This window comes from Pollachius pollachius (assembly GCF_949987615.1).
Source record: "Pollachius pollachius genome assembly, chromosome: 6".
NCBI lineage: Eukaryota > Metazoa > Chordata > Actinopteri > Gadiformes > Gadidae > Pollachius > Pollachius pollachius.
Window position 1 is genome coordinate 23,158,227 of NC_136939.1, and position 273,253 is coordinate 23,431,479.

The 273,253-nt window shown below is 43.4% G+C and overlaps 14 protein-coding genes across 22 annotated transcripts; 7 read left to right on the forward strand and 7 right to left on the reverse strand.

The window, feature by feature from the left end:
- Positions 1-3,453: 3,453 nt before the first annotated feature.
- Positions 3,454-14,481, forward strand: pou2f3 (POU class 2 homeobox 3). Of its 3 annotated transcripts, none has more exons than XM_079737456.1 (13): positions 3,454-3,538; positions 3,982-4,038; positions 5,920-5,954; positions 6,841-6,948; positions 7,489-7,591; positions 7,878-7,966; positions 8,863-9,039; positions 9,674-9,815; positions 11,513-11,646; positions 11,932-12,096; positions 12,232-12,274; positions 12,441-12,552; positions 13,028-14,481. In XM_079737456.1, exons 1-13 carry the CDS (start codon positions 3,490-3,492, stop codon positions 13,065-13,067), a joined length of 1,254 nt encoding a protein of 417 aa, XP_079593582.1. In that variant the 5' UTR covers positions 3,454-3,489; the 3' UTR covers positions 13,068-14,481. The 3 variants fall into 3 exon arrangements, with proteins under 3 accessions (XP_079593582.1, XP_079593583.1, XP_079593584.1); XM_079737457.1 differs by having other exon boundaries at positions 6,910-6,948; XM_079737458.1 differs by lacking the exon at positions 6,841-6,948.
- A 1,147-nt stretch (positions 14,482-15,628) lies between these two features.
- kcnj6 (potassium inwardly rectifying channel subfamily J member 6) lies at positions 15,629-19,784 on the reverse strand (the record flags this gene model as incomplete). Its single annotated transcript, XM_079737559.1, has 2 exons — positions 15,629-16,098; positions 18,887-19,784. 2 exons carry the CDS (start codon positions 19,782-19,784, stop codon positions 15,743-15,745), a joined length of 1,254 nt encoding a protein of 417 aa, XP_079593685.1. The 3' UTR covers positions 15,629-15,742.
- Positions 19,785-33,103: 13,319 nt separating this feature from the next.
- Positions 33,104-35,511, forward strand: kcnj15 (potassium inwardly rectifying channel subfamily J member 15). The gene is made up of 2 exons (XM_079738134.1): positions 33,104-33,201; positions 33,597-35,511. The coding sequence occupies exon 2, from the start codon at positions 33,642-33,644 to the stop codon at positions 34,659-34,661; it is 1,020 nt and encodes a 339-aa protein (XP_079594260.1). The 5' UTR covers positions 33,104-33,201; positions 33,597-33,641; the 3' UTR covers positions 34,662-35,511.
- A 586-nt stretch (positions 35,512-36,097) lies between these two features.
- Positions 36,098-41,712, reverse strand: tiprl (TIP41, TOR signaling pathway regulator-like). Its single transcript, XM_079737798.1, has 8 exons — positions 41,644-41,712; positions 40,341-40,482; positions 39,638-39,817; positions 39,357-39,453; positions 38,998-39,129; positions 38,713-38,808; positions 38,282-38,344; positions 36,098-37,857 (listed from the first exon to the last, which is right to left on the reverse strand). The coding sequence occupies exons 2-8, from the start codon at positions 40,463-40,465 to the stop codon at positions 37,735-37,737; spliced, it is 816 nt and encodes a 271-aa protein (XP_079593924.1). The 5' UTR covers positions 40,466-40,482; positions 41,644-41,712; the 3' UTR covers positions 36,098-37,734.
- A 602-nt stretch (positions 41,713-42,314) lies between these two features.
- riox2 (ribosomal oxygenase 2) lies at positions 42,315-50,028 on the reverse strand. The gene is made up of 10 exons (XM_079738393.1): positions 49,976-50,028; positions 48,982-49,423; positions 48,727-48,846; positions 48,280-48,408; positions 47,824-47,927; positions 47,445-47,547; positions 46,379-46,547; positions 46,025-46,113; positions 45,430-45,537; positions 42,315-43,290 (listed from the first exon to the last, which is right to left on the reverse strand). Exons 2-10 carry the CDS (start codon positions 49,408-49,410, stop codon positions 43,126-43,128), a joined length of 1,416 nt encoding a protein of 471 aa, XP_079594519.1. The 5' UTR covers positions 49,411-49,423; positions 49,976-50,028; the 3' UTR covers positions 42,315-43,125.
- An 8,423-nt stretch (positions 50,029-58,451) lies between these two features.
- sim2 (SIM bHLH transcription factor 2) lies at positions 58,452-70,346 on the forward strand (the record flags this gene model as incomplete). Its single annotated transcript, XM_079738179.1, has 11 exons — positions 58,452-58,626; positions 62,661-62,743; positions 63,686-63,775; positions 64,116-64,224; positions 64,992-65,077; positions 65,514-65,713; positions 66,070-66,176; positions 66,748-66,895; positions 67,418-67,586; positions 68,615-68,756; positions 69,559-70,346. The coding sequence occupies 11 exons, from the start codon at positions 58,452-58,454 to the stop codon at positions 70,344-70,346; spliced, it is 2,097 nt and encodes a 698-aa protein (XP_079594305.1).
- Positions 70,347-75,882: 5,536 nt separating this feature from the next.
- hlcs (holocarboxylase synthetase (biotin-(proprionyl-CoA-carboxylase (ATP-hydrolysing)) ligase)) lies at positions 75,883-90,074 on the reverse strand. 2 transcript variants are annotated; one of them, XM_079737839.1, is made up of 12 exons: positions 89,698-90,074; positions 89,626-89,649; positions 89,255-89,395; positions 88,735-88,897; positions 87,552-88,573; positions 86,420-86,599; positions 84,454-84,731; positions 79,765-79,832; positions 79,197-79,357; positions 78,015-78,129; positions 77,459-77,672; positions 75,883-76,723 (listed from the first exon to the last, which is right to left on the reverse strand). In XM_079737839.1, exons 1-12 carry the CDS (start codon positions 89,977-89,979, stop codon positions 76,552-76,554), a joined length of 2,820 nt encoding a protein of 939 aa, XP_079593965.1. In that variant the 5' UTR covers positions 89,980-90,074; the 3' UTR covers positions 75,883-76,551. The 2 variants fall into 2 exon arrangements, with proteins under 2 accessions (XP_079593965.1, XP_079593966.1); XM_079737840.1 differs by lacking the exon at positions 89,626-89,649.
- Positions 90,075-92,782: 2,708 nt separating this feature from the next.
- ttc3 (tetratricopeptide repeat domain 3) lies at positions 92,783-112,108 on the forward strand. 3 transcript variants are annotated; one of them, XM_079738457.1, is made up of 46 exons: positions 92,783-92,900; positions 93,921-93,995; positions 94,374-94,416; positions 94,525-94,684; positions 95,940-96,018; positions 96,374-96,427; positions 96,676-96,808; positions 97,262-97,347; positions 97,595-97,689; positions 97,969-98,031; positions 98,216-98,270; positions 98,391-98,550; positions 99,225-99,264; positions 99,355-99,463; positions 99,583-99,601; positions 99,719-99,770; positions 99,855-99,936; positions 100,669-100,824; positions 100,940-101,020; positions 102,049-102,158; positions 102,247-102,373; positions 102,573-102,695; positions 102,774-102,875; positions 102,960-103,052; positions 103,592-103,656; positions 103,844-103,986; positions 104,639-104,953; positions 105,096-105,371; positions 105,451-105,497; positions 105,756-105,812; positions 105,891-105,967; positions 106,238-106,381; positions 106,862-107,330; positions 107,473-107,520; positions 107,616-107,765; positions 107,852-107,991; positions 108,221-108,289; positions 108,393-108,489; positions 108,706-108,809; positions 108,890-108,974; positions 109,247-109,348; positions 109,470-109,741; positions 110,142-110,256; positions 110,761-110,895; positions 110,984-111,076; positions 111,716-112,108. In XM_079738457.1, the coding sequence occupies exons 2-46, from the start codon at positions 93,930-93,932 to the stop codon at positions 111,842-111,844; spliced, it is 5,220 nt and encodes a 1,739-aa protein (XP_079594583.1). In that variant the 5' UTR covers positions 92,783-92,900; positions 93,921-93,929; the 3' UTR covers positions 111,845-112,108. The 3 variants fall into 3 exon arrangements, with proteins under 3 accessions (XP_079594583.1, XP_079594582.1, XP_079594584.1); XM_079738456.1 differs by having other exon boundaries at positions 92,880-92,974; XM_079738458.1 differs by lacking the exons at positions 92,783-92,900; positions 93,921-93,995; positions 94,374-94,416 and having other exon boundaries at positions 94,562-95,201.
- A 145-nt stretch (positions 112,109-112,253) lies between these two features.
- Positions 112,254-116,443, reverse strand: vps26c (VPS26 endosomal protein sorting factor C). The gene is made up of 8 exons (XM_079738461.1): positions 116,202-116,443; positions 115,471-115,614; positions 115,137-115,286; positions 114,530-114,610; positions 113,692-113,766; positions 113,455-113,605; positions 112,935-113,087; positions 112,254-112,519 (listed from the first exon to the last, which is right to left on the reverse strand). The coding sequence occupies exons 1-8, from the start codon at positions 116,256-116,258 to the stop codon at positions 112,437-112,439; spliced, it is 894 nt and encodes a 297-aa protein (XP_079594587.1). The 5' UTR covers positions 116,259-116,443; the 3' UTR covers positions 112,254-112,436.
- A 22,626-nt stretch (positions 116,444-139,069) lies between these two features.
- LOC307076948 (uncharacterized protein) lies at positions 139,070-150,666 on the reverse strand (the record flags this gene model as incomplete). Its single annotated transcript, XM_079738180.1, is given in 12 exon segments — positions 139,070-139,131; positions 139,306-139,387; positions 142,335-142,491; positions 145,542-145,645; positions 145,789-145,912; positions 145,914-147,549; positions 147,730-147,985; positions 148,084-148,222; positions 148,324-148,436; positions 148,774-148,956; positions 149,153-149,489; positions 150,548-150,666. Coding segments are annotated over 12 exon segments (3,312 nt in total).
- A 52,239-nt stretch (positions 150,667-202,905) lies between these two features.
- On the forward strand, positions 202,906-218,450 carry LOC307077261 (interleukin-10 receptor subunit beta-like). Its single transcript, XM_079738609.1, has 7 exons — positions 202,906-203,027; positions 203,857-203,980; positions 213,045-213,208; positions 213,576-213,733; positions 214,897-215,035; positions 217,038-217,168; positions 217,861-218,450. Exons 1-7 carry the CDS (start codon positions 202,973-202,975, stop codon positions 218,092-218,094), a joined length of 1,005 nt encoding a protein of 334 aa, XP_079594735.1. The 5' UTR covers positions 202,906-202,972; the 3' UTR covers positions 218,095-218,450.
- A 445-nt stretch (positions 218,451-218,895) lies between these two features.
- On the reverse strand, positions 218,896-233,591 carry arl13b (ADP-ribosylation factor-like 13b). Of its 4 annotated transcripts, XM_079737630.1 has the most exons (10): positions 233,192-233,591; positions 228,575-228,645; positions 227,563-227,812; positions 225,675-225,780; positions 224,979-225,181; positions 224,233-224,350; positions 223,538-223,721; positions 222,871-222,987; positions 221,810-221,878; positions 218,896-219,841 (listed from the first exon to the last, which is right to left on the reverse strand). In XM_079737630.1, exons 1-10 carry the CDS (start codon positions 233,248-233,250, stop codon positions 219,765-219,767), a joined length of 1,254 nt encoding a protein of 417 aa, XP_079593756.1. In that variant the 5' UTR covers positions 233,251-233,591; the 3' UTR covers positions 218,896-219,764. The 4 variants fall into 4 exon arrangements, 3 of the variants coding, with proteins under 3 accessions (XP_079593756.1, XP_079593757.1, XP_079593755.1); XM_079737631.1 differs by lacking the exon at positions 221,810-221,878; XR_013811906.1 differs by lacking the exon at positions 221,810-221,878 and having other exon boundaries at positions 219,816-219,841; positions 222,804-222,987.
- A 6,334-nt stretch (positions 233,592-239,925) lies between these two features.
- Positions 239,926-243,159, forward strand: LOC307076554 (gamma-glutamylaminecyclotransferase-like). The gene is made up of 2 exons (XM_079737594.1): positions 239,926-239,956; positions 242,499-243,159. The coding sequence occupies exon 2, from the start codon at positions 242,539-242,541 to the stop codon at positions 243,019-243,021; it is 483 nt and encodes a 160-aa protein (XP_079593720.1). The 5' UTR covers positions 239,926-239,956; positions 242,499-242,538; the 3' UTR covers positions 243,022-243,159.
- Positions 243,160-246,402: 3,243 nt separating this feature from the next.
- LOC307076616 (TSC22 domain family protein 1) lies at positions 246,403-269,308 on the forward strand. The gene is made up of 3 exons (XM_079737671.1): positions 246,403-248,938; positions 266,750-266,801; positions 268,684-269,308. The coding sequence occupies exons 1-3, from the start codon at positions 247,056-247,058 to the stop codon at positions 268,999-269,001; spliced, it is 2,253 nt and encodes a 750-aa protein (XP_079593797.1). The 5' UTR covers positions 246,403-247,055; the 3' UTR covers positions 269,002-269,308.
- The last annotated feature ends 3,945 nt before the right edge of the window (positions 269,309-273,253 follow it).

The following is a 273,253-nucleotide window of genomic DNA, read 5'->3' on the forward strand; positions in this document are numbered from 1 at the left end:
ATCAGGCCGTGTGGTGGCGTAAGTGTCTAGTCTAATCAGGACAGGTGGTGGTGTAGGAGTCTAGTCTAATCAGGCCATGTGGTGGTGTAAGTGTCTAGTCTATTCAGGACAGGTGGTGGTGGTATAGGCTGTCTAGTCTAATCAGGACAGGCAGGTGGTGGTGTAGGAGTCTATTCTAATCAGGAAAGGCAGTTGGTGTGTAGGCTGTCTAGTATATTCAGGACAGGCAGGTCGTGGTGTAGGCGTGGTGTAGGCTAATCGTACACTTCCTTGTATACCATTCTCAAAGCTGCTTTTCTGTACTCATGATTAGGGGCCTTCTGCCAACAATGCACAGGAGAGTGTATGTTAAGTCATGTGGTTAACCTTCCATTAATCTGTCTCCCGGTTCCATGGTTGCTGGTCGGTTCCTTCTCAGACGACCGGTGTTGGCTGGGCAGCAAGAACAAAGGGATTGGGATAGGATCCGAATGATACTAAAGAAATATTTATTTTAATAAAGAAACTCGGAAATCTCGAACTGGCAGAAAAACACTTACAATTTGGGAACCACAAGTCGCAATCGTGGGTGAAGCCACGACCATAGCCACAGCAAAAGCCACGGCCACAGCCTGAGAGCCGTCCTCGCCTTGGTCTCATAGATTCTGTACTTTGCCCCATATTACGGAGAGCATGCCCATGCGCTCCTCACATGAGAATGCACCATCATTCAATAATTTCAATCAGCATTTCCATACTTCTAATACAGAACATACAGTATAAGCAAACATTCTTTATTAGGAACCACATTTTTCACGCCGCTATGGACTGGCACACCAACTCTAATTAAATATCACATCAACAAATAAGATTGGTTATTTTATATTGCTTGTTTGATTTCACAAAAGTAGGAAAAATCCATAGTATATAAATATTTATGTATGGATATCGAAGGGGTTCAGGTTCTTCAGCCTCCTGTCAGTAGTCATTGCTCACCATCGCTGTCAGAATGTGAGCAGCTCTCAGTGTGTCTATTAGCGCTGCTAGGAATTCCTTTAAGGATGTGTCCCTTCCAATGGACACACTGGTGAAACCACACCTGTATATGCATATTTATTTACCATGGAATCCAGTTTAAAATAGCATCAAACCCCCAACCAACAAAGGTAAGGCTAAAGAACAAGTTTTAGAGGGAGCACCGGTGCTGCCAGCCCCATTACCATCAAAGGCCAGCAGGGGGAGACTGTACCTTGTAAAAAATGCCTGGGTGTCCAGGTGACATATCAAACAGGAAAGCTAATGTAGAGCCCGAGCTGTGATCCATCTAGGGACCTCCAGTCCATTTACAAAAGGACTGGAGGTCTTTGGTTAGGGCAGCGGAGGCTTGGTTTGGGGGAGAAAGTAGCTCAGGAGCTAGAGCGGGTTGGCTGGTAACCGAAAGGTTGCTTGTTCTATTCCCTGCTCATCTTAGGTGAGTGTTGCAACGGTGTGTGAACCGTTGTAAATTGCTTTGGACAAAAAAAATTTAATGTTTGGGTGTGGAATGCAAGAGAAGATATGGACAACCAACAGGTTTATATTCTGAGACCCCCCCCATCAAACATCCCTCATGAGTTGGTTCTGTAGAGGGACTGCCTCCCACGCAGAACCTCAAGGGCTGCTGCTGAGTTTGAGCAACTGACAACATATTTGTCTAGTCGCTAGTGTGAATTGCCACAAGAGTTCGGGTTCATAATATCATCCGGAGGCGCACACAGCTTACTGCCGTGTTCTGTAAATATTCTAGAACACTCCGGTTGCTCCGGAGGAAGTCCTGGAGCTCTATATCTAAATAATATAATATATAGATATCTATATGATATAATATATATTATCACGGCCAAAAGCTGTGTGCAGCTCCGGATGATATTATGAATCTCAAATGACTGCGTCGGGTTCTCTGACGTCTCTGGGTCTTCCACTTTCACCTCAATTGGAATTGGGGGAATGGAACCGCCGTGGGGCACCAGGGCCGCGGGGCATCGCCACGGGGGCACCACCGCCACCGGGGCTCGCGGAGGAGCCCCCTGCCCTTGCAGCAGGGCTACAATCGCGGCGAACAATCCCTATCTCCTCCTTCGCAGTACAATCTGGACTTCAGGGAGACGAAGCCAAAGTTAATATTCCCCAATCCCTTCTCTGACCATGGCCGAGATAACCCCCGCTACGAGTCTCGTTGTGCATCATAAGAAGATGAAGATGATGTTGATGAGGGGGGGGGGGGGGGGGGGGGGGGGTATGTGCGAGAGGTACGACTTGAACCAGGAAATGGCCGAACCAGAGGGATGTGGTCAAGCATGATGAAGATGTTGAGGATGCCAGCATCTGAGAAGACAATGAGATCAAGGGCGGAGGGATCTAAATTAAGACTGAAACAGTACAGAGCAATAAGGCTGGTATTTTTGTCAGAAAGTGGAAGATGCAAATTGGGCTGAAGTTTGGAAACCAGTCTGCTGAGGATGGGCTGATGGCTGTGGGTTTGAGTGCCAGGGGGACAGAGCCTGGGAACAGGGAGTTACTGGTGATGAGCAGAGAATTGGGAGAGTTGCAGGTTGGTGGTCAGATGGGAAGTAAGAAGTGTTCTTGGTTCTTTTCGGAGAGCTTTGTGGCGTGCAGGTGGAGAGAGAGTCAGGTTTTTAGTTTGCACATTGTGGCCGAGGCAAAAGACGAATGGTCGATTGTATTTAGATTGAACATCAACCTTTTTATCTGTAAGTGTAACAAGCTACTGATAACACATTCTGCTTTGTATCCATATTTTGAACGGTTGTATTCCTCAGAACTACATTGGTTCTGTCATCGTGTTTAATATTCCAAGTTTCTAGACTTGGTCTCCAATAATGTCTCTGGGTTAAAGATAGGATTCACTCACTCACATGTTTAGGTGTCCAGGAATGGTGCAGAGCACATTCCAGACCAATGTGGTGTTTCCCTCTGCAGTGCAGCATGGTATAGATAGTGCCCAGTGTGTGATGTTCAGGACGGAGAAAGAGGGAGTGGTCTGTGAAAAGATACCTGGTCAATACGCACAAGACATTGTTTCGACTTTTAGCTGGGAATAAAATGAGTCTACAACAGAAGTACATACTTTTAATATGTTTAATCCTCATGTTTATTGTGTCTTAACTCAGCATCGCCTCACCAGCAGTCAATGTGATGACTAATTTAAACGACACATTAAACATAGTCACATAGCCCTGTGTTATTTTCTAGTAAAACAGAGCATTACAATGTGGCGAATATTTATTCAACCTTTGTAAAGCACACATAAATACAAATGCACACACATGTGCCTACTCTCTCTAGACTCATAGGAACCCCATTGTTGATTTATGCAAACAGGCCGCAGCTTGATAGGACACTGAGACACTTATGCAAATCCCCTCTGGAGGCTTCAGGTTAGGAGGGGAGCATTCTTCTACCAACCCAGTTTGGGGAAAATGTAGATGAGCTCTTGCAGATTTTACCCCAATGAGTAGCATTATTCTACGTCAAAACAAGAATCTGAAGGACAGCCCTGGTGAGTTAATTCCCCCCCCCCCCCTCCACCACACACACACACAGACACACACACACATACACACAGACACACACACACATACACACAGACAAACATTTACACAAACATAAATATATATATTCATACATACATACATACATACATACATACATACATACATACATACATACATACGTGCAGACACATGTAAATAACATTTATATGTATGCATACATACATGTATATATATATATATGTAATGTGTGTGTGTATATCTTCGTAATGTCCACTAGATGTGATGAATATAACCAGCATTCACATGTGCACTTTCCTAGTGATGACATTTGGGAGGGTGGGGGCAGCATATTATAATGACTCAAGATCATTTTACTAGGTGTCTAGTTCTACATGCTGCTGGTTAAGTTACAATCCGTTAGGAAAATCACCTATATTTATGATTACAGGTATTAAGATGAGCACAGGTACGATTGAGAACTCGGAGTCGCCAGACCAGCAAGCAGGTAAGGCCACACTAAACTTTACTTTCTCCTCAGCATAACGACAACAACCTTTGAAATGTATCTCACTCAGATCTAGTAAAATAGGTGAATTTAGGGATGTATTTTTATCAAATAACTTCAACATCTATTGTTCAGATTCCAAATGAGTCTCATTGTTTGCGATAATACTGACAGAAATCTGTACAAAATGTATTCTTTACCTGATTAGCTTTACATTTGAAATATATTATTATTACTTTTATAATAATTAATATTATTATTACTATTATTATTATTATTATTATTATTATTATTATTATCTATTTTAATATATTTTCAACTTTAATACATTCTAAGCAAATTGGTTGAATGCTGTTTGGAAAAAGTGTAACTACGTGTGTGAAGCTCTTAAAAGACATCTCTCCCCGTTATGTTTTGATATACGTAAATATATATCATAATTATATCAATATCCCTTCGGATGTAGGCGTCATATGTTCTTGTGACTTTCCTACGTATTAGGGTCTGATAAGGAGACTGATAAGGTTTACATCAGTTAGTTACTTTATTAGTTCAACTGGTTTAGTAAAGGTATTGCAACTGCATTCATTCAATACACAGAGAGATGTTTACTTCGTCAGTTGCTCCACCAGGATGTACCCAGGGCTATTTGCAGTAAAACGATCACTGCCCTTGGGTAACTGGATGACAAAAACGAAACACTTAACACGGAACCACCAAATGTGGAACTTTAAGAGCGAGTGAGAGAGAAAAAAACACTAGGAAGAAATGACTTGCATAACTTTCTTTTATTAAGTCTTACTGGCTCTGAGTTTATTAGTTCACTTCTAAATAACGATTATCTGTATGAAGAAAAACCTGACAATTAACTAGTCAAAATCTTGCTGCACTGTCAAAATGCAAAATGCATATTATATATTTGCTTTTAGAACCATACTTTTAAAAAGTTTTTAGGAGAGTTTCATGGTTAATAAACGCCATTTGTAATGTCGTTGATAAATTGTATGATGGTAAATACATTTCGATGTTGAATTATTTTCATGGCTAGGCAAACCAAGTCTTTTTGAACAGAATAACTACAAATTACCCTAAAATAAATTTTAATAAATGTAGTATATATATATATATATATATATAATAAACCACCTTACCATAAAATAAAATGTTTTATGACTAATAACCATAAGAAAGAAAAAACATTGGAGGAAGACATCAAATGGATATTAAGCTCACATAAAGTAACTCAACGCAAGCAGCATATCGTTTAAATTAGTAAAAAAAACAACATTAAATTGCCAACAAGCCTGTTGGATTCTAGGAAAGTACGTTCGCCTGAAAGTGGTGCAAAGTTTGTAAAGGGTCGAAGTGATCCATACTCATTTGCATGAATGCAATTTTCATACTGGAAGTTTGGCTGTGTAGGGGGTTGGGATGCTAGGTACAAGGACTAGGGGGGAATGGCTCCGTCTCTATTGTGTTGGCTGCTGCAGGCATGCTGCCTTTCAGAGCACACTCCCACAGACCACATTTGACATTCAAATAATGGGAGATTACTTTGCACACATTTGAGCATCACTCCTACACTGCCTTTCAACTCATATCCTCTCTCTCTCTCTCTCTCTCTCTCTCTCTCTCTCTCTCTCTCTCTCTCTCTCTCTCTCTCTCTCTCTCTCTCTCTCTCTCTTTCTATCTCTCTGTCAATTCTAAATAATGGATTGATATCTGATCACAATTTTATTTTACAAATAACTGTTGTAAATCAGAAAAAAAAATTCAAGTCATTGTTACTGAGTTTGAAGATTATTTCTGTATGATTATATATTATGATTACTAAATTTTACTTTGACATCTAAAAATGTGTATATTTCCTTTCTGATAAAGATTTAGAGCAAAACGGAATAGACTTCAATCGACAAGTGAGTAAGAATATCAACAGTTCATATGTTTTACACAATCATATGCATTTTTCAAAATGAAATAGAGGGGACTGTGTTGTACATACAGACGTAGTTAAGGCACACAGTGCTCTCAGTAAGAGCCAACTGGAATAGTCTTCCCATTAAATTAAAATTACCTAATCTCATTACCTAATCTTTAAATACTCTGGCTGTTTTAACATATATCTGTAACCTTTGTATTACATTTTTGTTTTTTATTGTATTGTATTGCGTTGTATTACTTGCTGAGTAACTTTATTGATAAAAAGGCCTCCATTTTGTATTAACTGGCCATGGGAATATATATGAAGATGATCTCATTAGCTAAATCCCATCACATTCTGTTGAGGATTTTTTTTTCCCACCAATCCAGTAAACTTGAAGCAATAAACCCCAATCCAATATTTATCTATCCATGTCTTCTGGTTAAACGGAATTTTCTGTAATTAACATCTCCAGGCAATAATGAGCCGCTCTACACAACATTAACATCATTTTAAACAAACTCCCAATCTTTTCCGGCCATGCAATTTTTTACTTCAAATATTCCACTTGCCGCAGGTTGAGTGACAGGCGGGTTCCAGCGTTGCTAGGCAGCGTGTTCAAAGGTATCGGCCGCTATTTGCATATGAGCCTGAGGGAGGAGTGACAATCCACTCTTGTTTAATGAGCAGCGAGCTAACTGAAGTTGTGATCCTGGGAATGCGCCCAGTTTGTTTCCTCTGCTTGCAACATGTCAACAGAGACACACAGGTGTCCAGAGGAAGATCTGCCACAGCCATACGTTAGCATTAGTCTGCCCACAGGTCAGACCTCACCATCCTACTTTAGTACCTCCCTGTGTTGATGTGTTTTATTGTTGTAGATTAAGACGGAAGACATCAACGACTCACATCATTCTGTCTTATCACTGAAGACATGTCACCCAACACAGGGTTCAACCATAGGGCTACCCGGTGGACAGCTGACTGGGGTAGGACATTTGCTATGGAAAATGATTCTTTCATGGCATTATTTATATTGACTCAGAATGAAATATTTAGGGCAGCATTTTATTCATGTTGCTATTTCTGTTGCAGGATTAAACAGCGAAGTCCTCTACGTGTATAGTCTCACAAATCCAGCTTTAGATTCAAATCTGAAGGCTGATCGCAGACAAGCTTAGGTCTGGGTGAACATGGTGTAGATCAGGGTGTAGATTAGGGTGTACATCTGGATAGTGTAGATCTGGATGGTGTAGATCAGGGTGTAGATCAGGGGGTAGATCTGGATGGTGTAGATCTGGGTGGTGTAGATCAGGGTGTAGATCAGGGGGTAGATGATCGTAATGACACAGGATACAAGGCTTAACTCTCATAGGCTCTGAGCCGTCGCCCCACAGTAGCTCTGCTATAATGCAGAAGGACTTCTGGATCCAGAATAACCCTTCATGCAACCCGCTGTAATATATTTTTAGATGCATCGGGCATAACATAATGTCCCTTACTAGTTGATGTTCTCTGCTCATGGCCAGGAGCTGCCCTCCCTCCACACGATGCAGCAGCTGGTTCTGATGCCACCGTCTCACCTCTCATCGCCCTCCTACCTGCTATCACAGTCACAGACTAGTCACCAAGGTACACACTGGAGCCTTCTTTCCCCCTTCTGTGCCAACAAGACAAATGACCAGCAATGCAATAGCAGCGAGCAAAAAAACAACAACACATTGACAACAATTACAAACCACGTGATAGGACCGCCTCAGACGGACCACATTTCAAATAAACCAGCCCGATGTCCTCATCCTAGATATAGAAAGACCTGAACTGCTCAAATTTGGTTTGACCTTGTTTGGACCTTGAAGACAAAAGAATGATCACATTGTATCACAGAATGATTTGACTCCACTTTGTTTGTCTGTAGCTTTTCTGCAGCAGAACCTGCTGTCTCTTCCTCCACAGAGTCAGTCCAGCCTCCTCCAACACCAGCAGGGGCTCACTCTGAACCCACAGGTATCAAACCATCTTGGCTGCTTTCAGTCCTAAACTGGCTTAATAAACTCATCAGGGCTCTCAAGTCTCACGCATTCGGTGTGAGACACACGCTATTCAACCCATGCACACGCTCACACGCCTCACTTCGTATTTCTCACGCAGAGAAATTACCAGGATAGCTCCCACCAATGTGGGCCGCTATTTAACAGCGGAACAGGAAGGAATCAAATGGGTTTCCCGGACGTAGGGTAACCAGACGTCCTCTTTTGCCCGGACATGCCCTCTCTTTGAGACACACAGGGGATTGATGAAGTTCTATCTATTGAACAGAAAGAAACACTTGGTCATACTTTACACACTTTACCACAGCATTGTCCTACTGAATGCCACAGATATATTTTAAGCATTGGACTGAATGCCAGATAAATATATAATTATGTTTTTGCATGTTTGCAACGTTTAAAAGTTCAGGGGAAAGTATATGCCTCTACTGATGTTGCTTAAGCCAATAGCCTTTTGAGGCAGTGTTGTTTCTGAATAATAGTGTTAAGGGCCAATAATGCTTACTATCATACATTAGTCACCATGTCTGTGGACATATTTGTATTCAGTCACATGTTAATATAGCCCCCCCCCCCCACACACACACACACATTTATGGTTTGTCTAAATGTGTTTTATTTATGTTTGTCCAAAAGTGCTGAATCTGAAGATCCCTTTGTTACATTGAAACAGAACTTTAAGGCTCTCGCATACCAATTAATTTAGAAAGAGATTATTGCATGGGTTGACAGTTTTTAATAAACCAAGTATAAAAGTATTCAAATAATTCTAAATAGTTTTGGAAACTTATGCCCGGTGACTTGGATATGTAAAGAAAAGGTGAGCTCACAATTCCCCACTCTCCGCTACAGGTTATGAACCGCTCCGGTCTTGGTGGGCCGTCCATGGACAACCACATGGACCTGTCTCACCTGCAGATGCCGAAACACCTGGCTTTACCACCGCAAGAGGAGCCCAGCGACCTGGAGGAGCTCGAGCAGTTTGCAAAGGCTTTCAAGCAAAGGCGAATCAAACTCGGCTTTACGCAGGTACATTTTGTATGTGACGGGTGAAACTTTGTTCAAAAGTTAATCCGGAATTACACTTTTGAGTCATGTGCAGATCTGTGAAGATCCACGTTGTTACACAGTGACCTATACACCATCCGCAGCAACACAGACCGAAGGTTCAATTCAATAATCGTTGATAGGTCAAGCAGGGAATGGAAGAGGTGTTTTGTTACGGAGAGCCAAACACTACCATCAAATAAATGCAAAATTAAAACCCTGTATTTTCACTTGGTTGCATACACCAACTGCTTTTCAGCAGGAGCCTACACTTAAAGGATTTTTCAATGTTTTTTAACATGGATGTATTGCCTCTAACATTCACATAACATTTGCGTAACATTTAACATTTAATTTCTGGATATGCTCAGGTTCATGTGTTGTGGACATGTAACGATGATCTACATGTGGGGTCGGAGGCGCTATACTGCCCCCTTGTGTACATATTAACGTAACGTTGAGGTATAAAAACTGGTCTGGTTTACATGGGCGTTGTCTCTCCGTTGATCTTCTCTAACGTTCTGTACGAAACATATTTGAATAATAAGACTTTAAATATTGAGATAGCCTACCGTATACTTGTTTACCTGTGTAGTCTTTCCCCTGTATTCCACAGGGAGATGTAGGCCTTGCGATGGGGAAGCTTTATGGGAATGACTTCAGTCAGACAACCATCTCTCGGTTTGAGGCCCTGAACTTGAGCTTCAAGAACATGTGCAAGCTGAAGCCCCTGCTGGAGAAGTGGTTGAGTGATGCAGGTAACTCATCAACTGTTGGGCCATTTTCGCCTAAATTCCAAGTCATGTCACAACAAAACATTTGATACACATTTCAAATATCTCATAAATCAGACAGGCAGAACACACACACACACACACACACACACACACACACACACACATACAAACACACACACACACACACAAACACACACACACACACACACACATACAAACACACACACACACACACACACACACACACAAATACACACACCATTCATAAAGTAACATTAATCAGCTAGAAAATGCATTTCCTGCAGAAAATGCGGTGTGTGCTGTAGTACAAAGTGAGGTTGAAAATATGTTTCAATTAAGCCACATAGATTAAAGGTCCCATGACATGCCACCAGGTGTGGGCTGATTAGCCGTTATAAGCCGTTTTGGAAATCTGTCCCTTATGACATCACAGGTGGGCGTGTCCCCCTAGATGTGTGCTGTATAGATCAGCCTACCCAGTGGACTGTAGCAAACGTTGCTCATCTATGCACACCATTTAAAAAAATGTAAATGGTTGGAAACAAATAAATTGACAGCTGAATGAAAAGCATTGCTAAAAATGCAGAAATGTGAAAGGAATTTAACTGAAGAATGTGAAAGGTGAAATGAATTAAAGTGCACTGCTAAAAAACCTGGAAGCTGAAATCGAAAACTGATTTCAGCACTTTGCTTTCTGGAGAAGCAAAGTACTGAAATACATTGTTACAAAAGCTGGAAGCTTAACTGTAATACTGTCAAAGCTGAAAGATAGTAGTAGTAGTAGTGGTACTAGCTATTGTTATGGTTGTAGTAATGGTAGTAATAGTAGTAGTAGCTGAAGTAGTAGTAGTAGCTGAATTGGAATTTCCCTGTATGTCGTCTTACGGGGACAAACAACCCCCCTTTCTCTGCTTTGCCTCGGCCTAGGTCCATGCTTTGCCCGCCCAGAGAATTTGGCCAATGAGACAATGAGCTACGACCGTGCGAGCGCCACTCGTGTGTGTATGGGTCTGTGTGTGTGGCAATACACACACTGTAACACAAGTGTTGTACACTTCTTTGATATTTGGATAACCGTTCTGCAATAACACGTCGGGTTCTCTGACTACTCTGGTATTTCCACAACGAGACCCCTAGCCATGGTTGGGAAGGAATTGGGGGAAAGGAACTTTGGCTTTGACTCCCTGAAGTACATGAACTGCGACGTTGAGGAGAAAGGGATTGGAAAGCTCATTGTGAGCATCCATCAAGTAGCATGCCATGGGACCTTTAAGAAGAACAGTTGCGCGCTGCATGCAGCACTTAATTAGGTTATTGTCTATTCTTTTAAATGGAGCATATTCAATTGATATCTAAGATGAATGTGTTTCTAATTCAACATCTAATCATATCAAGCAATTTTAAACTTCTTTCATGAATTGTTGTTGGTTTTATTGGTTCCTAAAACAAGATTATTAGACAGCATTGCATTTCAAATGTCTCTAGGCCTTTGGAACTTATGTAAAACTTTGAAATGGATTTAAATGAAATGACCTGCAATAATTATATTAATAATACTACTACTATAGAAAATACACACATTATTATTACATTTTACTATGGGTGTAGTTTCATCATATACTAGAGATTGTCTCATGATGTCGGGGGTCTGTGTGATGTCTCATGATGTCCGGCTCTGACGTCTGGTCTTCCTGCAGAGAACTCCCCGGCGGACGCCATGAGCAGCCCCACCTCGTTGCCCCCGCTGATCGAGGGCTACGGCCGCAAGAGAAAGAAGAGGACCAGCATTGAGACCAACATCAAGCAGACGCTTGAGAAGCGCTTTCTTGATGTGAGTTGACGAATAACACACACAAAAATACACACACACACACACACACACACACACACGCACAAATAGAAGGAATCACAAACACATGACACGATTTTTGCAGTACATTGATTGATTGTTTTATTAAATTGTCGTTCACCTAACTCCTATCTGTTTGAAAGATGATAAATACGCTCAAGGTATTTAGACAACTATGGTGTTGGGGGGGGGGGGGGGGATTAAACAACAGTCATGGGTCAGGGGGTTCATCTCCTTTAAATAAATAACATGTTCTGTTTTGTTCAGAATCCAAAGCCGAACTCGGAGGAGATAACGCTCATCTCAGAATCCCTCTCTATGGAGAAAGAAGTCGTACGGGTTTGGTTTTGTAATCGCCGGCAGAAAGAGAAGAGAATCTACTGTCCTGTGGCCACCATGGCCATGAAATCACATAACTTCAGCAACAGAATGGTGAACCAAACCCCTGCCAATATACATAAAATATACACACAAGCACACACGCACACACACACAGTAAAAGTGTATGTATATGGGGGGATTTATATTTTCCAATAATCCAATCCATGATTTCATTTTTAAATCAAGGCGTCCTCGTCCAGACCCTTCAGCCCACTGGCGTCAGGAGGAGGCAAGTGGTTTAATTAAATGATCTATGCTGTTTCTGTACACCTCACCATGCCCCAGAACAGAATACAAATGATTACGCTTCAGACATGCATGTGCAGCGCATGCTCTGTTCAGACGTGTGTGTGCGTTTACACCTCAGTGATGTTCTCCATGTGTACTGTCTCTAGTCTCTTCCAGTTCCTCTCCTAACAGCGCCAGCCGCGGAGCCTCTCCCAACATCATGTCCACATCTTCGACCACTTTACCCTCACAGGTCAACCAAACGTATAGCGCACCAGGGTACGACCTCATAACTGCATAACTATAATAAATCAATTCTGGATGCAAGAATATATTATTGTCTTTGAAACATCCATTAACTCTAACTCAACTATCATATATATTACTCAGCTATCATATCCATTTACTTGTACTCAGCTATGATATCTATTACTCAGCTATGATATCCATTAACCTTTACTCAGCTATGATATCTATTAACTGTTACTCAGCTAAGATATATATTACCCAGCTATGATATCCATTTAACTTTTACTCAGCTATGATATCTATTAACTATTACTAAGCTAAGATATCTATAACTCAGCTTTGATATCCATTAACCTTTAATCAGCTATGATATCCATAAACAAGTACGCAGCTATGAATTTAGTCAACTGCAACAACATTTATATAGTAATTATATAATTGGTCAACCTAAGTAACAACTCTTTGCTTATTGGCAGTAATCTAACATATTGTTGATGTTTTTCAGGTCATGGTACCGAACATGGAACCCTTCTCCATATCACTGAGAACAATGTGGCAGGTTAGATGACTTTTTGAAGTGGTCAGGATGTTCTCAGGAAGGGTGTTGAAAGTAAGATGGCTGCCAAGGTGGCCCTGACCAGGAGGCCCTGAAGCGGACTCTAGGCAACATAAGTGCAGACGAGGCATTGGTCTTTATCAGCAGCCAATAGTAAGACCAAACTAGGCAACCATTAGAATTGTTTTTCCATCAAGGTCAGTGATTTGCTATTGCTCAAAGAAAATCTGAATCCATAGTACTTCAAAAATAATACCAAAAATATATAGTATATTTTGTTTGTATCTCAAGTCCAATTATTAATGATGCTTTTGGTAGTGAATATTTATCCATTTTGACCCATTTTGTAAGGCAACTGATCAGGACCAATATGTGTCAGTGTAAAATATTTTCTGCTGTTGTTTTGGTTTATATTGTTTACCTATTTTATTAGTAATTAGTCATTTTTTTAAGGGTGCCTTATTCTTTCAGTCAGAGTACATTTTTTATTTTCAATCTGTATAAATAAGTTATAGCGATCTTCTGTGTTTTGTGAAACAGACAAGATATAACTCTTTTAGACTCCACACTTGTGTTTATATGTTGCATTAAGGACTTCTTGTGTCATGTCAAGTTGTAGATTAATTTATAACACTGACATGTTACATCTTGTGTCATTTACATAACATATATCATTTACATAATGCAATTAACCAAAACAATCATCAGAATCAACTATGCTGAATGCCATTCGGCATTCAACATTTTTGTAAGAAAGTAATTTTTCTAACAACATGAGGATGCTGAACAGCATATGCAGTGCATGAAGCTAAAATAATTTTAAAAGAGACCCTTGTCCCCCCAACGTTTTGTAATACATTTTATGTTATAAAACAAATGATCACCATTTGCTTCTTGCGTGCCAGCAACCACCACATATACACTTTTTGTATTATAATTGTCATCAAAATCATTAATGTATACATACGTAGGATCCCGAATGAACATTTGGCTGGGATTGGTATGAAACATTATTTTCTTCCTAGCTCAAAATGACACACACACACACGCACACACGCACACACACACACACACACACACACACACACACACACAGACTTAGGCACATGCTCTCTCTCTTTGTAAAGGCCTGTAAGCTGATATAAGCTTTAAGGCTCTTTCCTTGTGTAACCAAAAAGGCCAAATAAGTACCGCAGCTTGTCTTTATGCTATCTCCTTTTACACTTAACTCTCATACCCTCTTCTTAGCCTTTACCAATGTTTATTTATCTTAGATGATCATCTGTAATCCCCTTAGATACTGGTATTCTGGTATATCATGCATTAAAGGTGCATAGCCATCCATCAGCTATTAGTGAGATAAATGCACTTTGAGAATATCTGTTTAAAGTTGACTGTGCCAATGCCTGACCTGGATCTGATTCAGCAAAGAGAAGTTGTTTTACTCCGCATCAATTTAACCTCCAGGGCACCTGTCTCTACAGCTTCAATACTGCAGAGGGAATGGCTTGTTTCATACTAAATGTGACAACGCATCACTTTAAAACATGTTTTAAGGTGAAATTAGTTACCATCAAGACAGATCTTCACATCCAGACAGAGCACCAGATTTGGATTTTTTGTCCCCTAAACTCGTTAAAATTGGCTTTTTTGAATATGCATGTATGGGCGCTTCGGAGGGAGTCCATTTCAGTTAGTGTGAATTGGCTGACGAGAGGCAAGGCAGAGGGAGGGGCTTGCATTACAAGTTATTAGATTAGTGATAATATTCATTGCCTTCTCTCAGGCGAGTTGTTCCCTAACTGCAAATCTTCTTGGGTGGTGTGATCTTGCTCTCTAACATCACTTCCTGGCTGCAGTTGTTAGATGGATGGAATCAACACTGACAGCTGCCCTGTAGTAAAGCATCTCAGCTCTCTCTCAGGACTGTAGCTGTGGGTAGAAATAATCTAATGATGAATTCTCAGAGTACTTTTGACTCTTCACTGTCTGTTCTTTCTCCACGTAGAATAGTTTAACTGGGAGACTTAATTAAGGCATTCAGTTTTATAAATTATATAATTATTTTAAGTGTCAAACAATTGCCATTGTAGTCCATTGTAATGGTTAGGCTTCTCACAAATATCAGATTAAAATCGATTCAGAATTGTTCAAAACATTTAGTAAGTTACATTAGTGTTGTACTAATATAAAACACATTTGCTAATCACCATATCACCGTTATATTCACAGAACTGTGCTGCTGTTACGACACATGCTCACTATGTTTACTTTATTTCACTTCAAATCAACAAAACGTTTGGAATATTTATTAATCTATATGATTTATATCAAATGTCTCTACTATTTACAGTTGAAACAAAACTTGTATGTACAAAAATACAAATGCTAATCGCCTAGAACTTTAGAATAGAAAATATCTTCCTCCAACAGGTTTACATCGTGTGAACAGGTTTACTTTGTGTGAAGAGGTTTACATCGTTTGGACATGCAACATAAGATGAGACTGCAGTCACTGTGGGGTGTTACTGGGAGCGCAGGGCTTCCTGGTTAACGTAGTGCACCTGGAGGTCCTCAGTACCAATCAGGACTCTCAATCACACCTTTGAATTCACCTTTGCTCAGCCATCACATCCATGCGCACATACAGGCCCACCCTGCCCCTCAGACCTTTGATTCACTCTCTATGTTTCCGATCTCCCCGTTGCGTTCCGGCTGCTTCGTGTCCTCCGTACTGTCCAGGTCCGCCAGTTTCTTCACATTTGACTCCAGATGGGTGTCAGGAAGGCCCTGCTGGCTCAGCTTGCTGGCCAGTGACCAGGTGAGAGGGAGACGCATCCTGCCACTCATGTCTGACAGCTCTCTGGCGCTGCAGCTGGGGGTGGTGGTCTCGTAGATGTTGTGGAAGCTGTTGTAATCCACTTCATAGAAGCCGTCTTCCAGGGTGAGAACCGGTGTGAAGCGGTATCCCCACTTGATCTCGCTGCTTACATATGAGCTTCTTGCCTGGCACGTCATACCTGAACATACAAGGGGAGGGGAGGTTTAGGGGAAGTCGTCTGTTTTAAATCAACACAACACAATGAGGAGACTTGTAGGCCTACTGTGTGCCAGATATGCATTCATACAATTGCAATAGACATAATGGAAACGCTGGCAAGGTTAATTTAGCTATATTCACACCCAACAAAATTATGCATTGATTCATTGTTTTACAAAGACTCAAATATTTATAATATGTTTCATTATCAAATGACAAAGCAGTAAGTCCTCGGTAATAATATATCTGTACGAACAGCTAAACTACTGCTAAATTGCTCAAATCAAGCATCACAACTTCTCTGCCCGTTTGAGAAACAGCCTGCACATAGCATACAAGAAGGTAACCAAAGACATTTTGGTTTGCCATTAGATGGTTTGCCATCAGAAAAGGAGAAGGATAGAAGCAATGCAGCTTTGGGAGGGAGGTTTATGGAGAAACAGTCAAACCTGGAGTATATCATATGTTCAGCGCAAGCCAATGGGGCACTGAAAGGGCCTTTAAACTCCCCATGGGATATACATCTGGCCAATTTGCAACTAATATAATAATGCTTAAGGGTTACAAGGGTTACATAAACGATATTCACATTTTAAATGTATTCATTCATTCAAAATTGGGGTTATTATTAAGCAGCCACCAAATCTTTAAGGCAACAAGGACTATATCAATGTCCTTTAATTTAGCGCTTCCAAAAAACTAGCTTGTTTGCCGTTCCTACTGCGACCAGAGGGTTGTTTCTACAAGCATATGTACATCCGTTTGGGTGTGGGTTTACCTAAGATGTTTTTAACCAATATGTTTCTTTGAATAATTAATAATGATGATGACACAAGTCTGAAAATGTAAGTAAAGTCAATGTCAGACAGTGGCCCAGTCACATGAAATGTGCTTTGTATGCTAGTAACGTGTGAACATGACTTCTGACGCGCAGAAAAAAGAAATTGTACTGTAGTTAACAGTAAGAGATACATAGAGGATTAAGTGAATCGTGCAATGAATTACATAGTGTGTCAATTTAAAAGATAATTTTTGCATATCAAGAAAAACAAAGTTTGTCGTAAAAAACGGTTGAAATATAAGAATGTGAAAATACGTTATTAGAAAGACTACAGGCAAAAGTTGCATAACTGACGTCCTCACTTTCTATCTCCAGCCGCAAACGGGGTCAAGCGGGGTCAAACAGGGAATAAAAATAATTTGTCAGTCTCCACCGTTTCCACATTTTTTTAAATAAGGTCCAATAGGACAGCGGAAGGGGTGGGACTAAGCCTCTAAACATATTGATGTGATACTGGAGGTAGTAGTCGACATTAGGTCTAAATATTGGCCCAATATATAGTGTGTGATTTTTTTAACCATCACAATGTTGATTGATTGTATTATTCATGCCTTAGTCGGTTCAAAATCTTGACAAATAGGTAAAGCAAAAAATTCAGGTACACACCATTTATATAGAATAATAATTGATTATTATTATCATGTGATAATATACATTATAACACGGCTCTTCTCAATGCTGTGGAACGCTCCCTTCACTTTTATTGGCCTTCACGACTTCCGGCGGTGAATAGTTTTTTGATAATTCACCATTGCTAAGAATATAATGACCGCTGTCAAGGAAAGTGGATTTTTTTACCTCCTTTTCACGTCTTTGGTATCACTGCGCAAGCAGTCCGGTAACTTATCAACCCCAGTGTATTTGGTTGCTAAGCGACGTCAACGTCTTTGGCGCACTATTTCGCGGTCATTATCGAAAATGAGCCCCTTAAGGGCAAAGCAATACACCTCTGCTTAGCGTCGGTGTCCTGTTCACCCTGTCTGGGCTTATCTTCCCGATAATGACCGGCAACGTTCTATACATTATCCCGCTTATTACACGGCCACTTGCCAAAACTACAAAATAACTTCACACGGTGTGTCTTTTTACAATTACCATTCGAAGTGTTCATCAGCAGAGAAATAGTCCACCAAAGATATTGACGTCGTTTAGCAACCTAATACGCTGGGGTTGATAAGTTACCGGACTACTTGCGGAGTGATAAGAAAGACGTGAATCAGAGGCAAAAAATCCACTTTCCTTGACAGTCATTAAATTCTTAGCAACGGTCAATTATCAAAAAATAATTCACCCCCGGAAGTCGGGAAGGCCCATGCAAGTGAAAGGAGCGTTCCACAGCATTGAGAAGAGACGTGAAATAAGTAAGGGATAATGTATAGAACGCCGGTCATTATCGTTAAAATAAGCCCTGACAGGGCGAACAGGACACCGACACGAAGCGGTAACAAGCGATAACAATTTATTTGTTACCAGCATTCGTAGTGTTGATCAGCGGAGATGTAGTCAGCCAAAGAGGTTGAGGTCGCTTAGCAACCGAGTACGCTGGGGTTGATAAGTTACCGGACTACTTGCGGAGCGAAACGCAAGATGGCAAAAAATCCACTTTCCTTGACAGCGGTCATTATATGCTTAGCAACGGTCAATTATCTAAATGTTATTCACCGCCGGATGTTGTGAAGGCCCATGTAAGTGAACGGAGCGTTCCAAAGCATTGAGAAGAGCCGTGTAATAAATATAAATAACAACTGGCCATATAGCTAACAACTTCAGATATCAGATAAATATGAGTTTATACATTCTATGAGAACGTGCAATGAGTAAGTTGAGGATTGAGCGATAGAGGAAAACAGGATATAATAAAGACCTTTAAAATGCAACTCTTAACATATGACATTCAACAAAGGTTTACAGTGAAGTATCTGCTTACCTGTGGCCTCCACCATCCCCTCCAGAATGACGACCAACTCCAGCTCGTCCCTCACCAGGCTGGCCTGGGAGATGTCCCAGAAGGGGCTGTGCTGATTGATTTCGTGACTTATGATCAGCGGCGACACCAGGAAGAGCCTGTCGTCCCCCGTGTTGTAGCCCACGTTGAGGTCGGTCTGGTTCAGGGGGATGAACTCCCCCTCTTTGGTCTGCTTGGACTTGATGAGCTTGGCCCTGATGGACGCCTCCACGATGTGGGAGTTGCGGAGGTCCCCGACCCTGAACATGAGACACAGCCGGCCGTCCCTCATGGAGATAACGGCATTGGTGGAGAACACCAGGGTCTCCGCCCGCTTCTTGGGCTGCGATATCTTGACGAACATGCAGCCCACCATGAAGGCGTTCACGATGGAGCCGAGCACAGACTGGATGAGGAGCAGCAGGATCCCCTCCGGGCACTTATCGGTGATGACCCTGTAGCCGTACCCGATGGTGGTCTCCGTCTCGATGGAGAACAGGAACGCCGAGACAAACCCATTGAGGTTATTGACACACGGAGTCCACTGGCCGTCTGCGATATGATCCAAATCCCCACGGAGGTACGCGATGAGCCACCACATGAAGCCGAAGAAGAGCCAGGTGACGGTGTAGACCAGGACGAAGATGAAGAGGTTCAACCCCCACTTGAGGTCCACCAGGGTGGTGAAAATGTCTGTCAGGTAGCGGTACGTCTCACGGATATTCCCATGATGGACGTTGCACTTCCCGTCCTTGCGCACATACCTCTGGATCTTCTTAGCAGCCGATTTGTCCACCAGCTGTTTGGGGAGGTCCTCGCGGGCCGGTTTGGTCCACAGGGGCTGCCTCCCGAAGGCCGGACTCTCTACATCCTGCTCCATCTCCCGGTAGATTCAAGCCTATGCACACAAAAAATTGTATTTCAGAAACTTGAATGACTTGAATGAGTTTTTTCAAATGACACAGACTATTTATTTTGATATAGCCTCTAAGTTGCATAGGTTAAAAAGTAATTGTGACAGAAATTGGCTTATTCAGGTATTTAAAATGTTCTGAAATACATGCGCTTCATTTGATGTAGTCAGCATGCGGACATGGACGAGGGTTACATCCTTCAGAAAAAGCCAAACAGTGAAGTGGAAGAAACTCAATAAATAAATCATAGACACATTGGGTATGACCTCGAAATGATTGTTAGGGCCAGACATGTTGGTTCCAGCATCTCACAAATAGCTCATCTCCTGAGATGTTGACGCAATGGGAAATGCGTTATCAAAGCCAAAAGCATTTTGTTCTTACAGGGGCAGTTTGAAAACAGCAAGCGTGTTGCAATCAGAAGTAAAAACTAAATTAATAAGGTTGGATGCAAATAAGATTTTAGTTTAATCAAGTTTATTGCTTTGGGGATTGGTTGCTAAACACACTCTTATTACCTCGCTGATCCTGAATGACTGGACTATATCAAATAAATCTAGACCAAACCAATCCACATATATAATAATCTCCAGATTTTTGCTAATAGTTAGTTATTATAACTATTACTTAATACATAATACAATGTTTTGATATGATTCTGAACCGTATATGAAAATAATATTGATCTGAAATCAGCCAAATGACATTTAATAAATATATGAAAGGTATAAAATATAAACACAAATAAAACATTAGTAAAATAACAATACAATTCAGTAATATACATACATACAGCTAGGGCAGGATATTTATTTTAGAAGCATCATATTTGTTGAAATTGTCTTTACTCCCTGACAAAAACATTCAAATAAATCTGGTATCTGTGGCAGTAGGAGGTGTGTAAATAGCCTTTGCTATCCTTAAATTCAGCTCAAATGAAATTACTGGATGGCCTACCTGTCTACCTACCTACCCGGCTACTTGTCTGTCTACCTACCTACCCGGCTACCTGCACACACTCTGCCTGCGCACTCAATGACTAGACTAGACTAGAGATTACAAAAAGGCTAGTCAGACTTACTGCTAAAGGGGGTCGGCTTAGCTCAGGAGGTAGAGCAGTTGTCTTGTAACCGAAAGGTTGCTAGTTCGATCCCCAGCTCCTCCTAGCTGAGTGTTGATGTGCTCCTGAGCAAGACACTTAACCCTAACTGCTCCTGACGAGCTGGCTGTCGCCTTGCATGGTTGACTCTGCTGTCGGTGGTCAATGTGTGTATTAACCGATGTAAGTCGCTTTGGATAAAAGCGTCTGCCAAATGCCCTAATTGTAAAAGCTTGCACGCTAGCCATGGATCTTGTGAGAGTGACATTGGAAGGAGGCATAAGGGGAAGGATTTATGATTTGATTTATTCCGATGGCTGTCTGGCAATTGTGGATTGTTAGTTGAGAGGATGAAACTAACAATGAATACTGAAGTCTCCTGCCCATGAGGAGCTCAATGGGGGATGGCCTTGTAGAGGTCTTGCAAAGCGCTGTACAGGTATGTGTTTTCTTCAGGAGACCCTTGAGAGTTCTCAAAGCCATCTCTGCCTCCCCGCTGCTATTTGAGAAGAATGGGCTGCTTGTTACATGGGTAAAGGATGGGCTTCTGGTTAAATGGGGTAGTATGCGCTTCTGGTTAAATTGGTGGATTCGTTATCCTTGGCAAAGTTAGAGAAAGAATCTGAGGAGAACTGTGGGGCATTGTTAGTTATACGCACTTCTGGGACCCAACGCCTAGCAAAAATAGACTCATATCCACTGATAACATCTTCTGATGTGTTGATTGGTGTTTTAACTATTTTGATGTACTGAGAATGGTACTGTTAAAAAATTTGAACAGTCATATTGCCAGAGTGGCTGATTTTTATGTGCAGTTTTGCACATACCTCGCATTGCGCCCACCTGTTAACCTGGAAATCGGAGCACTAAAGGCTTAGTAACGGTTCCAAGTTGACGCAACTCAATGACCATGCAGTTGCTTCGATATTTTGGTACTGCGTCTGGTTTAAGTCGGGTTTACGTCAGCTGACCAATCACAACCCTTGCTGCTGCGTCGACGAAAGGTGTAATGGGTTCGTAACCCCCCTTGCGTTGCGTCAACATGTAACCATAACTAAGCCTTTAGTCCTAACCATCACAGACTCTTCGGCCCTCACTCTGCATTAGATTATCTCCACGCATCCCTCATGCTATCTGTTCAGGATTTAACCTTTGTAAATTCTCTGGGATAACTCTGCATAGCCTTTGGTCAGCAAGTCACCCTTCAGGTGTAGCTCACTTTAGTGGAACCAATAGTGTTTGAGCTGCTGTGGAAGCTGCCCCTGCCTTGGCCCTCTCTGGCACTATGCTATCAGTTCCCTGTGGATGGGGTAGCGGTGCAGCTTCTCTGTTATCTGTTTCAGTTCACATTTACATTTAGGGGCATTTAGCAGACGCTTTTATCCAAAGCGACTTACAATAAATACATTTGTACAGAAGACAGAGAAACAACCATATATCGCTGTCGGTACATTAAGGTTGTTCATAGAAACATGTGTCAAGTACTATCAATCACTAGGTTTACCCATTCCCCGTATAAAACAAAGATAAATAGGATAAGATGCTACACAATGCTAAATACTACCTGGTGGAAGGACATACAACACACAATAAGTGCGTACATTAAGTGCCAGCCATTTTGGGTTTGAATGAAGGTCAGTGGTCTCTGTCCGCATTAACCGGAACCTCCCCTCTCAGGGGTCAGCTCCTTTGGTCAGGAGTCTGTGTGTCACCAGTGATGAGCGCTTACCCTTGTACGCATACTATTTGGTATGGAAACCTCACCTCTAATGAATGTGTGCCCAACAGGGCCAGCGATGGTTTACGCTCAGTCTCTACTGGGAATTATAGACCTATCATGTAGAAATGTAATCTTTCCCAAGCCCACGTCGCAGCCAACGTCTCGCCCTCAACCTGTGCGTTTCGCTGCTCGGTCTCAGAGAGGCTCCCAGAGATGTAGGCCAAAGGGCATCAAAACTGCCCCCAGACTGAAACTCCTTCAGCTGAAACTCATTCTGAAGGAAGCTTCAAGTTTGTTACAAGCTGCCGGTTTGCATGTGAGTCCAGGTCCACTCATTGTTCTTTGCCCATCTGTGAAACAATTATGATGGCCGCCAAACTTTATGTCTTTATGTCCCACAAATATCATGCTGTACAAAAGTACCCTTTTGGTTCAGTGTGAGACCGGCCTGCTGGATTCACCCCAGTTCTGCTGTGAGATTTAAGAACATTATCTGCATGGCATATAGCCTGCCACAGTCCATTTAACAGCTGATAAAGGCCTCTATGGAGGGGTTCCGGACCCCTATAGATGTCAAAAGACAAGACATTGAAATCTATTCGTCAAAAATTTGTGTGATAAAGGTTGTAGGTTCCCTGCCATGTTGCAGGTTAATCACCACTATCGATGAATGGGTATATAAAGCACTCAATATATGTATATCATTTTAAAAAAATCTCAAAAATGGTGTAAAAGTCCAGTTTTGTCGTTTTGGTAGTAATGGTTGTTTGGACCTATAAAGAAAAGGACAGCGGATTAAAACATGGTGCCCATTCATTCCTATGAAAACTGCTCATTGGCGGAGGGCAACATCAAGGAGAGATTTGCTTCCGCATCATGGAGGTGTCAAGCCACGCCCTATTGCATGATGTGCCGGATGCAGAAATACTCTCGTTCTCTAGCATTGTTAGCATTGTAGCATCATAAGCGAGAGGTCTGAGCGAGCACAGTTGCATTGTTTACCGACCATGGAAGTATAAGTTACTAACCCCCCGATGATTCTCTATATGTTATCTTTAAATAACACTCCTCCTGCCTTCTGGGCAACAATTATTATTCAGCAATTATTATTTATATTATTATTTTAGATTAGTAAAGAAAAACACCTTGTTTTGTCACACCTTGTTTTTCAATTTTCATAGCCTAGCCTTACCCTAACCCTACTATAATCAAGGGGACATACAGGCAGTTAAAATAAAAAGAGATAGAACTTTATTGATCTGGGACCTTCATAAAAATGCAAGATTGTTCCATATAACAGATAACAAAAACATAGGAAATCTATGTAGGCCTAGAAAAAATACAGTTCAATGTTATTGCTTAAGAAACATTTCCTTCCAATAAACTATTTGCGAAAAATGAAATCAATAATTTATATAAAAATAAATGGTAACATATCGACCAGCAACGAAGTTGGAGTAGCCTAGCCACATGATAAATTGTAATACACAAACATTGTTAACTGTCATACATAGCTAAACAAGCAAATGAAAATTAAATACCAACGCAACTGAAATGTTTATATTAGACTATTAACAATATTATAAATTACGTAGGTCTCCCGTAATCTTTCAGGTAATCAATACGTCCGTGCCTGTTACAGCCAATGCAATGATATGTGTGTTTTTGGGTTTCCACACTGGGTAGCGGAAATGGCATATGGATCCCCAAATAGGTTATTAGAGCTCATCAGCACAGGTGGAGGTGATTGTGAGGCTGAATGAGAAAACAATTTTTGACCATAATACTGTAAGGCATCCGTTCTTTGTCTTTTGATCTTTTAAATAAATGGTTAATCACAATGATCGCAAGCAGAGGAACGTGAAAGTTATTGAGTGCACGCCAACAGCTGAACTACAAATCCCTCAGCGACTTTAAGTGATAAAAAGTCCCCACAGTGCCTTAAAACCATCAACGTCATTCCTGCTAAGTAAAAGGACAAACCTCGGACACGAGAAGTTAACGTAGCCGTGCACTGAGCGCTCGCGGATGCCGGGCCGAAACAACATTTGTTTCACTACGACTCCTTTCAGCTGCCCACCCCTCCTTAAAATAAACACTATTAAAAGGTTTGAGGTGGTGTTTTGAAAAGAGAAAACTTTCATTTTATTAGTACTTGGTATAAAGATAATTATGAGCCTTTGATTGATATCCAGAAAAATGTTGCAGAGACACATTCCTGTTCCCCGCTTGTATTAGAGTAAACAGGGTTGTCTACTTCTGGGCCCCATGAATCGAGGGACCCGTCCACAGCCCGCTAAAACAACTGCCATACCAGGCTTGGCCACTGAGCACTGGTGGATATGGAAGTTTGCACTGCTCCTTGGGGCCTGGTGTTTTCTAACGCAACTCTGCGATGACGTCACGTTGGTGAGAGTGGTGGAAGGTAGCCTCAGCCTAGTACTAGAACTACGGCGTCTTAGAGGTGGCAAGAACCACAAATAACATGTATGCCGAGAACTGATGTCTGTCAAAGCCAATTAAATGCAGGTTCAGAGTAGAATGAGTGGAGAGTTGGTATCATTTAGCAACGCAGCAACGAGCGCTAGAGCTAGTCTATGAACAGCACAGCATACAATAACGACACTTACTTTTTTTTTTTGTCAGTGAATAGCACCGATTGAAAGTCAACGTTTTCTTTATATCTAGTGACAGTATATATTTATAGAGCGATTATGTCATTATGTCGTTCAGATAAGTGCCGGTAAACTTAGTCAGATGATCTAGATCAGGGGTGTCAAACATACGGTCCGCTGGCCGGATCCGTAGATGATTTGATCAGGCCCGCGACTTGTATAGCATAAATTTCCGAGATATTACACAGCACCTGAATAATCTTAACAGTATCTTAACTCAGTATAACGCATACAGCATACGCGCATTCAAGTTAAAACTGTCACTCTATCTAGCGGTGACACCGCCCATTTCCCATGCCTAACCGCTGTGCGTGCGACCAGACGTAATGCTGATATGGATCAATACAAAGACAAGATAACAGGATTGCTGCAGGAGATCAAGCAGAGGTTTAAGGTCTTCAGGGAACTAGAGAAGGAATTTGCCATTTTTCGCTCACCATTTACAGTCAAGCCTTCTGACATGCCAGCTGACATCCAACTCGAGATAATTGACTTGCAGTGTGATACCAATATGAAGGAGAAATTTGCGTCGGTGGGCTTGGGCACATTTTATCATTATCTCTTGCCAGGGTACCCCAAATTAACATCCCTGGCTGCAAAGGTTTTATCCATGTTTGGGACTACCTATCTTTGTGAACAGGTGTTCTCTGTAATGAACCTAAATAAAACAAAGCACCGCTCAAGGTTAACAAACACACACTTGAATGACATTGTGAAATGTGCTGCTACTCAGGATTTGACACCTGATATTGATGCACTTGTAAAGGCTAAAAGATGCCAAGTTTCAGGAGCCAGCAGCAAATAGACTGCAGTGAGAAAAAAAAAAGTTAATCAGCAAGTAGGCCTGTGCCTAATTCTTGTGATGCTCTTTCAGAAATGTTTGCACTCTGATGAATACAGATCTTATAAGTTTACTCAGGTTTCATGTTAAACGACAATGAATATTGTGCAGCATATCATTCTCAGCTTCAGTAGCCTACAAAACAGTTTGATCTGATGTAGCCTAATCTCATAGCTCATGCACTGCTATGACTTTTATGTTTGTTTATTTTATTTATATATGCACATTAACATTTTCAAGGCAGTATGATAGCTTTCTTCATAGCTCCCACTTGAGTTTGTTTAGTGTGGTGAGTTGGTTCAGGTGTTCAGATGTAAAAATGTATTCACTCAACTCTATAAAAATAAACCAGTTGTTAATGAATGTGAAATGCATTTTATTTCAATTCCATTGGCCTATTTGTGAATAAATGTGTTGTGCTAATATAGATCCTTGTGATCCGTGATTATGTAGCCTACAAATGTAGGCTGAATGATAAAGCATAGTACTGAAAAACAAAGCTAATGATTTGGAGTTGACGTAGGTTATTTTGCTATTATTTTACCATTATTTTACTGGTCCGGCCCACTTGAGATCAGATGGGCTGTATGTGGCCCCTGAACCAAAATGAGTTTGACACCCCTGATCTAGATATAGAAGGTATAATGCTAGCTATGGGCTAACTTGCCAGTCCCAGCTGTGAAATCCCCCCCAGATAATCCCTAATTGAATCTTTCCCCCGACATTGTTAACACATTACCGATTAGTTATCCCACGTTTTGATGGTTGCCTACTAGCTCCAGTAACAACATCTTTGCCTGATGTTTATTTCTAAGATTTTACCCAGTGTGCGAAATACCCATCAATATTCGGGGTGGTCCCCATCTCCCGATTGTTGCGCAATACCAATCTAAATCTTCTCAATATGCAGGAGGCCTATAACATTAAAATATTTCATTGCTGCAAGCAAAGACAATCAGTCTATAGCCTACATGACAACACACACACACGCACACACTTAACAATTTTGATAATCCGATATGCCATAGTATTCGTAAAGCAACACTGAGGCTACATTGGCTAAAGTTGTTTGGATGCACGTTGTTTTAAAACAAGGAGAGGCAAAGTTGTGCATTAACACGACAATAATTGGCACAAATTTGGCGCAGAAGAGCAGTCAACTGAATAAATGCCAGGTATACCCTATCAGACTCTCAATCAGTGCACTTGTTAATGAGTGCCTGCAGTATGAAGGATCGTGGTGTGACGTTATTTAACCATCCATTTACAGCAAATACGTCCAACCTGGCGGACGCTGGTAGACAGCCCACAACAAGCCATACATCACCACGGCGGGTGTGCTCTCTCTCTCTCTCTCTCTCTCTCTCTCTCTCTCGCACGCCCATACACAATCACTCCAACTTATCCAACTCCTAGGCTAGGCTGCTTCACTAAAAACACAACTAACCACAAGGCCTTCATAACCATGCAGTATGCCGAAGCCGGAAAGGACGCACGCACAGTCGCACACACTGACCTTATGCAAAACAATCCGTTTTATCATCAACATTCAGTCACTGCAAAAATAGCCTCTTACCTTAAGTTAGAATGGACCCAAAGAGTGTGAGTGATACACTCTGGTTTAGCTTTCGCCTGCTTCCGTTTTTTAGTATGACTTCTCAACATGAAGTCTTTCTTGTTTGGCGCATATGGCGTATTTGCATACGGACACAGAACTGGCTGGCTCCGCTTGGCAAAAAATATAACATATTTATCCATCTCTCTCGATGTCTATTTATCTATCTATCAACGCATGTGTTTAGTTTTAATGTGATGTTTATTGTCTATGTCCAGTCAGACTTCTTGTCTCCCTTGTTTTGTGTGGTCTTGTACTGTCCTGTGTGAGCCGAATCACCGAAATGAATTGGCAATAATAAAGACTTGACTAGGCTTTCTATCTATCTAGGTTATCTATATATGTGTGTGTGTGTGTGTGTGTGTGTGTGTGTGTGTGTGTGTGTGTGTGTGTGTGTGTGTGTGTGTGTGTGTGTGTGTGTGTGTGTGTGTGTGTGTGTGTTTATCTATGTATCTGTATAATCTGCTGAACACTCTTACTAGCCTCCACTCTCAAGGGTCCTAATGCGGGCTTTGGTCTGACATGACGTCATGCAATGCATTGTGGGGGGAAAATCGCAAACCGCTAAAATAGTACCTATTTTTTCGCATCACATTCTGTTTTGTGAAACCGATAAACATAACAGACAATGGATAACAGTGTAAATGTTTATTACCAACAATAAAATTGCGCAAATTCGTTGGAAAATTAACCCTGCAACACAGACTTTAAGTTGGTTGCCAGAATCCTGAAAGGACTAAGTTTGCCAAGGTCCACACGGATCCAATGTTCCCTTGGGTTTTGGGACTACCACCATTCCTGCACATCGCCCTGTGGGGTTTTCCCCCCATCTCCTCTGTTTTCCTCAACTATTCCTTTACTATGTCCATTTCGGGGGCAGGCACACAATGAAGGCCATATGGGATAGCGTCACTAACTAAATGTATTTTACAAGACTTCCTTCTCCCCTCAGTTCTCTTCTTGCTGTAATGTTAGTATTAGTATTCCATGTTGATAAGTGAGCCCCATTCTTAGTTTATGATTGAAAACTATTCATAATGACAGAAGATTAAAAAAGTAATCTAATGATGAAATTCAAGTTTAAAGGGCCAGTGCCCCTTATTTGTTTCTATTTCGATATTGTGATGCGTGTCACCTCACTCCAAGGCCGTACTTCCAATATACATTGAGGGGGACACATCCCTGTTTTTTTTTTTGCTATGCTTTGACATTTACACCGCCGTCCGAAATACCACCTCCATCCGAAATAATCATTAGCAAATGTAATCATAACAAGGCTATAAATACAATATATATCCGGGAGGACAGTGGTGCAGTCTATTTGATTGTAGTGGGTATACTGTGAATTAGCCAATGTATGATGGATTTTTACGTGAAGATTAATCACTAAGAGTTGTTGTCCTGCCTTCACAGTTGCTGTACGGGAGACCTCTGTTACTCACGCTCTCTTCTAACTGACCACGATACGAAGCGGTCGATATAGGCTACACTTAATTTAACCTGCCACGCAACTCGTAATTCTGCGAAGAAACTAATAAGCTATTTATTCAGCGTTCTGACTTCAATGCCTATAAATAGCTTGTTAGCTTTGTTATGATGGAAGGTGATGTCGTGGCGCTGTTGGCTAATGTGCCTGGCTGATAACCAGCGGCGGTGAGTCAATAGAGCGCCGCCCCTCCACGAAATATTCACTTATATATCTGCCAACTATGAATCAACTATTATAAATCCGAAATAAATCAACAAAAATAGATAGCGTTTAATCTCGTTTCATTGTGTGATATACTTGTCACTGCCAGCAACCATTTAAATGCGTCTGGACGTCAATGATTTGAGCTAGGCTAGTTTTTGGTCATTCGAAATAAAGCCCTCCTCCAAGTCAGGGGCGCCGGTGTGGGTACCGGATCGACTCGGGGTCCTAGATGCGCAATAATGACACACTTCCTGTAGACGCTGTCTTTTAAATGCGCATGTGCGTTTCATTCATTCCCATGATATTCCCAAGTATTGACAATCTCCTTTTGTTTTCTAATCTATGAATAATAATCTAATGTAAAAAGATTGATCAGATAATATTTGTGGCTTTAGATTGATGGCTAACGTGAGCTAATAAACGTTTGGGGGGGGGGGGGGGCTTTCATCAATATAGGATTAGTTTTGTAGGTGATAATTACTTTAAGATATGTGAAAACAAAAAGATATGTGTAACCGAGCGTTTTACTGTTGTCTATACTTGGGTAATATATAAAAGAAGAATCGGTTAACTCCATTCACTGAACGGGGCGATCCACTTTATTTCCAGCGCTCCCAACACAGAGTCAACACAGCGACCCACACGCAGACACTTTTGGGGTTTTGTCCGTTGGCTTGTGTCGATACGTCAAGTGTCGATACGTCATCTGTAAGCGCAGGACCCCGAGTCGATCTGGCAGCCGAGTCAATCTGGTACCCACACCGGCCACGTTGAAGTCAATAGAGTGGCGAGGTCACGCCCCTTCCGGTAGAGCCCATGGGACCATCAGTCTTTCTCATTGTGTTTTCTCTACAGCCTTTAACTGAACAATTGCACAATAAACGGTCAAACTCTTGACATGAAAAATTATCATTTAAATCCACAAATAACATATGTGTAATACGGGGCATATAAAGACTGGGACCAGAAGATAATTACTTTCTCTCCATTGAAACCCATTCATATTTTTCAATCTAATAGGTCCCATGGGCTCTACTGGAAGGGGCGTGACTTCGCCACTCTATAAGCTCGCAAACTTTTTGCTGTCTCAAGACAGCTTTTCATTGGCCCAAGAAAATTCGCCCTCGGGTCGCACCAGTGTGCGCCCCAGGCCAATGGTATCGCTTTTTCTTTTTTGTTATCACCACATGATTGGACAATTCAGCGAATCAATCAAATAGGCTACCTCCCTCAGCAGCATTCGCGCAACACAACTACATGTAGAGAAGAGACAGATCGCTAACTAGCAGAGTTCTAACCACTTTCCACCCATTTCAGTGGATGAATTGGACTCCCCAAGCAATGTTATAATAAATAGGAGCAAGTAAGTTACATAGATTAGTCTTTCAGCCTGTAGCATATAAACTGAATGAATAGTAGGTAGGCCTAATAGGTAGTGGCCAACCCCAATATGCACCAGAATACAGGAAATCAAATCTACCAAATTATTTTTTTGGGGACCCCAGGACCCCCGTCTATTACTGCGCACCACCAACATTTTTGATCACCAGCCGCCATTGCTGATAACCCAAACTCTCCCGGTTCGAATCCAGTTGTGTACTACTACTTTTCTCTTTGCAGAATAAAGTGAATTACTAGTTGAGATTTGGTCCCCCCCCCCCCCCCCCCCCCCAATATTGACTCAAGGTCTACTGCCTTGCTTCACTCCCAAAACACTCGACTACCTTAGACTGCTAAATAAACATTTTCACCATAAGAGCATCGCGTCTTTAAGTACCCAACAGTGTTTCATGGAGTAGACAGGAGGCTGCATAAGAGATGTGTCGGGCATAGTGCGCCCACGCGCCACATCTTATAACTGGGAGATCTCTCCGTCGCCATGGAGACGAGCTCCTCATCCATTAATAATAGACTGGTTCAAATGGTTAAACAGTCTTCATCAATTCATCCATCTCCCAACAGATGTCTATTACTTCGAGTTATTAAAGGACATGATGGTCAGTATACCACGGAGCTCGGATCAACAGCTCGACAGGATCGACAGTCTTTTTTTTTGTATGAGAGGATTTCATAAAATAGTCTAAAGGCAAAAAAGACAGATCTTGGAAATATTTGTAATTAGCCTTTTATAAAGCAATTCGGTTTCTACCTTGAAATATGGCGTATACTGAATGAGAGCAGGGGCCGTTCGTCTCTCAGTAGTCGTGTTCTGTTTTCTGCAGATGTGGGGGTTGGACGGCAGACTACAACACTGTAACGGGCTACACGCACAACAATACATAGGCTACATATAAAGAAAGACGGACGCTAAAGGGACTCACCTTATGGATTAATGTGTCGTTGTCATCACCGTGATTCTCCTCTGCACGGTGTGCTATCAGATCGCTCAGGACCAGTTCTATTTTTAATGCATCCTCTCCTCCATCGTTTTAGTGAAGGATTCATTTCCTGTCACTCGGTGAACGATACTCCCCCTCCTCTTCCACCCGAGGAGAGGCAGCCCAGATAGAGAGGTGGAGAGAGAGAGAGCGAGAGAGAGAGAGAGAGAGAGAGAGAGAGAGAGAGAGAGAGAGAGAGAGAGAGGTTGATCAACAGGTGGCGCCTCAGCCCTCCCTGTGGGACGGTATAATGCTTCAGTCGATGGACCTTCTCTTGGTCCTAGCCCCTTCTTTGGGTCCTAACCCCATTCTCAGGTCTACATCTTTTTTTTTCTCGTTTGTGTGTCTGATTCTAAATTTATTTTTTTAAACCAATCAATACTAGGATTATTATTATATGTTTTTTTTAATGTTTAATTCCTTCTATATTGTTAAGTATTCTTGATCCCAATGCGTAATCAATCATATTCTGGTGTTTGATTGATAAATGCTTTTAAAGCTAGGGCGTCTCAAACTATATTAATACTTTTGTCATTATGTACAAATTATCCAGAACAAAGGTGTATAACGTGATTACATCTGTTTGGATAACCACATGAAAAAGATAAGAAAACTGTGCAAACCAAGTCTAATACAAGATAAGACAATATGGATATATTACAATTATAATATGGATCCATTTAAAATCCATGTGTTGACAGGTGTGACTTGTCAACACATGGAAACACACACACACACATACACATGACCCTTGCGGGCGTACACACGCAGGCACACACACACACACACACACACACACACACACACACACACACACACGCACGCACACACGCGCACACACACGCATACAAAGTCTATTTCCTGTAAACACAGGGAGGTTAATAACAAACTTAAGGATATGCAGAGACACACTAAGGAGCACTTCAAGGTCATAGAAGTTAAACTGGTCATTTCAAATGGAGAGCAATTATATTGTTTTTGCATGTCATTTATTTATGAACTCTTTTTCTTTGTTATGAAGAATTATCCCAACAAAGAAAACATGTCAAAGTGAAGAATACCTCTGAATGAATGGTATGTGGTCACTATGGGTGATTGATTTATACTGCTCTCTGGTGAGCTATTACAGGGTGATGTGAAGAGGGGGGGTGGACAGTGCAGGAACCATTAAAGCAAATGATAAGCTCTACATACCGACCTCTCGCAGGTAGGTGGGGTCAGGCTTGAACAAAACCCTTCCCCTGCTCTCACACACTGCCCTCAATACCACAGTGCCAGTATAACACAAACAGCCCGGGACAATAGCAGAAAGGAGACACTGGGACACCAAACCGTTCATATCGCAGCTATTTACGACAGGAGGTGAGTCACACCAATTGATCGGGTAGGGAGAAATTGATAACTTTAATGAAATGATTACGCCTATCAATACGAAATTGTTACTCCTGAAGCATTCCTGTTTGTTTCACATAACTGTATTCTTTATTTAAATCAATATAATATCAATATTTAAATATGGATATATTCGACAGTGGAATGCTTTCAAAGCTTGTGGTGTTTTGTAAAAAATGATTAATATAGTTTGATTCGATTGTAAATCGGTAAGTAGTAACTTCAATTTATGTCTTCTATGTATTTAATATCAATACTGAGGCACACAAATGTCTATATAATCAATTTCAGATTTAATGACAGTTCCTAACAGTCGCTGATGAGATGCTTGTTGGTTTTTCCTATTCGTTGTCATTTTCTGTCAGTATCTGCAAGAAAAGTAAAATCGTCTGTCAATCACACTGTGCAACATGACCACCAACAAACCGGTCCAGCGGCGCATCGTGTCCAAGGACGGCCACAACAACGTGAGGATCGACAACGTGGAAGGCATGGTCAAGCTGTACCTCCACGACATCTGGACTACCGTGGTGGACATGAAGTGGCGCTACAAACTCACTCTGTTCGCCTCCACCTTCGTCATGACCTGGTTCTTTTTCGGGGTTATCTTCTACTTCATCAGCATGGGAAATGGGGACTTTGAGGAGGTGCTGCCGTCCAACCACACGGCCTGCGTGGAGAACGCCAAGACGCTGACCGGTGCCTTCCTCTTCTCCCTTGAGTCGCAGACCACCATCGGCTATGGCTTCCGCTACATTAACGAGGAATGCCCTCTGGCCATCTTCACCCTGGTGGCTCAGCTGGTGATCACCGGACTGGCAGAGATCTTCGTCACCGGGGCTTTCCTGGCCAAGCTGGCTCGGCCCAAGAAGCGCGCCGAGACCATCAAGTTCAGCCGCTCAGCGGTGGTGTGCCGGCGGGAGGGGAAGCTGTGCGTCATGGTGCGCGTGGCCAACATGAGGAAGAGCTTGCTAGTCCAGTGCCAGCTCACGGGCAAGCTCCTCCACCCCAAGGTGACGCAGGAGGGCGAGAAGACACTGGTGCATCAGAGCAGCGTCAACTTCTACATGGACTCCAGCGGCGAGTGCCCCTTCCTCATCCTGCCCCTGACCTTCTACCACGTGCTGGACGAGAGCAGCCCCCTTGTGGGCCTGACGGCCGACAACCTGCTCACCCGGGACTTTGAGCTGCTGGTGACCCTGAACGCCACCATGGAGTCAACGGCTGCCACCTGCCAGAGCCGCACGTCGTACGTGCCCCAGGAGATCCTGTGGGGCTACGAGTTCAAGCCGGTGCTCTTCAGCAACAACAACAGCCGCTATGTGGCCGACTTCAGCTTCTTCGATAAAGTGCAGGCGAGCGCTGATTCCATGTTTCTTAGCAACAACACAGAGAAGCTCAAGCTGGAGGAAGAATATAAAAAGGAGTAATTCAACCTACTGGCAAAAAAATAGTGTAATATAAGCATCATATCTTACCTTAGTTTTACGTTTGAATAGCATATCATTGTTAAGCTCCAAGCCTAGAGATTTATACCCCATGGGACATAGATCAGGGACAAGGATAGGATTCTCTGTTATTAGTTAAGAAATATTCAGAGGAATTACTGTTGCATTTGACAAATAAATGAGATTCATCAATCCCTTATTAAACATAACCAATTCCTGGCTATTGTGTAGTACTACAGAAAAATGGGCTAATATATTAAACACCAAATTCATACACAGTCCACTTTAGATGCTTAACAACTTTCCTTTTCTTATTTTTTCATTTTACATGCTTAGGAGAGGATGGACAACCTATTGTCTGTCACCTAAAAGTCATGTTGCCAGATATCATGAAACAAGCAACTCTCAAAAACACACAGAGTTAGCCCTGATACATCCAGAATACACTTTTTACAGCATTGCTTTTTGATCTTGTCAGGGCGCACTGTGCAGGCCCTATGGATTAAGAGTATGGCTTTTTAAATACTCTGCCTAGGTCAATGGTTGCGATATGTTTAAGATTTATGATAGCAATTTAATAATAGGACCTGAATTTGAGTATGTTGGTCAAGGAGGGGACAGGTAGCGATATTGTGTGGTAACTGGTTGGACAGGTGTACAATAGAACTGTAAAACAATCCATTCTTTTGAAACTGTTCTAGACGTTCTTGTATTTCAAGATGGAAAGGGGTCGGTTAGAAGGAGATTAATGTCATATACCTTCATTTCAATCCTTTATTTCTACAACTAGTGTGATTCTATCTTTTCACTGATGTAGGGTTATTAAAGTCAATACAATGCCTGTCAAACATGTTGATTTCATGGTCATCCTTATTCATCATTTCAATTTGATAAATTGTTACATGATATATATATATATTTACAATATATATATATATATTGCTGAACACAGATCTGTGAATTAATAGATCACAGTCTTTCTGCTGAGGACGTATCTTTCTTAACCCACTGCACAGACACACAACACAAACACACCTGCCATTGTTGTGACAACAGGTCTGGGCTACCTCTGTTTGTTTGCTCAAAAACAAAGATAATGTGTCTCCGTCAAATACCTTTTACACTAAATGCATTAAACGGGAAACAAGCTGTCTTTACAAAAACCTTAAAGGTGACATATCACACACCAGGTCACACCACCAGGTGTGAGTGTGATTAGCCGTTACAAGCCGTTTCAGAAAATCTGCCTCTTCCAACATCACTAGAAGAAGTGTCCACCTAGATGTATGACGGATAGATCGGTCTACCAAGCACACATCTAGGTAGACATGCCTACTTGTGATGTCAGAAGAGGCAGGTTTTCAAAAATGCTTGTAACGGCTAATCACACTCACACCTGGTGGTATAATATGTCACCTTTAAAAACATGATTAATGATGAACACACAAAACACAAAAGCCATGAAATGTTCAGATATTTATTTGGTGCACATTTTTATAGAATAGAAGGAACAAAGATAAGCAGCCGACTTCATACACACTAATTCATACACACATGGCATCATCACAGACATGCTTTCAGTATTGTTACTACTAGTACGCTACCGTATTATTTTACCGAGTCTGATGTATATGCATGGCTTCAACTCGTAAATATGCCGTAGTGTAGCAGAGTAGGCCAGACTGACGGATCTAGACACAACTTTATAACAGTTATAATATCTATGTTATCATGGTTCTTTGTGTTCATGTGAATGACAATATGAAGAAACATGAAAAACCTGCTACCTGTCAGTTAATTAACTGTATATTTTCTGGCCCCTATGATATTTATTCTAATACATATTGCATTGAATAAAGTACTTGCAGGCCCAGAGTATTCAAACAAATACAAAGTGGAAACATAAAAGCGAGCAATAATTAACGGGGTTCGAGCAAAATGAAAAGTCAAGAACACACTAATGGAAGATATATAAATATGAAGGACAGATGTTCCCCTTTATGCCATACTGTGCCTCGGCTTTCAGTTAAGTGGGCTGCAGAGCAATGGCCGAATACCATGTTCAGCTTGTTCATAATTCTCTAATCGGGATTCAAACTCTCAACCTAACTATCCACTAATGATGGTCGTATGGGAGTTATACAATAAAAGAAATGGTCATATAGGAAAAATGGGCTGAGACTGTGGACGTTTGACTGTTCTATGAAGTTGATGGAAAAGTAAACATTTTTAGGGCATAAGAGCAGGGCCATAATGATGCATCTGATTCTAGAGATTAATATGATGAAAGAATTTTGAGTCCATGTCAATCTGGTGAGGAGAAATCAATTTGGGTTTATGGGTATTGGGGGTTATTGGTAACCATACCTGAAAATGTCAAGAGTTACGGTATAGGCTGCAGTATGACTTTTACAGGAATTGAGGGGAAAATGAACGGTACAGAAACAATAGGGGACCAAGCAGCTTCGCTGCTCAGACCCCTGATTAAAGGACTTGTTTTGTGAAAGGACCACACTGGAACTACAAATAAATTGTCAATACATTTTATTATCATCAACAAACATTCCTTACTTCTACACGTTTCATCAATTTAAAGTACATTTAATAGCAAAGTAAAATGAATGCTCTTTTTGTGCTAGTTTAAAATGTTGGGGTTGGTATTTTGATTCAGCTGTCCTATGGAATAAACCTGTCACTTTTATCAAAAGCTCCGTGAACATCAGAAGTCTAGAGTCAAGATCAATCACAAATGTTGGGAAAGCATGCAGGGGATTGTATTTTATGCATGTTATATTCAACATATGCAAACTAATGATTTGATGCATCAAATGCTTTTGGAAAATAGAATGCCTTTTATTATCTGTTAAAACGTTTGTAAGAAAGCATAAAATAATGTAAAAACCCTTATCTGGTGAATTATGCCGTGCTTGTATTTACGATCACTTGAAGTTCCACTTGAAATGAAAACTGTTGCAAATCCTTCTAGACATTAACCACCATTTTATATACAAAAACCCACTACGTGCACAGACGTGCGCGCAAACACACACACATTTCATTCAGCAATTGTTGTCTGGGATTCATTCAAAGGGAGCTCCAGCTTTTCATACTTCGTCAGCTTCAAAGTCAAGTACTGAGCGATCTCATTGGGATCCGTGTATTTACAAGCAGGAACGTCCTAAAAGGAGGAGTTTATAATCATTAAAAGCATGTATATTCACTCATTCAACTAATTTCTCACTCATCATACATTTCGGCAATTCAAATACGTCTTTAAATATGTGCTTTTCAACAATAACTGTTAGCAAAGCATCTTCTACATTTTCGTCTAGAAATGTGTGCAATAGTAATGTGTGAGTGTGAGTGTGTGTTATTTGAAGACACACATTGAAGACGTTATTTGTGACAATAACCTTATCATAACACATTTTCAAATCGATATTTCACACCGCTAATGTAAAAGGTCTTATGAGTTTAGGGATCGAGGGCTGATTGACACTGCTCTGCTCCAATCAGAACTCTGGAGTTTCGGACTGAATGGTCCACTTCCAAGACAACATGGTGCGAACATCCTGTGTTTGGTACTTAATATCATTACCCACCTTAAGGTCTGCAATTTTGCTTTCTTTTGTGCTGAACTCCCGGAGCATGTATTCAGATCCCGCCTGAAAACATAAAGATTAGCATTCATTATCTTTCTGTTTAGTGCTGCAGAACCATGAAGAGATGTTTCTGTTCAGTACTGTAGGACCATGAAGAGATCTTTCTGTTCAGTACTGTAGGACCATGAAGAGATCTTTCTGTTCAGTACTGTAGGACCATGAAGAGATCTTTCTGTTCAGTACTGTAGGACCATGAAGAGATCTTTCTGTTCAGTACTGCAGAACCATGAAGAGATCTTTCTGTTCAGTACTGTAGGACCATGAAGAGATCTTTCTGTCCTATAATGTAGGAACGTGTAGAGATCCTTCAGCTTCATAGCGCAGCCATATGAAGAGGTGTCTGCGTTCCGGGGTCCTGTGGTGATACTTGCCTCATGGTAGAGCCGCGTGTCGTTTATCCGGATGATTACTCCGTCCACTCGAAGGAAGAACCGCAGCAGCACGAAGAAACTGGTGGGCATGACCCTCTGACAGGAGAACCAAGAAAAACAACAGTCAGGCACAGGCAGGGGGGAGGGTAGGTAGGAAGGTCGGTAGGTGTGTGTGGGAGACTTTTTCTTCTTGGATATGCAAGAAGAATTAGGCGTCCATCCACTTATTTATTGGAGGAAAGAGAAAGGCTGAGCTGAAGGAGCGAGGATCAGTTAGCCACTCACTATTTTGACACTGATCATGGAGACTCCGTGGTCGTGCAGCTCGTCCTCAAACAGCAGCACTTCATCGAAGAACATGATCTGCTCACGGGCCTTCAGCTTCTCCAGGTCGATCCGGTCTGACGTCTCGCTCACCTTCAGAGGAGAGCATGTTAAACTACTGTAGGTTCTGCTGTATCTTCACAGTCCAATAGAGCAACCACTGAACAAGGCAAGGCTGTAGAGGAGATCACATCTCCTTAATTTGTTACCGGGCCTGTTTGGTGCTTTTTCTTTTTTGTTTTCTACAGCACAAAAAGGGTAAAGGAAACATGGAGACTGGTCATTTAAAGTCAATCTTTCTAACTTTATAAGTGACTCACTGTGATCTGCGTGTCCCCTAGTAAGGTGCCTCGGTAGTCTGTAGTGTATGTCCAGTCGTAGGGCTTCACCACCTCTTTGGAGTGTTCTGAATCTGCCCTAGGAGCACAACACCACAATATTAGGTACAACCAGACAATAAGACAATCTTTGTGATTAAATGTATTCCTTTCCTAATCAAAACCATTCTCATCAAGTCTTTAGGAACTTTATCATTCTAGTAACAATATATAACATATAGTAACAATATAAAGCATGTATTAAGCAATAATAAGTCTCTTGCCTACTCTCCTGCCACTCCTGTGCGCAGGCGACTTTGACAGAGTCTTCCATGTTATTGACTCTCTTCAGAGCGTCGATGGCGTTAAACTCAATGCCGTAGCCATCGGCGTGCTGAATCCGCAGGACGTTGTCCCCAAACAGCATCTCTGGAAGGGAAGGCAGGTTCATATCCTCTGCCAGACTGGAGTCACAAAGTTATGAGAGAGTTTACACAAACAACAATACTGGAAGTACTTCTATAAAGAAAACTATTATCATAGTCACAGTAATATCAAATGACTGGAAAAGGAATATATCATAGTTTTGCAACATATTGACTTTCCTTGACACATCAACAAAGTATCTTTTGAAATAATGATAGTCACGTTTTCTGAACAACCTTCCCATAAACTCGGGAAAAGAATGGCGTTACTTCCTATTCAATGCATTTATTCTGATACCATTGAGATCATTTAAGATATGCAATGAATTTGGTAAGTTTAAAGCTGCCATGTATTCAACTTTAATACAAGATTACTCATGATCAAATTATATCAATAAAAAAAAAAGAGTGAATATAGGATGGAAAACTAATTATACTGCTTTAATTGAACCGGTTCTTGTGTTATTGTGCTTAGTTCATACTCTAAATAACACGCTCAGGAGAAATTTATACATTTCCTTTTGCAGTCACTTTAATTTATGCAAGTGTAAATTAAACTCACTGCTCAATATCCTTTGACTTCATGATGTGTGTTTTGGTTGCAGTCACTTTCCACGGCCCAAATGCAAAGTCCTGTTTACTGCTCTTAAATCCATGTGACGTCATGTTTAGAATTTGGGCAAACATCCACGAAAGAAATGCGTCTGTTAAAGAGCAGAGAAAAGAATTGCAGATGTCAGTGATCAAAATCATTTATCAATATAATTATATGATATTCGGCCACAAATAGCATTTACAAAAGTAACTTTAATACTTCCAACAGAGTCCAGTTCCTGCAACACCATGTAACATGACTGGTTGCTAGATGTGATATGTTTCACATTTGCATGATTCTAAAAGGGAGTAACACGCAGATTGCAGCCATTAAGAGAGGGACCTATTGGTCATCAACAATACTGCAGCACAAAGTCTTATTGACATGATTTTCAGTTTGCTGTAAGTGACGTATCCCCCACACTCAGTTTCAACATTCACTACAGGCTCGATATGTGCCGTGTTTCTAAACATCTTGATGTTTTAGCAGACATTGAGATTCATCACAACAGGTTCCCCTGTCGTCGGGATGAACATGTCGTCTGCCGCTGGTCATTCATTCCTTACAAAGCAAAACTGTAAAGAATGTTATTTGGATTTACATCCTGCTCCTGTCTGGCTCTTTAGTGATCGCGAGGGACTGGGAGACAGTCACACCTCCCATTAAGTTAAAGCCCCAATAGTTGGGAGATCGTTTAGAAATATCTTACTAGTAAAGTGACTGATCTGCACCTGAATGTCGATGTCTTTATAATTATCAAAGTAAAGTCACTGAATGCACCTGAAGGGGTCTTTATAATTATACCTGAAGGTGGATGTGTCTTCATAATTATAGCTGAAGGTGTCTTTATAATTATACCTGAAGGTGGATGTGTCTATATAATTATACCTGAAGGTGGATGTGTCTTTATAATTATTATAATTATGTTTTGTTGTTCTACGTGCAGATCCCCTCGTAATGCTAAAGTCAAATGGGTTAAAAGCATCAGATCGTTTATTTTGACACGTTGACGGTTTAAAACCCGTGATAACAACCAGTTCAGATCAGCATTAAGGTTTTGTATAGTGATAAATATTAATATTTGGTCATATTGGACGAATGAAGCTGCCGCTTCGAAAGGAAACGCTTCCAGACTCCGGTCGTCACTCTGATGATCTAATCTGCTCCCAATGACACAATGGATACATTATATATGTATAATATATGCATAATATATGTACATATATATGTCCAAACAAACTACAATACGCAACAATGTGTTCATTCTTACCTCGGGTTTAGTTGATTAGCGTTGGTTTCGGGAGTGTTTGTATATATCGTCCGACTGCTGTCCGTTTCCTCAACATTTATTCCGTATTGTCGAAAACATTACAGCCACCCATGATACATATACGTCGCTCTACGGTTGTCCATTAAGTCAATTAAAATGGCATTCATTTAACATATAATTATCTATATACATTCAATTGTTTTACATAGCAGCAGTTTGCATTACTGTACGGTTGCACGGAGCATAAAGACAGACGCACCGGACACTGACAGAGCTCCACAGCAGTACCAGACAGGCCCTTCTTTAATAGGTCCATGGGCCCCCGGGAGCAGTTCATACTTCCGCAATCCACCAGTGCTCCATGGCCAAGCCTGGTATTGTAGTTGTTTCAGCGGGCTGTGCTTTCTTTAATAGGCCCATGTTCCATGATCGGCACAAACACAAAAACTTTGAATTTACAAAATGTAATGATTTTTACGTCAAATAATATTAATATTTAATTAATATTAATAAATGCAAAAATATTGAACATTTACAAAGTAATAGATCCCTCAAAATTGATAAGGATGGGTGAACCTTAAATACAGATATTCGTTTTGCTTTCTATACAGATGAATACATTTGCTTTACCAAGGTGAACAAAAAAATAAACTCAGCCAACAACCAAAACATTGAAAAGCACTTAAAGGTGAAGTATGTTTAATTGAGTGGCATATATTAGAACAAGGCAGGAATCGAAAATCATACCCATGAGTCACATAATATTGAAATAGTTTTAGTTTGGCATCCATTTAACTAAATAAATATCAGGCATTTTTCCCCAAGCATTTTAATAAACAAAGATGGCTGACTGGATGTGTCTTGTTGCTCTGATTGGTTGTAGGTACATCCAATGGCTCCAGGGATGCTCTGATTAGTTGATGGTCCATCCAATTACTCCAGAGGCATTTTAGTCTGAGCACGATGACACCATTGGAAATCGAAAATGGACAGACCTCCAAGACTAATACGATTTTGAGAATTGTTCGGTAAATCTTGTACGTGTAGAATATTGAGCAGTACGCACCCAATGCTTAGGAAACTAGACAAAAAACAGTCGAAGGTGGCTACCCGAATAAGGAATCGTCCTATCGTCCCCGTTGTTCATGATTGTGAATGCCTGCTTATGGTATACAGTCGATAGACTACAATGTAGTGAACTTGTCACAGCCATGAGAATAATTAACAACTGTCAACATATTAATATTCATGAGCAGGCTAGAACCTTTACCATTTTAAAATCCATTCATATATTTTGTAAATTCCTATTTTCAAACAGAGATTTCCAAGGAAAGCTCCAGCCGGGGACAGGCCACCAGAATCAGGGACTGTCACCCTAACCCACACAAAAAAAAAACCTCACAAAAAAACGAAATGGCCAAATGGTCTGTGTCTCTGTATTCTTCATAATAAGACAATGAGTTTATTCCATTTGTTTATATTTCAAATGGTGGTCTCGCACACTTCCAGCAAACTCTCTGTCCAGAGGGCCAGAGCCATATTGACTTTGGCCTCATCTGATGGCAGCTCCAGCTGGGCTACGGTTACCTCCTCTGCCCCCTGGAGCTGCCTGAGGGCCTTGAGGTGGGTCACGGGGAAACGCAGACCCTGTTGGAGAACCACAGAGCACGGAAGGATGGATGCACAATCGTTCAGTCCAACATACATGACCACACCTACCACAGATACTGCACCGGTCCAAAGTTTGAACAAATTGACTCATTATTTCTTTTTTTTTTGTGAGGGCATCAAAACAATGAAAGGACGGGCAAGTGAACTGCAGTCTGCTTAAGCATACGCATTCTAAATTGTCACTAAAATACAACCATTTCATATATTAGCAATTTAAAGTGATTTTTGCACGTACAAATCCTACACGTAGTGCCTTTAAATGAAGACCAAATTCTAGAGCCACCTCATTTACATGGTTACATTACTTATTGATCATGGTTTAAATCCTGACATAAAATTGCAAAGAGTTTAAAAAGTGTAGGTTAAGTATCAAATCATTACCTGTCAATTGAATGGTTTGTTTTTCGAATAAATAAATAAATTTGGTGCTTGTACTGTGAAGTTTGTATTTTGTTGGCATTATGCAGATTAATAAAAAACGGCGATGAATGGACCATACCGTCATCCATGCCCGCAGCGACAACAAACATTTGTTCACATGCTGTGCTACGCTGCTATGCGTTCTAATCTAACAACAAACATTTCATACCAGCCGATGATTAGGTGAACATATGGATACCAGAGCCAGGCTGGCAATGAGGCCAAGACACCTGGATTAACACTATTATGTTGTATATTGTAACGTGGGATGGTGCAGGTCGTTTAGCAATAGCTCCGATTAGCATGAAGTGACGGTAATCAGAAATTGGGATTATCCTCACGGTACTTTTATTATATTCTTTGACCATATTAAAGCATGTCTCAATGCCACTATTCAAACATACATGCGTTCAAGTACATAGTTCCGAGATCCCTGCCTACACCAACTCTTTACACACTAAAATATATAAAAGGGAGACTTCACTGATAGACGGCAGCTAATCGTGGTAGAGCAAGGAGCACGCACACTACTTCAGGTGCAACGTTAACTTGCATAACAAACAAAAGGTAGGCGCCACTTAGTCGCGCTTCATGTTTTTAGACCTGACTTTTACAATATACACCCATTAACCGGTAACTAACCTGTACATTTTTCAGAAAAAAAATGTGAAATGCAAGAAAGTGGCGCTTTCCTTTTGGTGAGGTGCTTCGTCTTAATGTGGTACAGCATAGTGCTAATACTACTACTAACCTATATGTAACGAGGAAATATAACGTGGTAAGGAGCATATGTAAGGAGGATATGTAAGGACGATATGTAAGGAGGATATGTAACGAGGATATTTAACGAGGTAACGAGGATATTTAACGATATATAACGAGGATACGTAACAAGGATGTTTAACGACATGTAAGAAGGACATGTAACAATGTTATGTAACAAGGATATGTAACGAAATGTAACAAGGATATTCAACGAGAATATATAACAATATGTAACGAGAATATATAACAAGGATATGTAACAAGGATATGTACCAAGGACATGTAACAAGGATATGTAACGATATGTAATGAGGATATGACAAAGGGATATGTATTGAGGATATATAACAAGGATATGCAACAAGGATATGTAACGATAATATGTAACGAGGATGTGTAACGATATGTCATGAGGATATGTAACAAGGATACGTTAAGAGGATTTGTAAAGAGGATATTTAACGATATCTTACAAGGATATGTAACGAGGGTATGTAACGAGGATATGTATTGTGGACATGTAACGAGCATATGTAACGAGGGTATGTAACGTGGATATGTAACATGGATATGTAACGTGGATATGTAAAGCGGATATGTAGCAAGGATGTGTAACAAGGTTACGAGGGTATGTGAAGACATGTAACGAGGTAACGAGGATATCTAACGAGATAACAAGGATGTGTAATGAGGATATGTAACGATAGGCCGACATGCTGAAGTATTGTCGGCGCTTAGCCGATTCAACGGTTAACTATTGACATCCCTGGTTAGCACCCTTACTCTCGTATTGATAAGATCTTTGGTGACAGCGGAGGACCTCAGTTTATGTGATTGTATGCCATAGCGAGAAAATGCAGCCTGTGTCCTGAGGCGAAGACCTTATATGGTTATTGATTAAAAGTAAAAAACTGAAACTAAAATAATTACCTGAGTGACTTCATCCTCCTCCTCTGGGTCAGATCTACCGATCATGTGGACCTCTCTTTGGTTCCGCAAGGAATGCAAAACAAAGACTACCAATTCTGTTGCCTCGTCCTAATACACAAGACAGGGCAGAGAAACAATAAAATAGCGTCCATTAAAAAAGGTAAAGGGTCATATTGTGCCTTTCAATTTAGTTGAACCTTTAGTTGTTGTTCTTAACCAGTGGTCCTCATCAATAAAACATGACCATCAACGAGTCAATCCATCCAGGAAAAGTTTCTCTATACAGTAAATAGTTAAATTCTAGTCCCCTTTTTGCCCCTAAACCAACCTGAAAGTGATTTAGCTATAACTTAAGCTGCTCTTTGTATTGCAGATGGGAAAAGATTCATAGTGCAGGATTAAAACAAAAGTAATAACCACAATAGTGCATATTTCTTACAATAAAAGTGCATTTATTAATTGTTGAATTTGTTAAACACAAGACATAAATATTTACGTGAATAATTATGGATTTACAACTCTATTTCCTGCTATGGATCCTTAATCATTTCTTTGAAAGTCAAATAAATTCACGACTGTTGTGTATTTAACTTACTGTTCTTTCCTGGTTGGGCTCCACAGTAATGACGATGTGGTCTCTAAATCTCAGACACACCGAATCCTTCAGTTCTGGAATGCTCCCCGCTAGAGGGGGAAACAAACGTTAATAAACCAAATGTACAGCCATAAAAAAAAACAACCCATGGACATTTCACACAAATATAAATACTTTATGTAAAAACGTATACACCGACATTTAGCTCCATATATACTAGTAATTTAAGACAGATATGTGGCAACCTTTTAAGTAACTGGATCTAGAAATTCAGAACTGGATCAAAGGTTATTTCAACGAATCACTGTATGTGATTGTTCTGAATAACTCTCAAAAACCAACACCGAGCCTTACAGGGTGCTATGTCCTCCTCGTTCTGGGTGTATGGGGGCAGTCTGTTAGTGACAAAGTCCCTCCTCATTTCAGTGGAGTTGGGTGCAACGGCTCCACTCTCCAGACGGTTCCCCAGTTCCCTCAGGATGTCTGCCATCCGCTTGCCGGTGTCCAGGTCGCCCCCACTGCCCTGATCAGGCCAAGGGACAACACCAAAATAGTCCCACACAGAGGGGATGAGTCTGCGATGGTTAAAAGTTAACTTGATGTGGTTTATCAGAACGTTTTTTTAGATCATTGAATTTAAATAAATATTCAAAGCAGGGATATCCTGTTATTCTTACGTCAGGTGAGGGAGAAACACGAAAAAGAAATAGCTGTGGACGTTAGTGTCTTTATATGTTAGGAAGAGTAAACTAAATATATTATAGGTTGAAGTTAGCTGATCTATTATATATGGTTGGGAGAAAATCGTATGTGTGTGGAATGATATTGTCGCGTGGCATCTAGCGATGAGGTTGCACATTGCAACCAACTGAATACACCCTGCACCCTTTGAAATTACGTTGTCATTGTCTAAGAAAGCACAGAGTGGCCAGGTGTCAGGGTGAGGAGATTCCTTGATAGATTTATAAATGTATTTACATTTGTGTATTTGTGCTTACAAGAAAGAGAGCGCTTTGATTAGACATTTAAAAATGCATCCTAAAGACATTTCTCCTTCTGGGCTGCTGTAGAAACGGCGGTGCAACATGAATTAACTAATTAGCAACTACTTATGAATATTATATAACATTTTTTCCCAATCAGTTCCACTAAGTGCCAATAAATCCTTAAAAAGCCGATCCTGACTTACACTGCTGTGTAAGGATGTGCTTTTAAAGGAGGGAACGATTGGCCAAGGTACTGTACTTTATCCAGGCTCAGAGGTCAAGTGTCGTTTGGCGATTAAAGTTCCAGAAGATAAAATTGAAGTGATTAGGGAGAAACCAACAGACATATACCTATACCTTAAGTTCATGACAGCAAAGATTAAGTCCCATTTCAGAAGTCAAATCGGGTTTTTTTCGTGGTGAAGAATTCTTACCAGTAAATGCCTTCTGGGCATGCCCTGTCGCAGGCTTATATCACTCTGCATCGTGTCAAACAGCATGCTGGGAAACACATCCAACAGCAGGTTACCCCATGACCTGAGTGGAGAGAAAGGTGAGAGAAGAATGTTGTGTCTTGTTGAAGTCTAAACTAAATAAAATACACAAGACTTTAGATCTTTAGACACTATCTTTGTGTCCGCTCTACAGTTTGTCGGTCTGTGTATAAAAATGTCCCTTTGGTGACACAAACACAAGTGGATAGCTGAACATACTAGTGTGGACACAAAGATATAAACATCGGTAACAGCAGTACATAGAAGAGGATCATAGAAACCCCATTGTACACTATTAATAATAACCATGACAACGTACATGTTCTGGTAGGTGCTGAGGGTCAGGTGGGTGGAGTGGTCTACTCCTGCGGGGGTTTCTGCTTGATGGATGGTTCCCCTGGGGAAGTAGAGGAGGTCACCCGCCTGTGTGGAACAAACCCATACATCAGTTTTCTAACCTCTAAAACATGTTCTCTGCATCCAATAAGATCTGGTGCACAATAAGGTCCTCTGTTATTAACCCTTGTGGGGCTACACTTGGAAGTTGCCGAGGCCCCCTAGAACCCAGGAGTTGAGGTTCGGTTTTATTTTAGAATTTGGCACATTGATAAACAGAACTTGACACATATCAACAACGCCTGGATTAACCTATGAAGAACTGAACACTCTCTGCAGTGTCAAAGCGGAATGTGGGTGCTGGTAGAAGCACATTGAGTATGATGTCATGAGGATGATGTCATGAGGATGATGTCATGAGGGGGTGCGTGCTGGTAACCTTGAGTATGATGTCATGTGTGGGAGTCCCGATGCGGTGCTCGGGCTCAAGGCCGTACTCCCGGGCCAGCGGCACCGTGGGGCTGTAAAGGCGCCAGCGCTTCTCCCCTTCCAGCTGTAGAATGAATACCTGACCAAAGACAAAGAGAGACACACTCACTCACCCTGAAGAACCAGGTACTGTCGATTATGAGTGGGATTTGTCAAAGTTGCCGTAGCTATCCATGATGAGGAACATCGCGAGGCAGGGAGTGGAGACGCAGTGGATGTTTTACGGGTTGTTTGTTTCCTAAATATTGCCCTATTCTCCTCTTTCTCTTTACCACTCAGGATTTTTCAGTAATGTGTGTCGTCTATCCTATACCATCACATTAACAACAAACAAGGCAAGGCTACTGGCTTGACCAACACATGGTCAGGATGGGTTCTGGTGTTTGTTGATTTGTACCTCAACATCGTCGTAGTGTGGCGGGAGGCCCTGGGACTCCTGGGGCGTCATGTAGACGTTAGAGCCGACCAGAGTACCAAAGAAACACTCCAACTTCTCCTGAATTCTCCACAGCTCATCCTGACAGGAAACCAACAAAGTTTTAAGATTTCACTATGGGTTGGATTTCTTAATCCGTTAGCTAAGAATTTAAGTCTGCATGTGCAAATAAAATAGAGCTAGACATTTTGAACATTCCCCATCCCCGTTCCTCACCTTGAATCTCTGCGGCTGGTGGAACTGGATTGTGGCTTTCTTCTGATGGAAGTCTTTGCTGAGGACGTTGTGGTTCACACGGCCCACCTTGTTCAGGACTTTCTTTTTGCCTTCAACACAGCGGCAGACGTTGAGGTCCGTGCCGTATTCCAGACCCTGAGCACACAAAGCCTTCATGTCTGACAGCTGGAACAGGGACTGGTAGTAGGAAGAGTTGGCAGGATCAGACCTCTGTAGGTGAAGGGGCCTCTTCTCCCAGACGTCCCTGAAGAACTCCTCCTGGCCCATGGGGTGGATGAGGCTCTGGAAGAGGCCAGCGGGGTCGTTTGAGCTGAGACAGGCCGGCCCGGTGTGATGGGACTTGGCTGTTTTAGGAGCCGGTCCCTCACTGTGGCCAACGGAGGCACCGGTTTTCTTTTTCTTTGGCATTATTTGATTTGACCTGAAACAGAAAGCCTCAGTAGTGAACAACCGCAAAGGCTTTTCATTGGCCAGCAAGAAAAGAGAAGTATGATACAACATAATAGGGTGAGAACAACAGACGCCAAAACAAAAGCTGTCTAACCCAGTCTCAACAGACGGTCCACCAGGTCAAACGAGATGTTTGCAGAGGATCCCCACAGCCTAATGCTGCCACCACCAAACTAAACTGTGAGGACTGCTCCTCACTGTTTCTTCAGTAAACACATCTCAGCATCTTTTGCACTTGGTTTTATCAGGCCACACGGATAGGTAAACCAATGTAGAACAGCTTACAACTCTAGACTCAAGACTTTACTCTGGCTTATATGCTTTCAACATTGCACTCCGATCAGACTGACTTGCATCAATATGATAGAGGTTGCAGTATATTGAAGCAGCCTCATGGGACCCATGTGGGTAGACGTCCTGTCGTGGAACATGGATCATTTAGTTTGATGCCATTACGTGGCACAGGTTACAGTTCCACGATGCTAATTTAACTTTGGTGAATATGATTTGTGGGTTTACTCACGTTGTTGAGAAAATATCAAAGCGTGGTCTATAGATCCTAGTGGCATGGATATATATTCTTCATGTGTATTTTTGATGGGTGATTAACTAAAGGCGGTGTTTTAGCGCCCCCTACGGGGCTGGAGGACCAACAGCTCTGCGCTGCTCTTAGACCCCATTGAGGCCCATAATACTAATAATACTAATACTAATAAATAATAATCCATCATTTGGTTCAACTTCTGAATAGTAAAACTCACCGGATTAAAAAGTTAAGGGATACAGAGGTTTTTACAAAGGCAGAGAACATAACCTTTTTACTTTGATTATCATCCTGGTAATTATTTGAGGATCTTGTATGACACGGACTGACACACATGTTTTTGGCCAGTGTAATAAGGCCAGTGATGACCTGACCCACCAGACACAGGCCTGTGTGTCCCAGTTCCCTCAATGCTCTCAGGGCGGCGCTGTCGAGTCAGTATAAATGCCTTCAGACTAAAGTCCATAAACTGATGAATTCCATGTCTGTTTACTACTGTCCATGAAGCCAAAGCAAATCTCCACCTACTGGACAATACAATGCTATTCTATGATATTCTCGATACTAAATTAAATTTGTGTAATACATGAACAAAATATCGTACAACTGCATTATATTACAGTTGATAAAGGACACTAGTAAATGAATTGAATATCAAACATATATGTTTGCAATCCAGTTTTATAGAAAGTGGCAGACTCTGCTTTGTCCCTCCCCATTACATATTTAGGTGCACGTTTCTGATCAATTCCAACTTGTGATGTTGTGAGTTAATACCTCATGATTCAAGTTTTGACATGCTTGTCATATAAGTGTGATATATTGAAACAGTCAACAGGTCTTAACCATTAATTTCATGTACAACAGCCACTATAGTTCTGAGGTGTGAGATGGGCAAGGAGAATCAAAACAGCCACAACATGTCAGATTTCTTGTCCAATTTCATTTTTCAACTTGGACATAACCCCTGGCATTTTTAGAAATCACATTTTTGGTGTCTCATGGGTTTAATTTGAGACATTTTGGTTTATTAGAGGAAAGGTCATTTCACTGAAATTGGAAGATGAATTCTGAGAGCTGTTTGACTGAATCAACCCGATATGGAGTATGATCTGTATGAAGTGATGAGAGCTGAACTGGGCAGAAAGGGTTTGGGTGCTCTGGACTCATATCAAGACTGGAGGAAACACAAGCTTGTTTCTGGACCATGAGGTGTGAGTGAAGAACAAAGTTTGTGTTGTTCTTAAAGTTTAAAGCTCAAGAAGAGAAATTGTACAGAGCACGTTTAAATGAAAAGGTATTTCTATAGTAATAACATCAAAGTGATTTTAGGTGTTCGGTATGAAAATGAAGTTGAATTAAATTGCTAAATTAAGTGTGCTTGTTTATAATGAAATAAGGTACAGATTGAGGAGGGAGAACTCTTTTTAGGTGCATTCTGACTACTTGAGGCTGTGCAGACTCAATATTGGTAATTGTGGTAATTTCTTTCAGACCCTTTTGGATCTAAAGCATAGCAGCAACAACATATTTTGATTGAAATGGCAGAGCAGTTTCCAGTTTTTAGAACAGAGCATGTAATTGCAGCCAACTTCATAGGAAACAAAACTTCTGCCTAATATCCAAGCTACCCTCAACTGCTGGAAACACTTAACATTTGTTGTAATTATATGTAAACCTTAATGAATCTGAGTACACTGACTTGTTCCAATGTGGTGTGCATGCAATGACTAAAACCTACTTAGTTTTAATAATTTAATTTACATATTTTTGTTTTGAAATAGAAAATGAATTTCAAACTAAAACAACTTCTTGTGCCCCTAACTGAAAGTTAATTCATTTCCTTGAAGGAATGTTGAAAATGTGAGCAATTTGAGCTATGCTGAAAAGCCGATTGGTTATCTGTCTCTACATTGTTTACCACTGAGGTCTTTTTCCCTATTTCACCTAACTAAGAACCAAATGGAAGAGGAGACTGGGGCCTGCAGACCACTGATCAGTCCCATATCACCCAGTGGTCTGCATACCCCTGATCAGTCCTAATCTCTATTCAATGGATCTCAACAGTTGCGACAAAAAGGCTGTCTGTTTAATGATCACACATGCAAATTTGTGTGTGTAAATCACACACACAACCTATTTCAATATATGTGTGTGTGTGTTTGTGTGTGTGTGTGTGTCTGTGTGTGTGTATGTGTGTGTGTGTGTGTGTGTGTGTGTGTGTTTGTGTGTGTGTGTCAGTGCATTTTTTTTTGTCTGTGTGCTTCTGTGTGTAGGTGTGTCCGTGACTGTTGAACATACATAAGTATGCGTGGTGCGTGACAATAGGTCTAAGTAAGGTTAATTAGGCCGGCCTTTTTGCTGGCGATGGGTCGACAGTGCTGGAGTTTGTTCAATTCTGGATTTGTATAGGATTTTTAAACTTTCAGACACAAATGGTTTCCACACATTTCTTTTCACCACTGGAGATATGAGGAGCACACAATGAGGTCCTGACTGACTTTACAATGGTCTGTTACAGACAGATCATTGAACGATGGGTGTTGCCCTGATATGAATGAGTCAGCCACATGCCCCTATCAGGCCATCGACATACAACTCAACAAACAAAAAGAAAGGTGGCAGGCAATGGCCTCTTTGATAATTGTTCACATGTGCTTCCCTTTTCTGCCAAACATTGACTTTCAATGAAATTATACTAGCCTCTGTGCAATTAGCTGTAGTTTGACACAGAGGTTTGTTTTCATGAAATTGGCCACATGGCACTGTTTAGTGCATCAGCATTTTCCATATAAAGAAACATACAATTCTATATTGCATTATATTAATTCATGCAGAGATAACACGAGAAGCCAGAGGCCCTGCTCAGGATGAATGAAGATGAGGGAAAATAGCCTCAAAAAGATTATTATATTATGGAATCTAATTATTTGAATTGTTGTTAGGTTTTTTGGTGCTAACTTTAAAAAATATAATCTTGACCATTTTATAAATTCATGGTTCCAGAGGCCCTTAAGGAACCCTCAGAATGTTGTGGCCGTTTCTTATAAAATAAAGTTGCCATCATCCTAACTAGTGGGTTCAATTAAGTTACCATCGTCCTAACTAGTGGATTAGATAAAGTTACCATCCCCCTAGCTAGTGGATTAGATAAAGTTAACATCCCCCTAATTAGTGGATTAAATATGGTATGTGTGCATGTGTTTGTGTGTGTGTGTTATTTGATGTTGTATTATGCCTGTATGCGTTGCAGACTTCTCTCTATTTTTTTCCGAAATAGGTTTAATCTTAATAATCTTTAATCTTATAAAATAATACTTATTAGAAGAATGTTTACATCATTATATCGAGGTTGATGAAGCTGAGGGTTATCATATATTTAATTGAGACCTGGGGTACCCCACATGACATACAGTTAGGAGTGGAGGGTCACTATATTACTGCAACAGATTTGCTGATCAGAGATGAAGGACCAATGTATTTTTCAATCACGATTTCATGGCTATGGTGGAAGTGTTCAAATGTTTCTGATGTGATTGAAACTTTGAGGATGTGCTCTGTTTCTCCACAAAGTTGGAATGCCTGAAACAATCAAATGCAACAATGTTATAACCCTGCAAGTCATATCACCTGAATACCAATCACAAAATAGACACCTGTAGACGGTGGAAGACTTGGATATCTAAATGGGTTTGGAGTTCCATAACATAGGATGATACTGAACCAGTGGTCTGAAAGCTGTCTATGACAGATGGTAGTAAACAAGACCTAAAGACATTTAACGGCCTGTTAGTGAGCATATTGAGGGGTTTGTGGTGGGCCTCATTCTAGCAATCATTTCCTCATGGAGAGAGAGAGGCACGGGGTGAACATTCTGAACTCAGCAGATTGTTGACAGGATGGAAAGAGTTTTGTCCTGGGACCTGTTCCACAAAGCTGGAAAACCAGTCAGAATTTACAGACGTTTAAAAAATTGTATCAGGTTCCCAAATGTTTGAATTATTCATAAGTAATTAGCCAATAGTCGTGATGTAGTGATGTAGTGCTATGAGGAGAATGAATCATGAGTGGATGCTGCTAACATGGACTTTAAGGCATTACAGACCAAAACAGTGGCGCTGGATATATATATAAAACATTCTCCGCTTCAGCCTCAACAGCCGGCTGACATTTTCAAGAATCCTACAAATGGATGAGAACATTTCTGAGAAGGATGTTCATTCTTCATTCTTTAACATCTCTTGTTAAGGGTAGCCTTGGTATCCAGGATTGCCAAACATGAAAAGTATTAAATGTCAGGTTCCCCTAAAAAGGCCTTCATTCCCGTACTGGAAGCTGTTCTTCTATTTGGTGTCATGTTTCCAACGTTTCGACAACACTGAGCATGCTGTGGCATCTGGTCTTAGCTGTAGGTCTGGACCAGGTAGCAAGTGTTTACCTTGTGTCATTTATATTTGCATATAAGTGAGGAGATATCTTCCTCAACAACAACATACGTGTCTGCCCATCTAGGAAATAATCCTTCTCTACCACAGCCTCATAACAAATACAGTTGGTGTTCACCAAGCGATCTATTATCTATAAAGGATCCACTTTGTTGGAATGGATGCTGCAGGAATAAGGCACACATGGCGTCTGTGATGCTGGCAGAGATACTGTCTGGACATGCACCTGACATCTGCTCAAACTTGAGGCCTCATACAGTTTGGCACTGAAGCCACAACAAACCAACAACCTCCCTGTGTGTGACGAGCAGAAGAACATGTATGAGTTGTAACTTAAAGACCCATTGATAGTTTCATAAACAATGCAAGCTCTGTGGTCATTAATAGTCTAGTTAATCTTTAATTATTTAGTTTAGCGCGTTGAGGATTCTGCTCACCATGGCGTGCAGGTGATTTTATCAGTGGCGATTGCTCTATGACTGCAAGGGAAGCTCGGCTTCCCCTAAAATTTCAAAAATTAAATGGTCAAATATATACTGCTGTGTTGACATTTCATTGATTACAAATGCGTTAGAACACGTCCATCTCGAAGACGAGTTTGTTTAGGATCAGCTGCTTATCGCAGGTCGACTGACTCGATTTTCCCCTCATACGTCCGTTGACTTCATCGGCTGCATAGAAAAGCTTTTTTAGTGAATCGAAAGTCGACGGTCAGGGGATAATGCTGCGATTATGTCCCTCCCACGGACGCTCAGCGTCTCTGGGGTTGAATGGAGGATTGGGCTGGCCTGGACGCTGGGCTTCTGCGTGATGATTGGAGGGTTGGAGAGTTGGCGTTTGATTGACAGCGATTTTGAGCCATTTAACGTCGCCGGAGCTCTCTTTAGGCCTCAGTCCCATTGCGGATTTTGCAAGCGAGTTGAAGGACAAACTGCAACCTATTTCTTGATATTTGCTTTGCGAAATTGCTAGACAATATTCATCATAGGCTACATTTCATACAGGTATACACAAAAGTTTAATGGTAATTGGTAGTTGGCCATCACTTTGATCCAGGGAGACTGAGGTCTGAACTTCAAGTCCTGTATTCAGATCAGGACTTGCAGGGTGACAGGGGAATGCTGTGTGGTTTCTTGGAGTTCCTTATAGACATGTAGTTGGACGGCTTTACAAACTGTTCTCATTAGGCAACAATTGGAGCTACATCTGCAGGTGTAGAAAGGAGCTTCTCCTGTTTGAAGCGGCTCAAGTCCTACACTCGTAACACAATGGGCCAAGGCCCTTTAAAGGAGACATATTATAGTGTTTTCCCAACAAGTAAACATAGTATTTGAGTTCCAGAAAACATGTTTTTGAAGCTGATTGTTGCAAATAGCTTTTAGGAGAAATAAAACTCGCCTACCGCTTTTCCCCTCTGTTTCAGTCCCTTCAGAATGCGCTGTTTCTGGTGTCTGTAGCTTTAATGCAAATGAGCTGCTGCCCATTGACCAATGAGCTGTCAGACTGAACCACAGCATGGAGGAGAAGGGATTGTTGCCGTTTGCTGACTCCTGAAGCTCTATATCCATATAGTATAATAAAACATAATAATAATATTATATACGGGTATTTATATAATATATCTAATATCACGGCCAAAAGCTATGTGCGCCTCGGATGATATTATGAATCAAAAAGACTGCGTCTGACGTCTCTGCTACTTCCACAACAAGTAAAGACTCGTAGTGGGGGATATCTCGGCCGGTTGAGAAGAATTGGGGGAAAAGGAACTTTGGCCTTGACTCTCTGAAGTCCATGAACCGAGACATGGAGGAGAAAGGGATTGTACTCCGGGAGCTGAGCTGCCGGACTGCCGCCGAGCTCCTGGCGCGCAGGAGATGCCAGCTTCGGCGGCAGTTCAGATCCCGGAGTACACCCGCCGGAGCTTCCGGACTGCCGCCGAAGCTTCGACGGCGGCTGGGCTGAGTACCGTCCCTTTCTCTGCCGGGACTGCCGCCGATCTACCCCCGCCGGAGCTGCGGGGGTAGATCGGCGGGGTAACTGTAGGCGGGGTACTTTCAGAAATGTATATCTCACTCAAAAAATGATGTAGGCTACGGACTTGTTTCAAAGTTTGTATGCGTGTGGGAATACCAGAGACCCAAAACAACACCCCAAATCCCAGAAAAAGTGTTGTTTTCATAATAGGTCCCCTTTAAGCAGCCTAGCTCTGCTGGCCATTGAGAGGACACTGGTCAAGTCACTGGAGAAGACAGTCAGTATGACAGGATCACTGAGCATTTCCTCGAAAAGGAACAGAGAGCAGAATTGAAGATAAATTGACAGTTTATATGATGTAGGCCAAAAATGAGCTTTCCCTCTTTGAAAGACCAGCAGCGACCACTGGTTCCCATTGATTTATACTTACATTGGCAGTAATTACAATTACATTTTTGACAAATAATTATAGAAAAGGGGTGTTCGTATCCAGGTATACAGTCAAATGACTAGAATTAGAACTCTGGTGAACGTTAACATACTGCCTTTAATATATATATATATATATATATATATATATATATATATATATATATATATATATATATATATATATATATATATATGTATACATATACAATATAATACATTTATCACAGCAAGTCCCAGTCAGTCACTTTGGATAAACTATTACAGTGGGGAAACAATAGCTGTTTCTTACAGATAGGCTGTGATATAATAATGTAGTATTGAACTACCGTGCACTCAAATGGAGGAAACATTAATTAACATCAGAAACATAATGCAGACCAATACACAACGCAGGCCGACAATGCAATTTAACAACATTAAATCACTTTGAATTAACCAATCTTATCACGTAATATAATTCAAACCTTTAGCCTGTGCCATTGTTATGTGATTAATACTGCATTATAACCTAAAATGTGCATTAATATTGAAGCTATCAGCTAAACAACAGCCAGCCGCTTCAACTTAACCTTATCAACCTAAGGTCACATGTCAACGCGAGAGTTATTGCGATTTTATTTTCAATATCGGAAATTACAAATTCCGTGTGTAGGCTTCTCATCCATTGAGTGGTGGATTGCGCTGATAGGCCCGACCATTAAGGCGTCGGAACGCAACTTAAAAGCCACAGGGCGATGCCCACACACACACACACACACACACACACACACACACACACACACACACACGCACGCACGCACACACACACACACACACACACACACACACACACACACACACACACACACACACACACACACACACACACACACACACACACACACACGTCGTTTCATCGTGTTCTGAAAAAAGCTGCATTCCCCAGCCTATGGGCTCAGCTGTCCGGAGCCACATTCAGCCTTTAGGAGACCCTCCCCTCTCCAGAGGCTCTTCACACCCTCCTTACAGCGTCTCTTCTGCTGCTGCTGCTGCTGCCGTTCAGCTGCAGCGTTGACGGGAATTTTGCTGTTGCAAACGTCTCTGACAGCTGAATCTATATCATTTTAACTTTTAAAAATCGTCGAAGCTATTCCATACTCCGGTGACCGCTGTGCGTCATGCTCCGTGTCTGATGCACCTGGACGTCCCCGTTACGCTTCAGGCGGACTTCATGCCGACAATAAAGCCCACCCGAATGCCGAGGAACACGGACCATCAGTGCAAAAGAAAGGGATTAGATCGATCAGGCAATTGATTAGGCGTGAATGCAGAAACCGGAGCACGTGTTCTCAAAAGGAACGAATAAAGGAACCAAAAAAGGAACGAATTAAGGAACGAATAAAGGAACAAATATAGGGACGAATAAAGACGCAGAGAGCGGTTCCGCTGGTCAGGTGGACTCTCACGATGCTGCCTCACCCGGGGGACTCTGAGTTCGGGGGTCTGGGGGTCTGCCTCCTATAGGGTCAGAGCCACATGGACTGGTGAGGCATTGAAGACCTGAAGGCCGTCCTCCGGTGAAGAAGCACAGATCCTCTCCATCACTCGATCGTCTTCAAGATATGAAGGACAAATCGAAGAACGCCGCGAAGACGCGCCGGGAGAAGGAGAACGGGGAGTTCTACGAGCTGGCCAAGCTGCTCCCTCTGCCCTCCGCCATCACCTCCCAGCTGGACAAGGCCAGCATCATCCGCCTCACCACCTCCTACCTGAGGATGAGAGCCGTGTTCCCCGACGGTAAGACCACCTCCTACCTGAGGAGGAGAGCCATGTTCCCCGACGGTAGGAGGCTGAGAGAGGGCCCAGAGAGGGCTGGGGTCTCCGTTATGGGGTCAACATATCTGTCATAATAATATACTACTTATAATAATAATTGATATTATATTAATACAAAATAACAATAATTATACAATATATAATATAATAATCTTAGAATAATACAATTGCTATTAATCTTAAGTCATATCTTAATTAAGCAATCTTATTTATAATGTGTGTGTAATGCATAACATAAAATAATAATCAATCAACAATCTGCCATATTGTATCTTTAAAATTATAATTATGTCTGTATGCCTAATATACTTGTTTGTAAATTATTATTATTATTATTATTATTATTATTATTATTATTATTATTATTATTATTATTATTATTATTATTATTTGTTCGGAAAATAAATAGGGCGATTATATTGAATCTCACTGGACATTTAATAAATATGTTGTAGTAAATATGCAAAACGTTTTTCATTAACCGATCAGGGCTTTACCGGAGAGAGAGCACATTACAAAATCGTTTAATTCAAAATGATTAGGCCTGAAATGAATTAATATAGCTCTTTGTAAAACTTTTATTACCGTAGTTTATTCTACGATGTAATTTGTACAATATGGCAGATATTGTATTGATTGATTAATATCTTATGTTAATATGCATTACACACACATTATAAATAAGATTACTTAATTAAGATATAAATTAAGATTGTAGTAATCTTATTACCATACGATTATTATATTATATATTATTATATAATTATTGTTATTTTGTAGCAATATCAATTATTATTATTAGTAGGATTAGTAATAGTATTGTTATTATAATTAGTTATAACTATTATTAATGATAATTTCATAAGTATCAGGCCTAATGATTGATTATGTAGCCTAAGTCAAATCATCTCCCTGGCTCTACCTTTGAAAGGCTCACGTTTTACAGCCCAATGATTGAGTGTTGATTTAAGTCCATTTCAAATGACCAAACACATCAACCAGATGATTAATGACTTGCTGTGGAGCCTCGGACCGGCCCTTGGACAGGTGAAAGGCCAGACAAACAGGTCCTTCCTGCTCTCGAAACGGTCTGTCATTACTCATAAAGTCAAGGAGCACAAGGCCTTTAATGTTGGGGCCACCCTGAAACGGTCTGCCGATGTTGTTATTAGCTACTGCAATACAAAAAATGTGGACTATGGATTGAACCAACTCAAAGAAAATCTTTCTTGTTGTGCTTCTTGCATGGTGAAATACATTTTGTTGCTATAGGTTGCTATAGGTTACAAGTTACTATAGGTTACACATAAGATACTAATTGATTCAAACTTAAAAACATCCATGTCTCTCACCATAAGGCCTGTTATCAGTTTGGTCATCCATCCGCTCAGACTAAGAGGTCATCACAGAGTGCAGGCCTTGGTTAAAGACAGGAGATAGGTCTCTGAGTCTGGACAATTCCCTTTATTACGGGGCATCTCAGCTAGCCTATCTGAAGAGGCTGATTTGGCCGAGTGGCTCATTGTAAATCCCTGGAAACCTCTGAAATCAAATTTTTAATAAATCCTATAGATTAAGAAGTAAGAAAAACTTATGTAAAACAGTTGGGTGGGCCTATCATAAGAAGAATGTGAGTCAAATGGATGGATTAGTTCAGGAGCCTATAGCTTGCATCAAACGCTGTGGTCGGTGTTGGTCTGTGGACGTTTCGTCCTAGAAAGGGACAACCAGAACGCTTGCATGGGATTAGCAGTTTGCTGTTGTGGATGAAATTAAATGACATTACATCGACTTGCAGATGCAACGTGGATTCACAGGCCTAACTGTACTGATAAAATTACTGCATTTACAATTCATCCAGATCGGATGCGTCGCAAAGTCGAAGACCATCACCAAATGGATACGCATGGGCGACTCCTGCTTCTGTTAGTCTAACAGTCCATCCCCCTGCTCTATCTGCAGCCTACCCGTCAGCATATGTGTTTCAGTTTGATATTGCAGATGGCAGCGTTTAGAGACTGTCTGCATGGGTTCGAGTCCCGGTCAGAGGGGCCTGCGCTCACCTCAGCCTGTTGTTTGCGTAAAGTATACAATGTAAGCCACAGATCAAGACAGTTCCTACCTAAGGGGCAATAACTCATCATATTCATACGTTGGATGAATATGAAAAACTATTTAGGAACTCTTATAGGAAGTTTATAAACTGCTTATGTTCATCCTCATTGTCCTATTATATTCAAGGCCTCTATGTTTTATAATCTGTTTTTATTTTGGTCATTGGATCTTTTTTTTTCATATTTATTTACATTTCCCTCGAGAAATGTTTGGAGGCAATGATGCAATTTCATAATCATAATATCATGCAGTGAATTATTTGCGTTAATCGAGTTTGTTAGTGAAAAAAGTGATTGCACACCGCCGCGCGGCAACCGCCCTGATAGCCGCCTCGCTCAGCGCGGCGGTGCGAAGGGCCAGGGGTTTTTAAAACGCTGTTGCTGCCGCCGCCGAACGTTTCAACACGGGGATCGCTGAGCGGTAGGGCAAAATCTGCGGTTGCCGCCCACGCGTTCACGTGGGCGGCAACCGCTATCTGGTCTACAGACACTTTTGTAACCGCCTCCCCTCTGCCGCCCTTCCCTCATTGAAATTAATGGAGGCGGCGAGTTGCCGCGCGGCGGGGTGAAAGCAGCTTTACAATATTGGCAAAGTGCCCTATTTGGATGTTGTGTAGTGATATTATCCTATTGATTAGTGTAGGCCAGGCCTTATCTGCGTGACATTCTAGCGATGGACACAGCAGCGCCTCAGAGCAATAAGCGCTGCGCCGCCACTACCGTAATTACTGCGGTAACTAATTAGTCAATTAGGAAGAGAGGCCTTCATCCAAACAGACAAGTCATTAGAGAAATTAGGGGGGAGGCAACTTGCTCAAACAGGCGGCAGACTGAAACCCAGAAACGAGGCCAACAAGACTAGCCTATATTGAGGGAAACATCGGATTCCTATTCGATGGGAATGACATATTTTAATCGCACTTGGAGAAATAATAATCTATCTATATAAACAGTATGTATATATTGCAGATGATTTTATCCACGACTGATAACGATTCATATGAACATTCACACACCGAAGGAGGAGTCGAGCCCTCAAGGTGACAGACAGCTCGTCGGGAGTAGTCAGGGTGAGGCGTCTTGCTCAGGGACACTTCAACACTCAGCTAGGAGGAGCCGTGGACCGAACTAGCAACCTTCTGGTTAAAAGAAAACCCGCTCTACCTCTTGCGCTAACAATGGACACATACAACATATCAAGCGATTAGGCAGCACTATAAGAAGAAAAAAGTAGTATATTCTTTGTACTTCTGCAATGACAACAGAAGTAGTGCTGACAACCTTGAGGGGTTAGGGTTAGGGTGTGAGGATTAATCCACTTGTTTAGACACGTTTATCATCGTCCTTGTGCGGGCCTGCAATCCTTTAGCGTGTATGTTTTGTATTGGTTTGGCAGAAGCTGATTATTTCAAATACAACTTTTTGTATACCTACTTCTTGTCTATATCCCTGTAGTTTTATATTATTGAAAGTAAAGTAGCAAAAATAGTTACTAGATTGTTAAATCGAAATGATCATTTAAATCTGATTGCCCTGATCATCAATCATTTCATCAAAAAAATATTCAACCCATGGAATAAAGCGGACTGAATCACGCTTAAAAATAAATAAATTATAAATATACTCTTGTAAATATATACTCATATACTTGTTTCTATTTCTTAAGGTGAAGTTGTTTTACAGGTTTTGAAGGTTAATTTATAATTGAGAAGCAATTCAAAGGTATATCTAGGATATCGGGTCATAAGGTGTTTCCGCTCATGAATATACTACAGGATAGTACAGGCTGTGTGAACGGTTATTATAAGTTAATGCATGGGCTGGGTACCCTTATACACTCCAGCAGTGTTGGGGGATGAGACGTCTTGCTCTCCTGTCTAGGTCTGGGTGACGCCTGGGGCCAGGCTTCACGAGGGAGCCATCTGGACAACATGGCCAAAGAACTGGGCTCCCATCTCCTGCAGGTCAGAGCAACCACACAAACAAGTCCTATGCAGCATAAACATTCAAATGTACAGTTTGCTTTACCCTGTTCACACAGATGTGCGTTGCTATGCTATTCTAACAAAAATATTTATGTTAGCTGATGATAACGATTATGACTATAATATGAACGAGAAATTGTTCACTATTGGGTTAGCGTCCAACAGACTGGACTGCTTGTCAGATATTCTTTGACTTCTAGTCAGGCAATTTTTCCCAAACCAAATTGTTGTTCTAGGGTCCTTCTTGCCACAGGTTGTTCCGAGGAGCTAAGCTGTAGAAAAGCTTATGTTCCACAGTTGCAAGATGGAAAGACTCTGACCAAACGACAGTACAGCACTCAGTTGGGACTGCTATTTAATGGGAGGTGATTTCAGTGGCTAGGCTTACTGGGACATAGCCGTTTGAAATAGTGTCTTCTCTACCTCAACGGCCTCATCTCTCCACCCATATGCACTGCATATGAAGGCAATGTCCCCAGCTGACAGAGGACCTGGACGGTAGCGGTGATGTAAAGACCCAGTCTCAACATGAGGTTTCTGTTGTCATAATGGGCAGAATAAATAAAATACAATATTATGTATTATAATATCCTATAAAAATTATCCTAAATTATATCATATAGAATCTCCCATGTACACTGTTGGGAAAGTGTAAAGTGTGGACAGTTAAACCTATAATGTACTTTGGTCTGAATCAGACCTTTGTCAAGGTTAGGGGTAGGGTTAGCCCTAGGGTTAGGGTTACGGCTAGGGTAGGGTTAGCCCTAGGGTTAGTACACTGGATCATCACCTTGACTCAGCATCAAGTCTTGGAGATTAGTCCATCACGTAATAATGAAGTTTGAATTCACATGCAATTCATGCAAAGGCGTACAATAGGCCGTTATAATTAAATAACAACTTACTTTATACTTTCTGCAGACCCTCGATGGATTTGTTTTCGTCGTTGCTCCTGACGGAAAGATTATGTACATCTCTGAAACGGCATCCGTCCATCTTGGCCTGTCCCAGGTAAGATTTCTACTTATGTCTGTAACACTGCAGCGGTTTATGTCCTGAGTCTAAAAAAGATATTTGTCTGACTTGCAAAAAAAACAACATAAATCAAGCGAGATATTTCTATGCCTAAAGTTGCTTCCTTAATTATAGTATGATGAAGATATACAAAGAGAGGACATTATCTTCGTCACATCGTATTTCAAATTATCAAACAAAGAACAAATATCTCCCGGATAGTTTTTCCACAGATTACCAAACAATTTGCCTGAGGCATTAACCTGTAATTCTGGAGATCCAAACGTACAGTATGTACAGTAGTGAAGGGTGTGCGGTGTAATTGTGTGTGTTCCAGGTAGAGCTAACAGGAAACAGTATTTTCGAGTACATCCACCCAGCGGACCATGATGAGATGACTGCCGTCCTCAGTGCTCAGAAAGCCCCCCACTGCCACCTCTCCCAAGGTCCAGACCCCTGCTTCTAGAATTCCCCCATTCAGATCAATGTTTTCCTTAAATATCATTCTCCCCATCGCTTGCTATGTACAAAGTCAACAAAACAAGTTAATCCTGCAGATTCCCCCCAAAAAAAAACATCTGCCATAGTATAGCCTTTGTCAAGAGGGAAGCAGAGTGCTTGCACACTGGCCCAACAAACAGCCAGCGATAGAATGTTGGCTAGCGGGCTAGCGCCAATTCAACGCGTTCGCCAGGGAGAAACCTAATCCCACAGCCGAGAGCACTGGGAGCACTGGGCCCATGTTGGTGTTGGTTGGTGTTTGTTGATGTTTGTTGGGGCCGTGTGCAGAAATGGTCCCCAAAAGCGTACCTCTCATTGACCACTAGTACTAAAAAAAAGAACTTTTTACTGGCAAGTGACAAGACGGCATCTTCTGAAGTAACCTCTTTTATTATTTATCCTGAGTCATCCTATTCTATATGCATTTTGTCAATATTTGAAGCGGCAGCGAATCTGAAATGGCTAGTCCAAATACTGCTTGAATAACTAATAGATGTTTACTATTACTGCAAACTGTACTTGTTCCAGCAAGCTCAGCACAATGCAACATTTGGGACATGCTCAGATGCACATGCTCAATGGAACGCACATACCGTACACTTATTCCTGCTGCCTAAATGAACTGCAGAAATGTCACTCATATCAAACCTCAAGTGTGTCATATAATTGTTTCTGTATAATACTCTCCTTCTACGTCTTTTTGTGTGCACAGAGTATGAGATTGAGCGGTCTTTCTTCCTGAGGATGAAGTGTGTGCTGGCGAAGCGCAACGCTGGATTAACATGTGGAGGATTTAAGGTAGGCGGCGCCCTCACTGAAACAGCTCAGAGGAACCACTACAGTCCTGATGTACACATCAGACAGGCTCTGGTGGTTGTGGGGGGGGGGGGTTGGGAGCAGAGATGTGACAGAAGAGAGGCTGAAGAGAGACACCAGAGAGCTGAGTTATGTGAGAACACGACAAAGACTGGCGGGCAGGGCTGGATGACGGCCTGGAGACTTAGGAGTGCAAATCCCTTTAGCAGGAAAGGGGATTCCAATCCTCCAAGGTGCTGTTAAGGGGGGATTTGCGGCACGTAGAATGAGCTTAGAAAAAGCTGGATCTGATCTGATGAGAGGAGTGGGAGGTTATTGGAGAAAACCTCTTATTTAATTACATTTCTAAATTCATCAACAGAACAAGGCAGGTTTAGAAGAGCTAAAGAAATGGACCTTTCTTGTTGCCGTTGGTCAGGTGATCCACTGCAGCGGCTATCTGAAGCTGCGGCAGTACATGATGGATGTGCCGCTCTACGACGCCTGGTATCAGATTGTCGGCCTCGTCGCTGTGGGGAACTCGCTGCCCCCCAGCGGCATCACGGAGATCAAGCTCCACAGCAACATGTTCATGTTCCGGGCCAGTCTGGACCTCAAGCTCATCTTCCTAGACTCCAGGTGTGAAAAGGAGCACTGGTGGCAAAGAGGAGAGGAGAGGTGGCTGTGTGCCGAGGTGTTCCTGAGCCACAGACCAAACCCTGCCTACTGCCCAGGAGCTGGCTGCTGCCTTGCATGGTCGACATCGCCGTCGGTGTGTGAATGTGTGTGAATGAGAGGCACTACAGAATTGCAGTCCATTTACCATTGAATAACGTGTTGGGCAGATGGATTGATTGATGATACAGGAAGGTATCAGCTGTGAATATCAGGGTATCTAATAGCCTCAATTTATTATTTCATCTTTTTGGCTTAGATGATATGAAAATCGAATCTTCCGACTGTAACGTGTGATGTTTGTCCTGATGCTGAGACAGGGTGGCTGAGTTGACGGGATACGAGCCCCAGGACCTCATCGAGAAGACTCTCTACCACCACGTCCACGGCTGTGACGTCTTCCAGCTCCGCTCCGCTCACCACCTCCGTAAGTGGACCAGTGCCTCTCACAAGAGGCTGTGTGTGTGTGTGTGTGTGTGTGTGTGTGTGTGTGTGTGTGTGTGTGTAATAAACATCATGACTGAAAATAAGATAAGGATATGTTTGTGTAAGCATGCACAGCTCTATTAGACGTATTAATTATATTTTGATTTAATTCAATATCAATCATCACATATGCTGCATATATACCAACAAATCAATGAATAAGCAAATGTGCAATATTCCCCTTTGAGTACAATAAAGTACAACACATCATTAAACAAGCTTTAAGTTTGATTAATGATGTGTGAAATTGCTAACATAGGTGCCTCTGTTGTATCTTTTATTATTTATTTAGTGTCCTTTTCTGTCTTTCCAAATGTCCGTAGTGTTAGTAAAGGGCCAGGTGATCCCTAAGTACTACCGGCTGCTGTCTTTTGGTATGTCCGTAGTGTTGATAAAAGGCCAGGTGATCCCTAAGTACTACCGGCTGCTGTCTTTTGGTATGTCCGTAGTGTTGGTTAAAGGCCAGGTGATCCCTAAGTAGTACCGGCTGCTGTCTTTTGGTATGTCCGTAGTGTTGGTTAAAGGCCAGGTGACCACTAAGTACTACCGGCTGCTGTCGAAGCGTGGAGGCTGGGTCTGGGTGCAGAGCTACGCCACCATCGTCCACAATAGCCGCTCCTCCAGACCTCACTGCATTGTCAGTATCAACTACGTCCTCACGTGAGTCAGAGCATGCCATAGCTTCATTTTCTCAAGGAGATTTGAATGAGTGTATGTTTAAAGAATTTTCCGTGGAAGCTTGGAAGCATCCGTGGAGGGCCCACATTAAGGCATTAGAATTGACTGTGTATGTGTCATATTCACAACAATTAAAGCAACAGCAATAAAACTGTATGAATTGAATATACTAATATTAAACTTTCAGAACAATTCACAAAATGTTTACCTTTCTCCACTACAAATAAGTGTATGGAGTCTATATGTTGGAGGAAATAACATGACTCGTATAGACTAAGTTAAACAATATGACATAATTTATATTTATATATTTTTTAACCTCTTCTGGAAATATTTCAAGGCCCGGTTCTAACGGGTCCAGGGACCGGGTTGGGGTATCGCTGCCATAACACGGATGAGTAGAAAGCGAGTGATCACACATTGATGAAGCGCGCTAAAGAAAAAGCTTCTCCGTCATCCCATTCAACCAGTACAAGTAGAACAATGTGGCTCGTTATGTTTCAGTGACGTCGAACACCAGGAGCTGCCACTGTCTCAGGAACAGAACGCGGCTGTCAGGTCCGGCCTTAGCTACAAGAGAAGCCTGGCTTCTCCTCCTCCACCGCATCACAAACAAATGAAGACCAGAGCGCTGAAGGTCAAAACCAGAGTCAAACCCACCCCGTACCCCACGGTAGGACTGCAGTGTTCTAGTTCAACTAGTTTAAACCGAAATCATTGTGTTTGTGTTTTTCCACCTCAACAATGTATTTCAATAATGTTTAATAATATAACATCATTCTGTATTTTTTTTTTTTTGAGTTTTCAGCATTACACTGTATGTGGATGCTAGGAAGGTTGGAAGAAGAACTGAATGACTGAAGCCAAGTCCATACTATAGCCTTTGTGTGTGTGTGTGTGTGTGTGTGTGTGTGTGTGTGTGTGTGTGTGTGTGTGTGTGTGTGTGTGTGTGTACGTGCGTGCGTGCGTGCGTGCGTGTGTGATCTTTGATCTTACTCGGTTTAGAAGAAAAAATAAGCTTCGAAAAAACTATGTGTAAATCCACGCAGAGCCCAAGAATGACGCAGAGGTCTCTGTGTCTTGGTCTTGTCTCGTCCCTGAGCTCATTTATCAGAACCAGGACTGGAGCCTATGCTTCATCTGCCTTCTGTTAAGTGTTGTAACAAAGTCCTTTTATGTCCCAAATAAGGCATTGAAACATTTAAAAAAAAGGTAGCTTTTAGAAAACAGTAGATAACATGCAAGTGGTGTTGGTACACGGGCTACAACAACAGTGATGCTGACAGATCTGAACCATGACCGCTGGAGGAAACATCTTGAAGAGCTCTGTTCAAAACAAACAGCCTGTCACACATTAGTGAAGCATACATACTTATATAAGTCTGTTCGGATATCAAAAATAAAATTACATTTCGGTCGATATCTTCCATCTTCGATTAAAATATATCAACAATCATGTCAACCCGGGCAAAAAGTAAAGGTAGACTTTTGAATCTCTGCAACTGGTGTGTGATGTATCCACGGTTTCATTACCCAACAAGTTGACGGCTATATTCAAAATGCATTTGTGTTAGCATAGAGCAGTGCTACAGGGCTATGTTTCTACGTAGGAATACACTAGAACAGGAAACTTTTACCTCAATAATCACATCTTCTTTTATTTCCGGCTCACCCTGCTGTGTTCATCGTTTCTCCCCCCAGCCTGCCAAGCTGAGCTGCTCTCCACAAGGGGGGGGTTGGAAAGAGAGCGTGCACGGCGCCACACCTGGTGGGTCCACCACGGCCCACCTGGAGGAGGGAGAGGGGGGCCGCGGAGTCCACCACAGCCTCAACAGCCCCCACGGTGAGGCCCTAGGCTACCGGGCCAACAAATACTAATATACAAAACGTCAAATGTATGCAATCATACGTTGGTTTAAGATGAGCATTTTGTCGAGTTATGGATTGTCATTGATTTGACTAAAGTATATCAAATGTATGTGACCGTATGTTACGCTCCTTTGAATAGATCCAAGGGGTAAAGTAACTAACACGACAACCAGAGGTGGAAGACATTGAAGAGACACAACTGAAAAGTAAAAGTATATTTATTGCTGTAGAAACACAAAGGGAATGGTAAGGGGACCTATGGAGAGAACACCAGAGATCTGAGCTCCTGAGAAGGAAAAGAACCAAAACCCAGGCTAGCCTAGCCAGCAACAGTAAAACAAAATGTACACACAGGTGGTGTCCACCGCTTACCTCATGTCTCTAGACAAGGGTTTTCTACTCGTGTGTGCTACGCACAGATTACCCCTAGCTTACCTAGCTCCCTCCCCAGGGAGACAGGGAGGTCAACACAAAGGGCAGGTAGCACAAGGCAAAACACTCCACGCGATAATCTCAGATCCAGCAGTCCTACCAAAATATAGCAGAACATCTCGGGGAGAAGGCGCAGTGCCTCGGCCAGAGTCCAAATGCTGCGCGTAACCCCTTGTTTCCTGTTTCCTTAAAATACAGAGAAAGTCTGACGAAGGCCAGACCCCTGTGAACCTAGAGTCTGTTTTGTTAGACTAGTCACAAGAAGACCGCTCTGGGGAAAGCACCTATCGCCCCTCCCTGGTCTCTGTCAAAAACCCATTGGCTGTTGCCGTCTCCCTCCTCAGATCCCGAGGCGCCTCCTTACTGGACCGACCCCGAGCCGGCCGGGGCCCACCAGCTGCTGCCGAGCTGCGCGGCCCTGCAGCACCGGGACGGCCTGCTGAAGGCAGAGCCCAGTCGGTCGCCGGTCAGGAGAAGGCCCATCGCGGGCGCCGACACACTCCACCCCTGCGCCAGGGCGACCAAGGGCGGCGGCCGGGCGGCATTCGGCCCGGAGCACGGCTACAAACCCACGGGGAGGGAGAGTGAGGGCCAGGGGGGAGGCGCTCCACTGCCGTGTCCTCTGTTCGGCAGCTTGGTGCCGAGCAAGGGCATTAGGGAGCAGCCTCGCCCCTTTCACGGCCAGACCTTCCCCAGGCAGCTCCTGCTGGACCAGAGGAGGAGGCTGCCCGCGCCCGAGGCGTCCTCGTCCTGCCATTACAAAGGATACCTACACCACCCCCACCCCGCCGGCCAGCAGACCTCCCCCCATGAGCAGGAGGCCGGGGCGCTGGAGAAGGAGGAGAGGAGGATGTGGATAGGAATGGGCATGGGCGTGGCCATGGGCGGACCCGCCCAGCCACCGTACATGTCTTTGAACCTTCACCAAGTCTTCAGCAATCGCAGCAGCGCCGCGAAAGCGCCTCCCTACACAGCGTTGGGGCATTTTGCAGACGGTTACGGTTGCCACGGTAATGACGTGGTGTCCTACAGCAATAAGAGTCAAAGCCCCGCCCTAGGCCCCGCCCAGGGAGGGCAACGCGAGATTCCACATTACATCGGTACATCTGTGATCATCACCAACGAGAGCTGACCGAGGAGGAGCACAGGTACATGACTCGTTAACCCCGACCGCCAGGAGGACATCTGCTCAAGGGTTCACTTACTTCAGGCCTTTTGAATTGTTCAATTGTTCACGTTCAGACCCTGTTCCTTCTGTAGTGAGGGGGCATCACAGGTGGGAGATGCTCAGGCCTTCTAGCTGTTACAGTCAGAAGTTATTTCAAGGAAAGTTTGACAGTACCATCAGCATCCATGAGGAACACCTTGAGGATCGAGTCTGAACGGACAGTATACAGTGTTTTATAGAACCTTTCAAATGTGAGAATACAATAGTACTAGTAGCATTAATAATGTAAGGATTTTGAATTGTAGCAATATGTAAGATACAGTACATTGTCTTGACCAAAATAACTGGTTTTAATCAAATAGTTCAAGTTAAAGATTTTTTTAAATAAAAACTATTTGGATACCAAAAAGAAACATGTTTCTTAGTAATGCACTTCTCACTTGCATATATTGTATTTAACATATTTTATTTTACATTATTAATATGACATTTGATGATACCTTAAATGGGAATAGAACCAAACAAGCATGGAATTTCCCCTAAATAAATTTGACCTGTGATTTTCCTTAACTTCATTGTTTTGATCTAATGAGAATTTAAACATTCTGTTTGACATGCGTATCACCCTTTTATAAAGTGGGAGCCATAACACTTTTGAAGGAAGAAAAGTAAGAGAAAACTCCAAACTCAAATTCGACATGCACTGAGCTATTGAATGCAATGAAATAATATGAATAAATATTATTTTAAAGAAAACCATTCTGAGCAAGCCCCTTTAATAGCATTTAGCTACCCGCCCCCGCTTCTTTAGACTTGGGAGAGGATTGGCCCAGCAGGCCTACAACTTCAGGCTTAACCAATGGGTTATTGCATGACTATGGAGACAGCTGTCTATCCAACCCAGTCTCACGGAAATACGTGACACTGTCATGACATTTAATCTATTCCATCGTGATCTGGGAAACGTAATTTCAATTATTTCGTGCCAAAAATCACAAATTTCAAACTCATGTATTTCAATTGGCAGTATTTTTCGTGTCACTAAGCACGACTTTCAAACTAATGTTCTGTCCGGGAGCGTTCTCCCTAATGTCCCTTATGGAGCTCCGTAGGCCTACAGATAATTTATTGTTTATTTATCTCATTTGTTTCAAGATTTTTCAACACAAACACAGAAAAATTGTCTGTGATAACTAACAATATGACAGCTTTTGGCCACCCGTTTCTACTCTCACCTTTGATTCTGAGAAATTGTGACAATTCACAGATATAGTTAATGCAGGTGCGCTGCTCTGTAGGCAAACCGCGACGGAAAAAAAGGTAGCTGCTTAATCTCTTCTTTTTAGAATTGTAGGCCTATGTCTTAATTTTTATTTTATCTAGTCATTTATTGTCTTGTTTATTTGCAGGCTATGTGAATGAAAGTCTGCGTCGATGCCTCGCAAGTCCAGTGTCGCGAGTGGACGTTGCCACGACATCTATAAATCATACCGTATTTAATGGGTTATAATTAATATTGATGTGTAAGGGTTGATTATAACTCGTGAATAATATTGTTTATACCACGGTGGGGGGGAATACTCGTATGCTGATTGGCTGCAGGGTGTGCATTAACTCCTGGTATAAGGACACCTGCTAAGTAGTTCCAGTCAAATTGTCTGTTCAGCCTTCAAAACGAGAGCTGGTAAATTGTGAAAAATGCATTAAACTGTAATCAGAAAACGCGGTTATATGCTATAGACCCTATAGTATCTGTGGTATAAAGACTGGGACGAATTTCAAATTATAAATGTGTACACTTTATGTTGAAAGTATAAACCGTCGCGATTCCCATTGAAACGAATGGGGCGGTGATTCGGTTTTCAAAACGAGAGCTGGCAAATTGTGAAAAATGAATTAAACTGTAATCAGATAACGCGGTTTATGCTGTAGACCCTAGAGCAAGCCCGCCGCTCCCTATACGCAGAGTACGCAGAGTGCGTAGGGCACCAAGTACCTGGGGGGGCACCAAAAATTATGGTTTGTAAAAAAAATAAAAAAATTAAACTAATTATTACATTATTGAATAAAAAAATATATAAATTAGTTATGAAGAGGCCCACCGTTGTTTTTTCTTAATTGCATAACCTATCACTCAATTTCGGCAATTATATGTTTTTACCTAATATATAAAAAGAGGCTCCCCTTCCCCCCACCCCCCTTCCCCCCCTCGCGTAGGGCACCGAAACGGCCAGCAGCGGCCCTGCCCTAGAGTATCTGTGGTATACAGGCTGGGACGAAGTTCGAATTATAAATATGTACAATGCATAACGTTAGCTCTCTGGCTCATAGCTGAGCGGACTAGAATACCTCCCGTATATATATTATAATTACGCACGTCTTGAGCCATCAGTCGGAAGTGTCCGTGCCGCTTCCAGTGGGGATTGCAGTACCGCTTCCGTGCCGGTTCCAGTAGAAAGCGTTCTCTGCCGTTGCCATAGTGAAGACGCAATCTATCTGGTGGTAAGCACTGCCGTCAGTTTGACGCCTCGTGCCCACTGCATCCGTCCGTTGACTGATCCCCATTGACTTTGAATGGGGACGGACGCGCAATGCATTGTGGATCCGTGCGCTTCGTTTGGAGCCTTCGGCGCCGTCAAAAAGTTGAAAATTGTTCAACTTTTTCGGCAGAGACGGATCCGTCATCCAATCAGATCGCGTATGCACATGTAAGCACTGTGACACTACTCGGGCTCTGACGACCCTGGAAAGCTCACCCGTCCGCCAGCCACGCCTTCCGACGTCCTTTGACTGACGGTGCAGTGGGCACGAGGCTAGCGGGAGTTTCGCTCTTTCGCTCCCAAACTCCTATTAAGGCAAGTTGTATAACTATACGTCTGCTGTATGTTTTGTTTAATGTGATAAATTACTTGCATAGTTTAAATATTAGGGCGAAGATTAAATCCCCACCAGTGAGTCACCATTGGTCAGCATAAATGGAAAAGGGAAATTAACATAACCTTGCTAGCTTGCTCAGCTGAACGGCTAATGTTCAATATAAACTAACACAATACAGCATTAACGTTATATCCAATGAATTGTAGCGTAGAGCATAAAGCAGATATCATAATTATGACTATAATAATGTGTGAGTAAATTAATTGTGTGAGCTCATCTAGACGTTGTCATTTCATTTTGTCACTGTGGATCGCTTTTGAAGTTAACTGTTTTGGGTTTTACTTTGCTGTGTTAAGTTGTGTAGAAAACAAGTCAGGTGCTGTCTTTGAACAATTTATTATGCTCTCATGGTGCTTTCCCAGTCTTATACTGGCAAAAGTCCGCCATAGAGATAAAGAAAAACCCGCTAAAATAAGTACTACAACAAACCCCTCCCTACTTCTGATCTTCCGTGCGGTCCTTCAAATTTAAAGGTAAACCATGTTAGAATTCCTGACAGTTAATATTAGGCTACCGTTTCAAAACTTAACTATCATTCAAACCGTGATAACTGTGTGATATGACACTTTCACAGTAAATTTGTCCAGAATCAACCAGTTAATAACACCCTCCCAGGCACAGGTGTAGTGTGAGTTAATGTTAATGAATATCTGATATGGTTTTCTTATCGGCTATATCGATATTGTATTTTTTTGCAAACCAAAAGTGCACATTGCTGCTTATTTTGTTTGTGATTGATGGTTGACAGTTTTTTTCTTTTCTCCCTGCAGCTCCTGTATAGTCAACCTCCATCACACGTTATCGTCATTTTGAATACCCAAAGGCACTTTAAGAGCCACGTCCATCTGTCCGTCTGTCTGTCTGTCTATCTGCCTTTCTGGGTCTGTCTGTCTGTCTGTCTGGGTCAGTCTGTTTGTGTTGCAATGGCCATGCAATATACCACTGACCACCAGTATCGCAGCTACAAAGAGGTGAAACGTATGGCGCTTGAAGTTAAACAAGACCACCTTATGGCTGAAGCCAAGGTTAGTGTTTTACATCACTCAATTTCATTAATTTTGTACCAAACAGATGGGTGGCAAATTACTGTAATGGAATACCTGGATGATCTAAGTGACTTGGGTTCATTATTGTAGCACGGGTGGCTGGAGCTTCAGTCGCAAAGAGTTCAGCTTGCCAGAAGTGAATAAATTCTGCATCGAAACCTATGGGAAATATATCAATACTATGAATAGATTCAGAAATTGCGGGTGAAGACACACATTTGATGACCACAATGTTTGTATACTAGTGTGACAGGTCAGGAAAAACCTGAAAATCAACTCTTCCTCAGGTGACTGAGAATGTCAATGCAGGATTAGATCAGACATGGTCAGAACCAAGAGTCTTACTTCAACTATAGGGAGAGGCATATTATGGTAGAGTTGGTCATGAACTCCTCATTACAAAGACAAATGAATGTACAGGGTACAAGGGCTCACGGAATGGTTTGACAAGGATGAAAATCGTATCCTGTGGACTTTGAACTCATCACATCTCTATCCAGTTTAACAGAGATTCTGGGCTATCCACCACCACCATCAAAACACCAAATTAGGGAACATGTTCTGGAAGAATTGAGCTCCAGCCCTCCAGTAGCGTTTCATAGACTTGGAGAATCTAGGCCTAGGCTCATTTAAGCTGTTTAACACCTTACTAAAACACTAGGTTGCATTTTCGTTTTTCATTTGTCACCCGTCAAATGAAAAAAGATCCACAATGGTCACTCTGTGAGACAGTGGTCCACTTCAGTCCTACTGCGATGGGCAGGTCCACTACAGTCCTACTGCGATGGATAGGTCCACTACAGTCCTACTGCGATGGACAGGTCCACTACAGTCCTACTGCGATAGACAGAGGTCCACTACAGTCCTACTGCGATAGACAGGTCCACTACAGTCCTACTGCGATGGGCAGGTCCACTACAGTCCTACTGCGATGGGCAGGTCCACTACAGTCCTACTGCGATGGACAGGTCCACTACAGTCCCACTGCGATGGACAGGTCCACTACAGTCCTACTGCGATAGACAGAGGTCCATCACAGTCCTACTGCGATAGACAGAGGTCCATCACAGTTCTAGTGTCATAGACAGAGGTCCATCACAGTCCTAGTGTCATAGACAGAGGTCCATCACAGTCCTACTGCGATAGACAGAGGTCCATCACAGTCCTAGTGTCATAGACAGAGGTCTATTATAGTCCTACTGTGATGGACAGAGGTCCATCACAGTCCTGTTGCGATGGCTGAAGCACACGCTGGTTTGAGCGGTTGTGCTGTCGGTATATTCAAGTTATTATTTCTAGCAGATGTGTATGGTATTGCCCATTATATTAATACGTTGAACAAAATATAATTATTATGTCATATATGAGAGCCAGCCACATACAAATGTAAATGTATGAAATTCCCCAAATCTGTTATACTGCAAATGCTCAATGAGATATATATATAAAAAAAAATACAATGAGTATTAAATTAGTGTGAATTAAGTGCATTTCGATGAAATGTTCTTTATTACTTTTGACGCAAGGAAGAACTCCCCAAAACCCTGTCGGAAGGAAGGATGCCATTATCAGTTAAACTGCAATATTTAAGTAAAAGTTTGTGGTATTGATGAACTGAACATATATATATCCACACTTATTAAAGCCAGTCTTTGTTTGAATAAATGAGCCAACAATGACCATTTATTCTCTAGATACAGATCTAATGTTACAACACACCATTCAATAGAGCAACCTAAATTAAGGAAACTTCAGTCGCAAATAAAGTGTTTGTGGTTTGCCATATTAAATCACAAAAAGGATGCATTCAATTTTTACAACATCCATACAAACCATCTGGAATGATCATTACTAAGGGCTAGTTTTTAGCTTCATGGAGACGCCATAAACAGGAAATATTTACATACAAATGTGAGATCCATGGGAACTTCAACTTGTAGTGTTAAAAAATCAACTGGAATTTTCAATTGAAATAGACCTTTGATTGGTACACAGTACTCCATTGAAGACATGGCTCTGCATACAAACACCGAATCAATTCCCAACCCTTGGGTCCAGGGTTCGACCTCACGGTGCAGACGACGATGTCCACACAGGCGGTCCCTGCAGCAGGTGTACTCATCGATACGATAGAACAGGCGGGACGTTGTGTCATGGAGAACCGCGGTCACCATTTGCGTACGGCCCTAGTGCTGCTTTGACACCACCAGGTTCATCAGCATGTCGAAGGAGTTCCCGTCGGGCTCCACCGAGACCACGCCCTGCTCCTTGCAGTACACCTGCAGGAAGCCGTTGTCGTCCAGGCCGACCACCTCCGCCTCGGGGCCGTCGGCACTCCACAGCCGCACCCGCGTCCCGCTGGAGAGACGACACACACACACAGTGGAGAGGGGTGAAACCTCCCGTCCCCAGTTCAAACCCTGAGGGACAGCAACAGGGTTTGGGGCTGAGAGCTCTAAGGAGGAGGTGTTATCCCCATGGTAACAGCCCACGCTGACTGTGGATGGTTATTGTATAGCTAGTACACAGCGTTGAGTATGAGCGATAGGAAGAACGCCACACACTGGGGCGTTATTCTTATTAACAGTATTATAGTAGTAAATCACAGTTCATTCATTAATTGTTCTAATCTAATGTCCCACCATAGAGTTTTGTTGAACTTCAGCCGATCTGATTCAAGATTACCCCCCAGCTGCATATGTATAACCTAGATCTAAAACAGAGATCCTTTTTTAAGACTGGATCGAAAAATACCTCCTTCCCAATGTGCTTTTTGTGTACATTCTGAGCACATTTAAATGGCGACCGATGATACAAATGATAAGCCCGTAGCCGCCAGGAGGTCACCGAGGTCCGAACCTCCCGTCATTTTTTCAGAGATAAAAACAAAGTCGAACCTAAATAAAACTACACAACATCAGCGGTAGAGAGCGCTCAGAGATGAGCAAACGCTTAATTCAGTCGAGACTTTTTACTTTGCGTCCGCCATGCGTGACATCTGTTGGTGTGTGCGCGAGCCGAGCACAACCCCCCTCTGTCCCTCACTATGTTTCCAACCCCGCTCCGGCCATGTGTAATGTGCACCCCCCCCACCTGTGCATCCATCTCTTATAGTAGGCGGGCAGTGCGGCGTCGGGCCCCTTCTCCTGGACGTCTGCGATGAGGGCCTCCAGGGTGGAGACGGAGCGAGCGATCAGTAGGGAGCTGCTCAGCGGCGCCAGGCTGGTGCCTTGCTCGCGGTTGTGGCGGGCCACCAGGTCGTTGATGCAGATGGTGGGGTTGCTGTTGCTGACGTTGAAGCCGCAGCCTGTCGGGATGTATTGAGCACACCAATGAAGCCGTCGGTGTGTTGATCCACCGGCTAGAGCTGGATGCCTTTGGCTGTACATTATGCTCATGTTTCTTTGCAGAAATTAATATCTTAATTATGGCAAATGTTTATTCGAAATCCCTTGGGACGCATGCATTGTTCGTGCTGTTTTGATTGTGTAAATAAAGTTGTAAATTGTGGCCAATAGTGGGTGAGTTCAGTGTCACTACTACAATTTGTATTCAGAACCAAACCATGTCTGTTTTTCTTTGGTATCGGATCTGTAGGGGCGACACTTGATACACGTCTGAAACAAGAAGACTAAAAAAATAACCTTACCTATGAGTAGATGGAAGTCTGACCCCATGAGTGTGGAGGTAACCAGCACTCCTCCCAGCTTGATTTTGTTGCTGTAGTAGATGTCATTCGGCCACTTCACTCTCAAGTCTATATCCTAAAGTAAACAGATACACCCAAATTAATTTGCTGTCGATTTACAAAATCCCTGATTTTAACTGTATAAAGAATTAGTTAGAACCAACCACCAATATTTATTTGCCCGCAAAAAAAATGTTTCTTAAAGACAACCTGAAATCTCTGGAGACAAATCTATAACAAACATAATTCACAATGCGTGGCAGTCTTCTTTTAATACTTTCCGATTCTAGATAACTTTTTCTCAAACATTCACATTTTTTTTTACCTAAAAATTCTCTACTAGTTTCCTCAACACTTTTTCCTCTTCCTTTCATATTGTGTGTATGCTCACTCCATGCTGCCACTACCATCATTTCTTAAGAGCATGGACATTGTTAGAGGTTTAAATTCTGGTCAAAACAAGCCAAATCCAAAACGTCAAGAATCGCCAATCCAATCCCAATTGCTCTTAGGGCACCCTTGTGTTTTCTGTCAAACTGAAGATAATACAATTATCACCATTATATACAAAATATATATTACATAAGAAAGTACATATCTTTCTTATTTCAAATCTTCATATCAATTGAAAGACCTTTGATTGACAAAAGATTATTGGTCGTTATATTTCACATTTTTTGCAGCAGAGTCTTTCAATTAAAAGCAAAGCTTACATTAATTATTAAATAATGACAATTTGACATTCCGAACATGCATTGTAAAGATGCATTTATAATGTCTCATGTTAAAAAATGAAGCCAAAATAAACGGGCTAACTCATCCATTTTACCACAACTGCCCCAGTAAAGTTAAAACAACTTATATGCAAGAAGATTCATTTGGGGAATTTGGACTTAATTGGTCATGTCAGTTAAATTGCATTACTTTGTTACACTAAACATGAATAAATGATAAGGTATGTAAGCCTTGTACCAGACAAAGATTAATTCATGATGGCTAGCAGAAATCTACAGCTCTTGTTTCCCTAGATGATGGAAAAGCGGTTCCTGAAGTGAAGAGTTTCAACAGGAGGAACTTGATGACCCATTGATCAAGGAGGGGATGGTTAAGGGGTAAACGGAAGGGATCCTGTAGTTTATTTACTTGGTATCCGGGCAGGGTGCACACGGCCTCCACCACGGCCAGGGCAGCCAGGTGCTGCAGGAAGGGGATCCTCTGACCCAGTCTGGAGCCAAGGGCCACTTTCACATGCAGAGTAAACATGGCACAGCCCAACGGACTCAGCCAGGTATTACCTCCCCGACCTGGAGCACCACAAACACAGACACAGGGAAACTTACTCACTATTAAACCTAATGATCACATTTTACAACCATCAAATGAACTGTTCCTAGGCTGTCTGCCTAGGGACAGACAGCTGATTACTCACACTGCTCTGAGTAATAGAAACAAATTACTGTTGACTAACATTTACTTTTATTATTCATATTATCGTTTGCTCAGTGTAATAGATTTAAAGTTAGCCTTCCAAATGAGAGCAAAAAATGCAATTCAAGAGGATACCCAACTACCTCGCAAAAAACAGGCCTTGGGAGGACAATTCATTATACATTAATGAAAACACACTGCCTAGTATTCAAAGTCAAAATGTTTTCTGAAAGGTTGATCCGTTGATATTACACAGTGGTTTCTCTTTGTGTTACAGACTGACCTCGGCCGTGGCTCTGTCGACCGGCTACAGCGATCAACCCAACGTTCTCCGGTAAGTTCACAACCATCCTGAAGAAAAGTCAAGATATATTTCAGAATACACATGAAATTATTACTATGGATCATTTGAACATCGCAAATTTAACAATGCAAAGGTTGGCTGCAAATCAACACGCAATGTAATGAATAATAAACATATTTCAGCCGACATATATTCAATATGAGACGGCCAATAAAAGCAGTTGATTGCTCTGTTTATTTATGTGTGTAAGTGTGTGTGTGAGCGTGTGCGTGTGTTTCATGTGTCTAGGTCAAAATAAAACAATAATTTCTGAGCTGAAAAAACGTAAAATAAAAATCATTCAAATTGTTTTCTCATTTTTTTTTAAATGCACACAGCCCTCAGGCCATTAGCAACTGCCAAGCCAAAATACATTAAATATTTTAAATAGCGCCACAAAAAAAATCCAAGCAACAGCAATAAAGAACATTTCAAAACAATTTGGAAAATCCTATGCATCCTGTACACAAGAAATTATACAAGACAGTTGATTCACCTGCACCCTTGGGTCCCTGCAGTTGTAAAACATGACTTTGGGCTGATTCTTCAACATTTCACACGTGGCCAGAGAGTACACGCAGTAGCAGCAGGATCTGGATTTCAGACTTATAAACCTCTAGGTAGGACGTGAACGTTTTCAGGCAATATCTGGGTGCTAGGCCTTGCCAGCTTCACGCCTTGAACGAGTTAAGCCTTGCGGTGCGAGGGCAGTTAAAATAAAAACCCTGCTACACTCTGGTTGACTGATTAGAGCCAGATGGATAGGGAAACAGCAAAAAGAAATCCCTGAACACGGTTAAACACTGGCCTGTATTAGTGATACAGAGATACACCTTATATTTATTTTTCATCTTCCGCTCCCTCGGATGGACACTTTATTTAAACGGTGAGCAACGGGATTATTTTGACCGAAGCCGTATTGACCGACGCAACCTCTTGCTCTTCTAGTGGCAGTTAAACCTATAGGACTGCATTTTGGAATTAAAAGATTTCATCTGCTACCGATGCTAATTGCCAAAAAAGGCTTGCCTTTTCATAACAGTGTTTGCATTGATCATTTACCAGCTTCAAAGAGGTAATCAATATAAGAAGTCAAAATAAGCTGTAAATGCGATTAAACTAATCGCGTTAACTGCAGAACAGAATTTTTTTAATTTCCATATAAACCTATACTGGAATTGATCAATAACATAAGCTTTTATCTATTACTCAGAGGCAGATAATGCACATGAACAAGGGCAGCCTCTTTCTCCAGCCCTGTTCCACACAGCAAGAAGAAGTTGTCCCAATATTGGGGGTCAGCAACACATTGGTCTAAATTCCTTTCATCAATCGAAGAAAAACACACACTCTCACAACATTTGAAAAATGATTAGGTTGGTGAATGTCAAATATCTGTTTAACTTTATGTGGAATTGGTCATTTAAAGAATAAACAACAGTGCAGGTTAAAGTGACCTATTTTTTGCTAGTGGCCTATGCCCCCCCGGGGTGATGGTCTGAAGTGACCCAGGCTCCAGAGGCTGGCGTTTTCTCACTGAGGAAAAGAGAAGGAAAGTGCAATGCACCACATGTTCTGGGTTCAGAAAACAGGGGTTTAAACCATCTGCTTCCAATCATATAATTGGAAGTGGAGCAAGAAAGGTCAATTGGACCAATTTAATTTTTATGTGCAAACCTTTTGCTGAAGTTTTGAGGCTTCCAGTTTCTCTCCACCAGATCCCCGTTTTCATTCACGGGTTGGTGTTTTTCATAGGAAACAGGATCCTAATGCCGTACAATGTCAGTTTGAATACTGGATCTCATGTCAAAACAAACACTGATTGCTAGGGCTTTGGCTGTACAACTGGAACAGCTTTAACAAGAGGACTCCCTTGTTAAGTAAGTGTTACCTTATTTGTATTGATGGTGTTACAATGTAGTGTTGGTTCAACAGTATTCAACCATGCTTGGAATTTTTTTTTTATTGATGGAATTAAAATGGCTTTTTGCTATAATGTTAAAAAAATCTGAACAAGAATGATTTCTGACTCTAGTATGACCAAGAAGATGGGATAGAAATCGAATTACACCGAATGATACGAGAGAATTGTCTGTTGCATTTTTACACTGAAAGCTGAATTGTTCAAGGTATAAATGGATTATTTTGGACTCTCTGGTTAATTGGTTCTTTAAAAAAAGAAAACTGCTTCTTTAACCTGGTAATGATAAAATTATGAAAGACATAAAAAAAATATGGAAGACAAGCTAAACTTAGAAATGTAGCGCAAGGAAATTTCAAACGAGTCGCATCGTATGAAATTAATTGAATGCCTTTTTCTTTTAATGCAGATTCAGAGAGCCTGCCTACACCAAACCATAAAAAAAGTAGCAAACGGTAAGGAATTAGTCAAAACTAGTCACCATGAAATGACAAAATGCTAAACGCAATTGTTAGTAAGAAGAGTCATCTTATTTTTGGATGACAGTTAGGCATTGGTTTTGGTCATTGCAATGTTACCTCAAAAACAAGCTGCTAGGGACACGGTCGGAGACTCGCTGAGAGAACTGTGTACATGACCTCGATAGAAGTACAGTTTCTGGGCTGACACTTTTCGTTTCAGTTTAAGGATATGTGAGCACCAGTAATCACTTGTAATCATATGTGATCTGAGTTAAGACGTGGAAATATATTTAGACGTGGATATTGGAATGTTTTAAGATTTAATTACTCCAATTGCATTCATCCCAGCTACTTAATATCAAATGAGAGGAATAGCCCAAAATGTCTGGTCAACAAATTGAAAAAATGAATGTACAGAAGTACTGCTGAAATAAAGTGGAGTGCATGGGGGGGAGCTTTTCTTAATTATTGCGTCTTTGACATGAAATAAAAAAATGTGGACAACCTCACTTCGCTGCAGAAATGTCCGAGCTACAAAGGGGCAGACTGTTGAGAACACAAGCCTCTGTGGAAGCGCTAGCCTTTATTAGCAGCTCCCTGTCTAACAAAGCGCTAATACTCAGAGCAAACAGGCTGCCCCTGTGGCCATCAGGCCTCAGCCTTAATAAGGCCTCAGCCTTAAGCCTCTGCACTGTCAACACAGCAGTGTTCTGGATCCCTGATCCTATAGGGGCCATTGGGGACTGACCGGTCCTCTGTCTATTTAATAAGACGCCCTATGTGGTCTATTTATCCGTAATATATAATAAACCCCTCGACCATTGTTCATTCAAATGGGTTTAATAACCCACTGATCTTTAGTGCCAAATCTGGTAGCATATAAGTTAAAGGAAATGTGAAAAGAGGAAGAAAAGGGTGAAAGTGATTCTAGCGATCAAACAGTGTACCTCCAGCTTGCGTGAATGTGATTTGTATTTTAAGATTATGAAAACAAATTAAATTAATTAAGTCATTTATGTTATACTTATACTAAATACATTTCAATTTCAAATTAGTAGTTATTAAATCTTGTAATATACAAAAAAGTACAGGCCTGATTATAGAACTGACATATTAAGTACTTTTTAAATTTAATCTTAATTTTAACTATAAGGGCAACATAGAAAAAATTAGACACATATTTTTAGTTAAACAAAGATATCTAAATTCCAAAAATATAGAGTAAGAGGATTGATCTGGCAGGCATTTCAATCTACTTAGAAAGTTCTCTCAGTACGATCATCATCCTAACAAATGCAGCTCATTGGGAATGCATCAAAATAAACAAGGCTTTTCTCAGGCAACAGTTTAATGTGGTATTATTTGAAGAACATTGCGTGGAATCCAGTATTACGTGGAAAATGGCACTGGAGCGATTGTGTTTCTGCTGACTTGGCCAAGTCATTTAGCCTACTTTCCTTACGCTGTAACCCTAATGACAACAGTGTCAAATCCAATCAGTCCAACACCGGTCCGCAATCCATTTTTCAATCTTTATGACAGCTCTAATAGCTCCCACCTGCTGTGGGCGTCCCGCCTTGAATGGCAAGTACCAAGAAGTGAGCATGTTTGGACCGAGACAAAGACGTCTATTAGCTGAAACTTGCCTCTCCTACACTGAGGTCACTCAAGCACTTAAAATTAGTTCCAGCCCAACCAAACTCCCCTCCAACCCCCTCCGCGCACGCACGCACGCACGCACGCACACACACACACACACACACACACACACACACACACACACACACACACACACACACACACACACACACACACACACACACACACACACACACACAGCTGTGGTTCAACAGCAAACTTCTCAATTAAAACGCACAATGCTCTCTTGCTTGCTTTCATTCCTCTGAATACATCTCACCACAGAGACGGAGCAAGATAGGGGGGGGGGTATGATCTTTGTCTCATGTCATCATAGGAGCTTCGGCCAGGGTGAATCACTGGTCCCATGCCGATACTTCTACTGCATTAATACTTACTCAAAATATCCTCAACATGCCATCTACTTTTCCGTGAAACTTCTGTGGAATTGTATCTTACAGCTGTCTCGTCGTTCTGCGAGTCAGAGGAGCTGGGAGGCCAGCTCAGACAGAGTACAAGTCCCTCTCTGAGCCGTGATAATGTGAGCATTCCCCTTCGAACCGACCTCTATAAACCCTCCCCCTCCCATAGAGTAGGAGTGCCCCTCACCCTTCCAGCAGGTCCATGGTGGTGGGGGTCACGTCGGCGTAGAGCACGGTGCGCCCCAGGGTGCCTGTGCGCAGGTGGCTCCTGTAGATGTCCAGACTGAAGTGGTCCCAGCTGGGGGGCTCCGGAGGACGGGTAACCAGCGCCAGGCAGCCTGCCTCCAGGACCAGGCCGTCGGGCTCAGCGCTGGACACCACCTTGAGGGACACCTTGGGCAGCCTGAGGTACGAGTCTTTGTCCACAGAGCTGTGCAACATTTTCAGGAAGCTGGCCTCACTGGCCTAAGAAGAGGAAGGATGGGGGGGGGTATTTGAAAATAAATGAGCCCAGGGTCCTTTTCTGCGTGAAAACAGATCAAATAATAGACATCTTTTCGTTGATCAACCAGTATATAGCCTGCCCGGTAACGCTAACAGCCCAAACGGCTAACAGTGCATTAGCTAGGGGCGGTGCGCCTGATGCTTCCAAATCTTTACAAACTTTGGAAAAGTTTGTAAAAACTGTGAAGAAGTCCCTGACAGCAGCTTTCTCAGCAGCACTAAAATGTCACTCGAGATCTCACACGGAGCATGATGTCTATTGCCGGAAGGGACTAAAGGTACTACTACTTCACTCACGTGTGCAGTGCGTCTCCCGGCAACAACACATCACGCGTATTCTGTATTATTCTGTAACTTACATATGTAACTCCTTTCATTTCCATGTCAGCACTCGCTAGAAATTGTTTATAAAGCAAAAAAAATTATAAATTCCAAAACTTTCCTCCTTGAACTGAACTCCGCTTGTATGGACTTCTTGTAAACATGGACCTAACGGTAAGGCACAGACTTGTAAAACAGTCTTTTTTTTATAAACTCCTGGTACGCTAAATACATTTTTGTTTATGGACCCTATTCATGCTATTGCAGAGGTTTAGCGCTATTTTGATTAATATCAGTGGTTAAAAAATGCAGATTTTGGAGCGTTTGGCGCAACGCCCCTAGCCAATGCACTATTAGCCATTTGAGCTGTTAGCGTTACTCCGGACAAGTTCTATACGGGTGGATCAACAGAAAAAATAAATCAGAACGGCTTATTTGATCTGTTTTCATGCAGAAAAAGACCCTGGGTTAAATTTTCGCCGGACTTACACTTTAAAGCAACATTTATTTATTATTATCTATTATAATTTGAATTATTACAATGGCATAAACATTGGGAGCACCAACTCAAATACTTAAAAAATAAATAATAATAATAATAATAAATGTGACATTGACTGTAGATTTGCATAGAATATAAATCCCCATAACATCGAAATTGTGAACACATCCATAATGTAATTTTTTCTAGTCATTGGTATTATTACTCACAATTACTTTAACTTAAATTAAACATGCTTGATTGTCTGATCTTTGAATAGAGAAGGAGTTCCAACAGCAGTTTTTCTTGTTATTTTTATTTTGCTGATTGCATATTGGTTACTTTAGGTTACGTTATTTAGGTAAAACCTAAATAACAATTGAGTCGTCATGAATAACCTCAATAGCTTTACCGCAATACCTTTCTCCCTTTAAACACATCTTCATTACCCGAACAAAAGATCATACAAAGAAGGAAATGAGTCAGCAATGTGGAGCGTGGATGCGCCCTTGTGGCATGTCTCGGAAAGGCACAAGTGAAGAAAGGAGAATGAATGCTAAAGCCAATCCGACACAAATGATACCTAAAAAGTACAAATGCGTCAACCCATATCTCTGAACAAGGCACTGTACTAATAATGGCACACATTTAAGAACTCTATGTTGAGAGGTTGAGAGCAGCATATTCCTCCAACGTACCCCACACCTTATGTTGATAAACAGACCTAAATGATAAAGCCTCCTACACGTGATATCACCGTTGGAGCTATACAGGGACACCAGTCATACCGCCTCCTGAATGCCAAATATTTGATATTTCCATAACAGGTGCAATAAACCGGGCTTACCGACGAGGTCGAGAGAAGGTAGACGGGGCTTGACACCGGGGCTTGGTTGAGCTGACAGTTCAGGCCCAGGGAGGTGAGGATTTCAGTCAGCACCTCGTAGCGCCTCGCATTGCTAACCTTTAGCTTATCAAAGCATTCTGAAGCCACAGCTTCACAGTTAGGAGCCAACTCCAGGTGTACCTGTAGTCCACAATATTATAGATAGAAAGACAACATTTCTATTAAAAAATAACGTATGCAAATCTGTTGAGAATTTAAACAAAATTAACATCAAATGGATACACATTACCATATTAATTCAAATTTGTATCATAGGACCAGCATTTAAATGAAAATAATTAGCTCTCATCAGATTTGGTTCATCACCTTAAAATTGATGTGAACACTGAGGCTATTGTGAAGCAAGGGCAACAAAGGATTCACCTTCTCCGCAAACTAAATTCCTTTTCTGTCAGTCCCGTCATCCTCTGTCGTTTCTATCAATCTTTTATTGAGAGTCTCCAGAGCTTTTCTTTTATCTGCCAGTTTCACAGCCTCACAGTAAAAGACAGAAACTGCCTGAATAGTATTGTCAACATCTGTTTCAAGATCCCCGGAGTGAAACAAAGGGACTTGAGTTATTTTTGCAAGCGGCAAATCATCAAGAAAGCAGCAGGTATTTTGGCACCTTCTGGTCATGTTCTTACAAGTGAATTTTCTGTGTTGCCATCAGGGCGTCGCTACGCTTTCCCTGCTTGTAGAACTAACCGCCATTCCAAGTTATTCATCCCCTCTACAATTCGACTACTAAATGCTCCGTAGTTGTGTATGTGTATTTGTTGTTTGTATGTTACTGTCTATACAACAAGCAGCTCAAACAAATTGCCCCTAGTGGGATTAATAAAGTTGTATTGTATTGTATATCTTGTTGTTCAGAAAGGCCTGTCAAAATGAAACAGGCCATGGTCTAATAAGGAAATAGGGGTAATGACTAACACAAGAGGCGTAATGACTAATACATCAAATCAAGGGCCATGTTTCCTGTTTCTTCATAAAATGGGCTTCAGGTTCCGTCTAGTTCAAGCACGACCAAAGGAAATGAATGAACGCGTACACGGTCAACGTAGAGCCACAAGCCAGACGGCAGCGTTACCTGACACAGGACGGCCTCCCCTCCGTCGTCGCCATGCGTTATCCTGATAATGACCATGTCCGCCTGGCCCTGCGGGACACCCCCCTTCAGCTCCCCCCAGAGCTCGACCTCCCCCCCCCCCACCACGTCCCTCACAAACACACTCCCGCTGGGGAGCACGCTGAGCTCCAGCTCCGTGCTGTCTTCCCTGGTGAAGCTCAACGTCTTGGCCCGCTTGCTGCCGTGCCGCCTGGGCCCGTCCAGGGAGAGACCCGCGGGGCACAGGGTGGAGGAGAGCCCCAGGACCCGGCCCCCCTGGTCCAGGTAGCTGAGGAAGCGGGCCTGCAGCTGAGGGGAGAGAGGTTCTTCTTCTGCCAGCACCAAGAGCTTGGTGCTCTCCAGCCACGGCTCACTCAGCGCCTGGTCGGGCCGGAGGTGGTACACCACGCTGCAGTCCGCGTCGACGCACTCCGTCAGCAGCTGGTGGATCGTGTGGAAACGCTCCTGGCAGCCGGCCGTGTACACCAGCACGTTGGGGGGTTTGCCCCCGACCAGGCCGTTGAGACAAGGAAGGCCCCCCGCGTCTTCTTCAAACCCAGTCAGAGTCCCGCCCCCGCCGCTGCCGCCGTCCACGCAGGAGGAGCCGTCGTCGTCGTCGTCGGGAAGGTTGGGAATGTTTTCGGCTGAGGCGAATTTGACCGAGAGGATTGTGCTGTTTTCCAGCTCCAGACACTCGTTGCAGCTGGACAGATGGAGGTGGTGGCCGTGGCCCTCCACGTGCTCCATGTTCCTCGATGAGCGACCCTCCTCCCTGACCACGGACCCCTGACCGAGGGAACTGCAGAGTGGCTCCGAACCCCTCCTGTCGTCCAGCCTTCTCCTGGCCTCTGGGGTAAGGAGAAGGCTCCCCTTCCGGCATGTCTTCTGCTGGTCCTCCACTAACCTTTTGCACGATTCCGAAATCAGTGAATCGGCATACAAGGGGCTGTTTGAACGTAGCTTCTCAAACAGCGTGTTGATGTTGGACTCTTGGAGGATGACCGCTATGGACGTTTTTTTAAATAAACATCTTCAATCAATAACTTTACTGCCACTTAATTGCATACAATTGTATCCGTTTGTAAAAAATACATGCAAACTGAGACAGATATGGGATCAAAAGAAAAATGCATTCAGTCCCACAGGTACACTGATTTTCACTTACAGACAATTTTTGAAGGCATGAGACCATTGTCGAGCCGCAGACGGTCTTCCATGAAGGCCACTCCCAGCCGACTGAAGTTATCCAGAGTGGCTTGGGCCACAGCCTTGAAGGGTGGGCCAGGGATACAGGCCAGGGGGATACAGTAATCAGACCACTTCAGCACCTGGAAAGGACGGGTTAGAGGTCAAATCAATGCACATAACACTGTCAAGTTATAGAACACTTAAAACCAGGAGCTATTAAGAATGTTGAACTCTCAAGTCTGAGACCTTCTTGAAGAGTTATCATTATACAACCCATGTTCATACAAAGGTGGCTGTTTCTATCCAATCACATTATTTCAAGATGATGAACAAAACTCCTTGAAAGAGTCATCATGCTTTCATCAAAGCAGAGTGCAAGTTAGCAAGTTATAACCAAACAGCCTCGTCTACAAAGTCCACCACATTGACTCTCAAGCATATACCTGCACTAAACTATGATTTTAACAACTACAATGGCTGTGGGGTGTTGTTCGTACTTTCTTATTGGATGTCTGAGGAGGAGTCTGGACAACGTCCTTTCCCAAAGGGCCTTCCACAATGAATGAAACGTCCTCTATCCTTTGGCCACCCACCATAGCAGACCCCAACAGAGTCCACCTGGTGAGGTCGAGGCATACCTGAAGACGTAGAGATCCACATCTTCATATAGAGCACATATTTATAATAGTATATTTGTATTTGAAGTAAGTCTACAGGTGACAAAGTCAAAAGTTAAAGTTATTTACATGATGGTAAACAATATTGTCATGGTAAGTCATCCGTACACGGAAATATAGATTTGCGACGCGCCTCTGCTGCAGAGAGGTCAACTGGTGATGAGCTAATGTAGCTCTGAACAGAACATCACCTGGTGCGCCAAACAGAACATCACCTGGTGCCCCTAACAGAACATCACCTGGTGCGCCTAACAGAACATCACCTGGTGCTCCGTGATGTACACAGCTTTATCCCGGAGCTTCAGTAAGATGGTTTCTTCTGGCGGAGAGGACTGCTGGTGTGTGTGTAAACCATTGTCGTGGGTCGGCTGTGTGTGTACCGCCTGGTCGTAGCAGGTCGGGGGTCTCTCTGGGTTGAGGGCGGAGAAGGTGAAGCTGATCGAGCGGTTCTCCGCCAGGCGCCGTCGCAGGGTCTTCTTTATCACCACCGAGTAACACTTCTGGCAGCGCACCCACAGATACACGTAACATAATGTTATCAACATCTTATGGACTTTCTTCAGGAAGCCATGGTTATTCCTCTGGTGAGCCTTGTGATTGACCCCATAGCAGGCTAACTAGGTTATCTGTGTCAACAAACACAGCGACAGCGAAAGAAGTACTTCCGAAGTCGCGTTTTTCAAATTAAAAGCCCTTGGTCCAACAATTGTGGATTATGAGAACGTCCCGTGTTAAGCAGGGGGAAAAATCCAAAGCATTCATTATTGCACGCTGTCTGGATCAAGTAAAGAAGGTACATGGGTAGAAGGAAGAGAAACCCCGGTATTCCAGATTGCCATGTTTATTATTTGTGAAATAATTTTGAAGGGCAGAATATTGACACAAGGAAATGTCCTGAGTTTAGAGAGAGAGTGAGCGAGTGAGCGAGAGAGTGAGTGAGATTACTAGACACTGAAATCGAATGTTGCTGTTTGCAGATTACCTTGTGAAGCTGTCCCCAACCAAGGTTTACAGCCAAACCTAGATATGCTGCACAGATTCTCTCAAACCTTGGCCCTGACAGTGAACTTTAGTATAACTAAAATACAGTGTTGGGGTAGTTAATAAAAGTAATGAGTTACTTATTGCTAGTTTCTTCTGTAAATTGTAATGAGATTACTTTACTAGTTACTTTATTTAAAAAGTAACTTCACTACTTATTACTTTACTTTCCTGTTTCTTAATTTACTATAGATACATGGACAAACATCATAGCCCTATCATCACTTATTGTTTATTGTATAAATCTATACAAAATAGCATATAAAACCAAATGAAAGAACAATATCCCTGTCTGCACAAAGAAATGCCTCACTGTAAAATCCACAAACAACAGGATAAAGTAGGCTATGGTGAGGTCAATCAGTAGCAATACACAAGTTTCAAAACACAGGCTTTGGGAAACATGAGAACAGAAATTAAGTGGTCAATGAAAAATATAAAAAGGTCACTTTATCCCAAACAATTAAAACAGAAATGCACTTAAGCGGCGGTGACACACACTGTTACTTTATGTGGTCCAAAGGCTGAATTAACCTGATCTATTTCGCAAGGTATGACATCGTAAGTGTGTCTTCCTCTCACCCCCCTTGCAGGCAAGAGCAGCCTTCTCAAGTTTTAGAGTAATGCTGTCTATCCAGTGCAGCCATTCCTAATTAACTTTTGTTGTTGGCGGACCAAGTGTCTCTAGAAAAAAAAACTAATGAATGCAGAGCAGAATAAGGACAGACAGAATCATTATTAAAATCCAGAAGAGTGCTGAAATGATATAACCACATTAAGGAAAGTGATAGCAACATTCTCCACACCAAGGCCCTCACTCACAGGGAGTTACACCCAGAAAAAGTGTCCCCTTAGCCAGCTGGTCCTGGAACTGTCCAACACACAACAACCACCACATCAGGCAAAATCTAATTATAAGAAAACAAAAATTATAAGTATTGTGCACATTGGACAAAAATCTGAGTAAATGTGCATGTTACTTCTCCCTAAACAGAGAATACACAGTTGCAGAATATCTGACCACCGTGACCCAAAACTAAGGAAATCCTTGACCAGGCACAGACTCAGCGAAGAGCTGAGCCTGGCCATCGAGAAGGGATGCCACAGAGTGACCTGGCTCCCAAGAGAAGACAGACTATGCTCCCACTGCACACAAACCAACTGGTAACTGAGCTGCACTTCCTTACTTCCTGACAGTCAGACCAAGACATCAGGAACAAATGCTTCCCACGGATTACACAGGCATGCAAGGACTTTAAAGACGCTCCAGATGCTAACAAACTGCCATACCTGTTGGGAGAAATACAACAATGTGTGCTCACAGCCAGGGGCGTTTCTAGGTTTTTGAAGCATCCGGGGCCTGGCCCAGAGGGAAAGGGGAAATGCGTGCATTGCGCACGGCAATTTTTTTTGTATGCTTTATTGCGCATGCACATTTTTCATAATGCTTTACCTAAATACACAAAATACGCAGTTTATTATAGCTTTAAATAGCTACCTGACTGCAACTGCTTATCCCCAGACATCTAAAGTCCCATTCAAGTTATATATATATATATATGACTGGGGACAGGATAGGTTACTTCACTTGAGGTGGTAAACAGTTTATTCTCTTGCCAGAAGGACTATCTAGAAGGACTAAGCTACTATATTTTGAGAATTTTTTTTACCCCAAAATTAGATTCAGTTAAAATTAAAAAAGATCCAGGGCTTTAGCCCCGAATAAAACAGCCTAGTGATGCCACTGATCACAGAAGCCAGATTCATCATCTGATGAGAGAAGGACCTCAAACTACCCATAAGCAGACTCATCCCACTGGACTTTTACCACTAGCAGACCTTTGTAAATATGAAACTACCCCTTTTCTGTCTGCTAACAATGATATTTGCACATATCCTCAACAATATTAATACAGTACAGTTTAACTAGAATGTTTCTGTTTATAGGAGATGCTAGACTTTGTATTCCACATTTGCCTTAAATATATAAAGTGAGAGAGAGAAAAAAAACTGTAATTAAAAGATGAGTCCCAACCAGTGAACATCCCTGACACATGGTTGTTTATTTTGGGTAAGTAACTCCCCAAATCCCTTTCTTTCTTTTTTTAACACGATTCTGTTTGGGTCTTACAAAGTGATGTCTGTGTTAATTTAGTCTTTACTGTATAAAGTGGTTGAATGTGGTGAGAAGTTCTCTGTCAAATACAGAAGTCCGCTACTTCCGGTTCAAACCCTTTGACCGGAGGGTGACGTGGTTTGATCGAGGTTGGCCACCAGCCCCCTCGCTCCTTTGGACCCTCACGTGTCTATTTCTTCAGAGGCGTTTTCTTTAACTCAGGCGGACGTTGGCAAAACGGGTGTGTACACGAAATGGGGCGGGTTTAAAACACATCCACGTAGAAAACAGAACCGAGACGAGGGCCAGGTAGGTAGTTTAACTTCCGCGCTGCCGTGGTATAAATAACATGATCAAACGTTTATGCACACCGGAGTGAACAGGTAAATCATCTTAAAAATCGACGTTATTTGTATGTTGTTCATATTTCAGATACGCAGTTTAATTTACGTTCTTTTTAAACATCCGTGTGTTGGTAGCCGCTAACGTTAGCTCCGCGGAAGCCGTTTGGTCATTACGTTGAAATGAGCCTCGTAACACACCACTACCGGAGGGGATGTGTGTACAAAGTAACAAACCTCTAAACGAGGGGATGTGTGTGTAAAGTAACACACCTCTACAGGAGGGGATGTGTGTACAAAGTGAACATTAGTGCGACATACAAAGGGGTAGTGCCTTCGATGGATTCCAGTGAACAGAGACCATGTCGGATACACAATGCTTTACTTTGCCACGGCAGGGACACGTGTCGAGTTGGGATGACTAGTTGTGTTCCTGGGGCTGAGTTAGTGCGACTCATTTACCACACAAAGTACAAGTCTGACCTCGAACCCCCTCAGTCATCACATGGTTCTCCTTGTTGGTAGACCATGTGAGCCAACTTAGGGTGTGTTCACGCATCATGGTTGAATGTACCCTGACACAGCAAAGGGATCAGATGAGGTGTAACGTGTTGCCTATATACATATGTAAGCCTAAAGTGACGTATCGCGGTTAACATTTACATGAGAAGAACCTCTCCCCTGAGTTTTGACTTTGAAAGTTGACAATAAAAACTTCAATGTTCAAGAGTTTAAGGAGTATACAAATCCATCAGTCAACTGTTGTCTCTGTTTGAGAGCATTTAGATTATGATTATTATGGGATATGTTTCGGTGACCTTGCCTGTCTGTGTATTTCTCTGCTGTCATTGTATCTCTCAGATATGATTACCATTAGCTTACATACTGAAATACACACTGGATATTTGTTTAAATATTTGCTGCAGCAGATAAACGTATACAACTCTTTCATATTCTTATTGAGGCTGTGTTTCTGTATTCGTAACAGATTGTCAAGATGTCCGATTCAGACTCCGGTTCTGAATATCTTGATTGCGGGGATCTCAGGAGACAGACACAACGTGTAAGTTATAGTTGATTAGACTACTTGGATTTACCGTATAGCCTATTGACCTACACAAGTAAGTGAGCACCTAAAGGCGTTCTTTCCCATCTCTGTTGAGGAAAGGGGGCACCTGTCAAAGATATATCTTGGGATCTGAGATTGTAACTATAGTCTGATCAATGTGCAATGAATTCCGGATGGACATTTACAATAGCTATGTAAATATAGCAAGATTGCAGCAAACCAACCCTGCAGTATAGTAAACAACTTTTACTGATGAGTCTTTATTGTTAAGTAGCAGATATCAAATGACTGGGACCCATTACAGCTCAGGATATTTATTAGCATATGGAGTTATACTTGCTAATGCTTGCACCACTTTATTTTCCCACACAGATATTTGGTCATGACTTTCCAGTTTTAACCCTACATCCGTCAGGTGTGTGTTTGTGTCTTTCCAAATATTCATAAAGAGCATCACTATGAATACATTGTAATGAAGGGGGTTTGTCTTTTTTCTCATGTTTTATTGATTTATTTTTTACAGAGGAGACGTATAAAAAGTGGAACAGCTTTCCTCTTAGTGTCAGATTGAAACATGGCAAGGCGCTGAAGGTGTGTTCCTTCTGGCTTCCCATGGTGCTGCAGCGTCAGCGGGTCAACAGCACCACTCTCTGGGCCATGCACGTGGGCTTCATAGACACAGTGTGAGTATCACTCTCTGGGCCATGCACGTGGGCTTCATAGACACAGTGTGAATATCACCCGCTGGGCCATGCACGTGGGCTTCATAGACACAGTGTGAGTATCACTCTCTGGGCCATGCACGTGGGCTTCATAGACACAGTGTGAGTACCGCTCTCTGGGCCATGCACGTGGGCTTCATAGACACAGTGTGAGTATCACTCTCTGGGCCATGCACGTGGGCTTCATAGACACAGTGTGAGTATCACCCGCTGGGCCATGCACGTGGGCTTCATAGACACAGTGTGAGTATCAACCGCTGGGCCATGCACGTGGTCTTCATAGACACAGTGTGAGTATCACCCGCTGGGCCATGCACGTGGGCTTCATAGACACAGTGTGACTATCACTCTCTGGGCCATGCACGTGGGCTTCATAGACACAGTGTGAGTATCACCCGCTGGGCCATGCACGTGGGCTTCATAGACACAGTGTGACTATCACTCTCTGGGCCATGCACGTGGGCTTCATAGACACAGTGTGAGTATCACCCGCTGGAAGGATGCGGCCCCTGAATTGAGACACAGCCACTGTGTGAGTATCTAGTCTCAATGACAGGATGTCTCAAACATGTACATTGCATATACATTAAGGTGACTGGCCTGGTCCCCTAAAGCAGTCAGAGAATTGGATTTAGCCACTAGCACAACTTGGGGATTTGACTAAGTGGTAGTGACGAGGTAGTGACAATAAGGCTTGAGCAGGGATACAGAGCCAAACCTTTAGGGTCAGAACCTAAAGGAGGTAATTTCATCTTTATTTTATTGATACAATATTTATATCCAGATTTAAGCAAATATCAGATTACAAAGTTCATGGGTCATTCAGTGTTTCTGCTATATGCCTTCAGCAGCGGCACCGCGGCTGCTGGATTGTCAGCACCACCGCAAAAAAAAAAGTTTCTGCCAAGTTCAAGGCACATTTGAACAATGATCTGGTCCCAGCAGATACCTTGACTTTGTTGGTTATGTCATATTTGGAAGGTCAATCTGTGCATTTTTCCAAAAAAGATCTCACCAGAAGTAACCATTTAAAGGGTTAATTCTTGAGGGGCATGCCCCGGACCCCCCTAGTGTTGCTAGGTTACCAACTCACAGCACCACTGCTACAAAAGAATCTAGGGGAAACACTGAGTCATTCATGCTATTATTGGGAGCTTCATCCCGCAGGTCAGGTTTTGAAATTAGAAATATAATTTGATTATTTTATCTTCTCTAGTGAAAGTGACTTGGAGTTGACCCACGTGTACAAGATAGAAGTACTTGAGTCTGTTCTCAGAGCACTGGACAGAGGATGTGTAAGTATTATACATTTTTGGAAACGTTGAAAGAAAAACTGTGATGTAGATGTCCTCCTGTATCCATGGTATCCTCATGATGAATTTTAAATGTCATGAGCTCAACTCAAGTTTTGCCGTCAGACATTAGTCCGAAGTCAGCTCAACACAGTCGGGATGTGCTCTGAACCACATTCAGTCTGCCAATCAGCAAACCCCAGCGAGTGATGTGGATTATTTATAATGAATTATTTAAAGTCAATACTAATAAATTACAATAACGCCATTGAATTGCAACTAGCATTATTTGTAAATGGAACATGATATCATTTATAGCCTGTGATCACCACAGCTCGTTCTGCCTCTTCTGTTATAGGTCAGTTTGGACCACACCAAGCACCTGATTTGGATAAGCAATAATTTGAACTTGGTAAGTTACATTAATGACTATATTGCACCTGAATTACGTTGCACGCCCATCCCCATTACGCCGTATACAGAGGGTCAGATGTTTTGTTTTGGCAAGTATTATTTGGGTAGACATTTTTTTTGACCCGGTTCCGAGGAGACACCTAACTATTATTGGAAATATTGTCCAAAATGGATAAGCGACACCAAGTGAACATGAATAATGAATATTGCAATTTTGTAATGAATGTCATTACTATGTGCCAACAGCATGTCCCAGAGGTACTTGATGATGCCCTACAGTGGCTACAGCGTACAGGAGAGCCCAACATCTGCCAACAAGTTCTGGATCTCGGCCCAAAAGAAATCTGCTTCCTTGCAATACAATACATCTTTGCAGAATGTAAGCGTTGACTTTTACGAAGCCCTCTTTGGCTCACGTGGTTGGGAAATCGATCCCCCAATTTAGTAATCTGTGTGCACTGTTTATAAACCGTACCCAAGGATTACCAAACCCTACTCACAGATTACCAAACTGTACTCCCATATTACCAAACCGGTGTCAGATTTCCAAACCATACCCCCATATTACCAAACTGTACTCCCATATTACCAAACCGTACTCCCATATTACCAAACCGTACTCCCATATTTCCAAACCGTACTCCCATATTACCAAACCGTACTCCCATATTAGCATACGTTTGTGTGCGTGCGCAATGATCCTACTAAAGGTAAATGTACAACAGTAAAATTAGCACAATTAAACAATATGTAGCCTTGGATATAGGAAAACCCTCTTAAGCCTTCCATATAACTTAAGTGTGTGACACAACCTTCTTATCTTGTTGTCCAGATGCTCAGTTTGTTCAGTCCATGGGCGTTAATGCGGAAGGAATGGTGAGAGCCTTGACCCGTCATCACAATGAGGCCGATAAAGTGGTAAGATACTGCAGGATTATCTGACATGACACACATTTTGTACGGTTGCATGCTCCCACAGTGTATATAATGTAGTTATTTCACCTTGATTGCCTTGTTCGTAGCTTGACAGGTTTGTTAATAAGGGAATGAAGGAATAATGCCACTCATATGGACTATCTATGTTTGTTGAGATTGTAAAAAAAATTAAAAAAGAGGAAATATGATCTGGTAAAATGTGTGTGCTTCACTGTTTTTGTTTTCCTAGAAAGGTGAAGACATGAAAACTAAAGGGAATACATTCTTTCAAAAGAACGAGTATGGGGCTGCAATTCAGTGTTACACTCAAGCCATCAGACATACGTGAGTAGTTTTCGGAACATGGAAATATTTGCGTCTGAACTATTTACAACAGCGACATGAATATGCGTGAAGAGCGTCACTTCACCAAAATATCCTATTTATTTAGAGGATTCAATCCTCCTTCTTTATCCTACTTTTAATCCAAGTGTAAAATTGTTTAGTGAAGGCTAAATTGGCAGGCCCTGAGGACTAAATGTGATTTCGCGTTCAATGTAAAAGGACATTTTAATGTATGGTTCTACTTCCATGTCACCACTTACTAACTTTTATATTTTACAGCCCTGAGAACCATATGGTGTATGGAAACCGAGCCTTGTGTTATATCCGTGTTGAGAAATATTTGTAAGTACAAGTGAAATGGTGCAAATGCCACTTAGTTTATGTGGTATATTTGATATTTTGTGAAAACATTCATTCATGCCCAGAGTGCTATTTCAGGTATTTCAAAATAAATAATATTTAATTATGAAACATGCATGCTGTGTTCCAAACAGATTAATGATCAAAACACAATTCAATATTACAGAAAAGCTGTTGGAGATGGAAAACGAGCCACTTTACTTGAGCCATTATGGGCAAAGGTATTTATTCAGTACAGCTCTTGTTTTAGTAACGTATGTTTTGTATTTATAAGACATAGAATAATGTAGTGTACATGCATGCATAGAAATATTGAAAATGCCCTTTTATTTAATTCCCAGGGTCACTACCGTTACTGTGAGGCATTGTTCTCCCTTAAAGAGCACAGAAAAGCCATCGAAGCTAATGAATTAGCACAGTCCATGTGCATACACAGCGGTGATGGTCTGAAGGACCTTGTGCAGCAACATAAAAAATTCATCTCGGAAATGACAGAGAAAGGTACTGTATTGTATTGTCCTGTTTAATCTTTACATGAATATGACATTGTTTCCTACGTATACAGTTAATTTACCAATAGGACGTAGCCTTAGGTCGCTGCTGATGGTAATTGTCCGGCATTGTGTTTGCCGATCACCAGAGACTAGTATATTCAGATTTGCACCACGAGTTCAATGATGCTTTAAGGTCTTGCGGAGGATAGTCATTCAGACATTAACCATACCAACTGTGTTCACAGCTGTGGTCTGCTGAAGGGTTAATCCCCCAAAACAAATGCATTCCAACTAGAACGAATAATCGAATTCAAACAATTCAAACGCAAATTGCAAAGGCTTTGATTTGTTACTGTTACTGACTGGAGATCCGCAAGATTCATATTTATTTTTTCTTTGACCATTCATTAGTTAAATAAAGATGTTATAATGTCAATGCATGCATCAATTCATCTCAACACATAGGCCTTGCCTCCAGGAAAGAGCAGTTTATATGTTGACTGCTTCCAATGTCGTTTTGTTCATACTATAGAATGATTTATTGCTTGTTTAGTGATTCATACAGAACACAAGGAACTTTAAATCACATACTAAAACCCAATCGCAATATTGGTTGAAATAGTCGCCATTCGATTATTATAATATATTAATAATAAATGTCCTCATTTGCTTTCCCTCTAGCCTCTTCCCTCGGACCACTGCCAGGAACCAAAAATAAACGGTATTAACCACCACATACATTCTGTATATATATTTATATTCTGAAAGAAGTCCCAAGATTGTTGGAGCACTTTTGTATTTTTTATTTTAGACAAGGTATTAGCAGCAAGTCCAATCCTGGAACATCGCTCCCATCTACAGCAACGCCTGCAGTTAAAGTCGACACAAAACTGGCATCTGGCAAAGTTCCACATGTCAAGGTTTGTAGATATTGCAGAACTTCAATGCCACCCACCATCCATATTCAAAAGAAAGCAACTCAATAATGATCCCAGTCTGACAATTAAGAATAATACTTATGATGTTCTTTATATTTCAGGTGAAAAAGACCAATCCAGGTGGGTTTTTTACCTCAAATACATTCTTATTGACTTATTTAATTCTAATCATGAATTCTGATTATGAAACAACTACTTTAAATTGTAATTTAATTCTGATTATGACTTAATTTTAAGGGGTGAAGGAAGGCATTACACCTGCAATGAGCAATTCCAAACAGCAAAAAAGGTAAGTTCTATGAACCAATTGATACGACACTTCTTTTATTAACTGTTTTTTTAAAGCAAGTGTATTTTCTATCTGCAATTTTAGTGAGACTGATAAGAGTAAGAACGAAGGCCCGAAAGTCACGATGAACAAGTCCAAGAATGAGAAGGATCATTCTAAGGAAAAGGTAACATAGCACAAATTGACCGTGATTTGATGTGTGTTATTTATTTTCCTCAGAGCCGTGGACCGCTCTTACTGTTCTTTGTAGATCAGAGTGAGTGTCGCATCAGGCGCGATTGGAGTGTGTAGAATTTTTCTCCAGTTCTGCAGTGAAAAAGACTGGACTCAAGACTAGCCCTATTTAGCTTAGTGCAGACGAGCTTATTCCCCAAATATCCTATGTACTTAAAGGATGTAATGTTAGACTTTTTTGATCCAAGTGTAAAATGGTGCTAGCAAATGGCCGCTGAAGGTGGATGGGGTTATGACGAGTGAGGGTGCATTCTTTAATAGAACCATGTTTTGGAGACGTTTCTCTGTTTGAGAAACGTCTAACTTGCGACACAACTGCACACCGTTGTGTTACCCAAAGCAACCTATAATCACGTACCGCTGTACAAGTAAACCTTGACTTGTACAGCTGACTGCTATTGAGATTAATGATAAATACATGTAAGGGTGATAATTATTGGACTATGAATGTAGTTTGCCACTATTGATGTCAATAAGACTCAATCTCAAGCCCTCTACCTCGACTACATTAATACTGAAAAATGTGCATTCGCGACACAAGACAGGTCTCAATGTTGGCGACCATAATGTTTGACATATTTGATAGGGTAACTGCTTTTTTATCTATCATTTAAATTTTTTAAAGATTGGGGTCTCTTCCCTCAAAATTTTGTCTTCCCTCAAGAATGTAGCAAAGAGCGCCAGAACAAGCATTGCCTGCATCGCAGCCCTGCGGTCAGCCGTGCAGGAAGGCTACGTGGCTCTTGCTGACCTCAGATGCTGGCTGGCGGAGAAGGCCTTCTCCCAGGCACTAACGTTGCTTCAAACGACCACGCCCAAGGTACAACCACAGGAAACGACACCACCAGTCATTTCGGACGGTCCGGTCGGGACCAGACCTTTTTGAAAGGCGGTAGAATCCCAGCCGATTGACTTAATATACAACATGTTTTTAGGACCTTGGAATCTCGACCCTGGATGAAGCGGTGTTGCACTATGGCCGTGCGTCCGCCCTGATTGAGATTGGCCAACCACAGGTAACAGATGGTTTAAGAAGGGGTAATGGAGCGCTATTTCATACAGGCTACAGTCTGCTCCAGGGTTGAAATGAAACCAAACCCAACAGCTCTCTGGATAAAACCTAGAGCTGTCTTTTATTCTTTAAAATTCACCACGCTATTAGTAAATCTAAAAACATCTAATGGCAGGAACCATAACTTGACAGTCTTAAAAGGTAATACTTTTCAGGTAGAATGCAAAATGCATACAAATGTATACTTTTCTTGGAAAATCGAATGGTTTCATCGTTTATTTACTTACCATCACTATTCCCTGATCTATACATCCAGTAAAACAAACTTGCGTAGTTGCACAAGTAGTAGTTGCACAAGCATGGAAAAACACTGCAAATATGGTTTGTGCTGTCGAAATCATGGGGGTCCTTCACTTTTGGCTGTTACGCACACACACTTAATTTAGCCTCACAAGAAGCTCTTACCTTATTTATTTACACTGGCTAACTGGTTAACATTAAAAAATATTTATACACTGAATTTATGTGTATACATGGTTCAAATATGGGATTGGTTAACATATTTAAGGTTCTGTCTCTATCCTAGGATGCTGCTCAGATCTGTTCAGAATCTATCATGTTTGATTAAAAAGTACATTCATGTAACTGCTTTTGGGTAAATTCTTAATGTGAACATTCATATTTTTAATAATGCACCAGGTGAGACTGTTCCTTGTACAAATTACAGCATTAGATACATAATAATCTAGTTCATATCCAAGTAAGATTGGTATTGCAACCAAAATATCTCTAACTGAATCGATATTGAATCGATTCCGAACCTCGTGTATCAGAGTCTAATCGTTTTGGGGAATCGGTAGCGATACCCAGCCCTATTTGAAACTAGAAAATGCTGAAGGGGAAGCTAGTGAAAAGCTTATGGGCTAGCTTATGAATGCTAGCATTTGTGTGTGTGGTGTGTGTGGCCTTGCAATCACACTAGAATTCAATGTGATGTTTTTGAGATGCTAACGATATTAATTTTTTCCACAGGAACTTGGAGAGGCACTAAGAGAATTTGACATTATCAAGTCCTTTGAGAAACGCACATTTGAGTGTCTTGTATACTATGGGATTGGCAGGGTATATTTTAAGGAGAACAGGTAGGCATGCCGTATATCTGATGCATCTTGGGTCACAAACGGGTCATTTTTACAATAAAATCACAAAGGTCATGTCTTTATCTTGCAGGTTTAAAGATGCACTGGCACATTTCACAGACTCGATGCAGATGGTTACCAAACGAATCACTCCTGGAAAACTCACCTGGCCGTTGACCAAAGAGATTGTCAAAGAAACCCAGCTGGACTACTTTAAGGTATAAAGCGCTATTCTCAAAATGTTATACTGCAGTCTTCCTGATCTTCAAAATATGCACACTACTTCCTACTATTGTCACATAATGCATATGAGCTGTAACATACTTATGTAACATTGCAGTGACGAGTCAAATGTGTGTGCATGTAGCAGGTAGCCAGTTAATATTGCTTATATTTTGTCCATTTGTTTCTATGTAGGAGTCACTTTTGGAATTGATGGCGTCATGTCAATTTCCACCTATGCCAGACGCAATTTGTCGCCATGGAAACTGCATTGGTCCCATAAAAACTGCGATCTACTTCACAGATCCAGATTTTAAGGTAAATGGCAAAATGTTGTTTCCGTACACGAAATGATTCTGAGTTGTGTTGTGATAACCATTGCTTTTGGATTCTTAGGGGTTCATTCGACTAGTTTGCTGCCAAGGTTGTGTTGTGGAGTATCACATTAGCTGTTGGAAAAGCCTCAAGACGGCATTATTCTCCGATAGTAATGAAAAGGTATGTGTAGAATTAAAAAGCACAATACAAACAATCGTCACTTGTACAGCAATTAACAAAAATATTGTACTGTGTGTTGCACAGGATTTTCTGCAACGGGACTGTTTGACTCCGGACTGCAAATCGTCAATTTGTAGTATACAAATCTATAGTTCTACTGGTCTAATTAAGTGTAAGGTAGGGTAACTGTATGCTTTAACTGTTTTTTTTTTTGTCCATCAATCGATGAATGGATGGATGGGGGGGGCCTGGAAACTTTGACGGCCAATTATCGGGAACATGGGTTGTGTGATTGCAGGACGTTCCATTAGGAGGAAAAATAGTTTGTAGGATGGACGCATTTAGAAACCATTTAAGACGATCCAGAAAATGTGTATCCTTCCGTTGGTGAAAATGCTTCTCTAGTGGTAGGCTTGATAATGCTTTTGGATGCATCTCTTTTTTTGTATCATATTCATTTTCAGTATATTAGGCTAAAGGTAGCCTGTATCTTCCCTCAAATTGAATGGACAGCTGTGGGAAACCCAAACAAGAATTTATTTTTTTTTCAAGCAAGAAATTACCCCCAAAAACGACATCATTGAGCCGCATGTATGTTTTTTAATATGTATGATTTACCGATGGGTTTGGTCTGAATAATTTGAATCATATATCCCTAGCTCTCTCTCCTATATATCTATCTCTTTTCTAATATGCATTTGTCCTCCTTTTTTTAGTTTGAAACGGTCATCAGAAAACCTGAGCGTCTGAGGAAGTTCAGAGTGAATCAGAAATGTACAAGGTAAACAAGTTTGTCATTGGCAATTCAAGCCATAGCAGTTGTATAAGAATAAAGTTACTCCTGGACGCATTTCAATCCAGACCTTACTTGGCTTATATATCTAAATATCTCAATATGTTGCTCTGAGACACAGGATTGTTGTTGAGTAAATTGTGGGGGGGGGGGAACCTTTTGTTGTTATTTTAAGTCTCAAGAATCTACAATCCAAGGAAGAGCGAAAGCTCAGGAGAAAACAAGCGAAGCAAGCATCCAAAGACACCATTATCACGGACAGCAACAGCCGCCAAGAAGAACGAGATGCAGGCAGAGAAGAGCAGCGGTCCCAGGAAGGTAATTTTCTTTGAAAAAAAACAACTTTGCATTGATCAGTTTCTTTTGCCGTAAAATCAGGTCCATCACTTTGCGATTTACATTCCAAGGTCTGGTCCTAAATCATCGATATGCTTTTTTGTCATGTTTACATTTAAACCTCTGGTATAGACCTTTAGCAAAGAGCCAATGTGCGTCACAAAGTTGTAATGAGGAATGCCATTTATCTGAACCGCATTCATCCAAACGTACTGAAACAAACTTTCCCTACTGCTTAGTCACCTTTACAGCTGTCCACTTTCTGGCTCCCAGTTCTAGGACCCTTATGCATGCAGGCTAAGACTATTAAGTCAACATATGTTCAGGTGTTTATATTTACATATTAAATGTTTGGTCCTATTTGCCTCTTTGAAAGTTCTACTACTACCCTTGTATTTGTATTAATGAATGAATAACCCAATAACATTAAAATCAACCTAAATAATGGTGTATTACTGAACCAAAGTAGGAAAAATGTGTTATCTCTTCTCATCATTGAAGCTTTACGTCCCCCTAATAAAGATCCTATGGCTTCAATGCGTGGGGAACAAATGTTTAAGATATCGGGGCGTGTTTGAGGACACTGTGTGTGTGTGTGTGTGTGTGTGTGTGTGTGTGGTGCGTCTCGCGGCAGCGGGCCCCAGCAGCGAGCGGCCCCTGCTCAGGGACCGCGGGCTGTTCCAGCTGCAGCAGCACCGAGGGCCCCTGGGAGAGCGGCAGGGCGACGACCTGCCGGCCCTGCTGGCCCGCCTGATGCCCTGGGTGGAGCTGGACGGCTCCAAGGGCAACGCGGTGGCCGCCAGGATCCTGGGCATGGGGCCCTCGCAGCCGGAGACGCTGGGGCAGGTGGTGGACCTGCTGCTGGAGCGGAAGAACAGAGTGTGGGCCCGCGTGCTCATCGAGTTCCTCGGCGGCAGTCTGAAGTGGGCCCAGCGGCTGGACAGTGAAGGTGAGCGCCCCCCCCCCCCCCCCCCCCCCCCCCATGGCTAGTTTCAACCAGTTGTGAATCAAGGGCTGAATTGAATGTGCCCTCGGTAAGGGTCGTCCCAGAAGCGTCCCGCGACAACGTAACGCCTTCCCGGTCTCCGCAGGTCTGAACGCCGCCAGGGTGTTCATGGAGACTCACGCAGGGCATTTGGAGGAGATGGACCCGTCCGCCGTCCTCCACTTTGCTCCGTTGCAAGACGTGCTGGTGAAGAAGTTTGAATCCCGGCCTGAGCTCCTGAGTCAGTCTGGCATCACGTTGACGGAGTACCTCAAGGGGGCCCCTGCCGAGGACGCGAGGGTGTTTATCTGGGCCCTGGAGGAGCACCGGGACCAGTACGAGTACTGGCACACTGTGCTCGATGAGTTCTTTGATATTTTGGGTAAGGGACTGGACGGCGTCGCTCGACACCCGGAGGGTTGAGTTGGCCGCTTGTTGACCGCCTTCTTTGTTCGTTCCAGACGGCGATTGCCTCATCATGAAGAAGTCTGATAATTTGAATGAAAATGTGAGTTCAACGTCAAACGTTGTGTGTCGATCTTTTGTTGCATAACCAAGTACTTTTGTCGTTGTTAGAATCGATAACCACAATCCAAACCGTAGAATAGTGGTTATGTTTTAGATGCATTCTCACATGTTACTCTATTCCACTGAGAACCTGTCCATGGTTGAAGAGTTGTTGAGGATACAATATGAAGGCCTCATTGAGAAGTTTCAGTTGGTACCTTACATGCTTGTTGGTATTTATGCTTTTTCCAAAATACAGAACTCCCCTGTTAAGACTCGTAACAGAGGCCGAAAAAAGAAACCTAAAGATCAAAAGGTAGGTGTGTGTGTGTGTGTGTGTGTGTGTGTGAGTGAATACCATGCTTTAATCTTGGTTGAACTGCCATTTCCCCAGGCTGTTCTAGTCCTGTCGGGCATGAGAAGCGGCACGCAGAGACATGAGCAGGACTTCTTTGATGATGATGACTCTTTGTAAGTAGTTTAATTCACCATGAAAACGCATTTGTTTTTAATTAAAATTCTTTAATGTTAAAGAAATGCACGTGTGCGTGTGTGTTGGATGGTTTGTCATTATGGGTCATTAATTGCTTAAGAAATGTACATAACTTTGCAGAGGGTGATTTTAATTTTGATAGATCACAAACTACTTCAGGTACTTGAGGTAGTACTTCAGGTGATTGAACGACTTTGATTTGCAAAAACAAAATGACATTCCCCTCACTTGTATTTTTATATCTCTAGATCATACCTGGGCTCCGGCGATCCATTCAGCGTACCCGATCACCTGCGAGATCAAGTGGCGTCTTTTGAGTCCCACTACAATCCCCCCACCCGTAAGACCATTCTGGACAACAACCCTGACCCCACCGAGGAGAGCCTCTATGAGTGAGTCTGCCTCAGGGGGGAGGATGGACACTGAAAGAGTTTGACCGACAGAGCACTGTGTGCACACGGTGGCCATGCTTGCCAAATGGGGCAGTTCAGTTTGGTCATAAACCGGCCATTTTGTTTGAGAACATACCCTGTTTTCATGTTGTTTACAGCATTTGCTGTGCCCCTAGCCAATAACATGAAAGCAATTTGGGCTATTAGCGTTGCTCCGGGCAAGCTCTATACTCCACTATCAACGAAAAAAAGGCTTATTTTATGGGTCTTCATGCTGAAAAATATTAGATTTTTGCAGGAATTACACTTTAAGCTTTTCTTCTCTTCAGCTTTTCCGTGCAATTATTTCTCCATGATTAATTGTGTAAGGCTCACAAACATCGCATGACAGATATTTTAGGAAAGAATATGCTGGGATTATCCAATAAAAATCCTTTCCTGAAAGTGTCTCCTAATTCAAAACAATTTCCACCTCTTTAGCTACTTTGCCCAAATCCTGGAGGAGCACGGCCCCCTGGTGGCCGCGGACCCCCTGCTGCTGGGCCAGCTGGACCTCTTCCCCCCCGAGGCTCGGCTGAGGATCCAGTGCTCAGGGGGCTTCAGGGCCTTCCTGCTGCGGTCGCCGCGCTTCGTCCTGATGGACGAGCACATCGGCCTGGACCAGCACGCCGACTCCCTGCAGGGAGCGTGGGGCCTGGACGAGCTGCAGCCCCAGATCCCAGGGCTGCCCGCCACCCCATCCCCGTATGATGAGTACCAGCAGCTGCTAACCCTGCCGTGTCCTTACCCTTATTACGCCGCCCAAAAGCCCAGTAGCACGTCAGCAAGCGCGGACTGCGTTTCAAACTCCTCTGGGACGACAGGAAGTGATGCAGGGGTGAACACCAGTCATCTCTTCAATCACTCCTCAGGAAGTGACTCCGGGGACCTGGAGCTGAAGAGCAGCGAGGTAGAGGACAAGGTTTGGGTAGATAGGGACTCTCCAGTAAATAACGCTGGTGTGAACCAAACGTGTAATTATTATAAGAATATTGTGAAAACCATGAATGACATTGAGCCCTATAGATGAAACGTATATCCCATGTGTCTAGGCCTGTCGAGCCGACCACGGGGATGTGGCGGTCAATGCAGAGAATGGGGTGAGTTCCACACATCTCTGAACTCTGTGAATGAATCATCAAAAACCTCACAGTGAATGAATGTCTAAAGAAACCCACATCCTCTTCCAAACCAGCGTGAATTCAACAAAGTGACACAAAAGTACCAGGATGTAGAGCATCGGTTACGGTACCTGGAGAGAGACTCTGACCAGAAGGCCGTCCAACACAAATGCAAGATGGCTGCTCTGGAGAAAGCCATAGAGGAGACCAACACCAACATACAAGTAGGCCACCACACCAGGAAGGGCTTACAGGCCAAGGACCTCTCCATGGTCTCACCGTCTTAACCGTCACACTGTTTCTCATCAAGGTGACCAATAAAGAGGTGGAGCTCTTCCAGCAGAAGCTTGAGGAGATGGTGAGAAGAGACCAGAAAGAGAAGAGGGCCAATCAGGAGGAACTCAAGGCCCTGAAGATGGAGAATGAGGAGCTGATGGCGCAGCAGGCCAGGTAGGAATCATGTGTTGATTTAGAAAGTATACCCATGGCTTCTGAAACTGACCACTTCATCATACTGGCTGAGGTCTGACCATCATGGAGCTCCCACTATTGTAGAGCCAACCTTTCCATATGCTTCACTCCAACCACTGCTCAATGTTTCCCAGTCACCAGTCCCAGTCAGGGTTCTTCCTGAATCAGCCATTTCTTTCTTATGATCCGACTACTGTACTCCTCTCAGGCTCTCCAGAAGTCTGAAGGAGAAGCGTATAAAGTGTGACCAACAGCTGAGGGACTTCTGTGATCTGAGGTAAGTGGCGAGCCATGACGTTCTCTAAATACCGGGTCAGGTGTATCGTGCTGCTGGGTCCTTCCCTGCCAGCTATGAGTTATTGAGCCTACCGTTTCCATAGTAATCAGTCAGCAGCAGAGAAGATGAGCCTGGAGGATGAAATAAAACGATGTCAGGATTTATGTACCAAGGCAGCTGCAAGGTCTCAGAAAGCAGAGGTAAGTACATCTAAGTTATTTGTATTTTTTTTTTTACAGCAGTTTGACCTTTTTATATGATAAACATGAGAATATGTGAGGTATAAACAAAAACATTACTAACTTACTTTTAAAGTTGACATTGGAAAAGATTTCCAACCAAGTGTCATTATTTCTCTTCACAACCGTCCCTCGGCGCGTTACAGTATGACCTTTGCCCTCTCATCCTTCTCCTAGCTGTCAACACTGGAAATCAATCGAAATCAAAGCTTGTACTGCCTGCAGAAGTCCTTGTTGGACAGCCAGGAGATTCTGCTCAAGCTAGAGGAGGTGGCCCCCAGGTATCCTACAGGCACCACGCCCTCCACATGTACTGGGGGGGGCGGCGTGGGACCAGTACTCACCCCAATGCCGTCCTCAGGTATCCTCCTCAGGTCATGGCCGTGTTCCAGAAGCGATGGAAGCAGTGTGTCCAGGAGGCCATAAAGAAGATCTCCATGGTGGAGGTGGGTAGGATCCCAAAGTCAGCCAGGGTTCATATTACAACCAATCGGAATGACTCATTTTACCTGTCATTATTAAATGGTGCAACGTCGCTGGGCAAGAGTTGTACTCTGACGCTAGTCAAGAGTAGCGTTGGAGAGGTATTTGTATCATTTGAATGTGAAAGCAGACATTTATAAGCCAGATCTTAAAAGCATATATTTATGGACTCTCACAATGAGTGGAATTTGCCGCTGATGTTAGCGAATGTCTGATGACTCGATGTCCTGCGCAGGGCCAGTACCAGGAGCAGGCTGAGCAGGTGAGGAGGGGGGTGAGGCTGAGTGCGCTACCCCCAGTCCGCGTGCCCAACGCCCCAGAGCCCCCCGTCGCTGTGGTGAGACCCACGGACCCCACACTGCTGCCATCAGCTCTTTATTACCCTACAGCCGTCACTACACAGGGGTCTAAGGCTCAGTGTGTGTGTGTGTGTGTGTGTGTGTGTGTCTCCCTCCCAGACGTTTTCATCCATCCAGAAGTTGTCTTTCGCTGAGGGCCACAGCGTCCACCTGGCGCCGAGCCAGCAGCGGTCTGAGCCACAGCCATGTGGGCCCTCACAGGCCCAGTCCTGGGGGGCCTCACCAGCCCAGGCTGCTGAGGCCCCCCAGGCCCCCAAGGTCCCCGTCTACCCACCACCCAGCCAGAGGATCCGGCCCCTGGAGCCACAGCTGGCCACCAAGTTTGACAAAGTCCTGGAGCAGCTCAGCGTCATGTTCCCCGACTACAACAGGTACCGCTTTGTAACCACACAATACATCAATTACAATTACAATTAGGGCATTTAGCAGACGCTTTTATCCAAAGCGACTTACATCGGTTAATATACACATTGACGCCAGTCAACCAAGTCAACCATGCAGGGCGACAGCCAGCTCGTCAGGAGCAGTTAGGGTTAAGTGTCTTGCTCAGGGACACATCAACAATCAGCTAGGAGGAGCTGGGGATCGAACTAGCGACCTTTCGGTCTACTTCCTCAGCTAAGCCGACCCATCACCAGTTGTGGGGTTCTTTGGATGGCCCTGAGGTTTTGACTCTTTTGTGTGTGTGTGTGTGTGTGTGTGTGTGTGTGTGTGTGTGTGTGTGTGTGTGTGTGTGTGTGTGTGTGTGTGTGTGTGTGTGTGTGTGTGTAGGCAGGAGTTGAGGAAGTCTGTCCAAATGTTTCGCCAGTCAAACGGCGGCGCTCTGACCTCATTGACCTTTGAAGACGTCATCAACGGCGTCTCGCAGATCATCCTGGACCACCAGGTACGGTACCTCCGCGCTTAGGCCCAAAGCAGTGCTGATCAATGGGAGTAAAACCTGCTCAGTAATCCTGTGTTCAAACAGACCAATTAAAGTGCTCCTCTCATGCCACCAGGTGTGGCTGTGATTACCTGGTTTGGCACAGGGAAGGAATGATTTTCATAGTGACATCACAAGTGGGCGTGTCCACACAGATATATGAAGGATGGATGAGCAACGTTTGCTACAGTCCACTGGGTAGGCTGGTAGACTGGTCTATCCAGTGTACAGCTAGGTGGACACGCCCACCTGTGATGTCACTATGAAAATCATTCCTTCCCTGTGCCAAACGGCTTGCCCCAGCTAATCCCAACCACACCTGATGGCTTGACATGAGCCATCAAGCCACGTCAAGCCATCAGGTGTGGCTGGGATTAGCTGGGGCAACCCTAACCACGTTTGGATCCTAATCCTATGAGGGAAAAGGTTTGGAGGATGATCATAACTTTGTCACTTTGTGTGGGGAAGGGGTTGGATTACAGCGCCCAGCCCCCCAACGCAGGAAGCGGTGTGCAGCAGCAGAACGGGACCTCCTTCGCCCTCCCGCCCGCCTCCCACGTCTGGCTTCCGCTGGGACCGCCCAGGCACTGCCCTCCCAACGCTGTGAGTGCAGAACCTCCCTAAGGCCTCGCCCCATGTTACCCCTAGCCCTTGAGACTGAGCGCGTGCGTGTGTGTTCGTTCTCCTGTAGCTCAACATGGAGGACCCGTGTATCATCTGCCATGACGACATGCCCCTGGACAGCGTGTGCGTGCTGCAGTGCAGGCACAGCTTCCACAAAGAGGTGCGTGTGGTGGACTCCTCAGACGGCGTTCGGTATTGATGCATATCCACATACGACAGTCCCTCCAGAAAAACGCGATTATGCGATCGCATAATTCAACGCATAATCAGCCAAAGTCTGCATATTCATGCGGGGGTCGCATTTTTTCAAATATGCCACACTTTCACCACATAAATTGCCGATTTCCGCGCATAATATGTGTGGCTTGCATGATTTCATAATCCCTGCATTTTCGTTGCAAAAAAAGTCGCATATATCTTAGCAGAAAGTTGAAAAATGTTGCGTTTACTTCACACAAGAGCAGCCATTTCCCCCTGTTGCCATGGGAACGTTATAAAGTGACGTAATTACGCGACGTGAAAGACATCGAAAAGCTGCACTTTTCGCAAGTTCCCGCATTTTTTCGCAAGTTCCCGCAATATCATCGCATAAAATTGCATAAAAATGCCGCATATTTCATCGCATTTCTTAAGAAAACGTGCCGTATAATCAAGGATTTTTGGCCGCAACAATCACAAAAAAACCTGCATTTTTCTGGAGGGACTGTAGTGAACCTGTCCTCTGGGGCTGGTGGAGCCTCGATCGGCCCGATAACCTTGCGGTCGGTATGGTAGTAATGAGGTCACGTTCCCCCTGCAGTGCATCAGGTCGTGGCTGAAGGAGCAGAGCACCTGTCCGACGTGCCGGAAGCACGCCTTGCTGCCAGAGGACTTCCCCATGCTGGCGGGCCGGTGGCCAATGGGACGCCCTGCTCCTTCCTTCTCATAGGCCGGCCTCAGCCTGTCATGTCTGCTTTATCATCTTGTCTGCTGTATCCAAATGATTGCAATGTATTTGCTTCAGGCTTTTAATCAAGCATATCGTCTTGCCTAACCAAGGTTTTTCTTATTTTCTAACAACACTGCAGATTTAGAAATTGATTATACATTGTTTTATTTTATTCTTTTAATCTGATTTATAGAAATTGTTCCTCAATGTTTCAGTCAAACATACCTGTACGGCAAATATCGAATAAACAAACGCTGAGCGGTACATTCCTTCAAAGAAGATTGCCTAGGGAAATCACCATCTAGGAACTTTAAGTAGGCTAATGTTATATTTAATGCCCACATGACTGAAAAACTGACAGAAAGGTATGCAATACACATTCCAAGTAAATAACAATCATTCAATAATTATGTTTCATACATTACAATGTTTAAGCTATGATTTATTAAACAAAATGTTGAAACATGTTATAATGAAGATAACATGACAAATCCAGAGTTGATTGGGTGACATTGTCCAAAGCATTAATGACTGATGCGTTGGTCCTTTTATCTGAAGCCAGGCAGGTCTCATCGGCAGAAGGATTTACATGTCAGACTCTGCACAACTTCAGTGGAAAGTTCTCAGTAATCAGGTGGTCATCATGGAGGACAATCACCACATTGACCTCAAATTCTAAAAAGGTGGAGAGAAATTAGTTACATGTGAATGGTAAAGTGCAAAGCCAACTCTTTGTTAAGCAAACCAGCTGCTGCTCCACTATACTCCACACTTGACACCAGAATATCAAGACCCATATGGTACCGACTACTCTCCTGTTGGATGATTCAACAGAGTAGCTTTTACTTTATCTTAATAACCATACTTGAAGAGCCAGGACACATTTAACATCGTAAATGAACATAAAACTAAGAAGGAAGTAACTGAAACCATGCCTTAAGGCCTAGCATGAAGACTATGTTGAAAGGATGGGAGAGAGGAAGTGGTGGCGAGTTGACTAGATAAACACCGATCCATGTGTCGACAAAGAACATCAACGATGGAACATGGACGTTTGGAGCTTGAAGACTGCACAAGGAAACATACTGACCCACTTTGAAGTTCGTGGTCTCCAGGGTTGGACAGGTGAAGAGCCGGGGGAATACCATGTAGATGGGGATGGACAGTCCGTGGCAGACGTCGCCCTCCGCAATCTGGATGTTCTGGATCTCTGTAGCGTCTCGCGCGTACCCTTCAGCGCAGCCTGGGAACACGTTGGGGAAAGAGACCTCTGAAGACTGGGGCCGCTGCTGTTAAATGGGCCGGTAACAACTACTGTTCTGTTATTTATGTAACAACTTTTATTAATCCCCCGGAGGGGATATTCTTTTGTGACAACAGCGCAGCAGCCGTGGAAGACACAGGATAAGATACGATAAAAATACAAATTAATAATGACAACTAAAAAAAGTATAGACAAACGGGGTAAACAAAACGATGATCATCTGTAGAGAGCCCTGGCGTCTGCACACATTCTTAATGGAAGTGCTTCGAATAAAACAATCAGAAACGTTTGACGGGGAGGAGATGTGAGTGAAACACGGTATGTGGATGTAGCGCGACAGTCTCACCGCAGGTCTCCACTCGGACCAGTTGCAGCTCGATGCTCTTGATGGCCACCTGCGAGTTCTCCACCGTCAGCTCCCCAGTGAGCGCTTCGGTGATCACACAGTTGGTGGCGTTCAGGTGACCCCTGATCAGGAACCGAGGGAGCAGACTCCTCTGGATGAAAGAAGACATGTTCCCTGGTGCTCAGCAAACCTGATCTTAAAGGGGCTGTTTAGGTCCATTTCTTAAGTGACTTGTACCTCCTGGACGTTCTGCAGGGTCTCTGGGGTGATGGTGAAGTCTACAGGCGTGGCCACCAACTTGGCTTTCTGTGGCTGAGATTCAACATAACAAGATTTATCACTTGCCAATCTCGGATACATTTACATTTTTCAAATTGAACTAATAAATACAAGGGGAAACACATTTGCCGCTTACTACTAGAACTGCTTTCATGACCTTAGGTGCATTCCAAAACTATTGAGTATGCTCAAAACCTTTCGCTTAAAGCAGGCATCTGTATGGAAGTGTAGCTGCATCTGTAAAGCTGCTCTGCTTTGGAGAAGGCACTTCCGACAATGACTCTGTAAACAGCCTGAGAAAATACTCTTCCTTGAATGAAGGGAGCACTTCCTTCATTCTTTATTCCAACAACAAGCCGCTCAGGGGCAGGACAACCTTTCAGATTCTCCTTCCAGGGCATTCCTGACACAATCCCACACATGTTTAACCACAAATGCAGCATTAACTTCAAAGTCACATCCTGTAACAGTTAGTAGGCAGGAGACTTGTAGAATTCATTTGAAAAGCTCAATAACAGTGTTCTGTCCACTAACTGGCTGTGCAAACCTGGGAAGCAAACTGGAAAAGCTGGGCTTGCTTAGTGGCATGACGGGAGGGGTTTGGGAGTGTCGATAGTAGGACTATTGTAAACAGAGAGGTATGGGCTGGCCTACATTTTTAGGATGGGATTTTACTGATAACATTATTGAAATAAATGGGGATCAGCATTGACTTGCGACAAATTGGTGATGTAATTATTGCTTAAGACTATTTTTATTCATTTAACCTTTAGACCCATGCACCTTGGCGTCTTACCTGGCAGTGCACCATGAACTCAAACGTTCGGCTCAAGTCTTTGGCCAGCAGCGAGCGTTTCATGTCGCAGCGCAGGATGTACTAGAGACAGGGTCAGACAGACAGACAAGCAGACAGACAGTCACCTACACAGGAGCCACTCCTTAAATCATGGGAATATCTCCATTCTTTCCTACCACAATACTAGTATTGACCCATCAACACTTTGTTTTCAAGTTTTTAGAGTGAATTATTTAATTTCTTTATTTTTTCTAATAATCTAAATAAGTAAAAGGGAAACAAAGGTAACATTTTTTTCATATCACTGATTGTGCATTAATTAACTTCCAACTAACATGTACCAATCATTGGAATACATTTCAGTGCATTGTGCATATATTTTAAGACAAAAACATGAAAGAAAACAAAAAGATATTATCACACTAAAATCACAAAATACTGTATCACGATATCAGATTTGATTCTGCTCCTTACTCTTAAAGACACCTAGCACAAAAGAAAGACAATACCCAACCTCCCTCTCCCATTTAAACGCCCAGTTTAAACTGTGAACCATTAGGATGATTGTGAGAACAATCCCAGAGAGTAAAAAGGCCTCAGAAGTCACCTGAATGTTGACAAACACGCCGTGGTACGTCTCGTACAGAACCTTGTTACCCTTGGTGCTCAGGGGGAACTCAAAGGGGATCTCCGTCTTGCCTCCGGGAATCTTGCCAGCTTTTGCCACCTCGATGTTGGAGTTGATCAGTTGAATGGGCTGTTGAGGTCAACGTTAGCAGAGGAGGTCAAGACGACTTCTAAGCACTTTGAATACAAGCTTCACTGATGCACCAGTAATTATATTTGAGTAGGAAGTGACTTCAGTAACCTGAGTTTAAGTCACTTTCCCACAACTAGTTGTATTTTGAGTGCAACTATGAAGCCATCGTGTCAGATCTCACCTTGACGGAGTTGTAGAAGGCCTCGAAGACGCCCACGCTCTTAGAGCTGAGCTGGAGGCTGACCACGCCCTCCATGGTGAGAGAGATGCCCTGGTGTTGGACCGCCTCTTTGCTGGCCAGCACTACCACACCCGCAAGGACCTCCTGTGTGGCAGACCATTAAAGACATTGTTTGAGGCACTTTTTGTCAAGTTGACCAGAAAGTTAAACTTGGTGCTAATGAAGAGTTGAGATTCGGTGATGTGCGATTCATTGACATGTTGGTGACAAGAAAAACCTGGAATTACACCAATCCAGATACACAAATCCTGTAATAAGATGTTCTCTGCAGAAAGTGGTGCTCAAACGTTTTTGGTGATTGTCTTAATCACCAGTCAATCCTAATAACTACAATCATGATTACAATCATGCAAAATCTTAGGGATATTAATTTCATTTCATTGTCAACATTTGGTAGTCGTGTTTACATTGGCTATAAGGCATGAGTTGGGACCAAACACCTCCTTATGTCACCCTGTTGTTTGTAACTAGCATAAATACCGTTTTAAAACAGGCATTTATCGTTAATTGATCTTCATAAAGCAAGGGACAGAGTCACGAGGGAGCAGGACATGTGACATTAATGGTGTTTCAGCTGTAGTTTCTAACATTATGTGGTCCTCCAACGCATGCATATCGAATCATATTCATATAACTAAACTATCAAACACGATCTCTGCATGTCAACTCACCCCTTCATGGTAAACTTTGTTGGCTCTTTTGAGACGTATATCCAAAGTGATGCTCATTATTGACTGCTTACCGTTTACAATGTACCATTAACTCTGATATTACTAAATATGACTCTGATATCTAATGCAGGATTCCTGAGTCAATCCATGTTTATGTAGACTCTGTAAATTATACACAACTACAGGAGTCATCCACAATAACTAGGTACATCTTTGCATAGGAATTACAGAAAAATATAAACTTCCGCCGCCAAAGGATCTTTTTCTTCAAAATAAAAGCTCTTTTCCGTTTCCTCATCATGACGTCACCTGGCTCCGCCTCTAACTCCTGGCTCCGCCCTCACGGACACGCAGTTCCCTGAGGTTTCAGCTTTCACACTGACTTTGGGCACATCTATGCACTGTGTAGTCTCCCTCAAATGCCTTGATGTGTTTCGTCGTTTTCTTTGTCTGCTTAAAACAGAGCAGGGTAAAACGAGAGACAGTGTGATGATTGAGGGGAGATTTGCGGCTGGGATTCACCGGCGGTGATCTACCCGGGTTGTTGAGACATGAGAGGTGGATACGGCGCAACTAAACAGCCATATCAGCCACGTTTCAAAAACATAGTTTTAAGCTACTTTTTTTTAAAGAGAATTGTTATAGAGTTGCAATGCAGACATTTATCGGTGATGCATTTTGATAAAATAACCATCCAACAAAATGCACTCAATGTTCTACTCTACAGCATTCCTTCTTTATCAAGGATAAACAATGCGAGCGCATTCCGGGGCATTCGTGTAGGTTTGCGCATTCCCGGGCATTGTGTACTTTATATGAATCTGGTTAATTTATTCTATACATTCTATATAGCCTATTTGTTTTGTTAAATGTCATGAAGTCTAATAAGATGCATTATGTACAAAGTTCTTAGTTGAAGCGTCATGCGGTATTCATTAGTAGTATGTGGTATTGGGCACGGGCGAAGCCGGCAGCCTCCGGGACGGCATGTTTTCGTGACACATGGGGGGCGGCAGCAGCACTTAAAAAAACAAAACATCTGCGCCGGAAAGCGGTTTTCTATTAGGGGGGGGGCAGTTCACCTCTGGGTCTTCCAAATTGAACGGACAAGGTTTGATTTCACAAGCTCAATAAAAAATATATGCAGGGCTTAAGTAAAGACATCCTGACATTCTGAGGACAAGCCCTAAGACTTGGAGAATACTTACACATTACATCTGAATCTAGAAAAAAGTCAAAGATTAAAGTAAGCTGTTTCACTTGCGTGTTCTATAGAGGAGGCTAACAATGCAAAATAGCAGACAGTCTTCTCTACTGGCCGTAGTAGTAGAAATAAGGTAGAAACTCTGGTTGTAAAACTTCCAGCCCTGGAGGGTCAATTCATCTGTTGAATGTAAAAGAAAATCCTTAACAAACACAGAACTGCTCATCTTACTGTCTTTGTTACAGACACACAACCCTGAGACCTGACCTCAGTAGACCACAATATAAAAACGACCTAACAAACCAGTAAAGAGACATGACCTTGACATCGGTGTTAGAGCCATTTTTGGTTTGATATAATGTTTGATTTATTTGTTAATATGCAAGATGGTTTTGGCTTGGTTATTTGAGTTAATAGTTTGTTATATCTTTTTTCATTTAGTAAAAACCATATTTTGCGTTTGACATGCTGGAGATGCCGTAATTGGCTTGATCAATCGCACCTCGTGTGTATTCAGGAGAGGAGCGACAGGTGAATAGGTAGACGGGAAGCGGTACAGTTTTTTGACCACTCAGTGACAGCTCTTTTGGTAAATTTGTTAGAAAAGGTTTATGTTGTTCCTTCATGTTTTCTTTTGCTTTCAGTGAAATAAATACCGTAAAGCTGATGGGCTTTATTTTGGAACCAAAGGAGCGAGTGTGTTCTAAAAGCAACAATCCCGAAAGATTTTTTTTGATTAACCGCAAATTATGTCACGAACATCAGCCTATCTTTGTGGACGTGCCTTAGAATTGTAAACCCAGCTTAATGGAGTGCACAACAAAGACAAGCTCCTCTGTACTGCTCTCACTGCTGGAGGAGACTAACAACACCTGCAGTACCAGCGTGCTGCAAGAAGGGGGGGTACATCCTTTATTTACTTAATTTGTTAGTAGTTTAACACTGCCTATGCTCTGTTAGCCTGACAACATAACATGTGAAGTTATAATGAAGAGAGGATGTTCAAGTCCAGATCGTCTTGAAGAAACATCTGAAGACCTCTACTGAGAACAGCTCAGTAAGTGGTGACTCCCGTGTTTATTTCAGAACACACTTAAGCAGAACAAGTAATGGTCTCTCGCATACATGTTATTATTCCCTCATTATTGACATATACACAGACATAGTTATTATAGATTAAATCAACTATTGTCACTCTAATGTCAGGTTGAACTACCAGTGATAATAAGTAATGAAAATACTAAACTTGTGTTCTGCTCCCTAAAGCTACTCTGGACTGTCTAATTGTCCCACGTATAAAACAAATATATATCGTGAATCACACAACTACTTCAGATGCCTAGTAATACACTGCAAAAACTGAAATCTAGCAAAGATTAAATATCTTAAATCAAGGCAAAATATTCTTGTTTTTTGTCTGTCAAGATATTTCTTCTTACGAGGCAGTTTTGCGTCAGAGCATTTCACTTGATTTAAGTGTTTTTTTCCTGAATTATCTTAATAAGGCATTATAACCTGTTATTGAGATTGAATTACTGGTTCTGGGTATGTTAATGCTTAAAATGAGAGTTACCATTATTCTAAAGGTGTTACATCAATACTGACAAGTACAAAACTGCTTAATCAAAATCTGAATTTCTTATTTCAAGCATCTTATCTCTTAACATATTAAAAACAGTTAACAGTAAAATGGAATTCATTGTTTAATTGTCAATCTTAAAACACAGCAATTACAAATGTCCCGATATTTAATACAGTACAGAGCAATGACACTACACAACAGGAGCAGCATTGTGATCATTCTTGACACCTAAATGGCTCTTAACACGTGGTCTAATAAACATTTGAAACAACCTCAAAGAAAGCCATTATTATCAAAGAAAGAGTTGATTTTCAGTATTTAGGTACAGTACAAAAACCAATGCAAAACACTTCTGGAATTCAAACATCTAACATTTTCATCTGCTACTAGAATATCCTATGACCCAATATAATATGACCCTGCTCAAATTCCAAGATGCTTTAAAAGCTTTGTATCTTGGGAACACACTATGAGTCGTTTGAAGTGTTGTGCATTTCCATAACATCCTCAAGATGGTATTTTACTTGTACATACGTTTGGCTCTTGCTGCTAATTGTGTAATAAGAGGTACAATCGACCAGCTTTTCAGCATCAACCAAATCATTGGCCTGTGCAAGGTGTGGACGCTGAACTTGATAAGCCATGGCATTTCTATCAAAGTGTATAGTTTGAAATGGTTGATATTCCAAACAATAAAGCCTAGAATCAACAATAAAGATGTTTTTGACCAGTCCAAATTCTGGCATATTACCATTCAGTACTTTGGCAAGGATCATGGACTTCTCAGTTATGTATTTATTACCATTTATCACAAGCCATTTGACTGATGCAGTATGGTGTATTTCATTGAAACCTAGAAAGTCTCTCAATTTTCCACGTAAATATTGTAGATCTTTAACCTCAGATACAGGTCCCATCTCTTTTTCATTTGAAAAAATTGAGTGCTTGGAAGGGTCAACATTTTGACAACTTTCATATATTTGGTTCTGATTAATCAAAGACCTGCATACATTTTTAAAATTAAGCTTGGAAGCCCATTGTTTAAAAAGACAATGTTTAGACTCGAAACGCATACACATGTCTGATCATTGGACCCAATGATTGTATCTGTGATGGCAAATGTATCATATAATGCTGTTTAGGTGTAACACTGTGGTCTGGAAAAAGCTCCTTCCAATGCTTCAAATGGTTTTCAATTAGTGACTTCAACCTAGAAACAGTTGCAATGCTAAGAACAGGTGCAAACACTATTTGAACAATCGCTATTAACTCAGTTATAAATTGGAGATATGCATTGGCTTCCAAACTCTCAAAAACAAATGGCAATATCTTAAGTAGGACAAGCATTTGTCCAGATTACTGTTTTAGCTTACCATCACTTGACGTTAGTGTACTTAGAGCAATTAGGGATGGCCGATCTCTAACATCAGGAGGGGCATAAGGGAAACCAAGAATGACCGAATTCACAGAGTCCAGACTTATTTGTCCTGACTCAATAAGATGATTCAAGACACATTTGATTTCCAATGGAGCAATGCCCTCCAGAATAACATGCATAATGTCTTGCGGGGTTTGCTGAATAATATCAAAGGATGGGAATTCAACTAACTTGCTCCTCCGATTTATCCCATACGTTGTTCTCAGGCTGTTGCGAAGCAAGTCTGTGTTCGCCTTTTCTATTTCATCACACTGCCTGACATGCTTCTCCAATGTCCTTTTAGTATATGCATCCTCGTTGAATTGTGACTGCATGTCCTCAAAAGAACACTCACAGTGTCTACACTTACTGTAGGCAAAGCCCACACCCTCTTTGAACCCTGCTAGTTCATGCTGTGCCAGAGTGTCGCCACAGAGAGACCATAGCACCAAATATCATTTTCTCTCCATTAACAGTTTGGATTTTAACACCACTGTACAATGCATCCACATCTTCCTTGATTCTATTCAATATGACTTCTACACCAGATTGACGAAGGTCTGCTGATCTAGCCATCGCAAGTAGCCTAATAGATGCCAACTTAGATCTATATTTTGGATTTATATTTTCAAGGGTGTAGTACACCATTAACAACTTATTTTTTGATGCAAATGATCCAAGTGGATTACAGATCTGTATTTCATCCGTGTATAGAACAATCTGCAGTGCATTTGGTTTCTCTGAAAATAAGGGATGTGATTTTAAAAGAGCACCATCAACAATGTCATAAAAAAAACCTTCCCTGCACCTCTGGGGTCCCTGTTCAATCATAGTCAAAACCCTCGGATGGGATAATAACTGCTCTAGACGTTTAACTAATGGTACATAATAAAATACTTTGTCTTTGATGAGACATTCTCTGGATCCTCCACGTTTCTTTCTAATTATGGTGGGAGCAATTGGAATTTCCTCTGCATCCACACAGCTGAACTGCTTCCTAATGACGCTGTTCTGTCGAAATGTTGTTGCAATATTAGCAAAGGGGTCAATGAAATTGTCAAATATATCCATTGCATCATTTTCAAGTTGACTTGTTGTGCCTTCTGAATGCTTCTTTACCACGTCCTTCATCTGCCTCCGGAGATTGTCCAATAGGGATGATTGGTACTGCTGTACCCCAGCAACAATGTCATTCATGTCTTTCTGAAAATGAGATAAAATAGAAAGAGAGAGAGAGGTGATGTCATTAATCTCAGAGGTTGGAACACATTATCATGATCACCACTGCTACTTTTGATATACAGGTTTGCTGATAAAATAGTAATTAACATAAGGTATCACCACTGTAAACTGCTTTGCTTAAAAAGGAATACTTCACCCATACAGAACCAGCTTTCTATCATTATAAAATCGCTATTATAATATAATGAATTAGGTTTTTCGTCCCTCAGTCTTCCCTTGGCCCAGCTGTCCTATTAATCCTAACCCTATATTTTAAATAAAATTAACGTAGGGTTAGACAGTGAGACCATAAAACACTCTTTACTCCTTTTCTCAGGCTAGGATGTTCTAAAATGTATAAATGTGCACATTTATACTACATAGGATCTCAGAGTTCTACACACATTCATATTTCCGCCGGTGAAGTAGGTCTTTAACTGTGTAAATAACAAAATGTTGTGTTCTGTTCAAACACATTTTTAGGGAAGCATTGTACCTGTGACAAACGATGCTTGGCTCAGGCATTTATCACAAAGGCAGTGGCATGTGTTGTCAGATCCTAAAAAAAAATATATAGATATTAATGTAGTAATTAGAGGTTAATATGGATTTACAATGTTTTTTTCAGCTAATAATATAATTGCTAATTCCACTTTTTTATGGTAATTTGATGGTTAAAAGGGTCAGATGTTGTGATTTAATATTCAATAACTCTTGCCAAACCAGACATCCGTATTACAACTAAGACAAAGAACAGGTCTGACTCTTCAAATGTTGCTTTAGTTTTTCTAGTACAGCAAATAAAATAAAATAAAAATCACATTTAAAGTTTTAGAGATCATTTTGGCTTAGAATTCAAATGAAATACTTTGACATAACCTGTCAAATCTGCTACTTTATCAGCCCGATATTTATTTAGCATCCCTTAATGGTCAATTTCAGTAGCTAGTCACCAACCAAGAAACATACTTGTTGCATTGTTACAGCTCCATCTTGGTCAATTCCCATTTGCTCTTCATCTGAGCCAGGTGTATGGAGGCGCTGATCCGTGATGCTGGAGTTTGCTGGAATCTGATCGGGTTGTGTGATGTCCTGTGTACAGCATATCAAAGAAACAGATTAATTGAAATCGTATTAAGTTTTTAGTTATTTAAGGGTTTCATCAAATAAAATAAGAAACTCCTCTTATTATTGAGGAAATTATTGTCTGTTTTGTTTTGTAGTTCAGTAGATAAAATAAAACGATTTAATGACATGGATTAGAACCATCGATTAGAACAAACGTGTGCTTTTGCTTCTTCAGTTTAACCTTAACTATATATGTTTTAACATTTGTTAGCACTTTAGATCAACTAAATAATAATTGCATAATTGCTAACACTTATGGTAAAGTTCACAGATTTCGACCGCCTTTATAGTTTGATTACCTGGGCTAATGGCTTAATTATAACTGATTGTTACCGGATCTATATTGGCTAACCTTAATGTTACTCAGTATCATACAAATCTGATATTGTACCCCTAATTTCAACCTACAATTTCCACATGCATTTCTCATAAAATGAACGTGTCACGAGTCACGACGCTGTAAAAATCGTAGCTAGCCACTTACTTGTTGCAGCTGTAGTTGGCTTTCCTCCAGTCGCTGTTCATCTGCTCGGTGACCCTCGTCTGGTCTGGTGCCTTCAAGAAGGTGGCTAGTGTCTTCTCTTTACATGATGATAAAATGAGTTGTACACTCTATATTCCTCACTGCATCCGTCGATACCACAAAGCAACCTGAAATCGGGGCTGCGACTGTGCAGTCGATTGACATGGCTCAATAACTGTTTTAGTGAAAAAGTAATAAAAACGCAGCAGATAACGCACCGCCAAAGCATCTTGAACTTCAGCAAACCTAAACAAAAGTGAGACACTCGTAATGCAGACCATGAAAAGGGTGGAGAAAAGATCGTAAAATGACGGCAACAACTATATAATGCGGACGTTTATCACATTATCAAGCAATATAGGGGAGGCCAGTGAGTCAAGTGTTTTCTATATATAGATATATTCGTCATAAAATAGTAAGTAACCTGTGGAACGAGTGCATATTCAAATATAGGTAATTTCACCCATGACTGCATCAGTTAATCAAATTCTCTATATTAACAATATTTTAAATGTCTCGCAACCCCCCTTTATGAAATGGTACCATCCAATGGGAAAGAGCGGGAATGAGGTCAGTCGGACGTTGCTAGCTTTAGCACGCGGCTGGCTGGCTTTCTTTTCGCCAGACTCCAGTCAGAAGCAGAAGCCGTTCAAGCTGCGCGACCGCGATTCAATCTTGTTAGTTTTAACTACGCCATGGACGATGATGGAAGAGATGCCATACACCCGGGCATGGATCATATAACAACCGCAGTATTGAAAGGTATTGTATACTTGCATATTAATTATATATATTTGTTTAAACCTGTACCTCTTCTTAGCCAGATAACATGTATTTGAATTGGAAAGTTGGATAGCAAGGTTATTAAGGGTGTGCACAGTTACAAACGGTTACACGACGGACATTTTAACTATTTTAAAAATGCACTATGGGGGAGAGGGCAACACGTTGCGTACCCCTAGTTAGCATGCTAAACTAGCTAGCTAGAGTATGGCCGATGAAAAAAACCTAATTTGTTTCATAGCCCGTTTTCCTCCTTCCTCTTGCTGTTGTTCAGTTCCAGCTGCTCTGAGCGAAAAGACCGTTGCATTTCAAAGACAAATATATAGCCCTAATTAGACCTCTGCGTGCAATCTCTTTTCGCGGGGCCCGCGCTGCCCGGGTCGCGGGGCCTGCAGTTCCCGGGCCATTCATTCATTGACGGGGCACGGCGGGAGAAGCTGGAGTGCCGTGGCTGCGCTCACGGTGCACGCGGTTCCCGGGCCACGGTGCCCACGGTTCCCAGGCCATTCTTTCATTCGTTCACAGGGCACGGCGGGAGTGCCGTGGCCACGGTCGCGGTGCCCATTCCGCAGTGGCCACGGTCACGGTGCCCGGGCCGCGGGGTGCAATGGCCGGGGCACGAAGAGTCGTTGCGGCCGAGAGTCGCGGGAGTGCTCGGGCCGCGGTCACGATGAATGAATGTTCAATCCATCCATTTCTTCCTCAATTTATCTTTCTTGGCTAAGAGATCGATCTCTCTCTCTCGCCCGCTCTCTCGCTCCTCCCCCCTGTGTCTTTGGAAGTTTAATTGTGTTTATTACAGTGATGGACGCTGTTAGCCATCAGAGGTGAGACATTTGCGTGTCATGATTATTCATTAATATTTATTAATATTTTTTTCACCAAAACCGACTCAAAGGGCACTCATTGCTATTAGTGACCACCGCAAAATCAATGAAAAACGATTGTGATATGTGTCCGAATTGCTTGCGGAAAAAATATATCAGAACCGGTGCAGCGCGAGAGCTGGGTGCTGGCTCCCGGCATAATGGACCATAACGAATGGAAAGTTTATGTCAATCAGCATATCAATCAGTTTGCCTGTATAAACTATGTATTTGTTGCTTATTACCTAAATATTTACTTTGTTGTTAAATGTGTTTTTCAGCTGCTAATATAAGTACAGACATGCTGCCCAGCCTCTCTAAGGAGGACTTGCGTGATCTCTTTCCTGGGCCAGAGCACTTCTTTAGAAGAAGAACCATTTGGAGACTCATTCATGATGAAGATAAGGTAATGATGGTTTTAACAATTGAGAGTTTTTTGTTGTTGTTTGGTTGTTGTCACAGTGTACTGTTCTTTGCCATATTATTACCATTAAATAAATGTATCTTTTATACAGGGTCAGGAATCAGACTTGTGCGCATCAGGCACCTCCTCTGGGACCAGTGATTTCAGTCCCACTCCCACCTCATCAGTTTCCTTTCCCTCTCCCTCCACCTCCCTCTGCTCTCCAAGCCCAAGACCCCAACATGGTGCAAGCAGAATTGTACAGCTTGTCAGCCCACAGTATGTTATTTACACAGACACAGAATTGGAGCAAGCAAGAAGCACATTTTTTGAAAAACAGCGTACTGGAGAAGAGGGAGAATATATGCTTTCCAAAGAGCTTCGCTGTCGATTAATCAGGAATACAGTAACAAGCATGATTTCTATTAAGAGAGCAGCAGGTGATGGCTTTGAGTATCCATGCAGCCGTGAACTCACTGTAATGGCTAAGCGTCTCATTGACTACTACCCAATGCTTCGGGACAGATCTGCGATCACTGGAGCTGAGTGGGTAAGTCACTATTCAGGTATCCCAACATGTGGGTAAGATGCAGCATTGTTTTCCACTGCATGGCAGTCAAATTACAAACATTTTGCAATTAAAATGGGAGGTGTTTCATCTAGTTCAATGTAGGCAACGTGCATCTGCTGGTTTGGCTTAATTTCCGGACACGACTTTGTTTAATGTGATTTATTACACAATCTGTTGTGTGTCTGTCTTGTCAGGAATCTGTGAAGAAACAGCTTTTGAAAAGGGTCGAGAATGTGACAACCCCCAAAAAGAAGCAGGGGGCGACTCCTTCAAGAAAGAGGCCACGGAGCCTTTGCTTTCAAGGAAGCCAGGAGATGTCCACCGACACTGACGAGTCCACCTCCTCATCTTTGATCTTGACGAGATCACCACCATCCAGTTCCAGCTCCCAAGAGTTTGAACAGTTGCATTGTAAGTACACAAATTGAAACAGTGGATTGTGTTTCAGTATTAAAGCCACTTCTAATAATATATTTAACAAGGGACAATTCCATATTTTTAGGAATATTGTACAATGTCATCATGCTGTTTTGAACCCTTTTTGTTCTGGATTACTCATATGTTATTGTCCTATTTTAATCACTATGGGTGTTTGTTTGTTAATACCCCATTTAAACTGTAATGTCTAGAAATGTTAATAGTGGTCTACATTTAAATGTTAATTGGTGAGGTTTATGTTTTCTAGCATCAGAAACTACTGAGAGCCTACAGAACCAGGCTAGACATTATAAAAGTTTACAGGCGATGTACAAAACCAAGGCCAGACCCAACAAGAAGGATGTTTCTCAGCTCCTGGACCTTGAATTCCAAGCAAGGCGGGCCTTCATTGACTCTGATGTCTCTTAAGGAGCAGGACAGGCCTGCCAAGATCCTTCAAGCTTATCCCTGCTTCAGAGAACTGGATCATGTAAGCAAATCTATTGAATGTATAAAGCCCTATATTCTTCTTAAGCCTGGTTAACACTAGACCAAATCACAAATAGTGTGACAATATGGAATCAGATAAAAAATTGTGCCTAGATTTACATATGTATATTATGATTTATGAGCATAGTCTCTGCTTTGAAGCCAGCTCTGTCAATGACAGTCCTTGTTACATGCTTTTTATATCAGGGGGTTTAGCTAAGCGGTTTGATGTTTTGGTTCCTTCAGGTTGTTCTTACAGAACTCAGTCTGGAAAGATTCTATAATGGTTTTTTACCTATTAGTCAATTACATTTTTTAGTTTTGGTCCCCATATTTTCACTGTCATAGAAAGTTTTATAGACAGATTTTTATTATAATTTGTAATATTTCTTTATCTTATGTCTGTCTGTGTGTTAGCTAATGGATGAACTCCAGCGGATCCTCAATCGAGGGAACTCCCACTTCATGACTGAAATGAAGACCCGGTGGGGGGACTTTTATGCAAAGGCTCAGTTTTATGGAGTGTTCAAAAAAGTCATGAGGCCTCCACTGCTGGACAAAGGTGAATGACTACATCATTGCAAATGAGGGTCACCTCTCATTTGATCTCTCTGAGTATAAATAAAGGTTAAATGAATACCGACTGATAATGGATAATTCCATAAAAGTATTAATGTTTGTTTAATAACTGGCTGCAGGAAAACAAGGAGACTATTTTTGTTTTTAACAGCAAAGCAGTCACTAGTCTTCGCAAAAGAGGACATCTATGACTGTGTGATGTATCTCATGGCATGTTATTTTGCCTTTCATCTCACGTATCCTAAATGCATCGCAACACTCCTGTCTGTGCTGCAGACCGAAGTCCTCTTGGACGCCATCCACGACTGTGATACGACTTCTTCCTACAAAAAGGCTATGGCAGAGTGGAAAAAGTTCACTGAGTAGGGTTGCACATGTAATGGGACACTTTTTTATTATTATTATTGTTATTATTTGTTATACTTTCTTGGGGATTTTTTTTTTGAAGGAACACAAAACACAGCTGAAAAAGTGATAATGTGACACATTTCTGTGTATCCCTTTAAGATAAGTTGTTACAAATAAGAAATTAATCATTCGTAAGGTTTCAAGTTTGCAAGGATGTTATTTTCACATACAGTAGCCTGCCCTTATTCATCTGAATATATTAAAGGGTAATTCCGGTGTAAAATGGATTTGGGATATGTTTTGTATGATAACGAGTTGAAACGTTCGATTTGGAGCACAAAAAACGCATTTAGACGCTTTCTTCAGTTGGCTGATTTTAGCTGATTCTATCAAAAGGCTATCAACTTGGAACGAAGGGTGCAGTGGTTATGGTAAAAACTAAATCGCTATTTTAAACCACTTAAAAGGCTAGAAGTAGCCCAACACTTCTTTGGTAGTAAAATAATTGTCTTAACATATAAAACAAGGCATTGAAAACTTTGTAAGTGTACAGATTGTTTATTAAAAATGACATTTTATACACACAATACCATCAGTAGATCACCCGTCGAAGCCATTTTGTTTTTAAGACTCGATAAGTAGATTGGCGAACACAGAGCTTGCGTGTTGCTGACGGAAGTCACAATCTCTGTGTTCGTCAATCTACTATGTGTATGGGGTTTGTATGGGGTTTTCGAGGCTAGATATATGAACTTATTTTGAGAGGTCTTGGTAAGTCCAATTTTTCTGTTCTGTTGGCAGATAATTTTGCTTATTTCAAGTAATTAATCACTCATTTTATAACCTTTTTTTCTTGTTTTTTTAGGCTGAGTTTTTGCAGTGTACTCTGTAACTCATGGGCTTAATCACAGGTCAAGTAAGGTAAATGTGAGCTTTTTGTCTAGAACACAAATGTTTGCTAAATGTTTAATAATCTTAAATGTATGAAGATGAAAAAAAATTAAAAGGGCACCTACCAAATCTTCTCTTCCTCTTCTCCCTCTGGTCCAAAGAAGTGTCCTCAGGTTCCTCAGAGAGTCCAGGGTCCGTTTCAGAGATGGTGTCCATGGATACTCTCTGACAGCTTCCACCGCTTCTCCACTTAGCCTTCTTTTTGCTCTATCAGCGGGAAAAACCACATCACTTCGCTTGCAATCTGATATCATCAGTGTCAGGAAATGTTTTTCTTCTCCTCTTATCAGATTTTTTTATTTGACACACAGACTCACGTACGCACCCAAGCATAGATTACCAGGTAAGTATTGCTGTAATTTTTTCAACTTAAATAAAAACAATTCCATTGTTTCTAAGGTAAATCGAATAAACCCGTTATAAATGTGTGTAGCTATGAACAATAACTATTTAGGAACATAGCTGCGAGCAGCAATGTGGGTGTCAAGCAGAATGGGACTCGATCAACTAATTCTGCCGGACGGACGTAATTGGCTGGGTGGCTACATGATCACCATCTCAATAATTATTAATAACGACAGCTGGTGGAATGAACTACAGCATTATGCAAGTACGCGTCAATGTTTACCAAATGGAAAAATGACCCCACCTACAGGTAAGGGCGCATTACAGTCTGCCTGACAGAACAAATGACACAAATACATAGGGGTATTCGGAACAATATCCCTAACAGAGACACAATGTAAACAAGCATCAGTTCTGGAGGTGGTTCATGAAGCATCTAATCCAGTAAGAATTGCAGTTTATATTGTAAGTGGGCGGAATGGTAAATATAGTCATTGTTGCATTATACATTAAGTACCGCTTGTCGCCACACGAGCGCAGTGTCTACCCTTTAATGAGCGCGGTTCAGCGCAACTAACGTTGATATGAATGAAGTAGTGTTTTGATTGTATGCTGTATGACATGATGATTTAATATGATTGATATGTTATCAGTTTTATATAACACAGTATATGATGACCATGATAAAATACATATGATTAGCTATAATTTACTGACAGTGAAAGCTTTTGGCAAATGGTTATGACAACGAAAATACATTGGAATTGCTGGAATAGAGGACTGGAATAGACTTGCTGCTAACAATGCACCCCTGAAAGTCAAATGTCACCAAATTATTTGGGCATCATCAGGATAGGGTCATAAGACTGAGCCAAGTTTGGTTTGGATGCATGAAGGCCTTGCAGAGAAATGAGCTCACTTCCTGTATGACGTCCCCCTGAGGTCAAAGGTCACCAAATTGTTTGGATGTCCCCAGAATGATGTCATGAGTCTATGTACCAAGTTTGGCTATGATATGTTAACGAGATGCTGAGAACAGGCTTACTTCCTGTTTGGCGGCTTTGCCGTCAAGTTTGATTGGCTGTCACGGCCAAACGGTTTTGAATCTGAAGAAGCTGTTTGGCATATTTCTCCAGCTTGGTCTGAAGATCATATATGGCAAGTTTCATGATGATTGGACATAATTTGGTCCTGTGGATATGTACTATTGATTTTGACAACTTTCAACATGGCGGCCATATTCTGATGTCGCCATGAGAAATAATTCATTGATCACACTTGCAAACAATAACGTGTTATTGTTCATGGATGAGGACATTTACATTTACATTTACATAGAGGTGGGAGAGCGGAATTACCTAATTGCGAGCCAAAGGGATAAGGTGATGGGAGAAATTTGCCACTACAGAGGTTTGCCATCAACTTTATCAAATGTTGATCCAGTGACCTGGTGGTGGGACATGCGGGGCACCCTACAATCACTAATGTACCTCTGTGTTCAGGCATCAGCGACACCGTCAGACCGCACCTTTTCAACGGCTGGCGACACAATCAGCCAGGAGCGGGCCTGTCTGTTGCCAGACAAGGCAGACATGTTGATCTTTCTAAAAATATTATGTTGTTTATTTATTTATTCATTATTATAATTGAGTGCCCTCAACTAGGCCCCCATGCCTAGGTCCCTGTGTATTTATTTACAATGTACATTCGGCGCAGCGGCCGCGGTCACCAGCACCTCGTCGACTGGGCGGGATACGGTCCTGAGGAGCGCTCCTGGGTTCCCCGGAATCGTATTCTGGATGCCTCACTCATCCGGGACTTCCATCGGGATCACCCGTCCATTGTTGGGCGTCCGCAGAGACGCGTCTGTAGAGACGGCACCGGGGACAGACGGTCCCACACCTCCAGGCACACCAGCCCGTCCGACCTCCGAGACTCCCTGCCCGGATCTATCGGGCACCCCCGACATCATGACAGCGTCGAAACAGTCCGCCGTTCTCGGGGAGATGGAGAATTCCCCCCTCATGGAGCTCTCTGACTTTCCCCCAACCAGGAGGGGGTCGGACCGCCCCAGACCGTTCGCCACTGCCGAACTGCATGACGACACCCTGAAACACGCCTGGAGCCACGTCCTCTCCCATGACGGCCAGGCCAGGGACTCAGTGAGTACCCTACCTCAACCGCATGTCTGCACAAGGACAGGCCTACTATATAGGGTAGCAGAGAGGGGGGAGTAATAACGGAGCAGCTGGTAGTACCTCGCGCGTATGTCAGTAAGGTCCTCTTCATGGCATGCACGTCTTAGGGGCCCACCTAGGCATGGACCAAAACAAGTTTGTGAGGTTGATTCTTTGGTGCTGCGCCACACATTGGTCTATGTATGGGAAACACTGGTTTGAGTACATGTCCATGCATATGTAGTATGTATGTATGAGTACATGTCTATGTATATATAGTATTTATGAACCAGTTCTATGGTTCAACAATTAAACTCCTGCCTGTTTGTGAGCTCAGCTTGTTCAGTCTGTTGTTTACACAGGTGTCCCTTTGAAGGTTGAGTGCAATGTGTGTGTATTGGGAAATCAAAAAGTTTAAAATCTTGGAAGGTAATACAAATATTGTTTAGATATTTGATGCGAGTAATAGCTCATCATGCCAAACATTTTGAAGTATGTTCATGTAGTCTAATTATTGAGGGAGTAAATGCACTTTATACATTTGTCTTTGTTTAAATATTTTGATTTGGACAGCCCACACCCATGGGATTTCCAATTAACTTTAACTTGAATTATCTTAAACACATTGTATACTATTGCTTAGAAAATGTACAACTAATGATTCCAATATAGTACCTATTACATGATTTTTTTTTTGTCTTTCTATGTTAATGTTTGAAGAAGAGAGGGCGATCAAAAAGATTTTGTTTTACAGTCAGTTTGTATATGCACTCTAGCATCCCCTGCTGGTGCTATCATGTTTTTTGGACTATCTTCTACCTATCACCTATTTGCAGCTGCCAATTGGCAATCATCGGCTACACCTGGCGGTGTAGGCTACTTAAGCAGACCAGGGCCCCGTTTCCTGAAAGCATCATTAGCATAAGTGGATCGTGAAGTGCGTCGTACGTAGGGTTGGGCATCGAGCATCGAGCATCGAATGGAACCGGGACTAACATTCCGGTTCTCCCGGAATCGTTCAAATTTTTAAATTTCGATTCCTAGTTTCGATGCCCGGTCCGCTGACCGGAAGAAGAAGCCGTCGAACACTAACGAAGAAGAAGCTTCCGGAGAACCCGCCAAACTGTGTGCGTGCGTAAACATGGAAACTGTGCGGCGGCGCTCGAAAGTGTGGCTTAACTTCACTAAAATAAATGACAAGTCGGCTCGGTGCAACATTTGCAAAACAATTATATCATGCAAAGGCGGGTGTACCACCAACATGATCAAACATCTCCGGGGTCGTGGTGTACAGATAACTGAGTGCCCCGTCTTTGACGCGCTGCGCCGGCCATCCTCCGCTGCCTCTACCTCCACTGCCTCTACCTCCGCTGCCTCTTCCTCCGCTGCCTCTACCTCCACTGCCTCTACCTCCACTGCCTCTACCTCCACTGCCTCTACCTCCGCTGCCTCTTCCTCCGCTGCCTCTACCTCCTCTACCTCCGCTGCCTCTTCCTCCACTGCCTCTACCTCCACTGCCTCTACCTCCGCTGCCCGCTGCCTCTACCTCCACTGCCTCTACCTCCTCTACCTCCACTGCCTCTACCTCCACTGCCTCTACCTCCGCTGCCTCTACCTCCTCTACCTCCACTGCCTCTTCCTCCGCTGCCTCTACCTCCACTGCCTCTACCTCCGCTGCCTCTACCTCCGCTGCCTCTACCTCCGCTGCCTCTACCTCCGCTGCCCGCTGCCTCTACCTCCACTGCCTCTACCTCCTCTACCTCCACTGCCTCTACCTCCGCTGCCTCTACCTCCTCTACCTCCACTGCCTCTTCCTCCGCTGCCTCTACCTCCGCTGCCTCTTCCTCCGCTGCCTCTACCTCCGCTGCCTCTACCTCCACTGCCTCCACCTCCGCTGCCTCTACCTCCACTGCCTCTACCTCCTCTACCTCCACTGCCTCTTCCTCCGCTGCCTCTACCTCCGCTGCCTCTTCCTCCGCTGCCTCTACCTCCGCTGCCTCTACCTCCACTGCCTCCACCTCCGCTGCCTCTACCTCCACTGCCTCTACCTCCTCTACCTCCACTGCCTCTACCTCCACTGCCTCTACCTCCACTGCCTCTACCTCCTCTACCTCCACTGCCTCTACCTCCACTGCCTCTACCTCCTCTACCTCCACTCCCTCTACCTCCACTGCCTCTACCTCCGCTGCCTCTTCCTCCGCTGCCTCTACCTCCGCTGCCTCTACCTCCGCTGCCTCTACCTCTGCTGCCTCTTCCTCCACTGCCTCTACCTCCACTGCCTCTTCCTCCGCTGCCTCTACCTCCGCTGCCTCTACCTCCGCTGCCCGCTGCCTCTACCTCCACTGCCTCTTCCTCCACTGCCTCTACCTCCACTGCCTCTTCCTCCACTGCCTCTACCTCCGCTGCCTCCACCTCCACTGCCTCTACCTCCACTGCCTCTACCTCCGCTGCCTCTTCCTCCACTGCCTCTACCTCCGCTGCCTCTACCTCCACTGCCTCCACCTCCGCTGCCTCTACCTCCGCTGCCTCTTCCTCCACTGCCTCTTCCTCCGCTGCCTCTACCTCCGCTGCCTCTACCTCCGCTGCCCGCTGCCTCTACCTCCACTGCCTCTTCCTCCACTGCCTCTACCTCCACTGCCTCTTCCTCCACTGCCTCTTCCTCCGCTGCCTCTACCTCCACTGCCTCTACCTCCGCTGCCTCTTCCTCCACTGCCTCTTCCTCCGCTGCCTCTACCTCCACTGCCTCTACCTCCGCTGCCTCTACCTCCACTGCCTCTACCTCCACTGCCTCTACCTCCTCTACCTCCGCTGCCTCTACCTCCGCTGCCTCTACCTCCTCTACCTCCACTGCCTCTACCTCCGCTGCCTCTACCTCCTCTACCTCCACTGCCTCTACCTCCGCTGCCTCTACCTCCACTGCCCGCTGCCTCTACCTCCGCTGCCTCTACCTCCACTGCCTCTACCTCCTCTACCTCCACTGCCTCTACCTCCACTGCCTCTACCTCCACTGCCTCTACCTCCTCTTCCTCCACTGCCTCTACCTCCGCTGCCTCTACCTCCACTGCCTCTTCCTCCACTGCCTCTACCTCCGCTGCCTCTACCTCCACTGCCTCTTCCTCCGCTGCCTCTACCTCCGCTGCCTCTACCTCCGCTGCCTCTACCTCCACTGCCTCTACCTCCGCTGCCTCTACCTCCGCTGCCTCTACCTCCGCTGCCTCTACCTCCGCTGCCCGCTGCCTCTACCTCCACTGCCTCTTCCTCCACTGCCTCTACCTCCACTGCCTCTACCTCCACTGCCTCTACCTCCACTGCCTCTACCTCCTCTTCCTCCACTGCCTCTACCTCCGCTGCCTCTACCTCCACTGCCTCTTCCTCCACTGCCTCTACCTCCACTGCCTCTACCTCCACTGCCTCTACCTCCTCTTCCTCCACTGCCTCTACCTCCGCTGCCTCTACCTCCACTGCCTCTTCCTCCACTGCCTCTACCTCCACTGCCTCTACCTCCGCTGCCTCTTCCTCCACTGCCTCTACCTCCGCTGCCTCTACCTCCGCTGCCTCTACCTCCACTGCCTCTACCTCCACTGCCTCTACCTCCGCTGCCTCTACCTCCACTGCCTCTACCTCCTCTCCGACCCTCACCCTGGCACCGCACTGTCGGGTAAGCAACAAATACGTAAACGGTTGGTCAACTCAAATGCAAATACCAAGCTAACATTAGCCCGTAGAGAGACAGAGAGAGAGAGAGAGGGTGGACATTAGCCCGTGTATTTTTTCATAGCCATACGACCTGAAATTGCAACCGTTAGCCAGGCAGTTACTCCGTTCACCCTAGCGTCCAAGGGAAAGATGTCTGTGCAACAAGTGCAAGAGTGCCACAGAAAGGTTACAGCCTTTATTGTAAAAAGGTTGCCTCCCTTTTCAGATGTGGAATCACCAACATTTAGGTTAGTTAAACAGCATCGATAGAGCTAACTTAATTAATAGTCCACACAGAGCTAAAGTTAAAGTAACAGTGATATTATATGTTTGTTTATGTTTGCAGGGACATGACAAAGCCATCAACCCCAAGTACACACCACCTACCAGGGACTACTTGGCAAATAAATTAATACCATCTTGGTATGAGGTCGAGAAGTCAAATGTCATTACAGAGCTCAGTGAAGTCTGCTCTGTTGCACTCACATGTGATGGCTGGAGTAGCATCACACAGGACCATTACCTCACCATCACAGCACACTATATAGTGGAGGGCAAAATGCAGCAAAAAGTGCTAAAAACAAAAGCTGTGTACAAAGCACAGACTGGCTGTGTTGTGGCAGAGGAAATAAGTGATGTTCTGTCAGAGTTTGGCATTTCTGGCAAAATTAAAGCAGTCACTGTAGATAATGCTGCCAATATGGATGTGGCTATCAAGCACCTGCAATTTGTTAAACTGGGCTGTTTTGCCCACTCACTTAATTTAGGAGCACAAAGTCTGTACTGCTTAAATTCAGTGAGTCAGTGGGTGGCCAAGGTCCGAACCATTGTTGTGTGGATGAAGAGGTGCTTGATGGGGAAGGTGGTCCTCCAGGAGAAGCAAGAACTTCTACGTAAGAAACATGAAGTTCACTTTATTTAACCATATTTCTGATCTTATTATTTATGAGCTCTGCGGAGTACTACAGTATTTGAGTACGTTTTTTAAATGCCCCTAAAAGTAGTTTCTTGTTTCTATCAGAGCTGCCCCGACATGCACTCATTCTTGATGTGAGAACACGCTGGAACTCTCTTTACCTAATGCTGGAGAGATTCACAGAGCAGTACCCTGCAATTCAGGCAGCCAGCTTGGACCCACGGCTGAGAAAAAATATGGAAAGGGACAGGTAGAGATAGATAGACGAGATGGATAAGATATTTGTTCCTGATGTATGAAGCTTGGACACAAAAAATACCAATAAACACAAAATATGAATTCAAATAAAAATATGAGGGAATGCACTTGACTTGCTACAAAGAGCTGTCACTATGATACACTATGTGCTAAATAGGCAGTGCATATGTTAGGTGTTTTGTTAAGAAAGAATATTTCTAATACCGATCTATGTGTTCTGTATTCTTTTTCATACAGGCTTGCTCGGCTGACTGAAGAGGATTTTCGGAAAGCAGAAGACTTCATCAAGCTCATGAAACTTTTCTACACTTCCACACTCTGCGTGTCTTCAGAAAAGAGCCCCACATGCGGACAGATATTACCCGTTCTCCAAAAGCTCAAGGCACATCTGACTGAAAGAGGGAGACACAATGTTTGTAAAAGACCTTAAAAAACAAGTTTGGGGAAACCTATCTAAGCGCTACCAGGTAAGTGAAATAAGAAATTGAAGAATAGAAATATCTTTATTCCTGTGGCTTGCTAAAACATATAAAGAATATGTGTTTTGCAGAATGATGAGACCAGGAACTTTCTCCAAGTGGCCACTGCATTGGATCCGCGCTTTAAACACAAGTTGGAGGATGACACCGTCTGGGACCAGATCCAGAGAAAGCTGATTGAGCAGGTGAAATGTCATTCATGCACAAGCACAACTGTCCTTTTCAGCTATTAAAATCTAAGATCTAATTGCTAGTTATGTTCTTTTTAGTCAACAGAAGAAGACTGTGGAGGTGATGGGGACACCATGCAGTCTGAGGAAAGTCCTGAGGATGAGGAAGTGGAAAATGAGGATGAGGAGGAAAGTGTAAAATAGCTGATATTATATAGGTTCTCAATCTTAATTAAGATCATGCCTTTAATGGATCATGCCTTTTGTTTGTTTAGCAACCGCCTCCCTGCAAACTGTCCAGGAAGACTCCATTGGAGGAGCTGTTTGCTGAGGAAGAGGCACAGAACATAGTGTCACAGCAGAGCTCCATGTCCATCAAGAAAACAGTGGAGAGAGAGCTGCAGACATACCAGGAAATTCCACCGGCCATTATGTCTGAGGACCCTGCTGCATGGTGGTGGAACCAACGAAAAACGTATCCTTTGCTGGCAGATCTTGCTTTCTCATATTTATGCGTTCAAGCTTCATCTACGCCCAGCGAACGTGTGTTCTCCACTGCAGGAGACACTATCTGTCCAGAACGCTCACGCCTACTGCCTGAGAAGGCAGATATGATAATTTTCCTAAACAAGAACTGTTTCTGATTTTAAACTGTACCTGCTGCTAATCTGGGCTAGAACGTCGTGAAAATGCTCGTACCTAACGAGGACTCCAGGGGTACTCGTAGGATGCTAAGAGCATCGTTAGCCTACTATAGCCTCAGTGGCGTCACCAGCGGACATTCTGTTTATAGGATGTGTTCTATTAAAACACATCCAATACCACGGAATGCCCAGCTGGCAACCAAAAATAGTGGTTACTGCCGATATATTACTCATAGACTACTGTTGGATTTAAACAGCAAAGATAGAGACATGTTAGAAGTCAACAACATAATTTATTGCAGCAATTTAAAATTCCAAAAATACATGCACAGCCTAAATGTACCAATCAAACGCCACGTCACAAGGCATATAATAAAATCAAATGATTCCATTGCTCTTTTGTGGGAGGTCGCTTTCGAGCTGCACTTGCTGTCTCCCTCTGATTTTAATTCAACCATCGTGGTTAAAATTTCCTCATATTGATCGATGACAGAAGACATTCTGCTACTGTAGACATGCATCATGCTGAGACCAGTGGGTGTCTGAGAATTTCTGCAGACGTTTTTTGTTGCGATTGTTTGCATTAAGCACTGTAGGCGCTTCGGTGAGGCTGTGCTGAAGTTCACTGTTTATTGGACCCTGTCTAGACAGTAACGAACATCACTGACCATAGTTAATCGCGTTTGTAGTCTACACTTATGACATGACCTCATTATTGAATGCGGGTGTATTCATTCATAAAAAAAAAATTTTTATTAGCCTGCCAATAAAAACAGTCCAAAAACGTTTTACCCACTCCACAGTACACCCGACGCAAATCAATTATAACACCAGACTATCGATAAATGTATGTGTTGATAGAATAATGTTAGAATAAAAACTACCCTTGCATTGCATGTAGTTTATACTTCCCTGTAGTTGGAAGTAGGCTACGGCAGTGACGGACTGATATTACCTAGGCACCTACTAGTGTCCCGACTGGAGTGCGCTTCTCTGTTTACGTTGTGCTGTAGTGAATTGGTTGCTACACCGGAGCAAAGTAAAATTCCGCCGCTGTAGTCCCTCAAAATGTAAGGCGATGCAAGGATAGTTTTATTTCTAACATTATTCTATCCACAGACGTTTACATTGATAGTATAGCGTTATCATTGATTTGCCTCAGGTGTACAGTGGAGTGGGTAAAACTGTTTTTATGGGCAGGCTAGCAGAAACCCATCGACTTGGCTAGCCTAGCACCAGCGATCTCTGCAACTAGAAGGACTGAATGAAACGTGTTGAAAACATCATTGTCTCCAATGATAAATAGCACACTGGCTACATTGGAAATGTGGTCCTATGTCCAAAATTACGAACTACCCCTTTAAGTGTCTTTTGAATTCAACACGAGAGCTACAGTATCAGTAATCACTTACTGAGGTGTTCTCAGTAGAGGTCTGCAGATGTTTCTTCAAGACGGGGAGGGATTCTGCAGACCGTAGGGAGACTGTCTGGACTGTGAATGATAGCCGCGCAGTATGAATATATCACTGTGTACATTAATGTGTGTGTGTATGTGTGTCCTACTCTTTAACAGCTCTAAAGTCGTGCAACACTGTCATTGGGATCTTCGGACTGCTGAGTATTATCCTTATCTCCCTGCACTTCAGTGAGTGAATCATATATTCCTGAATATGATGGACAGGAGATCAGCATACTGGAATCTCACTCGTTAATCTCTGAGCTGGAGTGTCTTGAGGGCGACCCTGAATCTTCTGGGTCGTCCTCTAGTGGACAGGTATTAGAGAGAGTAAGTGAAGGGACTGTTGGATGGTGTATCTCTAGATACGTGGTGTAAACGTTCACTCATCTCATCCTGGTTTCTTCAGGTTCAATGATGCCCACGGAGGAGGAGGAGGCCCCCAGCATCACAGAGTTCCACTCCTCTTCCCTGGTGTTGCCCGTGGGCCAAACGGCCCGCTTCACCTTCAATGCCAGCGGTACGCCGGAGCCCACCGTCGAGTGGCTCCACAACGGCAGCCCCTGGAGAGGAACGGCACAGACGACCAATCAGAGGCTTGGGTGGAGAGGGGCTTCCTCTTCGTCAGAGGGGTGGGGTATGGTGTGAACATCGTCTGCTGCATGGCGACCAACAGCGCTGGCACGGCCAATCACACCACTGAGCTGCTTGTCTTTGGTAAGATCTGGATCCAAGGAGAGATGTTTGTTGTTGATGTATTCAAAACGTTGTTGATGATGTATTCATAAAATTGTTGTTGATGTATTGATAATGTTGTTGTTGAGGTTTATATATTTTTTTTTTATAAATGTAGGTGTCTGTCTGTCTGTCTGTCTGTCTGTCTGTCTGTCTGTCTGTCTGTCTGTCTGTCTGTCTGTCTGTCTGTCTGTCTGTCTGTCTGTCTGTCTGTCTGTCTGTCTCCAAAAAATTAGTTTTTCATGCCATTTTGCTGTGTACTGACGCAATTCACTTCTCCATCAACGTTTCATACCAAATCGCTATATTTCCTTGTTTGAAATGTACCGCAAGATGCAGTTCCTTTCCAAACCGCGACAAGCGCCAAACCTATTTTTCTCCTAAATGCGATATATAAACCTTGTGTGTGAGGCCAAAAGGGTTCACCTTATCGGACTAGGGAGAGAAGAGAGTGGCCCAGAGTGTGGAGGTCTTTATTTCATGCATTTATTTAATTTGTATTTGTTTATAGTATGAGATGAGTCCCTGATATTGTATGTTGCATGTTCTCTTGTTATTTATTTTTTTACATAAACCATTTATGGATTTATAGCTTTTAGGAAAAAAAAGGTTCGGACTGTACCAACAAACATTTTAACAGGATCAATTGAATATTAACAAAATATGTGGGTCTTGGTAAAAAATCTAATTTTCCTGAAAACTATTCAAATGGATGCATAGCGTTTTGGAAAAAAGCTCCTCCTATGCGTAAGCAAACCCAAAACTGTGATATGAACCGAAACGTGACTTATGTGAACTATTCCCTAGTTTTTGTGGATGGCACGACGTGAATGAGGTGTTTTTTAAGACCATTGATGTTTAGCTTCTACCGGAAGCAGACAACCATCCATGTATGGTGTCTAGTTGAACCTAGCCTCAAACCACAGACTAGTTCTCAAAAACAAAACAAACTATAACTCAGACGTGCAAACTGAATGGAAAAGTGGAAGAAAAATATAATAGGACAGGAATCTGAACTAGAAATCATACACTTACTGAAGAAATTGTAGGCTACTTGCACTGCCATTACAGACTTTTGTGATTATAAGTATGTTTGTTTATGTATGCGTATGTATGTATATGTACATATTTATCAGAGGTGGCTAGAGTAGCCAAAAAATGTACTCAAGTAAAAGTACTGTTACTTTAAGACTATAAATGCTCAAGTAGAATTAAAAGTATTCATAAGAATAATTACTCAAGTAAGAGTAAAAAAGTATGCAGTGAAAAGACTACTCAAGTACTCAAGAGTACAAGTACTGAGTTTCTCCAGATTTATTTTTGAAATATACAGAGCAACACAAACGGTACAAAATAGACACGAACAACATATAAAACAGCAATGTTCAAATAAAAATGTTTAATTTAAATAAAACAATAAATGTCTTTAAAAATAAATGTATTAACCCTTGAACTAAAACAATAATAAATTAATTCTTTGCAAAATTAAATACATCAACCTTTAAATAAAATTATAATAAATTAGTTTTATCCAAAATTATATTAATTAAAACCAATACACGTATAACACTGTTGCAATTATTTTGCACAAACATTTTTAAACCAATTCCTAGGTTACAATATGTCACAGGCCCTGACAAAATGATCTGGGTTGTGTTCAGCCCAAAAAATGTAAAACACAAAAACTTGAAATTGAATACACATCAAAACCTGCTGGAAAACACACTTAACCCATGAAACTACAGAGGCTGAAAAAAGAGACCACTCAGACTCTCACACACCCAGACTCAGGGCATGCAAAGTGAGTACAGGGAGAACAGGAATGATGTGTCATAGAAGAAGTGTCTCTGTGATTGTGAGTGTTTGTGAGTTTGTGTCAATGTGATTGTTAGTGTATGAGTTTGTGTGATTGAGAGATTGTCTGATTGTGAGTGTGTGTGAGTTTGATTTTGTTAATGTGTGAGAAGTTGGGATTATCTCTTACAGTTTCAGAATCAGCGGTTTCTTCCATTTTCTCAACTAAGCCAGATAGACGCTAAAATCTGTGAACACGGCACGGCCACGGACACAAAATTAGCGCAGAACAGGAGCCATTAAAAAAAGTGTGCGACACTGTTGAGCCACATGACAACACTTGGCATGTGACTTAAGTGGCTGCATTTGATTGGCAAGATCGTTTTGTCAGGTTTTATTGGTTAAAATAGTCACGTGATAGAAATGTTGGCTGAAGACGTCCCTCAGGGAAAGAAATAGATCTTGCATGTAATAAAAAAAACGATATAAAAAAAGAAAGTAACGACCGTCACGTAGCCAATGGAACGGCGTAAAAGTACCGTTCTTTCTTAAAATATATACTCAAGTAAAAGTAAAAGTATGTTGCAATAAAACAACTCCTAAAATTAGAATTTATCCAAAAAGTTACTCAAGTATTTCTAACGGAATAAATGTAGCGCGTTACTACCCACCTCTGATATTTATACGTATGTTTACGCATGTGTACGTATGTTTATGCATGTTTACATATTTATACGTATGTTTACGTATAAAGACTGGGTCAGAATCTTCTGGGTCGCCCTCTAGTGGACAGGTATTAGAGAGAGTAAGTGAAGGGACTGTTGGATGGTGTACCTCTAGATACGTGTTGTAAACGTTCACTCATCTCATCCTGGTTTCTTCAGGTTCAATGATGCCCACGGAGGAGGAGGAGGCCCCCAGCATCACAGAGTTCCACTCCTCTACCCTGGTGTTGCCCGTGGGCCAAACGGCCCGCTTCACCTGCAATGCCAGCGGTACGCCGGAGCCCACCGTCGAGTGGCTCCACAACGGCAAGCCCCTGGAGAGGAACGGCACAGACGACCAATCAGAGGCTTGAGTGGAGAGGGGGTTACTCGTCGTCAGAGGTGTGAGGTATGGCGTGAGCACGATCTGCTGCCTGGCGAACAACAGCGCTGGCACGGCCAATCACACCACTGAGCTGCTTGTCTTTGGTAAGATCTGGTTCCAAGGAGAGATGTTTGTTGTTGATGTATTCATAGCGTTGTTGATGTTTTCATAACATTGTTGATGAAGTATTCATAACAATGTTGTTGATGTATTCATAATGTAATCTCGCATTTTCATCTATTTTAAATGTCCCATGATTTCGTTTTTTTACATTATTTCCTCTCATTTTAATGCTCTTATCAACATGGAAAAGGCTTGCTTTGTGCAAATGTCTTTTTATTGAAAAACACATTGCCATATGAATGTTAGTGTTCAATTTCACACTAACATTCTCACTTGGAGCAGTCATTCACACTTTGAGAAAGTGATCTCTATAATAATATATTTTTATAATAAAATCAAAACGGATATCATTTATATACTTTATTCTGAATCACAGTTTAAGTTTCAAACGGTCTCATTGATTGATGGTTGACGCTAGTGCGTGAGGACGTTCAGGCAGTGTTGCCAGATTGGGCGATCTTTCCCGCTGAATTGGGCTACCTTTTGCGATAAAGTGAGGACGTTCAGCAGGTGTTGCCAGATTGGTTGTTTTTCCCGCATATTAAAGAGCGTTAATCTCGCGATAAAATGCTTTAGCCCGTTAAAATGGGTTTGCGTTAACGCCGTTAATAACCCGTTTAACTAACAGCACTAATATATATATATTATAGTGTCAGTATATATAAAAAATATATATTAAAATGTATGTGTGTCTTTATCTATATATGTGTTTTATAGTCACTTGTGTAATCTCCGGCTACACCCAAAATGTAGCAAACCCAAAACCGTGATATGAACTAAACCGTGAATTTTGCGAAATGTTCCCTCGTTTCTGTTGATGTCATGACGTGAAAGAGGTGTGTGTATGTTGTTTTATGAACCTAGCCTCCAACCACAGACTCGTTCTCAAAAACAAAACAAACCAAATTCAGACGTGCAAACTGAATGGACAAGTGGAAAGAAAGTGAAATAGAACAGGAATCGGAACTAGAAATTGTACAATTACTGAGGAAATTGTACTTGCACTGCCATTTCAGACTTATGTGTGCGTATAGTAGTTTTATGTATGTGTATGTATGTGTAAGTGACGTAGCATAAATAAGTTTTCTTTAATTATACACACTTAATAATCAACACTTCAATTTCATGTAATAAATAAATAGATAATAATTCATGTTGGGTTAAAAGGTTAAAATGTTAATATAATGTAATTGAACCGATGTGTTAATGTGCTGCAAGCGAACGGAACTAATGTTTTGTTCCTAGTTTCCCTACGTCATTAGTGTTGGTGTAATTGATGTAAAAAGGCATGACCAAGCATGTATGAATGGCGCTCGTTAAGTGCAGCGATAGCATAAGTTCGCCTCTGAAGTTAAAGCAGACGGCCAAGATATAAGGACAGTAAAGAACTTAAATCTCTTTTCACAACAAGCGGCCAGCGAGTTTTCACGGCGTAAAGGCGTAAAGGCTTAAAGACGTAAAGGAATAAAGCAACGTGCCATTAAAGAACGCCCGTTTCGAAGAAGCCAACCTGTGTCTGTGTGTTGTGACGAGAGCTACAGTATGTTTATGTATGTGTACATATGTATACGTATGTTTACCTATGTTTATGTATGTGTACATAATTATAGGTATCTACATATGTATATGTACTAATGTATACGTATGTCTGGGTATGAATACAGATATTAAGCTATTTGAACTCATGAATACGTATTTATGTGTATATATCAGAGATGGAAATTTTATTTTTTACCCATCGGCCACTGTGGCAGATGGATTCAAAAATCTACCAGCCACTCAACTGTTTTACCAGCCACTTTTTAAAATGCAATATTTCTTTTAAATATGCGTAATGTTAAACAATATAATAATAAGAATAGCTACGTTTTTTTTTTCATAGACATTATTTTGTCCATCAGAAGTGATTTCTACTGTAAGTAGGTGCTACCAAGGAACTGAGTGGCAAAATTGTAGGCCTTTTTTACACTGCCAAGCCGGTTCGGTCGAGGCTTGACACGCCCGTCAATTTCACCATCTTGCCTGTGTGAAACCGAGGGGGTAAAATCCCCCTCATCAGGGATCGGGCTTTCTTGGTTCATTGGAGAAGGCGGGGCTACGCACGGAGTCTCGACCTCTTTAGAATAATTTGCATACTTCCAAATGTTTACATTTTTTTAGGAATGAAGACACCCGCATGCAAGAATGAGTTCACATCTGAGTGTACGGCTACAAACGCGATTAAAGGTCCCATGCTACTTTATGGATGCTTTAATATAGATATTAGTGGGCCCCTAGCACAGTATTTGAAGATGTTCCCAAAATTCAGCCGTGGTGCAGAATTTCAGCCCCTACGAGCCAGTCGCACGTTGAGCTTTCCACAAACGCGCCGTTTCAGTGTCTGTAGCTTTAATGCAAATGAGGAGGAGAGAGGCGAGTGAAGGAGGAGGGTGGGGATGTGGCCCTGAGCAGCTTGCGGCCACGGTACCATGCGCTCTGTTTACAGAGGATGTATCACAATGGCGAGGCGCACACAGCCTTTGGCCGTGTTCTGTAAATATTCTAGAACACTCCGGGTGCTCCGACGGGAGTCCTGGAGCTCTATATCTCAATGATATAATATTATGAATAGATATCTATAACATATTGTGGCGACCACGGGTGTGGGCGCCATGTTCCGGAGCCACGGGGGATTCTGGGAGTTGGGGTAGTCAGTTGACAAAGGGGGTTTTGTTGATTTGTTCTGTTGTTGGGGCTAATTTCTCGGGATGATGTGTGTTAATTGTGTGTTGTTCCATTGTTGTGTGATGTGTAGTGTGATCGGGACCATTAGTGAGAGTGTTGTGTGTGTTGGTCAGGTGTCCCGTGTTTCTGTTACGTTCGGGTCGTTAATAAAGGCAGTCCGTAGTCGTGCGGTGTATGGGGCACGGAACTGCATAATTGTTCAACCTGGGCTCCCGTCTCGTCCTTCCCGTGCTGGAGTAGGCCTCTGCCGACGGGCCGGGCCGGTAGTCGTAGTAGTCGTCGTGGCCGGCGGGGGGCCCGTAGTGGTAGCTGCGTGGCACAGTGGCGGTGGGGTAGTCGGCGGCGGCGGCGGCGGCCTGCGTGTGATTTGGGGCGTGGCCCCCAGCAGAGAGGCTTGCAGATCTCCGCTCCTCCAGCGCCCGGGTCAGCCACTCATATGGCGCCTCCTGCTCCCTGATGGACTCCAGCGGAGCGGTGGCCCTCTCAAACTGCTCCATACACGCGGTAAAGGGTCTGTGGTGTTTTCCAGAGTGTGTCTCCTCTCCTTCTGCTCCAGTGTGGTGAAGCCTTCGGGTCCCAGGTCGTTCAGGGGGATCATGTCCCTCTTCTCCCCTTTGGTGCGGCCCCCCTTTGACGGTGCCGCTGACGCCGCTGAGGTTGACAGCGAAGTCGGCCTTCTTCCAGCCGTCCTCCTCCAGGGGCCGGCGCAGCTCCTTGTGGCCCCAGACCAGCTGCAGGACCTGGCCCGCCGCACGCACCTCCTGCTCAGAGCGCTGACGGTCCTTGCTGATGAGCACCAGTCGCTCGATGCTCTGCGAGGTGCACAGCGTCTTGGCCACCTCCAGGCTGCACCCCCCCAGCACCTTGGCCAGCGTGCGGAGCACCAACACCACCGTCCTCTTCGACACGGGCCAGGCCAACGGGGTGGGGCCGCCCGGCAGGGCTGCCACCAGGTGGGGCACCACGAGCTTCCCCTGCAGCTCTTTGTTGCATTTGTTCATGGAGAGGTTCATGAGCGCCCCGGATATGGCACACACCACGCGGCCGTCGCGGTGGGCCAGCAGCTCCGCCATCAAGGGCAGACCATTCTCCAGGTGCACCGTGGTCCAGATGTGGCACACGCACGTCAAGTGGCCGGCACACAGGTTCTGGATGGCTCTGGCGGCCGCCTCCAGCACCGAGGCTTTCTTGCTCCACCGCAGCAGGGAGGTGTAGAGCTGCACCACCTCTAGCTGGTTCAAAAGCTCGTAGCCTTTGCCGTTCTTTGAGCCGAAGTCACTGCCCTTCTGTGAGCCGGGGGCGGGGCCCTGGTTCAGGGGCCCGGGCTCGGAGAAGCGCTCGCAGATGGGGTTCTCGTTGTAGGACAGATTCCTCAGCAGACTCACAATGTTTTCTACAAACTTACTATCCACGTCTTTGTGGTAGACCTTCAACTTGACAATGTACAACAAGGAGTCCACGAGGCCAGGGCACTCCCGCACCTTCATCAGGCCCTCTCTGTGCTTCGAACTGACATTCCTGAGACAGCAGGCCGTGTTGGTGAACGCCCTCTCCCACTCCAGGGGGCGGGGCTTCCAATTCTCCTCCCCGGCGCCGCCGCTCCGCTCCCAGCCCGCGTGCGGCACAATCACCTCGTTGAAGAGGGCGTGCAGCGCGTGGTCGATGATCTCCATCTTCAACTTGTCGTGGGCAGACAGGCTCCACAGGGTGCCTGTGATGGTGTCGGTGAGGTCCTGCTCGTTGGTCTTCCTCAGCACCCGCACCAGGCCCTTCACGCCGTCGCAGTTTTTGATGGCGATCTTGTTGTCGGCGTTGCTGCCGAACGAGATGTTCTTGAGCGCGCCGCAGGCGGCGTGGTAAACCTCCTTCTTGGGGTGGTCCAGCAGGGACACCAGCGCCGGGATGCCCTTCAGCCGCCTCATGTCCGCCTTGACCTTGTCGTTCATAAAGGTGACGCGCTGCAGGTAGGTGGCAGCCTTGGTCTTGACAGGGTCCAGGCCGTAGTTCAACATGGCGATCACCTCGGGAAGCTCCGGCTGTCTCCAGGAAGGGGGCGGGTCCTTCCTCAGTGTGCTGTCCAATGAGGCCATGCTCCCCCTATCCATGGTCCCGGGGACCCCCCAGACGTAGGGGTCCACCCCTCCCATGTCTCCGTCTAAATTGACCTTGCAGCTCCCGAGCCCGTACTGCCTGTAGCGCATGGCCATGGCCGACCCCTCGCCCTGTACGCTTAGCTTTTTCACTAGGAGCACAAGTGCTCCTAAATGAAAAAATTTAGGAGCACAGAAAAAAATTTAGGAGCACTACTAAATTTCATAAATAACACAATTTTATTATTTTACACTCAAATCACGTACACAGTAACACATGTGCACTAATACATATAAACACAGGGCCATCATAAGGCCTACTGTAACCCTCAATTAAACACAGAGAACACCCCTGTCCCACATCTTTTTGTAGTCAAGTCTCCTGGCACGCTTGGCTGAGTTCATCCAGCGGTCCACTGCAGGACTTGGATCATAGTCCTCAAGACTGGGCCCCTCCAGGGTGATCCTCATGAGGTCTTCGGTGGTGGAGACTGCAAGGCTGCTTCTTTTGGAGCTCTTTATGCGGTTCTGTGCAGAGAAGCCCCTTTCGCACTGGGCAGCCGAAATGGGCAACACTAGCATCAGCTGCACCAACTCCAGTATGTTCTAGGGGGATTAAGATAGGCCTTACTTATCTCATCTTTAACCACCAATAATAGGAGAAGGGCACTGCAGCATGCAAACACTCAGCAGTGTTTGCTTACCTTGTAATCCTCCCTGTATGGCTCCTTGGTCAGCATGGTCTCCCACAGGCCACTGTAGGACTTGTCCTTGAAAGTTTGACTGACCAAGATCTTCAGTCCCTGCCACTCATCCTCAACAGCTGCCAGGTCACACCCTGATCTGTAGAGATTTAACAGAGGAAGTTAGCAAATACCCAGGCATCATTGTTCACATCACATCAGGCAGTGCCTACATCACAGCAGTGCAAAATACATTCTTACCTCTCAAGAGGCTCTCTGAAATGCCTCACCAGGTCTGCCACATCACCATCACCGAAGGTCAGAAGGCTGCCCTGATCATCTGGCCATGTGTCATGATTGAAGACTCTGAAGGCCTGCACCGGGGTCTTGACTTAAGCGTCATCATTCAGGAGCCCACCAAACCTGGCTTTTAGCTCAGTCACACCAATAGTGATAGCTGCCTCCATGTGTTTCTTCAGCTGTGGATGGGTGAGGTCTGTGAGACCTGTCAGATTCCCCTTCAGTTGTATTCCCTTTGAGAGAGAGAGAGAGAGAGACAGAGACAATCACACAAAATTGTTTTAAAGACTGCATTTCTCCAAATCTTTACATTGAATAGACCTACACTAATTCTCATATAGTGACAGATTCTCACACTTCTGCTCTAAACATTTGTTTCCATTAGATCCTAACAAACTCATCCTAACACACCTGGAATCTGCACTCATCATCTCCACGCTGAGCAAGCATGGTCTGGATCTTCTCCAGCATGCCTACTGACTTTGCCCTAGACTTAAGTCCTTCTAGTCTTGTCACTGTCTTCCTCAGCTCTGAGGTAGCTTGGGGGAGGATCAGGTCATTTCTCTGCAGGGTGAGGCTAAGTGAAGACAGCTCCTCGAACATGTCAGAGAGAAAATGGCAGAATACACAAAAAGGTGCACTCTCCATTTCTCTCTTTACCTGTGTAGCAGTAGATCAATACAAAATAAGTGTTGTATTCCTAGCCACCTCATCATCTGCCAACCATTCAAGTCTGAAATGTAATTTAACTTAAAACCTATTTTGTTTAACTTAATGTTGTAAAACTGACCTTCTTTGCCTGTCCTTGAACCTCCACTGTACCTGCAACAGCCAGGTGCTCCATGTGCTGCAGGACAGTGGAGTACTGGCCATTGTCTGTGGCAAGGTTCTTGTCTGCTCCATGTCGCAGGAACACTTTGAGGGCCCTGTGGACATGGGGGATCCAGCGTGTCCCTTTGACAGTAGACGGTGTGCAGACATCCACACCCAGCTCTTTCCCTACTTTATTGAGCTCTGTCTTGGACTTTCCACTGAAGTGGTAGGTCTTCCACACAAGATGCAGAAGATCGTAGACCTGGGACACCATTGGTTCTTTCTTCTGGAGGGTTAGGAACGCCAGCTCTAGTCTGTGAAAGCCAAAATATAGTTTAAAAAAACAACTATCCACCTTCCTCTTCTTTTTTTCCCTACTCTGTTACAGTGGTGTGTCTGTGTGCCTATTTGTGTGTGACTGACAAATAATTTAGGTTGTGTGTGCACACACGCATGTGACAAATGTGCATGTATGTCTGCTACCACATAACCATTTTTTCCAGTTACAAACCTGTGGCATGCAGTGGATAGGGATAATATACTCCCCTGCCTCTCTTTGCAGGAGAGCAATCACTCCTCCACGGTGGCCCATATTCACTGAGGCACCATCTGCCCCAAAGCTGATCATCTTCTTCATCCATGACCCTCCATTGTCGTCTGGGCAAACTGCATTGAATGCAGCCTTGGTTGCATCCAGAACACCTTGAAGGATAGCATAAAAACAATAAGAACTTTTGTGGCCTTAAAACAAACAAGATAGTGACTCAATTATGCATTTATGAAACTATACAAAAATAAAGGTTACTCTTGCTGCTAGACCGTGACCACCTACCATTGGCATGGGAGTGTTCAAGGGTCTGTTGTCCAACAAGGAGAGTGACTGGCTTCCCACCCTCTACCAGACGCACATAGACAATCTCACACTCGGTGTTTGATATGTCAGTGTCACCATCAATGAGAACTGCAAGGTGCTTTGCTGTTCTCAGCTTAGCAGCTAGGTTCTCTTTCAAGAGATCGGCAACTTGTCCAATCATTTCCGCACACCTGTATGAATGAGAACACTGTTGTAAAACACTTATGGTTTGTAATTTTAAGTTTTATTGGATACAAACAGTGTTGCAGAACAACTGCTTATCTCCCTGCAACTGAGGCCAAGAAATAAATACAAAGCCTGGCATATGTAGTATGTAGTATACACATACTAAGCTACATACTGTTACATAACATGACTGACATCACATGCAGTTACATTACTTATCATAATGGTACTATACACATGCCAAAATGACAACATTGCTTTGTTTTAGTAAAAAGCTATGATTTTAAATATTATTATTATTACTACTATATTAATATTATTGGAAAATATTACCTGACATGGTTGTCATAGGTTGGGTTGATATCAACGCCGTTCTTCTTGTGCAGCGTGATAAGTGGCCCAAACTTGACAAACGGCTCTTCCTCCTTGGCGATGAAGTAGGCGATGTTCATTTTGATTTTAAGCTGCCTCCTCATCTCCACCTCGGACAACATCACCTGCCTGTCCAGAGCTGCGGTCACTGTCAAGGCTGGTTTGTTTTGTCTCAGCATGTAACTGTCTCTGCAGGAGATGTGCCGCTTGGAGTAGTTATGTTTGGTTACACTATCTTTTTTAAAATGGGGGTTTCCAGAAACAAATGCCGAATTTCCTGCCTGCTTTTGGCCTTTCCAGTATTTACAAAACATGAGGTTGTCCTCATATTCCAACCAGGAGAAGAGCTTGATCCAGTCGGCTTTAAATTTGTAAACCTTGCTAGCACTACCGGTGCTAGCTAGGCTAACTGTTGGCATCTCCTCCGGCTCGACGGAGTCAACATCGTCAGTCCCAGATTCCACTTCTCCCACATTTCTCTCACCGATGTCCGCTCTGTCAGCGGTTTCGCTTTGCTTTTTTAGGAAATACGAGTCAATTTTCTTCATTGTACACGGTCAGTTAATTTTCCTTCAACGTTCGAGTGTCCGGCTACGACTTTAACACCGATATCGCTCCGCTCAACTCGCGCCGCATCGTCGGACTCCGCAGTGGCGAGGAGAAACTAGTCCTCCTCTCGTACACACACACACACACACACACACACACACACACACAGATCAATCTGTCCTGATTTTTACTTCCGCGGGCGGTGAATCTCCCGTGCTGGCCGGGCGGCGCGGATGTTTTCATTCATAAACTCGCCGCAGGGCGACGTCACCGCATCTCATCACATGAGGTCTGTGTTTTGCAGGTGTGAAAAAGAAGTTGTAGGACAGTACTTGTCCATTTTTTATACAGAGATGCGCGAGAATTGTGGACTACTCTACTTTGATACACATAGTATGGATTTAGTTTAGGAGCAAAATGCGAATGAAAGGGTTGAAATCCGTAGTCGCACCGGTGCTCCCTTTTTATTTTTTCTACTCGCACAAACTATTTTTAGGCGCATATGCGAGTGAAATGCTCGCACTGTACAGCCCTGCATGCCGCGGGCCACCTGGGGCTGGGCGCCGTAGAGGTCCATCTGCCGCCGGCTGGGGGCCCGGTACCCAGAGTCCAGGGTCCTGTAGCCATCCATGGGCCGGTATCGGTCGTCCATGCGCGTGCTTTTGTGCTTTTGTTTGCCCGTTTCGGGGTCCCTGCTGAGCTCCACAGCGACCAGGGGCGGAACTTCGAGTCCCAGGTCTTTGGAGAGGTCTGCCGGCGGCTGGGGGTGCACAAGACGAGGACGACGCCGCTCCATCCCCAGAGTGACGGGTTGGTGGAGCGGTTTAACCGCACCCTGGCCACCCAGCTCGCCATCCTCACCAGCCAGCACCAGCGGGACTGGGACCGTCACCTGCCCCTGGTCCTGTGGTCCTATCGGACGGCGGTGCAGGAATCCAGTCACTGCACTCCGGCTGCCCTCATGTTTGGGCGGGAGCTCCGGACACCGGTGGACTTGGTGTTCGGGTCCCCGCCTGAGCCTGAGCTCGCCGGGGGTGCGGCTATGGACTATTTCCGCAGGCTAAGGGATCGCCTGCTGGTGGTCCACGACTACACCCGCCAGGCTCAGGCTGCCTCCGGGGTGAGGCAGAAGAGGGGCTATGACACTCGCTGCCGGGGACGAGCGTTCACACCCGGGGACAGGGTGTGGGTGTACTGCCCAGTCAGAAAGAGGGGGGTCTGCCCCAAACTGCGGAGCCACTGGCAGGGGCCGGGAGAAATCCTCGACAGAGTGTCCGAGGTGGTGTACCGGCTGCGGATGCCGGGCGCTCGAGGGCGGGTGGTGGTGTTGCACCAGGACAGACTCTCGCCGTACCGCCCCCTCGCCCCGGTTGTTGCTGGTGAGGAAGGAGGAACGCCTCGCGGTTCCCCTGGCGGCTCCTCCGTCCCTGCTGGCTCCCCGGGTGGGGCCGTTGGCCCTGCGGCTGCCGCCTCTGGGGGGTTTCAGCGGCCGAACCGGCGGCGCCGGCCCCCTGAACACTTAAGGGACTATGTGACGGATCATGGGGTCGTCGGGACGTCTGACCCCTGAGGTGGGGGCTGTGTGGCGACCACGGGTGTGGGCGCCATGTTCCGGAGCCGCGGGGGATTCTGGGAGTTGGGGTTGGGGTTGTCAGTTGACAAAAGGGGTTTTGTTGATTTGTTCTGTTGTTGGGGTTAAGTGGGGTTAACTGGTTTGGGGTCTTTATTAATTGTGTGTTGTTCCATTGTTGTGTGATCGGGACCATTAGTGAGAGTGTTGTGTGTGTTGGTCAGGTGTCCCGTGTTTCTGTTATGTTCGTTGTTAAAATAAAGAACCAACTGTCGCAGTCGTGCGGTGTAAGGGGCGCGAGAGTGGTACTAAGCGGTTGAAACCTGTCTCCCGTCTCATTCTTCCATCTCTCCCTGACCGGCGCTACAATATATATATATCACAGCCAAAAGCTTTGTGCGCCTCCAGACGATATTATGAATCTCAAACAACTGTATCGGGTTTTCTGAAGTCTCTGGTTCTTCCACTTCAACATCAATCTGAAGTAGACTGAACCGCGACATGGAGGTGAAAGGAATTGTTGTCCGCGATTGTCTGCCGCCGGAGCCCCGCTGTCGAGGTACCACCACCTCGGAAGTGGGCAGCGTGCCTCGCTGCGGTGGTGCCTTGTGGCGGCGAGCAGCGGGGCTCTGGTGGGAGACAATCGCGGGCAACAATCCCTTTCTCCTTCGTTTAGTTTATGTACTTCAGGGAGGCAAAGCCAAAGGTCCTTTCCCCCGATTCCTTCTCAACCATGGCTGAGATAAACCCCACTACGAGTCTTGTTGTAGAAATACCAGAGACGTCAGAGAACCCGACGTGTTATGTGCCGTAATACCAACAGCAGAACTGTTATCCAAATAACAAGTGTACAACAATTGCGTTAGTGTGTTTATTTACACACACACACACAGACACACACACGTGGCGCTCGCACGGTCGTAGCTCATTGTCTATTGCAATGGCGAGGCGCACACAGCCTTTGGCCGTGTTCTGTAAATATTCTAGAATACTCCTTGTACTCCGGCGGGAGTCCGGGAGCTCTATATCTAAATAATATCATACTATACATCAGTGTTGGGCAAGTTACTTCAAAAGAGTAATGCATTATTTATTACTTGTTACTGTCATTTCTAAGTAATTAGTTACATTACACTACTTTTACATTTCTTTTGCATTACTTTCACCAAAATAACAGGAAATATGGATTTGGTGTTCTCAATAGATCTTGTGTTCAATGCAGCTCGTTACACAGCAGGAGGTGATGTGTTATGGCATAATTACTGAGCTAGGCTTAAGGCTAACAAAAGTACATTTTATAATAGAAATACTGTAACTTTAGGTATTCATATTGAAATCAATAGAGCTAGAGCATACTATGGTAGATTGCAAAAAAAAAGTGTTTGACACCGACATTTTGACTATTGGTCCTGTCTCGGGTATTTGGCTCATTTGAAATCGGCCCTGCCTGCTTAACAATGGCTGGCTATAGGTATTCACAAAACTGTCCTTAAAACAACCCTAAACGTTCGCTTTCAGAAATGTGCAACTCACCGAGTGGTTAGTGGTGTTCGTTATTGTTCCAAATCAAGTATCGTAGCGAAATACAGTTTCTGTCATGTTTTATTTGACATTTTGTAAATCCATTGATTTCGGTTGGAAGACTCGTTGCTCCTTGACCGGAAACAGAAAGGGGGGCTGGTTGTAGTCTTTTCGCTCCGTTCTAGCCCTACTGTTTATACGGAGAACCGAGCAAAAAGGCTACAACCAGCCCCCCTGGACTCTGCTGCTGCCGTGATCTTCTCCTCTAGCAGCAAGAGGAAGTAAATATTTGCGCAAATTTTTTTCTCCTCTGCGAATCTCGTGGTGTTGGCGAATTTGTATAGAAACAACACACAACTTAATTTCGGGTTTAAAATGCATTGTAATGGCGTTACTGAGATTTGTACAGAGTAAAATCGTACATTCTTTTTTTTGTAATGCCTTACATTACCGCGTTGCAGCAAAAGAGAATCGATGTGTATGCGCCATAACACCAACAGCATAAGAGTTATCCAAATAACAAAGAAGTGTACAACACTTGTGTTACAGTGTGTGTAATCATGAGGCCTTCAACTCCCAGGGCAATGGGACCACGGAAAGGTTCAATCTCGCCCTCATGAACATGCTTGGGACGTTTGGGCCTCACTTAAAGCCAAGCTTGAAGTGAGGCCCCAACAGGCATAGGCTTTTAGTGAAGCATTGCCTTATGCTGCGGCTGTAACCTTTATTTTGCTAGGTTACTGAGCTCATCTTGCGGCTCTCGGAAACTCCAAAGCCTGGGCTTCATCGGTGCGATCCTTAGATAGACCTCCTCATCATTAAGCCCTCTTAAAAACTGTCGGGTGAGTTAACTATCGCTGAACAGTATGGATTGGATAAGGGGGGGGGGGGTAATTGGATGATTAGTGGGCTGCTGTACAGCTTGCATTTCCGGGAAACCGCTGGACCGCGGCCTGGGACACTAGAGAGGTTACACTGAACAGGCTGAAATCTGACCTGTTGGTCTGGTAACTTGGTCTCGCACCAGGGCTGTTGTCAAGGCAGAGTGGAGGTACCTGCATTGAGGCTCCAGAGCCTGGTGATGTTTACCTATGAGCTGGAGTACTACGGTGATCGGTATAAGGTGATAGAATTGGGGGTTGTGGGGTAGGCTGTGAGCCTGCTCCTGAATCTGTGGGGTTCCAGCTGGTCTGATGGTCTTGAGTGTGAGACTGTAGTGGAGCGTTTGCAAACCTGATGGATCGGTTGGTAGTCTTCGGCCTCACTGATTGGTGATGGTTTACTGTGTTCTTGTCAGCTGTCGCGCCCTGACTCAAAAGGGGGGTTGGAGGACCATAGTCGTGGCTTGGTTCAGGCACTGGGGAATGTTGGAGACCTGGTGCCACAGCAGAGGGGCCCTCAGGCTCTGATGGAGAATCTACATTAACACTCCACATTCTTTTCTTTTTTTGAGTGTATTTATGTGTTATTATTAGTCAAAATCCCGTTCGTAGTATGTTGAAAAGGAAAGGAAAAAATATAAATTGCGTGACACAAGTATCAACCCGGAATAAACTTCAAGTCAATTAAATCAAGAACACAGCTCTATCGCAATAACAATGAAATAAACCAACAACAACATTTTAATATCAGTCACAGAACGTTCACACAGACTCACAATTTACATGTCTTAGTAAAATAAATCCTCAAATGAAAACAGCAAAACAAGGTTCGTAACAGCCTTTAAAGGATATATTGCAGTAGGTTTGTATCAACACAGCTTCACAGGTGAGAGTGGCTTGGTCCAACACGGTGTCCACTCAGGAATGGCCAAAACAGTTCAATACCTTAGCAAAGTGGGGGATGTTGCCATCAGTCAGTTTCTTTTTGGCTTTTTAGTTTTTTCACCTGCTGCCTAGCAGCAACTAGTCACGTTAGAAAAACTACAACACCATACCGGATCTAGCTACACCAGAAACAAAACAACAAGCACGCCGCACAAACTTGTTGGGGCTAACAAGGATACGGAGCGGGTGAAAAACTCCTTAAAAGTGTGTGTGTGTTTGTGTGTCACTCTTTTCGAGCCTGCACGAGAGTTCAATGTTGTCATTAGCTGTTACGTCTTTCTGACCAATCGCAGTTCAGGGCCCACCTGGGCTGTACCACTTCGGGAGGGGCCGCTCAGTTACTCCCCTCTAGACAAAATCGACTTGGTTGCGATGTTGACAGTTTGTGAGTGTCTGTTGAGTGAGTGAGAGGTTGCGGCCGCACAGCTCAGGCTGCCGGACGGCGCTGCAAGGAACTTTTATAAACGCCATATTGTTATCCTACAGTAATCAGCCCGACAGCCCCGAAACAGTAACGGCCCAACGGGAATTCTCCTGACTCTCCCGATTACCACTCCGCCACTGTGTGTGTGTGTGTGTGCAGGCGTTATTCGATTGCCTGGTAATGTGTATAGGCCTACGTACGGTAGGAATATTCATACTGGTTTAAATAATAAATGTTATAGTATTTCCCATCTTTGCTGAGCAAGAGTTTTGTTCGAAAGTTCAGTGATGAAACAAATAAAAGCCTGGGCTATTAAAGTTTTTCGGTGGGCCTACCACTGTCATGCACCTACCCGATGTCAAGTGGACCGGGTTGAATTCACTGCGGGTCTCTCTTCTCATAACCATCTTACCAAATATATTTTATTACTGTCCTTCTCAACACTCTCTGATCTCACTAAAAGGCTAGTAGCAACATTAATGCGATTAATCGCGATTAAATATTTTAATCGCTTGACAGCACTAATATATAGTATGTATGTTTGAGTACATGTCTATGTGTATATAGTATGTATGAACCAGTTCTATGGTACAGTTAATTTCCAGACTGTATGTGAGCTCAGCTTGTTCAGTCAGTGGTTTAAACAGGTGTCCCTTTGAAGGTTGAATATAATGTGTGTGTATTGGGAAATCGAAAAGTTTGGTAGGTATTGCAAGTATCGTTAAGATATTAATTTGAGTAATGAAGTCATAATGCTGAACATTTTGATATATATATATATATATATAGATGTGTATGTATTGTAAATATTGAGGGACTAAATGCAGTTTATACTTTTTCCTTGGTTTTCATGTTTTGATGAGACAGCCACTCACACACACATGGGATTTCCGAATTAACTTGAACTTTAATTATCTTAAACATTATGTGTACAATTTCTTAGAAAATCTATCGCACATTATCCCACTATAGTACCTATCATATATTTATTTTGTCTTTTTATGTTAATGTTTGAAAAGGAGAGAGCGATCAAGAAAGAGTCCAAGAGAATGAAAAGAAGAAGAAAGCAAGAGAACAGTACTAGTGATGATGATGATTATGAAAAATGGTTCAGCAGCTAATGTCTTGTTCTCGCTTCAGATGCCTGTGAACTCACACTGGACCCAAACACAGCCAACAGACGACTCTCTCTGTCTGAGGACAACAGAAAGGTGACACGGGTTGGAGAGGACCAGTCGTATCCTGATCACCAAGAGAGATTTGACTCAGAGTACCAGGTGTTGTGTAGAGAGGGTCTTACTGGCCACTGTTACTGGGAGGTAGAGTGGGAAGGAGCTGTTAATATAGGAGTGACATACAGAGGAATCACAAGGAGAGGAGGGGGTCGTGACAGCAGGCTTGGCGGGAACAACAAGTCCTGGAGTCTTCTTTGTCAGGTTGGTCAGTACTCTGCCCAGTACAACAGTAGTGGAACAGTCGTGCTTCTCCCCCCCGCTGGCTCTCACAGAGTAGGAGTATATCTGGACCGTCCTGCTGGCACTCTGTCCTTCTACAGAGTTTCCCAAGATGTAGGAGGGTCCTCAGACACACTGACACACCTCCTCACTTTCCAGTCCACCTTCACCCAGGAGGACCTCCTCCCTGGGTTTCAGTTATGGGGGCGTGGTGCCTCAGTGTCTCTGTGTCGGTTGTAGAAAAAACACAGATAGACAGCCGGACCCACACTCTCCGTCTCTCTCTCTCTCCCCGTTTCTCTCTCTCTCTCCCCCCGTCTCTCTCGCCCCCATCCCTCTCTCTCTCGCTCTCTCTCCTGTTTAAGTTGGTCACCATAGGAGTGTAAAGTGGTTCAGGAAAATGATTGCACAGTGGGGTTTTTTTACGCTGTTGAGAAGGCGTGGCCGAGCGTGACATCACTATGAATGATACTGATATCAGTGTTTCCTCTCGCTTTGCCAGCCAATCAGATTACAGTCCCAGGCGTAGTGCCATTTATGAGTGAGGAGGAACTAACTAGAGAACTAGTGACCACAACTTTAACAAGGTCTCCAGTAGAAGACACGTTCAAACCTGAACACGAGATGAAGCACTGAACATTACACTCAAACTAAGAGTGAAGGGTTGACGAGGGTTGTTTCTTCTGAAGCTCTTCAAGGTTTTCATTGTGGAAAGGAAAGACATTTAATGGGAATATAAAATAAATAAACACAACCCGGTTATATTTTGTTTTAAATGTACTTATCTAAACTCCAAATGCTGCCTTTTATTGGGCTTTTGAAAAGGTTAGCATGATAAACCATGAAAGTAAGAGACTTCCATGGGGTTAGCTAAGGAAGTTTTACATTTGTTATTTGAAATTTTTATCAAATTCCTTTTAATGGTAAATCACAATATTTGGCTATTTTGAGATCTTTTTTTTAACCCATCTTTTGTTGCAATAATCCTAACATGGAACCTGATTTAGGGCAGATTTTATATTATATTCGTAAGACCAAGAGGTCTCTGGGATAATGTTGCATGTTGCAAATTACTTCAAACTGAATATTGATTCCTTGTGTTCTGTCGGGAACTAAGCGGCAGCAGAACATGATCAGTTATTAAAGATGTGCACACCTTACGATTTGTTATGTCTTCTGCTTAGTCCATGTGTTAATGTGTACATTTAAGGGACCATTTTTCTGTTGTATTTGTTGCATAATTGTAATAAACAACTCAGTGGATCCAACTGAATGTTCTCGTGTTTTCAGCCGATGATTATTCTTGTTTAAATACTTACTAATGTTATCACAATGGCCTTAAAGGGGACATATTATGAAAACAACACTTTTCCTGCGATTTGGGGTGTTGTTTCTGGATCTCTGGTGCTCCAACACATATAAACTCATACAAACTTTGAAAAAAGTCTGTACATGATTTTTTGAGTGTGATATGCATTTCTGAAAGTACCCCGCCTACAGTTACCAAACGAGCAAGTCAGTTTCGGCGCCCCCTCTTACGTAGGAAGGGGGCACAGTTGAATATTACCTCCCACTTCCCCACTCCCCTCCAATCAGAGAATAGCTACGATTATGTGGACCAGCGGACGAGCAGCTCCGGCGGGGGGAACTCGGCGGCAGCTCAGCTCCGGGGGTACAATCCCTTTCTCTGCCGGACTGCCTCCCCCCGCCTGAGCTGCCGGACTGCCGCTGAAGCTTCGGAGATCTTAGAGATCTTCTCTTACGAACTCTCCAGGTGGCGGTTCAATGATTGACGATTTCATTGTCAGAATATGATTTGGCGTCAAAGGTTCTGGTCCTGATGGATCATTGAGATGCTCTGTGGTCAACGGTCGACTATTCACTATAGCCATTACTTCATATAGGAAGGTTCTCAGAGAAGAACTGTCTAGTCTTCCTGCAGACTGGTCTAGGATGGATGTAAGGACACTTCGGACCGTTCGTATCTGCCTCTCCCAGACACCACCCATGTGACTGGAAGCAGGTGGGTTCATGACAAAGCTGCATCCCAGTTCTTTGACACGTTCTTGCTCGATTTCTTTCATAAGTTCCTTGAATTCATTTTGTGCACCCACGAAATTCGTGCCTTGGTCACTTTGAAGCTGACTTACATTGCCTCTTAAAGCAATAAAGCAACGCAGCGCATTGAGGAAGGCATCAGAGGTAAGGTCATCCAACATCTCGATGTGGATAGCTCTTGAGCACATGCAGGTAAATAGGACCCCATATCTCTTGTGCTCTTTCCTGCCATCCTTCACATAAAATAGTCCGAAACAGTCCATACCACTGTATGTAAATGGAGGGGTGGCTTCCATCCTCTCTAGTGGAAGGTCGGACATTTTTTGTTCTTGAGTACACTTTTTAAACTTCCTGCACTTAACGCATCGGAAGATAAAGGATGACACTTCACTGCTACAACCAAGAATCCAAATTCCGTTGGAGCGTAGTTCATTGATGGTCATTCCACGACCTTGATGTAGCACCTTCTCGTGGAAGTGCTTAATTAATAGGCGAGACACATGATGCCCTTTTGGAAGGATAGCTGGGTGTTTCACGTGGGGATGAAGTGCTGCTTCTGTCAATCTCCCTCCCACCCTCAGGATATCGTGACTGTCAATGAATGGACTTAACTTGTGCAGCTTAGTTGAGTTATTCTCAGGCAGCTCTTTGCTTTGCTTCAGAGATTTTATTTCTTCAGTGAACGCTTCTCCTTGAACTGCATGGATTATGAATTGTTCAGCTTCCTGTCTTTCTTCGAGTGTAGTAACTTATCAGATCCTGTCTTTGGACCCTTTATCTCCTTTGCACACCGCTTAAGTCTTGCTATGGCTCTTACCGCTGTCCTTAAGTCTGAAAACTTCTGTAAACGATCTGACAGTGACCTTTCCTCCTGTGCTTCAGTAGTGTGAACCTGTGCTCCTTTGAGTTCTGGGTCCTCATCATCAAGCTCTCCCACCTTAATTTCTTCTTCCTGAGGGAGTTCTCTTTGCCACAGGAAACTCGGTCCTGTAAACCAGTTGGACTCTACAAGCTCCTTTACAGTGCGCCCACGAGAGGCATGGTCAGCTGGGTTCTCTTTTGAAGCAACATAATGCCACTGACTTGGCTCTGTGCTGGATTTAATCCGCTGAACGCGGTTGGCTACAAATACGTGGAACCGCCTTACGTCATTATTAATGTAGTCAAGAACAACCTTGGAATCAGTCCAAAAGTATTCACATAGGCCTTCCAGTTCTAGTTCATGCTTAAGCATATCGCTTGTTCTTGTGGCGACTACAGCAGCTGAGAGTTCCAGTCTTGGGATTGTTGTCACCTTTGTTGGCGCAACTCTTGCTTTCCCCATAACAAGAGCACAATGTGGTTCTCCAGACTTGTTAACAGCTCTGAGGTACGAACATGTTCCGTAGCAAGTCGCTAAAATGGTGTAATTTGTACTGCTGAACTTCCTTGATAGTCAAGGGTACATAGCATCGTGGTATCTCAACTGAAGACAGATTGTGTAGATCTTGTAACCAAGCTTCCCAACGCAGCTTGAGGTCATCAGGAAGTGGTTCATCCCAGTCCATCTTCTCCTGACACATCCTTTGCAGGATCTGCTTCCCGATCAAAATGAAGGGTGCAACAAATCCAAGAGGATCAAAAATTGAGGCCACTGTTGACAATACTCCTCTTCTGGTAAAGGGATTTTCCTTTACCTCGACTCTGAACTGGAACTTATCTGAGCCAAGGCACCACTGAACCCCAAGAGCCCTTTCTATCTTGGGTTCTCCAAGGGCCAAGTCCAGGTCGGTAGCACCCTCTGCGAATTCTTTCTTTGGGATCGTGGCAAGCACCTCCTTGCTATTGGTAAGGAATTTGTGTAAGCGGAGCATACCAGTGCAGCAGAGATCCCTTGCTTCTTTGACTAGCTGGATGGCTTCTGCTTCATTGTGCACACTTGCCAGTCCATCATCAACATAAAAGTTGCGTTGGATAAATCTCAAGGTGGCTTCGCTAAATTTGCCTGCTCCTTGTGCAGCGAGGTGCTTAAGCCCGAAGTTTGCACATCCTGGCGATGAGGCAGCACCAAATATGTGGACCTTCATGCGATACACTGATGGGGGAGCTTCCAGATTACCTCCTTCCCACCACAGGAATCTGAGGTAGTCTTGGTCCCTTAGTGCAACATGAAACTGATGGAACATACGCTCAACATCACACATGATGGCTACTTGCCCCTTACGGAAACGTCACAAGACCCCTACGAGGGCATTGGTAAGGTCTGGCCCAGTGAGTAGATGTTCGTTCAGTGATGTGTTCCGATATTTTGCTGAACAATCAAAGACGACGCGAATCTTTCCCGGCTTTTGGGGATGATAAACTCCATGGTGAGGGATATACCATACTGTCCGATTGCACATATCCATCTCTGGAACCTTTTCAGCATCATCTCTTGCGATCATGTCCTCCATGAAAGCCACATAATCATTGCGGTATTGTTCATCCTTTGTCAAACGTTTCTCCAGGCATTTAAGCCGATTTTCTGCGTACGCTTTGTTGTTTGGCAGACTTGGCCTTTCTTCCTTGAAAGGCAATGGCATTTCGTAGTGTCCATTAGGCTTTTGCTTGATGCCCTCTTTAATCTGTGCCAAAAACTTGATGTCTTCCTGTGACATTGACACTTCTTCATTGGTCCTCTCAGTGAAATCTGACTCGAAGACTTTGATTATGTCTGCTGGAGTGATCATTTCTCTGACTTGGGTCCTGCAAACAAAATGGACTTCAGATTTGAGTTCAACTGAATACTTGATTGCTGGTATGACTTGCTTTGTGATGATACGGTGACTCATGCCTATTTCATCATCATGTTCAAGGCCAGCATTGCTGTAGCCAATGATGCCCCAACCCAACGTAGACTTGAGCGCGTATGGCTGGTCCTCACTGCCACTAATGACGTCTCTGGGAAGAAGGGCTTGGGGGCAGTTCTAGCCTATCAACAATCCTACTTCACAGTCAATTTCTAGAGACATTTCATGCTCTAGATGTTCTAAGTGAGGCCATAACTTTGCAGTTGTACTTGTGGGTATATGAGATCTATTTGCTGGTATATAATCCCTGGTATAAGTCGTTGGGAGTTTGATTATATTTTCAGAGTTAATGCCTCTTACTCGTAGACCGCTCACCCTTTGGCTAGATACGACCTTTGTGATTGATGTTATTGTTGACACTGTCAGTTTCACAGGCTCCTTCTTGACATTCAATGCCTCGGCTGTATCCTTTAATATGAAGGTGGTGTCACTCTGAGTGTTGAGCAAGGCATACACTAGAACTTCTTTGTCTGGTTCAGCTGATGTGGAGACATAAACTGGGACAACAGTAGTTGTATGAGTGGTACCTTTCTCTTGAACGACTCTGTTGGAGGTAGCTTGCTTTGACTCTTGAGTACGTGACAGTGTGGACTCTTTAATTTTAGCTTCCTTGGTTTCGTCAGATTGTCCACGTTCGGTGTCTCTTCTTTCTCCTTGGTTATACACCCATCGATCCCGATGCAAGCATGTAGGGTGGTTTCGTCCACATGAGTCACATATGCTCCTAGATGTACAGTCTTTGGAGTTGTGGCCAGTCTTAAGGCAGCCAAAACACAACTTCTCCAGTTGTACAAATTTAAGCCTTTCTTCGACTGTCCTTTCCATCATTTTGAAACATGTATGGAGAGTATGACCTTGCCTCTTACAGAAAATGCACATGATGCTCGTCTTCTCACTTGAGCTAGTGGTGAAAGCCCTAGCACTGGGTTTCTGACTTTGTGGATATTCCCTTTCCTTTTGCTTAGCTTCTTGTACTATTAGCTGTAATGCTGAAAAGGATGTGACTGGATTGCATGCAATTCGAGCCTCAAGGTTGAGAAACTGCACGAAGCAACTGAAATCAGGGAACAGTTTGTGTTCATCTTGGTACATAGTGACTTTTCTGTTCCAACTTGCGCTTAACCAATCAGGTAATTTGGCAGCTATTTTTTGGTTTTCCACACAGTCGTTAAGAGCTTGTAAACCTTGAACATAAGGCATGGCTGATTCAACACTGCTTAGAAAATCTGCAAACTCAAGAAGATCTTCGCTGTCCTTGTGACCAATCTTATGCCATGCGTGTTTCTTGTCGCGGTATGCCTTACCAATAACAAACTGATTGCCGTATCTGTCCTCAAGTTTGTCCCAGGCGGTTTTGTAAGCCGTTTCTGTTGCTACTAGGAAATGTCCTTCAATAGCTCTTTTGGCTGGGCCACCAAAATACTTGCGCAAAAAGAAGAGTTTTTCTTGAGTTGGCAGGTTCTTACGATCAATCAGAGTACAGAATGAAAGCTTCCAATCATTATACTTGAGAGGATCTCCTACGAAGACAGCCGGTTCTGGGATTGGGATACGATTGGCTGTAATCGCTTCAGCGAGTGTTCTCACAAAATCATTGGAGGCTTCATGAGAGGTGGTGAATGTGGGTGAGTGAGTAGTGGGAACCTTGGTAAATGGGACTTGTTGAATGGTAAGAGGTTGATTGGGGATGGCTTGCTGAACCATTGGAGATTGAGGGAAACTGGCTGGTTGAGGTGTGTATTTGGATGTGAACATTGGGGGATGTGGGGGAGAGGTCTTAGTGATGGCAGCTAGGTGTGGATGATAAAATGGATCAGGTATGGTTTGCTGAGCAGGGCTAGCTTGGGGAGGCTGTGCTTGTTGAGCAGGATAGAAGGGGTTGCTTACAGGGTTGAGCGCGGATGGTTGGTAGAGGGAAACTGGAACCTTTAGTGAGGATGGATAGACGTCTTGACTCTGTTCGGTCAAAATGGCTGGCTGGTGCGCTACCTCGTCATAATGATCTTCTGAGAAAATATTCAGCCTGGCTTGTGCTGCATTGTGCTTTTTTATTTCCTCCAACCGTTCCACTTCTCGCCTTTTCTTTTCCAGCTCCGTTTTTCTAGCAGCGCTTTCTGAAATAAACTGAGTTCGTTTTGTAGCATTCTCTGCTTCGCTTTGAGCCGTTAACATTTGTTCCTCCACCTCAAGTTTCCGAATCTCTTCTTCTCGTTGATGTTGTTCTTTCATTATTTTGAGAACTTCTTGTGTAGCTGCAACTTCGGCCGCTGCTTGTAGTTTATTGTACCGTGACAGACTGGAAGAGGTGTTTGACTCACAGCTGGGTTTAAGCGAGCTTGCACTGGATACTGTGTTGTCAAACACTGACTCAGCTTCAGGCCAGGGTACAACTTCTGAATCTTCATTACCACTGAGGTATTGTTGAGCCCTTTTATTTGCAGTCACAGTGAGTGCATTACATGTGTCATTTATTCTCCGGATTTCAGGTTCAGGCGTTGCAATATCTCTTATTTTGAGGTAAGTTTCGTCAATCTGATCTTGGATAGAGTTGATTGTGCTTACAACATCCTCAGATCCACAGCATCATTTTCCCTAATGGTTTGTCTTAAGCCATTAATGTGATATTTCCACTTTCCATATAGCTTCACAAAATGTGCATTCAGTTCACACAACCTTTCATCCAGCTGAGCCTTTCCTTTTTCTGTTAGCGTTCGTGGTCGTTCGCTTCTTCTCATGTCTGGAGGCTGTTGTGTGATATATGCACCAACCTGGGATTGTGCGTCTTGTGCTGTCGCTTCAGCTTGCTCACCAGAGTCAGCTTGAGCTGGGGTATTTTCACCATCTTCTTGTGGGTCTCCATGCTTGGCTTCTTTAGTTGCCTGTGTAGCACTTACGCTTGTTTGTGACATGTTAAATGTTTATGAATGTGTTGACATTTAACTGAAATGTACTTCTCAAAATGTGCTGATATGAAATAAAATAATATGAAACCCAAAATAAATGTTTCCCTTTCTAAATGCACAATATGAGATAAAATAGGCAATATACTGTATAAGGCCTTTGGGATTGCCTTAGCTTAAACTTATTTAACTACACATCAAGGCATCACACTGCTGTAAAACCTGTTTAGAATTGCAATGTAAGGCAAATAATAATTGCTATGAAATCTTAGGTACAGTCTTAATATGAAAACCCACCGTATGAAATCACATGCAATAATTCAATGTTAAACTTAAAACATCTTACACTTAACTCACTTCAAAACACTGTATTTACTAAGTCACTTTGATTCTTACAACCAACCGCAAATAAAATGTCCACTGTTACTTTAAGGCAGCACACAAATGAAATGTCCACAACGCAACTTAAATGGCAGATTACTTGTGCTACTTTCAAGATGCGATCTTCAGCATTCTTGCTTGTGAAGCCTTTAACGTTTTCTCCTTATGCATTCGAGCGCGACAGCTCTTATTGCGGTACCTCCTTTTAACAGTGTGCGGTGGCGTCGTCTTCTGTCCGCGCGCAGCTCCGTGTAACGTCCATCTTGGATTCTTCACGATGCAGTGTAGTGTTCTACTGTATCGCCCATTGAAATACTCGAGACTCCGGCTCCTTTTACTGATGGTTTAATCACACCGTAGAACACTTTGCCTGCTTGTAGCCAATGGGGTTAACTTAAATCTCTTGTTGCCTGCTTGAAACGTAAATCCTTAAAACGTATATAGAACGTAAATCCTTAAAACGTATATAGAACGTAAATCCTTAAAACGTATATAGAACGTAAATCCTTAGAACGTATATAGAACGTAAATCCTTAGAACGTATATAGAACGTGGCTTGTCTGCAGCTGTGACACTAGCTTCTAGAAGCTTCTCGGCGAAAAAACGAAGAAGAAATAAAACATACATTTACGAGAAATAACACGAGTCCACCTTGAGGTCAAAGACCGAATTACATATAATACCCCACAGAGCAGGAAAACACTGCCTGCAGTTACAATGTTCAGATAAAGATAATTGATTTCACGGCGACGCAACGGCGTCACTCGCGCACGCCCCCGCCCCATGTAGCTGTCCCCATGTAGCTGTCCCCATGTAGCTGTCCCCAGCGCGGCGCGCTTCTTAGAAGCCGCATGGAACGCACAGCTGACAACGGCGGTGAGCAGTTGTTGTTTTTTACCACTCAATACGCAAACCCGCCCCACAATCGCATAATACATCAAACCCCAAACATAATGCAGAAACCTGATTACTCTCGATTACTCTTGCATGCAAGATGAATGCCCCGGTGCGGCCTCAATACGGACGCGTGAGGACACGCCAATAGCCGCGTCATCACAGCGGTGCCAAGCAAATTAAAATTCAGTTGGAAGTATATCAGGGCCTTGAATGGGCAGTTCAACCATTTAACACATTAAGGCCAAGTGAAAACTGCTGAGAAAAATCCATATTCTTTGACATATAGCTTTTTTTTTTTTTTTTAACAGTAACGCAAATAGTTACTTTCCCTGGTAACTAGTTACTTTTATTATAGAGTAATTCAGTTGCTATCTCAGTTACTTTTTGGAGCAAGTGGTGAGTAAGTATAAATATTACTTTTTTAAAGTAACGTTCCCTACACTGTTGGTAGAAGGCCTCGTATGACCGGCCCTCAACACACACAGACAGAGAGACAGCGAGACAGAGAGAGAGACACTGACACTGAGTTTTCTGTCCTTTCAAGTCTCCAAAGCCCCCTCATCAAAAGCCACTCATCCTGTAATGCAAAAATATTGTGTGTGTGTGTGTGTGTGTGTGAGAATCAAGAGTCACCAATACCACATTTTAACCCTCTACACGACCTGTCAATCACACACCAGTACAACAACTAAAAATCTATACTCAAGTAAAAGCACAATTACTTCCTTCAAAATCTACTTGAGTAAAAGTAAATATTCCAATTGTTGCGTTCTTGAAGAAAGTAGTCTAATTCGGATCGCTTTTAACTCACTTTATTTGTTGAAGTATTTCGGTATGGTAACGATGAAGCAAAAGGAGGGGAATTGTATGGACACGCGTGTGAGCGACAACAGCAGGCCTCTGTATCTAACTCCCTAGTATGGACTGCGGGATGTTTCTGATTTCGTTGGCTCCAGGCCCTGCTTTAATACCGAGTAGGCGTGGCCTATGTATCGTATTGGCTCCGCCCTCCTCACCTGTCTAAAGGCGCGTACAAAAATGTGTAGTAACTTGTAATTTGAGTAACTTTGTAACAAAGTACTTTTTTACTCTTACTCAAGTAGGTTTTCCAATTGTGTTACGTATTTTAAACACATGGGCTACCATACATAGCCACTAGGAAGTAGGATCGAACACATAAACCGTAATTACCATACATAGCCACTAGGAAGTAGGATCGAACACATAAGCCGTAATTACCATACATAGCCACTAGGAAGTAGGATCGAACACATAAACTGTAATTACGGTACATAGCCACTAGGAAGCAGGATCCGACATATAAGTTGCAATAACTATTCCAGCCACAGAGGGCAGCACCTTTAGACAGGTGAGGAGGGCGAAACCAATACGTCACATAGGCCACGCCTACTCGGTATTAAAGCAGGAACTGAAGCCAACGAGATCAGAAACATCCGGCAGTCCATACTAGGGAGTTAGATACAGAGGCATGCTGTTCACACGCGTGTCCATACAATTCCCCTCCTTTTGCTTCATAGTTACCATACCGAAATACTTTAACAAATAAAGTGAGTTAAAAAGTGTAGAAAAAGCGGAAGAGATTGAGGCAATCACATACTTAATTACATCTGTCGCAGCCGTTCAAATGAGGCTATTGGTTTTCTGTTTACAAACGTGTCTGACTTGTTTATTTATAAAAATAGAAATTTTGAATTGAAAGCTAAATTTTGAATAGTTTATTTAGCTTATTATATAATACTGTTTAAGCTGAGACTGCTTTGTTATTTGTCAACTTTCTATGTGCGGGCTTTGCGCACTGTCAGGGGAAAGAGGCGGTGGTTGAAAAAAGTCTCTCGACCGCTTATTAAGTTCACTAGTTGCTTATAATGGTTTATTCGTTTCCCAGTATAATTTCCTTAATTTAGAAGACAGTTTTGTTCATTTTTGAATTGTAAAATAAATACAATAATTTTAAGTTAAGTTGCGAGTTTTTGAATTTATTGGAAGTGTTACGTATTTTAAGCACATGGGGTACCATACATAGCCACTAGGAAGTAGGATCGAACACATAAGCTGCCCACACATAGCCACCAGGAAGTAGGATCGAACACATAAGCCGTAATTACTATACATAGCCACTAGGAAGTAGGATCGAAAACAAACTAATTGCTATACAGATAAGCTGCAATAACCTCTTCAGCCACAGATGGCAGCACCTTTAGACAGGTGAGGAGGGTGAAGCCAATACGTCACATAGGCCACGCCTACTCGGTATTAGAGCAGGGCCTGGAGCCAACGAAATCAGAAACATCCGGCAGTCCATACTTTGGAGTTAGATACAGAGGCCTGCTGTTTGTCGCTCACACGCGTGTCCATACAATTCCCCTCATTTTGCTTCATCGTTACCATACCAAAATACTTTAAAGGCCCCATTCCATTAAAATCACGTTTTTTCTATTGTTTGTTAAATAACATAGGTCAGAATAAGTTTGTGACCTGTGGTAAATTTGAAATATATGCAGTTTGTCTGCTGTATGCAATAGCCAATGAAAGGGAAAAGACAGAATAAATGAGCCAATCTGGATAAGGTGACACTGTTACCTAGCGTTGTCAAATTATTATTCATGGCCCTGCCCACTTTGTTGGTTCGTAACCGCCCACAGAAGTTCTGAAGGAGTCGCGATTGAGATAGTGCTAATACGTGTGCGTAGTAACAGGCTAGTTACAGAATTTTGAGTGCAATGGCAGAACGACATCGAACCTGTGTGTTATGCCAAGGCAAAACGCCACATTGCATCTCCTACCAAAGACAGAGGAATTAAGGGAGACATGGTTGCAATTTATTTTCGGAGAAATTCCGAAAAACTATGGAACCAGATTAGTGCTGTGTTCGGCGCATTTCAGAGACGAAGACTTTGTCAACTTCGGGGAGTACAGCAGTGGGTTTGCATCAAAGTTGGTTTTGAAACCTGGAGTTGTGCCATCACGGAGGTTGCCTACTTCTCCAACAGCCGTAAGTAATTTTATCTACACAATGAAATCCTATTTAAAAAGTTAGATGTAACTTCATGATCTATATGCCCATTTTGGACAACGCTAGCATGAACAGTCAAAGTAGCACGTGCAGCTAGCGCTAACTTCATTCCATGGTAGCCGCCTAGTTATACTGATATGGTTGACACAACGTTTCGACCGCATAGGTCTTGGTCAGACCTGACGAAGACCTAGCAGCTATACGGTCGAAACGTTGTGTATCTAATACAATCACTGGAAGCACAAGCGACAGTGTGCGGGTATACTTTTTCTTATTATCTGACGGACTCTTTACCCTGCACCTGTACAGAGTTGGATGTGCTTGCACTCTTTACTACTATCAGCGAGTTATAGCCATTAGGGATTTTCTGCCCATACACAGTATCAAAATTTGTATGTATGTGTATCATTTCTGCATAGTTTTCCTCATGTCAGCGCAACCGTCTTGTAGTTATTGGTTACCAAACTAATCTGGCAGCTATCAGGATCATTTGCCTGTAGATGAGGATAACTTGTAGGCTAGTCTACTACTCAGATAAGTGAGTTATTTTATTACAGTGTAAGTTATGTTACGTATTTTAAACACATAAGCTGTAATTACTATACATAGCCACAGGGGGTAGAACACATAAGCTGTAATTACTATACATAGCCACAAGGGGCAGGACACATAAGCTGCAATAACTATTTCAGCCATAGAGGGCAGCACCTTTAGAAAGGTGAGAATAGCGAAACCGGTGCGTTTTATAGGCCACGCATACTCAGTATAAAAGCAAGAATTGAAGCCCGAGGAATTTGAGAAACATCCGGCAAGCCATAGAGAGAGATAGGTAGAGAGGATTGCTGTTTGTCGCTCCGCACGTGCGTAATACAATTCCCCTCCTTCTGCTTCGTAGTTACCATACCGAAATACTTAAGTAAATAAAGTGAGTTCAAAGCGATCCTGATTAGACTACTTTCCTTGAAGAAGAACGCAACAGTTAACATCTATGTACAATTTTCCAGGACTTTATTCATTTGGCTTCAGGACATGATTTAGCTTTATGTATTACTTGGTGTCTAATTGTCTCTTGTGTGTATCATGTCATTTAGAGCACACCAGGAACAGACCGCTAAAAGACCTTGGTTAACAGCTAAAAGACCTCGGTTAGCTGTAGAGGAGGAAGATGACGGGGAAGACACCACAGTGATCGCTGAACCACATGACTCCACATATGAGTCAGAATCCTCACAGATTTTGTGAGTGCATTGGCTTATTATTTCCATACAAAGGAATGACAACATATGACTTTACATAATAAACTAACAGCACCATTTTCTCTTTCATAATTTATCTTCCACAGCACCGCCACCACACCTGGCTACACTGATTCCAAGTACATCGTTAGCAAGAGATGCCTACTTGAGCTTTTTGAAAAGTGTCCCATTTGCAAACGGCCATCTTTCCCCAAATGCCCCCACCCTGTTCGCCGAACAAGAGATCGTAAAAAGTGGTTTCAGCCAGGTGTGTAAACCTCCATTGTATTGTTACGTATTTTAAACACATAAAAGCTACCCACACATAGCCACTAGGAAGTAGGATCGAACACATAGGCCGTAATTACCATACATAGCCATTAGGAAGTAGGATCGAACACATAAGCCATAATTACCATAAATAGCCACTAGGAAGTAGGACCCGACATTTCGAGCTGCAGTAACTATTCCAGCCATAGAGGGCAGCACCTTTAGACAGGTGAGGAGGGCGAAACCAATACGTAATATAGGCCACGCCTACTCGGTATTAAAGCAGGGCCTGAAGCCAACGAGATCAGAAACATCCGGCAGTCCATACTAGGGCGTTAGGTAGAGAGGCCTGCTGTTTGTCGCTCACATGCGTGTCCATACAATTCCCCTCCTTTTGCTTCATAGTTACCATACCGAAATACTTTAACAAATAAAGTGAGTTAAAAGCGATCCGGATTAGACTACTTTCTTCAAGAACGCAAAAGTATGTAATGCTGTTTGAATATCTTGCTTGTGTTTCTCTAAAAATAATAATATATATATATATCTTTCTTTAGGCACCAAAGCCCTCTATAAAGTGGAAAAAATCCTTACAAACAAGAGGGTCCTGAGTGATGTGGAAAAGCTGAGCTCAAAGTACCAGACCTCAACACTGGAAGCTTTCCACAGTGTTATTTTGCATTTTACACCAAAAAATGATTGGTGGTTTTCTCTTTTATTGGGATGTTGTGTAGGTATGTTCACATTTACTGACTAACAACATATATTTTTCTTACACTGCAACAATACAGACCTAAAGATATGTGTAGATATCTTTGCTGTGGTGACTATGAAGTTGTTGTTTGATAAAGACCTGATGCAACCAGTGTTCTGCTATGACAGTTTTATTACCACACCCTATTTTCTCCTTCAGACTGTACCTGGCAGCCATGCATTTTAATGAGAATGCTGGCCGTTCCCAAGCAAAGACAAGCTCAGGAAGACTGAGGTACAAACTCAATTTCCCAAAAGCAAAAAAAGGAGCGGCTATGGTAAAAGCAGTAAAAACACAACCAACATACTGTAAGTTGTAAGAAAATATTTATTGAAGTATAAAACACTTTGTACATTGTTACATGTAGAGTTTACCTACATTGTATTTCTTTTAGGCTATACCTTCAGCCTGATGCATCTCCTCTTTGAAGAGGTAGTCCCTAACCCCCTGCCCTACTTGGAGGAACGTCAGAAGATTCCTGTGCCCAGTTCCCTATCGTCCCAATACGAACGTCCACCCTTAGAAGACGCTATTGGGGCCTATGTATCTCGCTTTAGAGTGGAGGAGGTTTAAATCCAACACATTGGCCTTCAGCATCAGGGAACTCCCTGCGTATGTGTTGGACCACACAAGAGGGGATGACAACACGTGTCTTCCTGCCAAGATATCCCCAGCACCAGCTGACAAACGACCTGTAGGCCAAGTACCTGCAACGGCTGTCAAAAAGCAGAGGACATTGTTGTTTATGTATAGATGGCCAAGGCTGAACTGTATATAGTGTGTGAGTTATATATGACATGTTTAGTCATTTGTAAATAGAATAAAAAATTATCCTTATTTGTATTGGTATTATTGGTAGGTACAGCTCCATCACTTTGACTTTCACTATACAAAATAGTGTACGAGCTTGGTAGACATGTTTGAATATGCTGATGTGCCGTAGTGTAGACATTTTTTCATCTCACTTACTAATTGCCTCTAACTTGCAAGTTCCCATAATCGATCTATAAATGTTCAGGGTATTTTGCTGGGAATATCTATTGAGACAAACTGGATCTAGTCCTGGGTGGAGGGTCATGCATAATACTGGTGGATCCTCATCTTCCATTTTTCTTACAACCTGTGCAATCAGATATGTTTGATTAATATAATCTGATTTTACAGTGTATAACCAAAATGTAATCCATATCACCCATCGTGGCACTGTCTTACCGTTGGTGTCTCCCTGCTGCATACATTCTCCACCTCTGTCTGCATTGTAGAGCAATTCGCACAGGTAGGCAATGTGTTTGGCAGCCATCAATAATGAAACACAAATTAGGCTATAGGCCTACCTAATATAAAAAAAAATCATTCTGATTATATGAAAATGCTGTAGGTCTTTGCAAATGCCTAAATCGGCCTACAACACATCTTTGAATGCCAACATAAAAAAGAATTATGACTATCCTAAGCCTAGGCCTATTTCAATAACCTGGTTGCTCTGTTAGAATGTCTATCAATAAAGCAACCACTAACAAGCTATTTGATGGAAAGGGCTATATGCAGGTGTGTAGGCCTAGTGGTTTAATAAAAAACACAAATTTGGTTATCACAGCACGTCGTGGTCCACCGATGTCGTCGAACACTTTTGGTATGTATTTTCTAATCATGACGTGATGATTAGAAAAGACATACCAAAAGTGTTTGAACAGGTAGCCTGATTCCGGGAAAGTTGAGTGCATAGGCCTATTGTAGGCCTACTATATTATACGTAGCCGAAATGTGGATAATACCGTGTGATTTTGGAATATTACAAAATGCATTGGGTTCATAAACGATTTGGAGGTGCATAAACTATTTCGGAAATAAAAGAGGTGGAATAGGCCTCACTCTGTTTATTGGCGTATAGCCACAACTAAGCCCTATATGCCAGTTAAGCTAGCTCAAATTACCATTCTGAAACGTACATCATTGCATGTGTTTGTGGTTGTTCTTGGTCTTCTCCTTCGGTCTCATCTTCCGACTCTGGGTCAAACACGTAGGGCAAAATTCCTGTCATCGTTTTAGGTTTGCTGTGCCTCGGTAAGCATGTGGACAGCTGCTTTGTCGTCCAATCAGCGCAAAGCGAAATTTAAATATTGAATGTTCATGCGAACAGCGATCCAATCAGAGCAACGCTCATTAATACATGAATATTCATGAGAAAAGCAGTCGTCTTTTCTACCAGGCTTTTCAGACATGCTAGAATAGCTTGAAATAAGCTATCCAAGGCATTTCCAACACAATGATACAAACTCGATTAAAGGACATTAAGGATTATAAAAAAAATGAATGAAATGGGTGTGGCATGGGATCTTTAACGAACACAGAACTGCTTCTCTTACTGTCTTCATTACTCGTGACTCAGGAGACCTGACCTTAGTAGACCACAATAGAAACATGACCTTAGGAGACCACAATAGAAATAAGGCTGGGACAACGCGTCGACGTAATCGATTACGTCGACGTGAAAAATGCGTGTCGATTCGAAAAACCCAAAACGAAGATGGCGGCGCCGGATGGAAGTAGTAACGCGAGTGGCTTCTCAGAATTTCAAAAGTGCAAGCCGCCACACACTCGTTCATCGAAAGTATGGGCATTCTTCAATTCAAAAGGAAACGATTCCGTGGTATGTCGTCTTTGCAAAATGGAGATGGCTTTCCATTCTAGCACCACGGCAATGCACCAGCACCTGAAGAGGCGCCACCCGGGAGCAGCTGCAGATGACCGAGCATCGTAAGTTTTTTTCAACTCCCTACTTTGCACTCGATGTTGAAGTAGGCTATAATACGTTGTCGAAATCTAAAGTTTTAGGCTACAGTGTATGTTTTCTGTGTAATTAATAACTACATGTAATATAGTCGTGTATTCAACGTGTGAAATGACGCTTAAGCAAGTCACGGCATGTCAGTGAGCACAGTTACCAGGACTAGTCCTGGTTTTAAACGGTTTTTTAAACGAAATATTGGCGCGCTTAATAGTAACTGTGTTCACTGTCATGCCATGACTGCGCAAGTGACTTTTATGTTACACACATAGGATTTGATTAGCCTACTTGTTGATATTTAATCAAAGGGCATAGCCTAGGCTGAGGTGGATATATAGAAAAATCGTAAATTGTGTTTGTTTGTTGTTGGTTTATTATTATATTTATTTTAATGTGTGTGTGTGTACTTTATGTTTTCAGGGATAAAAAGAATAGTGTGGAAAATTACTTTCGCAAGAAAAATACAACCCCCTGCACCCCCCAAGAGGCGGCCGTACTTACTGAGAGCGTCTTATCAATGATTTGTAAAGACATGAGGCCGATTTCTGTGGTTGAGGGCGAGGGATTTAAAGAAATGCTGACCACCTTTGAAGCAGGTTACACTCTGTCTTGTAGGCGCCATTTCACTACTCTGATCGAGAAGAAGTATGAAACTTCAGTAGAGAAACTTAAAAACAAAGTTAAAATGGCCACATCCAAAATCTCTCTTAGCACTGATGCCTGGACCAGTCTGGTGACAGAAGCCTACTTAGGGGTAACTTGTCATTTCATTGATGACAATTGGGAGCTTGTCTCCTTCAATTTGACAACACTGCCCGTTGAAGAACGCCACACAGCAGAAAACATTGCCTTATGGCTGGAGAATGTGGCAGAAAAATTCAACATTTCGTTTGAGAATGTCCTTTCTATTGTCCATGGCAATGCAAGTAACATTGTGGCAGCTCTCAGAATCTTGGAAGAGAGATTTGGGGTGGTATCCCATCGGTGTGCTGGGCATACACTACAACTGGTAGTCAACAATGCAATGAAGAACCCTGTGATTGACAAGGCACTCTCAGCTATACGGTGCCTTGTAAAACACATAAAGAAAAGTGAGCCAGCTACCGCTAAGCTGAAGCTTAAACAAAAACAGATGGGCACAGTTGAACATAAACTGATACAGGATGTAGCAGTCTGTTGGAACAGTACATACTACATGATTGAACGTGTTTTAGAGCAGCGATGGCCAGTGGTTGCGACGCTATCAGATCCAGAAATCACACAGCGCGGAAAGCACTATCTTGATCTGAAAAACGATCAATGGACTCTTCTGGAGGAACTGGAAGATGTGCTCAAGCCCTATGAGCAAGCCACGGTTTTCCTTAGTGGTCAATCTTATGTCACAGCCTCTGTATTCCCCCCCCCTGCTGAACGGTCTCCTGAAATCCACCCGAAAAAAATCATTTGATTCTGCTGCCATGACCTTTTTCCAGACCAAAGCAGAAGAGGAGATATTGTCAAGGTGGCAGGTGTTTGTATTTAAAGAGGGTGGGAAAAATGTGTCTCTCATTGCTGCTGCACTTGATCCCCGTTTTCGGAAATTGAAGTTCCTTCCAGCAGATGATGCACTCAAACTGCATGTACAAATACAGACTGTTGCTCTTGATATCAGAAGGAAGCAGAAATTGTTACAGGCAGCTGTGAGGCAGGAAGCCTCAGCAAGCTCCCCACCAAAGAAGAGGTCCTGCTCTTTGTTGGACACTTTGTTAGGCACAGATTCTGAGGGGGAAGATGAAAAAAACATGAACCAGGAGGATGGTGACGGGGACAGTCAGGAAAGAGGTGGTGTCGTATTTTGGGGAAATTCCTGTCCCAAGGGATAATAACCCCCTTACATGGTGGAAGGATAACGCCATAAGGTTCCCCGCCCTGGCTGCAGTAGCCAAATCTTATTTGTCTATACCTGCCACATCAACGCCATCTGAAAGGCTTTTCTCAGTTGCTGGGAACATTGTTTCTAAAAAAAGGGCAAGCCTGACTCCTGAGCATGTGGAAATGCTTACATTCCTCCACTCCAATATATGACTGTATTTTGTCTTGAATGACACACACACACACACACACACACACACACACACACACACACACACACACACAGTTATTTGCATGAATGAAGATGCTTTTTTCAGTAAGCTAGGCCTGTGTTCATAAGTTCATAAAAAACACAAATGTTGAATTCTGAATATTTACTTTTATTATTTTTTGTTGGAAAAGTACTTTTTTTATATTAGCTTAAAGCCCCCAAGTTTACAAAAGTTACTGTATTCTTTCAATAGCTCTACGAAAGGTTGGCTGGGTGACCTTTTTATTTTTATATTGAATGCTAGACATCAGAATGCATTATTTTGCTCTTGTACACTCTAACTAGAATTTTATTTTTGAATTTTGAGTTTAAGACAATGGTGAGTGGCAGAGTGTTTTACTATATTTTGTTATTTTTATGTGAATAAGGAATTAAAATATGCACTTTTTTTCCAGTAAGCTAAGCCTGTGTTTTCATAAATGTTCAATTCTGTTGGTTCAGGAAGGACGGAAGGCCTTTGTGTTTTCAAGGCCTCAAGGCTTCAAGGTTTTATTGAATGCTACTTCTGACCTCTAAGAATGCATTACTTTGAACTTTTATTTTGGAATTTTAAGGCAATAATCATGTATTGCAATGTTAAGGAATTATTGTTTTTTTCATTCAGATATGTAAATCAACATGTATAAATTGCTATTAGTCAATTAATGGGGAGATAATCGATAATCGAATCGAAATCGAATCGGACTGAAAAAATGAATCGTTAGATTAGTCGATGCATCGAAAAAATAATCGCTAGATTAATCGTTTAAAAAATAATCGTTTATCCCAGCCCTAAATAGAAACCTGACCTTGTGTAGAAGACCACAATATAAACTTGACCTTAGTAGATCACAATAGAAATCTGTCAGTCTTCACGGAAGGGCCTAACGTAGAAGTGTAAACACAGCTTAGTTCAGCGAATAACAAAGACGAGCTCCTCTGTACTCTACTGCTCCCCCTGCTGGAGGAGGAGACTAACAACAGCTGCAGTGTCACCATGCTGCCAGAAAGGGGATCCCCTTTATCTATTTTAATTTATTTAATCCATAAATCAATCAATTTTTTTGGAAGATAGTTTAATGACATGATTGATTTAAAAACGTTCCTAAACTCACCCTCGCTGAGTTTAGGACAGGACAGAGGAGTACAGAAGAAATTAGCTCTAAAACAGAACTAAATCATCTCCAAACATAACAGGACCCACAGCCAACCAAACACAAAGTCCATCCCCCCTGAAAGAAAACATGATATGATCATTATTATATAATATATATACTTATTATAATAAGAATAACTTTAACTATAATTATCAAAATCATCATTATGATTCTTTTTATTATTATTATTACTATAATTATTTGCTTTTTATTCAGGAAATGATTTAGAGTCACAGAGACGCACAGTGATTTGGAGAATACACAACAGTCCGAAGCTCACAGTGACAATGCTGTGCGACTTTAGAGCTGTTCAGGAGTAGGACACACACACACATACACACCAAGTAATGTACACACAGATATATTCATACTGCATGGCTATCATTCACAGTCCGGACTCCCTACGGTCTGCAGAATCCCTCCCCTTCTAGAAGAAACATTTGAAGAACTCTGAGAACAGCTCAGTAAGTGAGTAATGGTTCCTTGCCTACTTGTTGTTATTCACTTTTTATACACATACACACATATACAGTAATACATACAGTAATACATCCCCCTCCCTGCCAGACCTCTGTCTCTCACTGTCCTTAAGTTGGGATAAGCAATGAATGGCATTCTTTTGCCCCACAGTCCAACAACAGATCCCCCATCGATGGTGCAGGGTTTGTGATTGGCCTTTTCTGTATAACGGTAACCCAATAGGAATCAATAGCATTTTTTGTATATTAACATGAAATGATTGGAAGGCATCTGAGAGCCTCGCCCTTGTCATGTGTTTTAATATACTGATGTATGTATGAATTAACAAGAACAATTACTGAAGGACTGTGGCTGTTTGGGTGTCTCGCTTGAGCCCACAAATAAAGGGTTGAACGAGAAGTCTTGACTCTGTACTGGAAACTGCACCTTGATTTGAATGAACTTCTTTATTTGGAGAGCCAGCCAGGAGTAAAGCTAAGAACTAATCAGTAGAATACTTCCTCATTTGACTAGCTAGCCAGGAGTCTACTTCTCTAATTGGCTAGCTACACAGAAGTGTACTTCTTCATTTGGCTAGCTAGCAAGGAGTGTACTTCTTCATTTGTCGTGCCAGCCAAGTGACTTCTTAGAATACACACAATTAGGGATGTAATGGTTATCGTTGTAATGGTAAACCCCGATAAAAATGTTGTCAATAACAATTACCGTTTTCATTTCAAATAAAACTATTAGCAAATTAGCAAATCGTCGATTATCTGACGAGGAACAATCTCTTCGAACCTTTCCAGTCAGGGTTCAGGAATTTCCTCTCAACTAAAACTGCTGTGACAAGAGTTGTAAATGATATCCTTCTTGCTTTGGAAACAAATACAAGCTCAATGCTTGTGCTGCTGGACCTGAGTGCTGCGTTTCACACGATCGACCACAGCACTCTTCTTCACCGTCTTGAGCACTCTGTTGGTTTCGGGGGTACGGCTCTTGGTTGGCTTGAATCGTACCTCACAGATAGAACCCAATTTGTGCTCCATGAGGGTTCAGAATCAAAGCACTGCAAACTACACTTTGGCGTACCACAAGGGTCGGTCCTTGGTCCATTACTTTTTGCAATCTACATGCTTCCCTTGGGCGACGTTATCCGCAGCTTTGGAATTAGTTTCCACTGCTACGCGGATGACACCCAGCTCTTCATTCCTATAGATTCAGGGGACTCGGCCCAGATCCAGAGGGTTGAGTCCTGTCTGGCTGCGGTGAAGAGTTAGATGTCACAAAACTTCCTACAGCTTAACACTGGGAAGACAGAGCTGATAATTATCGGCTCGAAGCGGGACTGGAGAGTTTGAGGATGTCTCCCTGTGGTTGGATGGCCTCGCCATCCCACAGAGTGCATCTGTCAAAAATCTTGGTGTCCTGTTCGACCCTCAACTGTGCTTTGACCAACATATTAGAAATATAACTAGAATTGCCTTTTTCCATCTGAGAAACATTGCAAGAATCAGTCCAATGTCATCTGCAGGGGATGCAGAGACTCTGTTGCGGTGACTGAACTGGATGCCTGGACTCTCCTCATGGTTAAGCAGCCAGCACCACATCACCAATTTAATATGATGTGCATGTATTTACCTGTATGTCAATTATGGCACCCATTGCACTCCTGACCATCCCTGGAAGAAGGGATCCCCTACTCATACTTGCCAACCTTGAGACTTCGAAAATAGGGAGGATTCCCAAACTAAAGTGGGGGGTCTGGGGTCCCCCCCCAATAAAATTTTCAGATTTAAAGACATTGTTTCCTGCATTCTGGTGACTTTAAAATAATAAAACCAACAAAAAAATAAGTACATTGAATCGTCAATTTTATGTTGAATACTTTCATTTAATTTACTTTTCATGTCATTACATTTCATTTCATATTATTATTACATATCAATAGAATTCATATCATTAAATTTCATATTATTATTACATATCATTACATTTCGTATCATTACATTTCATATTATTACATTTCATATTATTACATATCAATAGATTTATTATTTTTTTATCTTAGCAACTTCCAATAAGTCTTTTGTTCTCACGCAAATACACTAGCTTCTAATTAACAAAACTACAAAGTACTACATCATGTAAGTGCTACATGTAGGTTAACATGTAAGTGTGTTATTTCTTTTATCTCTTAACTATGCTTATTGTAGTTGAAAGTGCAATGCCTTGCAGCCTGTAACACCTTCCTTGAGGGAACGTAGGTGTGGGCCTGTCCTGGAAAATTTAGTTTGCAGGACAGGAGTGAGCAGAGGGTGGAGTTGTCCATCCTCATTCTGTTTTCTGTGACTATTTTTCTGACCATGGTGAACACCCTTTCTGAAGACGCATTGCTGTGCGGAATGCATGAAGGCATTGCCGTGCGGAATGCACAGCAATGCCTTCATCAATTTTTTTTGATTCCTGAACCTAGCATCTTTGCCCATGATGGCCCAAAACCTGTCAAATCTTGCTTCCTCGGGAAGTTCTGCCCTGTCAACCACCTGGTACTCTACAACTTCTTCCCTGAGGCTAGCCATGTCCAAGCTGAGCTGTGGCAGTCCTTTCCCTAGCTCTATCACTGCAAATACAAACATTTTTAAAACTCAACACAACTGAAATGGATATTTATTTTTCTGAAAAAAACCTCTGCAAGCAACTATGAATTTATTTGTTATTATTTATATGATTACCGTACCTGATTTTGGGGCAAACTGATGCCTTGACGCTGCGTCCAGCGCTGTCAGGTTCTGGAGCATGATGTTGTCCAGGGGAAATGCGGACATCATCTTGGTGGCAACAGCTACAAAGAAGTCTCTCACTGCCCTATGACACATGAACAGATGCAATTACAACCAATGTATGATGGGATTTCAGCTTTTTCTTCATGGGTTTACTTATTTGAATTACACATTAAAGCTTACTTAAGAAGCTCTGGGACTGAAGAGGAAAGGTCATCAATGTTGTCCTCCAAGAACATTTGTGCTTCCTCTCCAAGACAGAGGTCATCGTTTCCCAACTGGAGGCTTGTGTCCTTGAAACTGATGTCCTTCAGTGGGACATCAGCGATAAGGTGTGCGGGGAGAAATCTTCCAAGCCACCTTCTTACCAGGTTGGTGATCTCCTTGTGAAGCTTGTGTATCATCACCCCTTCAGCCTACAAATACGTAATCAATTCCTCAGTTATTAACATGAATCTGAATATCACATCCTTTAAGTTATCTACAATTCTTAGAAATATGTAGATTAACTGGTGATAAGAGTCAACACGTATCTCGTGATTAGAGCGGCCTACAATTAATTATTTCCATTAAGAATACGTTTGTTAATTGTCTATGCCAGTGGTTCCCAAACTGTGGTACGCGTACCCCCAGGGGTACGCCACGTGACACAGGGGGTACGCGAAAAAATGCAAAAGAAAAAAAATAAAAAACATCGTTTGTAAAGAGCGTCATTACATGTTTAAACCGGCGGATTAATAAGCGCCTGTTCACTCACTGTCATGCATAGACATGTATAGGCTACCCTCTGGTGGTCAGTGAATTAATTGCACTGCCGAAACAAACACGTTGCCCGCCGCCCGGCTAACCGCCGTAAATGGATAAATGGCTAAAAAGGATAAATTGCCCTTCCAGAGGGACATCCACTGCTGCCACCAGTCAGCTAACAGTCGAAGGTGCACTTTCCAGCGACAACAACCCACATTATTCGTCACCTTCAACGTCGTCTACCTTTGACCGGGATGCTAGCGATGCACCTGTGGCTGGTCACGCTGAGAGCATAGCCACGGACAGTGGTGAGGAGTCCGATGCAGAGCCTCCTGATGCGGGAAAGCATGCAGCGACGGGCAAAGGAACAACCTCGTCAAAAAGGCGAAAATATGATGAAAACTATATTGCTTTGGGGTTCACTAAGATTAATACTGGTGGATTTTCTCGGCCACAGTGTGTTATATGTGCAAAAGTACTGTCTCACAACTCAATGAAACCGTCACTGTTGCGCAGACATTTAGAAACAAAACATGCTAATTTGAGAAATAAGCCACGGGAGTTTTTTGAGCGAGAATTGAGAGGACTTTCTACCAGTAAGACTTGCATACGGGAGACAGATACCGTTAATAGGAGCGGGCTACAAGCATCTTACATGGTGAGTTACAGAGTGGCTAAAACTGGCAAACCACACACTATTGTCGAGGACTTAATTGTCCCTGCTGCCATGGATATGGTCGGGACGATGCTGGGGGAAAAAGCCAAAAAAACTATACAGACCATGCCTTCATCCAATAACACTGTTTCTCGGAGAATCAGTGACATGGCCGAGGACGTGTTAAAACAACTACTACGTCGTGTACGAGCCAGTGAATTTTACGCGCTACAGCTGGATGAGTCGACAGATGTAGCCGGCCTGGCACATGTCCTGGTATATGTGCGATACATTCATGAAGGGACAATTGAGGAGGACATGCTTTTCTGCAAATCTCTGGAAAAAAGGGCAACTGGAGAGGACATTTTCAAAATGCTGGACACCTTTGTGACATCAAACGGACTTATGTGGACACAATGTGTTGGTATCTGTACCGATGGCGCACGGGCTATGTCCGGGAGACACAGCGGAGTAGTAACGCGCGTGCAAGCGGTTGCTCCTGATGCCACTTGGATTCACTGCAGCATCCACCGAGAGGCTCTTGCTGTCAAGGGAATGTCTGCCAGTCTGAAAAATGTTTTGGACACAACAGTGAAAATGGTGAACTTTGTGAAGGCCAGGCCCCTGAACTCTCGCATTTTTTCTGCATTATGCAGTGAAATGGGCAGCGATCATGAGACGTTGCTACTTCATACAGAGGTGCGCTGGTTATCAAGAGGCAAAGTATTAACACGTTTCTTTGAACTCAAAGATGAACTTAAGATTTTCTTCAGTGATCACAACTTTCATTTGTCTGAGCATCTGCACGATGAAAAGTTTCTTACACGCCTGGGTTATCTGTCCGATATTTTTTCTCGTCTGAACGAACTTAATCTTGGATTACAAGGGGTTTCAGCAACCATATTCAACGTGCGAGATAAAATTGAAGCCATGATAAAAAAGTTGAACCTCTGGTTAAACTGCACGGAGAACAACAACACAGAGGTCTTTCCCACGTTGCATGAATTTTTATGTGCAAATGAACTCTGCCTGACAGACAGCATGAAACACGAGATAACTGCGCACCTCCGTGAGCTGGCTGCACAGCTGCGCAGGTATTTCCCCGAATCTGACAGCTCAGACAGTTGGATACGTCATCCGTTTACAGATGTGCCTGCTTTCTTATCAACATCTGAACAGGAAAGTCTCATTGAGATCACAACAGATGGTTCCCTGAAAATGGAATTTAATCAGAAGCCACTGTCGGATTTCTGGATCGGACTGTGCACAGAATACCCCGTGCTGGCCAAACGCGCTGTTAAGACTTTGATGCCCTTTGCCACCACGTACATGTGTGAGAGTGGATTCTCAGCTCTGACAAGTATGAAAACAAAATACAGAGCAAGGCTTTGTGTGGAGAACAATTTAAGACTCAGACTTTCTCAAATTCAGCCAGATATTGCAGACCTATGCGCATCCTCTCATGCACACCCTTCTCATTAAAGCTGCGGTGAGTTTGTAATTTAGTTTCAAGCGGTTTATAATTGAATATGTTCTAGAAATGTAGAAATGTTTGGTAGATTACTTTTTTCAAAAGTGAACTGGTGTTGCACACTAAAAATGCTGGTAAGAATTGATCCATTTGGTGAAAAATAAAATAATATAGAAATGTATAGAAATATGTGTGTGTGTGTGTGTGTGTGTGTGTGTGTGTGTGTGTGTGTGTGTGTGTGTGTGTGTGCGTGCGTGCGTGCGTGCGTGCGCGTGGTGATGGTGGTGGGGGGACTTACAGACAGGTTTTTTGTGTGTGCGGTAGTAGGGGGTACATGGCTGGAGGTCAGATGTCTAAAGGAGTACGTTGCTGTGAAAAGTTTGGGAACCACTGGTCTATGCCATTGGTTTTCAAACTGTGAGGCGCGCCTCCCCTGGGGGGCGCCAGAGTTCTTCGGGGGGGGGCATGACGTGAGAAAAAAATATACCAGAAAAAGTAACGCAAAAAAAACGCAAAGACGAAGACCCGCTGTGTTCGAAATCGTTCCCTATTCACTCACTCACAATTCCCTATATAGTGTTTATGATATAGTGCACTATATAGGGAACGAACAAACGAGAATTCGGACACTACGCTGAACATTTCTAAACGTCATTAAATTAAAGCGTCAGTAAATGCGCCGGGTATTTGTGTGACGCAGACAGATGTGCCCTCATCATGTAAACAAACCGGGCACTCACGAGGAAAACTGGAGGCTGTATTGATGTTGAATGTTACATTTCCTTGATCAAGGTTTTTTTAAATTAATTTTGAATGTTACATTTTCTATGTTAAATCCCAAATAAATTGTTGACATTTCTATTCGTTTTCGCGGTTATTCAGCTTCTTCTTGTCCTCCGGAAAAACACGCCCGCATTGCATTGTGGTATACGGGAGTAACATGTAGGGAACATCGTATGTTCACTCAAATTTTGGGTATTTTAAATCCACTATATAGTGCATGAAATTTACCACTGAGTATTTGAACACCACTAAAAAATGGTGAGCACCCTATATAGTGCACTATATCCGTGATAGGGAACGATTTCGAACACAGCTTCACAAACTCATTGCTCCCACTAAAGTTGAGGTGAGCTAAAAATGAGACTAAACTGGCAGTTTACAGATTAAGTTGTTCAAATGTATTTTAAAAACGATAAGCAAAAACATGCTTAGATAAAGATGTTAAAATGTGTTAAGAAATGTGTTTAAAAACGCACAAAGATGTTTAGAATGTTTCAAAAATATGTATAAAATGTTTAAAAAATGTTTAAAAAAATATGATCAGAGATGTTTAAAATGTGTAAAATATGATCAGAGATGTTTAAGATATGATCAGATATGTTTAAAATGTGTAAAATAATTAAAAGATCTTTCAAAACATTTCTGGGGGGGGGGGGGGGGGGGGGGCTCAGCTGAAATTTGTTCTCTGAGGGGGGGCTCACTCTCTCATACTTTGAAAACCCCTGGTTTATGCAATATCAAAACATGCATCAGTGTTTCCCAAAGCCCCAAATGACTTGCACTGCTCACAAACCAAAGATATTCAGTTTACACTCAGGAATATAGAAACCATTTCCATTTCCATTACTTATACCAATACATTGGTGTAACGAGTTCGAGCAATGAGAGCAGGCGGGGTTGTCGTTCTCTCCGCAGGAGATCAGTTTATTTGCGTTTAACCGGAACAGAAATATTCAAAATACAACAAAAAGGGTCCATTCAGAGCCGAATCCCCCCGGCCAATGTCGTGCGCTCCCAACCTGTCCATACTCCCCCTGCAGGCCAGACGTCGCACGTCCCCCCACAATTGGTTGTGCAACATTGAAATCAGCCAGTGGTTTCAACGCTTGGGAGAGGAAAAGGAAGAAGAACTTGGTCTTCTTGCTGGCTAAATGCCCTGCCAGCATCTTAACCTTGCCAGGCTTTTCCACTTCCTCAAGACTCTCGAAATACGCTTGCAGCGCATTCCACTGATTCAGGACTCGCTTGATGCAGGTCAGCAGGCTGAGCCACCTTGTTGCACAGTACCTTAGCAGCTTCAAACTTTCTGAGTCTGTGAACTCCACAAACTCTTTGAATATTTCACATCGTTTGGCACTAAAGTTGAGGTCAAATAAAGGAAAAAAAATAGGAGAATGGTTAAAAAGTCTTATCTAAGGAGACCAAAATGACATCCAATATCTGTCTAACTGTGTCACAGAGACAACACAACACCCTCATTTGTAAGTGCAATGTGCTGTTGAATTTTCTTACCTGATATCAAAATGAGCATATATGCTGCTCAGGACCTCTTCAATTGGCTGGCGGAGAGCTTTAGCTCCACACCCTGTTGCCAGCTGTACCTGTAGCTCAGAGGAATACTATTCTTTGCTACCAACATTGCCATTTTTGTTTCGGCATATATGACTGCATTTGGTCTCCCTTTCCCCAGCAAACCAGCGATGCTTGGCTGAGACTCTGAAGCAGCTACTGCCTTCTTATGTTTGTCTGTATTGGCATGGTGTTTTATATCCGTCCGACCGCCGTGCTCCACGGAAAAATCTACCCGGCAAACTTTACAAAGGACATAGCCAGTACCTTTAAAACTTGTAGTAAGAAAAGCAAACTCCGATTTCCATTCTTGATTGAATTTACAAGTGTATTTTTTTCTTTTCGGCTCCATTTTCTCGTCTTCTTTGTTGTCTTTTTAAATACTCTGAGGTTTATTCACGAGCGCGGGTAGAATAACAGAAGAAAGAATACTAGAGGAGTGTCAGAGAGACGTCTCTGATTGGACGAGCCCGCTGTTACCACAGAGCGGCGGCAAACGTCTCCGTGGTAACAGCGGGCTCGCTCAACCAATATCCTTTTCCGAAGAACAGGTTGTTGTGATGATAACAAAAGTAGGGAGAAAGGGAGACATGAAATCTTGTCGGAAATCAGGAGAATTGCGGGAGATCTTTAACCGCGGGAGGAAAACGGGTGAGGATAGTGAATATCGGGAGTCTCCCGGGAAAAATCGGGAGGGTTGGCAACTATGCCCATACTATTTGTTTCTTCTCAAGATTTCTTCCTTGCTAATTTCAAGGGAGTTTTTTCTTGCCCTTGTGGGGGCCTGGGTAAAGGGGGGTGTCATAAATATTTGGCCTGTTAAGCCCTTTGAGACTGTAATGGTGATTAAGGGCTATACAAATAAAATTGAATTGAATTATTATCTCGGTGGATAACCGCGCCCGCGGTGTGGAAACCGCGTGCTTGAATCCTTCCCAGCGCTTCATCAAGACATCCATCAGCCTTCTAATAGGGATGTGCATTTCTGGTAAAAATACTATTCAATATTCGCTGAGAAGAATTCGAATAATATTTGAAAATCGGTCAATCAAGAACCCCCCACGCACGCACGCACGCACCTCGGATACGTGCACACACAATGACAGAGAGAGGCTTTTCTGATCTGTATGAAATCAATCTGTTTATTTCACCAACTGCGCCATCAACATTCAACATCAAAATTATTTCAACGTGGGCTTAGGCAGATAGGCCGACATGCGACGAAAACAGATCGCTATTTATTTTTTTCTTTTACTGAACACAGCCTGCATGACGGTAAACTACACACGTCAAAAAAATAACTTGGTGTGTCTTTGTACAATTTATTTGTTACTGTGAGAATAGCGTGTTAGATAAGTACACCCCCGCCCCCATTTTACCATAATTTGTTTAACAGTCATTCTTCTTGTTTTTGTTTCATTTTGTAAATATTGTGCTCCATATTCCTTTACGCCCATATAATGTAATGCATGTAGTACCTAATTTCCGCCACAGAGTGGCGTTGGTCTATTGGTGCACTCTGTCTGGTGAAAGCTACACATTCTGTAGAGCAGTGTTGAGACATGGCGGACAGAGCGTGTCGTAACCAGATGTGTACCTTGCCTGTGTATGTTTACAGGTAAGCAGACAGTGTAAGAGTCAGGAATGTACATGGGATGAGCTGGGCAGGGGTTGGAGTTGTGGGGAAGAGTTGGCAAGTTGACTCAGCCGTGGATGTTGTATTGAAAGGTTGTAATGCCGTCATAAGCAACTTCTACTAGCAGCTAAGCTAATCTTCTTGCGTCGCCATTAGGGTCCGGTCGCGGTACATTTATGTAGATGGTGTTTGTTTACTTTGTATGCCAAGGTTAAGAACTGGGAATAATATCAGGAGCCACAATGTGCTTTTATTTTGTGTATTTCCATTGCCGATTACTAAGTCTATTAATATGTATTTTTGCGAATGGTGTAATACTTAGATTAGGATGTAAACAGACCGAAAGCTACACATTCTGTAGAGCAGTGTTGAGACATGGCGGACAGAGCGTGTCGTAACCAGATGTGTACCTTGCCTGTGTATGTTTACAGAACTCATTAAAGAAACTACTCTTCAAGTCACGCTTGAGTTTATTTTCAAGTGTGCAACATTACCAGCATTCGTAGTGTTGATCAGCAGAGAAATAGTCCGCCAAAGACGTTGACGTCGCTTAGCAACCGAGGACGCTGCGGTTGATAAGTTACCGGACTTCTTGCGGAGTGATAGGATAGAAAAAATAAAATCAACATTCCTTGACAGCGGTCATTATATGCTTAGCAACGGTGAATTATCAAAAAAATATTCACCACCGGAAGTTGTGAAGGGCCATGCAAGTGAACGGAGCGTTCAACAGCATTGAGAAGAGCCGTGTAATAAATAACGATAGTCACATTCATTATTCGATATTCTACGTGACTCCGACTATTCAACGATCTTTGCCCATCCCTACCTTCTAAGAGGACTAAGTCTGAAGTATACCGAAAACCGGGATAGTTTTGGTCACAATAACCGTGAGGTTCAATTTACATCCCTACACACAATAATACATACGTACACATACTGTAATTGAGGGGTGGGCAGTATGTTGCCCCCCTATCACCTCGGTCATTCAAAACATAACGCACAAATTGCAAACATACATACACAAAGGTAAATATATAACACACATATAACATGCTGAACATACAGGTATACTAACTTACTAACCATCTCTAAAGTAACGTTGCACTACCACTAATAATAAACAATGAAAATACTGAACTTGTGTTCTGCTGCCTAAAACTACTCTGCACTCAGTTGTTCCACGTCTATAACGAGCATATGTCATGAAACACACAACTACTTGATATGCCTAGTAATAGTCTGTAGCTCATGGGCGTAATCGAAAATGTGTGCTTTTTGTCTACAACACACATGTCTATGTGTCCGCTGGTTCATTAGGTTGGTCACCTTAGCTAAAATTATTTGCTTAATGTATATCTTGAGATGTATATAATTAGGGTGACTAGATTTGAGTTTGTGAAAAAGCATGTGACTGCATACATATGTGTCCACAGACATGGTGACTAATGTATGATAATGAGCTTTATTGGCCCTTAACAACACTAATATGCAGAAACAACACTGCTTCAAAAGGCTATTGGCCTGAGCAACAACAGTAGAGGTAATTTTCCCTGAACTTTTGAATGTTGCAAACTTGCAATAACTAAATTATATATTCCTGTGGCATTCACTCCAATGCTTAAAATATACCTGTGGCATTCAGTAGGCTAATGCTCTGGTAAAGTGTGTAAAATGTAAAATGTTCTTTCTTTCAGATTACCAATATTTTTGTTCAATGTTTGTCCCTATAAAAGAATAATGGTAAAAAATAAATACAAAATCAAACATTTCAGACATTTCAAAAGTTGTCCATTACAGTATGGCCAGGATACTTTCAGTCCTCCTCTTGGGGCATAATTTTCATAGGACCGAATCTTTCCAAAAAGTCGACGATTACTCCGATAAAGTTCCAATGGCATGAACATTTCACTTTCTGAGTTTTTCTAACATTAAAATGAGTTCCCCTAGCCTGCCTATGGTCCCCCAATAGCTAGAAATGGCGTTAGGTGTAAAACGAGCACTAGCTGTCATGCTCTGCCTTTGAAAAAACAAAGCTCAGACGCGCCATTTTTGAAAATCTTCATGACATGCTACCTCCCCTTTCGCTGCTTTGCCCGTTGAGCTACGACCGTGCGAGCGGCACGTGTGTGTGTGTGTGTGAATACACACACTGTCACGCAAGTATAGTATTGAACACAGGAATCGGGGGAAAGGTACTTTGGCTTTGACTCCCTGAAGTAGGCTACATGAACCGCGACATGGAGGAGAAAGGGATTGACGCGATGGTCCCCCGCCGGAGCCCCTCTGCCCTGCGGCGGATAGCGGGCGGTGGTGCCTCGCAGCAGCGGGCAGCGGGGCTCCGGTGGGAAGCATCGCAGGCAACAATCGTGGGCAACAATTCCTCTCTCCTTCATGTCGTGGTTCAGTCTACTTCAGATTGACCAGCGACGTCGGAGAACCCAACGCAGTCGTTTGAGATTCATAATATCGTCTGGGCGGTGGTGCCCAGACGATATTCTGAATTGCGGACCACTGCATTGGGTCCAGCCTGATCTGCAGGGCGACATTAGATCGCTTGCAGATTCAGCTGAAAATGTAATAACTGAGCCGATAATGTAATAATACATAAATATGGCTGCAGGCCCCCATGTGGTGCTATCGGGATGTGAAAATATGCATCCTTTAAACAGGGGTGTCCAAACTACGGCCCGCGGCCCACTTTTGATTGGCCCGCAGCACATTTAAAAAATATTATGTTTTTTTTTGTTGTTTTTTTATAATTATTATTATTTTTTTTTTTTGCTTGACTTTATTGCATTTCTTAGTAAACCCACTAGATGGAGCTATTGTTCGAACAAGTCAGGTGACTCCCCATTACAAGAGCAATCAAAGAAAAAAATTCACGCCCGTAAGAAAAGATGGCAGAACCAAAGAAACGGAAGATCGAAAGTGAGTGTAGAAAATTTCAGCCACGGTGGGAAAATGAATACTTCTTCACAGAAGTCAAGAGGAAGTGTGTCTGTTTAATTTGTAAGGAAAGTGTTGCCGTGATGAAGGATTACAATGTAAGAAGACACTATAAAACTAAACATCAGAGCAGCTACATGTCCTATACTGGTGCCGAGCGACAAATTAAAGTGAAACAGATGGCAGCAAGCTTGCAAACTCAACAACAGTTTTTTAGCCGGGCCAACAAAACACAAGAAAGTGCCACAATGGCTAGCTATGAGGTAGCAAAACTGATTGCATAACATGGGAAACCTTTCTCCGATGGTGAATTTGTAAAGCAGTGTCTCACAAAAATTGCTGAAATAATGTGCCCTGAGAAAACGCAGGAATTTAACAATGTTAGCATGTCCAGGAACACAGTTGGGCGGAGAATTGAAGACCTATCAGCAAACGTAAGACACCAAGTGTTGGAAAAGGCCTGTGCTTTGGATTTTTATTCAATTGCATGTAACGAGAGCACAGATGCCACCGACACCGCTCAGCTATTGATATTTTTGAGGGGAGTTGACGACAGCTTTTGCACTACGGAGGAGCTGCTTGATCTGAGGAGTTTAAAGGGCACAACAACGGGAACTGACATGTTTGAAGCTGTGTCAGATGCAATTGAGAAGACCGGACTTAAATGGGACAAGATGTGTGGAGTAACAACTGATGGGGCTCCGGCTATGACAGGCGAGCATAAAGGAATGGCCTCTTTGGTGTGCGCAAAGGTCCGAGAGTGTGGAGGCGCCACTGTTAAAATGCACTGTATCGTCCACCAGGAAGCCCTCTGTGCCAAGACAGTCCAGCTTGGCGATGTGATGAACACGGTTGTGAAAACCGTCAACATTATTAGAGCACGAGGGCTCTACCACAGAGAATTCCAAGCTTTCCTGTCTGATGTAGATGCTGAATACGGGGACCTACTCTACCATTCGGAAGTGCGCTGGCTTAGTCGCGGCGCCGTGCTGAAGTGGTTTTATTCACTAAGGTCGACAAGTTTTTGAAAGAGAAGGACCGACCTCTTCCTGAGCTGAATGACCCTCTTTGGTTGGCATACCTGGCTTTTTTAGTCGATGTTACAGCCCATTTCAACACACTGAACAAGAGCCTACAAGGAAAAGACCAACCAACTTGTTCCACAACTGTATGCGCACATGAAATCATTCTGTGCCAAGCTCCGTCTCTTTGAGACACAACTACGTAACTTCAATGTTGCACATTTCCCCACGCTGTCAGAAATCAATGCTGCTTTTCCAGAGGCAAATATTTCTGCTAAAAAGGATAAATACGTGTCTGTGATCGCAACTCTCATGACAGAGTTCAGTCGGCGTTTCCAAGATTTTTCTAACATTGAAAAAGAAATAAAGCTGTTCTCGACTCCCTTCCTGATGGCCGCAGAAGACGTGCAAGAGAGTCTGCAGATGGAACTGATCGAAATGCAGTGTAATGACCATCTGACGAATCAGCACCAGCTTCTCTCCCTACCCGACTTCTACCGGAGCTTGGAAAAGGCCAAGTTTCCTATGATGACGCGCCACGCAAAAAGATTGATGAGCCTGTTCGGTTCAACATATATATGTGAGACAGACAGCCATCTCTGTGATGTCCTTCGCATCTCAACCACCAAACTTATGCCGGACCTGCCAGCCATCCTTCAGTCCAAAGCGCACCATCACTGCTCCCACTGAGTGTAACGCTGTTCCCACTATAGGCGAGTTAAAAATATATTACACGGCATTCATATGTTAATACAGTATGAGACAGCGCATTAGGGCGAGAAAAAATGAGAAAGAAAATGTGGAAATTACACACGAATGGTACATGTCTACATGTAATATTTATTTTATTTATTTGCACTTCATTTTAGTTTGTATAGTAATACTTACATGTTACATATGCTTTTACTTAACAAGTATAGAAAACAATAAGACTGTTGAGTTCACTTTTTGAATGTGAAGAAGTTGTATATTTTCTGCCTTTAATACTTTCTTTTCGAAAACAATGTACCTATGTAAATACTGTTGAAAGAGAATTATTTACTTCTCCCCTGTTCAGGGTGTTACAGAGACAGACAGAAAAGCCCTGATTTAACGAGTTAAAATAATAAATACGTCATCTATAAACAAAGATATAAATGCATCAAGTTATTGTGGTTTCATATGGTTAAAAATGTGTTATTTTTGCCAAGTGGCCCGGCCCTTTGTAGATTTTTCTGTATGTGGCCCTCAGTGAAAAAGGTTTGGACACCCCTGCTTTAAATCTATTGATGTGAACCAACTTTGCCGTGCAACAACCTGGAGCACTTCCGCTGTCTTTAGCATGTGAAAGGGCAATACTTTCAGAAAACTGTTCAGCCCTTGTAAGTCCAGTATAGGGCGAAACCCACCCTCTTTTTTTGGAACTAAAAAATACACTGGGTAAAACCCACCTTCCTGTGTATGAGGATCTACGATCTCGATGGCCTTCTTCTCCAGGAGGGTGGATACCTCCTGGCTGAGGGCCTGACGCCTTGAGGGTGTTGACTATAGTCAGTCTGATCCCCCTGAATTCTGGAGGCTGGCATCGGAATTGGAGATTGTATCCCTGGGAAACCGTGGCCACCACCCAAGGGTCTGTAGTGCAACTTCCCCAGCAGATGAGGTGCTGCTGGGCGAAGCGCCCGGCCCTGAGCCGTCAGTACCTGCCCCCACGTCCTCATGGGGGCCTGGGGGGGGGAAACCCCGACCCCTCTGTGCCTGGGGTGCTGGCCTTGAGGGAGCCCGACGGATTTGATAGGGTCGCTCAGGAGCTGGTGAGGTCCTGGGATAACCACTAGGACGCGCTGGCGGCAGAGGACGATTGGTGCCATAACCTTGTGGAGGCTGCTGTCTCTGTAGGGATGTAGCTCCCCGAAGGCTAGCAAACTGCTGCCATGTCTGGTTAGCGATCTCTCTGCTCCACTTCACTGCTTTTTTCCAAGGGGAGGATAAAAGCATTGAATGAGGTGAAAACCATTATAAGTCGGGGCATGTGGAAAGTTTTAGTTATGCCGATGGGGAGATTGTCGGTCTTGGCCAAGCCAGTCGCACGGAGCGTGACGTCACATACGAGACGTGTAGTCTTTCTCATTGTGTTTTCTCTACAGCCTTTTACTGAACAATTGCCCAATAAACGGTCAAACTCTTGACATGTGTGTGTGTGTGTGTGTGTGTGTGTGTGTGTGTGTGTTACTTTCGTTGACGAATAATTTGTCAAAGTTTTCATCAAAGACAGAAAGCGAGATGATAACTAAATAAAAATCTATTTAGGCTGACAAATCTACGACGAAATCTATTGACACTTTCGTCAACGAATAAAAATGAGACAAAAATGGTAGCGGGACGATTTGGTAAGAGATCCAATCAGAACTAATCTCTTTGTTTGGGATACTAGAGAAAAAACCCAAGCTATCTTAATGGGAAAGCCACGCAACAGATAGCCACGCTTACAAACAGTAACTTTCTTATGACGGGCGAAAGAGGCAGAAATGTAGTATAAAGACAACTTGGAAGTGTGTTTGCGAGTGAGAGACAGGAGTGGATGAGAGACAGAAAAATCGTCCGCCCCCCGTCCTATTCTAACTTACTGGTACAAAAGGCCTCCGACAAGGAGCCACTGAGTGCAAATAAAGGTACTACAACAGATCAAGTATGACGCCAGAGCAAAATGGATTGTACACACAGGATTACCAGTCCAAATGATTGAAGATGAGGACTTTGTTTTAAAGATTGATACAGTTGATAGGAGGCTGACAGTTCCCCAGAAAGCTAAAATAAGCATCTGATTGACAAACATTATGAATCATCATTGGTGTTTTTGCAGTTTTTGCAATTTTAAATTTTTCTGCAATGAAAAAGCAAGTGCACATTATTTTTTTATGTGAAACTTAATATTTGTATTTGATTTTAAGATAAATAAAGACCTTTCATATCACAACAGTTTAGTCTGTGTCTGTATATTTCACTTTTAAACCTTAATACCATTCCATACTACCAGGTCAATAGCTCTTTCCTCTAGGAGTATAAGTTTGGAAATTCTAGAGAAACTTTTAAATAATGCCTTACACTTCAACCCGTTCGATTTAAGTAAATATGAGTAGACTTAAACAAGCCTAACAGTAAAAAAATTCAGATTACTTAAATATGACAAACTAAATTGCATTTTAGTCAAAAGACTGACTATAACTAAATCAAAACTTGCCGTCAAAATTAACACTGTGTGTGTGTGTGTGTGTGTGTGTGTGTGTGTGTGTGTGTGTGTGTGTGATTTATGATGCCACTTAGAACGATGGAGACCTGGGGGCTGTCATTGGTCAGCTAACGTCTCATTCCTGCAGTCCCTAGTGTTTTAGCGGTGAATTGCCATTCCATACTGAAAACTACACCCATCCGATCCCTTGGCATTGCCTGAGAATTTTCTTTATTAGTGGGGCTGCTTAAGTCCATTTTTGAGCCGAATCGTTCACTTCATGGTACAAGCACCAAATTTGGTACAAATGATGTCCAGGACATACCTTCTAATAAAAGTACGTTGCCCAGCTGAAAATCCAAGAGGGCCGCCAGTTTTCAAGATGGCCGCCTCGTCAAACGCCAAAAAAAGGTTTTCGAGGTAGAACTTGAATTAACAGAAGAATGTTAATGATCCAAGCATCAAAATGAATGTATTATGACTGGAATAACTCGATGGTGTCAATTGAATTCCGATATGGCCACCAATTTTCAAGATAATGGCTATTAAATGACTAAAAAGTAGCGTTTTCGCGTTTTTCCTTCAGTTTTCTGCAATGATCTTAAGTGAAAATCAGCAGAATTCTGAGGGATGTGTTTTTTGTGTGAATCATTTGTGAAAATGTGTCCAAACTTTTGACTGTCACTCACCACACACACACACACACACACACACACACACACGCACACACACACACATACAGCAACACAAGCGTTCTTTACTGAAATAAAAGTACTAATTTAGCAATATAAATGATAATTCATTAAAATTCTGTGGTCAACATTTATTGGTTAGTAATTTTTTATAAGAGTGATGTCAAAGCACAACCAGGGCACACTGGTGACATCACTGCTGTGAGACTCAGCATGGGGTTCAGTGTCAGCTTGTAGTGTACTAACTGTAGTTGTAGTTTACTAACTGTTGTAGTGGTGTACTCACTGTAGTTGTAGTATACTTTAGTGTCCCAAATGCTATCTAATAAGCCCCTGTATAGACTCAACTAGAAGTTTAGTTAGTTGTAGTATTGTAGTTAGATAGCCGCACCTGAATTGACAGGATGTGCCAGCGCGGGATAGCCGAGCCAAGGGTAACGGGGCTTTAGTTACCTGGATGGTGTACAGATCGCACAGGATTTATGGCACTGGATGAACGATCGGGCTAGGTGTAGGGCACCAGATACTTGAACCTAGTTGCATCCCATATTCCAATGTGCTATGATATTTTGTATGTTTGGGTGGTAAAAGGATAATCCCTCGACCTTCAACTGTATAAGATGTCTGCCGATAATCCATTGAGTTGTGCTACTAAAACTGACTGGAGCAAGTGTTGCCTCTGTCAGACAGATACAAAAGCAGCGTTGAAGTCTCCCCCTACCCGTTATGAGTGTAGTTCTGACGGCTATTCCATGATAGCCAAAAACATACCTCTATTTCAGGCAATCAACCTGTTGCCCATCAGGTTAGACACATCCAGATTGGATGATGGAGGTGGCATTGAGGATACATTGAGGCGAAACGGTGCAATGTATCACCAAAATTGTCGCAAAATGTTTAGCAACTACAAACTCAAGCGTGCCACTAAAAGAGCAGCTGAAACTCAAAATGATCCTGGTGAAGGACATCAAAAAATTCGAAGGGCTAGCACTGAAGTACAGCAGTGTTTCTTATGCGAAAAGATGGAACCAACATCAGAGATGCGACAAGCCATGACCATGCAGCTGAATGAGAGGCTCAATGAATGTGCTCGTAACCTTAATGACGGAAAGCTTCTGGCATTATTGAGTGGCGGAGATGTGGTGGCCCTAGAACTTAAATACCACTGGTCTTGCTTAACGGACCTGTATCACAGAGAGAGGGCACACATTAAAGCGGAAAAACAAGAAAAAATCCAGTCGTCTCAAGAAAAGGAAGCCTTTCATTTGGTGTTCTCTGAACTTCTGACCTATGTCATTGAGGCAAAAAAAACAAACAGTGATGGGCCTTCTGTGTTCCGACTTGCTGAATTGGTTAGTCTTTACAGGGAGAGACTTAAGCAGTTTGGGACAGACCTACCTGATGTGAATGCGACCCGACTGAAAGAAAGGCTTTTGGCAGAGATACCTGGACTTGTAGCCTACAAGAAAGGGCGAGATATACTTCTGGCATTTGAAAAAGATGTTGGTCCAGTCTTGTCAGAAGCGTCATCCGATGCTGATGCCATTATTCTCGCCATAGCTGCCCAGATATTGCGCAGGCACATGGTGAATCACAAGTCTAAGTTTGAGGGCAATCTCTATGAGAGTTCAGTGCACGATTCCTTTCCTCCAGCTCTACTTCAGTTTGTCTGTATGATTGAACATGGGGCAGATATAAAATCTCAGCTGAAATTTGGAGCGACTACAAATGATCTGGCAATGGCTCAGCTCCTTCAATACAACTGCTTTGCCAAGTGCAAAGAAGGTGCTGCCACACAAAGGCATTCCAGAGACAGGGAAACCCCATTTCCGGTCTATATAGGGATGTCTATTTATGCTAAGACCAGAAAGAGACACCTTGTGGAAATGCTGCATGACCATGGTCTTAGTATTCCATATAATCGAGTACTTGACATATCAGCTCAGTTGGGAGATGCAGTTGTAAACAGATACATTGAAGAAGGTCTGGTTTGTCCCCCCAAACTAAGAAAAGGCCTCTTCTGCACAAGTGCAATGGATAACATCGATCACAATCCTTCATCTACAACTGCGACTTCATCATTTCATGGAACCAGCATCTCCATCTTCCAACATACATCATCAGAAAATCAAGGCGAAGTTCGAGAACCAATTCTTATTAAGAACAGCAGTGTAAAGAAAGTCCCGGAACTTCCTGATTCCTATACAAATGTCCACCCTGCTTTCTTCACAAAAAAGAAGCCATCTCCTCCAAAGGGCAATGTCACATATGCATCTCTGCCAACTCTCCTCCTGACAAATGAATATGAATGGCTGCAGAAGGTTAGCCTAACACAAGATGTAGATGATGAGGTTAACATCACTTGGTCAGCTCACCATGCAGAGAAGGAGCGAGGTCTTGCATTTGATGTGAGCATAACCTCACTCTTCCCCCTTCTTCGCGATGAGGCCCATTCTATTGCCACAGTGAGGCATACCATGAACAAAGTCAGGGATGCTATTGCACACCTCAACCCTGGTCAGGTCCCTGTGATAACTGCAGACCAGCCTATTTATTCTATTGCCAAGCAAGTCCAGTGGCACTGGCCTGACCTGTATGGTGAGGACAAATTTGTTGTAATGTTTGGCGGTCTCCACATAGAGATGGCTGCATTCAGATCACTTGGGACCCTGCTTCAGAGTAGTGGGTGGACAGGTGCTCTTGTGGAGGCTGGGGTGGCCTCTTCAGGAACAGCTGACTCCTTTCTTTTTGCCTCAAGTGTCACAAGAACACGCCACATGCACCAAGTTACAGCATGCTGTCTGTACATGCTCCGAAAGGAAGCATATGAGTACCATTGTGCAGAACAGAATGATGGAGCGCTGAATTTCAATGACTGGTGTGAGAAGTGCAGGAAGGAGAGTCCTCAGTTTCAATTCTGGGAGCTTGTGTTGTCAATGGAATTGGTGATTTTCTCGCTGGTCAGGTCTTTCAGAGAGGCTAACTTCAACTTGTATTGTCAAGCACTGTCTGCTCTAATCCCCTTCTTCTTTGCAAACAACAATGTGAACTATGCTCGATGGCTCCCCATTCACCTCAGAGACATGGTTTCTTTGGAGCAAACTCACCCTCAGATTTTCAATGAATTTCAGCTGGGAAAGTTTGTGGTCCACAAGACTCACAGGGAGTTCTCAGGCATAGCCATTGACCAAGCTCACGAGCAGGCTAATGCAGTTGTTAAAGGTGATGGTGGTGCCATTGGAGTTACTGAGGATCCATCTGCACTGAAGCGGTGGATGGTGTCTGGACCAGAAGTTAGCCAGTTAGTCAACCAGTATGAGTTGGCATCTGAGGTCAATGAAGCAACTGAAGATATCAGGCATCATGAGCAGACTCGTCAGTCTCAAAAGTCCTTCACTGACAAGGTCCAGAGGTTGTTTGCTGTGATGAAGGATCTGGGTAATCCTTTTCAGGAAGAGTCCAAAGATCTGCTCACATTGGACACAAAAAACATTGCACATCCCAGTGCTGCTGAGCTTGTAAGAACTCACTTTGAGAAAGGTCAAGTTGCCTTCAGAGATTTTTTCAATGGTCTGGGTGATGAGACTTCCTTCTATAGGCCGATTAAAAAGAACAAAGTTGACTTCTTTCGCCAAGAAGCAGCTTCAGCTTGCAGTGACATGAAGAAGCAGGTACTCAAAGATGACTGTCGCCTGTTCTCACAGCTCTTTATATCCTGCCAATCACGAGAGTGTGACCTGCTTGAGTTCTTTAAGCATGAGAATCAGTCTTTCCCTGCAGCACTGAGCGACACAGGGAAACTCTACTACGGCCAGAAGTCTCAGCTTGCAAACATTTTGGAAGCTACCATTTCTCCTCCTGACAAACAACCAGAATGTGGTGCTATTATCATTGATGGTTCCTCTCTTGTGTATTCATTGTCTCCAAAGACATCAAAGACCTTTGAGGAATATGCTGTCCAAGATGTAGTTCCAAAGATCCAGGCATACTCATCAAAGTATGAGCGAACAGACATAATTTTTGATGTCTACTGGACTTCAAGCCTGAAGGCTGAAACAAGGTCAAACAGAGGTAAGGGAGGTCGACGTAGAGTGACCGACAAAACCAAACTACCGCCCAACTGGAAAAGCTTCTTGCGAGACAATGAAAACAAGACTGAACTCTTTGGGTTCCTAGCAGAGAAGATAGTGACCTTGTGTCCTGACAATGTCGTAGTTGTGACCAAAGGAGAGCAGGCTCTTTCAAACAAACCCATCAGCCTTGAAGGTTTAAGTCCTTGCAACCACGAAGAAGCTGACTCCAGAATCTTCACACATGCTCTTCATGCAGCCAAGCAACAGATAAAGTCTGTGTTGATTAAGGCATGCGACACAGATATTCTTGTGGTTGCAGTCAATGTTTTTGCGACTCTTCAGGATGCAGGCTTGGAAAAGATCTGGATAGAATTTGGCCAGGGTCAGTCCATTAGGTGGTTGCCAATTCATGATATGGTGGTGAATCTTGGCCCAGAGAAATCCAGTGGCATGCTGTTCTTCCATGCCTTCACTGGCTGCGATGTTGTGTCAGCTTTCCGTGGTAAAAGCAAGAAAAGTGCATGGCAAGCATGGGAGGTTTGCCCTGAAGTTAGTCCTGTCTTCAAAAAGCTCAGCCAATACCCACCTATCATAGAAGATGCAGACCTCAACATCCTTGAGAAGTTTGTCATCACCATGTATGACAAGCAAAGTACTACATGCAAGGTTGATGAGGCAAGACTGGACTTGTTTGCTCGGAAGCAAAGGTCTTATGATGCCATTCCACCAACAAGCACATCCCTCGTTCAGCATGTGAAACGGTCTGCTTTCCAAGCTGCCTGCATATGGGGCCAAGCAACAGTGTGCAAAATGCAAACTGAAAGTCCTGCCAACTGGGGCTGGCAAAAAGATGGTCAGATCTGGCAAGTTCTCTGGACAACCCTTCCACCCATTGCTCAGACTTGTGAGCAGTTGACAAAATGTGGCTGCAAGACTGAATGCCAAGGACGATGCAAATGCTATCGCTTCGGCCTGAAGTGCACACAGTTGTGTGCCTGTGCATGTGAGGGCTAAGAAAATAGAACAACCAAGTTTAAGTTGAATGTTTGAGTTGGATATTTGTATTATTATTTTTTAAGTTATGTTGATTCAAGTTCTGGATCGTAAAACATGCAGCCTATGCTTTGACACCTTTTCTGTGTTTTTATACCGTTATCTAAAAATTAAAAAAATAAAATTAAAATAAAAAAAATAGCCTATACAAAAAAAAAAAAAAAAAATGGGGGAGACAAAGACAGCCTCTACGTGGCCTCCCCTACAAGTAGCTTACAGGTCCAAAAGCTTTAAGTGAAACTAATGTCTTTGTTTGTGAGTGTTTTTTTCATTTAATTCGCATTGTATCATCATAATATTCAATAATTTTGATTTTCTAAATGCAGAGTTGTATTTCTCATGTGCAAAAACACATATTTCAATGCATAAACCATCAGAATAGGACTATTCAATCAAAATATAGTTCAAACGCTGTTTCAAACCACTTCGAATGGCGGCCATCTTGAAAAATGGTGGCCACTTTGTTTGTTCAAGTGGGCAACGTACTTTTATGAGATAGTAGGTCCAAAAGCACTTGTGTACCAAATTTGGCGCTTGTACCACAAAGTGAACGATTCTTCATTAATGTGCTCCACTATATGAGAGATATAAGTTTTCATCAGAGGGTTCTCACTATTTGATCGTCCTTGTTGGACGTTAAAGGTCCAATGGCAATAAAATGTCACTTTATGAGGTTTTCTAACATTAATATGAGTTCCCCTAGCCCCTAGGTGTAAAACAAGCATTAGGTATCTTGCGCCGCCTTTGAAAAAATGAAATTACAGACGCGGCGATTTAGAATATGGCCCCATATGTCGTCATAAGGGTCCAGGTTACCTACAGTTTCTCTGCTCTGCCCGCCCAGAGAATGTGGCCCGCCAATGAAACAATGAGCTACGACGGTGCGAGCGCCACATGTGTGTGTGTGAATACACACAGTGTAACGCAACTGTTGTACACTTCTTTGTTATTTGGATAACTGTTCTGCTGTTGGTGTTATGGCGCATAACACGCAACATAAGGTAAGGTTTGCGTAAAGCTCCCATTTGGTAAAAAGACTAGCCTGTGTCGGGTTCTCCGACGTCTCTGGTACTTCAACAACAAGACTCGTAGTGGGGGTAATCTCGGCCATGGTTGAGAAGGAATTGGGGGAAAGGAACTTTGGCTTTGACTCTCTGTCCAGATTGAACCACGACATGGAGGAGAAAGGGATTGTTGCCCCGGATTGTCTCCTACTGGAGCCCCGGTGGGAGACTATGTACACACACACACACACTCCCAAACCCAGCCACCTATTTCCCCCTACCCCTAAATGTCTCCCTCCAAAATGTCAACACATTTCACCACAACACCTCCTCATTCTATTCTGCTTCACATAAAACCAATGCAAACGGAACTAACCGACAAACAAAACATCCCTCCACCTTACTGAGAACCAGTCACTTCTGCTTTATTTCCGATCTACCTGACCCTTCTCTCTACCTGGATAGAAAAACACTTCCATTTCACTTTCGTTCAGACGCCGAAAGAGAGCAGAGAGCTCGCTGTGTTCACGTTGCCATGGCAGCCAGGATCAGAGTCCTCATAGTCGCCGCGAGCTTGCTCCGATTCACCGGTTCGTGCCAACTCACCTGTTTCTCAGTATCGTTAACCTCACAGCTAGCCGTTAGCTGTTAGCCTCATTGCTAGCCGTAAGCTGTTAGTCTCATAGCTAGCCGTTAAGCCATAGCTAGGCGTTAGCCGTTAGCCTCATAGCTAGCTGTTAGCCTCATAGCTAGGCGTTAGCCGTAAGCCTCATAACTAGCTGTTATCCTCATAGCTAGCCGTAAGCCGTTAGCTTCATTGCATTGCCTGAGTCCTATTTTAAAGGTTTGTGGGTGTGATAAGCTGGTATAAGCCGTTTGAAAATCATTACTTCCCTGTGCCATAGTGACATCACAAGTGAGCGTGTCCACCTAGATGTGTAACGGATAGATGAGAAACGTTTGCTACAGTCCACTGGGTAGGCTGGTAGAATGATCTATCCGTCACACATTTAGGTGGACATGACACTTGTGATGTCAGAAGATGCAGATTTTCAAAAGGGCTTGTAGCGGCTAATCACACTCACACCTGGTGGTATAATATGTAACCTTTAAGGTTCATCTTTTATTTTGCGTAAAAAATGCCCTAAGTCAAATAGGCAGGTAGTGATGATGGAATGTAAAAAGCACTCTGATTGGTTTAGGAAATAACCAATGAGGCACAGTGAATCAGCAGCGTTAGGAGCTGATTTTGCACCAATGAGGACATATTTATGAATGACGACATTGATTTGAGCTAATACATTACTTAAAATGCCAGACGTTTTTTTTAAGTTGTCCCTTTAAAGTAAGACAAAGTGTTTTGTTTGTTTTCATCGGTCGGTCAGTGTTTGTGTTGTTTGTTTGTTTGTGTGTTCACAGAGGTGTCCTCACGGCTGCCCAAACCGGACAACGTGACGGTGGTCTCCTTCAACATGGGGGCCGTCCTCACCTGGGACATCCCAGAATACTCCCCCAGCAATCTCACCTACACAGCCCAGATGAGGTACTCTCTCTCTCTCTGTATCTCCCTCTCTCTCTCTGTTTGTCTCTCTCTCTTGGAAAGGTTCTCTCTCTCTCTCTCTCTCTCTCTCTCTCTCTCTCTCTCTCTCAATTCAATTCAAAAAAGCTTTGGCATGAGAAATATACATTTGAATTGCCAAAGCGGGTGAACAATAAAATAAACAGCGTTATAAAATAAGTTAAGGTACATATTATAATAATAATAAGTATGAACCTTTAAATACAAAATAACTATACATATCAAATGTTAAACTATAAAAGTACTTTAAAAAGTAAAAAATTACAAAATTACAGTATCTCGTATAAACAGATAAGTTAAAGATACACTCTAAATACACAGTATTTACATTACGGAGGATTAGTGCAATTATTGTTTGCAGAGTGAGTCCAGGGGGATGAGTCTATGGGGAGTTTGAGGTCCTTCTCTCATCACAACAGGTGACGAATCTTGCTCCTGCGTTCGCACATTGTTGTATTTCTCCCAACAGGTATGGCAGTTTGTGAGCATCTGGAGTGTCTTTGAAGTCCTTGCATGCCTTTGTAATCCATGGGAAGTGTGTATTCCTGATGTCTTCGTATGACTGGCAGGAAGTCTCGAAGTGCAGTTCTGTCTCTAGTTGGTTGTGTGTGCAGTGGGAGCACAGTCTGTCTTCTCTTGGGAGCCAGGTCTGTCTGTGGCGTCCCTTCTCGATGGCCAGGCTGTGTTCGCTGAGTCTGTATCTGGTCAAGGATTTCCTCAGTTTTGGGTTGGTCACGGTGGTCAGGTATTCTGCCACGGTGTAGTCTCTGTTAAGGGACAAATAGCATGCCAATTTAGTCTGGTTTTTGGTGGACTCTTTCCAATGTGCCAAATACCTTTCCTTTTGTTTTCTTATAATTTGGTTTTGCCTGATGTGTTGGTTGTTGTGTGTTGGACAGATTCCCAGGACAGGCTGGCTAAGGGGACACTTTTCTGGGTGTAACTCTCTGTGGGTAAGACCCTTGTTGTGGAGTGTGTTGCTGTTGTTTTCCTTAAGGTGGTTATAAAATTTTAGGGCTCTTCTGAATTTTAATAACGATTGGATATCGTCCTAATTCAGCTCTGCAGGCATTATTTGGTGTCTTTCTTTGGACGTTTAGTATTGATTTGCAGAATTCTGCATGAAGATTTTCAATTTGATGTTTGTCCCATTTTATAAAATCTTGGTTGGTGAGCAGGCCCCAGACTTCACAGCCGTAGAGCGCAATGGGGTCTAACACTGCGTCAAATATTTTTAGCCAGATCTTAATTGAGATGTCTAGTTTGATATTTCTTTTTATGGCATAAAATGCCCTCCTTGCCTTGTCTCTCAGGTCATTAACAGCTTTGTTGAAATTAGGGATGGGCATGATTAATCGACGATCGACTAATTGATCGTTAAGAATTTCGTCGATTACGTAATTTTTTCATCAATTAAACTAATGCAGTGTGCAATTAAACATTTAACCACACGGGGGAAATATTTGAAAAAAACAAAAACGCCACAGGCCTGCTCGGTCACCTGCGAGTCCGTGTGTTTCAAAAGTAATCATGAAGCGGACGAGGCAACGGCGAAGTCTGGTGTGGGACCATTATGATTTAAAAAATGACTTAGTTCACTGCCAACACTGCAAAGCTGTGTTTAAGTACAACACGGCCACGACTCAAATGATGTACCACTTGAGAAACACGCATCCGACCCTGGTTAGTGGCGGTGCATCGTGCTCTCAGTCTCAGCCTAGCATTGACTCGAAAATCCATAGACTGGTGCTGAAGTTGTGTGAGTTACTGGATCTTTTTTCAGAAGCTTTGTTACTAAGCCTAATTCATTGTTCTCGGCCTTCTTTCTCGGCCTTTTTTTATATATGCATTACATTTGGCAAAGCCTGTCCGAATTAAGTATAATATATTTTTGGTTAAGTTATAACATGATTGTTTTTTTTATATTATTATTGTTATTATTTTGGGAAGAAACTAGGGTTGTGTTTATTTTTAGTTATGTTCATGAGCACCGGCTTCGAGCTGCAGGCTCCGTTGCTTAGAGCAGAGTAGCGCATAACTATTGAACGGATCTGGTTTAACTGAGTTGTTCATCTAATAATAAAGATCACAATGAGGAAAACACGCTGTTTTTGTATATTCATTGCATTTTGAATATAACATATAAATACTGATGCAATATCACACGAGAGGGAGTGCGTTGTATCAGCACGGCTGTGATTGTGACGAAGATAATCACAGCCGTGCTGATATTCACCACAACAGCACGACCTCGAGTGTGATATTGCTTTTATACAACAGTTCTACAAGCACCATTAATTAGTTAACATTTGTTTGTTTATTTAATGATTTATTTGGCACCGCCAACACAAATGGATCCGCGACTGGGACTGAACTGTTGCCAAGCAACACACACACTAGCTAGCAGAACATAAACAGCGGAGTGATACATGTATAGTTAAAAGTCCCGGTGTTGTTATACTTGGTCGGAACTAAATTTTAATGTAAAATATTAACGATTAATCGACTAATTGATCGTCAATTCTCCCGACGATCGACTAAGACGACTTAATCGAATGCCCATCCCTAGTTGCAATGTCCTGTGGCGTTCATGTTTATGCCGAGGTAGGTATAGTTTTTTGTTTGCTCTAGAGCAGTGGTCATCAACCTTTTTAAGCCCAAGATCTCTGACCTCAACCTGTGTGAAAGGCAAGATCTACCTATTGAAGACTTGAGAAAAAACAGACAGCGCAGAATGTATTTCCAATTTAAGGCCTTTTATTGAGTCTAATTGTATGAATACCATGTAATTCTTTGCTCAGCAAAACTAACTGAAAACAAAAAATAAAGCCATGTGCCCTATTTCCCATTTATAATATTGTACAACTGTATTTGCACAACACACACACAACACAGCAAACACAACACAACAAAGAGGAAAAAATCTACACACTTGCAGTGGACAGATACTAATACCCACATGGAAGTTAACATGTATGATTCACATTTTAGAAAGTGGAACTTTAATGTGTGCTAATAAAATTCTCAGTCAGTGCAATTAAGTTAGCGCCATGTCCCATCTAAAGCAGCATCACCTCACAACGCCATCTAAAGGCAAAACTCTTGCAGTCATGTTGCTCAAATTAGTGTGATGGCTGTGACTGAATACTGTCAGTGAGTGCCTTGAAGTTTGGCTCATAGCTACAGACAGCCAGCCTGAGACAGTCAGTGAGGTGTTGGTCTGTAAGGCGGCTCCTGTACTTTGATTTGATTATTTTCATTTGTGAAAACGCCATTCCACAAAGATAAGTAGATCCAAAGTAGGCCCTCACTCATAGTGCACATGCAGTGAGGAGAGGATACTTCTCTTTGCTGACCAGTCCCCAAAAGTCACTGTCCCTTGATCTGGTTTTCAGCTCTATGTCATTTTGCAAATCAACCATCTCCATGTCAACTCCACTTGGCAAAGCAAATACCTGCTGGAATCTGTCTGCTACCTGTTCTATATCAATGGGCAGGAATGGGTTTGAGAGGAATGCAACAATATCTTCCATGACGTCTAACTCAACAAAACGCAGATTGAACTCAGTTCTCACTTTGTCCAGCTGGGCACAGTACTGCTCAGGGTTAAAAACATCCTTGTTTTTGATGGCGTGTGACATTTTCTCCAAGTTGGGGAAGTGGGTCAGCCTCTTGTTCTTTAGGTGTGTGGTCCATACACCCAGCTTGGCCTTGAACCCATTCACTGCGCTAATCATGTGGGGCAGGTGTCTATCCTTTCCCTGCAGCTCGTTGTTGAGTGTGTTAAGTTTTGCCGTTAGGTCTGTCAAAAACCCCAGATCCAGTAGCCACGCATCATCGGACAGTTCCTCGTGCTCCTCGTTCCTTGTTGACAAAAAAGTCTCAGGTAGCAAGTCAACAAATCACTGCAACACTTTGCCGCGACTCAACCACCGGACGTCAGTGTGGAGAAGCAGGTCTCCGTATGCGGCATCGAGCTCATCCAATAACGCCTTGAATAAGCGGTGCTGAAGCGCTTTTGCTCTAATCGAGTTTATCAGTTTGACCACCAGTGTCATGACATGAGGAAAAAGTCCAAGACTTTCCCAACCAAGGCCTGTTGATGGATAACACAGTGATAATCCATGAATGCGGGAAATTTGGGGTCATTACGGCACAGCGCTAAGAAACCTGCCCGCACACCTCGCATTGCCGGGGCCCCATCAGTAGTAATGGCAACTACTTTATTAATGGGGATGCCGTTTTCGTCTATATACTTTTTGAACTCCTGGTAAATATCCTCACCTCTCGTTCTCTGGTTGTAGAATCCTGGAAAGCCATTCTGACGAATACAACAAGCTGGGCTGTGTTCATTACATCCAGGGATTCATCGAACTGTAGAGAAAGCTATTCACAGCGGGACAAGTCTTTTAATACTTGTCGATCCACGTCCTCTGACAGTGATTCGACCCTCCTTGTCACTGTCGCAGGGCCAAGCGGTACACCACGAAGTGCAGTTCTAATGTCGTCTTTGTTTTTGAAGTCATTGAAAACTGTCTCTGCGCGGTGATGGCCATTGCTTCTTTGATTAAATCTCCATCTGTGAAAGGTTTCTTGAGTTTAGCTAGCAGGTGGCTAATGCAAAGGGATGCTTCAGTAGCAGCCTTATTTTGCGTAACGGGTTTTGTGAAAAGCGATTGCTGGGCCTTCAACCCCGATTTCAGCCCCTCAATTTTTCTTGCACGGATTGCGCTCTTTGGGGGGGGTAGCTGTCTTTGAATTTCGAGTGGTTGGTGTTGTGGTGCCGTTCCAGGTTTCCTCTTTTAGAGGAAACCTGGAACAGTGCTTGTGTTTGGTGGCATAACATGCACACACACTTGTCTTTCACTAAAGTAAAAATAAACTCCTCTTCCCATTCTGAATGGAAGTTGTATGTTTTCGTCTTCTTTCGTGGAGCCTCTGCCATGCTAGCTATCACCAGAGAGGCGTACCGTAGCAACAGGCCAATATTGACGTTCGCGCCCCATGCCCTACTCTTCTTTAATCTCATTGGTCACTTAAGTCAGACACTGTTAAATGCAGCGCTGCTACACTGAAAAAAATAGTAGGCCTCCAGAGAGGGAGAGATGTGCTATACTTATTATGAAAATGTATCATGCATAATATAGGATATTGTGTATTTATTTTTCTATTATTTTCGGGATCTACATGGAAAGCCTCAAAGATCGGCCAGTCGATCGCGATCGACGGGTTGGCGACCAATGCTCTAGAGCAGGGGTCAGCAACCTCTTCAACATGCAGTGCCAGTATGACATTTTCTCGTTAATGAGGGTGCCTTAGGCAACAATATATTAAAATTAAGCTGAATTATGACACAGCGACCAAAGACATTTCCAGAAGACCTGGAATTGTACTATGTACAGCTTTGCAAAACCATGTGAAGGCGATGCACACAGGCCACTTACAACAATATTTTAAATATTGTCTTCTCTATTACTCACAACATAGGTTTAAAAACTATTAATTATTCCCATTTCAGAACACTGCTTTCTGTAACTAATTTAAACATATTTGCACTGGGAGGAAATGCCCAAAACAGAATAAAGTATACAAATCTGTAATAATGATTATGCTGCCGCATTGTGCTGTGAAAATTGTTAATAATAATAATAATAAAAAAATATATATATATATATATTTTTTTTAAGTGTGCCAATGATTATGCTGCCCCGTGCCAGTGGTGGCACGCGTGCCTAGGGTTGCCGACCCCTGCTCTAGAGTAACAGTGTCTAGGTGGAATGTGTATTTTTCAAATATCATTATTTTTGTTTTACTAAGGTTCAGGGCCCAGGTTTGAGAGAAGCTGTGCAGAAGATCTAGGTGCTGCTGTAGGCCTTCTTTGGTTGTGGACAGCAGCACCAGGTCAACTGCAAACAGCAGACATTTGATTTCGGTGTCTACCAGTGTTATGCCGGGGGCTGCAGACTGTTCTAATGTCCTTGCTAGTTGGTTAATGTATATGTTGAACAGGGTTGGACTCAAGCTGCATCCCTGGCTCACAGCCCGGCTTTGTTGGAAGAAGTCTGTGTGTTTCTTTCCTATCTTAACTGCACATTTGTTGTTTGTGTACTTGGACTTTATGATGTCGTAAGTTTTTCCTCCAACACCACTTTCTATTAATTTAAACAACAGACCATCATGCCAAATTGAGTCAAAGGCTTTTTTAAAGTCTACAAAGCATGAGAATAGTTTGCTTTTATTTTGTTTTATTTGGTGGTCAATGAGGGTGCTTAATGTGAATATATGGTCTGTTGTACGATAATTTGGTAAGAAGCCGATCTGGTTTTTGCTTATGGCATTATTGTCAGTCAGGAAGTTAAGGAGTCTGCTTTTTATAATCATACTTAGAATTTTACCGAGGTTGCTGTTGACACAGACCCCTCTGTAGTTATTAGGGTCAAATTTATCTCCACTTTTGTGGATTGGGCTTATCAGTCCTTGGTTCCAAATATTGGGGAAGATCCCGGAGCTAAGAGCAGTGTTAAGCAGTTTTAGAATTGCCAATTGGAATTTGAGATCTGTATATTCAATCATTTTGTTTAGAATACCATCAACACCAAATGCTTTTTTTAGTTTAAGAGAACTTATTTTGTCCTGTAGTTCTTTTAATGTGATTGGAGAGTCTAGTGGGTTCTGATAATCTTTAATAACTGATTCTAGTGTTTGTAATTTATCTTGTTTATGTGTTTGTTCTTTGTTCTTTACAATGGGGCCAAAGAGATTGGAGAAGGGATTTAACCATAAATCTCCATTTTGAATGCTTAATTCTTCCCGTTTTTGTTTGTTAAAGTTTGTTCCAATTTTCTCAGAAATGGTTTGAGTCTATGGATTCCTCAATTTGGTTTATCTGGTTCCTAGCATGTTGGTCCCTTTTTCCTCTTATTGTGTTTCTGTATTGTTATAAGGTCTCATAATAATGGAGACGGATATTGTTGTAGTCTGGGTCCCTATGTTTCTGATTTGACAGGTTTCTCAATGTTTTCCTAGTGTTTTTGCATTCGTCGTCGAACTACTTATCATTAAAGTTGTTTTTGTTCTTAGTTTGACTGTTTGAGACCTTCAGGTTTGATTCTAAGGCTGAGATGTCAAATATGTTATTAAGGCTTTCTACTGACATGTTGATCCCTTCGTTGTTGCACTGAACGTTTTGGTCTAGGAAGTTATCTAGAAGTGTCTGAATGTGATTTTCTCCTTCCATCTATAGCATTTGTTTATAGTGTGTAGTTTGTTTGGTTTTAATGCCTCTTGGTTAGGTGTTGTTCTATGTAGGTAGGCTGTGATTTTGCTGTGGTCTGATAGTGGTGTTAAGGGGCTGACTGTGAAAGCTCTGAGAGACCCAGGGCTAAGGTCTGTGATAAAATAATCTACAGTACTACTGCCGAGTTATGAGCTGTTGGTGTATCCTCCATAGGGGTCTCCGCGGGATCTACCTCTATCTGAGTTTAGCCACTCTGTGTTTGGGGAAGAGTTTCTTCTCCTCTATGTACCTCCCATTTGAGTCTATGAGGAGTACAATCTGTGGGTTTTGTGTCTCCTCATTGGATGTGGGGGTATCTCCGGGGCATCTGGCAGTAGTGTTGTTTGGGGTAGGTGGGGTGGAAGGCAGCTGGTGTGTTTCTGCTGATGTGTTGGGGCTGTCATCAGCCTGTTGCTGAGGCAGGGTCTCCTCAGGGGATGTGGAGGGCACTCTTGCAGGTTGCTCGTTGCAGCTCAGCTTCCTGACTTCCTCCATAAGCTTCTGAACCATCTCATTCAGCTTGCTCGTCTCTGCTCTCCTTGTCTCCTCTTTGTATTGGAGTTCTCTCAGTAGGGTCCAGAGAGCAGACATGTCTCTTTCTCCATTCTTGCTGCATGTGGTAGGCTGGACTGTGGTCTGTGCTGATTGGAGGGTGTTAAACTTATCTCCATCTGGGTGAAGCGATCCCTCATTTCCATGAGTGAGTGGTCCATCAGGTGAGACTCGTCTGTGGCATCGTTCTGAGGGGGTGTGTCCAGGTGGCTTGTGGTGGGGGGGGGGGGTCGTCACCAGGTTGGGCTTTCTCCTCCTGTGCTCTTTCTTTGATCTTGGAAAAGTCTTGTTCTAGGAGACTGAGGTTTCCCTGAAAAAAAACTGTGCCTTTCTTGTACAGTTGAACAGTGGTTGGCTCATCATCTGGGTATATTTTAAGGGTCCATCCTCCGCTAAAGCACTCTTTCTTAGCAGAGGGATAGTGTGCCCTTATGGCAGTGTGCCACGCCTTGGGATTGTCCGTATTGTCTCTCTCTCTCTCTCTCTCTCTCTCTCTCTCTCTCTCTCTCTCTCTCTAGCCATCTGTGTCTGTGTGACCTCCAGGAACAGGCAGGAATATTTTTATTCATAATATAAATAATATCTATAAATATTAGATATATTAGATAGATAAATTATATTTTAATATATAATGTATAATATATCTACCCTACTCTAACCCTATATATATATAGATACAAATATATTTTCTTTTTAATATCAAAACATTATATTTAATGTATATGCCTAGACAAAAATAAAAGATGCATAATATTTTTATATACTATATATATATATCATTTATATTACATATTCTAAATAAAAAATACAAATTACAAATATTAACATATCAAAACATCATATATTTAATATCTATACAAAAAATATGTATATATTACATTTGTATAATAAATATGTATTATAAATAAAAATATTAAAAAAATCAAAATTTAAAAACCTCATATATTTAATATATATACAAAATATACTATATTTGTTATAAAGAATCAGAATTACTTTAATTACATCTTATTGTTAAAATACAGCCACATAGAAGCAACAATACAAATTAAAGTAACTTAGATAATTAAAAATAAAAATACGTTAAAATAAGTAGCAGCATTGATCACAATAAAAAATATTAATACAAATAAAATAAAGCAGGTAATAATGAGAGGGATATCTAAAGTGATGTCCCTGTTCTTCCTTGTCGCCCCCTAGGGGCCTGGAGGGCTTCCAGACAGTGTGTAACCACACAGGGGACCGGCACTGTGACATGGGGCCTGTCCCCAGCTGTCTGGGGGCCTTCACCCTGAGGGTCCGGGCGGAGGCCGGGACTGCAGATTCCAGCTGGGTGGAGGTCCTCCACAAACCCTCGGAGGACAGTGAGTCCACCGGCTTCCCCCCCACAGCCGTGTTTACAAACTCTGAACCGCACACACACACACACACACACACACACGACTACTGATAATGATTGCGCACAAGCATAGAGACATATTGCACCCACACACACACACACACAAACATACACACACAAACATACACACGCACACGCACAAGCTTGATCGACACGAAGAGATGTTGGGGTCGAAAGGTCAAGGAACAATCTTTTGTACTTAGTTTTTTTAATTGCTGGCCAATTAAGCCTAAACCAATCAATGAACTCCCTCCCTCTATCCCCTCCTTCCTTTCCTCCTTTGTTGCTTCCCTTCTCCCTCCCATCCTTCTCCCCCATCCCCCCCACCCTAGCCGTCATCGGGCCCCCCACCCTGCAGGTGGAGTTCAAAGCCGAAAAGGTGGAGGTGGTGATTGCGGACCCCGTACTCAGGGTGCCCGGCCCGCTGACAGAGTGCTACAGCGGGGTCTACTACGTCCTGCAGTACTGGAGGAAGGACCAGCCTGACCACGTAATGACCACAAGGGGGCGCCAGGGGCAAGGGGGCGTCCGGTCGGCGGCAGGGGCTCAGGAGATGGAGCGGGTTGGCTGGTAACAGGAAGGTTGCTGGTTCGATCCCCGGCTCCTCCTAGCGGAGTGTCGAGGTGTCCCTGAGCGAGGCACCTCCTCCTGACTGCTCCTAACGAGCTGGCTGTCGCCCTGCGTGGTTGACTCCGCCGTCGGTGTGTGAAGGGGTGAAAGAATGGTTGTTAGTTGCTTTGGAAAAAAGCGCCTGCTAACCGCCCTCAATGTTAAATGGAAGGGTGGTCCTGAGAGCTCTCTCTGTGTAGGGGAGGGTTTGATGGACGTTTATAGATGTGTTATAGTGGTGGTGGAATCTGTTTGGTGATTGGCTATGGGTTTAGACACACAGATAGACACACACACAGATACAGGGACACACACAGACAAGGTCACAGACAGACTCACACAAAGATACACAAATAGACATACACACAAATACACACACACACACACACATACATAGACAGACACACACACACATGCACAAATAGACATATACACACACACTCCAACACACACACGTGAATTTGTGCTGTCGGTTTCAAAAGGGGAACCCCTGAAGTCCTCTTTTTTTTTTATTGTTGATGTAATCTGATTTGGGCTCGAGGGTTCTGGGAAACATGAATTCATTTCCTCCCATGTGGTTCCTCATGTCCGAATCAAACTGGCCCTGAGGATCAACAATCAGCCTAAAACATAATTAAGAAATATCAAGAGATGAAAAAATTGACGTCACAGGCCTGTGATATTGTCAGCCTCAAGTCATATTTTTTCCAAAATTGTGATATCTAACCTAAACCTACTCTCCTAACGCTGCTGATTCACTGCCTTATTGGCTGAATCCTAAGCCAATCAGAGTGCTTTTCACATTCCATCATCACTATCTGCCTAAGTCATCTTTTTGGCATTTTTGACGCAAAATACAAGATCAACATTAAAATACGACTTTTATGGCAATTATGCTATGAGGCTAACAATATAGCGCTCTCTCTCTCTCTCTCTCTCTCTCTCTCTCTCTCACACAGCTCCTCAATGGCCTGCATAACCTGGTCAGTTGTCATGGATACAAATGAAAATATCTGTCCATTTTCTAACCAAAATCCATCACAGGTGCTGGAGGAGAAGCGTGTGGCAGAGAAGAGGGTGCGACTGAGGCTGACCGACCCTGGGAACAGCTACTGCATTCAGGCTCGTGTGGACCCCTATGGGCGGGAGGGCCTCTTCAGCGAGCCAGTATGTGGTCAATCAGGTTGGTTTTGTGTTACAGTGGTCCTCAAATATTTTCTAGTTTATAGAAGTTATAGTGGTGATTGAAGCTGTGTGGTGGTTGGTTACGGGTTTAGACACACAGATGGACCCACAGACACAAAGGCAGAGACACACACACACACACACACATAGACAGACAGAAGCACACAGACACAGACACAAATAGACCCTCACACACACACACACACACACACACAAATAGACAGACACAACCAAACACACACACACACAGAAAGAGACACAGCCACACGGACACACACACACACACAGACAAACACAAAGACAGACACACACACACACAGGGACACAGACATAGACACAACCAAACACACACACAAACAAACACATAAATAGACAGAGACACCCACACAGAGACACAGAGAAAGACAGACACACACACTCACAAAACTGCTACTGTGTTCAGGCGCGTATTCACATCGCCCCCTACAGGCTGAAGGGCCTGTAGGGGGCGATGTGAATACTCGCTTTATCACTTAAAGTCGCAGCGGGATGTGTAGACAGACCTCTCGCTTATGATGCTACAATGCTAACAATGAGAATATTTCTGCATCCGGCACGTCACGCACTAGGGCGTAGCTGGCTCCCATGATGCGGAAGCAAAACTCTCCTTGATGTTGACCTGCGCCATTGAGCAGGGGTCTCTACGAATTCTCTTTTTTTTCTTTTTACTCAATTTCCTATCCTATGGAGAATACCCGGAAGTGCTTGGAGGAAAGGTGGTTTGAATTCTAAAAATGCTTAGGAAAGGAGCCTCGATGCTTCCTTTAACCCTCCTTTAGCATAGGTTACTCCTGAGCAACCTTTGAAAAAGGAAAGGAGATAATGGTATCCCATAATCCTTTACGGTGGCAATATTTAAAGCACCATGCCACCGACAAAAGCAAAAAAAAAGTAAAGCAGAAGAATATTAGTGAAAAAAATACAATTGATAATAATGGATACCAATTCCAGAAATATATTATTTGCATCAAAATGAAATAATTTATTGCTAGTTATTAAGCAGACAACATACACGTAAGAAAATAAAATGACGACTTCACGTTTAAGAAAAACTACTGGGGGCAGTTAATTTCAACATCAACATAAGTTGAGCCTCCTCTTTTATTAATTTTTTTTTTTCGCCAAGTCCCACCTAAGTGATTCTCACTGTTGGGGACAACCTGATTGAAATCAATTCGACAAGAACGCATGGATCAAAAGAGCGCTTGTTGTAGACCAACTTCGGAAAACAGTAGTTCCACCGTAGAGACGCTAGAGGTCAGCAATACTCCCCGTCGCGCAATGATGTCGGTTAGGAAAAGAGGAGTTGAATTAATTTTAAACAGCGCTGTCTTTTCCTATGTTCGAAAGGAAGCACATTTCATCTCTCCTTGACCCGATTACGTTTTCCACCAAGGTTAAGTAAAGGAGGCCCCAGTTTTCATAGGAATGAATGGGCGCTATTTTTTAATCCGCTGTCCTTTCTTTAATAGCTCCATGGTAATAGCGATAGGCGAGATGTTTTTTCCTAAAAGATATTTCCAGCAAACAGCTTCAAAAACATGTTTCTGGAACTCATATACTATGTTTACTTGTTGGGAAAACACCATAATGTCTCCTTTAAGAAGAACAATAGTTGAGCTCTGCATGCAGCACTCACCTAATAAATAAATCAAGATGACCACTATCACTCCCCCTCCCCGATCTGTCAGAATTGAAGAATTGTCAGAAGTGCACGCAAATGCGCAAACGGGCTTTGAGGTATAGTGCCCAGGGGCACCACATTCTGTTAAGGGTTAGTTAATAAAGCCGAGTGCGGAGCACCTTGTATCCCGGTCGAGTGCGGAACGGTTATGGAGCGTGCCGCTGCTAACCGTGACCACATCAGACGAGACGTTACAAGCGTTACCAACTTTCGCCAGTAGATGGCGTCAGTGGACCGTTAACAAACTTAAAACGTTCAACTACGTTTGTGTTCACAGAGAAAACATTTGTGGTCAGTTGGGCGCTGGTGTCATTGGCCCTCCCTCTCTCACTGCTGATTGGTTGGTTGACCTACAAAGGAATCAGATTCCTGAATCCTAAGACTGCTCTTCCTCCTCTGCTCCAGAAGGTACCGTCACTTGTTTCTGTCGTCGACCAATGGTGAAATAAACACTTAAAGGGCCTATGTAAGCCACCGGGTGGGGGGGGTGATTAGCCAGTACAAAGACAGACACACACACGCAGACAGGGAAACGTACATAGACACAGACAGACACACAGAGAGAGACACACACACACACAAACACACACAGAAAGAGACAAAGCCACACACACAGAAAGAAACAGACAGATACAGCCACACACACATACACACACAGAAAGAGACAGACACACACAGACATAGACACAGCCACACACAGACAGAGAGACACACATACAGAGACACACATACACACACAGACAAAATCAGCTGATTCCTGTTTTAGTGACATCCTAAGTGGGCGTGTCAACCTAGGCGTGTGCTGGATAGATCAGTCCATCCGTCATACATCTAGGAGGACCCTCCCGTTTGTGACGTCCCTAAAACAGGAAAAGGCAGATTTTCAACCGGCTTGTAACGACCAAACACACTCACACCTGGTGGCATCCTAGGGTCCCTTTAAACGTTACGTCGTTGAATTTTCGGCAGCTTGATCCAAGAAGCGTTCATGTTTTAACTCGTGACCTTTGACAGGCTGCTCTCACTCTCTTTTGTTTCGATAGAAGCAGAGTTCATGTTTTAACTCGTGACCCCTTTCTTTATCTGCCCATCGTTTTCAGCATCTGTCCCAGGCCAACGCTACCGCCATCGACTCGACCAACCAGTGGGCCCGGGCTCTGACCCAGGAGCAGTCTGAGAAGATCGGCTGGCTCTACGAGGAGCACAGCATCTGTGAGGTGGTCCTCAAACAAGACCAAGGTTGTGAGGACAACGGGGGTAATGGAGAGGGTGAAGGGCTGAAGGGCTACTGCAACTTCCTGCAACTGAATCACAGGTCCTATAGAAACCTTTAAAGCAGGGGGGCCCAAATTCTTCCCAGTGGAGGGCCAAAATGTAATCGTGGGGAGGCTCGTGGGCCAAAATTTAAATTTTTCAGTATGTTTAGTCAAATATGTGGGAGGCGGCTGAACAGGATAGGAGCTCAACAGCGCCACCCTACCATCAATGTATCACAATGTTATTCTAGGGTCAGGAATGGAAGTGCACCAATAAATAATATTCAATGAGAGCGAGCGCAGATTCCGAGCGCTGATGGCGGAAAACAAATCAGGCAGCCCTGCTTTAAAGGTCTTTTTGACATATTATACCACCAGGTGTGAGTGTGATTAGCCGTTACAAGCCATTTTGAAAATCTGCCCCTAATTTTCTAATTGCATGCTCTTTATTTATTTAAGGGTATCTATAAAGGATTTCGATAAATTAAAAATAAATAAAAGATGGAATAAATATAAATATATTCATTTTTATATGTACGCCTATATTTAAAAAATATATAATAAATTGATTCAATTTATAGTCTTAATGAGTCAATCGACAGGTCAATAAACTGTATATTCTCCACGTAGTAATTACGTGTGAAAGTCAAAAAGCAAACCTTTAACAGAGATGTTGGTATTCTGCCGTAGATGTCCTTTTGCATAGGCAGCAGAAACGCTGGATGTGTCTGGCATTGGGGATGTAAATTATTCTACTCACAACAAAGAGACAAAGAGACTTCATCAATAACGTTGAAATAATAAGCGTTGAAAAAGTGAAAGTGACACATTGATATTTTACAGGGATGTTTCCGTAGTAAATACACCGAGATTGAAATGTATACTTTAAAAAACCTTTATTGTGTTAATACAAAATACATTCCAGGTAGAAAAAAAAGGATACGTTTTCAAAAACATCTAGGCTCCATGATATATTCTGCTTGATCGACATAATATAAAGATAAATTATACATGATTTTTTATTTGAAAATATACCTAATTTTTCAGGCTCGCAATCTAGTCTACTGTCAGCCATTTTCAGTCAATTTAACACGTCATACTCAATTTAAAAGTAAATCAATAATACCAAAGGGGAAAGGGTTGCCTTGATGGAGAAATGAACTCTAGGCAGTAATAAAACAATGAAAAGTTTGGACCTTTGAAAATGACATTACATTTCTATTTGAAAAAAACAAAAGTTGTGTGCGCGTACACACAAATCATTGAACAACATTAGCATTCGTGTGTGTGCGTTTGGTGTAGCTGCCCATACATTTAAATCACCTCAATCTTCAGCCGCTAGTCTCTCTATAGTCATATAAAGTTTATTTTCTCATTTGCCAACTAATTTCAAACAGAATTTGGAGCCAAATTTCAAAATAAAAGCCTCTGTTTAAACAGCATCATACTTTCCCCTATCGATGTACAGTATATTCTATATTGTATCCTTAATATGCCGTCTGTAAAGTATTGCACGTTACAAGGGAAAAAAAAAAAAAAAAAAGAGTAGTGTGTTAAAAGTTTCCGATAAACGTATAAATCCCTTTTTCTGACATTCCCGTCGCGTCGGAAATCATCTTGATATTTCAAACACTGGCCGACAGTCGACGAAAAATTAACGTGACAGTTATGGTAATACAAGTATTTACATTCATTCTCCAAAAAAAGGGGGTGGGGTTTAGAAGGTCCGATAAGAAAGGGGGGGGGGGTTAGGATATGATGTCATGCGTGTCGCCGTTGGGCTGCTGGCGAACCAGGACGGGCGGGAGGGGTTTTCCGAAGAATTCTGTGCGAGAGGAGCAAATAGATATCGGACATTAGCACCGCTAGCACGTTAGCATGAGACACAAACCCGCCCACATCGTCTGTATGTGGAGAACACTGATGAACAGTGATAGATCGGAGTACGGCTTTTATATGAACAATAACGAGAAAAGTACAAAGTATGCGTTATAAACGTCTGAATATTTACTGCTACGGTAAAGGCTCAGTTATGGTTCCATGTCGACACAGGACCACACAGACTCTTTGACGCAGTCATGAAACTGTTTTGGTTCTGCGTTGGCTTTTAGTGAGCGGACCCACACAGCCCTTGCTGCTACTTCTCCTCGACGCAAGGTTAACAGTTTTGGGACTTGATGTTGGGTTGTGGGCCGGTGACCCAAACCTGTTGCTTGCGCCACCAGCCGCCATCTTAAGTGTTCTCTGTGTTCTGGATGCTCTCTTCTGTCTCTGAGCTTTCTAACTACCATCAGAATATGGAGGAATGGAGCCAAATGGATGCACCTCCATTTTTTCGAGGATTATCATCCACCCTTCATTACCTTCAAGAGGAAAAGTAACAAATAGACCGTAGAGAAGAGCTGAACGATTAATCAAATTCAAACCGATATCGCAATGTAATAGAACGATATTTTTAAATCGCAAAGGCTTCGACTTAGAAATATTTCTGCACTTCAGTTTGTGTGATTTGTTACTGTTACTGACTGGAGGTCGGTAAGATTCATATTTATTTATTTTTTCAGAGAGCGAGAGAGAAAGACATAGACACAGACACAGAGAGCTGAAAAATAAGTTCTGCGAGAGAGAGGTAGTGTTATTACATGCACACACTTCATGCCAGGCCGGACAAGACACAGGGTTAGATGATCCCTGGTTCAAAATGAATGTGGTGGAGACACCAGGACAACACACCAGAAACACTACAGTCTCAGCTAGAGTGGACTTTCCCTGTCTCATTCCCCCTACCAAGAATAAAAGACAAAGTCATGATTTGGGACGTATATTCTAGTTCTTAAGACTTTCATGCTTGCGTGAGATTTCTGCTAAATCTTAAACACATTGCACTTTCTACAATGTATTCCTTAATTCCTTTGCTATTCAATTTGACTATTTCACTTTATTTTAGGCCTTTTCTAACCCTGCATTTGTTTTCTGTGTTTATCCATTTTATTTAATTATTTCATTTTATTTTATGTGAGGCAATTTGGGTTGGCCTCGTATATGAAAATTGCTAAATAGATAAAGTTGCCTTGCCTTCGCATTAGACACTTTTCCCCTCCTTTAAAGGGGACATGTTATACCACCAGGTGTGGTGTGATTAGCCTTACAAGCCATTTCGAAAATCTGCCCCATATGACATCACTAGTGGGCGTGTCCACCTAGATCTGTGCTGGATAGATGAGCAACGTTTACCTCAGTCCACTGGGTAGGCTGGTAGACTGAACTATCCAGCACAGATCTAGGTGGACACGCCCACTAGTGATGTCATATGGGGCAGATTTTCGAAACGGCTTGTAAGGCTAATCACACTCACACCTGGGTGGTATAATATGTCCACTTAAAAGGGAAGCCCGAAGGGTGTTGTAGCGAGGGTGTTAAACATCCAAGATAAAGTGTAGTGTAGCATCTTACCCTAGCTATCTTTGTTGTATGGAGGGAATGGGCTAACCTAGTGATTGTTAGTGCCTGGCACTTGGTTCTATGAACATCCTTATTGAACCGACAGCGATATATTGTCGCTTCACTTTCTTCTGACAAATATACTTATTATACGTTGCTTTGGGCTACACAAAGCCCCAAAATAAACGTAGGGGCCAGCTGGTACAGTCTCTCTGCTGCCCTTCACTCTGGTTGGAGTGTAGCACCTTAAGCACCATAAAGCGCTTTAAAACACCACAATGGTTGTCATGCATGGAGTGGAGGATTAAAGGAGCAGTGTGTGATTTAAAGGGGGGGGGGGCGGCAGGTTTACCGGAGCGTCTGGAGTCGCCCAGAGGCTGCAGCTTGTGCAGCCTGGAGGCCTTGGGCGTGGCCCAGCCCACTAGAACAACGGGGAACAGTTCACAGAACGTCAGGGGAATCACCAGGGGTTTAGGGAGTCATGGAGGATGAAAGACCTTATATGGGCTTTATGGAAATGGTGGCCCATGTATGGGTCTTCCATCTCCCTAGAGGACGGAAGACCATATATGGGCCTTATGGAAGGGACATCGTGGAGAATGAAAGACCATATTATGGGCTTTCTAGAAGGGGTGTGGCAGAGGTTGGAAAGGAGGATGGAAGAACATATATGGGCTTTCTGGAAGGGGTGTGGTGGAGGATGGAAGAGCTTATATGGGCTTTTGGAAGGAGTATCGTTGAGGATGGAAGACCTTATATGGGCTTTCTGGAAGGGATGTTGTGGAGGATGGAAGACCATATATGGGCTTTATGAAATTGAAATAGGTGTTGTGGAGGATGGAAGACCATATATGAGCTATCTGGAAGGGACGCCGTGGAGGACGGAAGACCATATATGGGCTCAGCGTTGACGAAATATAATTTTACATTATCAGCTGTCTATCAAATTAAAATAGTCTTTAGTATGTTAAAGAGTTATTAGATTACATTTGAAGGATCTTCCCAATACATCATAATATAATAATAGTAGTTTGACTTCCACCACATCATACTGTAACAAATTAAAATAATATTTTTTATACACTTATTATTAAGTGTATTCAAGGTCAGCCCAACACACTACTATCTATCTTCTTCATGATATGAAGAAGATAGTTTTAGCGGAAAAGACCATTTCAGGAACAACAGGAAAGGAATTCGAAATTCAACAAGTAAAATACAATTAAAATGTGAAAATTAGAAAATTAAAATCTAAAAATATGAACATTTTAATTTGAGAAATGACTGAAAACTTCTTTATCCACATTCATGAACAACAAAGCAAAGGAGCATATACTCCAAGTTACTTTATTTGGACGTCTCCATGTTGCTCTGTTGGAGAGAGCGTGGGCCCGAGCGGAGGCGGGGTCTAACCTGGCGGGGGGGAGGGGCCCTCGGCGGGGGGCCCCTCCGTCTGAAGGGGGTCAACGCGGTTCTTCCTCTTCAGCTGCAGCTTCCTCGTCTTCTTCCGCCCCTGGTCGCCGGACGCCGCTGTGGACGCAGTTAAACAAATCAATTGGGCAATTAAGAAACAAATTGGGCAATAAAGGATCCTGCTATTATGTGAGCCAATAGGAAAGAAGTTTCAAGCAGTGAGTGAGACTGAGTGAGTGAGTGAGCGATTGAGACTGAGTGAAAGTGTGTGAGTGAGTGAGTGATTGATTGATTGAGATAGAGTGAGTGAGTCGGAGTGAGAGAGACAGACAGTGAGTGAGTGATTGTGACAGTGTGAGTGAGTGAGTGAGTGAGACAGACCGAGTGTATGAGTGATTGAGACAGATTGAGTGAGTGAGACAGAGAGAGTGAGTGAGTAAGTCAGAGTGAGTGAGACAGAGTGAGTGACATAGTGAGAGAGTGAGACGGAGAGAGTGAGTGAGTGGGTGAGACAAATAGTGAGTGAAACAGAGAGAGTAAGTGATTGAGACAGAGTGAGAGAAAGATAGAGAGATAAAGAGTGTGAGTGAGAGAAATAGTGATAGAGAGATAAAGAGAGTGTGTGAGAGAGTGAGAGTGAGCGTAAGATTGTGTGTATGCAACGAACCCGAGCCGGGGTGCTCCGGCGTCTGCCTAGCGGCCGTGTCCATCTCTTCGCCGTTCTCCTCTTCCTCCTCCTCCTCCTCTTCGCGTCGACCCTGATCACCCGCCGTGCCGTTAGTCCCGCCCACCTCCTCCTCTTCCTCCTCCCGCGTGCGGTGCCTCTTCCTGTCCTTCTCCTTTTCCTCGTTCTGAGACAACGTTCACAACGGAGCCGTCAGACCAAAGCCAGTGCTAAACCTTCATGCGTATCAAACACTGCGTTCTACTATAACATTGGTTTTCAAATGGTGCTACGCGTACCACTGAGAGTGAGTGAGACAAAGACAGTGAGTGAGACAGAGTGAAGGAGTGACACAAGAGTAGAGGAGTGAGATATAAAGAGTGAGTGAGACAAATATAGTGAGTGAGGCAAAGAATGAGTTGGTGAGATATAGAGTGAGACAGAGAAAGAGAGAGTGAAGGAGTGAGTGAGTGAGATAAAAGTGAGTCTGTGACACGTACCACTGGTCGTACGTGTGGGCTATTTAGTGGTACGCAGAGAAATCTCCCAAAAAAAAATTTGCTCGTATATCATCACAAGACATGTTAACATTTTGTAAGCATCCATTTTTTAGGACATTCAATGTTTTTTGAGGTGTGTTTGTCGTCCTCGAGCCATTGGACGACACGAGACAAGTGACGAGTGACAACGACACCTACCTCGGTGATCACATTCCCTATTGGCTGGAAGGGACTGGTCATCATCATCTCGTCCACAGGCCCCGCCCCCTGGGTCTGCATGCCCTCTCGCCCCGCCTCCTCTAGCTCCTCCCGCTCCCTGGGGTGAAAAAAATTCATCGGATTTTGATTTTTGTGTCAAACAATCGCCAAACCAGTCCAAGGGAATTGAAAATGAAACTATAATTTTATATTATATATGCTTATATATTTTTTTTATTATATTTATTTTATTCATTAAAAGTTTTATAGAAATTGCTGGATACATTTTTGTACGTTATTTGAACTTTTTTTTTTTTTTAAGGGGAAATTTCAAAGTTCATGTTTTCAAAGTCAGAAAGAATCATTAGAATAATCGCGATTTCAATATTGACCAAAAAAAATAGTGACTAATATTTTTTCCATAATCGAGCAGCCCCACCATGACGTAACAAACTGACAGTGAGGATTTAAATGGTAAAACACACGTGCGTTTATGAAGCGCTTTTCTAACCATCCACTCAAAAGCGCCTTACAATAGTACCTCACATTCACCCGTTCATACACGCATTCACACACCAACGGCGGTTTGAAATTTAGGGTTAGGTGATTTGCTCAGGGACACCTCGGACAGCTAGGAGGAGCCGGGGATCGAACTAGCAACCTTCCGTTTACCAGTCAACCCTTCCCGCTGGGGGCCAGGTTGGGCCAGTGAGCCAGAGCCCCCCTCTCCCCTGGGGGTCTCTTACCTCTCCTTGCGGATGCGCCGCACCCTCTCGGCCCTCTCCTTCTTGTCCTGGTCCTCCTGGGCCCGCTGCTCGGCCGTGTCCTTCTGCACGCGCTCAGAGATGGCCTCGTAGTCCTTGGCGATGTTGCCTAGCAACCACTTCAGACCGTTCTTGATGGACTTGTCCATCTTCTTGCCGCAGCCGAGGATGGCAGAGCACGGCTCCTTTGTATTGGGGGGGGGGGGGGGAGAGAGAGAGAGAGAGACAGACACACACACACACACACACACACACACACACACACACACACACACACACACACACACACACACACACAGACAGACAGACAGAGAAGGGATGGAGAAAGGCAGGGAGCGAGGGAGAAAGAAAGAAAGGGAGGGATAAGAAGGAATGGGAGGGAGGAAGGAAGGTAGGGAGGATGGGAGGGAGAGTAAGGAATGAAGGGAAGGAGAAAGGAATGAAGGAAAAGAAAGAAAGAAAGAAAGAAAGAAAGAAAGAAAGAAAGGAATTTAGATAGTTAGTGAGACTCTTCCTTTTTAAGGAAATCAAGCAGGTTTCCTTAAAAAAAAGTCGACAACACGCGCAGATTTATGCCTCTTCCAACAGCCACGCCAAAAAAGGATTAGCCCCAATTCAATCCAAACTCTTCATGTCACCAACTGCAGTTTCTGGTTTGGGGGGGGGGGGGGAACTCACGATCTGACAAAGACACTTGTTCTCGTTCACCAGCTTCTCCAGGGACAGGCTCTCGATGATGTCGGCCTCGGCCAGAGCCCCCTCCTGGTCCTGTTTGTTGGCCAGCCTGGGACACCGGGGGACAGAGAGAGAGAGAGAGAGATTGAGTGACTTTGTAGAAATAGTGTTATTGAGCTAAAAAAGTGCACTTAAATTTAAGGACTTTAAGATGGGGTCCATGGTTTGTAGGCCTGCACGATTCGGGGAAAAATATGAATCACGATTTTTTAGCTTAGAATTGATATCACCATTCTCTGCCACGACTTTCTTTCCTCACAGGTACCTCACAGGTACCTCCGTACTAACTTGACAAGCCGGGGGAACCGTATTCCATTCACTTTCCACCAGCCTGTGTAGCACAATTCTGATCTGATTAGAAGTGGAAGAACAGCTCAATCGGAATAGAAAATTATCACATATACGCCTCAATCGGAATACAATTCTCTGATCGGAATATAATTCCATGCAGAATAGAAGAGGTGGTGTAGTCCGCTATAAACAACGTGTATACACTTATTCTGATGGGTTAAGGGTGGGTGCGGCTACTTTTTAACTTAGAGAGATGGCATCAGCAGTTGCAGTAGTTCGCAATTGGTCCGTTGGTACTTTTATGCACACCGAACTCGACCGCTGTCAAGGAAAGTGGATTTTTTGCCTGATTCATGTCTTTCTTATCACTCCCAAATAGTCCGGTCACTTATCAACCCCAGCGTTTCCGGTTGCTAAGCAACGTCAACGTCTCTGGCAGACTATTTCTCTGATGAACAAAACTATGAATGCTAATTGTAAAAAATCACACCGTGAAGATATTTCTTAGCATTAGTTTTATCAACAAAAAAAAAAGTAGTTTGAAACTTATAACCACACAGGTGTGAATCAAGATCGCGATTTTAGAACGATTTATCGTGCAGGCCTAATGGTTTGAGAGACAGAGACAAACATACATAGTGAGATGAATAAGAGATGCAGAGATAGTGAGAAAGAGAGAGAGAGACAGAGGAGATACAGAGAGGAGGAGAGACAGAGAGATACAGAGAGAATCGTAGACTTTAAGATGGTGACCATAGTTTGACTTAGACTTGGAGTGAGAAAGAGAGACAGAGACAGTGACACACACAGAAAGACAGACATAGAGACAGTGAGAGTGGTAACAGAGACAGAAAAGACAGAAAGAGATACTGAGACAGAAAGAGAGAAAGAGAGAGAGACACACACACACAGAAACAAACAGACAAAGACAGACAGACAGAGCAGAGACATAAAGAGAGACAGACAGAGAGAGACAGACAGAGAGAGAGACAGAGAGAAATAGTGAGAGAAAGAGAGGGACAGAGAGAGAGAGACAGACAGAGTCACAGCCAGCCTCCATTCCCACCACCACACCACACTCACACTAGGACAGGCCTGTTTTAGATAGAGAGAGAGACAGACACAGAGAGACAGAGAGATAGTCATAGATACATAGAGCGAGAGAGACAGACAGAGTCACAGCCAGACCAACAAGACAACACACACTAACTCACACTAAGACAAGGCCTGTCTTAAGATACATAGATAGAGAGAAACAAGAGACAGAGACAGACGGACATGAAAGAGACAGAGACAGAGAAAGGGGAGAGAGAGAGAGACAGACAGAGAGAGAGAGACATGAAAGAGACAGAGACAGAGAAAGGAGAGAGAGAGAGACAGACAGAGAGAGACATGAAAGAGACAGAGACAGAGAGAAAGGAGAGAGACAGACAGAGAGAGAGAGCGGAGAGAGAGAGAGAGAGAGAGAAAGAGAGACAGGAGCGAGACGGACAGAGAGAGAGAGCGCGGAGACAGAGAGACCCCCCCCCCCACCACTCACACGAGGACAGGCTTGCCGGCGATGCGGGGGTGCCTCAGCACCTCGGCGATGGCGTCCCTGGTCTCCTGCAGCCGGCGGGCGTCGCTCGAGTCGACCACGAACACCACGCCGTGCGACTCGGAGTAGTAGTTCTTCCAGATGCCCCGGATCCGCTTGCCCCCGCCCAGGTCGAAGATGGTCACCTCGAACTTGCCCTGACGCAGGGAGACCTTGGAGAAGCCCACCGTGGGGGCCACGTCCTGGGGGCTCTCTGTGAGGGCGGAGCGAGGGGGGTACAAGATGTATACGTTTAGTTTACTAAAGAACATCTCTCTCTCGTGTTGATGGATAAGATGAGAGAGATGGGGTGTGTGGGAGAGAGGAGATACAGAGGTGGTAGGGAGACAAGAGACAGAGAGAGATTTTACAACAGAAGTAAACAAACCAGTTCATTTCCCACCGTTTACGCGATTCAATTTCTTTGGGGAAAGTAAAAAAAAGTTTTGAAGTTACGAGTTTCGAGTTACGAATTGCATTTAGCACAACAGTGGTAGGTGCTAGTGCTGTCCTCCCTTTGATGAAAGGACACTTTTGTTCGTTTGCAAGCCATTGAGCGTCGACCATGCCAGTTTGTTTACTTCTGTTCTAGAATCTTTGCTTCCGAACCGGAACCGGATCTGTAGAGGCATTCTGAGACCAATGCGGAAGGGTTGCGTGCATAGAGCTCATTCACGCTTGAAAACCGACTGCATTTTCATGATTGGTCAATGAGCAAAAGGTGTGCAGCCACTCTCAGCCCCAGAGTCCAATCAGACTGACTCACACCAGGTGAGGCTCTCTCATACACATAGAGAGAGACATACCAAGAGAGACAGAGAGCCATAGAGAGACAGACAGAGAGCCATAGCGAGAGACAGAGCCATAGCCTGACAGACAGACAGACAGACAGACAGACAGACAGAGGGAGATAGAGAGAATGAGAGACAGACAGAGACACAGAGAGAGACAGAGAAGGATGGACAGAAAGACATACCTCCTTGAATGCCTCGAACCGTCGCCGTCTTCCCAGCGTTGTCCAGTCCCACCATCACTAACGTCACCTTCCTGTACAGAAAGGAAATCAAAATAAACCACTGAATGACTGAGTGCTTCCTCAGATACCATTGAGGAGTTATGGAGTTGATGATTAAACACCATTACAAAAAAGACACAGTTAGTGCCATGACGAGTAGCAACTAGCTTTCCACTAGCTTTCTACTAGCCAGCTACTAGCTTTCCACTAGCAAGCTACTAGCTTTCTACGAGCAAGCTACTAGCTTTCTACTATAAATACTTAACTACGACTCTTGCGTCGCAAGCGATACATCAAGCAGGTTATCCAGGGTTCGGTATAGCTAGATTGCTAGTAGCTAGACTGCTGGTGCAATGGCGACTCAGGAACCATTACAACTAGAGACCGTTGATGAGTGGCCTGCTAGTAGCTAGCAGGCTACTAGCTTCCTAGTAGCCAGCTACTAGCTTTACCACTACCCTAGCTCCTTTCATACCATCCCAACACTAAATAACGCTTAGCTGGTCTCAACAAAACAGACACGAACGCCAACAGGTTGCCTCAGCAGCCCGGAGCAGGGGATTAGTCAAGGGGATTTTCAGCTAACCTTGTAGGATAATATGCTACGGGTACTGCGGTACAACAAGTTGTTCGTGGATGGTCTCTGAACCCTTGTTTAGGTTTGACGTTCTGTGGGAGTGAGTGACGGGTAGTTGTAGCTGTTAGCAGTAGGGATGAACGTAATCAAATTCAAACCAACATCGCAATGTAATAGAACGCGATTTGCAAATCCCAAAGGCTGCAATTTCCTTCCATCCTTCCTTCCTTCCCTCTTTCTTTTTTATTATTTGATACTGTTACTGACCGGAGATGAGTAAGATTTGTATTTGTGTTATTTTGTTCTTTTACAAATCAATAGTTGTTAAGATGTTATAATATCAATTCATGCATCAATTCATCTCATTCAACGCTCTAATGTTGTGTTGGTCATACCATAGAATGATTTATTGCTTCTCTAGTGAATATTAACAGAACATAACAAACTTTAAAAAGAAAAATCGTATGCTTAAATCGCAATTCGATTATTTCCCCAATTTGTTCAGCCCTGGTTAGTAGGCCTTTAAGCAGCCAGAGCAATGATCCTGACTTGGTGTTGCGTACCACTGTGCTAAACATAGTCGCCTGGTCTTTTCAGTGGTAAGACGTAACCCACCCCAAACCAATCGGAATAAGTGAATACATGTAGATTACAGCGGACTACACCACCTCTTCTATTCACATGGAATTCCATTCCGATCAGAGAATTGTATCCCGATTAGCCGCGTTTACATGGACACTTCTGATCTGATTAGATTTCTAATCGGAATAGATCTACTCCTATTATGCAATCCAAATTTACTCTACATATGGCATTTACAAAAGTGTTAAGCGTAAGTCCGTATGTCTCTCGCGCATTCTCGTGTATTCCGACTGAGGTGTATATATGATCATTTTCCATTCCGATTGAGCTGTTCTTCCACTTCTAATCGGTCCAGAAGTATCCATTTAACGCGGGAGAATTAACGATAAATTTTCTTTGCATTTTGAATAGTTAATATTAATATAAAATATTATTGATTAATCGAAAATTGATTGTTAATTCTCCCAACGATCGACAAGATTGTTGGGAGATCGAAGACAATTTAATCGAATGCCCATCCCTGGTGTCCATCATCTACCAGTAAAAACTATGCAGTGGCTGAGGAGGTAAAGTGGGTTGATCAGTAACCTGAATGTTGCTAGTTTGATCCCTGGCTCCTTCTAGAGTGTCGAGGTGTCCCTGAGCAAGACACCTGACCCTAACTGCTCCTAACGAGCTGGCTGTCGCACAACATGGTTGACTCCGCTGTCGGTGTGTGAATGTGTGCATGAACAGTTGTAGTGGTGCAACGGATCAACCCTCACGGTTCAGGATGCAAGTGATCCGCGGATCGGCTGATAAAAAAAAGAAAGAAAAGTTGTGCGTTCACGTGATCGGCGCATGTTTAAAGGACAATTCCGGTATTTAGCACATGGAGCCCCCTTTCTGGTTTGTCTAGGATGAAATATAGTGGTTGACACACCGAAATGTTGACTATATGGTCCTGTCTCAGGTATTTGGCTCATTTCGAATTGCCCCTGCCTGCTTCAGAATGGCTTTGGGCATTCACAAACCTGTCAACGTTCATTTTCAGAAATGTGCAACTCACCGAGTGGTTAGTGGTGTTCGTTGATGTTCCTAATCAAGTATCTTAACGAAATACAGTCTGTCGTGTTTTATTTAGCATTTTGTAAATCCCATTGAAACGGAAACCGGGCCAGAACCGGAACTGGAAATGGGCTGTTTATGTTTGGTTGTAGTCTTTTTGCTCGGTTCTCCGTATCAACAGTAGGGCTAGAGCTGAGTGAAAAGACTACAACCACCCCCCTTTCCGTTTCCGGTCAACGAGCAATGAATCTTCAAACAGAAATCAATGGATTTACAAAATGCAAAATAAAACAGAAACTGTATTTCTCTACGAAACTCTCCCCAGGCAATGCAGACATCCTGAATTTAAAGTTGTAAATCCAGGTCTGCTGTGCTTCTTTTGGACACCGTTTTTATTTTTTTTATTTACTATCCATGTTAAAAAGAAGAAGGAATAATGCCTCAGATTGCACTTTATTTTGTTTTAAAATATTTGTTATTGTGTGTACAAGCAATTTTTCTTTAAATATTTACTATGCTTAAATGAAGCAGCATTATTACCTAATTTTTCACTTTATTTGTTTTTTACACATTTGAAGATTTTATTTAAAGTCACATTTGTCTTGTTATCTTTTTTGTTGTTGTTGATCCGAAAATGATCCGACCTGTGACTCAAAAACCGTGACACGATCCGAACCGTGAGTTTTGTGATCCGTTGTACCCCTAAACGGTTGTAAGTCACTTTGGATAAAAGCCTTAGCAAAATCATGTAAATGTATGCCTCCTGAATGACTCACAAGGAACACAACACAATGCAGTATGCCCCTCTCATCCATTGCACTGTAGGTTAGCTACTCGCTCTGGGAGGAAATCCCCCTGGACAGGATTATGTATGAAGCTTTGGCTCGTAAGATATTGGTCTCAAGACACAATCATCACCAGTTTCAATCCCATGTAACATGTGTGTAACATAAATTCTCCCACCTTTCGATTTACAGGCTTCCATTTTCACATGTAATATGGAGTGGGATGGTAATATACAGTGTGGTTAGTCAAATTAATGAGGATTAAAAAAACAAACTTTGGTTTTGGAACACACAAGACAAATATCTAACAATAATATGATGGCTACAATTCAGATATCTAACAGGAACAAAGACAGTATTTTAAACTACAGGACCGGTTTAAGTAGACAATAAAATAATTTGGGCAGCATGATTTCTTTGGGTCGTAAACATTGACAACAGTCTATTATTTTATTTTTTGTTTTATTTTTTCTTGCCCTTGTGGGGGCTTGGGTAAAGGGGGGTGTCATAAACATTTGGTCTGTTAAGCCCTTTGAGACTGTAATGGTGATTAAGGGCTATACAAATACAATTTAATTTAATAGAAGAGGATCAGGGCAACATGTGATTATTATTTTTTGGAGTTCTGACCTTAAAGTCAGAATAAAAAGAGTTCTAAGATTAAAGTCAGAATTCCGACTCTATTCTCAGAAATCTGACTTTATTCTCAGAGCTCTGACCTTAAATTCAGAACTCTGTAATTCTGATTTACACAACATTACTAATAGACAAACTCTAAAAAATAAAGGGGGAACAGATTTCAGAGTTCTGAAACTCTGACTGTCACCATTACATGACAGGACTAAGGTCTACTGTACCTATGACCATATGATCATATTGTTACATGACAAGAGCGGGATCTACTGTACCTATGATCATATTATTACACGACATGACTAGGACCTCTACTGTACCTATGATCATATTATTACATAACAGGACTAGGACCTCTAGTGTACCTAATGATCATATTATTACATGCAGGACTAGGACCTCTACTGTACCTATGATAATGTGATCATATTATTACATGCATAGGGTCTACTGGGGGTCTACCGTACCTATGATAATATGCACATATTACATGACAGGACTTACATCTACTGTACCTGGCAGTCTATTATATATACCGAGTATCGAGTGCGTCGAGTACCGAGTATGTCACACACACATTTCACTGCATATGCTGTATGTGACAAATAAAAACCTTTGAACCTTTGACTCTTGATTCTAATATGATCATATGAGGACCCATGACAGGACGGGGGTCTACTGTACCTATGATCATATTATTACAGAACAGGCTCTACTGTACCTGACGGTCTATTATAGGATCATGTAATTACTGGACAGGAGGGGGTCTACTGTACCTGGCGGTCTATTATAGGATCATATGAGGACCCATGACAGGACTAGGACCTATACTGTACCTTGCTGTCTATTATAGGATCATATGAGGACCCATGACAAGACTAGGACGTATACTGTACCTTGCTGTCTATTATAGGATCATATGATGATTACATGACAGGACTGGGTTTACTTTACCTGGCGGGTTTACGCCATCTCTTCAACCAGCTGCAGCAGTTCGCCATCAGGCTAAACATCTCAGTCCGCGTGGAGGAGAAGTCATTCAACAGTTGTCATCTGTCCACTTTTAGTTCAGTCGGAGTAGCGGACGTGAGCGAAGACACCAACGTGAGCTTAAAGAGCACTTAGCGAGCTGGCTGTGTTAGCTTAGCAACCTAGCTAAATTAGCTAGCTAATTAAGCTTAAATTAGCTTTGTTTAACTCGGATTCCGTCCCTCCGACGTGAAACGTGCCGTTTAACGTTCATGTTTGCGATGTGAAACCGCGGTCCGGGGATAAAATATAGGGATATGTCTTTTTCTTCCACGTAAATTCGGTAATTTTCCAGAGTGGTGGCTGCTGGTTGTCGAGGCGCTGTTTACAGCCGTCGCTGGTGGTAACGCGCTTACGTCTCTGCGTGCGTGCTGACGTCACGGATCTGAGTGACGCGAAGTGCGCTCAATGGCGCATTTCGAGACAGTCGGAGTTTCCTAGAATTTTGGAGGTTGGGACCTTAAAGGGATACTTCTCTGGTGGAGATATGAAGGTTATATGAAGTAAATAATTCTATGTATTATAAATGTGCAATTTATTTTTTAATCGGTTCATCCTAGCCTGAGATAATGCAGAAAGTGTCTCTCTGGCTCAAAAGTAAGAAGTCCTCCAACTACCACAGTGCATTGCGCTCGCTGCACCGCCCGCCTTTTTCCGTTTGGAGGGGGAAGGACCCATGGTCCTGGCGCGAGTGGTAGCGCGAGTGAACTTTGTGGATGTAATGTGGTGTAAACATATCCCCGTGATACGTTGAATAGTTTTGACTTCTGCCCTCGTTTTTTCAAACGCATCATCTGTATATTACTGTACAGCATAAAAACATTCGCTAATACAGTAGCTCAGCATATCAAGTATTTGTACTCAACCTTTTCTCCCCAGTTGAAATAAGTGTTTATCTTATACAGTAGGCCTACTTTAGTATAACAGCACTTGGGTTATTAACAGTGGCGGGGCACAGTAATAGACAGGGGGTCAGGGGGTCTAGGGTTCCCCCCCCCATAAAAAAAATGGAATTTAATAGATTTGATTTCCTGTATTCTGGTGCATTTTGGGGATGGCCACTACCTATTTACCTACTATTCATTCGGATTCATAGCCTACAACAGATCTCCTCCATAGCCACTCCCCCACTCGCCGCCTACGCTCCGCTGATGCCAAACTTCTCACCTCCATCACACTAGGTACCAGTGAGATCACCTTCCGCCTGGGCCCGACCTGCTGGCAGCACACTTTCCATGTGCTAAGGGAATCTACCCAGTGTGTTCTGCTCGGACTGGACTTTCTGGCTAAGAATCATGCATTGTTGGACTTGGGGCGAGGTGTGTTACAACTATGGGATGTTTCTGTGCCCCTGCTTCAGGGTGGAGAGTTGGTCCCAAGTTGTTGTAACGTGTCCCTCGCTGGCGTCATGACCATGACCAGTGAGGCCCTGGTGCCAGTGAACATTCTCACTCCTGCTGGAGCTGGTCAACCTGCTGCAGACTTTGAGGGATATCTTGAGCCTTACATTCCAGAAACAACAGGACTGGTGGTTGCTTGTACAGTGAACAGTGTGAGGAATGGTGTGACCTCAGCCCTTATCCTCAATCCCACAGGGGAGGCGGTTGAACTCAAGCGAGGTCTACGCCTGGGTGAGTTTTACCCAGTCGAAAAGACATTTTAGTGCCACCTCGTGTCGTCGACAATCACCAGCTGTGCCGCCGGCTGCTGCAGGCCCTGCCTCCTTGGAGGGGTCTCCTGTTCAGAGATTGAATGTCAGGCTGCTGAGCTGTTGGCTGATGGAGTTGTGGAGGAGAGTTGTAGCCCCTGGGCATCTCCAGTGGTGCTTGTGAGCATGGGCGTCAGTTTGGTTTGAAATGTGCTGGGGACAGACGCATTCGGAAGAGCATTTTCAGAAGTGCTGGGTGCAATGAAGATGCACTCTTTTTTCTCTCTTTAGTGCCGGTAATGAAAGGTTCTGAAAGACGGCATACCCATGTAGCTAATTACTAAGGAATAAAATGTATACAAAATCTGTCTGGCAATCTGTTTTATGAAGAAAACGTTTCCAAAAAGCATCGGCCAAATGACCCACTATGTTCTGCTCTATGTATCTAATGTTGACAACGTGACATGACATGGCTAAGCTAACATAAACAAGAGGAGCTAGGAAAGGAAATGAACTGTGTGTTTAAGTTCAGAAGGGCCAAACGTGTGGCTACACACAGCACCACAAAAGTCGTCAAGATTGAAAAATAAAAAAATATTTGTTGCACAGCTGAACGCTGTATCCCATCATGAGCTGGCTGTTCTCAATTCACAACACGTATTCCATCAAAACTAGCCTACATCAGGCATTCTGACCAAAACTCATGCACTCCCCCCAATTATTCCAAAATTCAAGCAAAGCAAGAATGGCCAAAAGTCACTTTGTGTCAACAAGAGACTGACTCCACCGACTATCAATTGCAAGTTAAAACAGCCGACCACTTGAGTGCAAAAAACACAAAAGAGCTCACCACAGCAGCAGCAATTCTTAAGCAATAAATATTGCGTCTTACCTTTATTTATGTGGCAGTGGTCTGCAGATGCATCCCGTGGTGTAGCCTACCACATCCATTTAGTTCAACAGGTTATCGTTCTGATACTGTCCATGATACTAGCAACCTGCTCTGGTGCTTTTTACCTATGTATTCAGGCTAAAATGACTTGATTGTCTGATGCCTCATCATCCCAGCCAAAGAGTATTGGTATTATTAGTAATGGCTACTTGCCAAATCGAAAAAATAACTTCACACAGTGTGTCTTTTCCCAATGTATTTGTTATCATTCGTAGCGTTGATCAGCAGAGAAATAGTCCGCCAAAGACGTTGACGTCGCTTAGCAACCGAAGACGCTGGGGTTGAAACGTTACCGGACTACTTGAGGAGTGATACCAAAGACGTCCTTTGTTTTCCTTGACAGCGGCCATTATACTTAGCCGGAAGTTGTGAAGAGCCCATGCAAGTGAAAGGAGTGTTCCACGGCATTGAGAAGACCCGTGTAATAATCCATAATTATTCATCTCGATTTTTATTTATTTTTTTACAAGTGGTGGGTACAAAATGAATAAATCTGGCAGGGACGCGTCCCCAGCGTCCCCGGCGTAATCCACGCCTATGCTTGTGAGGAAGAAAGGGGGACAGTGGAGGTTCTGCATTGATTATCTTCTTCTGAATGCAGTGACGATCAAAGACTCACACCCCCTCCCGCGAGTGGATGATAGCCTGGATGCTCTAGCTGGCTCGGCCTGGTTCAGCACGCTTGACTTTTCGAAAGTGGCTACTGGCAGGTAGAAGTGGCTGAGGAGGATCGCGAGAAGACAGCTTTCACGACCGGCCGGGGCCTGTATCAGTGGCGGGTTATGCCTTTGGGTCTGACAAATTCTCCAGCCACGTTTCAACGCATGATGGAGCTCATTCTGAGGGGCCTGCCATGGTACATTTGTGTGGTATATTTGGATGATATACTGATTTACAGCCGTACTTTCACAGACCATCTCCTTCATTTGGATGAAGCCCTTCCTAGGATCCAGCTGGCGGGCCTGAAGTTGAATCCCAGGAAATGCCACTTTGCCAGGGACCATGTCGTGTTCCTGGGCCACGTGGTCTCCAGGAATGGTGAGAACTTGGCCAACCCCCCGCACCCCGTCAGAGGTCAGGGCCTTTGTGGGTCTATGCTCCTATTATAGGAGATTTGTGCGTAATTTCTCCCAACACGCTGCACCACTGAACTGGCTGGCAGGGAAGAATGTGCCCTTTGAGTGGTCAGCTGAGTGTGGGGCGGCGTTCACCTACCTCAGGCAAGTGCTTACATCCTCTCCGGTGGTTACGCTACCTAACTTTGCACTTGCTTTCAAGGTGTACACCGACGCCTCTAAAGACTCTGTTGGGGCAATGCTGAAGGATGAAGAGGGTTGTGAGAAGGTGATTACCTACGCCAGCCAGGCCCTCACACACACACAGAAAAGATGGTCCACCTTCGACAGGGAACTATGGGCTGTGGTGTGGGCAGTGCGTGAGTTCAAACACTATGTGGGACTATCCATATTCTCCATCATCACTGAACATCGCCCTCTGCTGGGCCTCAGGCGCATGGCAGTTGATAATGACCCTGCTGGACGGAGGAGTAGGTGGGTACTGGAGTTGGACCCGTTTGACTGGGTCATGGTCCACAAGGATGGCTCCTGCCACAAAAATGCTCACGCTCTGTCCCGCCGATCCATGTCCCCAGACCCTGTCGAGCCAAATGCTCCTTTAGCCGGACTTTACACCGTGGCCTCAGTGGAGGCATCTGACCACTCTCCACCTGCAGACGGGGCACAAACAGAGCCAGTTCCTGTCTATTCACGGAGCTGAATTGCAGTCATTACAGCGTGAAGACCCTGACATTAGTACTGTGTTGACTTGGTTGGAGCAGGGCATGGTGCGGCGGCCTCGTAGACTCCCCAGAGGTTCCTCTGCCAGCTTGAGGAAGCTATGGACTTAGTTTCACCATCTGTCGGTGATTGAGGGGCTGCTGTGCCGCACGGTGTTGCCTGAAACCACGGGAGAGAAGCGGATTCAGGCTGTTGTTCCTGCAGCCATGGTGCCGGAGCTCCTTCAGCAGTTGCATGGGGAGCCGGCTGCTGCACACTTTTCAGCTGAACGTGTGTGGGAAAAAGCCAGGCAATCCTGCTACTGGGCCTTCATTTTGAGAGACATAAGACAGTGATTTGAGCAATGCAGGGCCTGTCAGACTCGCAGGAGCCCAGTCCCAGGGCCGAGGGCTCCAATGGGGGGGTCTCAAGTTGGCTGATCTCTGCAGAGGGTGGCCGCAGACATCCTGGAGCTGCCCATGACATCTCAGGGGAACAGGTACATCTTCATTGTGGAGGACGGCTTTACTAAGTTTGTTGCCCTGTATGCTTTACCGAATCAGATAGCTCACTCAGTCGCACGCTGCCTTTTTGAGGATTATGTGTTGTTGCATGGTGTCCCCGAAATCCTGCATAGTGACCAGGGCCGGCAGTTCGAAGCAGAGGTGATTCAGAGCCTCTGTCAGTGGCTGGCGATTAAGAACACACACCCCACTGCCTATAATCCCAAATCTGATGGCATGGTGGAGCATCACAACCAGACTTTGATCGATCAGCTGGCTCAGAGGTTGCTTTCGCATGGAGGTGAATGGGACACTTATGTGAGGCAAGTCGCCTTTGCATATAACACCTTTAAACATGCCAGCACCCGGTTCACCCCCTTCTACCTCATGCACAGACGTGTGGCCCGGGTTCCTGCTGGCGTCTGCTAGTGCTCTGGACTCCCAGGGCACTGGATCCCAGATGGATTATGCATCCACCATTGCAGAGCGACTGGATTCAGCCTTCAGCACAGCCAGGCTGAACTCTGCGGAGGCTCGTCAGAGACAGAAACTGTACTATGACGAGAGTAGCTGCCACCGTCCCTATGGTGTAGGCGTGCTGGTGTGGCTGAATAACCCCACAGAAAGGGGTATGAAGCTGGCGACTGGGTTTTGGGATTGTCGGTGCCGTTAAAGTAGTAAACGATTATTAATGCTACTTTAACGGCACCGACAATCTAAAAACTCAGTCACTGCAGTCATGTGATTGGCTGAAAACGAGGGAGACATCTGATTGGCTACAGAGAGTTCCCTGTTGAAAAAAATGCATTGTGAATGCAGCCACGTCAGGACAGTCTCAAAAATCCACAGATAAATACAGACCAGTTTACACACAAATGCAAACAATTTCACAAATGAAAAGCGTCTTGTTAATTCAAGTTTAACAGTTTGTATATAAATGTAACAACATCCAAATACATTTTTGATGAAAATTGTGAATATTTTTTAAATTCATATATTTATGGCTTTATATTAAAATTATTTAAAACAAGACACATTTGTGTGTGGATCAGAAATGTGTTTGTGGAACTTATTTTTGTATAGGGATTTATTTTACATTTATACATACCGATATCCATTTGTGTGTGCATTGAAATGTATTTGTTAGAAGAGAGTAATTTATATATAAATCACAAAATACATTTGTGAATCCTTCTCTGTGCGTTCATTATTATTGAGACTGTTCTGACCCCATACATTTGCTGCTGGACACCCTATCTCGTCTCCTGTCCCGTTTATTGTTTTTCTATATTCCTACAGTATAGGCGAACCCAGGACGCTCGGCTACACAATTATAAACATCACCTGATAAATTCTCTATCATTTTCAACCAACGCAAGCAGTTCTAATTACTGATTCATCAGATTCAGCAAAGAAGCGCAAAGAGGTCCCTGCGGGCATCCATACTTGTTGTTGTTATGAAGTCTAGTCTCACGAACAATCTGTTTTTCCGGTTTTATGTCATAGCCTACGAACGTTTCCTGAACGCTCTTATTTCGGAAGAAGGGAAGGTTTATGTAAAGATACGTAATAGCTTCCGAACCTCCGAGGTGCTTTGAATGCTTTGAATGGGCGGCACAAGTAATTGACCGAGTGTTGCCAGATTGGGACAGATTTCCCGTACAATTTGGCAACAGTAGGTAGGGGCAGAATAGTTCTGACCTCTGTCCAGTAGGAGGAAGCAATACGACTGACAGCGCTCTGACTGAAGAATAGGACGGAGAAGAAGAAAGGGATGAAGACGCAGCTCGGAATCTTCACTTTATATACTAGGTAAAAAACCTCACAAACTTCAAAATATAGGACATAGCCGACTATGCGTATAGCTGGTAACTTGGCGGTCATCGTCTTGGACAGGTGCAATGGACAGTCGTTCCACAGACCTTGACACTGTGGTCTTTAGTTGAAAGTTATAGTTTGTTTTTTATGATCTTTGCACCTTGGCTGATAGCAGGGGTTGACACTAACGGCTTGCCCGCGGCAACTAAAAAAATATTTGGGCAAGTTGAGATGATTTCTGGTTGCCCGAAAAGGCAAGTGCATTTTTTAGGGTTTGTTCATATAAAGGCTGCTTATTTAAGAGTTTCTAAAAACTGCAGAACAACCATTTTCTTCCGCAAAATCACACCAAATAGATATATTTGCAATTGATCAGCGCGCTGTCTTCTCTTCTTTCGGACAGTGAGTTAACAGACACACAGCGCGAACATAGCCCCGCCTCCTGTCACTCACTCGCAGTGCGGTCTCTGGCAGTGATTCGGCACTAGTCTCAGTGCTCTGTGTGACGGTGTTAAATAAAGGTTAGCCAACACAGCTAGCATCTCAGTGCAGCGCCGCCGCGACCGGTTGAGGTAGATAAGGTAGACGGAGTAGTGAGGGGTGAGTGCGGTTTGGAAGTACTTTAGATTAAAGCAGATTACCAAGGAAAGTCAAAATAATAATTGAAAGTCATATGCAAATGCAAGAAAACCGTTTTGGGTCTCATAACTGTGCACAGCAATAGCGATCTTTTTCACGAAATTGGACCTTCATGCTATATATTATATGAAAGCCGAGCCTCCACTGATTCCGACAATCCAAACCATATCATTCTGGGACTAAAACTCGCAAATAACAATTTAAGAAGAAACTTCCCCTTTTCTTTTAACAACCAAAAATGAAATTTAACCTTTGTGATTTTTGTCCACAAAGTTGAATCTGATCTCATTAAACCACCATAAACAGATAATCCAGCGGCCAGAATTTGCAACTAAACATGGTGTTTACAATAAATTACTAAGAGAAGGTTTCTTAGGAAAAAGGTAAATTGCCTTCAATCAGAACACATGTTCTTCAGCGCAATCTAGTGGTCATATGTATATTTGCGAATGTTTGGCTTGGTGTCATTCGATTATATTTGGCCTGAACTTTAAATAGAGGTGTCAAGTGTCAAAATGATAAGATATCTACCTGTTTGTGTCTCATAGTACGACAGTGATACCAACTGATAATGACTGATAATTATTTCAGGTGGAAATGTAATCTTCGACTTATGCCATAAAGTAGTATCCACATTGAATATTTCACTTGCACAACAATCTTTCTATTGGCACCAAGATGTAATATTATAGCCCCAGCAGTTTTGGAGATAAACTTTATTTGCTTTGGTTATGTTCTTTCCTGAAAAAAACTTTTTCCCCCAGGTATCGAAAATGGTATAGAATATCAATATTTTTCCAGGTATAGTATCGAAGTTAGAAAATCCAGTATCGTGACAACACTACTATAAACGCGATTGTGATTATTTAGTTAGACTTACAAGAAACGTGAAAGTTAAAAAATACATATCTTTGCTACTACCTTGGACATTTAGTTATTCACATTTGCATAAAATCCAGATGAAAGCATGCAGGTCTACATATAACTGGGCGATAGCTTTAATAGGTTGCAACGGTGGACTAAAATCACTTCATGGCACGATGTGACCATTTGGTAAATAAGTAAACAAAGAAGAAGTTTGTTATTTTTTAAATACGTACATATGTGGAAGCTAACATTCAGATACAGTCTGAGCTAGGATGAGTTTTCTGAGTTCCCCAAAATTAGGCCAGGTAAAAAGCCTGAATTAGGCCTGGCAAAAAGAGGCCCGTTCACGATTCTGATTTTAATTTGGGCAAGTGAACATTACATTCAGGCAAGTCGAACATGACCTGTACTTGCCCGATGGGCAAGTGCTTTTGAAAACTTAGTGTCAACCCCTATATAACATATTCTTTAATAGGTCCATGGGTTGACAGCATGTTGCATTATGGCTGTGTTCCAAATGGCATACCTTTTTATAATCTCTGTATCCTGTCTGACAGCATGTTGGATTTTTGCTGTAAATGTTAAGGGTTTAACATCACACACCCACACATACACACACACACGCACACACACACACAGTTAATATATATAAAAAGGGTTTAACATCAAACACACACACACAGCTAATATATTAAAAATGCTATGGGTTTAATATCAACCACACTCAAACACGCACACACACAGACACAAAGCAGAAGCACACGAGGGCACACACACAGCAGAAGCAAACACAAACACACACACACACACACACACAGTGCTGTACATCTACGGCTAATGTATATAAAAAATGTTAAGGGTTTAACGTCACCCACACACACCCACCCACACACACACACACAGCTAATATATAAAAAATACTAAGGATTTAATCAACCATACACAAACACATAGACACTCCAGAAGCACACACACACACACACACACACACACACCCCAGCAGAAGCCTAACCCCTCCCCCCCTTTACAGATCAACTCCCACCCTGCGGCCCCCCGCCCGGCCCCTCCTCATGACGAGGGTCTTCGTCTACGGCACCCTGAAGCAGGGCCAGCCCAACCACCACCGCATGTTTGACCCCGCCCACGGCCACGCCCACTTCCTGGCCTCCGCCCGCACGCTGGACCGCTACCCGCTGGTCATCGCCGGGGACGACCACATCCCCTACCTCATGAACCTCCCCGGGGAGGGGGTCCGGGTACGGGGGGAGGTCTACCGTGTGGACGAGCGCATGCTCCGCTTCCTGGACGCCTTTGAGTGCGTTCCCGCCATGTATCAGAGAACGGTGGTCCGGCTGGAGGTGGAGCAATGGGAGAAGGGGGCGGGGTCGGAGCCGTCCAATGAGGACATGCCGCCCGAGGGGGGCACGGTGGAGGCGCACATGTACAGCACGACCACGTTCGAGCCAGAGTGGCGTGCGCTGCCCACCCATGAGAGCTACGACGCCCACGGGGAGCACGGGCTGGTGTATGTGGACCGCGAGTCAAGGCAATGAAATTAGGCATGCCCTCCTGTTTAGTACCCCCCCACACACACACACACACACACACACACACACACACACACACACACACACACACCTTCATATACTTTGTGATGTGTAGTATGTACTAGGGCTGATCGATTAATCAAATTCAAACCGCATTCGCGATGTAATAGAACGTGATTTGCAAATCGCGAAGGCTGCGATTCAAAAAAACAAATGTTTTACTTTTTCTTTTACAATTCAATAGTTAAATAAAAATGTTATAATATCAATTCATCTCAACACATAGGCCTGGCCTAAAGGAAAGAGCAGTTTATATGTTGACTGCTTCCAATGTTATGTTGGTCATACTATAGAATAATTATTGATTGTTTACTGAGTATTACAGAACATAAAGGAACTTTAGAAAGAAAAACGCATGTATGTACAGTATGTTATGCATGTGTGTGTGTGTGGGGGATTCAACCGTGGAGTCTGCTGGACTCTTCTCTGCTCCTTGTTCAGAGTGGTGAAAAAAATGGAAAGAAAAGAGTATGCCTCCACTTTGTTATAATGTAAAACGTTGACCAGATAAATGCATTAATTAATGATTAATTAACCATTAATAAGCAAACTAATAAATTAATAATGGTTTGCAATCATGCATTTAGAGGCAGCCAACCTAACATCTGAATCTGTCGTTTTTGAGAGAGCCCTTACTCCAAATGAGCCAACTGGGATTTACCGTATAATAATCTTAAATACTTACATCAGAAAAGACACTCTTGAAAAACGTTGCTTGCAGGGCTATCAAACAAGGTGCTCGCCTGGCTTTTAAGATATATTATGGGCTTTGAACTTTTTCATTTTAATTTAAAAAAGATTCATTAATGAAGAATTCCTTGAAATCGAAGCTTCAATCGACTGGTGGATTTAAACTGCAGCAATGGTTTCTATATCGAGCAGTAGAGTACAGGACAGCCAGCATATTTGAAGTCCAATGTCTGGCACGACAGAAAAAAATGGACACAAACATAAATTATATTTTGGAATTTCTAAATGTTTGTTCCTCTAAGGATGACCAAAGTTAACGTACCGGACTCCTAAACAAGTTACAGGCATTTAAAATGCATTTTAATGCATGTACATCCAGAATCACATTGTGAAATCCACTCTGAACCCATCAATATGTGAAATCCCATAATGGTCTACCTCAATCATTGTTATGTACATGTAGTGTATTACCTGAGTACACACAGGACTTCAATCAATCACACAGGATTTTGAGGGAAATAGTTTTGAAAATAGGTGACAAATAAATCAGAGAATCACAGTGATTTGTATATGTGAGGTGTATTTAAACAGAACAGACAAGTTCATATTTGTTGATTTGAAAGTATGTTTTTAAGACATTGACGGTGTGATTTGATTCTGATACACAGGAGAAGAATAACTTTAATTTGTCGTCAGGTTTTGCATATGTGTAGCACTCCAAATAAATTAAACATTCCACTGGTTTTAAATGCTGTTGTGCTGTAATCACTTGTGGGAAGTACTGGTTACCCAATTAAAATATTCACAAGGCATTAGGAGGTAATGTAAACCTCACACATTCCGACTCTTCATCATCTCTAGGTCATTTAAATGGATCAGTCTTCTAACGCGGGAGTACTATATGGTTGGCCACAAGGTGACGCTGTTCAACATATTGTATTTTACACAAATGCCTCCTCACTGTAACCTCTCAACACTTGCCAACCAGGGGGGCAAAAAATGCCTTCCGTCTGGCTGCTATAACGTGGTTATGTCATTATTTAACAGCAGCAGTGGATATAAAATATATATGCCTATATACGGTTACATTACACGGAATGCACGGAAAACATTTCTGCCATCATGGCATGCGGCGGAATTGATACAATTATAGAAAATAGTCTTTGCCAATATTTAACACATGTACAAACTTAAGTCTGACCTGTGATATTGTTGTTGGACTAAAAACGTACTAGTCTTAGCCTGTATGTTAGGAATTATACACAAATTAAATCAGTTAATTTATTTAAGCTTCCAGAAATTTACTGGGGGCTTCCTGGCTTTGCATATCTGAATCGTTTTTCTGTGTTTTTTAAGATGCTTTTCCGGCGTGCGTGCGTGTATGTGTGCATGCATGTATGTATGTGCATGTGTGTGTGTGTGTGTGTGTGTGTGTACGTATGTATGTATTGTACAGTATGTATGTATGTATGTATGTATGTATGTATGTATGTATGTATGTATGTATGTATGTATGTATGTATGTATGTATGCAGGGTGCGATTTGTGAAAAAACCAGAGGGGGGGATAATTTTGAGAAACATTTTAAAATGTTTCAAAATGAAGACGGACCCTGTGTATTTTGGTTGTTAATTATTACGATGTAATGGTGAAAATACTTTGGGTGGGGGGGATAATTTTTATCCCCACCGAGGATAAAAATAATTCAGCAGAGGGTAGGACGTGTAAACCAGAGGGGGGGATAATCCCCACCATCCCCACCGGCAAATCGCACCCTGTATGTATGTATGTAAGTAGGTGTGTGGGCATGTGCGTGCGTGTGTGTGGGCATGCATGTATGTATGTGTATGCGTGTGTCTGTCTTGTTTGTGTGTGTGAGAATGTGCGTGCATGCGCGCGTGTTTGTGCGTGCATGCATGTACAAGTGTGCATGCGTGTGCTTGTGTGTGCATGAAACGTTTTTAGTGCTGTTTAAGACAGACAGGTCTGTTTTGGAGTTTATCCATAATTCACCCGACATTATCGACCCTTTTCGTGACAGATACCTCGCCTCCCTTCTTGGCACCTGGCCAGCTGCACTAGAGCTTTCGCCCGAAGTGTGGGAGGAAACCACACGTTATCATGTGCCAATGTCTTTGAAGGACAGGCTCGGAGTCATTCCGACATGTGGACAAGACTTGTTCTAGTTGCCTAACAGGACCTAACAGGAGGAATCCGCTGCAAAGACAAGATGTGTATGTTTTGCATAATATGTCATGAAGAAGCATTTTTCCAATGTCCTTTTACATTAATTAACAAACCACTAGAGCCAATTCCTCCTATGCAGACCACACCTGACCTGATTGAATTGTCACTATAATTCTCTATAAAATTCCGGAGGGTGGGCGGGGGGAATGACAACATTACAAGTGCGCATGCGCGTAGCTGGCTGCTACTGGCTAGCCGAGGTAGGGAAGGGACGCAAACACTACGAGTGCGCATGCGCGTAACTAGCCGCTACTGGCAAGCCTACGGAGGGAATGCAAACACTGCGAGTGCGCATGCGCTTAGCTAGCTGCTCCTGGCTAGCCGAGGGAGGGAGGGAATCAAACACCACGACTGCGCATGCGCCTAGCTAGATGCTATTGGCTAGCCGCTCCTCGCGTTTCACCGGCAATGATACGGCAAACGTTGGACCAAAAGGGGGACACCGTCACGTATCTAGCGGACCTCTCCGTAACACGAGTGGATTGATAGCGACACGGTGACACCACAGCCGTTCTCGATTATTCGTTACGTTTTAAAACCCGTCAAAAGTACCATTCCGAATTCGGGCTGATGTGATGATTTCGTTCAGCGACGCACACCGGCTCGGCTGACGCCGGATGGCTTCGGCGTACGCACGAACGAACGTACGAACGTTGTTTTTTTTGCGTGTTTTAAGGTCTCGGTGACGGAAATAAGCCCGAATTCGGATTGTAACTTCTTTGGAAAATCGCAGTTTTTGGGTCGCGTGACTCGATCAGCGATCGTTTTAAAGCGCTCGCGGGCGACCCTACGCTAGGCTAACGCTAAGCTAGGTAACATCCGTCTCCACGTCAAGGTACACCTTTAATTCTTTGTTTATTTTTGTGCAAAAACTCAAAGCAGCAGCACTTGATCAAAGGGCCAAGACGCACACGTCGGTCTGAACCATTATCTGACTGTCCCTCTTGTTTTAATGGATCATTCCCCTTATGGCTCGTTAGCATCGCCCCGGCTAGCTCACGTTTGTAGCTAGTTCTTCACGCCGGTAGCCTCGTTCTCTAGGAATGCACCACCAGGACTTCGCGGGGGAATCCGCCGGGACCGGTGGCCGGAAGATGTCGCACCCGTCCGGGTTCCACCATCGGAGGGGAAGCAGCAGCGGTAGCGGAGGCGCGTCTGCGCCTTCTTCCGCGGCAGCGGGGGGCGGCGGCGGCAACGCGATCGCCGGGGATGAGGGCAGCGGCGGCGGGCCCCAGGCCGGGGGGTCGTCCTCCCCGGGGCTCCACCACCACCAGCTCCAGTCACAAGCTGCGGGGGCCCAGATGAAGAAAAAGAGCGGCTTCCAGATCACCAGTGTCACCTCCGCGCAGGTCAACGTCAGCGCCAACAACAGCCTGGCGGACGACACGGAGAGTTACGACGACATGGACGAATCGCACACGGAGGACCTCTCCTCCTCCGAGATGCTGGACGTGTCTGTGTCCCGGGCCACGGACACGGGCGTGCCTGAACGGAGCTCCTCGGACGAGACGTTGAACAGCCTCCACGGCGTGGACACGCCGGGGCTGGCGTCGCCCAACGAGCCGCTGCAGCCCCAAGGCGCGCAGGCCTCCATGGTGAACGGGACCATGCACCAGCACCAGCCGCCCACCCACTTCCCCCATCACCATGGTCACCAATCAGACCTTTCAGAAGGCGGGACCCCCTCTAGCGCTGCGTCAGCCAACCCCAGCCCGGCCATGATTCCTAATTCCGGACCGGGATCCGGACCTGGGAAACCCAATAGGATATCTGTGTTGAATACCGTTGCTGGGACAACTGCTCCCCCCACCGCCTCCGGTGCTGAGAACCGAACACAGACTCAGATGGTGAACCCGGGCCCCCCGTCCGGTACCGTGGGAGTGAGCGCTACGGGCCCCACCGGGTACGACGGGGCTTCCGTGGTGGGAGGGACCACCCCCGCGGCTCAGGCCCAGGCCCAGGCCGCCGCCCCCAACGGCCAGATTCAGGCCCCGCCGGCCCCCGCACCTACCCAGCAGACCCAGGCCCCCACCGGCTCGCGCTTCAGGGTGGTCAAGCTGGACACGAACTCGGAGCCCTTCCGCAAGGGGAGGTGGACGTGCACAGAGTACTACGAGAAAGAGGTCCCCCACGCGGCCCCCGTCCCCGAGACGCCAAAGCCGAGCGAGGTGCCTCCGGTGGCGGATACGGAGGCAGGGAACCAGGGTGTCGCAGGGGCGGGTCAAGGGCCCATGGGGCCGCGGCCTCCGCAGACTCTACAGCCGCATCCCCAGGGGGGCCAGGACTTCTCCAGCCCCGGCGCCATGCAGAGCCCCCCCCAGCCGCTGGGCCTCAATACGCTCCACGCCCAGATGCCCTTGCAGGACCTCGGTAGCGGAGGGCCCCTGATGGCGGGCCAGGGGCCACAGGCGGGGGGCCCCAACCAGGGGATACCCCACCAGGCGCCGTCCCAGATGGGCTACTCTACCGCCGGGGTCCCCGGGCGACAGCCGGACTTCGTCCAGCCCACGGCGCCGTTCCAGAGCCAAGTGCCGCCCCCCGGCGTCGCCATGGCGATGGGGCACGGGGGCGGGGCCCAGCCGCAGCCGCCCCCCCAAGGCCAAGGGCAGGCCTTTACCCAGCCCCAGCGTCTCCCCGCCCAGCCACAGCACCGGCCGTACCCTGCCGCGCACGGAGCCCCCTACGTGCCCCTGACGGCGTTGCAGGCCGACCTGCAGCCCCTCCTGGCCCACGGCACGGCGTTCCCCCCTGGTTCCGTGGGGGGCCGGACCAGCCACCTAGAGGACGCACAGAGGCTGCTCTTCCAGCACCGCCTGGAGCAGCAGGCGGCCGGAACCCTGGCCCACATGGGCATGGCGGTGGAGGCCAGCGCCCTGATGGTGGCGGCGGGGTTACGAGGCCAGCCGGCGGACGGCGACGACGACAGGTGAGTCCCCCCCCTTCCTCTCGTTGGTGTCTCTGTCTGCGATTGGCTGGTGAGGGTTAGTCTTCTTCTGTGATTCTAAGTGAGTCCAAGTTTTCTTCTTCTCACCCCTTTTCGAAAGGGTAAAGCAAATTTTACAGTTTATTTTCATTTGCGGTTTTCATTGTTTGTAAATATTTCTCAATTGTAATTGTAAACTTGTTTCCTCGTTTTATTTGATTGCATATTTTTTGTTCAAAATACAAATATTTTCAATTCAATTGGCCGGTGAGGGTTAGTCCACTGTGCTGTGATTGGCTGTTGAGGGTTAGTCTTCTGTGATTGGCTGCTGAGGGTTAGTCTTCTGTGTTTGGCTGCTGAGGGTTAGTCTTCTGTGATTGGATAGTGAGGGTTAGCTTTCTGTGATTGGCTAGTGAGGGTGAAGGCCAAACTATACTACTCCGGATCCGGTCTCCATTATTACGGAGAGCAAGGTTCCCCGGGATGTTTGATACGCAATACAATTTGCCGCCCGATTGATCTTATATGTTGACTACAAACCATGTAAAAAGTTTTGTAATTAAACTTCCAAAGCCTTACTAATCCTTTTTGGTGTTATATTGGTCCTTAATGTGCAAAGTAAACAATGTACAAAGTAAATAAGGTGCAAAGTCAAACCGGAGAAGTGATTCCGGAAATGCTTTTGTTAGAGGACCAATCACAGCCCTTACCTTCTCCGTTACTCAACAGTTAAAAAATATCAGATGCGCACGTAAGCTACGAAGAGGTTCTCCGACAGGCTTCTGTGATTGGCTGCTGAGGGTTAGTCTTCTGTGATTGGCTGCTGAGGGATAGTCCTCTGTGATTGGCTGCTGAGGGTTAGGCAGTGTGTTAACACTGCCTGTCTGTTACAATCTCTCAGTGTGTAACACATTGTCTAACACATTGCCCAACACACTGACAATTATTCTGTTGAATAAGTGAACCGGTGAATAATCTAATGTGTAACGAGACCTCGCTCATATTAAAAGCAGACCGGGGTCGAGTCAGTGCAGTGGGGGGGGTTCAATGTGCTGGTTTTGGGTTCCATCCCCCCTAACGAGCGAGAGGTCCTGCGTTCGATTCCCGAATGCACACAACCCCTACCTGTTAGCATACTGTAGTATTGATTGACCGATATATAAGACATTTTTTTCATGTTTCGGACGATTTTATTTAATTTTTTTCTTGCCCGGCATGACGGTTCACTAAATGTTCCTTTTTTAAATTGAGTCTTTTAGCATTTGTTATCATCATTGTCATTTTATGATGTAAATTGAGGTATCAAAAGCAGAATTGGCTCCAAATATCGGCTGAAGAAAATCGGCAGCCAGTATTGGTCATCGGCTTAGCCTGATGAAAAAAGATTTGTATCAGCCATAAAAAATCCATATCGGTCGATCCCTATTAACGAGCCAGAGGTCTTGCATTCGATTCCCGAATACACACAACCGCTACCTGTTAGCATACTGTAGCGCAAAGGCTGTTTGTACGCCGTATCAGGATTCACTATGTGGCTGAATGGTAAACAAGCAAGTAGTTTCCACTCTGCCTTGTCTGTTTTGTGTGGTAGTTTGTTTGTGTAGTTTTTTCCGATAACGGGAATAATAAACGGTGTGTGTGTGTGTGTGTGTGTATGTGTACAGGGATGGCCCGGAGCGAGTCTGACGCTAGGAAAACCCAAACGTAGGTCGATAGCCGTGTGGATGGAATCAGGAGGTTCACACCCAGTTCACAGGACTCTGAGCTTGCTTGCAGAGGCTCAAGGTTAGCAAGCAAACTAGCTACCCCCCCCCCCCCCCCCCCCCTTCCTCTTCCCCAAGACCACATCATGTGACTCAGCAGGCAGCCCACAAGCAAATCCTTGGCAGTGTGTCGTGTGTTCGGTTGCGTGTCGTTTTGTTGTGTGTTCAGGCGTGCGGAGGTGCAGAGTCACTGAAGGGTGCTACTCCAGTTGTGGGGGGTGAGAAGGAATGACCCCCAAATCCGTTATTTGGCCTAGCCTGGTTCTGATGTTGACTTATGAGCGGCTGTCATCGTAGGTCGTCGTTTTGTGGTGCAACCCGTTATGACTCTCTCCCTCCTTACCTCTCTCTCTCTCTCTCCCTCCCTCTCCCTCCTTACCTCTCTCTCTCTCTCTCTCTCCCTCCCTCTCCCTCCTTACCTCTCTCTCCCTCCCTCCTTACTTCTCTCTCTCTCTCTCCTTACCTCTCTCCCTCTCTCCCTCCTTACCTCTCCCTCCTTACCTCTCTCTCTCTCTCTCCCTCCCTCTCCCTCCTTACCTCTCTCCCTCCTTACTTCTCTCTCTCTCTCCCTACCTCTCTCCCTCTCCCTACCTCTCTCTCCCCCTACCTCTCTCTCCACCTCTCCCTCCTTACCTCTCTCTCTCCCTCCTTACTTCTCTCTCTCTCCCTACCTCTCTCCCTCCTTACCTCTCTCTCTCCCTACCTCTCTCTCCCCCTCTCCCTCCTTACCTCTCTCCCTCACTCCTGCTGCGAAGCACCAAGCTCGGCTGGAGGTTTGTGTGGCTCTCTCCTCTGTCGTCTTTGCTGCTTCTGTCGCAGCTCTGTCTCTCTATCCCTCCCTCTGTCTCTTTCTATGTCTGGCATTGTCGCTCTCTCTCCCTCTCTCTCTCTGCCTGTCTGTCTCTCTATGCCTGTCGCTCTCACTCTCTCTCCCGCCGTATCTCCTGCTGTCTCTCTTTATCACTCTCTCTGTCTCTCTCTTAGAAATGATTTGACCTTTGACACCGGATGTGACGTAACAAGCCCACCCCTAGATTTACAGTACAGTACTGTGTGTGTGTGTGTGTGTGTGTGGTGGAGCTCCATCCAGCTAGCGGTGGATGTAGCATAGCGTCAAGGTGTGTGGCGCACTTCCTATAGATAGGACATCGTTCCTTATAGCGCTCCCAAAAATTAAGCATGATCAGGGTTTTCCCCTGGGCAGAAAGTAAGTTAAAATACTATTTTTCAGTCAATGGGAGGAGGGCAGAGCCCTCCCAATATTGCTCAATCACACCTTTGAACCTTCGTTCAAAGGTTTAACAAATCAACACTCTTGTATTTTCAATAATCTGAAAACAGAATTTCAATTACCTTTTTATACTTTTTTCAAAATCACAGTTTAAGTTCCATGTCGGCTGGTTTTTAGTTGGGCTCATTGATACACGCTGAGGTTAGAGCGCGAGGACGTGCAGGCAGTATTGCTGTCAAGTTATTTGTTTCCAACCATTTAAATTTTTTAAATGATGTGCATGTTTACATTGTTTATTCCATTTAGACTTTTGAACTCTGTTCAAATCCCTTCACTTGATTTAAGCCATTTAACATTTCTTGATGTCTTAATCTATGTGGCTTTATTAAAAAATACTTTCAACCTCACTTTGTACTACAGCACTCAACGCATTTTCTACAGGAAATGCATGTATGCAGTTATTGCATGTTTTACGTCCTAACACTTCTTGTATGTTTGTACGTCCTGGCAATTAATGTACACACTTATTGTATCTTCATACGTCCTGGCACTTAAATAGTACTGAGCATCATGTAGCTTCTTATCCTAGCTATCGTTGTTGTATACAGGGAATGGGTTAACCTAGTGATTGTTAGTGCTTTGCTTGGTTCTATAAACATCTTGACTCTACCGACAGCGATATATTGTTGTTTCTCTTTCTTCGAACAAAAGTACTTATAGTAAGTTGCTTTGAGTAAAAGCGTCTGCTCAACGCCCTCAATGCAAAAGTAGATCTTTGAGAACACATATTTTGCATGTAAAGCTTGACACTAAACATGGTGACCACATGCATACTAACCAATGTATTCAGTTTGCTAACAAGAAAAGAATGAAAGTGCTCTAGCTGACAGCACCACATAGGGTAGTTTTACTGTCTCTGGGACCCTCGGTGTCAACTCGTTCACTTTGAGTCGCCACTTCACCCAACGGCATCTCCGTCTTCACATCAGCTGAGAATTCCCCAACCAGGGCTGATCGTGAATATGTCTGGCGCAAATTCAATGACAGCCCTTAAAATGGCAATGTTATCTCATGGCAGGGAAGGTCTTCCTTCTCTGTTAGAGAGGTTTCTTAATATTGGCGGTCGCCTCAGTTCGCCTCAGCTCACCTCAGGTTGCTGGTTCAATCCCCGGCACCTCATAGTAAGGCTGAACGATTTGGGATAAAAATCGAATTGTGATTATTTTGACCAATATTGCGATTTAATAAGCGATTTTTTTTTTAATCTACACACAAACACAGGTGTGTGTGTGTGTTCCTTATGTTTTTCATTATTCTCTAAACAAGCAATAAATCATTCTTTAGTATGACCAACACAACATTGGAAGCAGTCAGCATATAAACTGCTCTTTCCTGTAGGCCAGGCCGATGTGTTGATATGAATTCATATTATAACATCTTTATTTAACTATTGAAATGTGAAAGAAAGTAACGATAACAAATCGTAATTTATTTTATTTTTTTAATATATTTCAATCAGAGCCTTTGCGATTTGCATATCGCGTTCTATTACATCGCGATTTCAATTTTAGTTCAATTAATCGTTCAGCCCTACAGTGACGAAGGCTGCGTTAAAGTCGTGATGTTGGTTTTTACGCAAGATACCCCTGCGACGTGGGTCAGTGACGACTGGCATGCGTCTGAGTTTTGTTTGGGATACATAACCTCCAAACACTATTACCCCCCCTCCTCTTGCCAGCTGCTGCGGTGTTGCTGGTCAACACACGGGCGCTGACGCACTCTCTGCTGTCGCTGAGGACGGACACGGACACCATGTGACCTCGCCCGGCCAATCGGGTGGCTGGCATCAGGGAGGCGTCTCGATCAAAGCCTCGGCTCCATGACTTCACAACAAACAGCCAAAGTGACCCTTGGCAAAGTTTCTACGGAGCATGGAGGCTTGTCGCCTTGACTACAGGCGACCGGGGATGTCATTGAACCCGGTGCCCTTTCGGCTTTGGTCTTTTAAAGCATCGTCGTACTCTGTTCTGTTCGTCATGAGACAGACTAGTAGCGTAGTCATGGTGTCGCTGACACGTTGTGACACAGCTATGCGCCGGTTTAATGCTAATCTGGCACGGCGGCTAACCGACCCCGCTAGTCAGCTGTGATCTCGTCTGTGGAGAGCCAGAGGTCATGAAAAACGGTTTTCATCCTCCACGTGATTTGCAGCCGGGGTGCGGCGTGCGTGCGTGTGTGTCATAGCTGATTAGATCACTTCCACCAATTTAAAAAAAAAAAGCCAGTCACGTTATTATCTAACAGGTGTGTGTGTGTCCCAGCGATCACTAGTCTCACTCTCCAGGTTTCACCTATTCATAAAAACCCAGTGAGGTCACGATGCAGCTGTTATCTAAAACATTGTACGGGCCGTTCTTGTAAATGCAAACTCAACATACGAGGGATCTCTGCACTGTGCCCTTGATTCTCAAAGCTGACGAACAAACCACACATTACAATAATTGGGCTATTTTGACTACAAGGTAGACTGCACAAAGTACTAGATTCATCCAGATGTTTACTTTTTGCTTATGTAGCGGGCAAGACAGAACGCAGCGGGCAACGGTGCATTTTTGGCAGACCTCATTAATTAGGGCTGAAAGATTTGGGGAAATAATCGAATTGTGATTATTTCGACCGATTTAGTATGGGATTTTATTATTATTTAAAGTTCCTTATGTTATTATTAATGACTAAACAAGCAAAAAATCATTCTATAGTATGACTAACACGACATTGGAAGCAGTCAACATTTAAACTGCTCTTTCTTAGCCTATTTGTTGAGATGAATTGATGCATGAATTAATATTATAACCTCTTTATTTAACTATAACTGTAAGAAGAATCTAACTGATCTCGAGTCAGTAAGAGTTACAAGTTACTGTTTTTTCACAGCCCTGGCGATTTGCAAATCACGTTCTATTACATTGCAATGTCGGTTTGAATTCGGTTAATCGTTCAGCCCTAATTTGAATGCGCTAAATCTGGGTAAAGACAAATCGGTGGTGGGTTTGGTGTGAAAGGTGGAAGCCTCTGGGAACAACTCGCTCTATTCCACGCTGATTTGTAATCAGGGGAGACTTCAACACACTGACAGTTCCTGTGGATAGTATCAGAGTATTACATTGAGGGCATTTTGCTGACGCTTTTGTCCAAAGCGACTTACAACGGTTCACACACTGACGGCGGTGGCGACCACGCAGGGCGACAGCCAGCTTGTCAGGGGGAGACGTCTTGCTCAGGGACACCTCGACACTCTGCTAGGAGGAGCCGGGCATCAAACTAGCAACCTCTCCGGTTACAAATCCACCCGCTCTACCTCCTTAGGGTAAATCGACCCCTAGAGTTACGCACTCATCGTGGTGTGCTGGCATCGAGCACATGCCCTCATGTTATTTCGACGGGGATCCGATGGCATTGCCTTTGTTGTCAAAGCAGAACCCTTGCTGTTATGGCGAAGAGGATAACAAATGCAGGGTATGGATAACCTCTAGAGTGAGAAGGCTTGTCCTGTTGAAGCCTTGATACAGCATTGACATCACAAGATTCTGCTACTAAAGCATGGGTTAAGAATCCTTCTGGCACGTTAATCAGTATGATTATTTACTTCAGAAGGGCGTATCAGACAAAGCAGAGTGGTAGTGATGTTAGATGCTACTTGAGTTGGATATTGACGTTCGAAAAATTATTCATTTTGAAAAGGCTTTGGCGATATCTTCTTTTACCGTGGTATATCTCCATAAAAACTCCCACTTTTATTCAAGTTTTCAGCTATGCTAACATAATTGCACAAGGGTTTTCTAATGATCAATTAGCCTTTTGACATGATTAAACAATGTACAATTAGAACACAGGGGTGATGGTTGCTTGAAATGGGCCTATGTACACCTATGTAGGTATTCCATTAAAAATCTGCTGTTTCCAGCTAGAATTGTCATTTACCACATTAACAATGTCTAGACTGTAGACTGTTCTAATTAATTTAATGTTATCTCAATGAAAAAAACTGTGCTTTGCTTTTAAAAATAAGGACAATAAATTACCCCAAACTTTTGAACGGTGGTACATTTGAGAAGGGCGTATCAGACAAAGCAGAGTAGTGATGTAGGATGTTACTTGAGTTTGGATGTTGACGTTGTAAAAAAAAATGTAATTTTGAAGCGTATATGGCGAAGTCTTAATTCACCGATATTAGTTTAAAATATCATACAATAACCCAAATGAAATGTGTAAAAGATGAGTGGTGGTGATGGAAGTCATTGTAGTAGCATGTACAACATTAGCTAGCCTACAATGCTCTTAAGAATTGTGCCCAAAGAATAACGATAGAATAATGAGATTAATAAATGAGCGCCTTTCTTCCAAAGATTTGGTCTGAATTTCATTTTGTCGTTTGCGATAGTTAAAAAAAATGTACCAATATGGAAAGTCAGTTTAATCTGTATTGTCATTTAAGTCACTTTAACATGCGCTGTTTTTCGAGCTAGTGGGATAAGCTTCGAGACAACGATTTTATTCTTGTATCCATAGGGTTCATTTTCTACGCGAGACCCATAGGGTTTATTGCATTTTCACCAGGATATTTTGTAGCGCAGGTTACTTTGTAATTCTAACTGTGTAGAAATATTAACCTAACGATGGCTCTTTAGAGAAAGAGTGCTGCTGCCCAACTGTCTACTGGGTCAGTATATGCCATCACTATCATTGGGAGGGTGAATAATGTTCAATATCCAATATCTTACTCACTTAAAAGGACGTAAACTGCAATTGAGTGATTCCGAACTCACCTATTTCAGTCTGAACAATCCAACGGCGAATATTCCTTTGTGGACGGTGTAGAGATACATCCTGCTTGAAAACCTTGCCAAAATACTAGTACCTATATAATAAAATATGTATTCATGAGATGAAAACGTTAAATAGAAAGAAGATTGTCTGTAATTTGGACTGAATCAAAGGTTTTTAAATCATACCTTTGTTATTTCTAAGAACTCCTGATATACTGTAATACCGTTATACCACACATGCCAACTAGTTTCTATCTTTTTCCTTATGTACTCAGACAATTTTGAGTAAAAAACTCAATTGATGCTATCTAAGGGAGTTGTTTCTTGCCCTCTGAGGGGTTTTGGGTCAGGGGGTGTATGTATGTCATATATGGCCTGGTAAGCCCGTGTCATAAATATTTAGCCTATTAAGCCCTTTGAGGCTGTACCTATGATTAAGGGTTATACAAATACAATTAAATTTAATTAATGTGCTGTAGGCCTGTGTCCATGGATGTTTATCGTCATTTAGCTACATGTGATATGAGCTTTCAAGCTAGAGACCTCAATTCCAGTGCCTGGTTGTGGCAGTGTCCCCCGTTCCGCCACTAGATGTCACTGTAGAACCATGCAAATGCCTACTGTCATTCTGTGGGAAATGAGTGTATTCTCCTTTGGACATGAGAACCGCTCGGTGCCTGATTCTCAGTAGAGCGTGAGGCCTTCCTGTGAAGAACAACACAGGACGACCCAAGGAGGTCCCCCACACCCTACTACTGTTACAGAGCATGGATAAACAAAAACATGGTGCCTCATCAGTCTCTCTCGCTATCCATCTCTCTTTCTTTCTTTCTTTTTTTCTCTCTCTCTCTCTCTCGCTATCCATCTCTCTTTCTTTCTTTCTTTTTTTCTCTCTTTCTCTCTCTCGCTATCCATCTCTCTTTCTTTCTTTCTTTTTCTCTCTCTCTCTCTCTTTCTTTTTTTCTTTCTCTCTTTCTTTCTTTCTTTCTTTCTTCCCCCCCCACACCGTTGGTCGGCTTTGTTTATTCTGAAAGCAGAGCCATATGAGAGACACACACTGCGAGACCGCCTAGCGAGCCAAAGCCAATACCTAAACACTGCCATGTTGCGTGGCTGTTGCATCGTTTGATGCTGAGGTTGCATCATTCGGTTTGTACCATGACATTCACCTTGGTTCACTCCTAGAGGACGCTAGCCCGGAGGGTACCGTGTAGGCACCTCACCCAAACTGCTCCCCGGAGGAAGGTTGCTAGTTCAATCCCCGGCTCATCCTTAGCGGAGTGTCGAGGTGTCCCTCAGCAAGGCACCGCACCCTCACCGCTCCTGACGAGCTGGTTGTCGCCCTGCGTGGTCGACTCCACCGTCGTCGCGTGAACCGTCGTAAAGGCTCAGTTGTGGTTCCACTCAGACGCAGTCCTGAACCTGTTTCGATTCTGCATCGGGTTAACGTCAGCGGACCATGACGCCCTTGCTGCTGCGTTGCCTCGACGAAAGGTTACACCTTTTGGGAGGCGCACGTCAGGCCCGCAAGGACGTTATGGGTCTGTAAATCCCCTTGCGTTGCGAAAAACGTGGAACCATAACTACGATTTAAGTCTCTTTGGATAAGAGCGTCTTAGAAATTACCTCAATGTAAATGTGGATGTTCCTGTTCAGTCCCGTGTTTCTTTGGAGGAACATGGGGCCGTTCGGAGGGGTAATCTCTTCATCTGTGATGTTTGCTCCGAATGAGAAACGTCAGCACGGCATCTCAGCCGTCTCCGCCCACCGCTCCCAGAATGATTTATTTAGTTAGGCTGCGGCCCCTCCTGTGATGATGATGAAGCCGCTGAGGTTGTGATGTGTGTGGGGGGGGGGTGGAAGAGAGAGAAGAGAGAGAGAGAGGTTATTTTATATATTGTCAAAATGTTGACATTGGCCGTCGTTGTGTTTGGACTTTTTCAATATTTAATGTTGGTTCTCAGTCTGCTCTGTGTGGGTGTGGGAGGGTGTGAGATAGAGGGGGAGAGACTATTGTACTATACTGCTACTCTACTATTGAGATACACAGAGGAGAGAAGGAGGGAGAGGGGTAGAGAGAGAGAGATATTCTGAGGAGAGAGGGAGATGCAGTAGTCAGTCAAGAGACTTGACTGTTGTTATGCTGTGAAAATAACAAGAGCCCTTATGTTAGGTTAGGCTGTCCTACTGAGTCGCTGTGGTTGGGCCAGACTCGGAAGAGAAGCTCTTCCTAGTTATTCAAGCGGTAGAGCCCCCTCTCGCTCACTCACTCACTCATATTTTTATATATGATCCAATATGTTGGGTTGATGTGATGGCGAACGTTGATTTGATTACACAAGGCTTTGCGTTCCGGGGAGAAGACGGATTCACACGGTGTGTCGTCTCCTGTGTGGTCTTATTAGCGTGCCTTTGCCAAGAGAATATGTCCTATTCCAAAACATGAACAGTTTGAGCCTTTGTTTGGGTGTCTCTGTGTTCCCCGGCTGTGACTATGAGGTCTGGCTGATACGAATGAGGAAAGGAGCCACTTTGCATCTGTCGAGTAGCTCAGGAGGCAGAGCGGGTTGGCTGGTAACCGGAAGGTTGCTAGTTCGATCCCCGGCTCCTCATAGCCAAGTGTCGAGTTGACCCCGAGCAATGCCCCCCTGATCCTAGACTCAAGGTTGCTAGTTCGATCCCCGGCTCCTCCTAGCTGAATTTCGAGGTGCCCCTGAGCGAGACGCCTCACCCCGACTGCTCCTGGCGAGCTGGCTGTTGCCCTGCTTGGTTGACTCTGCCGTCGGTGTGTGATTGAACCGTTGTAAGTCGCTTTGGGTAAAAACCTCTGCGCTTTCAAAAGGCATCTTGTAAGGGATATTAAAAGATTGTTTTTCTTTCGGTTTTCACTTTCCTCAAACATTTATGGATTTAATGTGGGTAGGAAATTAGCTAATTGACATCAATTTCATTAGTAAATGTGTTGTTGAATATTCATTTGTTGGTTCTTAAAAAATGGATTCATCGGGTTAGTGCCTCTCTCCGGTTTTGAGCGGAAAGAGACAACAGCTCGCACCACTATTGGAATGCAGCCGATGCAGAAGGAAGCGAGCCAATCGCGACGCAGTAAAGGAAGCAAAGCCAATACGACCATTCACCATGACGTCACTATACGTTCTTCCGGGTGGCAAAAGCCGAAGCGTTCTCCGACCACTAGTAAACAAACTCTTCCATGTCATTTGACCAGGGCAGAGAGATCGAGAAAACAGAGTAAATTAATGATTTTGTTCTTGCGGGCCGCTACGGGACGTCTCATTAATATATATGAATATTATATTATATTAATATCGTTTTTGTCATCATTTCAACTTCAGATCAACAACAATGTTTTTAACTATGTAACTATGTTTACAGTAGCCGGCTAGAACGCTTCAAGTCAGTGGAAGCCGCTCGCGTTCTGCCACCCGGAGGTATCTTGACGCCTATTGTTTACAAACATTCTGAAATGCCGTATAACCATACAGGAATCTGGCGTACAGAGCGAGACGGCGAGGAGAAATAGGCCTTGCACGCCCCCTCGTGAGCAACCTCTCAAAGTGTGTGTGTGTGTGTGTGTTTTTTTTCCAGGTAGCGGTCATTATTGTAAACCTTGTTGAACGCTGGTGAACTCCCCTAACCCCGGGCCTGCCACTAATCATGTAGCGATCAACACTTTCAGTCTCGACCACAATGCGATGGTGAAGACTTTGTTTATGGCTATTTATTTGATTATACATCCTGCTTCAAAACTTGGCCCAATGGTAACCCAAGTCACAAGTCATTTTTGGCTCGATAGATTGAACCCTAGATATTGTAGGCAAGGCAACTTTATTTATGTAGCACTTTTCAAACATGAGGCAGACTCAAAATGCTTTACGTTAAATTAAATAAAATAATAAAATAGTTAAAGAAAACAAAGGCAAAATAAAAAAATGCATATAATGAAACCAATAAAAAAGAACTAATTTAAAATGCAATATAATATGGTAATTCATCTGAAAATGTTGATTCGATATATTAGGATTGTTCAACCGAAGTTACAGTAAAACCTTTGTTCGACTTCCTCTTGCGGGGGTCCTCAAGAATAACCTCAATTTTTACAAATGCACACATAATACGTTTATGAGTTTTGTGTCTTGTTAATGATTTTGATTGATTTGTTTACGGGTTCAACCATTACCATACCCCTCAGTGTAAAGCTACTGAGTCCTAGAAAAGGGTTTATTATTGTTGTTATTATTAGTTACTATGGTTGATTTGGATGAGGCTGTTGATTGGCTCGTCCTGTCCGTGGTCACCGCTGGATGCAGTCTGTACGGGCGTAGTGTCGTGTGCTGCCATGTGCTTGGCGGTTATCCAACCATCGCTCAGAGCATTCATACGTGTTCGAATGAACTGGTTAGGTAATATCTGGGTCAGCCCCTCCATTGGATTCACACGCATGCCTGCACACACGCACACTCACTCGTGCACACTCACTCACTCACACAAACAGGGCAGCTTTAGGAAGCTGGAATCAGAAGCTGATCTACCATGAATGGACACTTACTACTACTAGTATTGAGCACCAGCTATGATGTACCGTCTTGATGTCACATTGTCATTGTTCGAGCAGAAAATCAGGAAAAAATTATAATAAAGTATTCATGGTCTCAAACCTGGATAACCTTGAGATGAAACGTCTTACCTAGAGTGTGAAAAATAATACTAAATAACAAAAATAATCTTTAGTTCAGAATATTTTAAAAGATTAAATTGCACACACATTTTTTTAATGTTCTTGTTTCCCTTGACGATTTTGTTTAGCACTTGATTAATCTTTTAATATTTATGGTTAAAATTGCACAAATTAATTCACTGTTCTTGTTCCAGGTGTCATTTTGAAAATCTGCTTGTTTATCAATTCTATAATAATATTTAGTGTTTAATAAATGATGGTTTAATGTAGTCCAGAGTCTGTACTACTAGGATTGTGAATTATCACATGCGGCACGTGGCTCAGGAGCTAGATCGGGTTGACAAGTATCCGGGAGGTTTCTAGTTCTATCCCCGGGTCCTCCTAGCAGAGGGTGGAGGTGTCCCTGAGCAGGACACCTCACCCTGACTGCTCCCTGACGAGCTGGCTGTCACCATGCATGGTTGATTCCGCCGCCGTGTGAAAGTGTGCGTGAATGTTCGGCAATATTGTACAGCTCTTTCAATGGCCACTGGCTAGAAAAGCGCTTTATAAATGCAACGATGCAGTCCAATAATACCTTGCTAGGCCCTCCATATTTGACTTTCTTTCTATCGTTCATTCATACTGGCAATATGATTCGGACGGATCAGATAACATAAACCTTGTGGGTGTTCTCCCCAGGTCAGAGGCGTCACTGCGTACGATGCAAAGTGACGTAGGTCACATCGGGCGGCCATTTTGTCCTAGCCTCACACCGGCACTCTTTCCGATCGGTCGAACGAGGGGAAGGATGGTAGACTCTTCCCTCCGTTTGGCAGCGTCCCCTTGCCTGACTTTGGTACGGTCTGTGCTCTGCGGAGGTCCACAATTGTGTGTGTGTGTGTGTGTGTATTCGTTCCTGAGGGTCAAAGCTGATTTTTAACATTTGAACCGTTAACATTTTTTTCCATTCAAATAAACAAGAATTAATGGACGGAACTAATGTTGGACACCCTGAAGGACATTATCCCGCTTATACCATGGTCACTTGCCAAAAAAAATAAATGAAGACCATTCATTTATATTTTCATGCGTTTTACAATCCAAATATAAAGTTTTTCACAAGCCATAACTTTGTTTCCCTGGTAACGCCTGAGGGTGTGACTAATACCTGGAACAATCATTACCCTCCCGCAAGGTTCTTATGCAACGGAAACGTTGTGCACTCCTCCAGTAAATAGGACGGACCTTAGATACGACTTGGCAGCGGGAGGTATTCTAGTCCGCTCAGCTATGAGCCAGGGGTTGTTGTGTTTTCATTGCTGCTGATCTACTGCCATTCTCCGTTGTTGACAAACAAGCAGTTTTTTTTAAATTTCCCCCTTAACTATAAACCATACCATCCTGTGCCGTACCGTGACTTCAAAACCGAGGTACATACCGAACCGTGACTTTTGTGTACCGTTACACCCATAGTGTGTGTGTCGTCACGTTTGCCGTTACATGTTTTATGCGTGTGCTGCGGCCTCTCTGCCTCGGTTGTGTTTAGTCCTGTGTGCGCACTGCATTGTGGGTAACATGTTGACGACGTTGGTGTGTCGTTATGCAGTCACCACGTCGGTGTGTGTGCGCGCGCGCGTCGATTTCCGCGTGGGTGTGGGAGGGAGGAAGGGAGGGGACATGGTCCCAAGTATGGCTTCACAGCATCACCAAATCTCGTACACCATCCACACTAGTCGCTTGGGGTGGGGGCGGAGCTAAGACGCCTTAAGCCAATGGGAGATGGAGAGGAGGGGGTGTGTAGGTGGGAGGGTCGATTGCCGCAACGGGGGGAGGGGGACGCACACAAAGAAGCCAGAAGGTGAGCCGGACACGAGCGATTCTGATTGGATACGATGGAAGGAAGCCCCTGGATTCTCTGGTCGCTGATTGGTCAGATTATGGGCGAGGCCGGGCTTAGCGAGGCGCGTGAGGGGGTGTGTGGTCGCAGACAGCTCACCCCATTGGACGGATTAGCCTAATCGCCGCTGACGGTTAACATAACGACCGGCGCTGGGAGGGAGGCGGGGCGGATCTCAGCCAATCGGGATGGTGGCTGTGGATGAGACGCGTAGGCGAGCATAGGGTGCGGCCGGGGGAGGGTGATGGGGCGATGAGAGGCGACACGCGCACAAACACACACACACTTATGTACGCACACACATACTTACACATACGCACGCCCGCACACATACAAAAACACACGCACATACAGAAAAACACGCATTCCCGCACAGACGCTTACACAAAAACACACACTTACACACTCACGCTTGCGCACACACACATAAAAAAACAAAAATAGAACACACACACATAAACAGAATACACACATAAACACCACAAACAAAAACACACATGAACACAACACACCACACACACACACACACCCTCCCGGTCGCTCCATTGTTAGCTCCGCAGGCCCAGGGTCACCGAGCTGGGTGACCAGCCCATTGTTGTCGGCCCGTTGTGGGGGGGTGTCGGGGCGGGGGTCAGTGAGGACGGGCTGGTTGTTGTTTTGAGAGCAGGGTGGCAGCGGTGGGGTGGGTCTGTGGGGGCCGGAGGAGGGAGAAAGGGGGTACTTCCTTACTGCACCGACAGCGATGTATTGTTGTTTCTCTTTCTTCTGACAAATGTACTTATTGTAAGTGGCTTTGGATAAAAGCGTCTCCTAAAAGCCCTAAATGTAAAATGTTGATGGTTCTAAATGGGGATAGGAGACGTGATTTTGGCTGGTATGGTGGGGGTGTACTCTAGGGGTGTACCTACAGGTGTGGAAGATGCTGAGATCTTTGCGAGGGAGTGTGTTTTAACGTTGGATGGGACATGAGGTATATCTCTCTTCTTTAGTGTTGTGTACAGGCTCAGCCGTGGGTCAATTCTGCGGTATTTTATATCTGATTGTACATCTTGATCGTTTGACTCGTTTAAATCAACGAAATGTCAGAGTACATGTCTTTAGCTTCATGGCATAATTGCTTCAGTAATATTGAGTCAAAATTGTTATATCCAACCTAACTCTACTCTCCTAACGTTGCTGATTCACTCTGCCTCACTGGCTAAAGCATAAGCCAGTCAGTGCTTTTTACATTCCATAATCACTATCTGCCAGAGTCATCCATTGTTATATATTTGACTTTAATTTGAAATCAGGATCAGAATCGTCCTGAAACAGCCTAATCGGTGCATGCCTAGTGATAAACCTATATTACAATATGATACGATCATATTGTAATATATGCTGCTCACACCGCAACACAGCCTCATCACTAGACCTCTGAAGAATAAGTCCCGCCTCTTTTTCCATCTAGTTTCCACTGTAGTTTTGGATTGTCTGTGCCGTTAAAGTAGCATTAATAAATGCTGCACCGACAATCCAAAACCCCAGTCGAAACAAGATGGAAAAAGTATGTGGTTCAAAACGTGACGCAGCTTTTACTTCTTTGCCACCTACAGTTTGTTATGTACGATCATTCAAAAAAACGCTATGTTATTTCCCATAGACATTTGACCGAGGGAACTGGAGCCTCGGAGGCGGGACTTATTCGTCAGAGGTCTATAGACAGGCATGTGTCAGTGCTCTGAGTATACAATGGCCTTAGCATACTAGGGTCCTAAGCATGTGCGTAGCATGTTAGCGCAGCCTGCCAATAAAGATGATAGCACATCGGCGACAGAAAGCCCACCCCCTTGATCTGAACTGGACTTGTTAGCATTAAGGAGACTATATAGACGTTTGTGAGACGCACACACGTGACATACACATAAACAGGTACACGTACGTAAACACACACACACGTACACACAAATTACACATACACACTTACATATACACATTTACGTATACACACACATAAACATACTTGTATATACACACACATACTTACATATACACACATACACACATATATACATACGTACACATACTTACACACACGCAAACACAATGTGCATTTAACGTTTTCCAAGGTTGTCTTTTGGGATGCGTGTTTATTCTATGGTAATGTTAAATCACGGTTGGTTCATTGGGAGTGAGGCATCTTTCTTAAACTACACATTCAGATATGGTTGTCTGGCTTCCTCTAACTTATATGATGGCAACAAATTAATGTAGTTCACGTTTTACGTTATTAATATGGTTTTAAATAAAATATAAAACGTTACTATTTAAATTAGTAATGCAACGTCTAATGTATTCATCTGGGAATAAATAACAAACGCACAAATGACCGTATACGCCGCAAATATTTAATTATTAGTTATTATCAATCATCTCATCCGTGTGAACGTGTGACGTTCCGGTCCAAAGCGGTTGAAAGGAACTGCAGGTTGTGGGAAACGACGGACACGCGCACGCTCCTGGGCAAGCTCACGCGAATGCTTCTCGGGTCACGAGCAGGCTCCCCGGCTCAGTCAGCCAATCCGGTGTCGCCGTGGCCCTGTTGTCTTGCATAAATTATGCACTGAGCTCGCGCTCGCGCTCTGCAGCTTTCCTAGGCTCGCGCGGTTGCAACCGCTTCTCTCCAGTCTTTGTGTTCAAGCGGTGCCCAAGCAGGCTGTTCCTGGGGTCGCGAGCGCTGTTTTTTTTTTTGCGTCTCGCTCCGGAAAAAATCCGGACACACAGGCGGCAGCAGGCAGCAGTCCCTTGCGACGCCTGCCAGCGCACAAATAATGCGTTTTATATTCCGCACCTCGGAAGGTTTCTACTTTTTCGACGTTCTTTTCGTGCCGGCGTTCATGGACGGGGCGGCATGAGTGCCCGATGTTACGCGGCGTCGGCTATGGACCTCGGCGTGTTGCAACTGAGGAGTTTCTCTATCTCGTTGCTGTCCTCCGTGCTGGGGAAGGAGAGCGGCGCGCTCCGCCTCGAGCACAGGTAAATGACCGGCGGGAAAGAGACGCCCGCGAGCGTCGCGCGTGAAGGTGAACCCGAGCCGCGAGACCCTCGCGGGGAGCGCCGTGTCATTCATTCGATCAATCATTCGTTCATTCGTCCTCGATTCAGAATGTACATCCCGAGATTGACTGAGCATAACAATAAATGTTACACACACACACACACACACACACACACACACACACACACACACACACACACACACACACACACACACACACACAGAGAGCTGCGGTTCTCACGTCTATTGTCAAAGCGCAGAGAAACACTGTGTCCCCATCGCAATGTCTACGTGGGTCGTGGATCTCGGTTTCATAACCAGTTCATAAACATGTTAGTAAGGATATGGATTAAAGATGTACTTTTTGTTTTTGGTATTTCAGTTCGTCGGGAGCCAGTGTGGTGGCCATTGACAACAAGATCGAACAGGCAATGGTGAGTTGTTATCGTGTGTGTTTTATCGTCATTGTGTGTGTGTGCCCCGCGCTGGATGCTATGAACGTGATGGATTCAATGTTATGTAACCACATCATCATGTATGATTCCTACAACTCTTTCGGATATATTTTTTTAATCTTGCAATATTTGTTCCTTTAGTTTAGCTTTCTAATTTCCCTACCCAAAAAAAGGCAAATCTTAGACCAGAAGTAATTTCTGTGCCTGAATAGAAACGATTCTATCAAGAACCACGCAAAAAAACATTAAGATGTAATCTTGTTCAAACTCGCGCATTTCTTGTCCCATCTCGCTTTTTTTTTTTTTTTTGTCTCACAACGAAGTGGGTTTCCACTCCGGATGTGATTCCCTTTTTTTTTGGTGGTGGTGGTGGTGGTGGTGGTGCGTTCGCACCTGTTCAAACACTGCGCGAGTCCTAGAGATCTGTCTCTCTTTCGCTCTGTCTCTGCCGCTCTGTCTCCCTCTGTCGATCTGTCTCCCTCTCTCTTTCTCTCCGCGCGTGTTGCTAGGCAAGCCGCAGCCTCGCGACGGCGTGGTATAAATAACTCGACGGTTGATTTGCTCCTCCCACCCGGCTCAGGAACATTTTGTTCCCTCTGCGTTCACCCGGCGGGAGAGATAGAGAGGGAGGGAGGGAGTGGGGCTTGGTCCCGGGTGAGGGGGAGAGAGTGGCGCTCACGATATTACACGCAAATCCTCTCCTCTGGCGCGGAGGCTCTAGAAGCAGCAGGAGCGCGAGGCAGACCTATGTCTGGCTGCAGCCTGTAGGACATGGACATCCACATCCAACCGCTCAATGTGGATGTCCGACACGCTGCAGCCAGACCCTTCTCCGGCAGACTGCCGGGGCCGTCACTTCAGCATGTCATTTGTTGTCACCTGGGGGCGATTATTTAAATAGAAACTGAATAGAAATATAATCGAGTAGAATATACACATCTTTTCTAGTCATCGGCCACCCTTTTGTTGTTAGGATGAAGGACTTAATTTGAACAGATTATTGGTCAATTTGTGCGGCATTCCGCTGATTCAACACAACGCTGAATGAATGAATAAGTGAGTGATGAATAAATGAGCTAGCCCGCTAACGCCAACATCGTCGCTCATCATTTTCCGCACAGTGCCAAGAAACACTAGATGAGCACCACACTGGAAGAATGAATGAATAGCACGCTAACGCTTACACCAAACCTGATGAGCACAACACTGAAGGAATGAACAAGCCTGCTAGCACGCTAATGCTAACGCTAACACCATCGGTCACCGTTTTCTCCACAATGCTAAGAAATGCTAGATGAGCACTGAGTGAACAAGCTAGCTATCTAGCATGCTAACGCAGACATCATCCCGACGAGCACAACACTGAATGAACGCGCTAGCTAGCACGCTTATGCTAACGCTAACACCACTGGTCATCGTTTTCCTAGCTTGCTAGCACGAAAATGCTAACACGAGATCCGAAAAGAACATTCACTGAATGAGCTATCATGCTAACGCTATCATTGGTCCTCATTTTATGCAGTGTTAAACGCCGGGTGAGCACCACACTGAATGATTGAATGAGTGAACGAACGAACAGGCTAGCCCGCTAACTAGGGATCGACCAATATGGATTTTTTTAGGGCCGATGCCGATAGATTTTTTTTTCATCAGCCTTAGCCGATGACCGATACGCCGATACCGATTTCCTTGAGCCGATTACTGCTTTTGCTCCCTAAGAAATGCTCCAAGTCTCAATTTAAAAAAAGGAGCATTTATTGAACTCGTGTGCCGGGAAAAAACATAATCGGCTGATGCACATATATCGGTCGATCAGTAGCGCTAACGCTAACCCCCACCCTCCCTCTCCGTCTCCCCCCAGGACCTGGTGAAGAGCCACCTGATGTACGCGGTGCGCGAGGAGGTGGAGGTGCTGAAGGAGCAGATCAAGGAGCTGCTGGAGAAGAACAGCCAGCTGGAGACCGAGAACAGCCTCCTCAAGACGCTTGCCAGCCCCGAGCAGATGGCCCAGTTCCACGCCCAGGTGCAGAGCGACTGCTCCCCCACTGGGGGGGGGGGGGCAGGCGGGGGCGGGGCTGGAGGCGGAGTCGGAGCAGGGGGTGGGGTCTCAGCTGGGGGCTCGCCGCCGGTGCTGCCGCCGCCGTCGCCGGCCGTGCAGAACTCAGGCCCGTCGGCGTAGCAACCGTCACGCCGTCGCCTCGTTCCGCCCCGATGAGGAAGGTGAACGAGGAGGAAGAGGAGGAGGCCAGTGTGGGAGGGTGGTGCAGTCCCCCCCCCCCCCCGAGAAATGATCGGACGAAACCCATCTTTCGATTTTTGGGATTATTATTTTTGCACATTCGTGGTTCGTGACCCCTCCCCCATGTTTGAGAAACTCTTGGTGTGGGACACAGATACACACACACACCAAAAACCGGGCTTGTGCGCAAAGCTTAGCCGTAAAGTGTGTGTACGTTTTGTGATGCGTTCCTGACAATCGGCATGACGACCTGGAAGGGGGAGGGGGGATGCGAGGGGGGGGGGCGTCGCTGAACCAGTCTCGGGGAACAACACGGACGATTTCTTCGTCCGGGTTTGGGGGGTGGGGGAGGGGGAGGAATTGGACGCTCTGGCCGTCTTGTCGCCATTTACCGTCGTTAGGAAACCCTCCCCGCAGGCAAGGACTTTTGCATGGGCAGATGCTGCACCCGGGGCCTAACCACAGCGCCCCATCCCCCCTCCCCTCGACCGCGAAGCTTTTACCAAGCAACTTAATTATTTTTTCTTTCATACTTTTACGTTTTAGCACTTTTTGTCATCGACACTAAACCGACCAATGGGGGACCAGTAGTAGGGGCTTTTAAATAAATAAATAAAGAAAGGCCTAGAACAAATGGAGAGGACACTCTGAATACCACCCATCTGGTATGGGAGGCGCAGGACCTGCCATCTCAACGTACTCTTATTTTTGAAAGGGCGGTCAACGAGGAGCTTTTATTGTGAAGTTCTTTTTTTTTTTTTTTGAGGTGGAGGTTTGGGCTTTACGCACATCAGCCACTTGTTATCCGTCTGTCACTTTGTCCCCGGTGTGAGTCTCCCCATCGACGACCATTTTGTCCCCTTCCCGCCTTTTTGACCCCCCACCTCCATGTCCACTTGAGAAAGGAACCAAAACGACGATGGGACAATTACTTCTGGAATCGCACGTCTTTAGTAGGGCAACACCATGGTATCGGACTGCACCTCTTCTATCCTGTGTTGCTTTATGTCGAGTCAGTCAGTTTGGATTCAGTTAATTTTGGAAAAAACGGACTTTGGATCGGATTCAATGGGACTGTTTAATCCGAATTCACACTGTACAACGTCCGATTGACCTCTGCCAAGTGCCTGGTGCGACACCATAGATGAATATATGATTTTTTTTGTTTTGTAAGTATTATTGTCTTTTTTTGTTGTGTATGTATGAGGTGACCCTCCTTTTGTGTGTGTACGTATGTTTGTGTGCGTGTGTATATATATCTATGGTTTTAGCCAGGTGTCGAACTACTACCTGTAAACTCAGACCAGGTGGAGATAGACCAGGAAAAGCTGTTGTCGTCGGCGACACACACACACCCCAACGAAGACTCACTGTAACGTGAACATCGTCCCATCCCGAACTCTCTGAACGATGTATGAGCTATGCTGTTTTTCTTTTCCGTTGGACCATATTTTTCTGTTCTTTGTACGACTCTGTTCTGTCTGCTTCAGAGGTGGTGGTGGAGAAGGTAGGGGTGGAGATAGGAAAGCAGAGCGGTTCTCGTGTGCATGCTCCTCAGACCCTTCACAAATGTGACGTTCGTTTGCACTACACAGTTGCACCTCAAATAAAAAGAATACCCTTAAAATACCCAACGTTTCGGATTGTCCTTCATGCATGTTTGTGTGATTTGTTTTTACACAAACCTTTTTTAATCTTTTAAAAGCATCGTTGGTTTTGGATTTCAAACGATGGACGGATTTTAACTTCCTGCTCAGGTTAACCGTTGGGGGGAGGTGTTTAACAATATATCGCTGTAGGTACAGTAAGGATGTTCATAGAACCAAGTGCCAAGCACTTACAATCGCTAGGTAAACCCATTCCCCGTCTACAACAAAGAAAGCTAGGAGAAGATGCTACATGCTGAGTACTATGTTGGTTTGTTTTTTTTGGTGCGCAAGTGCCGTGCAGTGAAAGGGAAACGTATTTAACCGGATTCAACCGCTTCCATCCGGTGCTCCGTCCTCTGTTCGACATCGATTGCCCCCATCGGCATCGCCCCAGTAAAGGGCTGATTATGGTTCAACGTTCACGCAACGCAAGGACCCAGCAGATGCTTGGATGCAGTCGTGAACCTGTTTTGGATTTGCGTCGGGCTTCATTGAACGGACCAATCACAGCCCCCTCCGGGGAGGAGGGGGGTGGGTCACCCCTTACGGGGGGATTCGGACCTGAGGGATTCAACAACTAGGTGACCTGCTTTCCCTAGCAGCAATCCCACATGCTCAGAGGGGGGGGGGGGGGGGGTGGGTTGGAGAGAACAGGATTTTCCGGATTGACCGATTTTTTTTTGGGTGAAGGAAAAAAAGGAAATAGGAAAAAATGCAAATAAGCAAAAAAAAAATCACAAATATAATTCCACGGGTTTGGTGATTTGGGTCCTAAAGTATCAAGAGTAAATATTAAGTTGAATCTACTAAAACGTGCATTGTAGTCACATGAGGAATACACCACACACCATATTTAGATTGAGATTTAAACACCCCTACACACTGGTTCACTCACATTTCAATGTCCTTTGCTGTGCATGTTTCCCTGTGGGATAGAGCAGCAGCAGGCTCCTCTGATCACAGTACGTCCTGTCCTAAAGCCCGGACCGGTTTGTGGAACATGGGTTTGATGCGCTGCCATTGGCTGAAGCAGCCTTCCTTCCCGGGTCACCCCCGACCTCAACAGCATGCATCAGTAGAAATAACAGGACCCCAGAGGCTAGTATGGAGGAGGGCTTAAATTAACTTAAAATGACTTAAAATAACCGCTTAGTTATGGTACAGCTGGAGCCAAGCTATTAGCATCTTCGTCCGGAGTTCTTCCTGAATTAATCCTGGGATGGAACAAGATGTCCTTCCAGCTTTGCTTCTTCGACAGATGGGAAAAGCTGTGATCATTACCGACGGTGGAAGACTTGCAGCTAATTACGACAAACGTTTAATCCTCCATAGCTCTGCCACGATGCTAATGTTAACCAGGTGATTGTTACTACTTGGCATTTGTTTCTATGAACAACAAATGCACTTATTGTAAGTCGCTCTATGTAAATCCTCGGCTAAACGCCCTGATTGTAAATGTAAATGCAATATCCTGAGACAGTCGGCCCATCCCGCCTTCACTAAGCCCTTGTGAGCTCAGGATCTGTGATGCTTGGGTAGCTCTCTTCAGATGGTGATTCAGCATCGCCAACAGTATTTGCTTTCCCAACCACAACGACACACCTGAGGAAACGCACTCGGGTCAAGTCAAAGTCAAAAGTCAGTCAGCTTTATTGTCAATTACTTCACATGTAGACATACAAAGCAATCAAGAAGACATTTTTCATTATCCCACGGTGAACAGATATAGTGCACATGCACAACAGATCAGAAAAAACTAAAAGTAAACATTGAAGTGCACAACAGATAAGGACATTTACTAATATTAAAAAGATAGACAATAAATTATAAGATCAGCAGCATCAGTTAATGGGCAGTAATCCCTCATAAAGAGGGATTCAGGAAACAGAACACATCGGTACGCTCAAGGAAATAAATGGAGCATCCGGGGTTTAGCTGTTAACACCTGACCGAGGCTAAAGTTCAAAGGTCAGTCTAAGTTTGGACGAGTTACCTGTCAGCAAGTCTGTTTCCTCGAAACTCCCGCTAGTTTTCTCATGGGAAAGAAAATCAATGATGTTTATATTCATATGTTTCATCAGGGCTGTCTTAAGACATGACGGATATTAATCGTTTTCATATATATATATATCTTTTTTTATTTAACCAGGTAAAAGTCTAATTGAAATTTTAAATCTATTTTCCAAGAGATACCTGGCTGAGAGGGCAGCATAAAACAAATAAAAGTACTTAGTTGTGTAGCATCTTCTCCTACCTATCTTTGTTGTGTACAGGGAATGGGTTAACCTATTGATTGTTAGTGCTTTGCACTTGGTTCTATGAACATCCTTACTGTACCTACAGCGATATATTGTTTATCTTTCTTCTGACAGATGTACTTGAAAACACAGGAAAAAGCCAATACCATTTTTTATCAAAACTAACATGTAATGACACTAGGATTTAGACCATTTTACAAACGAAACATGATGACAACATGGACGTCAAGTGGCTGTTTGTATTCCAGAAGCTGAAAGGCTAAATAACGTTAAGTTCTTACCAGG

What these genes read in the sequence shown, in the direction of transcription:
- pou2f3 (XM_079737456.1), top strand. Translation starts at nt 3,490, where the DNA reads ATGAGTAGCATTATTCTACGTCAAAACAAGAATCTGAAGGACAGCCCT. An exon ending in CCGGTGGACAGCTGACTGGG is followed by an intron (nt 6,949 to 7,488) that starts GTAGGACATTTG and finishes GCTCATGGCCAG; the next exon opens with GAGCTGCCCTCCCTCCACAC. An exon ending in TTGAGAAGCGCTTTCTTGAT is followed by an intron (nt 11,647 to 11,931) that starts GTGAGTTGACGA and finishes TGTTTTGTTCAG; the next exon opens with AATCCAAAGCCGAACTCGGA.
- kcnj15 (XM_079738134.1), top strand. Translation starts at nt 33,642, where the DNA reads ATGACCACCAACAAACCGGTCCAGCGGCGCATCGTGTCCAAGGACGGC.
- tiprl (XM_079737798.1), bottom strand. Translation starts at nt 40,465, where the DNA reads ATGTTTGCCCAAATTCTAAACATGACGTCACATGGATTTAAGAGCAGT. An exon ending in CAGGAGTGGCAGGAGAGTAG is followed by an intron (nt 39,454 to 39,637) that starts GCAAGAGACTTA and finishes TTGTGCTCCTAG; the next exon opens with GGCAGATTCAGAACACTCCA. An exon ending in CCATGATCAGTGTCAAAATA is followed by an intron (nt 38,809 to 38,997) that starts GTGAGTGGCTAA and finishes TTCTCCTGTCAG; the next exon opens with AGGGTCATGCCCACCAGTTT.
- riox2 (XM_079738393.1), bottom strand. Translation starts at nt 49,410, where the DNA reads ATGCCAAAGAAAAAGAAAACCGGTGCCTCCGTTGGCCACAGTGAGGGA. An exon ending in CACATGACATCATACTCAAG is followed by an intron (nt 47,928 to 48,279) that starts GTTACCAGCACG and finishes TGTTCCACACAG; the next exon opens with GCGGGTGACCTCCTCTACTT. An exon ending in CTCAGCACCTACCAGAACAT is followed by an intron (nt 47,548 to 47,823) that starts GTACGTTGTCAT and finishes CTCTCCACTCAG; the next exon opens with GTCATGGGGTAACCTGCTGT.
- hlcs (XM_079737839.1), bottom strand. Translation starts at nt 89,979, where the DNA reads ATGTTGATAACATTATGTTACGTGTATCTGTGGGTGCGCTGCCAGAAG. An exon ending in TGTACATCACGGAGCACCAG is followed by an intron (nt 89,650 to 89,697) that starts GTGATGTTCTGT and finishes TAGGGGCACCAG; the next exon opens with GTGATGTTCTGTTTGGCGCA. An exon ending in CTCAGACATCCAATAAGAAA is followed by an intron (nt 88,898 to 89,254) that starts GTACGAACAACA and finishes CGTCCTTTCCAG; the next exon opens with GTGCTGAAGTGGTCTGATTA.
- ttc3 (XM_079738457.1), top strand. Translation starts at nt 93,930, where the DNA reads ATGTCCGATTCAGACTCCGGTTCTGAATATCTTGATTGCGGGGATCTC. An exon ending in CCCAGCTGGACTACTTTAAG is followed by an intron (nt 102,374 to 102,572) that starts GTATAAAGCGCT and finishes GTTTCTATGTAG; the next exon opens with GAGTCACTTTTGGAATTGAT. An exon ending in TTTGATGATGATGACTCTTT is followed by an intron (nt 105,968 to 106,237) that starts GTAAGTAGTTTA and finishes TTATATCTCTAG; the next exon opens with ATCATACCTGGGCTCCGGCG.
- vps26c (XM_079738461.1), bottom strand. Translation starts at nt 116,258, where the DNA reads ATGAGCATCACTTTGGATATACGTCTCAAAAGAGCCAACAAAGTTTAC. An exon ending in ACAAAGTTTACCATGAAGGG is followed by an intron (nt 115,615 to 116,201) that starts GTGAGTTGACAT and finishes TCTGCCACACAG; the next exon opens with GAGGTCCTTGCGGGTGTGGT. An exon ending in CCTTCTACAACTCCGTCAAG is followed by an intron (nt 115,287 to 115,470) that starts GTGAGATCTGAC and finishes TGACCTCAACAG; the next exon opens with CCCATTCAACTGATCAACTC.
- LOC307077261 (XM_079738609.1), top strand. Translation starts at nt 202,973, where the DNA reads ATGGCAGCCAGGATCAGAGTCCTCATAGTCGCCGCGAGCTTGCTCCGA. An exon ending in ACCTACACAGCCCAGATGAG is followed by an intron (nt 203,981 to 213,044) that starts GTACTCTCTCTC and finishes GTCGCCCCCTAG; the next exon opens with GGGCCTGGAGGGCTTCCAGA. An exon ending in GCCAGTATGTGGTCAATCAG is followed by an intron (nt 215,036 to 217,037) that starts GTTGGTTTTGTG and finishes TTGTGTTCACAG; the next exon opens with AGAAAACATTTGTGGTCAGT.
- arl13b (XM_079737629.1), bottom strand. Translation starts at nt 233,250, where the DNA reads ATGTTTAGCCTGATGGCGAACTGCTGCAGCTGGTTGAAGAGATGGCGT. An exon ending in AGATGGCGTAAACCCGCCAG is followed by an intron (nt 228,646 to 233,191) that starts GTAAAGTAAACC and finishes CTTTCTGTACAG; the next exon opens with GAAGGTGACGTTAGTGATGG. An exon ending in GGGCCCCTCCCCCCCGCCAG is followed by an intron (nt 221,879 to 222,870) that starts GTTAGACCCCGC and finishes CCGTTGTTCTAG; the next exon opens with TGGGCTGGGCCACGCCCAAG.
- LOC307076554 (XM_079737594.1), top strand. Translation starts at nt 242,539, where the DNA reads ATGACGAGGGTCTTCGTCTACGGCACCCTGAAGCAGGGCCAGCCCAAC.
- LOC307076616 (XM_079737671.1), top strand. Translation starts at nt 247,056, where the DNA reads ATGCACCACCAGGACTTCGCGGGGGAATCCGCCGGGACCGGTGGCCGG. An exon ending in GCGGACGGCGACGACGACAG is followed by an intron (nt 248,939 to 266,749) that starts GTGAGTCCCCCC and finishes TTGGTATTTCAG; the next exon opens with TTCGTCGGGAGCCAGTGTGG. An exon ending in ACAAGATCGAACAGGCAATG is followed by an intron (nt 266,802 to 268,683) that starts GTGAGTTGTTAT and finishes GTCTCCCCCCAG; the next exon opens with GACCTGGTGAAGAGCCACCT.